General features: G+C 40.4%; 10 protein-coding genes across 15 annotated transcripts; 4 read left to right on the top strand and 6 right to left on the bottom strand.

Moving 5' to 3' along the window:
* The first annotated feature begins 43,970 nt into the window (after window positions 1-43,970).
* Window positions 43,971-114,046, top strand: nlgn2b (neuroligin 2b). Of its 2 annotated transcripts, none has more exons than XM_063485294.1 (9): window positions 43,971-44,788; window positions 69,516-70,263; window positions 80,228-80,281; window positions 86,509-86,658; window positions 102,586-102,771; window positions 105,133-105,398; window positions 106,276-106,429; window positions 106,747-107,107; window positions 109,042-114,046. In XM_063485294.1, the coding sequence occupies exons 2-9, from the start codon at window positions 69,747-69,749 to the stop codon at window positions 109,970-109,972; spliced, it is 2,619 nt and encodes an 872-aa protein (XP_063341364.1). In that variant the 5' UTR covers window positions 43,971-44,788; window positions 69,516-69,746; the 3' UTR covers window positions 109,973-114,046. The 2 variants fall into 2 exon arrangements, with proteins under 2 accessions (XP_063341364.1, XP_063341363.1); XM_063485293.1 differs by having other exon boundaries at window positions 106,741-107,107.
* A 3,955-nt stretch (window positions 114,047-118,001) lies between these two features.
* Window positions 118,002-119,448, bottom strand: LOC134637278 (endonuclease domain-containing 1 protein). The gene is made up of 2 exons (XM_063487666.1): window positions 119,124-119,448; window positions 118,002-118,902 (listed from the first exon to the last, which is right to left on the bottom strand). Exons 1-2 carry the CDS (start codon window positions 119,418-119,420, stop codon window positions 118,294-118,296), a joined length of 906 nt encoding a protein of 301 aa, XP_063343736.1. The 5' UTR covers window positions 119,421-119,448; the 3' UTR covers window positions 118,002-118,293.
* A 4,013-nt stretch (window positions 119,449-123,461) lies between these two features.
* kdm6bb (lysine (K)-specific demethylase 6B, b) lies at window positions 123,462-149,810 on the top strand. 5 transcript variants are annotated; one of them, XM_063488389.1, is made up of 22 exons: window positions 123,465-123,695; window positions 125,929-126,093; window positions 128,079-128,137; window positions 128,621-128,744; window positions 130,415-130,471; window positions 130,739-130,943; window positions 131,025-131,273; window positions 132,593-132,748; window positions 132,827-133,105; window positions 135,227-137,757; window positions 137,854-137,980; window positions 138,450-138,555; window positions 139,010-139,215; window positions 141,516-141,685; window positions 141,772-141,840; window positions 141,939-142,087; window positions 142,182-142,296; window positions 142,380-142,567; window positions 142,702-142,843; window positions 142,955-143,081; window positions 143,509-143,679; window positions 145,769-149,810. In XM_063488389.1, the coding sequence occupies exons 4-22, from the start codon at window positions 128,626-128,628 to the stop codon at window positions 145,790-145,792; spliced, it is 5,190 nt and encodes a 1,729-aa protein (XP_063344459.1). In that variant the 5' UTR covers window positions 123,465-123,695; window positions 125,929-126,093; window positions 128,079-128,137; window positions 128,621-128,625; the 3' UTR covers window positions 145,793-149,810. The 5 variants fall into 5 exon arrangements, 4 of the variants coding, with proteins under 4 accessions (XP_063344459.1, XP_063344457.1, XP_063344458.1 ...); XM_063488387.1 differs by having other exon boundaries at window positions 125,933-126,093; window positions 132,593-133,105; XM_063488388.1 differs by having other exon boundaries at window positions 132,659-133,105.
* A 2,070-nt stretch (window positions 149,811-151,880) lies between these two features.
* tmem88a (transmembrane protein 88 a) lies at window positions 151,881-155,269 on the top strand. Its single transcript, XM_063486867.1, has 3 exons — window positions 151,881-152,338; window positions 153,324-153,649; window positions 154,088-155,269. Exons 2-3 carry the CDS (start codon window positions 153,341-153,343, stop codon window positions 154,373-154,375), a joined length of 597 nt encoding a protein of 198 aa, XP_063342937.1. The 5' UTR covers window positions 151,881-152,338; window positions 153,324-153,340; the 3' UTR covers window positions 154,376-155,269.
* A 623-nt stretch (window positions 155,270-155,892) lies between these two features.
* Window positions 155,893-161,866, bottom strand: pcolcea (procollagen C-endopeptidase enhancer a). The gene is made up of 9 exons (XM_063485530.1): window positions 161,700-161,866; window positions 159,026-159,134; window positions 158,680-158,938; window positions 157,464-157,588; window positions 157,227-157,363; window positions 156,833-157,134; window positions 156,667-156,744; window positions 156,411-156,581; window positions 155,893-156,244 (listed from the first exon to the last, which is right to left on the bottom strand). Exons 1-9 carry the CDS (start codon window positions 161,786-161,788, stop codon window positions 156,114-156,116), a joined length of 1,401 nt encoding a protein of 466 aa, XP_063341600.1. The 5' UTR covers window positions 161,789-161,866; the 3' UTR covers window positions 155,893-156,113.
* A 3,855-nt stretch (window positions 161,867-165,721) lies between these two features.
* On the bottom strand, window positions 165,722-175,827 carry vamp2 (vesicle-associated membrane protein 2). The gene is made up of 5 exons (XM_063484753.1): window positions 175,491-175,827; window positions 171,674-171,779; window positions 171,223-171,381; window positions 170,725-170,776; window positions 165,722-170,562 (listed from the first exon to the last, which is right to left on the bottom strand). Coding segments are annotated over exons 1-5 (336 nt in total). The 5' UTR covers window positions 175,493-175,827; the 3' UTR covers window positions 165,722-170,545.
* Window positions 175,828-178,263: 2,436 nt separating this feature from the next.
* On the bottom strand, window positions 178,264-188,277 carry mpp1 (MAGUK p55 scaffold protein 1). The gene is made up of 12 exons (XM_063485529.1): window positions 187,926-188,277; window positions 184,800-184,928; window positions 184,629-184,707; window positions 184,371-184,456; window positions 184,179-184,247; window positions 182,784-182,980; window positions 182,025-182,128; window positions 181,862-181,942; window positions 180,903-180,983; window positions 180,601-180,803; window positions 179,091-179,165; window positions 178,264-179,009 (listed from the first exon to the last, which is right to left on the bottom strand). The coding sequence occupies exons 1-12, from the start codon at window positions 188,046-188,048 to the stop codon at window positions 178,833-178,835; spliced, it is 1,404 nt and encodes a 467-aa protein (XP_063341599.1). The 5' UTR covers window positions 188,049-188,277; the 3' UTR covers window positions 178,264-178,832.
* Window positions 188,278-192,608: 4,331 nt separating this feature from the next.
* On the top strand, window positions 192,609-198,337 carry tmlhe (trimethyllysine hydroxylase, epsilon). Its single transcript, XM_063485531.1, has 7 exons — window positions 192,609-193,103; window positions 193,221-193,397; window positions 196,755-197,034; window positions 197,155-197,274; window positions 197,363-197,599; window positions 197,709-197,847; window positions 197,993-198,337. The coding sequence occupies exons 1-7, from the start codon at window positions 192,983-192,985 to the stop codon at window positions 198,122-198,124; spliced, it is 1,206 nt and encodes a 401-aa protein (XP_063341601.1). The 5' UTR covers window positions 192,609-192,982; the 3' UTR covers window positions 198,125-198,337.
* Window positions 198,338-199,158: 821 nt separating this feature from the next.
* LOC134635347 (V-set and immunoglobulin domain-containing protein 1-like) lies at window positions 199,159-203,953 on the bottom strand. Its single transcript, XM_063484737.1, has 7 exons — window positions 203,911-203,953; window positions 203,652-203,815; window positions 202,711-202,918; window positions 199,816-199,971; window positions 199,593-199,709; window positions 199,346-199,490; window positions 199,159-199,255 (listed from the first exon to the last, which is right to left on the bottom strand). The coding sequence occupies exons 1-7, from the start codon at window positions 203,951-203,953 to the stop codon at window positions 199,159-199,161; spliced, it is 930 nt and encodes a 309-aa protein (XP_063340807.1).
* A 9,209-nt stretch (window positions 203,954-213,162) lies between these two features.
* On the bottom strand, window positions 213,163-280,034 carry gabrb4 (gamma-aminobutyric acid type A receptor subunit beta4). Its single transcript, XM_063485528.1, has 10 exons — window positions 278,924-280,034; window positions 276,805-276,899; window positions 239,052-239,119; window positions 237,020-237,240; window positions 228,917-228,999; window positions 224,931-225,068; window positions 222,674-222,826; window positions 221,341-221,597; window positions 220,525-220,614; window positions 213,163-220,219 (listed from the first exon to the last, which is right to left on the bottom strand). The coding sequence occupies exons 1-10, from the start codon at window positions 279,001-279,003 to the stop codon at window positions 219,866-219,868; spliced, it is 1,539 nt and encodes a 512-aa protein (XP_063341598.1). The 5' UTR covers window positions 279,004-280,034; the 3' UTR covers window positions 213,163-219,865.
* Window positions 280,035-281,725: the final 1,691 nt, after the last annotated feature.

Here is a 281,725-nt window from a genome sequence, read left to right as displayed (position 1 = left end):
GCGGGGAAGACGGAGGAAAATGTGGGAGAAGGACGTCTTAACAGCCACTTCACCGAGGCTACAATTTTGTTATTTCACAAAAAACATCCCCCTAAAAAAACAAACCAGAGCCCCACTGAAACAGAGACACAGTGCCAGAGTAAGAGAAAGACACCAGAGAGTGCTGGAGGTGCAGATTGTGACAGTTCTCTGTCTCCTCGAGAGGAGCAGCATCACCACGTGCTACCTTCCTGTCACATGCACCCACTCACACACACCCAACACACACACACAGAGCAAATCAGCATATTTTGTAATGGAGTCTTCCCTGCTGTATAATTGCTCGTCTCTAGTCTGTGTTTTTCTTCATCTCCCTCTTTGAAACTCACTTACATGATAGTAATCTCCATATTCTTCTTTGCTTCCTTCAGCTTTACATATACAATTGAGTGGGGGGTGGGGTGGGGGGTGTCTCTGTACCCTGAAACTGACATTTAGTGTCTGACATAGCCGACTGCTGGCTTACACTAACCCTGACAGAAACATGAGCTAGGACAGATTGAGTAAGACAGCTAGCCCTGCCAACACACACATACTCTCCTGCTCTTCCAAAGGCAGACTTTATGTTTGAGATTTTAGAAAAAGAGCAGGTCTGATTAAAGTTTTTCCTTTATTTCACTAAATGGAATGAAAACAATCCATGCATTTGACTGCATTTCTACATGAAACGTCATGAATTTGCTTGTAAAAGTAGATATATATAAATTATCTTAAAAGATTTGGGCCATAATTTGAAAAAGCCATCAATGAATCTGTAGCAAAACTGGATATAAAAACACTAGACATCTCTGGCCCAACCCCTCAGACTCAGAGCCAATAAATTAACTTATCTGATTGGCAATCAATCCAGTTTTATTTGGCATGGCACCTTTTTACAAGCCAGTCGCTGGGGAAACCAGCAGTAGAGGCGACTTCAAAATGCAAGCTCAATTCAGATCGTTTCTAGCAATGCCAAGCAAGGTCACTGTCTCTCAGGGCTTGATTGACAAGTGACAGCAGATGTTTAGTCTCAGCGACGGACGAGGGCATGCCTGGGGCAGAGGAGAGAGAACCACGCATGAGATAATGCAGTTTGTATTGATGTGAAAACAAAAAAGGATTTTTTTTTCTAATGATTCTTCCCTCCCCTCCCTTCCAACAATCCCCACCATTTCCTACAATCCCCACCCACTCCCCAGTCTTCTTACTCTGTGTTAAGAATCAATCTCCTAATGGACATTGCATTACACACATTGCCAAAGGTTGTTCTTCTTTTTGCTTTTCCCAGTCACAAGTACATGCCAAGTTACACCAAAAGAAAGCTAAGTGGGGATTCTTGGGACATTATACTGTCTCAAGGTTAAGAAATGTGTCCAATATTATAATGAAATCTCACGCTATAAACTTAGAGGACTCATTAAGACCCAGCATTTTTTAATTTCTTTGTAAGACCTACTGTATCAGCACAAAACCAAACTAAAAAAATAAACATCTCATTATGCCAGAACACTTTAATATCCTGGTTATAGTCAATTAATTACCATATCACTTTTGCCTCAAACACCTAGCTAGGTTCTTATACCCACAAATGCTCACACAGGATTGGCTGTGCAGACTCTGCCAGCCTTAGGATGTTTTATTCAGGAAGGAAAGAAACAGTAAATCTAAATGAAAGTAAGAATGATAAAAATAGCAAATGAGCTTTCTGTCAAATGTACATGTATAAATTCTCATCATCTGAATAATATACAAAAGGGGATTAAATGATGTTTTGCTAAAAACAATCCATTGCACAATCCCTGCATGCATATCAAATTACATGGAAACGGAGGGTATTAACAGCATATCCTCTTTTAAGGGGCTTTATACAGAAATGTTTTTCCAAGGATAATGATTCTCAGGTGTTGGTACATTCCATGTTACTTAACAGTCTTTTATAATCTTCCCTAGATAAGCCAGATGGATGAAAGATAGATGGAAAGGAGGGATTGTTTATCCATCTTCATCCTGAAAAGTAATTACAGTTGTGAAAAGTACGTAGCTTGGAAAGCTATTAGTTGGCTAATAAAAGTGCACCAGGTTGCAAAAAAACCCATAAGTAAGACTCTTGAAACTACCAGACTGATAGCTTGGCTGCCAGAAAAGATACATCAGAACAAGCAAAAGCCAAGAGTATAAATGGTCTGTAAATGTTGTCCAAGGAGTCATGAAGAGCCTACTCCCAGCTCCAAGGGAACAGCAGCACAAAGACAGAACCATCCATAAATGACACTAAGTAGTGATGCAAGGATATCTGGGAGAAAGAGACATTACACAATACCATTGGCTTTGGTGGATGGAGCTAAGATATACAGTAGCTACCAAGAATAAGAAGATCACAAAGGTGGTCCACTGCCTGGACCAAGTACGATCCAACTCCTTTTGGCCGAAACACCTAACAGATATCTGTGATCACCTGGCAGCACAATTGTATGAGCTACAAAGAATAGGCACACCCAGACTTGCTAACACAGAGCAGAACAATGCTGATGAGGATTCACACAAGGGTAACTTCCAGCTACTGGCCAGTAACTTGCCTTTCCGTAGGATGGAATCTCCTGTAAGTTGAGTAGGCACATAAGCTGACACATGCGTGAAGCTCAGAATGGCATTGGAAGCAACGCCAGGAGATCAAAGCACCAGCTAATAGTTGAATCAACATAATCACTGCCTTGATTGACTACAAATAACCCATCACTGATGCCCCATACATGTCATCCACCTTATTGCAGAAGTGAAGTGACCATCAGCCAGCTACATAGATGACATCAAGCCATATGGCAGGAGTCAATGAGACATTTGACACACTAATCCATCCAACATCTATATGATAGCAAAGAAAGGGCAAATGCAAAGTCTTATCAGTCATTAATTAAGCTGGCCATATAAGAGGTAATAGATTGACGTCAAGACGTGAAAACTTCTCACTGTTCCATGCGAAGAGGGTCTATGTGCAATCAAAAGAGGGAGGATGTGGATTAGAGTGTGTCACAATCACGACTGAGAACGAAACAAGAAAAATACATCAGTATGTCCCTCTGTGAAGAACTGCTATATGACTGCCTCAGGCAGCAGAAGACAGATGACCTGGAGGAGGAAGATAAAATATAATAGAAGACCCAGCCCCTCCATGAATGCATCATCTGCAGATACTGGCAGACATCAAGATATTCTTCCAGAGGATAGAAAAGGCCACCCTGAAGAATAGCACAGAGTCTCAGATCACGACAGCACAAGAACAAGTCCTAAGCACCAGATCCACAGAAGCAGGCGTCGAGCACAGCAGCCAGAACTCAATGTGGTGATCCAAATGAGATAGTCCAGCACACTGTAACAGAGTGTAAGACAAAACAAACCCTGAAAGCCTTAACCAGGTGGATGGCATAGCATATAGCCACATTTGTGTAGGCGTCCCAAAGTCCTGATGGAACACATATCTAAAAGTGGTTGAAAATAACCAACAACTTCAAATTCCAGACGGACAACCAGATGCTGGCTAACCAACCAGACACTGTGGTGGCTGACAAGGAGCAGAAGACTGTGACAGAAGTCTCCATCCCAGCTGAAAATTTTGGATTTCTTATCAGTATAGATTATAAAAGTTATTTGGAAATAAGATGTTTGTTCATTTCCTCAAACGTATGATTGCTCATCGGACACTTTGTCTTGCAAGATCTTTTTCAGACCCAAGTAAAAGCAGTGAGCTTGATAACACCAAAGCAATTATTTAATTGATGATTGGTTATTTATTAAAGAACTGCAAGAAATGTTGACGGGGATTTATATACTGATGGAAATACAGACAGCAAAGCTGCTGCAAGGTGCTCCTTGAAAACGCTGCTTCATTGAACTGTGATGGAGTATAGCTACCCTGAACTTTAGACATGCGCCCATGTTTATGTTAACACATAGATACACACAAGTGCACACACACACACACACACAGCCAGAAAGAATTAAGCACATCAAAACAATTGGCCCAGTTCTGTCTCTTTCTCCCTCCTCTCTTCATCACTCTCTCTCCTTCAATCCTCTCTCAGCTCATCATACTGTCCACAGATGACAGGAGGTATTCTTCGTTAATCCCCTTCCATTATGCGACCATGTAGAATCCGAGGCCCGCTTCTTGCATACAGAAATATTCTTTCCTGTGTCCATGACCCACGGGTGAGTTGCCCATTAGCTTTGAGCTGCATATATCATTCTCAGTTTCATTCCTTTTTTAAACAGTGTTCAGACCAGTCTGGTAATTAGCTCTTAATACTGATTATTCTGACAGATACGGAATCTCGTTTTTTATGTACGCAACACCTCCTGAGTTTCATTTGCAGACGCCTGGTTTCTGATTAAAGCTAGTCATGCTGATTTTTTTTAAATCATTCAAGTAGTTATGTTATTGATAATTTTGTGTCCAATATATTCCCAGTGTACAGAAAGTTTATTTAGGAAACAGTCGTCTGTTATCAGATAGAGTACCATCTGTATGCAGTTTCCCACAAGAACAATCATCAACACAACAATGTAAGTATGACTACCACAACTTTACTATGTTTATAATTTATAAATTATGGCTATTATGTATTTATTCAGAATTGTATTATGCTTATGGTTTGGCGATAGTGTAAGTATGTTTTATTGTGTGACTGTGTTAATGAAAATTTAATTTCTACATACATCGTGTGCTTAGATTTATCTATTGTTTTTGTAACCATGCTAATGCCATGGCTCTAGATATGTCTAGTTGGCCTGTCATTTGGCCTATCTGTCATTCAGTTGTCCTGGTCCAGACAGAAATATCTCTGTGTGGTGTTAATGGAAACATTTCATGACTTTGTGGGCAGAACAGTCTGCAACATTATTGAGTTTAATGATCCCCTTTCAGTGAGGACATGTGCAGAATACTGGAGCTACCTAGCAAAAGCTTGAGCCATAAATTATAATATCAAAAATGATAACACTCACCTACCCCGATTTCTTAATTGAGAAGATTATGTACACGGTGAAAGCAACTTTGGTGCAACTTTCTGCAAAAGCACACAAAACACAACAGAAATAGAAAAAAACACAACAGAAGAGTTTCTGGGGATACGACAATGTGCCGGACCAGCTACGAAAGCAACAGAAACCAAAACATATAAACTAGCACTGAAACAGGCTTAAAAGAAACAGAGGATTCATCAGTGCTGTAAGAAAGAAAACAATGTAATTTAATGTGTGTTTTCATCACATGTTGAAGAGGCATTTTTGCCATTAGCCATTTACTGTTAACTTGTAACTTTGCAGCTGTTCCGTCACATATTGTCTACCAAAAAACAAAACGTCAGTTTTGTTACATGATTTTTAATTTTTTATATATTTTTTTAAGTCTTGCAGCATTTTTTTCTCTTTCTGTTTTGTTTTATTCAACTGTCATCGTGTTTTGTGTGTTTTTGCAGTGTTTTTGCAGTGTTTTCCTAGTTGCTGGTTGGCAATGGGCAAAATGCTCAAAGTGTTGTGCTGGCTACATCCATGTTTCTCTATGGTGTTCACTCAATAACTGTGCCTCTTTTATTCTGCATGCTAATTCAGCATTGGCATGGGCATCAGGTAGCTAGCTAAACTGGACAGCTACTTGAAAACATATTCAGAATTTATATTGTCCATCTATAAAACTGCTAAAGTTACAAGAGCCATGCAGACAGAGAATTTTGCCATCTTTAGGCTCTATTTGAACCTGTTTGCACCCCTCATGAACACTCTCACAGCAAACTAGTGTTTCCAAGCAGACTACAAAATATTATTTGAAACACGGATCTTACTGATCTTATTACTATCGTCACTTCTTTACAGGAATTGCAAATCCTGCTTAGAATTCTTTTGAAACATTCAACTTTTCTAAAGTTTTTTGTGTCAGTAAACCACAAGAATTAACAAAAAGGAAAACACACCCATCTTCTCTACATAGTCTTTGTACTTGTACGTGATGTTTTTCTCATTGTCTTTGTCTACACTGTTGCCTGAGGTGAAGTCTTAGCAGGTAGATCTATAAGATTAAGCTTGACTTTTTCAGAGTAAGTAAAGATTTCATGATGAATATAGATTTTTGGAAAGCCTCTGTGTTTAAAGTTTGCTCTCACCCCAGCTGGTTCAGCCATCACCACACTAAAGCCCTTCCCTTTGTCCTGTGTGATCCCCTTCCGTACTGAGTCTGACAGTGCTGCAAATTTGCATTTATGTACCCACTTTTGAGGGGCTCAAGAAACTTTGGGCATATAGAAAGAGAGGCAGAAGATATAGCCCTAGAACAAAAAATGTGGCAATGTGGGAGTCTTTTGAAAGTGACAGTAGGTCCATGCAGGGGAGGGATGGCAGGTACCACTCAGTTGTCCAAGGACTTCAGACACTGGGATGGAGAACAGGGTGGGACGAGGTCAGATAGGTACTTAACAACAAGGTTATAAAGCTTTCGCAGAGGGAACATTGTGTTTGCAATATTGAGATATATAAAAAGTGTTACAGTTTTAATTCTGGATACTTTTAAAGAAAACCAAGCAAGAAGCAGATTCTCTGTGTCTGATTTTAATCCTCCATTCATCTGAATGTCAGGGCACTCAGAACAAAGTGAGATGTTGTTTAATTCCCCCAAACTAAATTTTCTGTCAGTGAGCATTAGACCTGCGAGATGAAGTCTATAAATAATCTTTTTTTTTAACCAGTTAACTGTGACACATCTCTAATGCTTTTGTTTGTTTTGTTTACAGTCAGTGTAATGTGTTGGTAGAATATGAATTTAACTGAATGCTCGCATGCAACAGCAATGTTTTAGTGTCATTAATACAAGCTGGGGATCATTATTACTTTCATTGCTCAATCTCTTTTTTCCCCGCTACCCAATATTTATCCTCCAGTTTCTATAAAACAGAAATAGACCAGATTAGGGTGACCTTTCATTTCATGGATCAGGAATGGAAATGAAACGTTTGGGTTTAAATAAAGACTCCTGATTTATGAACCAATCTTGCTACAGCCGATTCTCATCATCCCCAAAGGATTGGTTTTTTTAGTGAACACAAACGGCTCAGAAATGCAATCATGGTGTGTTTACATGTTTGTGTTGAGTGCGCACAGACCAGAGGTGATACAGCAGATATTTATTTCTTTATTTTTATTGCGTGTTCTCGCATTTATGAAGAGCGTTCACAGAGAATCAGTTCAAAGTAGGAATACAGAAATTGCAGCAAAATGAGGTCGAATAAGTGGGTTTTGAGATTGGCTGTGTGTTCAATATAAATATTGATTTTATGTTTCTGGAGATCTCTCAAGTGTCCCATCAGTCTTTTTTGGCATTTCACTACACAACACTTACTCAAATTCTGAGAATAACTCACTGTGATTGACTCACCAAAACTAGAATTACCTTATATATATGTGACGCTGGTATAGATTTACACACAGTGCCGTGTAACCAGCATTATTCATTTAGCTGTAAGAATGTGATTCAGACATCCAGTTAAGGTGGTTGAGGAGAGAAGTGGTAAGCGAAAACTGGCATGTCAGATGGGCACCTCCCATCGCAGATGTTGTAATAAATTAGGATCGTAACGTCTCTAGAAGGCTCTAAACTAACCAGGACCACCCCACCTGCTCTCAACTCAGTTTCAGTAGATTGTTCTGTTTATTATTACAAATAGTCTTCAAATGTAAAATCAGACGGCAGCACTTAAGACTCTTCTCTACTCTTTATTCTCATTAAAAAGGCATATATGTGAAAATATAATCATACTACTATTATACAAAATAGCAGTGCTGATTATCTCATGTTTTTTGTTGTTGATGTTGTTTTTTTCTAATCATATGGTATTAATAAGCAAGTCCTCAAGAGTAATAATGCCCAAACCACACTGCATCGTGAGCCATGAAGCACCAAGCAGGCAGACGTGGGGTGTATAAAAATCAGAGAGTACATATTAATTAATGTATTTATGTCTCATAGGAAGAAGCATATTTTGATCATCTTAGACATGCCATCCAATGGTTTACACTGACTTGCTATGCTCATGAAGTTGAAGCATATTTCTACCCTCCTTATCTACTTCCTTCTGTTACACTGATAACTTCAATGATTTGTGTTGGGCTCTGAAGGCTGCCAAGATGTGGGTGACCTACAACTTAATATGGTTCTTGAACATTTTGTCCAAACACACATGGAGCCAGAGCTATATCAGCTGCTTACAGACATAGTGTGAAGAGCACGAACCCCACCTCCTTAATCAACTGAAAAGACGTTTTCTTTATAACTGTATTTCTAAGAATGCAAAAAATAACAATCAGGAAATATGGCAGGAGAATGCTAAGTGCATTCTCCTATTAGTAACTCTGGGGATGGCAATATCGTTCCAGCACTTCGGTTAAGAATGAAATATCTTAAGAATTTTTTTATGGGTTGCCTTTTTTGCAATATTCAAGAACCCCACATGATGAATCTTATTAAAATTTTAAAATGAGCCGACTTGATGAAGGAGAAAGTGGTGTACTTATCAAAACCAAACAAAAGACAAGGAGCAGGAGACCAAAACTGAGTCCACAAACATACAAAAACAGTCCAAAACAAAAGATGCTGGAGTCCAGGGAAACAGCGTCCATGGAGAACAGAAGGTCGACCCGGGGGGCGACAGCACAAAAGTTCATAGTTCGGCCGTTCCGGAGGCCGGCCGCGTGGAAGACGGCGGCGGCAGCAGAACGGGTCCGGAGGCCGACCGCGTGGAAGACGGCGGCGGCAGCAGAACGGATCCGGAGGCCGACCGCGTGGAAGACGGCGGCTCTCAAGCGTCGGGCGTACTGGTCGAGGCTTGGTGGGCATAGGACCAGACGAGGTGGGACCAGACAATGGCGTAGGCGGAGCAGAAGCCGGAGCTGGACCAGGCGACGGCGTAGGCGGAGCAGAAGCCGGAGCTGGACCAGGCGTAGGCGGAGCAGAAGCCGGAGCTGGACCAGGCGTAGGCGGAGCAGAAGCCGGAGCTGGACCAGGCGTGGGTGAAGGCGACTTGGACCCTCCAGCAGAGACGAGGAGGTGCTGGCCGGGCTGACCAGAGCCGCCAGCGGAGACTACGAAGTGCTGGCCGGGCTGACCAGAGCCGCCAGCGGAGACGACGAAGTGCTGGCCGGGCAGGCCAGATGACCAGAGCCGCCAGCGGAGACGACGAAGTGCTGGCCGGGCAGGCCAGAGCCGCCAGCGGAGACGACGAAGTGCTGGCCGGGCAGGCCTGAGCCGCCAGCGGAGACGACGAAGTGCTGGCCGGGCAGGCCTGAGCCGCCAGCGGAGACGACGAAGTGCTGGCCGGGCAGGCCTGAGCCGCCAGCGGAGACGAGGAGGTGCTGGCCGGGCTGACCTGAGCCGCCAGCGGAGACGAAGAGCGGCTGGAGAGGTTCTCCTGAGCCGCCAGCGGAGACGAGGAGGTGCTGGCCGGGCTGACCTGAGCCGCCAGCGGAGACGAGGAGGTGCTGGCCGGGCTGACCTGAGCCGCCAGCGGAGACGAGGAGGTGCTGGCCGGGCTGACCTGAGCCGCCAGCGGAGACGAGGAGGTGCTGGAGAGGTTCTCCTGAACCCCCAGCGGAGACGAGGAGGTGCTGGCCGGGCTGACCTGAGCCGCCAGCGGAGACGAGGAGGTGCTGGCCGGGCTGACCTGAGCCGCCAGCGGAGACGAGGAGGTGCTGGCCGGGCTGACCTGAGCCGCCAGCGGAGACGAGGAGGTGCTGGCCGGGCTGACCTGAGCCGCCAGCGGAGACAAGGAGGTGCTGGCCGGGCTGACCTGAGCCGCCAGCGGAGACGAGGAAGTGCTGGCCAGGCTGACCTGAGCCGCCAGCGGAGACGAGGTGGTGCTGGAGGGGTCCTCCTGAACCCCCAGTGACAACAGAAGCAGAGCCAGCAGGTGCGGAGACCTCTGGCTCAGTGGACGCTAACTGTAGCTGCACAGGGCACACAGTTGGCTTGGGATGCAACGGCTGGGGCTGTGCGGGGCAAACAGTCTGTCCAAGAAGTGTCAGCACCACGCAGTCCTCAGCTGGCTGAGTGGGCTCACAAGAGCTTCTAGCAGAGGATGGCAGTAACTGAACGGGTTGCAGAGCTACTAACTGAGCTGGTGACAGAGTTAATGACAGAGCGGATAATGACTGAGCTGATAACTGACTCTTGGCTGCTCTCCTCCGGGGAACAGGAACGGGTTCTGGGCCAGGCCGAACACCAGTCATCCCCACCCGAGAAACAGAGACGGGTGCAGGGACGAGCTGGGCTCTGGCTGCCTTTACCCTGGGGGCCGGTGTAGGTGCAGGACATAGCTGGACCTCTGCTGCTCCCACCCAAGGAACTGAGACGGGTGCAGGAGTCGGCAGGGTCACAGCTGACCTCACCCGGGGAACCGGAACAGGTGCAGGCAATGGCTGGGTGTCCATCAACCCCACCCGAGGAGCAGGTACGGGTGCCGGGATGAACGGAGCCGCTGCCAGGCTGGGGACAGAAGCAGGGACCAGCTGGACCTCAGCCACCCTCACCCGAGGAACTGATACGGGTGCAAGGGAAAGCTGGGCCCACGCTGCCCTGGGTACAGGAACTGGAGGTGGAGAGCAAAACACAGGAACAGCAACTGACACTGGAGAAACCAAGTTAGTGGAGCCAAACACAGTTTCAGCAAACAGAGACCTACGGCAGGCCAATTTTAGCAACTCTGCTGTTCTTAAGCTGTCCATGTTAGTAGTAGCAGTCTTTAAAAGAGTGAGTTCAGGAACAGTCACAGGTACTGGAGAATTCACACGAGCAGAGTCTGGATAACCTGGATGTGAAATAACACTACACACAGTCGTACAAGATGTAGCCGGAGACGTGGTACACATAGAGTCCATGAAACTTGGCCGAAAAGCATGGCGCACAGAGTTAAACTGACACGACCGGGGAACAGAAAAGTTAACCTGTGCAACCAGCTCTGCAGTGCTCAAACCAAATTCTTTTGCCAGTGTATGTATAGCAGACAAAACCTTACGGCTCTTAACCTTAGCAGGCACTGAATGCACAGTTTCAAGGAGTTCACAAGGAAAAACAGAAACAGTCTCATGCTTAGCAGGCATGAGAGAAGGCGAGGTTACACAGGTAACGTCCGAGTTAGCACTTTCAAGTTGTGGCACAGAAAAAACCACAGCCTGAGAAACTGACAGAGCCACACTGGGAGTCACAGATACAAGAGCTGGTTCAAAGATTGAACTGTTCATAGCAGAGGAACGGCTAATAGTCTCTGTGTCACCTGGCCCAGGCAGAACGCTAGGAGTAGACGTTAAAGTGGCTTGCTCAGTAACACAGGCCTCATTCTCAGTAACTCTTTGAGGAGCTGAGAGAGCAGTGGCTGGTTGAGAAGTGGGCTGAGAAACATCAGAAACGTCTAACGACAAAACAGGCTGGAACATGAAACAGTCACTTGAAGGAGCATCACCTAGGGAACACTCAGTCTCGGATGGTTTGTGCTCCATAGCATGCACTGTTGCATCTAGAGCTGATGGTGGTGTTGGTGTGTGGCTGAGCTCAGACTGGGAAACCACAGAATGTACAGGCTGATTAAAACAGTTCTGCGGGACTACAACGCTGGTAGCAGTATGTAGGTGAGTCTGGTGTAGGATAACAGTCTTTAGTTCAGCTAACTCCACAGGTGAAACATTCATATTGGCTAACTCAGGGAGATCACTGCGAGCATTACAAGACTCTGAGGGCTCAAAAACACAAAGATTACTAGCGCAAGCACCTGGTGCATAATCTGACACGGAGGTGCCTCGCTGTATAGTGTCTCTAGAGTTCAAACACAAAGTGGCGGAGTTATCCGATTCAGGTAACACAATGGCGGGCAGAACAGAGTTACTCACAGTAGTGCATAAGTCGTGTAGTCCGGGATCAGAAGGCTTGGGCTGAGTGTGTGAAGCACAGTCACTCTCTCCCACGGGTGCAGCCTGCTTGGCTGTACTGGAGCGACGGCGGCGCGAACGCCGTTTTCGCCGAGAAGGGGGAGGAAACGAGCCGGGCCGCGAATCCTCCAGCGGACCGGGCTGAACATCCTCCGACTCTTCATACTGGAGAGGCAGCTCTGGGCGGATACGTACGGTGGAGACGAGGAAGTCCTGAATGAGGGGGTGTAGCGCGCCGAATAGCCATGGGAGTCCGGACACCATCCTCTGCAAACGGATGGCTACGGTCTCCCGATATTCTTCTCCTGGCAGCGCTGCCCACTCCTGACAGTGATACTCCACCGTGTAAATTAAATCCTCGCGGAGCTCAGCGGAGGGGTTGTGAGTTGCTGGGTCCATTGTCTGGTCGCGTTCTACTGTCATGGTTTCGGCTGTGTAAAGGCAGGAGAAGGACCCAAACGCAAAACTCACCGAGACGAAAGTGAACTCAAAACACTGCTTTATTGCAGGCTAGTACAAAAAATATAACAAACCTAAACTGGGACATGGATAACTGGAGACACACAGGGAAACACAGCCATGAGGGAGAACGCGACACAGAACTGAGGGAGACGCAGACATAAATACACAGAGGGTTAACGAGGGAAGTGGGAATACACGGGGAACACAGGTGACACTGATAATCATAACGAGACAGGGCAGGAGTGAACACAACGTGACGCAGGGACTGTCAAAGTAAAACAGGAAGTGCACAGAGGTTCAGACAGGCGGAGAGAGAGAGGACAGAGATAACGGGCTGGGGAAAAACATTGAATGAAACACAAGGATGGGAAACGAGGGCTCATAGATACACAGAGGGGCACACAGGGGGTAATCAAATAAGGAACATTTTGGCAGAACCTAGGAACCATGGCGTAATGAAAGAACAAAAGTACAAAAACACATGAAAACTAAGAATACTGGGCCAACGTGGCCCAGGACCATGACAGAAGGGCTGCTTCATTAGAAACAAGTTTGCTGTGTAAACCTGAAATCTGTGTACAATTGTGAACTTGTGGGATGAAAAACAGTTTTTACATCAGAGTTTGATCAGCTTGTAAGTTAATGAAGTTACTGTTGTTGTGCCACATGTGTACATGTGCAAATTTTAATTATTTTCTTTTTCTATGCCATGTGAATCTACAGATATTAATTACTGTCTAATCTAACTACCAACTAAACTACTCAACTACTTAACTACTACTTAAACTACCAACTTCTAAAAGTGAGTTTAGCCTTCCGCTCTCAGAGTGCTTCTTGTTCTGACTGACATTCAGCAGATGACGTATTTTGAGATAAAATTCAAAATAATGTGTATTTTGAAAATATTTTATGCTATAGATCTGGTAACAGAGAAATTCAAAAAACATGAAGATGATTTTTGATGTTGCAGAGCTCCGTATGTGCTTGCTGCTAAGTAAAAACACACGAAGAATTCTGTGCCCACTGCCATTTTCATTATTGACTAATCTCTTCTCACTATGAAATCAAATCAAATCACTTTTATTGTCACATCACATGCGCAGGTACACTGGTACAGTACATGTGAGTGAAATTCTTGTGTGCGAGCTTCACAAGCAACAGAGTTGTGCAAAATACAATAACGTAAAACAAGCAAAATATAAAAATGGCTAATCTAAAAAGTAATAAATATATGTACAATATGTAAAGGTATATACATTACTGAATGTGTATACTAAATATGTTTTTCTACGTGTGTGTGTTTGAGTGTGTATATAGTATGTATATACATGTTTTACAAATGAAATAAAGTAAACAATAAAATAAGATATATAAAATATACAGAGGTTGGTATGTGCAAAACAGTGGTATTTATATACAGTATGGAGTGCATAATGTTGAAGTTCCAGTAGTGAGGGTGAGGTGTCTATGACGTGTTCAGCAGTCTGATGGCCTGATGGAAAAAGCTGTCTCTCAGTCTGCTGGTACGGGACCGGATGCTGCAGAACCTCCTTCCTGATGGAAGTAGTCTGAACAGTTTATGGCTGGGGTGACTGGAGTCCTTGATGATCCTCCCCGCTTTCCTCAGTCACCGCTTCCTGTAGATGTCTTGGAGGGAGGGAAGCTCACCTCCAATTATCCGTTCAGAGCACCGCACTACTCTCTGGAGAGCTTTGCGGTTGTGAGCGGTGCTGTTGCCGTACCAGGTGGTGATGCATCCAGTGAGGATGCTCTCAATGGCACAGCGATAGAAGGTCCTGAGGATGCGGGGGCTCATGCCGAATCTTTTCAGTCTCCTGAGAAAGAAGAGGCGCTGCTGCGCCTTCTTCACTGTTTTGTTTATGTGTACTGACCACGTAAGATCCTCAGCCAGATGTACACCAAGGAAGCGGAAGCTGCTCACTCTCTCCACAGCGGCGCCGTTGATGGTGATGGGGGTGTGTACTCCTCTGCACCTCCGGAAGTCCACTATCAACTCCTTTGTCTTTGCGACGTTGAGGGTGAGATGGTTGTCTTGACACCAGTGGGTCAGGGCGCTGACCTCCTCCCTGTAGGCCGTCTCATCACCGTTGGTAATAAGACCCACCACTGTAGTGTCGTCCGCAAACTTCACAATGATGTTGGAGTTTCTAGTGGCCGTGCAGTCGTAGGTGTAGAGTGAGTACAGGAGAGGGCTCAGTACACACCCCTGTGGAGCACCAGTGTTCAGTGTGATGGGGGATGAGGTGGTGCTGCCCAGTCTGACCACTTGGCGTCTGTCAGACAGGAAGTTAAGGATCCAGCTGCAGAGGGAGCTGCTCAGTCCTAGATCCTGCAGTTTCCTGTCCAGCTTCGAGGGAATGATGGTGTTGAATGCTGAGCTGTAATCTACAAACAGCATTCTCACATACGTGTCTCTCTTCTCCAGGTGTGACAGGGCAGCATGGAGTGTCAGGGCTATGGCATCATCAGTGGACCTGTTGTGGCGGTATGCGAACTGTAGAGGGTCCAGTGAGTCGGGTAGTGCAGAGCAGATGAAGTTCCTGACCAGCTTCTCGAAGCATTTGCTCACGATGGGGGTCAGGGCTACGGGTCGCCAGTCGTTCAATGAGGAGATGGTGGAGGATTTGGGTACAGGGACGATGGTGGCCATTTTGAAGCAGGCTGGGACTACAGACAGAGAGAGGGAAAGGTTGAAGATGTGTGTAAACACTCCAGCCAGCTGAGCCGCGCATGACTTGAGGACGCGGCCGGGAATCCCGTCCGGACCAGTAGCTTTGCGCACGTTCACCCTCCTGAAGCACTTCCGCACATCCTCCTCAGACACAGTGTGCGCACTGACGTCATCCGCGGTGCGCACACTGTCCGGTCTCATGGTGTTCGCTGTGTCGAATCTAGCGTAGAATACGTTTAGATCCTCACACAGAGAGGCCGTGGTCTGCGGTGTGCTGGTTTTCCCTCTAAAGTCTGTGATCGTGTTTAGTCCCTGCCACATACTCCGAGGGTTGTCAATCTGTTGCTCCACCCTGTCCCTGTACTCACGTTTGGCTGCTTTGATCGTCTTCCGGAGTTGGTAATGTGCGTGTTTGTAGTCCGATGTGTTCACGGAGGCAAAAGCGGTGCTCCGTGCCGCCAGCGCCGTGCGAACATCTCCGTTAATCCAGGGTTTTTGATTTGGGAAGGATTTAACTGTTCTGGATGGGACGACATCTTCCACGCATTTTCTGATAAATCCGCAGACTGAGTCTGTGTACTCATCAATGTCTTTAGCAGCCACGTGAAACATTTCCCAGTCCGCGTGATCAAAACAGTCCCGCAGTGTAGACTCCGATTGGTCCGACCAATGGTGCACCGCCCTCAGGGTTGGAGCTTCCTGTTTCAGCTTCTGCCTGTAGGCGGGCAGGAGCAGGATGGAGCGGTGATCTGATTGGCCGAATGGGGCGCGGGGGAGGGCTTTGTATGCATCCCGGAAAGAGGTGTAGCAGTGGTCAAGAAGCCGGTCTCCACGAGTGTTGAAATGGATGTGTTGGTGTAGTTTTGGTGAGACTTTCTTCAGGTTACCCTTATTAAAGTCCCCGGTCGTGATAAACGCCGCCTCTGGGTGTGCGGTTTCCTCACTGCTGATCGCGCTGTACAGTTCCCTGAGTGCTCGGTCAGTGTCGTCTTGTGGGGGAATGTAAACAGCCGTAATAATCACTGCTGTGAATTCCCTCGGTAGCCAGAATGGCCGGCACTTAATCATCAGGTACTCCAGGTCCGGTGAGCAGAAGGATTTGACCGGGTGCACGTTCGCATAATCACACCAGCTGTTGTTGATCATGAAACACACACCACCGCCTCTGCTTTTCCCAGTAAGATCCTGTGACCTGTCCGCGCGGTGCACAGAGAACCCCGGTAGTTGTACTGCGGAGTCCGGTACCTTGTCCGATAGCCAGGTTTCTGTGAGGCAGATCACGCAGCAGTCCCGCATCTCTCGCTGGAATGAGATCCGTGCCCGAAACTCGCACAGCTTGTTCTCCAGAGACTGCACATTAGCCAGTAATAAACTGGGTAACGGTGGTCTGTTAGTGCGCCGTCTCAGTCGAACCAGAACGCCAGATCTTCTCCCTCTGCGTCGGCGTTTGCGGCCTCCACGGGCCCAGAACAAAGGCGTCTCAGGTGAGATGAATGGGGGGTCTGCAAACGGAGGGTCCGTGTTGCAAAACTTGAACTCCGGAAAGTGATGAGAAAGTCCATCTTTTATGTCCAGTAAGGTTTGTCGGTCGTACACAAGGAGACATGTGCTACTCGTGAAAAAATAAAGAAAAAGTAAAATTAAACACAAAAAACAGCTGTTGCTTGGGGGAGCTCGCTACGAGGCTGCCATACTCGGCGCCATCTTGCGGTTTATAAGAGACAATAGAACACTGGACTTACTGTATGCCAATGCTGAAGAGGCATACAGTTCATCACCTCTCCCTCCCCTGGGCAGATCTGATCATAACCTGGTGCACCTTGTCCCTGTGTATGAGCCCTTAGTGCGCAGGGAGCCAGCAGCCACCCGCACAGTACAGAGATGGTCGGAGGAGAGCGAGGAGGCTCTTAAGGATGGTTTTGAGTCGACTGTGTGGGAGGTGATCTGTGATGACCACGGAGAGGACATCGACAGCCTTACTACATGCATTACTGACTATATTAATTTCTGTGTGGATAACACCGTACCTACCAGGACTGTGCGGTGTTTCTCCAACAACAAACCTTGGATTACCCCAGAAATTAAAGCTGTCCTCAAGCAGAAGAGGAGGCCCTTCAAATCCAAAGACAAAGAGGAGTTGAAAAGGGTGCAGAGAGAGCTGAGGGGACTGATAAGGAATGGGAAGGACAGCTACAGGCAGAAGATGGAGAACCAGCTTCAGCAAAATAACGTTGGTGAAGTCTGGAGAGGCCTCAGAACCATCTCAGGCCACAAACATCAGAACTCTCTGCCTGGGAGGGATGTGAGGTGGGCAAATGAACTGAATCATTTCTTCAACAGATTTGATTCATCCATGAGGCAGTCTTCAACACCGGCTGCAGACTCACCCACCCCCACTGCTGCTGTTCCACCTCAGACACTTCACACCTCCTCTACTCACCCTGCTCACTCCTCCCCACCCCCAACAACAGCATCCAATACACACTCAACACAAGGCTCCAGCCTGTCTCTCTCAACCACCCAGGTTAGGAGGGAACTGAGGAGGATTAAAGCCAAGAAGGCAGCGGGTCCAGATGGCATCAGCTCAAGGGTCGTCAGGTCCTGTGCAGACCAACTGTGTGGAGTGATGGAGCACCTCTTCAACCTGAGCCTGAGGCTGGGGAGAGTCCCACAGCTCTGGAAAACCTCCTGTGTTGTACCAGTGCCAAAGACTTCACGTCCCAAGGACCTCAACAGCTACAGGCCGGTGGCTCTGACATCCCACCTGATGAAGACCCTGGAGGGGCTGGTCCTGGCTCAGCTTCGGCACCTGGTGAGCTCATCATTGGACCCACTTCAGTTTGCCTACCAGCCTGGCATTGGAGCGGATGATGCCGTCATTCACCTCCTACATCTTTCCCTCGCTCACCTGGAGACCGCTGGGAGCACAGTGAGAATCATGTTCTTTGATTTCTCCAGTGCCTTCAACACTATTCTTCCCACGGTCCTGAAGGACAAGCTGGAGAACTCAGGAGTGGACCATCACCTCACTACCTGGATTTTGGACTACCTCACCGACCGACCACAGTATGTGAGGACTCAGGGCTGTGTGTCGGACAGGGTCGTCTGCAGTACGGGGGCCCCACAGGGAACGGTTCTGGCTCCGTTCCTCTTCACCATCTACACTGCAGACTTCTCCCACAACTCCACCCAGTGCTTCCTGCAGAAGTTCTCTGATGACTCTGCAATAGTCGGCCTCATCACTGATGGGGATGACAAGGAGTACAGAGGACTGACCCAAGACTTTGTGGACTGGTGCCAGCTGAACTACCTCCAGATCAACACTAGTAAAACCAAGGAGCTGGTGGTAGACTTCCGCAGGCACAAACATCCTCCACTGCAACCACTAAACATCCAAGGTATGGACATTGAGGCTGTGGACAGCTACAGGTACCTTGGTGTTCATCTGAACAACAAACTGGACTGGACTCATAATTCAGACGCCCTCTACAGGAAAGGGCAAAGCAGGCTGTACCTGCTGCGGAGACTCAGGTCGTTTGGAGTGGAGGGCCCACTCCTGAAGACCTTCTATGACTCTGTGGTGGCCTCAGCCATCTTTTACGGTGTGGTCTGCTGGGGAGGCAGCATCTCTGCTGGGGACAGGAAGAGACTGAACAGCCTGATCAGAAGGGCCAGCTCTGTTCTAGGATGCCCTCTGGACCCAGTGGAGGTGGTGAGTGACAGGAGAATGGTGGCTAAGCTGTCATCCCTGTTGGACAACATCTCCCACCCCATGCATGAGACTGTGACAGCACTGAGCAGGCTGCGGCACCCACGGTGAGAGATTTCGCAGGTCTTTCCTCCCCACTGCTGTCAGACTGTACAACAAAGACTCCAACTGATCAAACACACACATGCACACATGTGCAATAACACTAAGTGCAATACTCTTTTCTGGCATCATTGTATTTTTACTCAGTTGTATATAGAATTTGTATTCTATTTTTATCCTATTGCATATTTTATTCTATTTTATTCTACTGTATATAGTATTTTATTTTATTCTATTCTGTACAGTTGTGTACTGTATTTATCCTTATTATATTCTAATTTTTGCTACATAACTTTTGCACTGTCCACTTCCTGCTGTGACAAAACAAATTTCCCACGTGTGGGACTAATAAAGGTTATCTTATCTTATCTTATCTTAATAAGTATGCATCTTATATTTTCCCTTTGGTACTTGTTAAGTTCTACTTTGTTACAAAAAATACCACTATTGAGGACTAAAAACACCTGATGTTTTTGTAAAACAAAGCCACAGATCAAGCCCTGTATTCAGACCTTTGAGCAGTCCGCTTGTTCCACTTAGGAGCTGCTCTGATAACGTCTTCCATTGACCTTCCACATATTTTAACACTCCCAATGGCAACGAGAACAAGTAGTTGTTCTCGTTGCCATTGGGAGTGTTGCCATTGGGAGTGTTGCAAAAGTCACACATTTTTAGGGGGTTTAATTAATAGTGAAATTTGAAGTACACAGTAAACTTAAGTAAATCAGTTTTTATGTTTCATTTAAAAACGCCCCTCCCTACATTTTGTGTATTTATTCCTACAAATACAGATGCACTGGTTTTGGGCTTAACATTAGTTCCACACATCTTAGTAAACCTGAAAGTATTAATGAAAGTATTAATGTCAGTGTGAGATTTTTTGCACTTGCGCAAATGGCCCTAAAGATGCGGTATTAATATGCTCAAACACAGTGGAAAAGATTACACATGCATTATTGCACCAGTATCACTCATTGCTGAAGTTCCGAAAACCCTGTTCTTAGCTTTTTCCGCTTTTTGATTTTTTTTCTCAGCTCCTGCTACAGAATCACAGGGAAAAATGTTTTTTGCAATGGCTCTATGAGGTTTGGGATGTCTGAATCAATTGTGACAGTAACATGATGAAATGCGATGCCATATGCAAAAGAAGGTAAGTATTTTAACTTCTGAGAAGCTAAAATAACAGAAAGGAAAAGCTTTACAAAATCCCAGACACCAACTAAGCTAGATTTTCCTTCAACAAGAGCTATTTCACTGAAGCCTATTTTAATACATTATCTTAACCATGCCACAGCCTTTTTCAGTGTAATCTTGCTCTGAGTTTCCTTTTCCAACCCTGATCTCTGTCCAAGGTGTATAGCTTTCTGTTTAGAGTCACGATACAGTTTATTTCCAGCCTCTGTGTGCCTCATCTGTCACACTTATCCGGTGGTCACAGCAGCCATCAAACAAATCCACTTAAAGCCTTCCATTCTGATGTAATTATTTCTTGTGCTACTTTTGATATTCCTTGGGTGGAGTGGAGAAAAGCGATGCAAGGTGGAGGCATATAGTAGATGTGTTATTAAGTTTTTAATCTTTTATATACCTGCATATCTCTTAGAGCAACAACGCTCACACTCATGCAGTTGCACACTTTTACACCTGGAGGCTGTCCAGCACAGCTAGACTTATCTGCTCACCAGTGAGTAACTTTATTGCAGCAGATGAGAACAGCTAAAAGCTACCTCAGCGTGGTAATGTAGGTGGGGGAGGTAAGCAGTGTTTTCTCACTTTCCCCACTTATCTGTACCCTATCTCTCAATAAGTTAGTACTTTATTTAGTTTTATCAAGCATCATCTATCTTCAAAGTTAAAGCAATTTATATTCCATATTTAGCAAACACAGTACAAAAAGTTTTTCTATATATATAGTAACAAAGCTGTAAAAAGCTTGAAATGTCAAAAACATCCATGAAACAAGCATGACCTTTACAGATGTACAGATTTGATGTACAGAACGGTTTAAGGGCATTGCAATGATAGAAAGAGATAAAACTAAGAGGAAAATGATTGTGTCTGATCTTTAAAGAGACAAGAATGATCTAAAAAATGGATAGTATGAACTGTACTAAATTAGACTGACAGCACCACATTTATAAGGTGTCAGTATAAACAGCATATTTTTTTAGGATAATGATTCGAGATAGAGATTAGATAAATGTAGAGAATAAACAAATCATTATTGAATCATGATGTTTGTTCAGTTTCGAGTTTGAGACATCAATTAATTTCTGCACAATAGCCAAATAGGCATTAAAGTAAGACAGCAACATATACTCCACATAATGTATTGTAAGATATGTAAGCTATTTAAAGTAAACACTGCAGATAGATTTCTCTTAAGGTATATGAGTATGGATCATCGGGGAGAACACTGATGTGGAAAGAGCCTGCATGACTCACAGGTGGAGAACATTTATGGCTTAAATGCACACAATTCCAGCTGTGTTGAGTCATTAGAACAAATTATAAACTGCTCTCTGTTTAAAAAAAAGCATAGCATTTTCACAGTGTCCTATCACCAAGCTTAAGCTCACACAAACACCAACAAAAGCATGATTCTCAATGTGCTGGGTGTGAGGGATGTCAGACAGACCAGCTGAAATAGTTAACGTTTTTCTTACAGAAAAGTGTCTGCAGATGGTCTTGCTATTTTATAACAATCATATTGTTAGAGATAACAGCTGTGCTTTAAATTTGATTAGTATTATCGGCCAATATTGGCTATTTGCCAATTTATCAGTGTGAGCTTTTATAATGAGAGATCAATGAAATAACAAAAGTAAAGGAAAAACACCCTTCAAACATGAATACTGACGCCGCATAGCTTGTCCACCAGAGGGCACACTGCAAGTTCACTGTTGATGACTGTTAAGTCTAATTGTTGAATGTGTCATTGTGTTTCTTAAATTTGTAAGGTCTTAGTTCAATCTATAGGATCAAGACGTTCCTTTGATCCTGACCACCTCTCCAGCCACTCTGTGCTGGGGGAGGTTTTATTGCAGATACATTCTATCTGAAAGATCTGTTTCTTGTGTTGTAAGCTTCCTGCTTTTATGACCCTTTTGGTCAGCAGGAGGTCACACAAACGCACCCCCATGACACACACACACACACACACACACACACACACATTCTCACATGCATACACACACACACACACACACACACACGTTCTTGCACATGCATACGCATGCACACACATACACACACATAGTGCCTTGTCTTAGAACCATTGGGGGGTTTTACGGAGGGAGGTGCTTGTGTTGTATTGTGTATTGTAACTGTCATGTCAATAAATAGCTGCGAGGGAAGCTGCTCTTTGAAGGATTTGGGTTTGGAGACAGGTGAGGAGCGTGAGCTCCAAGAGCTGGTTCTGACCCAAAACTTCCCTCGTTAGCGAGTGAAAAAACGGTTGAAGATGTTCTGTTATGTCTTGCGTTCTTCATGAGGAATAAGTCTCTAAACTAGCAGGGCTTGTGGAAACACACACCCAACAATGACTTTGGTACACAACCCAACAACCAGATAATCTACAGTAAGGCTACGTTCACACTGCAGGTCTTAATGCTCAGTTCCAATTTTTTGATCAAATACGATTTTTTTGTCTGGTTGTTCACACTACAAATAAAATGCGACAGCAAACGCGCTCTAGTGTGAACCGTTTGCAGCCCTCAAAGCGGCCCGCATGCGCAAAAGAAGACGTCACACACAACGCGCTCTGTTTAGACCCAGACCAAACAGTATTGTTTGACTGATGGCCCTTAATATAAAGACTTGTTTCGGACTTTACGTTTCCCAATTTTGCTTTAAGTTATGAACTTATTTTGCTATTTACATATGGCCTAATAATTATCCTTATTGCTGTTTTAGAGATGAGCGGTGCTTCAAAGGATAGTTGCAGATTTCTGTCAGAATGTGCAGATTATACAGTACAAATAAAATGTTCACGTTTCTCCAACTTTGTCTTCCCAACAGTTTCACTAACATCTACACGGGATGGCCAGGAAGCGTTCACGATGTCTTCTCGGGCGCTTCTCCGGCGCTGATAATTGCATTCTGTCTTGTGTCAGTGACATAATAGACGGATTTAACGCGACATGACCATTCAAACAGCAGTCGCTTTCTAAAACATCAGATATGTATCGGATTCAGTACCACATACGAAAGTGACCCAGATCGGATTTGAAAATATCAGATTTGTGCTGTTCAAACTGTCATACCATGATCGGCTATGGGTCGCATAGGGTCAGAAAAGTCGGATTTGATGCGCTTTCACCTGCAGTGTGAACGTAGCCTAAGTCAGTCGATAAATGACTTCACTAACAAATGTTAGGGAAAGCTGTTTATGCTACGTGTGTCTGAAAAAAAATATATCAAGTGACATCACCAAACATGAGTATTGTTTATAAAAAAAAAAACAATATTAGTGGAATTTTAATTTTGGCTAGGGATTTTAAAAAAAATCTAAAAACATATGTGTTGCACCCTCAGAGAGACATGACTCCATTCTCCTTTTTGCAACTTTATTCTCCTCAGTTCAGGTTTGGAGTTTACAGGCAGCATAGCGTATCATCAGCAAAACATTGCTCTCACGTCTCAGACACTGTTTTTTCCTTTTTTCTCTGCACTTACTGATGACATCACTCGTCTGAACTCTGACATCCTGGAGCTAGTGAACTACAAAAATTAACTAGAAATGTGTCCAAAAGTAAAACACAATTAAATAAGAATAGAATAGTCTCAGAAAATTTAAGTTTTATAACTACTTTTAGAGCGCAACATATGAAAAGTCACAAATTCTAGATCGTCTACCAAAGATCAATGTAACAGGGTCATAAATCACATCTTGTTATAATTACACAAAATGTGTTCTAAACCCCCAAACCGTTCCTTTTATACCTGACTTTTAGGACCCCCAAGCCTGTAGTTATGTTCATTACCAGTTAGAGCCCCTCCTCATTCTTTTCTTCTTCTTCTTTGGTGCAACCCTATAAATACAGTGTACCCCTTTGGCCTCTCCCCTTTTCTACAATTCCCCTGTGGGAGAGGTGGGTGTCATTTCTTTCCAACACTTTAAAACACACATATAATTCATATTTAGCCACCCTGATGTTTCTGATTGCGATTTTAGTTCAATTATTGTCATTATTAGGCCTGGTTTTTGTTAGATGTTATAAGTGTGTAGTATGTGTGTATCATAAATGTGTTTTAGGTGCCATAAATGCTAGCATGAATATATACTCCTTGCTAGCTTGGGAGTTGTGGTGGGTTGAGCTTCCCCACTGTTTGTATTTGGTCGTAGGAGCTGGAGTGGGCAAATTATTTACTTGGAGGCCTTTCTTTCTTTTACCTTTTATCGTCAGGTATGTCGGATTTTGTGTTGTTGTTGTTTTTTTAATCTTATGTCAAATATGTTACGTGTAAATTCATACTTTATGTTTAATGTAAAAAATAAATGCCACGCCCTTTTCTACAATTACCCTGTGGGAGAGGAGCTAGAGTGGGCAAGTTATTTACTTGGAGGCCTTTCTTTCTTTTACCTTTTATCGTCAGACACAACCAGAACCACACCGGTTACATCAATACGGCATGTCATACACCAGCTGAAGCTGAAGATATTAATGTTGAAAAAATAATAATTTGAATCATATAAAATTGTTTTTTTTTTTTGTTGTTTTTTTTTTTTTTTTTTTTTTTTTTTAAACCTGTCCCGTTTGGTTCTTTTGCCATCAGAATTATTGTCTAAAGGCGAAGAAAGATGCCCAACGGATTTACTTTACCAAATGGACCATCCCAGCCTTGCCGTAATGGTCCATTTGATTTACCTTTTATTGTTTATTTTATTTTATTTTATTTTTTACTTGCTAGATACGGGACAGGGGAAAAGAAAAGGGAGAAAGAAAGAGGGGGGAAAAACAAAACAAACAAAAAAAAAAACAGCGGAGAAGAGGGACGGGGATAAAGGGCAAAAAACAAAAACCAACAAAATAAGCAGACAAAAAATACATATATCGATCACCTGGATCACCTGTTGAGAAAGAAAAAAGAAAACAAGCAGAAGAAAACGAGAGTAATAGAATAAACAACATCACAATGATATATGGGAATATAACACTACATACTTAATATTAAACATTATTGTGCAGCACGTAAGATCGACAGCGCACAGTGTGCTTTGAGGTAGGAGCCAAAAAGGGTGTAGTTTGTGTGTGTGATCACCTGTGTGTACACCTGTGAGCATGAGTGCGCTTGTATTTAAAAGGTTCCTTAATGTAATGATCTGCTAGAGGGTGTGGGGGGCCACAGTCCCATCCTCCAGGGCATGAAGCAGGTATGGAGGAGATCAAAACTCCAGACATCCAGAGGCCCCCAGAACACAAGAGACCAAGGAAGACCAACAGAGGGGCAGCCGCGCCACTGTCCCAGAAAGAGCTGAGGAGAGTCCCAGATGAGGGATCACTCAGCAGCCGCGGAGCAGAAGCCAGGGGGGGTTGCAGTGACGTGCCCGTGAGCTCCGCCGGCAGCCAGCTGTGCCTGAGTGACCGATCCCCAGGCCGAGAGGCCGAGGGCACCCCACCCCCAAAGTGGCCCGAGCGAGCCCCAGGTTCCAGGCCCCGATAAGCAGCCACTAAGGAGTGAGCCAGTGTGTACCCGGACGCCCACCCCCGGACACAAAGAACCACCAACGCATCGATGTCTGAGGGCGTCTGCCACCGGCAGGGGAAGTGGTGGGGGGAGATAGGCCTCCAAACCTTGGAGGGCCTGAGATGTCCCCAGAGAGGTGGCGTCTGATACCCAACCTGACATATAGACACAGACATACAGGCACACTCAAATACAAACATCCATTCCCACCCTCATGCTCTCATAGGCAATTACTCCACACTCAACCAACGTGGAGACAGACATAAAGAGACGCTGTACACACAATCACACTCCCCAAGCGTACTCTAAGAACCGGGTCTAGGTACCCTTGCCCCTGGAGGGGGAAACTGCACCCAGACCCAGGTGGTGTTACCCTTTTCCCTGCAGTGGGGAGAAGCAGACTGCCCCGACTCCGCAGCAGCAGGGAGGCCCCACACCCCAGACCCCAGTCGGACGGCCAACTCCTCCTCCTAGCCCCCCCGCTCCAGCAGGCCGCAGAGACCGGGGGTGTGAGAAGACTCCAAACCTCCCTCTACCCGCTCATATGTAGTGTTGATGTATATGTGTTCTAAGGTGCAATTAAAACCCAGGAGGGCATGGAGCTACCTGCCAGAGAGCAGCAGGTAAGCGCATAGCCCCTCCTGATAGCCCTCAATGTCTACGTGTATTTAAAATTGAGAGGTGGGCATAAAATTGTATTTGTAACCAAAATCCGACTGTTTAGGTAGGACTATTTTTTTAATTTATATATTTTTTTCTTTATCATTAATATTAAACTATGTACAGAGTACAATGTCGATGACCTAATCACCAACCGTATGTCATATTCAATGAGAGGCAGTTGTACCATTAAATTAATGCTTAAATTACTGCTGACATCATTAGAGGGCTATGAGCAGAATGGAAGCATCTTCACCCTTTGCATGCAGAGGTCGTTTCAATCAAAACCAGCTGTAATTGCGTCTCTTGGTGGATTCCAAAGAATATTCTGCAGCTTGGTAGATAGCTGAGTTTCACATTTTACTGCTACCCTTCATAAGAGAGCTCTCTTTGATGTTGTAGAGCTCCGCTGCAAGACAGCCTTTGAACCAGTGGGAAACTGCAGTGGATTAATGGATATTGCAGTCAAGTCTCTTGCTGGGGGCTTGCTTGCGCTATTGTGAGCAGACCATGCAGATCTTTGTTATTATCAACTTAGCACAAGTCATGCCCCGCATATGCCCCAGCCAGAGGCAATGCCATGGGATCTTATATATATATATTTTTTTTTTAAAAAGGCTGATGCAGGACATGGTCATGCCAAGAGTGACCATAAATAATGAGGTGTAGATTTCTGTATTTCACTTTCTATGGGCTTTTACAACTTTTGTAAGTTAACAGCAAATTACTTATTTGATAGTAGCTGTTCTAGATAGGATCTATCCCTTCTTTACCATCATCCGTCCCCATGAATTTTGCCACTGGGCTTTGAAAAACTGAAAATCTAACATCTAACACCAAGACGTGCAAAAAGCATGACAGTTCTAATGGAAATCCTCCGCCATATGATAATTAATCACCTGCTGTGATATGAAGACAAGCACACATGCACCGTCACACACACATAGAGACCGGGGAAAAACGTTTTTTTTATTTGCTGCACCAAGCAAGCCAGTGAACAAGCACTGCCCCACCTGTGTAGCACAATTAACTAACACACAAGAGGACGCTTAAAAGTTAAAGAAAACATCTATTGTTTTTTATGGATATTTCTTTTTGAATGCCCAGTAACAAATTTGAGGAAGGGCATATATTCATTGAATATATGCCCTTCCTCAAATTTGTTACCTTATATGATGAATATAATATTCATCATATAAGGTAAGGGTTTTTTATGTGGCGCTTAATTTTGCTGGGTTTGATAAGTATTTTTGATCATACATGCCAACTTTATTTGGTTTAAAATGTACTCTCAGCAGCCTGACTTCATGTGCTCTACTCTATGTGCTGTGTTCAGAGATGGGCACTGCACAGGAGTAGTCTTGATAAGTTTAATTTAAGGGGTCAGAGCCTGCTGTTTATCTCACGTGAACCAAATTTAAATCCGGCTTTAGAAGTAGTAAGGTACATGCCAGGGCATGATTTGAACTCAGCTGTACATGTATAAATTCATAGGAGGCTTGTGCCATTTCCACTTGTGTAATTCTAGTCCTTTTTTTAAAAAAAATTGGATAAATCAGTTATAGTTCTGTGTTGTAAAATTTTGTCAATAGCCAGCCCTACCTTACCTTTACCTCACAGAGGGCAACAGCTTATCCTAGCATGCCCTGGGCTGGATGCCTGTCCATCACAAGGCTAAAACAGATTAACACCATCACAGTCACATTCTCACCTCTGAGGAAACAGCTTGCTGCGAGGCAACAGAGCAAGTCAGTGACCCACTGTTGTGTTCCAAACGGTTTCAAATGCAGACTAATTAACACCTGTGCTTTAACCTGCCGATGGAAAACGTGCTTTTGTGGCAACAACTGAATTTTCTCTCCAATCCTGTTGGATTAATCAGACATTATACATGTATTTCTGAGCTAAAATGTGAAATTTCATTGCTGAGATTGCTGCACAGTGAACCAGCATGTTGTGCCTGATGCACATGCCTTCGGTAATCAGCTCATGGATTTGCATACATGCCGCCACAGGCAAGATGCTTCTCGGCCAAAACTGAGGTTTAATCCACCAACTCTGTCCTCTCAATTCCCATGGAGGACAGCCAAAGCCTTGTTTACCCCTAACCCCTGATCTGTCACCACATTAAGCCTGTCTCTCAACAGCGCTGACACTGCCTGTGTTTAAAATATTAACATGATACCTTTCACTCACACTATTAGACACACAGCAGTATTCTCCAAACATGTTACTCTCTCACACTGGCACAAGTGGGTGATGAGTGTACTGGATATTTATGTCAGCTTATCAGATGAGACTGATGTGTGGATGTAAATCTCCTGACTGACTCTCACTGACACTTAAATCCACCATGTTTATTTGTCTCTGTGTCAACCAGCTGAGCAATGTCCACACTAAAGAAAGACTTGGCTGTATTGTACATGAACCATGGGTTTAGCGAAAAATAACTCGACAGTAACAGACTCAGCTGTACATCTGCATCTATAGGATAAAGGTCACACTTTTGAGGATGCCAATTCTTCATATTTTGGACAGAGAAGACAGATGTCTACTGTGAACAACCATCATTGAACAGAGAGGCTGGGTTACGACACCGACTGTCTTCCACCTACAATGAAGTTTTAAGATCCCTTCCCAGCCACCTCAGCCCCTACTCACATCTTGGGTCAGGTGATCTCAGTGGTTCACTTGATAGGGTGAGGCAAGGTCTCACAATGATGTCACCTGACACCTTTTTTCACACCTTGGGCACATGATCAATAGTGGGTCAATGACCCTCGTAAGGGACAACCACTAAGGATTAAATACCTCGGACTCTCCACCTTTTGGTTTTAGAAATGAAGAAGCTTATTGGATTAGAGTTGAAACATCTTCAAGAAACTTAAAGGAGTCCAGTTGCTTTCTTTCTAAGCTCCTTGGACCACCATGACCTTGACTCATGACTGACCCATGACTGAGAACCTATGAAGACAATCAAACTCCAGTATTTCCTCCAGGCGGATTGTTCAGGAAAGGATGGACAGCAGTTGAAACCAGTTGAGAGTCGCAACCTTCCAGCGTGTCCTGGGTCTACCCTGTCATGTTATCCCCATTGCATTTGCCTGAAAAGCCTGACTTAGCAAGCATCTTACTCAGATGCCCAAACAACTCGACTGACTCGTTTTAATACACAGGAGTAGCTTCTCTACTATAAGCCCCTCCCATATGACTAAGCGAGTGACCTTGGCTCTGAGAGTGAGTCCAGCACCCTCAGGAGGAAGCTGATTTCTGCTGCTTACATCTGCAAAATTCTTCTTTTCGTCACTACCCACACAAGTGTGGATGAGCCTCTCCATGATTGCCACTTTACAGTCATGGAAGGGTTTGCGTCCCCAAGTGATCACATGAGCTATGTTGTTTTGCATTTACTTTCTGGAGTCTCAGAAGAGCATGTGTTATCAGAATCAGAATCAGAAGACTTTATTTATCCCCAAGGGGCAATTAACAAACAACAGAGCAGCATAGATTTATGTCTGCCATCACCCTAGACACTGGAAGAGAAACCTTCTTACTGTTGCTTTAGGGCTAAAAACTGCTACCATGAAACTTTTTAGCCCTACAAACTCCACATGCCATCTTGCTACTTGACTGTGATTGATAATGCTAATACTGACTCTGAAAAATGGACTGACATATCTGTTCATATGATAATGAGTAATAGCTTTCATTTTCCTCGGAGATTTCTGCTCACCGATTATTATTCTAACTTGAGGTGCTGCGGCACACGAGGAGCTTGGCACAATAAGCCTTGGAAAGCCAAGACGAATATGTTAAAACGTTGTCACTTCCGTGTGCCGAACAGATGCTGTTATTTGAGGACAGCACATGTTGTAGGTCTTGCTTTAAAAATTGAGTAGTAAAAATTTACATCCTGGTAATGTGGGGGTTTAATAGGCCACTGTATCTGCCTTTAAAGCAGACAGCCTAAGCTTTTGGCAATAAGGATTTTAAACGGAGATGAATTTTAAGACACAAATTTACTGGAGAGAGGACCCATAAAATGCATCACACTGAAGACCGTACAGTGGACTGTCTTTAGGACAGACCTAAAGATAGCAAGTTCAGAGTTGGTTAAAACTAGCAGTGGATTCAAACCATAAACATACAGTGCTGTTGTTCTTATACTGGCTGAGGCAATGGCAATGCTCATTAAATTTCTGCTCCCATATGTGCCTTCAGTTACTTCTTCTGAGTATCGCTGACTAAATTCACATTTAGAAGTATGCTACTCTTACCGGATAGCGAGTGGAAAGAGGGAGAGGCCTTTTTCTCTGATTGTTTTTCGGACTGCAGCCCATCTAGTGCGTCATGGCTTAAGGCATCATTTGTCACACTCCCCTAGCAGTCTGCTTTTTTTCTTTTTCCATCTCGTCAAAGTGTTTCTTTGCGTCATCATCTGTGTGTGTGTCATTTTTCTGCGTCTGTGGGTTGTAGTAATCTTTCAGACAGCAATTCTACTAATTAGGAGCTAATGAACGTTTGAGACTCACCTCTTCGTTTATCATTGTGCCATAGCAGCTGTCACGGTGCAAACCCTTATATGAACTAAAACTGATGCAGAGCTCACCAAGTTTATCTGAATTAATCTGTTTCTGGTCGTGCACTTCAGTTCACAAAGTAATGAGAAAAAATGTTGCACCACAGACTGCTATAGTCTCCTGCTGGAGCTGAGCAAATAGTAGGACAGAGTAAAAGACATGACGCAAGCAGGGAGAAGGAGAGTGGATGTCTGAGAAGAGCAGGAGACCAGAAGTTGTTGAAGAATGAAAAACTGATTACTTATTACCCCCTTGACTCTTAATCCAGTTTACAATAGTCGACTTCACCCAGGCAGTTTTACTTCAAAGGTTTTGAGCCACGGCCAATTTTGTTGCATCCAAGTGTTCCTTTTCGAAACTGAGAAATATAATGTCAAAGGGAATACTAATTAATCAAGTAAAGTCAGTGCCAAAAAAATGTTTCAGCTAGTTACTAAATCCGAACAAGTGCTGTTCAACATAAGCCCTGGAAAGAACGGAGAGCTCCACCATATTTCCAAAATGCCCTGCAAAGAGTTACCATTTTTATCATATCATTTTTAATTTGACTGTTGCCTAATTTGCACAAATCTTGTTTATGGTTACTAACAGGTGCCATTATATTAGACTACACACATTAAATTTATTTATACAGCGCCAAATCACAACAACAGTTGCCCCGAGGCGCTTTATATTGTAAGGTAGACCCTACAATAATACAACAGAGAAAACCTCAGCAATCATATGACCTTCTGTGAGGAAGCACTTTGGCAACAGCGGGAAGGAAAAACTCAATTTTTACAGGAAGAAACCAGGAAGAAACCTCTAGCAGAGAAGCGCAGCTAGGGATGGGTACCGGTGTCTGACATAAACGGTAGTAACCAGACCGAAAAGCAGCGCACATTTCGGTGCTTTATTTCGGTGCTTTTTTTTTTCCTGAGCCAATTCTAGCCAATCATTTTACGTTTCCGAGGATAGTAGGCGGGCCCAGGTACGTACGTTCTTTTAGAGCAGAGCTACAGATTAAAAACGCCCAAGATGAAGCGGTCAAAAGTCTGGCTGTACTTCACAGCAAAATATGCAAACTCGGCTGCCTGCAACAAGTGCTTTAAGGTGATACTGTGATACTGTCAAAGGAGGTAACACCTCGAATCTGATGAAACACCTGGCGACGCATAGCGGGTTTTTTTAAAGCCGAGAAATGCACCGTATTTGATAGCTTGCTGCGAGACCTCACACCGAGCACATCTTCTTTGGGTGTGGTGCCTGTTATCGGACCTGGAGTTAGCAACATCCCCCAAAAACTCGAAGAGGAGAGTCCTGGCCCCTAGCCCTGCCAGTGTAGCAGAAATGATGACGGATGATGATGGCAGTGAGTAGCTTAATTCTCTGCGTGAGTAGCTTAATGTTGTTCGTGTGTAATTTACGTTGAGTAGGCTAACCACATTATTAAATTGATGCATGTAAGGTGAATTAGCAAACACTGTCGTAGTTACATGCGGCTGTCTTCTTGTTTGATGGCAGATACTCCCTTCACCCTGGCCAAAAAGGCTAAAATGACCAAAGAAAAAGTGGAAAACAGTTAAACATGAGAGGTTTTTGGACAAAGTTTGTGTTTTTTCCATTGTTTAAGCACTGCTTCCAGCCAAGAGTGATACCATATATGCCCTATAGCTGAAGAAAAGGCTTACATTGTTATCTTTTTACAAAAAAAAACAGCTAAACATGAGAGGTTTTTGGACCAATTTTGTGTTCTCCATTCTTTAAGCACCGGTTTGCGCACCGTTTAAGCACCAGCACCGTTTCAAAAGTACCGGTTTGGCACCGATATCGGATAAAACCTAAACGATACCCATCCCTAGGCGCAGCCATCTGCCCTGACCAGTTTTGCCACGTTGCAACTACTTAGAAAATATTTCAACACTGTATAACAATTAGTCGCCCGTCCTTTCTAGACCTTAAGTCACGATTGAAAAATAGCTTCACAATGAAAGTTGTGCTGACATAGACAACACTTGTAACCTGGATTTCTCTTGTATGTCCTTGTTGGACTCTCTACAGGGCAACCTTGTGGGTTTTCCCACCACAATGGGAGATGACTTTGATGGGCAACAAATCATTTAAAACTTTGATAGAGTTGATTATTAAAAAGACTATAACCCCGATATCTTGATTAGCTAGAGGAAAGAAGAAGAATTGTTAGATTTTATTGTGATATTCATTTTGTAGACATGTGGAGGGTGATTAAATGGCTGACTTAACATTAATCCTGCAAGCTTCCTGCTTTCCTTTGGTGGCAACACAGAAAACAGCATTAACATCGATATACCCAGCATTTCATTACATTTCATTAGATTAGCTTGCAGATACGTTGGTCTAGATTTTGTGTAGTTTGTTCTATAAGCTTTTTTGCCCCTTCTTTTCTTATATTCTCCATATTTTGGTCAATTAGAACTGCTTTAACAGAAATGTACCAATCAAACACATAAGTCACTGGTGCAAAACATTTGCATCAATACAGTATACTAATGGTAGTGGCATTAACAAATTCTAATAACAAGCATGAAGATAAGGATGGAACAGGAATGAGGACAGTCACGAATGCATACAAAGTAAGGAAGTGCTCAAACTGTAAATCAGTCATTTAATGACCAGTGTAATTTGCCCCAAAAGTCCCAATAGCTTCCCATTTTCCTTCCTCTCCCTGAAACTATTAATACTCTTACTGTGTTAATGGAGATTAATGGGTACGAGCAACAAACAGACATAGAAGAGCAAAAGAGAAAAAGCATCATGAGTGGTGGTGGAGACAGAGCAGCCCGCTGGAAGTGGGTGCGATCAAGGACAGACTGAAAGATGGATAGATTTCATTAGTCTGGGGAAAGGATACACTAAGTTCTGAGGTGAAAAACACCTTTGTACGCAAGCTGTTCCCCAGATAATTACAGTTTACTGTCCATTCTCAGTGTTGCGGAGTGATCATTGCATGGTGAAGTGTAGCACAACATACAGTACAAAGGCGGTAAAAAAAAGCTTTGTTCTGTAAAACTATAGAAAGGAACACAATTAGCCTAAGGGAAAAAACATTCCTCTGGAATTGCATTGTTCATAGTTAACGAAAGCAGGTTGTTCGGCATCTAAGACAGTGTCAAATGGCTGAGATGCTATATGAAGCTAATTGACTGCAGACAGGCTCTCCTGCAGGCTGAGCAGTGTCAGAGCAGTGGAATCAGTGTTTGAGTGATGGGATCATGTGTTCATTGGACAGCTTTGGGGACACAAGAGAGGATGGGGGCATGCTTATGTAAGCAGTGGAAGACTGGGGCATCCTTGCTTGAGTCTAGACCCCAGACCAGCGCAGAAAGATGGAGAGAGGCAGTATTTTGTGTGGGTGGGGGATGGGAGGTTGTTGTTTCGGGGGCTACAGAAGAGAACAATCCAGGAAACTCAGCGGCATAATCTCCTCAAGTGTGGCAGATTGCTTCAGTGTGTGATGTTCACATCCATGTGTGAAGATACGTCTGTGCATTAAACGTTTTGCTTCTCCTTCGTCACTGCTTCTTCTTTGTCTTTAATTTCCCTCCACTTTCCTCCATGCGTTTGAGTCTAACCTTCATTCGCTCCACCTCAGCACACACACTCACACACACTGGACCAATCCGCTCATTAGTGCCCCTTTTCCTTTGTGTCGGTTTGTGCTTTCCCCACGATCAGAAGATAAAAGTGACCCCAGAACGAAGTGAGGTTTCTCACCGAGTCTGCTGGTGTTCCTCTGCCCCTGGCCATGGTGGGGATTGTGAGAAGGGGGTGGTTGTATGGCGGAAGGGCAGAAGAGGCGGGGAGGGGGTGGGGTGCCGTGGACCAGATTCTGCTGATTGTAGGAAATTATACCCTCTAATTTCACCTGCAACTCCAAGAGACAAAGGGCCTCAGGGAGAGAATCCGATAAGGAAGTATTTCACAGAGCGATAAGAAGAAAACAGAGAACGAGAGGGAGGGATGAAAAGGGAGAGAAGGTGGACGTAGGGGGCATGGGAGAGGCTGTAACACTAGAAGAAGTGTTGGTCTGAAGCCAGTCAGGGAAGACAGAGAAAGAGGACAGGGAGAGGAGAGGCAGCCACCGAGTGGTTCTGCTAAACCAAACCGTGTCCTTAAGGATCACCCATCCAGCACTGCGCACACACTCCAAATACGCATCTGTGGATGTACTCACAACACTTTTTTCCCCCACACCACCTATACCCTCACTTTTCATCTTAACACCTTACTAAAGCACCATTTGCCTTGCCGGTCCCCGTGTATCCTCCCATCTTCCTTTTTTCGATCCCGGTTTCCCTCTCCTCCTTGATGCTCTTACTCGCAGACCGTGACTATCTCCCCCTGACAGAGCCGGTACGGGATTAGAGACCGATGAGGAAAGCCAAGCGCAGTCAGCCAGCACCTCCTGCTGTTCACAAAACGCAACTGAATCGCAGGTCTGCTGCATCCTTGAAAAACACAGCAAGGGCATGTCTTCGCTCATTCCCCTGGCTGCTTTGTTCATTCACCAACACTTTTTTTTTTTTTACAATAAGCTCAGTGCACATGTCAGCATGCCTGTGCTCATGTGCAAAAGACATTAAAAAGAGGGGTATATTTAATCAGTATAATTATGGTGATTTTATGTCAAGGTTTCCCCTGCGAATAACAAATGATGTCCCATCTGAACATCTGTGTGACTATAATCCTAGCCGTCCTGTTTAGTCTTATGAAACATCCTCATCTGACTGGTGAACACTGGAAGTGACACAAGCTGACTTATCTTTAAACAGTTAACAGATTTGATTATGTTGCAGGACCATTTTTAGTGTGAGTATGGTTACTTATGAAGAATTTAAGACCTCACAGCTGCTGACCAAAAGTGCGTAAGGAGTTGTAGAATTTTTTGTTATAAAAAGGCAAGGTTTACTTTAGCACCATGTAATGAAGGAAGGCAAAACATTTTAATCAAATGTCTCATCTACTTTGCTAAGCAGGATGTGGGATGTTGGATGACCCACATGTCCTATGTCCCATCAGTGTTGTGTTAAAACAGCCATTAACTATAACACATAGCACTTCCAGCAGCTACATATTGTAATGTGATTTCCCTATTTAATCCACTCCGAATGGGTTTCAACTCATTTAAAAGATCCTTGGCAAATTTGGATACAATGATGGGAAAACTGGGACAGGCTGTACCCTCTGTGTTTCACATTTCTGATTCCAACAGCAGCCTCAAGTCGTGCTCCTCGATACCAGACACTTTTTCACCCCTTTCCCGCCCCTTTCCAAACATTCATACTGAAACATTTTCTCACCAGTATTTAATACTCTTTTAGATCCTGCAAACGACGCTTGCACCAGAGCTCTTTTTGAAATATTGAACTTTTAATGTGGCATGCGCTGAACATAAAAGTGTGAAAAACACGGTGGCACAAATAGTCAACCACTTACTATTGCTCTCTTTTTTTTTATTGCTGCGTCCTTGCTGGCCCTCTCTCATTAGTCTGGAGTCTGTGGGAGTGAACGGTGTGAGCCAGTGCTAAGTAATTCTGAGCGGGGAGAGTGTTTGAGGGGAGACAAAATGAGGAGCTGAACGACAGAGAGTGAGCTTGGCAACGCTACAGCGTTTCACTGCAGAGGTTTTAAATCCTTTAACATGATTTTGCTCATCCTATTAAAGACATAGCTGTGGCTATGGAGACTGTAAAGTGTTACGTACAGACGGGAGGGGGACTGAGTGAGAAGGAGTGAAAAGGAAGTAAGAGGGAGAGAGATTAAATGGGTGTTAAATATAGGGAACAAATCATCATTCCAGCCCTGTCTTTATCTGCAATCCGGCTCCTAATGTTCTCAGCATCATGTCTTGTAGATTGGACTGGATGACCTTTAATTATTTGCCCTCCTCAAATATAATTTCGTTTTCTTCACATAGTGATTTAAATATAGCTTTTTCCCCTTACCGTTAGGGTTTGTCAGAATGTGGCTTTTATTTATTTATTTTTTTCTGTACTGCAAACTTTAAAGAACTATTTTAAACCCCTTTTTTAGGGGGTTACAATGACATCTATGTAGGAGCGCAAGGACAGCGTATTAATACTTGTGTTGCACAATAAAGGAAAAACATAATGACACAATTAAGCTCCTTTTTAGTGTGTTTAAACTGCTAAATGTCAGAAACTGTTATACAGAAAAACAGAAAGCCTGAGTCAATATGATATTTGTGTGATGCTGTTATGGTTTGGGGCAGTGCTGAGGTTGTTACTCAAAAATAAAGAGAGAAAAAAGTAATGTATTAATAACGACATGTTACTTTCTTCAAACTAATGCAGTAGGTTACTTAATTACACACAGGAGAAAGTAATTCATTAAACTTTACTTTCACGTTACTGCGTAAAATGACCTGAAACGCATTGTCACATAATTACCAGTTAACAATGTAAATATTAGCCTGCAGTGCCACACACCAACATAAGCCTCTCTCCCAATGAGCACAAAGAAACTTTAAAGTGATCGCCAGTGATTCTACTGTAAAAACGTATAAAGGCAGAAATGGAGGCTACAATGCTGAAAGTCTAAATGCTCATCACTGCCTTCATTACCTCTTGAAGTTCAGGTTCTGGCTACTGGGCCACTCAGCTGTTAACTCTGTTTTGTTTTTTTTTGCTAGCTTTATGTTAGCATGCTATCTGTGCAGATGTTAGCAAAGACCATTAATGCCATTGTTTCTCTCCTAGAAGTAGTTTGTACTTCATCTTTGTGCTTTTATTCTTTTATGCAGTAAAACATAAAAGTGACGTCCATATCCATGCCACTTTAATAAAAAATGTAATGTGATTGCAGTAGCATATTACACCCAACACTGGTTTGGTCTGGTTTGTGTTTTGGCCTTCTAATATTGTTTTAATATTGTGTTTATTTTTGTCATTTTTCCTTCCATGTTTCCATGCGCATGTCTGTTTTTAGTCATTTTATGTTTTGGGGTTTTTGTTTGGTCTTACTTCCTGTATTTAGCTGCGCTGCTGTCATTGGTCTCTGTAACATCTGTCTCGTTTTAGATTTAAAGTCCTCGGTTCTTAATATTGGTCATCCATCTGTCTTGTTCTTGTCCACGTGTTTCCTACACTTTGCTTCTTGCCAGTGTTCCCTGTGCAATGTCACTCTGCAGTACTGGTTTGTACGCAGTTTGTTTATTAATTCCCATCATCCAGCCTCAATCTTTGCCCTGCACTTTTGTTCTTAAGACTTTTTGTAAGCCTCAGACTGCTGCAGGGCTTGTTTTAAGGGTTTGTAGAGGTGAGGACCTAGATGCAGGAGGCAGAATATTTCAGCAAAAAGTGAGGTTTGATGGCTGGTGTGAACAAAAAAAATCCAATAATAACAAAGTCTAAAAAGTAAAGGAATAGAAACCCAAGAGAAAAAAGGGTGAGGCCTTGAAACCAGGGACTAAATCCAAGAACAGGATGGCACAAGAAGTGATACAAACAGATAGTTGTCTCATTAAACAACAGGAAAGTAATTGGTACAGGTGAAGATAGGGTAGGATGGGGTTGACGTTCTCACAGAAGGAAAAAACAACAGAAAGTAAAAATATTGAGGTACAGCAGAAAACTAACCTTCAGAGTACTAGATGTGTAAAATGCGTGGTACTGTTTGATGCGTTAAAAATCTTTTGTGGATTCACTTATTCTTAACAAAGCTGTTCACACCGTCCTCATAATTTTGCCGGATGAGTCAGAAGCGTTTATTTTTTTAAATCAACCAAGCTCGATTTTTACAAGTTTTCAGCGAATAAACAGATCTGACCAATCAGACCATTGCATTTGGCAGCAAGTGCACTCATATTCTGCAAATGCATGCTACGCGCCTTGAGGCAACTGATGTTGTGATGTGGCATTATAGAATTAAAATGGAATTGAACTGAATTTTTGCTCAAAACTTGCACTGGTACTGAATATGCAATGACATGGTAATAGTAAAATAATGCCATTTTGCCTCGGACACACAGCTAGACACTGCTCTGGGTCAGTCGGCTGTCTGAAATTACTTCTCTGCCTCCTCAGATGAGCTCAAACTGCCCCACTGACATCCTGAAATATGTACAAAAGTGGCCGTGATACAGCTTCGACTCCTGGATCAAACCATGAAATTCTCCCTGCTGCTGCCTTACTGTGAGAACTGGATGAACCCAGAATCTCTGTTTTGTTCTTTTCTTGTTCAGAAACATCAGGACCAGATCATCATCAACGCGCATTTTTTGAGGATTAATTTTTCACAAAAAGGTGATTCTTGTGGTGTGCATACACGTTACTTGAAAAGTTCAGAATTTTGTGCTGGATTTTGTTTTCACATTGCACTCAGTGTGTGATGGCCTTAAAACAGGAAATAACCAAAAGACAAAAACAGAAAGTTGAGGAGGAACAGGCCAAGACACATCAAAGGGAACTGAAATTATCATTACTAAAAATCAAGACATAAAACAGTAAAGACAAAAATAAAAAACAAAATAATATAACAAAAACATGCAATCTACTAATATAATAAAGACATCAAAGCAGATATCCCCCAAAATTCAGCAAACTCAAAGATCAAAACTTCATACACTTGAACATTAAGCAAAAACAGAATAATTTCTTTTTCTGTTCAATATTTGTTCATTGTTCCTTCCTCTTGAATTCTGAATTGGGGTCTTCTCTTTTTTATAACTATGGCATATAGACTAATATCCACCGATAAGAGTCTTAGGTTCCTGGAGGGCTATGTTCCCAATGTCTTGATTCTCCTGAATCATAGTCTTCCAGACCATGGGGATCCCAGGGTCATGGGTATAAAACTGATCAATTTAGAGTTGAAATACCTAATAATCTTCCCCTTTTATTACAACAAAGCTTCAACAAGCTTCCTGATAACATAGAAGTGCATTCAAGCACAGTTGTTAAAGTTAGCCTAAACTCAATCAGCATCAAGGACTGGAAACACTACACAGCTGGTGTGCTAAACTACTTGTTACATAAACTCTAGCTTTTTGCTGCTTAATAATTTTACACTGGATTATTACTGTCGGAAGTGAGCTGGTTAGCCAGACACGCTAATGGTCAGACTTTCTATCACTCTTATGCCTTGCTTCTTTGCTTTTCAGGATGTTATTAATTGTCTAATGTTCATGCAAAGTTTTATTCAGATTGTCCCAACCATTAAGGAGGAGATAAGGCACATACAGATCATATACATACATATGCTACGATCATCATACTAAGATTATTTTTACATTATCATTATTTTAATATTAGCCTAATTACCTTCACAGTACTATACATGATTCATGGTTACCTTTATGATATGACAGGGTCATCTGGATATTTCACACTGAATAATGGATTGGTAAAAGAGAAGACATCCATCCTGGATATTTAACACTTACTGTGTTTAGATCCTTGATGACATGCTAAATGGACATGGAAATGGTAAGAACTATAGTCACCATCCTTGAGCCTTCTCTGTCATGAGTATTTTTCACTCCCATTTATAACCTAAAGCTCCAAAGTTTCCTTCTGACTGCTCTGACTCCAACCTCAGTCGCTGATCACATGTTCCTCCCTGTTTCTTAAACAGCTAGCAGGATAAGGACCTCAGCTCCACAGCAGTGCATTTATAGCAGCAGTACAGCCGTTAACTTAATGAGAGTGGGCTCTACATTTTAACAATGCAGTTTTATGACCTCCTTCTTTTCACAGCGCATCCAGAGTTTTATAAAGCATATCTTGCTAGCCAAAGGACACGGCTTGCTTTCCTTTACTGATTACTCTCTGCAGACACTGTAAAAACTAATTGAATGGAGGGGTTTTGTAATAAGTGAATGAGATTAAGACTGTTTAACTCATTTTGAAATGTAAGTATTCACAAAATGTTTCCACTGATGATGGAGTGCTGTCCTACTACACTGGCGCTTTTCAAGTCTTTTATGAGTGTATGTACTTACTTAAGATCATTAGTAGTTTTTTTAAAGTACAAAACGGGGGTGCCGAGTTGAATTGTGTACCCTCAAAGTACTTTAAGCACTTCAAATAGACCTTTGACTGTCTAGAAATGCAATAACAGCATCTATCCAGCAGAGGGAGGTGTTCTACAACATCTGAATACAGGAAATGCGCTGTCTCCTCATAAACTGGATCCCGTGGCTTGTCTAATTCTCTTGTGTGCTTGTTTGATGCTGCTCAGTCAGTTAGCACGGGAAGCTCAGAGTCTATTTAATGAGCATGACAGCGTTTTAATACAGGATTACAGGTTATAAATGGGATTTTATCGGACTAGAGAGAACGTGTACTTTGCGACAGTCCTGACCGCTGGATACAAAGTTATCTTTTCTTGTACCTTTTTGAATCAACATCAGGGCAATTTACAAATTCTTCCAGTCATATACCACCTTTTGCAACCCATGGATGGGAGATCAGCATGCACAGCCTTGATTTACAATAGGCTTATACCCCAGCTGAATGCAATCCAAGCCAGTCGACAGTTTAATTCAGCAGTGCAGAGTTTCACTATTCTCCCTTGAAAATCTCGCTTGTGATGCAATCCAGGAAAAAAAAAACTCTCTCCCACTCACAGTTTCTGACAGCAAAGGCTCCAGCTCCCAGTCTGGTCACATACCGCTTTGTTGTTGCAGTTAATAATATTTGGTAAGCAGATGATACTCTTGCAGCTGTTGACTCCCTTTAATCTCCTCCCTGACCTATGATGAGAGGCCAGAGCCTCAGGGACCTTTGTACCTACCGTATCTCCCCTCTCGTTTTAACAAGACACCTGAGATCTGCCCTCTGCGCAAGGAATGGTGAAAAAAAAAAGATTTCCCTCTGCACCGGCCCAGAAGAAATAGTGCTTATCAGCTCCCTTTTCTAGGTTCTCTGTCCAGGTTGACAACAAGACTTTGCTAACGGTGTGTGATTACTCTTCCTTGGTGCATTCTATGTCTTTATAAGACACATTTAACATACCGAAATCTTGACCTTGGAAATCGTGCCCTTTTAATATCAGCCCCCTTTATTTCATATGACAGAATACTTCAGAACACTTCTAAGTGACAGTATTGTTTCACAGGGGTTAGAAATGGATGATTAAACACTGTACACACATTTAAGAAATGAAAGCAGAAAAAAGGGATTTTAAAAACGCAGGGTCAGTTTAAGCTAACAGTAATGAAGTCACAGTTTTGCATCCTAAATCAGGTGAAACTAGCTATCAGACCTCCTCACTTCACAATTAAACTACTCAAAGAGTCCAGTGCTCTTTATATTTCACTGCACTGAGCAGTCATCATTTTGTACATAGCAAAGAGATATTGCTAAGATCATCTAACATTTGCTTAAGTGAGTTACAGGGTCACGGTGCAGTTCCTCTGCACTAATGGCTATCATAATTGAAGGCTAATCTAGTGTGCATTTATCTATCTGTCCATCCATCTATCCATTTCCTGCCACCTATCTGCATTTAGTAAGTGGCCCAGACATACTTCCAGCCACATCTTTCTTTCCGTGAGGCATCAAGCTGCCTTCTGAAGGCAAAATGGGATACTTCATCCCTCTAGTGTGTTCTGATTGTACGTCCAGTCACCCCGAAGACCTTGCACAAGTCATCCCGGGCTCCAAACTATATCGAATGACTGAACTTCTCACCTTACTCACTGACTGTAAAGACGTATCAACCTCTGTCTGAAAGTCTAAACTCAGAACTCAGTCATCCAGCGAAAGAGGCTTGTTTGGGTAAATTACAGAACACCTTGGTTCATTTTTTCCTGTGACTAGAAAGATTCCATCATGAGGACTGTAACGTTGAACTGTGGATTCAAAGCGAGCATACTGAGTGTCATCTTCACACTCTGCTTCTTCTGACCACAGCTTGGTAACACCCAAAATTTGCTGTGCGATGATACACCTCACAGATTGTATGGGAAGACTCACTAATGAGTCATGAATCGACCAACAATCATCACTTGACTTGCTTGACCTCGTCGATTTGGCCCCCCGTCTTCATTGTTTCACTTTTAGGGCCCACTGTGTCCTTGGGCAAAATTTCAGCAAGTTTCCTCCTGTCGTCTTGGTGTCTACGTGGTTAAAGTGAGAGACAAAAATGCTGAAGCTCTTTGTAAAGAGCTAGGGTAAAGAGATGCTATATGTAAGTGCAGTCCATTTACCCTCCTCAGTGCTCCTATCGGCATCGCTTCCAGATGCAGCCGCAATTACTTTGATCAAAAACAGCTTTAAAGCCCCCTGCTTCATGCTACCTGTCGAGGACCAAATGACAAACAGAGAAAGCATCTAGCAGTTGAAGGGCCACATATTTCCCTCGAGGGTGAGCAAAGAACAAAACAGAACTTAATAGAAAGTCAGTATCGGGGCAAGATTCATCAAACAATTGGTTGCCAACACGACTGATTCAGCTCAGTTGTATTTATATGGCGCCAATTCACAGCATAGAGGCAAACCCCAACGATTTAATTTGAATACGCTATTAGGGACTCTAACTGGTCACTTTTGGCTGGCATGTTGTGCTTGTGCTGCCACCTAGTGGTCACATCAATGCAGGTAGTCTTTACTGTGTACCAGCTGAGCTCTGCATCCATGCTCATTTTCCTTAAATAATATACTCAACCAGGAAGCAGAAATTATAGGTAAGCATTTATTGTTGCTGTTATTTGTATTATCATTGCTCTATATGTAACCCGTGCATTCGTATATTACGGTGTTTCATATTTCACCCACCAAAAAAGTAACAAAAAATAAATTAAAAAAATTAAAAAGAAGAAAACAAAAATCTGACGTCAGCCTGGCACAGATTATCACCTATAAACGCTGGAAGCAAACGCGTTTTGCTTTTCCACGCGAGTATTTCAGCAGATCGAGCGCCCTTTTCCGCCGAATTATGCGTCTCGCCTCCTCGTCATGACAACTAGCAGTGAGACTGAAATATTGCGCGAGAGTCAATGAGACTGCGCTCAGAGAGAGAGCGAGAGAGGGAGATTGAAAAGCAGTGGGATCTCCTTCAGTGCGGGCTTCAAAAATAAATACCACTGCATCATCCTGATATTCACAGCCTTTCAGGTGTTGTTCCAAAAGCACCAGGGCTGATCGGAAGGTGCGGGCTCTGTTTTCTCATTCCGAGCTTGTGACTCTCCTTAGCATCAGAGACCAAGTGAAGAGAGAGAGAGGGGGAGAGAGAGAGCACCACGCAAGCGCGCAAAGAAGAGATTGGACACCTGATTTCGGTGGGGTGTCTTCGCTGGAGCGCTGTTTCGTGTTTTAAGTCAGTCAACCTGTAATCTTTTTTTTTCTTTAAAGGGGGCCGTTCGGCACAGCGGGGGCGCACACCGCGGATTATTATCAGCGCGGGCAAATGGGGGGAGAGAAAGAGGACAGATCGCTGCGTTGACTTTTGAAGCGACGCGCGAGTCCTGACGCTATAGCGTTACGCATTTATTTTCCTGTGAGTTCATTTTCCCCCCTCTCTCGTTCTCCCTCTCTCCTTCCCGTGTTTGGGTCGCACTCGCTGCTGCGTCTCCGCCTGATTAAAAAAAAAAGAAGAAGAAAAGAAAAAGTCAAATATACCGTGGAGAAGGAAACATAGCAGGGGTGTTGTCAGAGAGGGATGAGAGGAGGAGGAGGAGGAGGGGGCCAGTATGAGGTGTGCTTTTTTTGGAAAAGCCGGAGAAAGACGGACACCGAGAAGGTGTGCTGATGTGCGGAAGCCTGCGACTGCGTTGCTCTCCTGAGAAATAATTGCGAGCCGGGGAGAAATGGCCTAGTTAGGAGATCATCGACACGCCGACGGAGGATAGAAAAGAAGAATCGTGCTTAGATGGACGGGCCATCATCATCATCCTCTTCTTCATCTTAATTCCGGTGCTTGCATCGCGTCTTTTAGGTAAGCCATATGTACACCACCAGCACCCAAACGTGACTGGAGATTTGCTGTCTACCGCGGGCTTCATGTGTGCGCAATATGTTTGGTGACTTCGCACATTGCGCACGTTGCCCGTCCTGACGCACTGTCAATACTGAGGAATGAGATTCCCATGTAAAATCCTCGAGCCACTTTGTTGCTATAGCACACATTTTCTTCCTTTCAGTGGGAGCCTTCTATTGGCCTTGCCTGTTGATAAGCTGTGGCATCTTAACGCGATCGGTCCACTTTGCGTATCCAAGTGGTTTTAACCGCGCGGCTAGCGGGGAGATATCGCTGCGATTTAATTGGAGATCAGCTCATCATGCACGGGGACCGTCAATCAGACCGGCTTGCTATTCTCAGCCGGGGCTGCCGATCCCGCTCGATTGTGGAGATATTGATTATTTTCTGATGATCCCTTTTTTTTCCATTACACTTATTAATGACAGCTTAATTATGCTTCTGTGCTGCAACGTAACTCATCTCAAGCACAGTGTGTGACAGGCCTTGAACTCAGAAGACGTCTTCTCTAATCAACAAATTCACAACAGCTCTGACACACACACACGCACACGCACACACACACACACACACACACACACACACACACACACATGCAGTCAAAAAAAAAGACTGTGCCCTAGAAGATGCACATAGGATTGTGAATTAAATGCACATGCTGATGATCCAGGGATGGCTCCATTAATATTCAGCGGTGGTTGGGCAGTGCTCAGTTAATGGAAGACAACAGGACCTCTGTTCTGACAGGTCATGAGAAATGGTATATTTTCATTTTTAAAGGAGTGAATGTGTGTTGTTTTTTCCTCTCTCTCTCTCACACACACACATACACACACAGATATGGGGTCTGTAGCTACGGAGAAGTGACATTTAAAATCCATCAGAAAACCAATAAAGTGGTTTTGTAGACTTTTGAAGAATTTCGTATTACTCTTGTTGGTGTGCTGTTCAAATAGCTGTGATTGCTTTTCTTAGGCCGGCGTAACGTCAGCCTCGGCGCTGGCATTTTAGGAGGCTTACTCAAATACAGCAGAATGGAGCTGAAGACTGGGAAGCCTTGCCTGGGTTTCATCTTTTAGTGGGAATTTGTTTCACTACATATCAGACAAAATTAAAAATAAAAAAATAGCACGCTACAGTATGGCAGAATTGTAGCATGACCATTCTTCTTCATATACACCGCAGGTAATACGTGTGCTTCATCTGATTTTTTTTTTTTAATCTTCAAGAACATACAGAGATTGCCACCATTCCCAGAGCACTACGTCCAATAAACTACAGTTAAGGGCCAATAAAGTTAATACTGTGGCAAGCTCGGTGTCAGTCGGTTTCTAGAGAGAAAATGGCCTAGAAGTGAAGATAAAAGGGACGAAAAGGAAAGAACGGCTGCTTAATGGATTGAATGAGAACACAAGGTGGGGGACTTACAATCTGGAACAAAACGTGTTAAGTCTTAATGTTTAATGAAGTATGTTTGGGTGAGGAAGGTGAAGTGCTCAGAAGTGTTCACTTTAATATTCTCTCTCCTCTCGTAAAGTCAGAGCTTTCTTGCAGCAGCACAGCTGTTGGGTTGTTTGTATAGGTGTATTTGTTTGTTTGGATGATACAGCCTTGTCACATATCAGTGCTTGTTTCCATCATCATAGCCCAGAATTTTAAAGCAATATGATTTTAATTATTATTTTTCATACCTCTATTACTTTCAGGATATTGTCTTTTTTTTCCCGCTTTGATTTCATTTATTTTTGAGCTGAATTTCCTCATCAGTGCTTTCCTGTGTGACTGCTGCTAAGTGATGTCACTGCATGTCTTGAAATAACAGGTAGCATGTAGAACATGGCAGCTGGTGAACAGGCTCATGCACGTTAGCATCCCGACCTTGCAAGCTGTTCTATGGTTTATGGATTCATAACTGTAAGATTGAGGTAATAAGCGATGGTAAAATGAAGTGTCATTTGTTACTTCATGTTTGAGGTTGGCACACACACACACAAGATTGCTTTCATCTGGCTGCACAAGACCAAAAGCCAGCTGCATTTATATTTCTTTTTTTTTTTCAGTTTGAACCTACATGTTACTCCATGTGTTATTGCACTGTGAGAGACAAGGCAGGAGTTTGTGATCACTGTCATTTGATTGTCTTTGATGAAAGAGAAAACACACACAAAAAAGGAAAACTCTATCAGGGACTAAGCCTTGGATGAGACAATTTTCTTCAAATACCTTCTGGGTTTAGTTTTGTATTATTTGCTTGGAATGCTCAATGCTATAATTCTCACTTTAGAGCCACTTTAGATTATTTTTGGTGTCAAAATTGTATTTTAGATTAACAATAGAAAAAAAAAACATAAACTAGAGAACTAAAGACATTACACACTGGGGGGAAAAGCCTTAATAAGGGGATACTTTGAAATAAGATACTTTGAATTGTGCAAAAATATTATATTTCCTAATGTATTTATATGTTCTCATATAATCCTGTTCAAAGTGCTCCAAGCTGACCTTGAAGAAGAGGCGGAAGAGATTTACACTTCCAAAACAAACAGTATGTTTTCAGGTTATGGCAAAGTCAGCATCGTGTTTTAATCCAGAGAAGGTTTGATCACTAGTGTGAACGCTAGAGTTTGTTTCTGTTAGAAATACCCAACACAAAATAGCCTTCATTAGGGTAACGCACACCCAGTGCACTTAAACTGATTTTATTTGTGCAGAGTTAACATGCTCTTATTTTAATGTTCATATTTCCATGGATACTTCTTGGGTTTGACTCTCAGTCCTTTTTTTTTTTCAGTTGTGAGTGAGTTCCACAACGAGAGTCTTCAGGGTTGTGCACTTAGAGAAAGTGTTTATCAAGAGTCCAAAAATTCCACAAAAGAGCCCTCATGCCGTTTACAATTGTACTGTGTGGGACTGACCTGAGCCCTTAGAGATTTATCAAGAACATTCTTCACAAGTCTGTTATTTTTGTTGTTCTGAACTTTGGGATTAGATGTAACCCATAGTCACTGCAGCAGTACACTTAATACCACTGACTAGCTGTCCATAAAGCTGCACACAGGACATCACTTCTTACATTTGGAGTCTTTAACGCTCTAATGGTGGGGTTTTTAAAAAATTGAACAATAAAAATCAGGACAAATCAGCACTAAAACCCATCTGCAGCTCGTTTATATTTGAATTGTGGGAGCTGTTGCTATCCCCTCTTCGTATCCCGTACCTTAGCCAAGTGTCTTTAACCCTTCTTGATATAAAATATTTACTGTATGCTGGGTTTAAACCTGTAGCTGCTGTAATGGAGGCTCGGAGATTTTAATTTCTGCCCGAAGATGTCGAGTCAGAGGAAAGGGAGGTTAAAATGACCCAGCTCTCAGTCATATCACGACCACAGAGAGGAGAAGCTGTAGAATAGCTTGACCTGACCCATTATCTGTGAGCAAAGTAAAGCTGGAGAAAACGCCTGTGCAAATGCCATGGTAACCATCTTGTGCAACCTCCTTTGAAACAACATCACATAACAGTGATCCATAAGATAAGCCAGGATAAGGGCCATCCTGTCTCGCGCGCTCCGAGAAGAATATCACGGCAAAACCCATTAAAATAGTTAATGCGTCTTTTTATTAGTGACACAGGCAAAAGCCCATTAAAAAGGGACACGTGACCTTTCCTGAAACACAGAGATCCACCTGTTAAATTCATCGCACGTGATCCATTAAGCAGCTGTAATATTTGATTAATTTTATTTTATTTATTTATTGTTGCAGTGGTGTACAAACTCCAGCTGGCATTCAAATATGACATGTATTCTTAAAAAAATATTATAATAAATATTCCTTTCATGGTTATTATGGAGCTGTGGGCTGTGTTGACATGAATGAGACACATTTGACATGATACTTTTTATTAGGGCGGCAGCCCATTTTGCTGTTATTTAAATGTCAGCATCTACATTTTTAGATGGGGATTTGATATCTGCTTTATGACACTGGCGAATGCTAGTCTCATCGGCTTGTAATACAGTGAAGGACACTGACGACAAGTGTGAAATACAGCAGAACTGCAGGAACTGTAGATAACCACTTGCTTTCTGCCACTGCTGCAGGATTGAACTGTTGCTCGGTGTAAAGTACACAAGAGTGTGTGATTCATGTCAGCTGGTGCTTGGCAGTTCAATCACTGCTTTACAGGAGCCCAACAAATAAAGGTGAAATCATAATTTGGGAAGTCAGTGAAAACTGATGCAGTGATTAAGAAGTCATTGTGTGTCCACTGTCCTTTTTGTCTCTATCACCAAATCAATATTTAAAGCTAAGCACAATGTGAGAACGTGGCCAATAGAAAGATGCTAGGTAATGTAATACACTCTGATTTTAAAATACAGAACAGCAATCATCAAACTCTGACCAGCGCTGAACGGCATACCGAATACTAGTGATGTTTAAAAATGTTTTTCAAAATTCGGACAAAAGCTGCAGACGTTCTGCATTTATTGCTGAAAAATATGAACCCCTGGGTGTGGATTTGATAAAAAGAGCAAGCTTTGAAGCATCACTTTAAGTGGCGAGCTTTAATGTGAAAATTGGAACATTTTCAAATTTTGTCTTCTTTTGAATTTTGGTCTCTCACCTAAAACATGCACTGTACACAACATTTAAATAACTGAACATTAAACTTGCTGCCCTGTGTAAAAATTGTCATCCCACAAGGATGATTTGTTGTATTTTATTTATTATACATTAAGTCACTAGATGCTGTATCTTGCTCAACTTGGTGTAAAAACCCATGTTAGATGTGCAAAATACAGCCAAAATTCTATTTATGTACTCTGTTACGCTTTGAGTTACTTTGTGTGTATTTTTACTGAATATCTAGATTCAATTAGATCAGATGAAACTTTATTAATCCCTCGGGTGGGTTCCCCCCGGGAAATTCAGTAAAAGGTGTTCCCTTACCAGGAATTAAACCCGGGCCGTGGCAGTAAGAGCGCCGAATCCTAACCACTAGACCACCAGGGATCTACAGTGGCTATATATGAAATTTCAGTGTTTCCTAAATACAGTTCCTCAGCGTGTTACCTGTAGGAGAAGCTGCTCTGCTGACGTGCTACACATGCTAGGAATTCTACTGTACATAGTGATTTATGGGTAATTCAGCTTCATGTAAACACCTAAATCTGCATTATATTACACCATCCATATTTTCACCTGATCATCTGTATCTCCAGAGCATGCTACTGCTTTCTACAAGCCACCCTCTATGCCGCTTGCATTGTGACCATTGTTTTAACAGAAGAACAAAGGCTGACCTTGACGATCATTTTCAGTTGAACGGAATATTCTGCTTGCATTACTAATCTTAGGACTTCCTCAACAACTGAAAATAAATTCAGCAAAAGTACAGAATAACAAGACATGGCTCAGGACGCTTGAAATGATTGAACATCGAGGACCACTGTGGTAGCATAGGGAGTTCAGATGCACCCTTACAGTATGTCAGGTAGTTCAGTCAAACACTTACATCAAAGGATTCAGGGCAGTTTATTGGAAACAGCAGTCCACGTGAACTGTGTGAACACTGCTCTGTGTTATTCTGCTAATGATGATGAAGCCAAGTGGCATGGCGGAGTCTCTCTGGTGTGCAAACTATGAAAGGAGAGAACTGAAAAATCTCAAGAGCAGAGGTGTAAACTTCACACATAATCAAATTTAGTAAACAACAATCTTCATCCAGTTAACTACTCGTATTCTCCTCATTTTTTTTTTTTAATTTTTAAAGTCAGTACCAGCATTGAAACCCAGATTGCGCCTACCCCCATCTTTTATTCAGCTGACCTCACAGCAGTACCTTTGGAGTACAGGAAACCTCTCAACACTTTTGGGCATACAAATCATTCCAGCAGAATACATCACATACAGCAAGTCTCAGTGCTTTATGTAAGCTAACCCAGAAGATCATGACTGCAGCCATCCCATCTGTTAAGAGTACACCTTCCAGTGAACGTGACAGTCAGTGTTTAACTTTCTGTAGCTGTTTTGCGTCGTGTCACCTTAAATAGCACAGAGCATATTTACTATGAATGATGCCCCATTGTAAGACGATGAAGCAGGCCCGCTTTCCATGCTGCTGAACTCCGTGGGACCGGCTGCACGACTTATAGACGATTGTCCTGCCCATTATCACGCTCATTGATGATCAGATATAATTCACCTGCTCTCTCACGCATATATCGTGTGATGTTTTTTTGCATTTTTTCTTCTTTTTTTTTTAGTTTTCTATTGTAAATCTATTTTAAAATCTGTCACATTTCCAATATGATGCACATCTACATTACCAAATAATAGCTGCTCTTTAATGGATGAGTTTAAAATGGCTGTAGACAAGTTATTATAATATTGATGCGCTCTGGGTATCCATCGATTTATGCCAGAGTGTAATAACACTTGTTCTACAGTGTTGCATCTCAGACAGTATTACAGATTCCCCTGGCAGCAAGTTTTCATGAAATATAGATGTAAAACATATGATAATGGCTTCCTGAAGATCAAAAGAGAAGCATATTTCTTGCAGCCGTCACCGATTGGTCTTGTGCATTACTGATAATGATTCCTCAATATGTTGAAGTCCAGATTGCACAATCTGGATTTATCTTTCAGTGTCTGGTCATTGTTACGGTGCTATTTTGAGGGCAGCGAAAGATTTGCAGGCAATTTGCAAAACACAGTGTGACTTTTATTGCAGCAAAGCCACAGGAGTAATATATTTACTAATGAATTTAGCTTTGACAGCAGTCTTTCACCAAAAAGCCCTCCGCTAAACAAGATAATGGTAATTAATGGGAGATCTTTCCCTTCAGATCATTTTTAATTTTGGCTCAGAAGCATTGGCTCTATATTTAGTTGTTTGAGGAGGAGCTGCTAAGGACCGGTGTACATTTTGAACTCCTCGGCAAGGTGACCTCCTGCTGTTGTGTGAAAAAACCTACTTGTGCCATGTGCAGTATGGAAGCAGATCGTGATTGTGCCTGATCGTAAAAAGCAGATTTTTGTTTGGATCCTAACTATAACAATGTGAGTTGTTTGCTTGCTCTTTTAATGCACAACATTTTCCCTTTCAGTAACTTAAGTTACATTAAGCCTTATACAGTGAAAGCACTTGGTTAAAAGCAGAGACAGCTTTCATAGTTGTGATTGTTATTTCAGTTTTTATTTAAGTCTAAGGGTGGATAAATGAAGGTTAAAAAAGTAAAGATCTTTCGACTACGTTATGAGTGTCAATGTTGCATAGCTTGTCCACCAGAGGGCACTATGCAAATTCACTGTTCGCAACAAGTGTTTCCTACAAACACAACCAGCTGATCCGAGCAGTTGGGCAGAGCCTAGTGTAAATGAGTAATTAAATAACATGTAACAAATGTTAGATTTGTTGTGTTTATGTTTTGTGTGTCTGAAAAAGGAATTATCAGGAAATATCGGCACTGTTGTTCATCCTAAAAGTCCTATATCAGTCAAACAATCAGAATATACAAGAACCTTATTTAGCAGATACACAGTCCACCTAATATCAGTTTCCATGCCAACTCATCCAATCATATGAGTGTATTTTTAATTGCTTTGAGGCAAATGTATTTTATTGTATGTATTTTAACTTTTCAGACTTTTCTGAAGAGTATGAAAATGCTACGTATTACTGCGGGAGGTGATATTTATGGTTTTCAATGCCATTTTCCCTTTTTGGTGTAATAAAGGGTAAGAAAAAAACAACCCGAAAGACTCAATTTGTTATTCTTGGGATCCCTTGCTGATATTGCAGGGGTAACTGCATTCACACTTATAGAGCTCGCCTGGTTTAATTTTCAGAGGAAAAAGGCTGCCGCGTTGCCAAAGAGGAGAAAACGCTACGCAGGTTATCCAATCCAGCCTTGTTTTAAAAAACATTTTAATTATTCATTTGTTTGGATGTGCAGAACACAACTGGACTACAGTGCATTACCACAGCAGTTAGGGAGATGGGTTTCAGCAGCGCTGAAAGACTCCAACTAAACAAACAAGAACATGCGAACAGAATGAATGCCATGTACTTAAAAACACAAGACAGTCATTGAATTCCAAACAGAGAGACAGTAACACGCTGGTGTAATTGCATCAAATGTTTCAAAGCATCTGAGCAACTAAACAAGCACCTTTGCTGGTGTAAAGACTTATTCAGTATTGAATCAAAAGGTTTATTGATACTCATGGTTTTGGATTTGAATTGGTTACAAAATTACCGTGTATTATCCATTTCAAAATATGTTTTTGCGCCTATACACTGTAAAATCTAATTAGTTCCCAGAACTCAAAAAAATTGAGGAAACTCGTTGCCTCAAAAAAATTGAGTAAAGCTTAGCTAAAAATGACTAATTTAGGACAACTTATTTATTTTGAGTACTCTGTACAAGCTCATTTGTTCCCAGAACTCAAAAAAATTGGATCAAGTTTACGTAAGATGACCAAGTTAGGGCAACTTACTCATTTTGAGTACACTGTACAGCCTTGTTAGTTCCCAGAACTCAAAAAAATTAAGGAAACTCGTTGCCTCAAAAAAAACTAAGTAAAGCTTACTTAAGATGACTGTTAGGATAACAGTCATCATTGCAAGTCTGCAGTATTAAGAATAACTTGATATTTCTGAATGTACTAATTGTTTACCTACTGACAAACATTTCAAGTTCAACTAAATGAAAAAACAATTTGTGGTAACCTGAATATGATTAAAAATAATTAACAACACTTTTTGTAATGATGTTAAAATCAGCCCAACTTTTATTTTCAAACACAACAAAGTATAACAGCCAACATAATGGACACTGTCCTCTTGAACAACAAACAATTATATTGCCATCACTGTTATAATCTTACAATGAAACAAAGTCTCAGATGTAATTATTCTGAAAACAAGTTTAAGCCTACCACAAGTTTGTTTTGTACTTACTTATATACGGTAATCAAAATAAAATATTTATTGTTCTGTCACAAGTGCAGTCTCTGATTTAAACAACACATTTGTTTTTTATTCCAACACATGAGCTGGAATGTTGTATTATTTTAAGGATGGCTTGTTTCCAGTCCAGGCATTACTGCCTGAATGACTATCATAGATCGAGGTGATCCACACCATCTGTGACGGAGGACTCATCTCTCCTGTTGTCCTGCAAGCAAACAATCATATTTTTGGAACATGAACTTAATTGCTTTCTTAAAACATTGTATTTCTGCATTTGGTATAAAACAAACTCCAATTTAGACAATCTCAGGCTCCCTCCCCACCGGAGAGGTGACATTCAATGTCCCACTGTCAGTCTGGATAGCCGTGACCACCACTCAACATACAATAATGTCATGATAGCATCATTTTAAAAAGGGCTATGCAAACATGGGCAATAACTTTCATTCTAATGATGTGCAAAATGATTTGGGCACAAAACAAATTTTGCTGTTCGAAAACTTGCAGACTTCACTACATACAGTGTAGACCCTCTAAACTAAGTTTGGGATGCAATCTTTCAAGAAATGCAGACCAAACTGTTGTTGTTTGTTTGCTTACACAGCATGTCTTGTAGAATTAACTGGAGTCACAGCAACAGCATAGTGCAGTCATATCTCAAGTCTAATAACAGAAGACAGGAAAAGATCAGTGAAGAAACAACTTCCCCAAACCAAAGCACAAACAAAACAATAAGTAAAACAGACTGATCTAAAGTATGATTAAAGTTCAGCCTGATTAATATAAATGTTGCTAATATATTGGAAAACCAAAATACTTACTGATGTCTTTCTGTCCAACAACAGGAGTGCTGGTCCCAATCGGCCTCAAAGACAGTAAGAAGCAAGCAGAGGGAGAAAAAACAGAACATTTTTCAGAAACTGATTTGATCCTTAATGGCTGTGCAATCATTGTAACATAGAGTTTGCTTATGTTGTTAAATAAAGGCTAGATTTGACATTAATAGATGCCACAGATGTTCAAAAGCTGCCACAAAGCATGAAAAAATAATGGACGTCTCCGAAAACGTCGGAGCATTTTTGCAAATATGTGATGTCTTGATAAATCGAGCAGATATTTGAACTTTACACAGCGACATTCTCGCCTGAAAATATCTTAAAAGTTTATTTTGTGACCCAGAAAAAGTAATACGTTTTTTAGCCGCGCACAGGCCGACAAATGCGATCCTCCTTTTCCCCAGACTACCCTTTCTGGGTCACAAAATAACCTTTTAAGATATTTTCAGACGAGAATGTAGCTATGTAATGCTCAAATATCTACTTAATTTATCAAAATATCACATATTTGCAAAAGTGCTTCCACGTTTTCGGAGAGCTCTGTTATCCACCAGCGCGATAGCTGACCGGGAGGTCAAGGCTTGATAGAGTCCGGGAGCACAGCTAACTCCTGGCGTATTCTTTTCAACCCCCCTGCACTCTTTTGCTACTCAGGTTAAACATGATATATGTATATATATAGTTAGTTAGTTAAGGCTATGGATTGAAAATACCCCCCACACCCCACCCTACCCCTAACGGCTGCACCTCCCGAAGAATTTTGTCTGGGCTCTTATCTCACTTTTTTATTTCAAACAATCAACAGAAAATTTCACAGACATATTTTTATATAAGGTTTTTAAGGCTGTGGTGTTAATTTTTAAGTAACATGAGCCCAGCGGCAGCAGCAATGCTAGGCTAACACTAACTAGCTAGCAAGATTATAAACCTGGTGCTAAACTAAGAGAAGCCACAAAATCAGTTTGAATAAGAGTAAACATTTACTCACCAAGTCAGTGTATCAGGTAAAGATCCACAGCAATGACAATACTCTCTTGAGCTGACGCTTCTCCAGGTTTGCTCAACATATTCCATAACAAATGCACTGTGAACATGCGGACTGATCCGCGAGGGAGGAGCACGGTAGTCACGTGGCATTTTCAAAACACATCTTTCATCCTTCCGCCCTGAGAAGCAAAACTTCCAGCTTAGTTAGTTTTTCTAAGTTAAGACAACTCAAATAAATTGAGTTTATCAGCATTTTTGCATAAAAAGTACTGGTGACTTATTTAAATCGAGTTCTAATAACAAATTGATAAAAATTGAGTTCAGCCTATTTAATATTTTTAATTAAACACAATATTACATTTTACAGTGTAGTATTATAAATTGTGTTGTGTGTAAGTAAAATTTTGCTCATGCTGGACTCTTTACCACTACTTTATTAAGAAGTTATCCGCCCAGTTGCAATGCTGTTATCAGCTGTTAGCCCAACATACATATTACAAGTAAGCAGGCTCCCACTATTACCTATAAATAAGCCCAGACGTTATCTGCTCATCTGTTGTAATCAATAATTTATGAAAGATTATGAAGGAGACATAGTGGTTGTATGATGTCTGTGGGAATGCTATTGTAAGCTAGAGAAAAGAGCTTTTTAACCTGTACTTTACAATGTCAAAAAAATCCCTAAAGCTAAGCAAGTACTTTTGATACCTGAACCTAAACAAGCATTGTGTGGAAACCAAAGCAAATCAGGTAAAAAAAAAAAAAGAAAAAAGAAAAAAAGATTTGAAACAAAAAATAATAGATTTTGCTAAATCAAAGTTTAAATTTGACATGGTAACATTTCTTCATAAAACTATGTCTAGCTGCTGTTGCGGTCTTTTCTTTTCATTCTCACTTTAACAGGAGCCTCTGTGCACAGCGTTACATCTACTTATCACTACTTATCATTATCTTAGTATTACAGCTCAATTTTCCTGCTTTTCCAGTTGCACTTTGTGTTATGTCTTTTCAAATCTTCCAATACACCTCTGGTTCTCTCCAAATACACACTGCATTGTCAGCATATGTGATGTCTGTAGCATAGCTTTTTTTTTTTTAACTGACATGGTTTTACACAAGTAAGAACCGCACAGTCTCCTAATGCTCCTTATGTGTATTATTTCCCCTTGGGAGTGTAACTAAATTTCAAATTGTAACACCCATTAAAAATATCATTTTAAATCCATAATAAAGAAAAACCTAATCACATTTTTGTTGTAATGTTCAAAACATAAGTGGCTAGCCTTTGATTATATGATAGTAAAAAGGCAAGGCCATGCTTGTTACTGGGACAACACAGATTGCAGTAATAGTTCAATTAAGCATACACTCAGTTCACATTAAAGTGATTTAACCCAGCAGGGGTATGTTTAGTTAGACCGGGGACAGTTTACATAGACAAGGAATTACCGAGAAATGTCAGGCCATTTTCTCTGACTTCTTGTTGTTGTTTCTTTGAGCGAGGTCTCATTATTCGCAAGGTTACCTGAAAGCATTCAATCAAAAAAGACGAGGGCTTTTGGTACTACAGCTCCATTTTGTCGGCCTTGCAAACACACCATCAGGGAATTCTTGTCAAATCCTTCCTAACCCTTTTGACAAAAAGAACACGTTTAAGCAAAAACATAAATGACTAGTGTCTGGAGTGTTGGTGTTATTACCAGGTTATCCCCATATCCCGCTGTCACACATACAGTAGACCACTGTTGATGTGACATGTTTAACATCTTAATACAGGGCTGTGTTTAATTGACTGAAAACAATTATGATCTGTGAAAAATATTTTCTTTCATTCTTTTCAACATGGGCTTCACTGTAGTTTGATATTAAGTTTTTAAAATAATATTCAAAACTCATTAAAACTTTACAGACTAGTCTATCTAAGAGTCAAACAGAACTGTGGCTGCATGGTAAATTTGAATATTAACGCTTAGTCCTTACAAGCAAAATTTAAGTTTACTTGCATATTAAACTGACCAATGCTCTAAAGTAAATAAGAACATTTTTAAAATGTGCAGTAACATACTGTTCTGGTTCAGATAAGTCAAGATTGTTGGCTCCTAGAAAGAGATTTTTCTCTCTTTTCGTCTGTGGCTTATAAAATCACAGTTAACAGCCATGCTACTTCTCCTTTGACACTACTGAAATTGAATTGGTTTGAAATGAGCTGCGAGGGAAACTTTATGGCAGAATGGCCATTTGAAAATATGAACAGCACAGGCAGAAAAGTACTGACGAGTGACGTGTTATGAAGGTAGACCGCCATGTGTAAAGTGAAATGAAGCAATGACTGTGATGTAAAAGTGCTGGCCTTTGGCTTTAGGGACATTTGAGGTCCATGGTAGGTTTGTACAGCAACAGGGTTTGTATCACTGTTTTAGATGTATAAATCCTTGGCTAGATACAATAGAAGAAACCAGACCAGACGGAAACTATTCAACCTATGCTAAGAGTATAATTCTTTCACAGTTACGGTTTGACATGCTGTCTTCAAAAACTATCAGTGTGATTTGAGACCAGGAGGAAGAGCTCTAACATGACAGCCAGCAAACCACTCTACCCTTACTACCAGCACCTGCCTGTATTGTGGCCATGGCTGATTTTACCTTTCCACCATTCTCCTCACATTATTTCCCAAGCCTTCCCCTTTGTGCTAATTTTGGCTTCATATCTTGTTCTTTCCATCTTTATTCCTTGGGATATTTTTCTTGTGCTATTATTATTATTTCCCTTTCTCAGTTTTGTTGGCAGAAAAATTATCACGTCATCTGGAATCCTTTTAAGAAAGAACAGATTGTTTTTTATTATTTTATTTAAGTTGATGCTCTTAATCCAGTGAACAGTGTTTTTAAGATAAAAACAGCTAATAACTATAAGACCTTTAATATTTTAATTCAGATTAGTTTTGTAATTGATATATATATTTTTTTTCTTTTTTTAAAAACAACTGGAAAGCCTGCAAAGTTAGTATTTAGTACCACCCTTTTGGCAAGTACTACGCTTGTCAGTAGAGAGACTTTTAGTTCACCCTTTTATACCTAGTTACGCTAATATTCCCGAGACTTTGTGCATATTTCTAATCACAGTTGTCATAGGCATGGAAAACCTTCAACTTATTTGGTATTTTTTAGGTAGTCCGTTGTGGATTTTGAGTTAGGATTTTGAGTTGTTGTGTATTCAGCCTTTTGACAGACACTGAATTGCTTGGTATTTAACTGAGCCCGTGCTTCCGTCTACTAGTGAAATGTTCCTTGTTTCACTGGCTGCAACACAAGCCCAAAGCATGATCGATCCACTCCCGTGTGGAACATTTGGTGAGCTGTTGTTTTCATGAAATTTTGCACCCTTCCTTCTCCTGCAGGAATGGTTTTCTACTGATGAATGTTCCATAAAGGTCATGCTTGTGCAGGTGTTGCTGCACAGTAGAACAGTGCACCACCACTCCAGAGCCAGCTAAACCTCCCTAAAGGTCTTCTTTGAGCCAAATAGGGGTTTTGATTTGCCTTTCTAGCAATCCGATGAGCAGCCAACTCAACCTCCTATTCCAGTTAACTTCTATTTCTTAATAAATCTTCAGTGGGAAGAGCTTCCTAAAAATGCAGTGCTATTTTGTTTTCACATTCCCATCTCAAGTATGAGAGGGAACCGCTTAGAGGTGCACAGCTGCTGATTGTTGGGACAAGATTTGAGGAGTATTTCTAAAGCTTTGAAAATGGGATCATCTGGCCTTTCTTACTAATGACTAGTGATATATCATAGACTGAACAAGCTAAGTGAGGTCTTATGTTTCTCTTACTTTGCCCTCCTTTGCCTTTTTTCAAGCAGAAATTGTGTAAAATTGTACGAAACAAAAGTGTTGTTTGACGGTAGGGCTGTCCAAAAATAGACACTCAGATACTAATTGAAATAATAATTGAAACAAAAAATTTATATTTATATTGATGCCAACAACAAGACACATAGCCCCTCCCCTCACTAGCTGCCAAGTAATCGACCTTCATAACAAGAGGCCAGTAAAACTTTGATTTCAGTAACACTGAACAAGTACTAAACATTTATCATAACTGCGGAGTACACGTATGTAAGCGTTAGCTGTTTAACTGTTAGCAATTTACTCGATAGCCACATTATCCATCTATTAAGTTACCATTGAGGCAGTGGCTTTATAAAAAACAATAATATCAATGCAGGCAGCCAACGTTATCAGCCAACTGTACCCACCTGTAACCTTTTTTTGTTTTGTTTTATTGTTTGTTGCACTATCTCAGACAACTTGAAAATAGTGTTGCTATTGATGGTGTTGTTTAATCTTCTATTTCTTTTAAATCCTCTTCATTTTTGTAATTTTTTGCCTGTGCTATTGAAAACACTATGGAGGACTGAAGTGTCCTAGTTATCTGTATCGGGTTTGAAATGCTAACACCAAGTAAGGAGCAGATAGAAGAGAACCTGGAAATGTGGAGGTATGTCAGTGCATACCTCCAGACTTCCAGGTTCCCTTCATGAGAGATTGCATGTCTGTGAATGGGAGGGCGACAGGTGGAAAGGTCAAGAGTGAGATGTTACTGACATGCTATGATGCATCAGGTTGAATGCAGCTTGAGATGGTTTGGACATGTCCAGGAGGGATAATGAATATATTAGACAAAGGATGTTGAATATATGAATATAAAAGCAGATTAAACACAAAAACATAGGAACAAGCTAAGTGAGGTTCCATCTCTACTTTTAGATTTCGATTTAGAGCGTTTCTTTTTAGCAAAGCTTGTAGTTAGGGCTCAATCAGGTGACACTGAATCCTTCCTGGCTTTACATGATGCACTGAGGATTTTTCTTCACTCATCTGTTTTCTTTTCCTGTGTGTTTATGTAGAACTACTACATTTAATCATTACCAATAATTTTAAAACATTTATTTTTTATAGTTTGTCTCTTGTCCTGCCCACACTGCCTCCCCCCCAACTGGTCATGCTCAGAAGCCTGCTCCTTCCTCGGTGTGGTTCTGCTGGAGGTTTCTTCCTGTTAAAAGGGAGTTTTTCCTTTCCACTGTGACCAAGTGCTTGCTCAAAGTGGTTGTCCGATTGTTGGGTTTTTCCTCTCCAACATTGTAGGGTCTTTATCTTACAATATAAAGCACCTTAAGGTGACAGTTGTTGTGATTTGGTGCTATACAAAGGAAATTGAATTAAATTAAATCAAGTGCAATTGATACAATATGTAATATGTATTTGGATACAATACAAATACGTATTCAAAATATTAAACAGTGAGTTTGGAATATTATTCTCATGTAATGTTATTTTTATAATTGTTATATTATTAGTGATTTATATAGGCTTTGATGGCAGTTTGTTTTACCAACTTGCTACGCATTCCATCCAGACATTCAGCAAATAAAAGGAAAGGGATTTGCCTGTCAGTTGGATGTGGATGTCACAGAGGGTGATGAATTAGTCAGACGTGCACGTTGCCAGTAAAATGTTCTTAACACACCCACATCAAGAGCATGAGACAACCATTTGCAGCATTTTCATTGGGAGTCAGATACTTTGGGAAATAATAAAATGGGTTGTAGCTTGTTGGTCTACAAACTAGAGGCTGACACATTACATGAACATCCAATGATCACATTTTAATTTGGCCAAAGTAATTGCAGGCCCATTCAGAGTTTGATAAAGTTTGAGTTTCTTGTTTTGCTACTCTCAAGTTGTTTTTTTACTTTGCTTCAGTAGAATCAAGACGAAAGCTGATTGTAGATTTGTTTGGGGGGGGGGGGGGGGTAGTGTTGAACGTGCATGCCCAGAGGAATGCAGGATAGTTAATTCAATTTCATTCTGAACATCTTGTAAATTTGATCCCTCTAGACACATTTTCCTTAGCACTGTTTTCAAACTTGCGACTGTATGTTTTTTTTTTCTGAGCTTGAAAACGATCGTCTTTCTCATCTCCAGGCACCATGTGTCAGCAAGATCGGACAGTCATTTTTAACATGGTTAAGCGGCCTTCTCTATTTAACTTAGTTCGCCATTCTGTTCTTGAATGAGCTTTAAGCCTGAGGCAAAGCAGCTGTCAGACTGCTCCTTCAAACTGTGTGTATCGCCCACAGACACTTATACACATGCTAACACAGCTAGCATTTCACCTAGATCATCGCTAATTAGTGTGTCACCAGATTGTGCTCGCTACTTGGCCTCAATTTGGCACATTCTCCCCCAAACACACTTAAAAAAAGCAGATAAATAAAAAGTAACAGCCCCTAGAGGCAAAAGCGTTCTACTATAACACATTTCTAAAGTTACGCTGCCAGTTGATGTCAAGATATCATTGTCTGTTTGATTGTTTATTGTGTTGTGTTTGTAGATCTGTAAGATAAATGGATTTCCATGTGATCCACATGTGTTAAGCGGATAGAGAAACTGTTGTTACCAACAGCAACATATTGATTTTTTGGTCCAGCGGTGACAGAGGGCCTGTTGTCTACCATCTCCTATATGCTCCGACTGCCTGCTGCTTGATGATCCTCACCGCAGCTTTAATAACCCGCATCAATTCTTCATTAAGGCCCCTTTAATTGACTTCTCCTTGATCATTTGTCAACATTTTTTCATCTTAACCTGTGTTTTCCTATTATTTATCAGGATTAGTCCATGAAGAAAAATAGAGGTGTTTAATTTGTTGTGATCTGAGGGCTATATTGAGCTTGGCCTTTCTTTCCCTGTCAGGATTTATCCAGAAAGCCTTATTGCCTTTTGAAATGGATGCTTGCAGTTATATCTTGGTTTGATTACAATAAGTGTAAAGTGATATTTCCTTGAGGATATCCCTCTGATTTTTCTGGCTGCAGTGAGATGATGATGGGAGCGCAGTGGCAGATGGAGCGGCCATGGTATCTGATAGAGCTGCTGTTTGAGTCTGGAGAGCTTATGGTAAATGGAATAAATTGTAGGATGAAGTTCAAAGCCTCCATCAGCACTAACAATGCAGCAGTTCTCCGCAATTATGTGGTCGCTATAAAAATTAACACCGTGACAAGAACTTACAACCTAAAATATTTCTCTGACAGATTAACCTTTGTTTGGATCTTGCTCTCTAGACCAGATTTGTTACAGAGTGATTTAGTTTGAAATCATGGCAGACTTTCTATGAAAACATGTGCACAAAAGCTTAAGGGGAAATTCATTTACATGGCATTTATTTCCCACTTATGTGTATATGTTTCAGTCAGTGACAGTGATGCTAAGGCATTATAGCAACTGACCGTAAAAAATTTTGTGCCTGCTGTAATGAACGCAAAAACAAAGTGCTTTTTTCAGAAGTTGCTACAATGTCATTTTCTCTTAGGGTTCTGCTAGAGGAAATGCCATCTGATTATTAAAAATGAAGGCTTGATCCCCTTGGCAGCATGAGAATACTCAGGATTGGCACGGTTGCAAAGTTGTCATTTGGTGTGATCTGCTCCTTAATCATCGCCAAGTGCTTGCTCATGGGATGCCACCGTTGGGGTTTTTACCTTGCATCATTAAGAGCATTGAGATGGCTTTTTTCTGTGAACCAATGCTATATAAATAGAAGTTGTAAAATACAGCTGAATTGTCTTGGCCCAAATCTTCATATTGGCCGATAAGGCTGTAGTTCAGGTGGTAGCGCAGGTCAGCCACTAACTAGAAGGGTGGTAGTTCGATCCCAGGCTATTCCAGTCTGCATGCCAAATATCCTTACGCAAGATACTAACCCCATGTTGCTCTCCGATGCATCTATCGGAGTATGAGCGTTAGATAGAGCACTTAAGAGCTTAGAAGAAGTGATTGGGTGAATGAGTTAGTTGTATAAGGCGCTTTGAGTGCTCAGACAGAGTAGAAAAGTGCTATATAAGAACCAGTCCATTTACCACTCCATCCAGAAGAGGGACACGTGTTTGCTGAAGTTTAGAGTCAGCAAAGTAAAGCAACCTTTGTTGTTTTGTTGCTAGCAAGCTAGCTATCCACACCTGATTCAGAGCAACGGTCATCCTACAGGAAATACTTGCCAAAAGTGTTGCAACTATTGGTTGCCCAAATTCTTTTTGAAAGTGAATGCCTGTGGCTACAAGTGTCTTTTATGTGAAAATTTTCATTACTGAGATGGCATTAAATATTGAGCCTGCTAGCTACATTGAGAACTTCCTAGCTTGCAAAGCTTCTCCGAGTGAGGCTTGTTTTTCCTTTTTTTGCAGTCTTTATAATGATTTCAAGTTAGTTGTGATAGGCAGGGGTGGAAACATGATTCATCTTACAACAGCTGCTAAGACCAACTTCATAGATGGTTCTCTAGAACAAACCTGAAGAGATCTGTGGCTCATTCTTTCTTTCTGTCACTAACCGGAGTTGGAACCTAGGTTAACTGGTAAATTGAAAGTGTACCAATACTATTTTGGTATTTGGCACATCTAAAAATATTATTCTGGTTATTGTTTATTACCATTGTAAATATTAAGAAGTTTAAGAAGATTTTAGGATTAATACATTAAATTAAAGCATTTCACCACCAATTGTTTTTAAAAAAACAAAAACAGCCTAGGCATGACCCTTCTGTGTAGAGTTTGCATGTGAGTGTGTGGTTGACTGCCTCTCTGGGGTAACCCTGTGATGTAATGTCAACCTGTCCTGCTGCTCAGTTCAGCTGGGATAGACTGCGGCACCAAGAGGGCTTTAAACTGGATAAGCGGTTAAGAAAATCGATTGATAGTTGGGTCTCTAAGCAGATGAATCACACGTAATTGTAGATGACAAGAACAGCATAAAACTCACCTGTAAGGACCTTTAAAAATGGACTAACATCTTCAGTAATGGATTGTCAAATCAAATGAACCTTTCTACTGGTGGCTTTTCAAAAGCCACCATTAGAAAAGAGAGAGCTGGAACTTCCTGGAAGAGTGAGAGCTGCAACTTCCAGGAAGTTGCAACTCTTTTTTCCCCTCATAGTCTATTTACCCTGAATTACCCTGTGCACCCTGGCAGGCTGTACACAGAGGAACTGGAGTGGATTTGGGGTAGCTTCAGGACCTCATGTGAAAAGGGGATAAGGCTCTTTGGCTGAACCTACATATGCAGTCTGACAAGTCTAATCTTCTGGCCTCTCAATTCATCAACAAGACAACTTATTCTTCCCTGGTCAATTTAAGGTTAAAGAGAACATTAAATAATCTAATCATCTGGTTTTATCAGAAAAGAACAAGAAACATGGGGAGGCAGACAGCATGTATGAGTCACCTGCTTTCTTACCTTACATCATGCCAATGCATTCCCACTTAAACTCAGTTCCCAAGATATAAAGATATATCTTATATAAGAAATACTTTGTAATTACTTAAACAGTTTTGTGTATATCTTTTTCCCAGCTCGGTGAAAGTTTTCTTGGGTTACATGTGCAGGATCTCTAAGTGCACAGGCTTTAGCATTGTAGCTCGGGTTTAGTCGAGTTCTACTTCCTTTAACCCTTTAAAGCCAAGCACAGAGCCAAGTCTGCCAGAGCTTATCTTTACATTATTACATGCTGTAGTGGCATATTTGGAGCATTTCAAGTTGCTATCCATCAATACAACCATTATATCCCAAATTTTAATAATATGTATGCATTAATAACACAGCTTTGTGTAAGCTATCTAATATTGGTAGAATCAAGTAAGTAATTGAATACTACAAATGTAGATTATTCAAGCCTAGATTACCACTTAAGTTCCCAAAGCAGTTTCCCAAAATCTCTAAGAAAAAAGCTGGTATATGTAGCATGCTGCTAACTCGCAAAGATGCTGTTGAAGGGAATAAACAAAACCCTCACTTCTGCGAAAAAGGACTTCTCTTTCTCATCAAATAATGGTGCATTTAAAAAAAAAAGACAACAGATTGCTGTATCTACATATTGCTGGATGCAAGTGAAGACAACGCACAGCCACCAGAGGTTCATTTTCTCAGCACAGAGACAGTAGATAAGAGATAAGAAAGTTTAGTCAAAAACTCAGCACTCTGTTTCTGGCTTGCTAAGCTGCTTGTCATCCACAGATGTTGACTAGCAGAGCAGAGCAGCTTGACAGCTGAAGTAGTGTATGTAGTTTTAACAGTCAAAGTGGAAACAAAGCAATAAAAAATCCCAAGGCAAGCATTTTCCTCAAACACCACCATTCAGCGAAAGTTTTCACAAACCACTCGGACCATTTCGTTAAAACATACCCATAAAAGTGTCCCACTGGCAGGGAGGCATTACCTTCTCAAATAGCTTCAGCTGACAGGACTACCTATTATATAAAACAGAAGAGAAAACAGCTTACATCAGCCTGGTGATTTGTGTGTCAGTTTATCTCATTTTATGCGTGGAGATGCGCGCTCGATGCCATTCCAGCTCACGGATGGTTGACACGAACAGATGTTAGATGTTAGGGTACTACCATTTCCAAGCCACATGTGAGACATGTACTTACAGTAGTCTCTTCTTGCATGCAACATCTGATGCCTCATTGGATTTTACACATCTGTGTGCATATGTGTGCATATCATTGCTAGCACGTGCAGAGAGGCAAGATAGTATATAAAGAACAATCTGGCGGGCTGCTAACATTTGACCCACCTATGCAATCCTTCCCAGAAAGGACATACCTCTGTGTGCATTCTTGCTGGGCATACTAAGAGGTGCTCTGACCTTGGGCTTGTGCTATATGTTAAGTTACATTTACCGACAGAATGCAAACACAGATGGCTGTTCAAAAATCAAGATGTGTACACAAATATAGAAAATGTAAGCAATGAGCAGTGACAGCATCTGTTGTGTAATCAGACCCTATTTAAAGTTGCAACCTTTACAAAGGCGCTCTTTACAGTGTGCATACATATTTATTTGTGTGTGAGACAGTGTATGTGTAGTACTTCAGTTTCTGTCTGCATTTTGTTTTATTCTCTTGGTCTCACTAACTTCAAATATTACTGATCATTTGTAGTTTGAGACCAGTTGTCAGGATTTCCTTTTTGTTTCTGTGTTTTCTGAAGCTTGTTGTGGTTGTTTGAAGCCATCTTTTTGCATCTGGAAAATCCATCTCCCTGCAGTTTTAAAGCAAATTAAATGGAAAACTCGACTCGGTTTGTACATCAAAGTCTGTTTTGAGGTCTTAGTGACTAGAACTACATATGTGCAAAAAAGCTTCTAAACCATTTGTAGTTTCACAGAAGTCTGACAGCTTGCCTCAACCGAGTCACTGTTAGTTGGAAGTAAGACTACATATATTAAAATATACATTGTGGCCTTTTAGAATTAGAAAGAGGTGAACTCACTGAACCTCAGAAGGCTGTTCCTCACCCCTGCTTCAGCATTGACTTTACTACTTCACTTACTGCCAGAATTGCTCATCTAACACCTCAGCCACACTGGACTAGAGACCAGTTGGCAACCTCCTGGAAACTTCTGGTTGCTAGGGAAAAATAAATATTCCACAATCAGTTGGCGAGTAAAATAATTCACAAAAAGGGCTCTGCACCTGAGATCTCTTTGTCATTGTTCAGTCTCTGGCATATTTCTGCCTTCGCCTGTAATTTGCATGGAAATTGTTTGTAAGAACTTGCTAACTAACCACTGAGCTAGCTCCTAGCAAAATAAGAAAAGCAGTTATGACCACTGCAGTTATTAGCCAATAGTAATCTCTCCATCTAAAAGAAAGGACAGATGTTTGTGAATATTTAAAAAGTTTTTTTATCCATTATGAAGGGGGTTCAGCTAGCTTTAGAAGTGGCAGGCATGTCTCTAAGAGACAGGTAGAAGTGCGGTGTCAATCCTTATCCTCTAAATAAGAAAAAAAAAAAAGACTAAATAAAATGATACACTGTTCCTTTAAGTGTGCTTTGCTTAGTCAAAAATGCTAATACCAAAATGAGATGAGCAATTTGGGGAATGAACACGTCTCATCCATTTCTCAGAGTTATTCCACAACTTTAGTGGCTTCTCCAACCACGCAGTCTTACCCCCTCACAATGAGTCTTTCCAGCACAATTTAGAGTCATGTACTGTGTATAATTCACATTAATCTTTTTCTAAGTTGGATTTTCAGCTTGACTATGTCTGCACACCAACTTTTCTGATGAGGATTCAGGGTGTCCTTACAAATCGTACCTCCTCCATGAAATGCTGTAATAAGGCTTTAATCAAGTGGATATTTTTTCCACACAGCTTCTGCTTATTTTGTCATTATGTACATTACTAACTTTAAACATCCTATGATATTGCACCCTGTCTCCGTGCTATATTTAACTATCAATCCCTGTGCCTGGTGACTGGCAGTAGAGTGTGGATACTGTCGGGTCGTGGGCGGAGGGATGAGGTGGCGTTCAACCAACAGTTAGCACCACATAAAGCCTTTATCACACCTAAACGGCTCTGTCTCCCAAAGCCACAGTGAGATAAGCACTGCCCATTCATCTGTAATGATGTGGAAGCAAGAAGGAACTGAACTTGTGAGAAAAAGGCTAACTCTGACACATGGCTGAAAAGGGTGGAGGGCCAGTGGGGTTTGTTCATGCTTTAAAATCATGCGTGAGCCTGTGTTTACTTTTTTTTATTATTTATTACCTTATCATACAATTATTTGTTTTAGGTTTCAAAGTCCTGTGATTATTGGGAAGATGAAAACATAAAGTGCGGCAGCATTACACAATAATGATTGAAAATGTTCCCTTTGGTATGAAATTTAAATGTTTTTGAAGCCACATTGAATATTCTCAGAAATAACCCTGGCTTCACATGCTCATTATAAACTTCTGTTTTCAAAAACCCAAGGTTCGGAGTTTCATAGCATTTTAGAGTTCAAGTTTAAAATATTTCTAGTATTTCTGAAAGCATGTGAGAGCAGCAAAGGGGTGTAACTCTTGTGTAAATATCCTAAAAATGATGTTACTTTCTCAATTTGCATTTGATTCACATGTCCTGTCTAACGTATGTTAACGGTCACGTAACTTAACGGTCACCAAACGAGTCAACGAGTCACCACCAAATACAGAATGAAGAATTTGAAAAGGTGCCGCTAATTTATGTAACACAAATTCACAACGGTGAATGTCATTGCACTTTGTACTGTTAACAAAAGACTTTAGAATATGACAGACAAAAACCTTGCAGTTCCCAATGAGCAAGCACTTGGAAAAAGTGAGGAGAAAACTTCCTTTTAACATGATGAAAATCCTGAGAGAATTCTAAATACAGCCTAAATCCATTAGGGAGCCATCGCACAACATGTAGCAACTGCCAAGATAATTTTGAGACTTTTCAGAGTCTATTCAGATGACACAACATGAGGTGCACTCTACACACAGTATTCTCCAATCTTATTAGCAGAGTGGTAAAAATGCAGCCTTAAAATATAAGGAAAGGGTTTAAATAGATGTTAGCCAAATGTTTATCAAGTTTAAATAGGTGACTAACATGACAGTTTAGTTCGTTGCTTAATGATTTTCATCCTGACTAGAATTATTAAATTTTGAGCTAGCATGGCAACATTTTATAAACACTTATTCTAATACAGAACATGAATTGTATAGCCATGCTAGCTGCTAGCAGTGTGTTGAGCTAAGTCATGCTAATGTGTAGAAAATACAGTCGTTATTATAGCAAACATACTTGGTTACTGTGATACCATAGACTGGCTAAATAGCTCTGACTTAAATACAAATGACACACTGTATAATATCTGGTTTAAGTTCGGTGAGATAGTTAGCACAAGAGTGCATCCTTCTGTCCTGCTGTGTCTCTTGCAGCTTTATAAAACAGCCTGACCTGACAGAGCTTTTATTCACATGTCTTTACTCAAACCTGCAACCTGTCTGTGTCTTCCAGGTTTAATTGGTATCCCAGCTGCAGCTCTGGACCCTTCAGGAGCTCCAAAGAGGAAGACATATGAGACCACAGAGTCTACTGGAGAATGCTGTCTGGCCCTCAACCTCACCATGGCGCTCTAGGAACACCGTTAACCTGCCCCCTTCCACCAATCCTCTTTTTGCCTTTGTCATCCCCCATATCCCACTGAGTTTTTGATCCCTCTCTGCTCCCAGCTGAAGTCCCTTTGATATGAGTACAAGAGCTTTTATTTTGGACATGTTGTTTTTTCCATTCAGCACTGCCAGCCACCAGGGCTATGGCGGGAAGCATCACTATTCTACTCAGCAGGTCGCTAATCACTGTCTGGTGTGGCTCTTGGGACTAGTGCTGCACCTGACGATTTCCTCGTGTCAACGAGTTGACCTGAAACACCCCATAGTATCCACGAGTTACGGAAAGGTCCGTGGTATCAGGAAAGAGCTCAACAATGAAATCTTGGGCCCAGTGGAACAGTATTTAGGTGTGCCATATGCCACCGCACCTATTGGCGAGAGGCGCTTCCAGCCTCCTGAAGCCCCAGGTTCCTGGCAAGAGATTCGCAATGCCACTCATTTTGCGCCTGTGTGTCCTCAGAATGTGCACGGGGTGCTTCCTGAGATCATGTTACCAGTGTGGTTCACAGACAACCTGGATGCTGCAGCCACCTATGTTCAGAACCAGAGTGAGGACTGCCTTTACCTCAACATTTATGTCCCCACTGAAGATGGTGAGTCCGCAATGTGAGGCGTAGCTTGTATTACATGCAAGTGGAAATTCTTGCATTGACTGTCTCTGTCGGCGAATTCTCGTTAATAATTTGCACCGGTTTGTGTCACAACTGTATCACAGAGAAAGAACACATTGTACTTTTCTTGTCATTTTCACATTTTATACTCAGTGTAAGTACTCCATGGAATAGTGTCAGTTTGATAGATTTATCTGGATCGTATTCAGAGGAAGATAAGCCAAAAGACAATCAGGAGATCTCCAAAGAAGGTCTGTTTAAATTACTATTGATTGGGCCTAATTGTTTAGAAATGTTAATGCTGCAACAAAGTTATATGTTTTACTTTTATTGCTCATATGCAACTCATTTTAACATGGATGGATGGATATCATTAGATTTTTTAAAATGACAGCGAAAACATTTTAGCTGCTATTATGCTATTTTTAACAGCACTGAGTTATGATATCCTTTAGCTTGACTGATGCTCATTTGTTTCCAGCCATTTTCTTAACATAGGGTCACAGCTGTCATGGGGTGAGAGGAGGGTATCACCCTGGAGTGTTCACCGGTCTATCACATAGCTAACGCAAACAGACATATTCATATCTTCACCACTTAAACTAAATGCACGTGTTTGGAGTGTGGGAGGAAACCCATTATGCACAGGGAAACCATACAAACTCAACTTTCCATATAGTTTTGACAAACTTGTAAGTAGGGATGGGTTTAGGTTTTATCCGATACCGGTGCCAAACCGGTACTTTTGAAACGGTGCCGGTGCTTAAACGGTGCTCAAACCGGTGCTTAAAGAATGGAGAACACAAAATTGGTCCAAAAACCTTTCATGTTTAGCTGTTTTTTTTGTAAAAAGATAACAATGTAAGCCTTTTCTTCCGCTATAGGGCATACAGTGGGGCAAAAAAGTATTTAGTCAGCCACCGATTGTGCAAGTGCCCCCACCTAAAATGATGACAGAGGCCAGTAATTTGCACCAGAGGTACACGTCAACTGTGAGAGACAGAATGTGAAAAAAAAAATCCATGAATACAAATGGTAGGATTTGTAAAGAATTTATCCGTAAATCAGGGTGGCAAATAAGTATTTGGTCAATAACAAAAATACAACTCAATACTTTGTAACATAACCTTTGTTGGCAATAACAGAGGTCAAACGTTTACTATAGGTCTTTACCAGGTTTGCACACACAGTAGCTGGTATTTTGGCCCATTCCTCCATGCAGATCTTCTCGAGAGCAGTGATGTTTTGGGGCTGTCGCCGAGCAACACGGACTTCCAACTCCCGCCACAGATTTTCTATGGGGTTGAGGTCTGGAGACTGGCTAGGCCACTCCAGGACTTTCAAATGCTTCTTACGGAGCCACTCCTTTGTTGCCCGGGCGGTGTGTTTTGGATCATTGTCATGTTGGAAGACCCAGCCGCGTTTCATCTTCAAAGTTCTCACTGATGGAAGGAGGTTTTGGCTCAAAATCTCACGATACATGGCCCCATTCATTCTGTCCTTAACACGGATCAGTCGTCCTGTCCCCTTGGCAGAAAAACAGCCCCATAGCATGATGTTTCCACCCCCATGCTTCACAGTGGGTATGGTGTTCTTGGGATGCAACTCAGTATTCTTCGTCCTCCAAACACGACGAGTTGAGTTTATACCAAAAAGTTCTACTTTGGTTTCATCTGACCACATGACATTCTCCCAATCCTCTGCTGTATCATCCATGTGCTCTCTGGCAAACTTCAGACGGGCCTGGACATGCACTGGCTTCAGCAGCGGAACACGTCTGGCACTGCGGGATCTGATTCCCTGCCGTTTTAGTGTGTTACTGATGGTGACCTTTGTTACTTTGGTCCCAGCTCTCTGCAGGTCATTCACCAGGTCCCCCCGTGTGGTTCTGGGATCTTTGCTCACCGTTCTCATGATCATTTTGACCCCACGGGATGAGATCTTGCGTGGAGCCCCAGATCGTGGGAGATTATCAGTGGTCTTGTATGTCTTCCATTTTCTGATGATTGCTCCCACAGTTGATTTTTTCACACCAAGCTGCTTGCCTATTGTAGATTCACTCTTCCCAGCCTGGTGCAGGTCTACAATACTTTTCCTGGTGTCCTTCGAGAGCTCTTTGGTCTTGGCCATGGCGGAGTTTGGAGTCTGACTGTTTGAGGCTGTGGACAGGTGTCTTTTATACAGATGATTAGTTCGAACAGGTGCCATTCATACAGGTAACGAGTGGGGGACAGAAAAGCGTCTTACAGAAGACGTTACAGGTCTGTGAGAGCCAGAGATTTTCCATGTTTGAGGTGACCAAATACTTATTTGCCACCCTGATTTACGGATAAATTCTTTACAAATCCTACCATGTGTATTCATGGATTTTTTTTTCCACATTCTGTCTCTCACAGTTGACGTGTACCTCTGGTGCAAATTACTGGCCTCTGTCATCATTTTAGGTGGGGGCACTTGCACAATCGGTGGCTGACTAAATACTTTTTTGCCCCACTGTATATGGTATCACTCTTGGCTGGAAGCAGTGCTTAAACAATGGAAAAAACACAAACTTTGTCCAAAAACCTCTCATGTTTAACTGTTTTCCACTTTTTCTTTGGTCATTTTAGCCTTTTTGGCCAGGGTGAAGGGAGTATCTGCCATCAAACAAGAAGACAGCCGCATGTAACTACGATGATGTTTGCTAATACACCTTACATGCATCAATTTAATAATGTGGTTAGCCTACTCAACGTAAATTACACACGAACAACATTAAGCTACTCACGCAGAGAATTAAGCTACTCACTGCCATCATCATCCGTCATCATTTCTGCTACACTGGCAGGGCTAGGGGCCAGGACTCTCCTCTTCGAGTTTTTGGGGGATGTTGCTAACTCCAGGTCCGATAACAGGCACCACACCCGCAGTAGATGTGCTTGGTGTGAGGTCTCGCAGCAAGCTATCAAATACGGTGCATTTCTCGGCTTTAAAAAAAACCGCTATGTGTCGCCAGGTGTTTCATCGGATTCGAGGTGTTACCTCCTTTGACAGTATCACAGTATCACCTTAAAGCACTTGTTGCAGGCAGCCGAGTTTGCATATTTTGCTGTGAAGTACAGTCAGACTTTTGACCGCTTCGTCTTGGGCGTTTTTAATCTGTAGCTCTGCTCTAAAAGAACGTATGTACCTGGGCCCGCCTACTATCCTCTGAAACGTAAAATGATTGGCTAGAATTGGCTCAGGAAAAAAAAAAAAGCACCGAAATAAAGCACCGAAATGTGCGCTGCTTTTCGGTCTGGTTACTACCGTTTATGTCAGAACCGGTGCCATCATGGCACCGGACACCGGTACCCATCCCTACTTGTAAGTGTAGAGCAATGTTGCTAAGAGAATCAAACCAAAGAAACCCCTGTAGCCACACAACTGTCCTTCACACTATGACTTTATACCATTCAAGTGTAACTCTCTTCCTCTACCAACTCTTCACCAGCATCATCAATACTGTTAGCAGTGCTTTTTCAATAATGAATTCCTACTTAATGTCTTAAAAAAAACATTGACACTATCAAAGTCACACCCAGTGTGGTTGCAACATAACATAACGTGACATCACATCAAATCAAATGACACTGTTGCAACCATTTCCACAGTGGTTGAAACCGTGTGCAGTGAACTTGCAGTCTTGTTAGCTTTCAAATGGTTATTTCAAAGACAAGGACCAGGTCCGCCACATCTCAACCTGTGTTAAGATGGTGATAAAACATTAGTAAGACAGAGTCAGTCTGCTCTTAGTTTGTAACATGCCAGAACCTTGTGAATTTGAATTAAAAATTCAGAAATACACGAATAGTGACATAATTGCTGCAGGATAGCGATTTAACTGCAAAATGACCTTGCATTTTATAGGTTTACAACCACACAGATCAAGCTGTTGCAAAGAGACATGTCACAAATGAGTTGCGCTCATCGGCGCAGAGTAACTCAGAATGATTGCAACGTGTTCTCAACCTGTCTGTGTTTATATATTAGATAGCAGTTATTTGGAAACCTTTAACAACCTGCCTGAGAGCGACTGCAGACAGTCTGAGTCTAACCACAACTGTTTGGAAATAGTTTGCCTTCAACCAGGCAACCTGTGCAAGCCATCAAAAGTGGTCACCCAGAGGTTGAGGGTGTTTCATACTCAACATTTGGGTCACTGTGACTGTTTGGATCTTATTGCCGAATGCGAAAAAATTTAACACAATCACAGATTTTTGCTAGTTCCATATTTTTACTCTAGCATGACTGAGCTTTTAGCTCATGTCCCATTTGCTGACTGTCACTTTATAGGTTGCTCCAGTTAAGAGTTTACATATAAAGACAATATGATTGACTTATAATTGTCAAAAATATGCCTGTATAATATTGAGCTCTGAGACTGACATTCATACTGTCTCATGCAGTAATAGGAACTGTCTCCTCAAAGTTGCGCTGCCAATATGGTGATTTTTTTATTAGGTTATTACAATATATAACAAATACAATACATTGCCAAGCATAACCTTGTTTACTCCACATGGGCTACCTGGGTGTAGTTCTTGCATTAATGATCCAGCGGAGAGCGTTTGTGAAAGCAGATGGGCAGGTAAGAGAACGCAGGATCAAAGTCTGACTTCGGAGGCAAAGCATATGCTGCTGATGATAGTGAGCAAGGCTAATGATAAAATGTTAAAAAGCCTATGATTAATGGGTTCACCTGAGACTTACCTGAGAGTATTCAAGCAAAACACATGTTTATGCATTACAGCTGCTGCAAATATATGAAGTGTAGCCCGAGGATTAGTCTAGAGTGGTGTAAAACATTCTTGTTTCAACAATGAAGCTTGAATGAAAACTTATATATTGTTGACTAGTGCTCCCATGCCCCCCCCCCCCCCCCCCCCCCCCCCCCCCCCCCCAGAGAAGATGGTAATGTTAATTTCAAGTGGAAAACATGAGCGTTAGCGTAGTAGAAAGCGATGACAGAGATTATCAAGTGATTTAAATTCCTCTTAACATGACGGAAAGTGTGCATATAAGGACAGAATTAGTGGTCATAGCTGTGGAATATCTAAGCTATATACATGTATTTACAGAAAGGATTATTTAGACTTTTCTGTGTTATTCCCATGGGGAAAGGTGTGCAAATGAGTGAGACAGATTTTACATGTAGCCCTGTCTGCTTGTCAGAATCTGTCACTTATTGTCACGGGTCACCACTTACACAAGGCCAATGCCTTCCCCAAGGATATGTTTTGCCTTGTGTGTGTGAGAGAGAGAAATAGAGACGGAAGGAGTCTCTATTTCTATTTTTATTTAAGAGTGATATGCCCCAGGAATCAGATACATTTTTCACATATTACCGCTGTCACAATCTCTCAAATTGCTTACATGATGTTAAACTGGTGGTTTTATCGGATGGAGCAGATTTTTTTAAGTGTTTCACTATGACATTTAAAGTTTTATTATAATCTGAGATCAAATTTTTGGGATCACTCACTCAAAAACTTTAAAACAAAAAGATCAACCACAAACAAAGCATCCATCCTGATGTCACGAACCGTTTTCCTTTAGACATTTATAATTGGTCGACCTCGGTAAAATTAATTGTTGTCATGTTTCCAAGACAGTGCATGTCCATTTCATTAGTGATCCCATGGGACCTCCACTGGATTTACATTTATAGTTTAGAATAGGATTTCTGGAACAATAGGATTCATTGCCATTAGATTTGGATGAAGATGAACTGCACTTTAGATTTTTGTGCTATTATTTGGCCCTGATTTTTGGTTCCCGTGATAATTTGGTTTATATTGACATCAGCTGTCGTTTTTATACTACTTGTAAATACAACAGAGGGACATCGCGCTCAAAGGACCGAAAGTCTTTTCAGAAAAGACTAAAATAATTCCATTCCATTGTTTAAAAAAAGCCTAACAAGGTTATTTGTGGTCAAAATTAACAAAGAAATGTCAGAATTATCAGATGTGACTAGTGATTATATACATGCAGTATTATATCCTGGTAACCACAGAAATTAAAGTTAAATTTGATTGCGTTTTTTCCCTAAACAAATGCAAAAAATAAGAGCCCGGAGGCATTTAAAAGCTAAGTTTTAAGATTTACTGGTAGAAGCACATTGGCCTCACTGATCATCTGTTCCTGTAGACTCTTAGTGATGTTTCAGCCAGACTGAGCTTTTTATCTACAGGAGTAGGTTTGTTTTCTAAAGTGATGGTCAAGCATGTATAAAGGTTGGCTGCTGGGGCTGTATTGTGCTGTGTTTGGCAACGAGGAGTTGCATTCCCACGCACAACGGATGTAGGTGGGCCAAAATGAATTGGCAGCACAAATTCATAAAGAGCTTTTAGAGTTCAGTGTTATGTAGTATCCTGTAGTCATGCACCTTCTGACTGGGATTTTTATTTCATACCCAGAAATACTCTTTCTGACCATGTTTGTCATGTGATTGGTTGGACATGAAGAAGCTTTCTTTCTTTCTGCATCCGTTCACCCGTCCTGCTCTCTCTCCTCCCTAAAACCATCCCCTACCCCTTCTCCTCTCTGCTCTCCTCACTCCTCCATCTTTATGCAGATGGCGGTAGAAGGGGTCACTGTTCTGAATGCAAATGAGCTCAGTGCCCTTCCCCAACAGGCCACTATGTAGCCTGCTACTTCTTCAACTTTGTAGTACCATGTAAATAGCACAAATGTTTTCCCCGATTGAACAGTGAGATTTGTATTCTCACTTTATCTCTCTTTTGCTCTCTATCACCTTCTCTAGTGTTCCACCCTAACTCTTAGCATTTGGTCAGGCTGTCAGGCAAGAGCACTGTCTAATCTTATTTCCTATTTCCCCAAGACACTCCCCAGCCAAAAGCATGAGATTCTTCATTTTTATTACCGCTAGAGCAGGCATTTACCGTGCTCTTTATTAAAAACTATATTTCAGGAGGCAGGACAGCGGAGACATGAATGGAGCTGGAGGCTGGGGCCACAGTAGAAGAGATAGAGAGCAAAAGGATAGGATTGCATGTGCTAGAAGCTGCAGGAAGTGGGGGTGTTGAGCTGAAGCTGTGTCTGACACCTTGTCAAGCAGACAGGCCACCACAGACATGACATACTGCAGCTTCATCCCGATTACTGCACTGAGGAAATGGAGAGGGACGGGAGACAGCTTGCGTACTGGCCACTAGCTCACTGAACCGAACAGAAACGCTGTCGACTGAGAGATGGAGCTGCATTAGGTCAAACAGTACTGGGACAACCCAAGCTAAATGTTCCTGCATAGGCCGTAGCATTTCACTGACCAGTGGCCCATTACATCATGTGGCACTCAGCCTACCGGCAGGCTTCTCTGCTGATGGGAAGCAGATGGGATGGATGTTTTTGACCCAAAAAGCGTATGTTTTTCCCTTTGGCTAGGTCCTACTTTTTGTCTTGTGTAATCCATTGTAGTATTTCTTCAAACCCTAGTCAAGTCGGGCAAGACCTAGATACTGCCATGAGCATTTATTTTAGTGCAAATTCAGTATATTAAACACACAAGCGCAGCCACTGTAGCATTTAGCGGTGATGGAAAATAGCCACAATAAAACCACTACCAATACTAAAATGATTTATCCAGTGACTTAGATAATTTATTGATGTTTCTCATAGAGCCACTGTGGAATTTGTAGTGTATAATAAATGTCTCAACATCTCTTTGATGGATTGTTGTGAAGTTAAGTTCAGACTTGAGTCATTTTGGTGACTCGTTTTTTTATTCAAGTAATTTGGTTTATGAATAAACACCTGCAAAACCAGTGGCATTCCCATCAACATCATCTGCACTGTGCTTTGTGGTTAGGCTTGTCAGTGCTAGCATGTTGACATGTAGCTTAAACCAATTTAGCCAACTTAGGTGATTTTGGGCTGGTGCAGATGAAAGATGACCAGCACAAATGAATTGTGCTGGTCATCTTTGGATGATTTTCCGTTTTGGCTCCACAACAGTAGTCCAACATCCAGCTGTTATCCAGCTGTCCTTTGCAAGTAGCAAAGGATTCATAGATGCGCATCATACCCCGGGATTCAGGAGGTATTATCAGTCATACAGTCTCCAGGCATCAAACTTGATATCTTACACCGAACCATCACAGTGTGGCTCTCAATGAACTCTCAATGACATTTCAGACATCTCGGGATGTCTGAAATGTCAGTTTTTGGGGGCCGTTACAGAACTGCTAGCATGGCTGTATCCTTTACACTGGGCTTTGGCTAGCTGTGCTAGGCTTTTAAACTGATTATTTCATAGTGAAAATAATACTAAAGAAGAAAAGATTCTTCAGTGTTTTTTCTGTTTTTTAACACATTTACTGTGGATATCTTTGGACGATATCTGCTCCATGACAAAGTGTGGATGTGCTGCTCATCTTCACATAAAGTTTAAGTCTTATTAGGCATGAGGACTTTGAACTGAAATCCGAGTAGTCCATCCATTAAGCGGTAAGGTGTGGTTTTAGAGTGGTGATAAGTAGTGAGGAAGTGCCGACAAGACAGGGTAGTAATGTGCCCTTCTATCCATTACTGGTCTGCTTACCTGCCTGCTCTGTAGTCCAGGACCTACGACTATACCATCTCCCGCTATGGCACTAAGTGCTCTCTGGATCAGGCGCCTGATGATGGTGTTCACAGGATACAGCAAATCCATTCAGCATTGATCCTGTCCCATTTAAATGGAAGATAAACATTTTATACCAGGAAACCATATTCATACAGATAGAGATGTGAAAATGCTGCATTATAATGGTGGAGTGCTGGGTGTTTCCTTTGTCAATAGATGAGAAGTACTGTGAAAGGTATATATGCCATAACTTTACAAGAAGGTTTTCAGCAAAAGGGTAGAAACAGGCATGTCAGCAGCACAGAAGCAGAGTGATAACCCTCTTGGCAATCCAGTATAGAGCAAATTTAAAAGACTGCAACAATATTTCATTGGAAAGAGGGAAATTTGCTGCTGGGTGTGTACAAGGACGACAGCACAAGTTGATACGGAAACTGTTAACATTCCTTGCGTGGTGTGTGATTTAAATGTGTGTGGGACTGCAGGTGTTTTAGTGTATTTTGTGACTTTCTTCCAAACGGGCAGGCGGCAGCTGTAGACGACACAAAATGCAGCATTAAGTGTTTGCTGATGAAAAAGCCCCACTGACAGAAGCCAAGAAAAAAAAACAAATTAATGGGATCCTTATCAGTTAAGACTTACAGAGGTTGACACGCCAGGGCGTTGGCTGGTCACGGTGATAAATGATCGTTATTGGCTCTCCCCTATAGTGCATTTAACTGGTGTCACCATTAAAGCTTAATGCAGAGCTCCTCTTTGACCTTGATGAGGCCAAACCTGTCACAAACCCATGCAGGTGGCATAACCGTCAAAAAAAACCCAACTTCCTCTTGGCAAATTAGGTAGGCAAGACTTTTAAGTCATGTTTTAGGTTTAGGCTGGTGTTTCTAATATATATTCAGTCAGATTTATACAGGAGTGAAGGGATGCACCTTGTGTTTTAAGTCCTGAGCTAGAGCAGGACACGCAGCATCTTGGCATTCCTTTGCTTTTTCTGACCCAAAAGAGTGATGGCTTGATTCTGTTTATTGATTTTTCTTTACAAAGCAGCAGTGTGTCAAGACTGATTGGGAGAAGGGTTGAGGAGAAGTGGCCTCTGGGGTCATTTACGAGGCAGTCCGTGACTAGATCCTAAGCAGATGAAACAGATGAGTTTGGGGGTTATCTTTTTAAAGGAAACAGTGTGTAATCCTTGTACACAGCCACTGAAATGAAACCGAGAAACAGCATATTTTTCCCCTCTCTTTTAATCCTTTTCTTGATTTTTTTTCTGTTTTGTTTTTTTGTACCAGTGCAACCTTTTTGAATTTTGTCTTTTGTCTTTTTTCTAAACCTCAGGTCCGCTCACAAAAAAACACGATGAGTCTTCAATGAACAGACCCAGGGATGAAGGTATTTTAATTGCATGTTTTTTCCCCTCATGCTCTATTTTTCAAACTCCATGGGGGGTTGTGGTGTTTTCATCTGTGTTAATAACCATCTGAGCGTAATCACCCTATGTGCACATTACATTGTCCTGTGTTAACTGCCTTTATTAGCATACAAATCTGTCACTCCTTCTCACAGGCACGCATTTTGGTCGTATAAAAGCCACATACAAAGTATTTGTTTTTTATTCCGCCCTTGTCACAAATGCTGCGTTTTGCGTGCTTGCACGGGGAGCTAATTAACTTTCCTTGCTTGGTTGCTGTGTGGTTGATTAACCACACTCTGATGTTCTGGCTATCCAGCGTGACGCATCACTGAAAATCGATATTCAGTCCTTCTTCACCTGCGCTTTTATTCTTGGACTAAAGTTCTCGTGAATTGCTCGGCTAAATTATCGTCCTTCATAATGTTATTGGGCTCTACCCAATCCTTCATTTTTAAAGTGGGAAAAAGTGAAGGACTTCTGCATATTTCTGCCACTGTAGTATATTTTCAAGATCACTGCAGACAAGGGGAGATGCTCGCACTACACTTTACTGGTGCACCAAAATCTGTGCAGACAATTAGCGCGTGTGTTTCTGTACACGTGCCCAGGCTTACTGTATATTGCATAGTATTATACACACATACAGTGCTCCACATTTCCATTTGTGCATGTGTGTGTGCGTGCATGTGTGTCTACTTGAGTACAGCGCATGTGCAACTCAACACACGAGCGCGTGTGCTCCAGTTTGCACCTCAGTGTGTGTTTGTGTGTTTTGTATTTCAGACTCTGTGCTATTTCAGTGTTGAATTCTCCCTTCCTTGCATTTCTAATTGCTGTGGTTTAAAAAGAGACAGATGTAGCTAATCCAATTGTGTGGTTTCTTAACGGTGAAAACAGAAGGAAGGATCCATGCAGGATTGTAAAGGAGAGGAGCAGAATGATTGAATAGAGATGAAAGAAAAGAAAAAAGCTGAACACCGCGAGAGGACTGGCGAGGGCAACAGTGGGGGAGAGGAGGGGGGAAAAAACAGTCATAATGAAGACAAGTGCATTATGAAATGACATTTATAGAGCTTTGAAAGTGAGAGAGATGTGGAGAAGGAGAGAGTGAGAGGGTGGATGAGTAGGAGACTGGTAGAGCTTGACATTTATGCCGACACCTGATGGATCCTGACAGGATCAGGAGGGCTAGGGCATGGCTGAATTCCTCGCTTAATTGTTTAGGTATGGATTGGACACAGTTTCTTAAACATTGTTGTAAAACAGTAGTATTAGCGTTTTGTTGCTGGAAAGTTTTTTCTGTGAAAGTGTAGCGTCTTGGCTGTGGGTCCGGGTGCGAAAATTGTTCAAGTGCTGAGGCAGGCTGAAAACTTTTACACCCAAATCAATGAAGATTTCCATAAGGGAATGAATGAGAGAGGACCGGAGGAATGGAAAAGTGGAAAGTGGGCAGTATCTGTTGGAAACAGTAAGACATTAATGTGAGAATGCCTGTGCAGGACAAAGGTGGATATTGAGTAGGACAGTATCAGGTTAGGTGGAAATGAGAGAAGCGAATAATGTGCCAGTGTTATGGGGGCAGGAAGGGAAGACAGCCAGCTCCTTATTGGCTTTATAGGCTCAAATTTGGACTGAGTGGATCACCCTCCATCATCTCATCATTTTTGCATTTGTGTTGAGCTCCTTTCAATTGTTCCGACATGTCCCTCTCTTAAACACATTCAAATATTCCAGCTTTTTAAAACTGAAATATTGTTTGACAAAATCTCCAGAGAATGCATAGCTAGGCATTTGTATGCCTGTATCCCCCCCAAATTATGCAAATGCACACTTTTAATTGTGACTATGCATGCGCGTATGATCTTTTATTCAAAATTAATTATTATTTTTTCATTGTTATCTTTATTTTTTAAATATTAGCTTTATTAGGATAGTGAATATTTTCTCGCCTTTGTTGTTATTAGAAAAACAAGATAAGATCGGCAAAAATGGTTACACAGTCATGTGAAAAAGAAGGTTTTCACAGGACTGCCACCTTTGGCAGCAATAACTTGACCTAATCATTTTCTGTAAGACTTTATCAGTTTGTCACATCACTGTGGAGGAATTTGGGAGCTCCCTTCTATACATAGTTGCTTCACTTTATTGAGACCTTAAGGTTGTCACAGCATTTCAGCTGGGTTGAGGTCTTAGCCATTGATTCTTTTCTTTTTTCAGCCCTTCTTATGTAGATTTGCTGCTGTGCTTGGAATCATTGTCCTGTTGCGTGACACAATTGTGTTCAAGCTCTCAAACAGGTGGCCTCAAATTTGACTAGAATACTTTAGTATGCAGAGGAGTTCATGGTCAACTCAATGTCTGCAAGGTGCCCCAGGTCCTGAGGCTGCAGAACAAGCCCAAATCATTATCCGTCCACCACCATGCTTGACAGTTGGTATGAGCTCTTATGTGGTGCATTATTGTCAAATATCGCTACTTTGGTCTCATCTATCTAAAGGAAAGTTGTTCCAGAAGTCTTGTAGTTTGTTTAGATGCAGCTTCACAAATCTAAGCCACGCTGTCATCTTCTTTTTACAGTTCCTTTTAGAGTGGAGGTTTTCTCCTGGCAACCCAACAAGATATATTTGAGTCTATTTCTAATTATACTCTCATAAACGTTAACATTTAACATGTTAACTGGGGCCTATAGAGTCTGAGATGTAGCTCTTGTTTTTTGGGGGGGGGTTTTGTTGCTGTTTTGGGGAGTATTGCGCAGTCTGACCTTGGTGTGAATTTACTGGGATGTTTCTGCTTTTATAGAAGTCCTCACACTGTGCTCACGCAATTAATCAAGTGCATTTGATTAGCAGTACCAGCTATAGTACTTTGCCTTTTAATTCCTATGATACATACTTGCACATTAGTGTATATTGTTATGAATTTTGTAGCTCCAGTTATCATGCTAGCAATATTCATTTATTATGGTTTAACATTGCAACCTGCCCACATATATCTATTTTGTGGTTTAAATACCACTGCAGTATTTTGAATTACCAAGCCCCATAACTATCCCTAAGCCTTTTTTCTATTAAAAAAAGATGTCATATTAAAGATGTAATCTGTGACACAAGTAGAAAGAAAAGAATCTGTCCTTACCCATATGGAAAAGAAATAGAAAAAACTTATAAAAGACTTGCATAAGATGTGGCCTACTTCATATAGTGAATCATATAAGGCTTATTTGATTTACTCATGAAAGTGGCCACTTTCTCATTACTTTCATATATTGTTTTAGTAAGTATCCAAAACATACAAGTTTCATTTATATAATTTTTCAAGGGATCTTATATCTGTTTTCACTCTTGTATGCTTTTCATACAAGTTTCACACAAGACAGATACAAACTTTATAATATTTATAAATATCTTTTCCATATGGGTACACAACCCCAAAAAATGTAATTTGATGTTATCTTATCTTATCTTAGTTGATATATCTACAGAGATAGGTCAACATGCTTTATGTACAGGGAGAAAAGTAAAACTTTAATAGGGGTTAATGATAGATGTTGAATAGCAGTTTAACACACAGACACAACTTAGTGTCTGTTGAGGCTAAAAACTGCATTGTGTGTAGTAAGAACGAGCTGAGCTTACCGGACCTCTGCAATTTTCACCTCTGCTCGAGGCTACATTAGGCTACATTAGCTGGTGCCACGATTACATTGGCTGACACCACTGACTGAAGTTACCGTGTGTGCACAAGATGCACAGGCACATGTCTGCTAATCAGAATCAGCGATAATGTAAGAGGGGACCAATATCAAAGTATATTAACAAAAGATACAGTTTAGTGACTTATTGACAGAGATGAGGCTTAAGACACACAACAGTCAACTACAGGTCCCTATGTTAACACACCTGTCAATCAAAGCATCCATGGACTCTAACCTAAAGCCTTACTAGTATAACTACAGTGATTTATGAAAATGTACACCCACCTTTGAGTTATGAATTCACCTCCATTCAGGCAAAATATATTTTTTCCTACAAGGCTATAAATCTAATTCTTTTTTGCTGTTCATTTTACTGTGACAGTCTAAGGGGACTAAATCACTTTTGGAGCTCGCCTCAAGTGGCCATGTGAAAAACTGCAGTTTTTGGCATTTCTGGGTTGGTTTAATTTTTCAGAACCCGGGTGGTTGATCCCACTGTGGGTCTGAAAGTCATATATGAAAGCTGTAAAAACTTAACACTGCTAAATGGGGACTTTAAAAATGTAGATAAATCTCATTGCATGTATTCTCTGCTTGAGATACGGAGTGTGGCTGTGAGCGCTGCTCGTGACGCCGGCTGAAACGTCACTCCTTTCTACTGTCCTGGTGATGCCAAGATAATTGAACTTGTTTACGTATCTTCTGGGAAATCAGCCAAGGTTCGGAATACACCGGAGAAGAGAGGGGAAAAGGAGCAGCACATCAGAGTGTGCGACTCAAAGTTTTTTTTGTTTTTTTTTATTTAAAGCCAGCCTGCCTGTGTCGTACATGCTATCTATAAAACATGCCTGCATGTTTGAAGCCATACGTGCCGCTTTACCACATCCACTTGTCTGCATGTATGTATGTGTGTGAGTCTGCACGCACGACTGTGAGTGACGCACCCAAGTGCATGTGTAACCTGAGATTCAGGTGGTGATGCAGGCGGGTGTGCAAATACGTGAGTGGAATTTGTTACCACGGCAACAGGCATTCAGTGAGTCGGTGCGATGGAATGGCTGGTGCAGTTCTATTAGCGAGAAGCAGTTTCCATAGCGACTCAACATCGCAGCTGCCTATGCAAGAGTTTGTGTGTGTATGTGTGCTTGTGTGTGTCTGTGTGAATCCTGTGTGAATGTTCATTAACGCACCTCACTGTGTATGACTTGCTTTGTAACGTTTCATATTTTTTTTCCATCTATGCTATCAAATCTTATTTATTTATTTATTCTTCTTGGTGTGAAGCTCTCATGCATTTCTCTACCCCCGTCAGTTCTCTCATGCTGCCCTATTTTCATCTCCTTCCTCTGTCTCTTTCCTGCCCCCCCCCCCCCCCCCTCCCTCCTTTATCTCTCTTTCTCTCCTCTTATCTCCCCGTCTCCTCCATCTCTGAGTGCTGAAGCTCATCAGGGTAAACAGATGCTGTGGCTGTTATTTATGTTTCCACTTGGTCTGGCTTTCATACAAATTATCTACAGGCCCTGCACAGTGCAGACGCTCAGCCTAACTGGGCTGCGCTGGCAGCTCCCTCAGCCTCATCCACACTCAGACACTCAGGCCGTACCACAGACGAGGAAGGGGGTGGTGGCGAGGCACAGAGGCTGACAGAGTGAACCATAGCAACACACTGATGGACACAAAGACACCAATAACAGTGAGGGCATCAGAACTGCCTGCACCATTTGCTCCAAACATGGAGGGGAATAACAGTTTGGGAAGGTACCATCAGGGCTCAGGACAGGGGAAGCAAACATCACAGAATAAAACAGATGAACCCAGACACAAGTGTTTTGTGCTTTGTATTTTCACCTTCTTCTTTCATCAATCACAGGATGCCTGAGGTTAAAACAGTTTGCATGTGGATGTTTTTTTTTTTACTTAAATACCTAGTACTAGAACAACCACAATAGATAAATCCTTTGTTATCAGTGGATTTGTACTTTACTGTTACAAGGCAGAGGTAAAAGAAGTGTTCTTTGTTCACTCTGAACTAATAACAAGGACAAGGACACCTCTTCCTCCCCTTACCCCCAACCAGTCATGGCAGATGGCTGCCCCTCCCTCAGCTTGGTTCTGCTGAAGGTCTCTTCCTGTTAAAAGGGAGTTTTTCCTTCCCACTGTCACCAACTGCTTGTTAATAAGTGGTTTTATGATTGCTGCCGTTTACGCTCCATTATTGTAAGATCTTTACTTTCCAATATAAAGAGCCTTGAGGTGACTAAATTAAATAGTCATCGATAAATAAAATGTAATTGAACTTAATTATCCTTGTTACTTGTTTTTAGGTTAGATTTGTTTCTTATATATAGACAATTTGATTCTTCCGTTTAGTGACTGATTTTAGAGATGCTATTTCAGGAGAAAATTTCAAACCATAGCCAGGGATTAATGGAGCTGAATTTCAACTCTTTAACATTTGTTAGTGGATCAACTCTAAACTAACAAACACCTGCATTGATCTGTGCTATGCAGATATTCGGGATCGCCGTAAGAAGCCTGTGATGCTCTTCATCCATGGAGGCTCCTACATGGAGGGCTCAGGGAACATGTTTGATGGTAGTGTCCTTGCTGCCTATGGAAATGTCATCGTGGTCACTATGAACTATCGGCTTGGCGTGCTCGGTAAGTTTGATGCATCAGATATTTGATGTAACCGTTTATACATTTACAACCTTTGTTTTGGTCTGCCTCATTTCAGCTAGACCAGGCCTTGTGTGCCATGTTAAACTGTATTTAAAAATGACAGCATTCACATGCATGAAAAATAACATTCTGAAATTCTTCATACTTTACTGTGTAAACGTCTTGAGTTACACCCCATTTTTAAAATATTTTGCTTCCTATGAGCCAAAATTTACTGTAATCTGTGAAAGTAGTCATAACAAGTAGTTCTCCAGGCTTTCTGACAGTCTTTTCTTTGCTTTTTCACTCATTTTCAGTCCAGTTATTGTATTTGACCATTTTCAGAGGGGTTTTTTTTGTTAAGCAACTCAACACTGACCTATGAATGAAAATCAGAACTCTTTCTATTGTAGCCTTGTGTGTGCTAAAGAAGTCATTTCATTGTCTCCTTTACCTGCAGACACTTAGTTTCCATTTTTTTGTTGAAACATGTGAAAACTGCCAAAGATAACATAGTTTAACAGGCATAAAATAAGATTTTTACACCAGCAAAGTGATTCCCAAAGAGCTATTCACTGAAAATTTGGCATTTCTCAGCAATGTGTAAAGTATGTTGTTAAAAGAATTTTAAGGAAACTAGACAAGTAGAGGACCAAAGAAGTGACAGGCCTAAAAACCCATGGCAACAGGTCTTATGGAGTGATGATATGGAGTATGTTGAAAAATAAAATTGGTCATAACAAATACTGACTTTCAAGCTTGTTAGAATTGTGCAAACTCTGTTTTAGCACTATATACCATGTTTCCTTTTGTGTTTGCACATGTTTAATAAATCGCTGCACATATGTGCCATTTTCCTAGGAAAACATAATGAAATGGGGGTTGGCTCAATAGTTTTGCCCAGTACTGTAAATCACTGTTGAAAAAATCAGAACTCCTGTTACTGTACTCCTGTGTGCACTAAAGAAGTCCTTACATGGTCTGAGTTAATATCACAAGGTGTGTGAATTTCTATTAATGCCAGTAATGTCATAGACTGTAAAGATGCCATTTGAGTTTTCTTTCTTTTAGCAGTGTTGACATGCCACAGTAGAAAAGACATGTCGGGGAAAATGATGGCAGCATGTGTGAAAAAGAGGCAGGTATAAATATAAATACTATCTCAAAGGAGCTACAGTGTCCCATAAAAAGTAAAATAGCACACTTCTTCCTCTGTCTTTATATTTTATTCTGTTTTTTCCATATTTTTTTGTATTTTCTTCTAAAGACACACAAATATAAAAATTATGAAAAACATAAAAAGAGTAAAACAGACATGTGGCTAAAATCCAAACACGAGAACACATAATTATAAAAAGTATAATTAAAAGTGTAAGTATGTTTTATTCTTAATTAATTGATGAAGAAAACATCTTTTGAGCACAAATTAAAAAACAAAACAAAGCTCTTATTGTCCCTTTAACTTTTTTTTCACGCTTAATAGAAACCATTAGCGCTTATTTAAAAAGTGCAGGCAAATAAGTGCACAGGGCAAAAAACTTCAGTCATACAAGTCATGTTTGAGTAAGTTCTGCAGCTTTTAAGATTCTCTGAGCCATCTGCTCTTGTGTAGGAGGTACTCATTAATCTACGGCCATTTTTAAGAGCACCTCTTAAGATTAGGAAGGTTCATAAGATTAAAGTGATGTTTTGACTTGAATAGCAACTTCATGCTCTGTTTATGCACGACTATGCCCTCAGAACAAATTGAAACGTGTAATGAAATTTTAGACCACGGAACTAATTCATAAAACTGCAGTTTACAAATTAATACATTTATTAGTTGAATTGAGTTGTGGTGTAGTGTGGTGTAGAGGGCTTTCCCATGTTTGGGGTTGTAGAGGAAAGAGGATTCTGGAGGGTTTTTTTATCCAGAAGGAACCAGGCTCAGGAAACAATCTAATAAAGTTAAATAGCATGTCCTAACTGAGAGACGTGACTTAAGTGTTCTGCGTTACTACTTCAAATGCCAGTGTCTTTAAGGTTTAACCTGGATCATCCTGACAGGTACATGAGCAGCAGTATTTTTGTGTGTCCCCCCCTCTTGTTCCTCACTGGTACTGCTAAATCTAGGAAATTTAACCAACTCAAGCATTAAAGCCTAATTTCGTCTATTGCGGATGATAGAATTAGCAATGCAGTGCCTACACTATGGAAACTGTGTCTGAAAAAATGTCGGAGATATTTTTCGACAGATTATAGCTTAAAAGAACTCCATGCAAACATATCCACAGTTTCTGATGAAGTATCAGCTCATGTAGCAGAACAATAAGTTATCTAATCTAATCTTATAGACTATTCTAAGCAAAGTATATCACTGATCTTTCATCCCTAAACGGTCATATTGTGTTTCCACAAGTCTTGAAACATTCTGGCTAATCTTGGTATAATTTTGGCTACTGTTGCTCACATTTCACCAGCGACGCTATGTCTTCCTGCAGCAGGCACTTTGTATTAAAACACAAACAGGTGTATTTTCTGTTTTCTCACATCCTGGCTTTTCCTTTTTAGAGTAATTCATTAATTTTTGTATTAACATGGCTTTCTGTAAAGACGACAGCCAGGATCACAGTCTCTGTACTTCAAAAGACACAAACAACAACTTAGCGCCTTTGGTGTAACATTCAGCAACAGAAAACAGAACTGCGTCTGTTGCTGTCATTGTATTTTTGTATCAAGGGGTATTCTGTTTGTTCATTTTTATAGAGCTCATGAGCCAGTGAGTGTGGGCTGATTTGTGTGCATGTGTACGCCTAGCCCTTTTTGCTGCTGGATATCAGCGGAGTCAAGTATTTACATTTGGCGTCATCTTTTGGAGGTGTTTGCACACAGGCTCCCTGTGTCATTCATTGCGGCTGCCAGGTTGAGTAATCAGATCTTGTTTATTGCATCACGCCTGTTTCAACATATCAGGATAATGATAAACAGAGAAATGGGAGTAGTTTAGGATGGAGTCCAAGAGTTTCTGCAAGTATTAGCAGAGGGTAACGTGAGCCACACTGTTATTGACAATGCCAGCGGAGAGGCAGAGGGACAAGGACAAACTGAGAGTTAGCGAAATGAGGGCCCGGACCTGCTGCTTTACCCGCCTCAGTTTCACCTTTCTCTGCGTTCTTCCTCACAGCTGCCCGACAAATCACGATCATTAAAAAGCCGAGCCAAAAGACTGAGTTCACAATTTGGAACTGATATTGTTGCATAAAATTACAAGCTATTCCAAATGCTCTTCATTGGCATCCTCGTTTGCTTTCCTTACACTCACTTCGACCTTGGCTCCGGACCATAAAGGTAGTTGATTTACATTGACATTCTTGCTGTGATCAACATTAGAGATGTGTGAAGTGCACTCATGTGTTGTACAGAACCTCCACACATAATCATTAAAGTACATGCAAGATGCACATAGATAGAGGTGGAGATAGATCCTGCTGAGTGATTATGACGCAGTGTCCTCGATTCCTTTAACGTTGTTGAAAATTTTGGTATGTGGGCGAATGTGTGCTCTCTCACTCTGACTCTCAGATATGCTTTAAATGGGTTACTGTACTAAGGCGATAATCCTTGTGTGTATGTGTGTGTGTGTGTGTGTCTTTTTGCATGTTTTGTGTGGCACGAGCATGTATGCATTTTTGTCTGTGTGCACACCAAGTCCTTCTTTTGCACGTGATAGAGTGTGTGTAGGCAATTGGTTGCGTGCCATGCGTAAAATATATATATGAATAATGCACCATCCATCTGCAATTTTAATAGCACTCCTCACTGACACTGTGCATTTGAGTCACAGTGAGAAACACAGGCATTTGGTATTTTAATAGTTTTACATTCTTATCTTAAGTATTATCCCGTACTTACACTCACAGGAGCTTACACATGCCAACCTCATTTCATACAATGTCTGCGCCTTTAAAAGAGTGATAGGGAGTCAGGAATAGGGGAAGCAGAGAGTGCAGGAAACAGAGACAGATGAGCGAGGGAGAATCATGGAGAGACAGTGAGGGAAAAGGAAACAGAAGGGGGGAGATGGGAGCAGTCTAAAAATAAACCTTCAGAAATGCTTTTTTAAATCTGCAGTGATGCAAAGTATTCATTCGAACAAACCCTCCTGCATTGTGACCGCAGCAGCCTTGCACATGACTTAATGGTTTCATTATAGTACAACACGTGCATCTGTCAATTTCCAGCAAATTATATACTTTATGGATTTATAATATTAATTTATCATATGCCTCGTTGTGGTGGAATAAAATGGGTGAACCAGAAGAAAATGTCTGCAGCACACAGCCCGGTTCAGAGGTTCAGTGACAGTTGTGATTTGAGATCGCAGCTAAGCTCACCTTCTCCTACCTTCCTCCTGCTCCAGGCCCAGAGAGCGTTCTGATTTGTGTTGCATAGCCATCTGTTTAGACTAATTAACTAATTAACTAATTAATGAACTCTGGGGAAAGGCCCACCATCGTGGGCTCTGAGAGTGAGAACATTTTTCACCGCAGGAAGAGAGATGAAACGCTTCTTCTGGAAACATTTCTCTGCGCTTTCTTCCCAATTTCAGCTCTTTACTTGCAAGTAAGCAAGTAACCTATTTAGGAGCAAATTCCACCATGTTTAATAATCTTGTTCACAGCATAAAAATGTTGTATGTATATGATTTAAAGTTGCTTGAAAACATGGTAAATTTGATGTAAATTCCCTGAAAATTGTGTTTTGTGTGTGCTGCCACAAAAAAAACATTCAAGTTTTTCATATACTCATCATATATCATATACTTGTGTCAATTTGAGATAAGTTTGTCTGTCACAATAGCAGAAATGTAGGAGTCTCTAGTAGTACTTGTAGAATTACACAGATTCTGAATACGCTATTTTGATACCACAGTAAAAAAAAAATCCTATGTACTTACACACAAGCTTCTTTATAACAAAATAGTTTTAAATTCCTGACACAGTGGTGTCAGACCATTTTTTTAAAATGTTAGCAATATATTTTGTTGGCAGAAGACAGACTGAAATGTTAGAACAGGTGCTGAGTAGCTTGCTAACGTTAGTACAAGGTATACATTAGCTTAAACTACGCTAGTTTATTATAAAAGCTAGTTACATTAGTTTGTATAATGTTTGCTATTTTAAAGTTACAGTTCATTAGCTTATTGATGTTTTGTATCAGAAAAGGTTGCTTGTTAAAGATTTAATTGGTAACACATGTACAAATGGACACTGAACTGAATAATACTAATGCTCAAAGAGAGATATCTGAAACCACTTACAGTACCACAGTAGTATAGCATCAAATCAGTCATTTTACAGTTTAAGCTAGCAGTCTTTACTAATGTTTTTATCTCTTGCGTTTTTGAATTACATGTGTATTAAATACAAAAAAATATATAATTAACTCCTAAATGGTTGATTCTGTTCATCCGGACATAGCATTTTCAGTGGGAGAAACACTATGTCACCCATCCGACTGACTTCTTCGGTCTCAGCTGACTGCAGGTTTCCCCAACTTTATGAAAAGTACATTTGCACAATGACTGAAGCTAGCCCACTGAATGAATAAAATAGGTTGTGAGGTCAGTTCCTTGATCATTAATAAGCAAATTGTAATGACCATTGATCACAGTATAACTCTTTAAAATGCTCTACTAATCTTACCCAGAAATGAAAAGAATATCCTTACTTTGTATTTATAATTACAAAATGCAGAGAAACACATTCATAATGTCTTCAACTGTATTATGCTTAGTTGGGTTGTTAATTAATTAGAGACTGGTAGGTAAAAATGACGTATCCAAAAATGATGTGCTCATGTACTCTGTTTTTGACACTCCTGTAAGCATCATTTTATCTTTTATTTAATATGCTTAATTTTAAAATCTTGTGCATTGAAAACATTTTTAGTAAAAGTCAAGTCAAACAGTGTCAGTGCATCCATAAATAGTGCTTAGCTCAGTCAGCCTTCGGAATCACTTTACATTGTGTTGCCTGTTGTTCTCAAACACATCCTTTTAAATATGACATAAACAGTATTTTTAGCCAGTGCTGTCAATTAACTTCAGCATGCTGCCTTCTCACAACTCAGCTCCTCTCTAAATACAAATAAAACACACCTCCCACTCTTTGCATCTAGACAAAGTCTTCTCGCAACCCTCATTTTCTTTTTTCTTTTTGCCTGGTGATGGTGCATTCACTGTAATAACAGAATCAAAAACTAACATTATCTGTTTGTGAGTAGATTCAGCTATAAAATCCTCTATCTACACTCTACAAATTACATATTTTTTAATATTTCACATTTCGTGTTATTTTTGTTCCTTTACAGAAATTGCAACAGTGTGTTTAATGCTTTGCTTGCCATGTGGACATCATTTATAATGTGTATTATAACGTGCATGAGGCTCACATGGATCAGTAGACAGAGACAGTTTTCAGTGAACCCTAAGGACTTATAGGCATGTTGACTGAAACTGACACCAATCTGTGTCGCAGGCTGATAGCCAAATACACAGCTGCACCAATCAAATAACAGAAGGATCATTTATGCAGCTCCCCTTACTTGATGCTCTACAACCTACATGCCACACATAAGGGACCTTAAATTGTCCAGGTCTCAAGTGTACCTAAATTTCAATCGATTATGACTGATTATGATGTTTTAACCATCCAAAGTAGACTAACTATGAGCTACAACACTGTAAAACAATGGCATGTTCTCCTGTAAAAACCACAGGTCTGTATGAGATCAAGCTTGTTTTTTTTTTTTTTTTGGAACTAATCTACCCAGAATCCAGCTACATCTCTGATTGCTGCAAACATAGTGAATGTGAAACTTTAGAAGCCACAAGAGCGGTGTACCCTACACATATTACCAAATATATTCAAGCATATTATTTTACAGGACTACAATAATGAGAAACGATTGAATTCCAGAAGCTCAAATGTGGCTTTCTGCGTAATGTGGGATTTCAAAGCATCTGCAATGTATTTTGGGATGAGTATTTCTTTCACACGTATTACAATCACACAGTAATGATGTGTCTTTGCCCTTTTCTTGTTTTCCTTTTTTTTTTACATTTTATTTTACAATCAAATCAAATCTTTTTATGGTTATAATTCACTTCATAGTTGATTGGCTTGGTTCAAGACATTTATATGTGTGTTTTTTTTGGGGGTTTTTTTAAACGAGGAGTAAATTCACTTACAGAACTGGAGCGCTTAAAAAAGTGGGCAGTCACTGTTGTGCTCCGCTTTCTGGTGTATGCAGCAGAAATCTATTCCTCTGTTTGTATCCTGTAGATGTTTATGATATAACATCAGAGATATTCAAGCTGTGTCTTTGCTCACAGTTTTTCTGAATTTAAATCTGAGATTTTAAGACTGTGTGTCTCTCCTCCCTTGGAGGAATTCAACAAGTAAGAATGGAGGAACATTTTCTGGCAGTGAAAGACATTATTCACACATTTTTTTCTTTTCAGGGTGATTTACACATTTCAGATAAAACTTCGCTCCAGTGTCTATTATCAGTATTAACTCGTGATTTCAGTATAGAATTAACTGTAAAACTAACTGAGATATTTTTAATACTGGCGAAATGTAAAAAAGGTTCATTTATTTAAATAATTTAAATGCCCCTTTACATGACAGATAGATCTCGGTTGATGGCAAGATTTTTCATTCAGCTTGATGAATCTGTCCCCGTTTTGTGCCATAATTGGTGTTAGCATTCATTTGTGTCATCTACTCAGTGCTAAAGCCTTAATCTAACTGTTAACTAATAGTGGAGGCAGTGATTAAAGTGAAATATCCTCATTTAAATACCATTATGCGTAAGTAAATGTAAAATTACATAAATGTTTGCCAATCACTTGGGCACCTGAACTGCCATATTAAGAGGCTGAGTGGATACATGTAACAAGTATGATTAATGACTCCATATCATTAATTAAAATAGCTTCATGTCTGCAATATTAGCCCTGTGATTAAAATTGCGTCCCCTCTGCAGACAAGGCTCTGTTTCGAGACTCTTAATTCATTTAATTTGACTTGATTTTTTATTCAGGCAGGCTGCAGTTTTCATGAGCAATCAGGCGTTTCTGAAACAGAACTTTGAAAAGCTTTGAAAAGTCTTGGGAGTCAGCGTGATGTTTGAACCGCTGCTTTTCAAATTTGCATGGCAGCCTGGTGTTATTGCACGGCACGGTGCCATTTGAGTGGACAGTTGTGAGGAAAAATTGAACGAGATAAGTAAGGTAATAAATACAATGACATCAGAGGCCTATGGGCGGTGTACTGAAATAACATTAGTTCAGTGGAAGTGGAGCCCAATTGCGTTATAATTTCATTTCTGGGTATACTTGACATACAGAATGATGCATAATTGAAACGGACCTGCCAGCTAGTCTTCAAATCAAACCCTTGGTGCCGACAAGGAGACTTAACAGATTTGTGTAACCAAAAAAAAAGAAAAAAAAGATAATCCAGCAAGAATGTGCAAGAGGTGAACTACAATAGCATCTCTCTGAGTTAAAGAATTTTCTATTGTGATTTTCTCCTGTCATATTAATCTACTGTTACATACACACATAGCAGATAATCCCCGACTCCGGTGCACAGTATTGAGTGATCCAATCCACTCTATTCCGCTCATCTAAACAGAGTCTTCAGTGTGCAAGAGACATTCACCATCTGCTAAGCGTTTTTTTCCCCCGCTCCTTTTTTTGTATAATAATGCCTCTACCTGTGCTTGATTAATTTCGTGACTCACATATACAGAGACAAGAACACTTTGTTTCCTCTTTTCAATCACCTTTCCTGTGTGTATAAAAAAAAATCAACATCTTTCCTCTGAATGTAGACATCTCTGATCATCTCCTGTGTGATGTCACAATGAAATTATATAATTCGTCCTTCGCTATATTCCTCTCTACTGTCTGTCAGTTAACATCTGACAGTAGCTTTGGGCAATATTTGGTTTAATACCTGTTTCATGTCTTTCTTTCTTTTTTTCCCTTTTTTAATCCTTCACCCTCAACTCCATCCCCCTCCCTCTCCTATTGTTCTTTCTTCTCTGTTCACAGAAATATGTTCAGTGACCTACTACAGTTATTCCGTTCAGTCCTATAAATTACTCTGCAGATGTTCCTATCTCTGTAAAGCAATAATATGGCTGAGCGTAGTTTTAGGGCTAAAATGTGTGAATGGCTTTTACAAATATGGGTGACAACAGAGGATGTTCTGAATGGTGCAGTTCATTAAATAGAGAATTAGAGGAAAGACACAACATACCAATAACAATCTCTTTGTGTTGGTCTTTGTTTTTTTTTTGTATCTTGTCCTAAAATGAATAAAAGTCCAGCTAATGCAAATATTTCATCCTGTTGTAGACACAATATGATGTCTATTGGGAATAATAGCTTTTATAATGACCCTCCTCATTGGCATACATTAGAGAAAGAGTAGATGCATTATGGAAAGAACTTTTGGTAACAATCCCAGAGGTATTGGAAGCTCCAGTTATTATCATACAGTTTGTTTTTAAATTTCCCTCCATGGTTTCCTCACTCCTCCTCTGTTTCTCTTTCATCCATTCACTTCACTGTCTTCATTCTGTATCTTTAGAGGTTGATGACTCTCCTCACAGTTCCTTGGCTGCTACCTAAAGCAAGTGTTGAATATGCATGAGTTCAGCCTCATAAACTGCTGTTCTCAGCGCTAAAGTCAGTAGGAAACCCAACTCAGCAGATGGGAGGGGTGTGGGTGGTGGATCAGAAAGAAAACTTACTGAAAGAGAAAGAAAGGAGAGGAGGGAACTTGTTTGACTTATCTTCAATGGTGGAAGATAAACCGAATTCCCTCCCTTCATGTCGGCCTTTCAAAGAGAGCGGTACTAGAGCTAGCATGCTAGCGCATACTGTGAAGTTGCCTGCATGTGCATGCACTGACTTTGGAGTTCATGTGCATTTGCATGCTGCTGTTTGCGTACTTGAATATGGAAGTGCTTGAATGTGGGTATCCGAGTGCCTTCGTGAGTGCCTGTCCATTTCATTTTGCCTGAAGTCCTAGACAGTTGCCAGGCAACTGTGGCAGGCAGCTCAGCACTTGGCTGGGCAGGAGACACTTCCACATGCCCATGGTTTTGATAAGCGGCACAGATCAGTGGTAATATGTTACCAGGTCAGAGCCACATAAGGCTAAGAACCAGTCAATTGCTGGGATGATGCAAGGATAATACAATTACATAGTAACATGTGAACTATATCTTGATTAGTGGGGTTAATCCTTTCAAAGTAATATTTCTGCTACAGCACTGAGACATGATTTCTGTTTTTTAATAATCCATCCAACACTAAACACTGCACTATAGAGACAGGCAGCAGCTGTGGTTTCTTATAAATTTGGTAATCCAATTATCTCTAGATTACAGTTTAATCATACTTTTTTTCTTTTCAAAATCGTTATCACATTACAGCCATTTCATAACAAACATTATTGCCTGCTCAAGACGAGGTCACTCTTTGAGGTTGCATATTCTTTGCTTACTTTGCTGATTGCAGTGGCTTCTACGTGTTTTCTTTGAATGTGAAATATCCTGTCACAGCATTTGAGGATTAAATTCAAAAATAAAAATGAATGAAAAAACTTTTTAATTAATGTTCATTACAAGTCAAATGTTGACTTTAAGTTAACATAGATTTTTACTTTTTGTAAGCTATGATAAATTGACACATCAGCTGTCATCATGGCTGGAATTTGCACTTTTTGTCCAAGGCAAACAGTCATATTGAAAGAAAACCCCCAAAAGTCAGCAAAATAACTGTGCACTCTGTAATGTGAATCACAATTAAGCCGGGTTAACCCAACACGACACTCCAGGCTTCAAGTGCTTGTTGACTGTAGTGTAAGTACAGTGAAGAGTGTGGAATGAGAGTTGTGTTGTGTCACACTGACTGTAGTAGAAAGGTCAATTTGGCAGGTTATCATCACCACCGTCATCATGGCTGCTGTTACCTTCATCAGCATCGCCATCACTTTCATTAATAATCATCAACAACAAAACTTAATTTGCTATTTAACACACTTGAAAATGTGCTTTGTCTGTTCCTACCATCTGTCCCTTTGTACTGAGCTATACAGCTGTACCACTTTTTTTTTTACAAACTGCCCTTTAACTCAGTTTCTTATACGGTGTGTTTCTTTTGTCCGCATGAGAAAACATCTAGAACGGGAATTTAGTTCACTAACAATACTGCTTCAGGAGAAAGTATTATAACACAGTTTATGTAGACACACTGAGGCTGTGACCTTGTATATGGTTGCATACGCAAGGTTATGCTGTGCATTGCCCTGCGACGGTAAACATTTATTCAGCCACTATGCACGTTTAGGTGACATACTGTACAAACAATCTAGGATCCATGTGCAGCAGGGAGGTGGAAAACATGCCAATGCAATGTCATGAAACCAAAAATGGTTATTTTCAGTGTTCAGTTGCTGGAAACCAGAAAAATAATTGTTATTTTGGGTGTGACAGTCACCAGTGGCTTATCCAAAGCAATTCACGGTTTACTACACTTCACCTTTGACAGTCGTCTGTCGGTTTTTGGCAAGGTAATTTGAAACTTGATGCTGGGAGCATCGCATCACAGACCAAACAATGTTTGTCCTGGAATTAGTAATAAATCTGGAGCTCTGTCCTAAATCAGAGCAAAAGCCAAGAAGCAACAATATGTAATAACAGCTTTTTCTGCACAAGTTACGGTGTGCAGATGCCCAGATTCTGGTTACATATTTGTACCATTGTACACACATCTTTTCACAGATGTTAGTTGTTCGTAACATCTGTGAAAAGATTTTTTTCTCAAAAATAGGCCAGATAGACTGTTGTCTTCTATTAAAGATGACTGGAGTGACATTGCACATCAGACTGCTTACTGAAACACTGATCACAGAGAACGATGTTTGTACTGTTCCCCTGAAAAAAAAACCATAGCAACAAGGTTCATTGTCTTAACTTGAAAGGTGCACATATTCCTCTCATTTCAGTGCAAAGTCCAGGATTGTGGCCAGTAGTTTGCTCTGGTCACTTTGTGCAGTTTAAAACCGCTAAAAAGGGTTTTACATGTAGCCCAGAAGTTCCCAGTCATCTCGATTTGTGTCCAGCCTCCTGGTACATTTTGATGATGTTGCTCAGAAACCCATTTGAGACTTGGCTGCATTATGTAAAGTAGCATGTGATCAAAAACTAGTCATCTTTATTGAACTATATATGGACTGTCTCAGAGTGTAAAGCAAGCGCCAATCTGGAAAGCCAACCAGCGGATGGGGTTATTTAGGTCTGATGGTTGCTTTCGTATAATCCAGCAGGTGAAGTCACAAATTATTGTCGGATAGAAGCAGAGAGCTCCATTTTCCTTAAAGATTTCCTGTGGATGTGTGAATACTTGAATGCTTAAGATAGGCACATTCAATGACTAGCTGTATGTGTAAGCAAAGTCATACCATTTTAAAACGTAAATCAAAGTCATACTTTCGTTTGGATGAAGCCAAATGACCCAAAAACTCTGGGGACACGTTTTAGTTCATTTAGACTACCCTTTAGTATTATGCTAGCCTTCATTTTTCTCTCAGTCAAATTCAGGGATGACAAACTCATTTTACATTGTGGGAAACATAGAGCCCACTTTAATCTTAAGCGGGCCAGACCAGTAAAGCCGCCCTTTCTGTCAGTGGAAAGAACTTTAATCTTTAGATATCCTAATATAAGAAAAATAAGTGAATTCTTACAGTTTTTCTACAGAAATGAAGAGAAATGCTGCTCTGTTTGGTGAAAGACATCCAGTCCAGGGAGCTGGGTTGGAGTCTTTCCTGGGTGGATTTTGGCCCCTGGGCCTTATGTTTCGAACCCCTGGTCTAACTAGAACAAAGCACCCTGGGGCTTTTGAAAGCTTTTCCTTGACCTCTCCCTGACCTCTGACACTTTTGTCCCTTCCCAAGTGCTTGTGCCCCAACTGCCCTTGGCCCCATACCTTAAAGCTCTATTATTATTGTTATAGCTGTTATTATAACTATTTGAATAGTGAATCTGGAAGGGATACACTTTCGTGTAGAAAAGGCTGTGTTGAGCTGGCTATGACCTAACAGAGGTACATACATTCTTAATGACAGAGAACATCTGACATATTAGAGGGTTGCCAAATTAGAAAGATAACTCTAAAAGTCTTTTTTAAAGCCTCCTCAGTCTTCATGTTCACATTTTAAGTTGCAAGTTTTGACAATTTGAGCCTTGCAATTGGAAATCGGAAAAGCCTAGAGCCATGAGAGCTTTACTGCCTCATTCATGCTTCGAGTCCAGCAAGTCCCTCTGAGTTCTTTCCTTGACAATTGATGTTAAAGTGGTGGACACTAAAGATCCCGCCTCCAGATGATCGACCTGCTCATTTTGATTAGTTTAGCCAGGCAAGGCTTTGCTTTGATGTCTCAGGCCTGGTTTTCAAAGACTGGTGTTTTAATTCTTGAATGAACAGTCCTGGCTTGAAAATGGGTTATTATCATTCTAATATATCAAAGCCAACACATTTGCCACATTGCAAGTGTTGTAAAACTTGTTACCGGTTAAACATTACATCTTATGGGCTGGTTTTACCTCGTCTTATGTTAGAAAGGCAGCACAGGGTTCAGAACACCAAGAGATACATCTCAATGGTCCAAGGATCTCATTTAAAAAAGGTTTATGTGCTGAAATGCCAAAAATGATTTCTGCAGAAGAGGCATAGTGTATATTAAAATAAAATAACAGTATTCCCTTGATATATTTGATGTATTACAATCCACAATGCAAAGCATCTCACACATGTTTATGCATCATATTGTGATTTTGTAGTGATGGTGGCATTCTCCTGTGGTAGGACTCAGGGCATACAGTGGAACAATTATCTTATTCTTGTTTTATAGTACTGCTGTTACGTCTGCTTGGTAGGCGCTTGCCTTCAGACTGCCTTCAGAGTGAGGGGTTTTCAACCTTTGCAAACATGGTCTCGTGCAAGCCTCCAAAATCTCAACACCTCATAGATCAGCTGTACGTAGATGAGATGCTGAGTGGTTGACAAGTGGACTGGAGCAGGGAAGGGAGTTCACCAGTTATCGGACAAGCTTAAAGCAAAACATCAAAAGTTAAAAATACAGCAGAGCACAGACGATGGCTGCAGTGGACACGTTTCATTGTTTTTTAACACTCAGTTTCACTTCAGCTCTTCATATGTTATGACTTTGCTCTTCTTCTGACATGTTTGAACAGCACAAGTAAGAGTAGCCCACAGGCTGGTTTTACCACAAACTTTGGACACTGTGTCCATTTGGCAGCAGATGCTCACTGCAGGTAGACGGGCTGTCCATAGCTCCCTGCGGTCTACTAAGGCACTGCCAACAGGGAACCATGTTCAGCCCATTAAGCTGTCATTGGCTTTGTTTACAGACTCTAAGTTAACACAGTGCATATGGGCAGGTGGTGATGCTGTACCAGGCTCAGTGTGGATAGGTCAGTGTATTCACACTGAGTATATAATACAGTAGGTATCATAACAGTGCAGTCTGCATGCATCATGAAGTCTTAGCAAAGTGGCTTTTAAGTGTTATTAAAAAAGTTATAACATTGCACTAACAGGATTTTTTTAACACTAATAAGTTAGCAAGCTGGCTTCCAGACTCAGCCTGAACTGAGATCCATGTTTCAGTGATAACAGTCACTGACACAGAGTGACCAGTGGCACCAAATAACTACATTATCCTACAGGGTAATTTACTGTTTGCTAACAGTGTTGTGGAGAAAACAGTCAGAACAGAGAGCGACCACATTAGCATGACGAGATAGCTGAGCATCTTTGTTTGCCGCAGGTTACCGACTTGCACGGTCAGCCATTTTCTGTCCTTTTTTTTCCTAAGAATTCACTCCAAATTAGCCCCACTTTACATAATTGAGATCAAAACAGCCTTGTGCCTTATATGACCCTTAGATCTAAGCCATAATAAAACTCTCTCTCCATAAAGCTTGCCTCCCGGTATTAGTTATAGGCAACAATAGGAAATTGTATTTATTCACAGGAAGCGCCTGAGTAAATACTGCTAAGCAGAGCTGGCCAAATCAAAGTCGGGTGAACATGCTTGAACACGATTTTCTTTTTCAGTACATCTTCCACCTCTACAGCCACAGCTCTGAGAAGTGTGCAGTTAACTGAAATCATTTTTAGTTGTTTCACGGGTATTGAAGTCATCCAAACAGTGGAAAAATTGAAATGCTACATTTGTTACGGAGTGAAGCTGCTTGAAACACATGTAAAGTACTTTAATTCACTCTCATAAGAACAGAGCTTTGTGTGTGTGTGTGTGTGTGTGTGTGTGTGTGTGTGTGTGTGTGTGTGTGTGTGTGTGTGTGTGTGTGTGTGTGTGTGCGTGTGTGTGTGTGCGTGTGTGTGTGTGCGTGTGTGTGTGTGCGTGGGTGTGTGTGTGTGTGTGTGTGTGTGTGGCATTTTGTTCAGTTTATTTTATCTTGTTGTGGGTGTGCACCAACTGTGTAAATGTGTGTCCTGGAAGTAGGTGAAACATGCCTTCTGTTGCTCTCCTCCTCTCTGCTGACAAGTTCTCTTAACTGTGTTGTATTTTCAGCGTGGGTATTAAAAATGAGTAATTTGGCAAGCTTTCTGTGTGAAATCTCCACAGACTTGAAGTGAGTTGGAGGCTTAGAAGTTCCTGACAATGACAGGATGCCATCTTCTGTTTGTGTGGGACACGGAAAAAACATATACACATATCCCGTCTCTTTAAATCGGGCCCTGATCCTTCATTTGGGAAAATCTATGTTTTTTCATTCATTTCCTGTCTGTATTTGTTCTAATTTGCCCTGCAGGGTTTCTGTGCACCGGGGATCAGTCTGCTAAGGGGAACTATGGCTTGTTGGACCAGATCCAGGCTTTGCGTTGGCTCAATGAAAACATCGGCCACTTTGGAGGAGACCCAGAGAGAATCACAATCTTTGGCTCTGGAGCTGGTGCCGCCTGTGTGAACCTTCTCATCCTCTCCCACCACTCCGAGGGTAAGGTTCTTTCCCTGTCCTTGACCGATTAGTAGTCACATACTCCACTCAAAGGGGATTAATATTTCAGGACAGTGTGTGGGTAATGTATTTCTTTACAGAGCATGTTGGTGCTTTTCAGTGAGAAGCCTAAAGCAGATAAAAATGCACTGCAGTATTATTCCTACAAAGAAAGGGATTCAGAGATGAGTCACTTACAGTTTGGGGCATTATGGTATTATTTCAATAATAAACTCCAAAGATCAAGTAATTTGAAAGAAAACGAGGTTGTGAATCCGGACAGTTCTGGAGTTGACAGATGGTTTTAGACAGTAGGTTTTTGCTCTAAAACCATTACTCCCCTTGGGACAAAAATCCTTTAGTAATTCCAAATAACATCATTCCACATGAAACTACAGTCACTAAAAAAGCACTGAGATGAATGAGTGTGTCTTCTTATCACTTTTGTCAAATTGGGCTTTTAAATGTTACAGAGTCACATATAGTGTTGTGAATCTAAACTTTTCCTATGTGTTATAGGTGCATAAACTAGCCCAAGCATAGCCCATTGATAGGTGGTTGCTAGGAAGCATGGTCATAAGCATGGCCTAAGATGCACCTGTGTGCAAGCTTTGTGTAATAAATGTGTACTTTATTATTTAATGTGGTTTTAATGTTATATAAGGCTTAAGACATCCAACATTTTATTTTATATGTTGCTGTAATTTCTTTAAGTCATCTTCAGGAATAGTTCTCCAGGCTTCTTGAAGGACATTTAAAGCTCTTCTTTGGCTCTTGGCTGCCTTTCCCCCCCATTCTCTGTCAAGATTGTCCAACACTGCTTTAATAATGTTGAGGTCCAGGATCTGGGGAGGCCAATCCATGACTGTTCCACGTGGTGTTTTTTTATCCAGGGTTAGTTGTTTGGGATCATTTTCATATTGAAAATTAAAGCCAGTACCATGCAGTACACACTTTCTGAAGGATGGTGGATCAAAATCTGATTCTATCAGTTTTGACAGCCCCAAACCATGAAAATGATTTGAGCCTGAAACTTGAAATTTAGATTCATCATTCTGTAGGACCTGTAACCATCCACATAACAGGTTCTGGATTAGGCACTAGCATCTGCACCTCATCAGTAGAAAAGGACCGTTTAGTTCTTGAATGGCGGCTCTCTAAATTCTCGCCAGATGTTCTGTCATTAATACTCTCTATGATTTTGGTCTGTGGAGCTGAGAAGTCAAATAGCATTTCATTCCTTACCAAGAATTCAGATTATGATATTACTAAACTGTTAACCTTCACACAGAGAGACTAATCTTGGATGGATTAAACAAATAAAAATACTGCATGTACTGTAGGAAGCAGATTCTCGGTTGATGCAAGGGATTGAGTCAGGAAAAAAGTCAGGAGGTCATTTGCTAAGTTGTTAAGGTTCCTATAATACCAGCTCATATTGCATGGATACTTTGATAGTCCAGGTTTCCAGGTTGAACACTGAGGCTCACAGAGTTTATATAGTTTTGCACTGAAAACACATATATTACATCAACACTGATCACACTTTCCTTTGTGTGCTTTGTGCATTGCTGAGAATTTCTTCTGTAGAACGTGACTGTTGGTCAGTGTTATGGCAGGTTTAATAGTGGGTGCAATATCAGAAAAACACAACTGGTTGTTTTGCATAGATTAGCCCAACTCCATTTTGAAAGCAGGCTGAAGCAACGCAAAGTCAAGAAAAAGTTGGAGGCTGAACAGTTTTTAAAGGTACAGTGTGTGTGTGTCTGTATGTGTGTGTGTGTGTGTGTGTGTATGCCGAGGAGAGGAGAGATGAGGCGCTGGAGTTGCAGCTGAGAGGCTTCTTAATTGATTTCACAGGGAGAGGAGCGGGGGCGGGGCACATGCAGAATATGGGGGGGCTTAATTATTAATGACAGAATCTGCAGATAAAACAGAGGGACAGCAAGCCACTTTACATAACAGTGCAGCGGTGCAACAGTGCGAGCAGTTTTCTTTCTCTTTCTGTCCTTTTCGCTTTATCCAACAAGCCGTGCGCAGATTTTTCGCCATTTTTCTTGCTGCTGTCTCTCGTTGCATGTAAATGAAACACTTCATGTTTTTTACTCTGGTCTTCATAAAGATTTTCTCCAGCTAAGAAGAGCAGCAGGATATCTACTTCATCTTGCCCCTGTAATACTCTACAATTGCTCCTCCTCTAACATATGCATTATTTAACGTGCTCACACTGTAAGGCCTTGAAGGCACCATCAGCTGCTAGCAAAAGTGTGTCAGAGGGGGGAAAAAAACAGCTAAGCTGATGGAGAATAAGTGTTTGTATGTTTTAATACATCTGATGTATATGACTGTGTTTTTGTATAGGGCTGTTCCAGAGGGCCATTGCTCAGAGTGGCTCAGCCATCTCCAGTTGGTCTGTGAACTATCGACCGCAGATTTACACCAAGATCCTGGCCAAGAAGGTTGGCTGCACCACAGGGGACAATGCAGAGTTGGTGGACTGTCTGCGTAGGAAGAGTTTCAGGGAGCTGGTGGACCAAGACATCCAGCCTGCCCGATACCACATCGCCTTTGGTCCTGTGGTAGATGGGGACGTGGTACCTGATGACCCTGAGATCCTCATGCAGCAGGTCAGCTTTGAATTCTTCAATTACCATACACTGTGTGATACTGTGAGAGACAGAATATCAAAAAGTATTTGATCCGCTGCACCAGACAGAATTCTGGCTCCCATAGTTTGACTGTGTGCCCATGTGACACACAGATTACAGTCAATCAGTATATCAATTACAGATACTCCTAATCTTAAATCTGTATGTGTATGAAGCACATCTGTCCACAAAATCAGTTTCTTTGCTTTGGGGCTGTTTTTCTACTAAAGGTACGACACTGTGAATGGGGCTATGCAATGAAAAAAATGAAAAAAAGCCAGAATACTGAAGATGGGTCATGGGTGGGTCTTCCAGCATGACAGTGATGCAAACATACCAGCAAAGCAACAAGCCTAGCAAGTTGCCAGACTCCAGACTAAATTCGATAGAAGGTGTGTGGAGGGAGCAAAAACTTTGAGCAGCAGCCACGAAACTTACAGGATTTAGAGAGTTTCTGTAAAGAGGAGTGGGCCAAAATCCTCCCTGAGATGTGTGCAAACCTGGTGACCAACTACATGAAACGTTTCTTGTAGTTGGTTTCTCTACCAAGTAATAATTTATATTTTGCTTGGGGATCAATTATTTATTTCACACAATGACATGCAAATCAATTTATAATTTTTACATAATGTGTGTGTGTGTCTTTGTGTGTGTGGGGGGGGGGGGGATTGTATTTTTCTATTTCATTTTTCTCCATTATAATGAAAATCACATAAAATTAGAAATTCAAACCTACAAATTCAGCAGAGGATGAAATAATTATTTCCCCTATACTATATGAATACATTCCTGACAAGCATTACTGCTCCGTTCTGTTTTGTATGTCATGCTTTGTGTGTGTTTGTCGTGACACCAGGGCGAGTTCCTCAACTACGACATACTGCTGGGTGTCAACCAGGGAGAGGGCCTGAAGTTTGTGGATGACAGTGAAGGAGAAGATGGAATATCAGCTGCCTCATTTGACTATACTATCTCCAACTTTGTGGACAATCTGTATGGATACCCTGATGGTCAGATCCTATCCCTATTTTTCTAGACTATTACGATGTGTTTCTTTCTAAATGTTGTTGGCCTCAACAGCACTAAGCATTTATAAAAATGACATAGATTTGCTTGTGAATAGAGACTACAGTCCTTCGTAAGCCAGGCTGGTCAACAGTATTAACAGTAAATTATGTTTCGGAATCTTCCTGTGGCAAAAAACATGTTTTGACCAAAAAATCTAAAAGATTTCAGCCTTACATGCTTCCACATAATGTCGCAGACAAACATGGACTCTATCATGGCATAAATGCTCACATTAACTTCTGTTTTTTCCAAGGTAAAGATATCCTCAGGGAAACCATAAAGTTCATGTACACAGACTGGGCTGACAGAGACAACAGCGACATGCGCAGGAAGACCCTCCTGGCTCTGTTCACAGACCACCAGTGGGTGGCCCCAGCTGTCGCCACTGCCAAACTCCACGCTGAGTTCCAGTCACCCGTCTACTTCTATACCTTCCACCACCACTGTCAGACCGAGGCGAGGCCAGACTGGGCAGATGCTGCCCATGGAGATGAGATCCCCTATGTGTTTGGGATTCCCATGGTGGGGGCCACTGACTTGTTTCCTTGTAACTTCTCCAAGAATGACGTAATGCTCAGTGCTGTTGTGATGACATATTGGACCAACTTTGCCAAGTCAGGGTCAGTATAACACTTAATTTCAAGTGAATTATGAATTGTGTATAAAGTATTGATTATATTTGTCACATATAACACAATGACTAACTCAGTCAGACTTTTAAAAGACAAGCCCAGTGATATTTCTGGGGATTTTACAGATGAAACATTTTTGCGTGTAAAGCTTTATGAATCAGTCCTCTGTGTTGAGATTCTGAAAGACACACAGCATACAAGAGTTTCAGTAAACGCTAACATAGAACATGACATTTCTAAACCTACTGCCGTCCTGGAATTTTCACACACAGCCATCTCTAGAAACTCACAGAAATTCACCTTAAAAGAGTTTGGAGGAGAATGGTCAGGACCATTGGTGTTGTCACAAAACCTATAGTGACACAGAGGAATCCCCCACAGTGGAAGAGACTGGGTTTCCATTTCTGTGAGCCATGAACAGAAATCTAAAGCAACGGAGGGCACAAGATCATCAAAACCCGAAAATTGGAAACTGATCGTTGCTTTCTCTAAATGATAGGGTCAGAAGTTGAGGACACTTGAGGACAGCATTAATCCATAGACCCTGCCTTGTGTCAACAGTCCAGCCTGCTGGTGGTTCAGTGGTGCAGGGAATGTTTTTTGGCACACCATAAGAATTAATTATGAATTAATTATGGTTTGAATGCCACATCCTGCCTGAGTATTGTTGCAGACCATGTGAAACACTATGTCATAATCACACCCATTGGAGGGGAAAACACTTGGCCCCACATTGCGTTGCTGAGCTCTGAAATGCTGCAAATGCTCTTAATTGGTTAAAAGCATCATATTTTGCTGTATGTGGGGAGGCACTGGTTAGTACTGTTGTCACATAACAAGAAGGACAAGGAGTTACTATCACAATAAAAAATCAATAGAGAGCCCATGTAGCCACAATTTACCATCTTTTAACTGCTATTTCCAGCATTATGGTAAGACTGTTTCACACGCAAATGTTAGCTAAGGCAAATCAGACTCATTGTTATAAACATGGCAGTGAGTTCAGGGGACTTCACTGCAAGAAATTGATTATGCAGTCAGAATGTGAGCAAGGGCTAAAATCTCAAAGGAATGTTTTAAAAAATCATGGAAGTCATAATACCAGGGTTGTGAGGTGCTGAGGGTAGTTTTTGGGGTCTAGTACTACTGTTTTCGTAAAGCTGCCATTATAATCAATGCTTTGTTCACTGCTCTTGCAAACTGTGGCAGCCCAGTGGTTAGCATTGTTGGCTCACAGCAAAAAAGGTTCTAGTATGTAGTCTCTTGGTCCTGTATGTGCTACAGCTTCCTCCCACTCTCCAAAGACATGCACGATAGGTTTTGTGGTGATTCTAAACTGGCCATGAATGTGAGGTAGATAGAATGCTTGAAGTATATACAAAACAGCACCATAAAGTGCTCAGAGCGATCACTAGATCACCATATAAATGCCAGTCTGCTGCTGTTAACACAGGCACCACCCCCAAAAACATTATGCATTAATGCCCCAAAAGAATACCATCTACAATCACAACTTCACCTCTCTAAAAGGAAGATGTCAAAACAAGTTTTCTGCAGAATATCATGTTATCCAACTTTTTCTGCCTGTGTGCCTATTTTGGAATCCCTAAGCTCCTGCACTGATTCAGAGAGATGCCTGTAGAGGCCAAGTTCCTTGCTGACTTGTGCCTCCATCCCAGCTAAAATGGCAGGTTATAAACTTTAGGAGGTACATGACAACACAAAAGCACAAGGATGACAACAACAAGCATAAACCACCTGCAGTAAAGCATTTGAAGGTTTTAGAGCGCCTAGTAATTTGCTATTCTTTCCTCTTTTACCCTCAAATGTCATATCAGTTCCTTTGTTTTGGTTGACTGACTTTATCAAAGCAAAGATAAGGTTAGGTTTATGGCCTAATAATTGTGTCTTGTGTCTTACAGAGACCCTAACCTACCAGTTCCTCAGGACACCACGTTCATCCACACTAAGCCTAACCGATTTGAGGAGGTCATCTGGACCAAGTTCAGCTCCAAGGACAAGCAGTACTTGCATATTGGCCTGAAGCCCCGTGTCAGAGATAACTACCGCGCTAACAAGGTGGCTTTTTGGCTGGAGCTGGTACCGCACCTCCACAGCCTTCACGAGGAAATCATTAACTCCATCACCACCCGTCTGCCACCTGGAGGCACCAGCCGCTGGAAGGGCCCTCATCCTGGCACTCGCTCAACACGGCACCCTGTGGTCTCTACCTACCCGCCGGATCCTGACCCTGACAGTTCAGAGAGGCCCCGCTATCCTCCCTTCCCCAGCGAGACGAGGGACTACTCCACCGAGCTGAGCGTAACGGTAGCTGTCGGCGCCTCGCTTCTTTTCTTGAACGTGCTGGCCTTTGCCGCACTTTACTATAAGCGGGACAAGCGCCATGAACTCATGCAGAGACGCCACCGCCGACTCTCCCCGCAACGCGGCACGACAATGGGCATGGGTGTTGGCATGGGAGTCGTAGGGGCCCCACCGCACAACGACCTAGCGCTGAGTCAGGAGGAGGAGCTAATGTCACTGCAGATGAAACAGCAGAGGGTGGAGCTAGAGCACGGGACCCCCTTACCGTCTCGCGGTGTCCACGGCGACCTGGAACCGCTGCGGCCTCCCGTGTGCCCACCTGACTACACGCTGGCCCTGCGGCGAGCGCCCGAAGATGTGCCACTGATGACAGCTAACACCATTACCATGATCCCCAGCACCATTAGCAGCATGCAGCCCCTTCACCCCTTCAACACTTATCCCCCTGTCCCAGCCCCGTCTACTACACCCGTCCCCAGCCACAGCAACAATGCTCTGCCACACCAACACTCCACCACCCGTGTATAGGACCAGGCACAAGCTCTGCTACCCCACTCTGGGCTTACAGAGATGCACCACACAAACTGCTCCATCCAAACTCCACCTTCTCTTCTTCTTTACTCTACTTTTCTCTTTTCTCATTAAGCCCTCAACTAAAGCTGCAGTTTGTAAGATACGAAGCAGTGAAATACCTCTAAACTGTAACCGTAACTCAAGGTGGGGGGGACTTGATTAAGAAAGGTCCTTTGCCAAAACACCGTCATACTAGATGCATACCGCTTTTCCTCGTCAACGTGCTTTCAACATCTGGTGCTTTGGAGAGCCACCAAACACGCAGCTTTAAGCTTGTAGCTCTCGCAGAGGGTTCTCAGGCTCATCAACAATCAGTCAGACATGTATTGTGGTAGCTCGGTTGTTTTGCGCATGTGTTGTTGTGTCAGTGTAAAAACTATGTTTAACGCCGAATGCAAATATTCATTTTCACTCATTTAGCGAAAAAGATAAAACAGTAGCGAGCAGCTTTGTTTGAGGCAACATATGTCCCGACAAGCTGCCTGTCATGAAGCGCTGATTCCCTGAAACTTACAAATTGCAGCTTTAAAGGCCCAATCTGGAAGTGAAATTTGGCACCCTGTGTTTAGCACTCTGTCCCAACAGCTGTCCCTCCATTGTGATTTTTGGGGATTATTGTTTAGCGTGAAATGTATTTGGCGGGCCTAGAGGGAAAAGGGGTGGAATCCACTGGATAGATTCACGACTTTTTAATTTTAAAATGTGATTTTATTAATTAGACATATATTTACTGGTTTGTTTGTTTGGGTTTTTTCTTTTTTTCTTTGGTTGTGATGCTAGCTGAACATAAAGCATAAAGCATCTCATGGAGATTAAGTTGCCCACACTTAAAAAAAAAAACCCAACCAAAAACAAAAGTGCATATTCACCACTGCTGCTTTCAAAACATTTCCAGATTGAGGCCTCAACTGTGGGGCGGTACAGGAAATTACTGAATCCCACTCACTTTGTGGGATGCAACCTGGAATCCAGGCTGCCCATTAGAAGTCGCTGCATTTCAGCCACACACGCTCTAATCACATCCATTACATTATTTATCTTCATACCCACAATCTCTTTTGTCTGTGTTTCCACTTCAGCTCATTTAACCGCTTCTCTCGTTCTCGCTCTGCATCTGCCCTTGTAGCTCTTTTTATTAAAACCATCGACATAATCCATCTGCATTCCTTTCCTCTTTCTTGCAATCACTTCTAGACTCTCTTTTTCCTTTTGGAGTCTTTTATACAAAAACACAAGTGTAAATGATGTATTATTAATAAATTGTAAGGATATGAATGAAAAAAAAAAAGATATTCTGATATCTCGTTTTTACCAGCATTCTTGGTGCCAAGTACTGTGATAAAGTTCCTCTTTTACTGGCGTCCAGTGGACCGCCTGGAGAGGTCCACCCTGACTGTATCTTACAAAAGGAATTACCATAAAAAAAAGTGCCAACCCCTTCATCTTTAGTTTTGAACCACACACTTTTTTTTAACTTTTTTTTTTTAATTCCACTCAATGTTGCACTGTGGCTGGTCTCTTCTTTAAAGGGAAATCAGATTCAATATATCCTCTTTTTCTTTTCTTTTTCTTTTTTTTAAGGAGTTTTATTAACAACTTTATTGTGTGGGATATTTGTTGCATGTTTGGATTTTTTTCTGGGTTTTTTTCTAGAAGTTAGCTTGTCATTTTGATGATTTGCCATTTATTTTATTTTGAAAATCTTTTCTTTTTTCTTTTTAATATCCCGTTTCAATATCAGCTGCACTTTGTGGTACTTCAGAAAGTATTAAAGTATTAAGAGATGAATATTGTGTAAAACTATGATTATAACAAAGAGAGTAAATATTTCCTCTTTATTTTTTTCATTCCCTAACACACCGAGGCTGTGCTGCAAAAACTACAGGAAAGACTGACGAAAGCCTTTTTAACCCCCACCCCCTTTTTTTTCCTTTTTTTTTTTTTTTTTTTTTTTTTGCTGTTTCTCTTTATCTTTTGCAATGTCGAGCTTGCACAGTCACTGTCTCTCAATCAACCTGAAGATACCACTTTTTTTTAAAGTTAGGGAAAAAAGAAATGACTACTTTACACAAAGAGTCTAAATAAGGTCTTTGTCTGTGACTGGACATTAACCTCCCTCCTGCTTCAAAGTCTTTGAGGACTGCCCGACAGTTATCTTTTTTCCGTCTGCTCTTTTGTTGTCCCATGTTTCTGGCTTTTGCAAAAGGCAGGAGAAAGGATGAGATGTATTTATGGTAAAAAAAAAAAGGTGAGAGAGCCTTGTATGCGCGTTTCACATCTTTCGCACAATCCAACACGGACACGGGTCACACTCTGGACAATGAGGAGGAGGGGGAAAAAAACAAAACAAAAAAACAAAGCAAACTAAACAGAAACGGTGACATTAGGACAAACGCTGGACAAACACGGTGCCGATGACAAAAATAGCGACAGTACGATCCGTCAGTGCGCAGAGGATACATTCTGAAAACCCAGTTTAACAGACATTACTCACACAACATAAACCGTGAACGCAAGGTGAGCGGGATCCCCCGTCCTCTTCCTCTCTTGTCCCCCTCCTTCCTTGTGATGTCCCGTCTGCTTAGGATAACCGCACTCTGGAGCCAGACTGCCATCCCTCACGCTGGACTGGAGCAAGCTGCGAGGACAAAAGAACAACAACAACAACAACAACAACAAAAAAAAGAACCAAAAAAAAAAACAAAAAAAGGAAAAAAAGAACCCAACAACACATAAAAACAAACTGTACATTTTTTTAAGTGTAAGCGAACAAAACTGGAATTTGTAAATATTATGTTTGTCGTTTGGTTTGACTGACTGGCCGGATCTTTTCTTTGTGACAACAGGTGCAAGTTTACATGGTTTTCAAATATGTTCGATTCTCCTTTGTTTCCTTGAACTCAAGGTCAGGTTCCAGTAGGTTGTGTGGGCACAGCGTGGTTGAGGGCAGCATGAACATAAAAAAGGAATGTCCACGGCTCAGGTTTGCATAGATTGTGATAAAAATAGTCTTGCCTAAAATGTGACGTACAGGCCTGACACTATTCCATCAATCATGAAGGCAGCTTTTGAGTGAAATGAATCCCTTCATTGGTTTAAAAAAAAAGAAAAGAAAGAAAAGCCAAAGAACAGCTGCGGAGAACACACGAAAAAAGAGGAAATTGAGAAGATTTGTGAAATGAGGCTTGGAAAAAACAACATGTTAGTTCTTTAAATATGCTCAAAAATAGAAAAAAAAGATTATTTTTTTTATTTTTCTTTGTGATGCTGTTGAATTTACTTGTTAGTGTCTCACATTGTCTCGGGCATTGTCATACAGTATAACCTGTAATTGGGAAGTTGTGAAATCCTTTTCTTTTAGTCTAATTTCAAACTCTAGTAACCACGGTGGTTGTTTTGCTACCTTTTTGCAATCTTGTCTGCACATTGAGTTTTGGGGATTATTGATCCAGCTGTTTGTTAGTGAGGTTAAGTTAGCCACAGCATAACAAAATGTGTGTTTTTCTTTCCTTCTTTCTTTTTTCCTTCTTTTTTGGAAACAAGGGATTTGGACGAGCCAACAGATAACGGAAGCACACTCACCAAGTTTACATGTTTACACTACAGTTTTGATGTTGGCTTAAGGTAAGGGAAGAAAGTATTACACTGATCCAAATATCTTCTTCTTCTTATATAAGATGTAATGCCAGAAAGGTAAAGTGAAGGCTTGCACCTGTTTGTCTGTTTCATTTGATTCAGTAAAACCTGCTTGAGGCTCAAGAGACTGTGAGAGAGCATAATGACCAGAAGGGGTTGAAAGAATTAAAGTTAATATTTCTATTTCAAATAGAGGCTATTACACACTGTATGTTGTGTATCTGAACAGGAAAACATTAAAAGACATTCTTAAACAAATGCTGTGCCATCGCTTTTATGACATGGCTGGGTTTGTACTGCTAAAAAGGTGTTTGTGGTTTGGCCACTAGGTGGCAGAGGAATTCTGCAGCATGTGAACACAACTTGGCTTCCTAGTATTTAAGTATCACATTAGCAGGCAAATTCTAATTTACAGAAAGACAAAAGATGGCGTCATTTTAGCCTTAGTGTATAAAAGATGTTAGTTACTCTGATGTGAAGTTTCCGAAGTCCATTTTGAAGTCTGGAGAGAAGCATTTCTGCTATTGTTTCCACTGTTGTAAAAAATAATTGGATGTGGCAAGGACAGGCAGGTGTAACTGTAAATCTGCATTCTCATTGGCTTCCAGTTTATGATTTACAAATTAGTAGACCATGAGCAGTTTTGTTTGTTTGTTTGTTTTTTATTCGGTTTGACCCAAAATGAATGAATGAGCCAATAAATTTGCCAGGAAAGTGTTTATAGTAGTCAAGATAGAAAGGACCAGAAGCTTTTTTGCAACCACAGCCACCTGCTGACCTTCAGATAAAATGCGAATTTAAAGCACTTCCTCTTTGCCTTCATATTTTGAACTTCAACTTCAAAGTTTCATCCATGTTTTAGATCATCTATGGTTAGAGTGAGTAAAAATTAATTCCTGGATTTCAGATTTAGTCACTGCCAAGAACCTCTGGTCTGGTAAAAAAAAAAAAAAAAAAAGCTAGTAGTTATTTAGTAAGCTAGCTTAGTTTCATGCTAGCTAGCTCAGTTTCTAGCTTAGAGTACTTAATGTTTGCTAACAGATGCAGAACTCCTGCTGAAAGAATTTGACAATGGAAAGAATCTGACTAATGTAAAACTTCAAAAAGGGGTTAAGAAGGCAAGAAAAATAAAGAAAGAAAAAAATTACAGAGTTAGTTGCTAGTGTTTTTGAAGGCATGTATTGTCCCACTAGAACAATAAAATGGAACAGGTCAAACATGCCCTATAGAACTTCACCTGGGTCCTGCAGTCATTTGTAGGTTTTAAGAACTGCCTACAAGACCAGGGTGGATAAATATAATTTTATCTTTAATGGACTCAATCAGGAGAAAACAAATGTATGTTTGGTAAGAAAGCTACATCTAAGATGAATTTGAATGTAAGGAATGTGCTTAAAAACATTATCTTTTGCCTTCTCACTCCTTCCAGTCCAACATTTTGATTATATTCTTTAAACTTATCAAAGTGGCTATGCAAAGCATTATTTTCTGATTCTATTTGTATTATGATATATCTATATTGGACATAAATATTACCATTTGTGACCCTGTATCAGGTTTAGCGTACGGCTAGTTTTTCATCTGTAGTCACCTAGCATTTTATGTCTTCTTTTAGCTATATTTTTCAGAGTGTTTCATTGTTTCCTTTCTGTTTCTGGTACCAAGAAACTAGTTGATTTTCTTTAGGGTGTTTCAAGGTTACATAAGTATTTTATTTAAAGAGTTTGGACACAAGTCTGTTTCCCTGTCTCGTGTTTTTGTAGTTGCACGGTGGCCAGTTCTGTGGTGTAACTGTCCTCGGTGTCATTCAGCTGCCTCTCCAGTGAGTCATTTGTGACACATACTGACGACAGTCCTGTTTTCCACTGCACCTGATGATGCTGATGTCCTCTTTCTACACTGTAGTGTTAGTGATCTTGGCTAGGGGTATTGCAGGAGAGAGATGTTGCACTCATAGAATTCTGAATTGAAATCTGCAGAAGAATTGAAAAGTAGTAGCACTTTTTAGAATTTTCAGAGGGTAATGTGCTTTTTCCCATCCCTTGGGGACATAGAATGGAGTGTCTCCAACTTTATGGACTCTTTATTCGTCATATACCTTAAAACCAACCTTCAGTGTCTCCCTCCCTGCTCATTTCTCATTCCCCAACTACATCACACAGTCTCTACCTGATTTCTTCAACCCTGATTTCTGCTTTATTCAAACATAATGATGATGAGACTATCATAACCATCATATTACTTCTTAGTTGCAAAGAAGATTTTCATTATGATAGATTACAGTGTGTGGCAGCATAGTACCCGAGTCAAAAAATAAAACACAATTCTTTGACATGTTTTAGCTCTGCCACAACACTCCCGAGCCGTGCCACACATGCAACAAAATTAGAGCTCCAGTTAATTCTGTGCATTCTGGTAGATAAACCAATGCTTATCCAGCACACATGGTGTAAAAACCATTGCCTTTCGCTGGCTTGGTTTTGCAGAATGCTCATCAAGCAGAGCTATGGCTCTGTGTAATATTCGGATCCTCGTGGAAATGTCATACTGGTAGTCCGCCATTTGAAAAAAAAAAAAAAACTCTGGTTCATTTTTGCAGTAATGCTTCCAGTCTCACCACACCATCAATAGCTGATGAAACCTTCTTCTTAAAAGTATAAGGCTACTCATCATTATGTTAAATAAACAAGAATGAACACAAACTGAGCTCTGATTGTGGTTCAGTTCATTCACATCCAAATAATTCTAATTTCAAAGCCTGGCATAACTTGGCAGTGAGGGTTTCATTCTAGGAACTGTCCTCTCATCTGTTTATTCAGCTGCTAGTACACAATAAATTGTTATTACAGCAAATATACTAGACTAATGCGCTGCTTTTGTTGAATAAAGCTTGCAGAACGCTTTCCATTCATTCAGGTCCTTATGTGACAGTAAAACCTCCATTGCCAAAGGTGAATTTCTTTGGTATCAGCGGTCAGTAAATGCTTAAGAACTTGTTGCTCCTATTTTTACATCTCCCCAGTCAGATTTATACTCCAATCAACTGATCATCTGTTTTCCAATTCCACTTTTGGCACTGTAGGTGAAACACCTCGAAATCTTTACAGTGGACAAACAAAAAGGACAGATCATTGTTGCGCATAATGCTTCCTGCAGCTGTGTACAGGCTCCTGTGTTCAACAGTTTTGGATCAATATATAGGAATTCCATAATGAAAAGCCTGAGAACTCAAACTGGTGTACAACATATTTAACAGGTTTACTAAACATCATCTTCATCATTTCGTTTATCTGAAACACCACATCCTTATTTATACTTTAACAACTGCTTTGATGAATACACCCCACAAGATTTAGTATAATTCATAAATACATATCACAGCTGTTTAGATGCACGTTAATGTAATGTCAGGTCTTTTGCTCTCTGAATATACTCTCTTGGATGATGTTTTCTGAATCCTAAGTTTTTTTCTCTCTCTACACTAGATGGCAGCATTAAGCTAGAAATTATAGAGAACACATCCACAAAATTTTTTTAAAGGGCATCTTGTACGAGGATATCTTTACCAACACAAAGACAGAGCATTGCCTTGTTTTTTGAATGTTGTCAGAATGATCAAATTTAGATTGTTATAGTTCAATTACAATTTGAGAACTTTATTACAAATGTGGGTTTAAAAAAAAACATATATATATATATTCAAAAGTCTTTCATTATTTGTAGGTTAACTAACTGATTAAAGACACTAAAACCCAACAGACACCCATAAAAGTCAAATCCAGTTTTTATATCTGGACAGACAATGAAACTTGCTCCACAATATACCACAGGGAGGCTATTTCTGATCTAACAACACCCTTTCTTTGGCATTTTACAAGAATTTCAAGTAAATGACTCCAGTGGACAGCTGTTGTAGTGTAAGAGGAGCCTTTATGTCTGAAAGCACATTTCTGATTCTTTTTGCTGTCACCTTTAAAACAAGAGCAGTCTGATAATGAATGCCTCTGCAAAAGCTGAAAAATTCCCTCTACACCATGAATGAGTGCCGCAATCTACGAGGCTGTCCAGGACCAGATATTTGTGTTATATTTCTTGAGAACATCAAAATCATGTATTCCAGTTGTTTTTATTGCAGTTGGATATGACATGCAGTGTTCAGTGTTAGGATTCGGGTAAAGAATCCTTTTTGAAAAGTTCATGTATCTGCATCTGGATTAATGCCAAAGTTAATGATAGCCTTATTGAAAACTTTTTACGCAAATGTGTCCATATACTTTTGAAAGTGGGGTTCAAAGATTAGTATTTTACACAAAAGCAACACAAACTCAGTTTGGGATATTAGATTAGGACAATTTATTAAATGAGCCAATTCCCATAGCCTTCCACACAAGATTACATAACAGTATTGCAATCCTTTTCTAAATAGAGTAGTCCTCCTCTAAAGCCTGAAAACCATCACCCAGAACATTTTTATTGAATGAAGAACATTTAATTTCATTTTATTCTGATACGGACTCCTTTCCTAGATAATATCTTGCAGGACAAAATTTGAATTACCTTACTTCTGCTATCATTGTTTTTATTATTGTTAATGGCTACATAAACCCATATGCACACAGAGGATGTAGCTGAGATAGCATTCAGATGGTGTGCTGCAGATAAAGAGGAAGGGGTGAGGGAGAGACACAGTTGTCGTAGAAGATCTGAAGGTTGGTGTCGACTTCGATGTTATTTCTCAGAAACATTTCAAGCTCCAGGACTGTCATCTCGTGGATGCTGTTGCCCTCTTTGGCATTTTTGGCTAGGGCTGCATGGGACGGGAAGAGAACGCGAACGTCGTGGGGTGCGTTGCGGTCATACTCGGTGCAGCAGTAAGCAGACCACACATCTTCGGGGATGGCCACGCGGTTCTGATTGTTGCGACGGATCATGTTGCCCCTGGTGGTCACTCCGGTGACAATGTAGGCAGTGCCACGGCAGAAGTTGTTAAGGCGCACCCGGATCCGCTCCTCGTACTCTCGCCAAGGCCCGATGTTAAACTCTCGTATCTCTGGGACCACGTTGGTCAGTGTGTAAGTGGCAGCGCGGTCGTGTGGACTGGACTGATGCTGGTCCGGGTTCAGGTGACCTCTTTCATAAAGAACCACATCAGAGTAGTCATCCAGCACTGCCTGGCTGTCCTCAAACTTCATGTGCAGATAGCCAGTTGGGAAGGGCAACATGTTCCCATTGCCATCGAGCTCTGCCAGCTGGGGACATGAAATAAAACTTAAAGCAGTCTTTAAAATGCCAAGAAATAGCACAAGATACCCAATAAAAGTTCTTTATGCAAGGCCTTTGTGTCCCTTTTTCTTTCCAATTTTGGCTTCCTTGAAAGCCTCTTTTTTTAACAAGTGTGGAATATCTCATTAGGCAATGGTTAAAATTCAAGGATTAATGAATGAAAAAAAAGTCTTTTTGAAAGACTAACCTGTGGCTCGTACATCCAAGGGTAGTCCACACGTCTGTCTCCCTCAGTTTTCTTGAAGGTATAAGCCGAGTAAACTGGGATCCTCTTAGAAGGATCGTACAAGGTCACGTACCGGGGTTTGTCAGCATATCGCTGGCAGATCTTCTTCAGTTTGGTGTCGACAAAACCCCGCGGTGGAGTCCCCATATAGAGGGAGTCCTTGCATCTCTCCACATGATTAAAATCTTGAACAACTGTTGCTGATGTGAGACTACTGATTATAAGAGCACAAACTAAAGGCAGCTGCAGGATCTCCATGGTCAACGTGTCTCTTCAATGTCTCGTACCGTGCTCTCTGCAGAACTATGACAGCGTAGGGTGTACGGTTAGGATTTAAATGTCACACAGCAGATAGGCAAAGCAGGAAGTGTGTGCGCCAAAGACAGGCCTCCTAATGGACGGTGGCATTGATATGAAGGTTTGCTGCAGTATAGCTCAAACATACAGTGTTTAAAGCTTATGGACCTTTTGTGGTTAGGTTAAGTGCATCAGCTATATTGACTTTTAAGCTAACCTTCAAAACTTTTTTAATGTTCTTAATGAGGTTGTGGCTTGATTTTTGAGACAGAGGCCAATATCATACTGATGGCATAATCAAATAAATTCAAAGAGGATAGCTAGGATGTCACAATGACTTTTTTTTTTCCAAAAAATGGTATTCACTCTCGCATAAGCCCAAGGTCTGCTGAACGATAATGAAACAGAGGACACTGGAATGTATTCAGGAAGATGCTACTGGAGGAATCCTAAAATGCAAATCCATCTAATCTATGTTGGTGATGAACAAAAGGCTCACAGTCCATAAAAAGGCACTACTTATACACGTTTTGCAGTAAAGTACTACTCACCGTGAAGCATGGATAAGCCAGAGGCATGAACAGATAAAGGATGGAAATTCAGCTACATAGTGACACTTGGTAACTATGTCATTCTCATGTATAGCTGAAAACAGTAGTTAAACTAGAGCATAATGACTTGGACAGGGATAATCGAGTGTTTTTACGCTTTGGTACCAATGATGGTATTGTTTTTAATACATATAGCCAAAAATAAAAAATTCTAAATGTAAGTTTTGTGAGGACACTGGAGCAAAAGTACTTCATAGCAACTCAAGAAACTTCCCTTGCAGTACAGTGCAAGTATTTCTTAGCAAATGGCTCAGTGTTCTGCCAAAACGGCTTCGGCACTTATTTTGGCAGCTCACTGTGTACAGAGCGAGTAATCCATCTGAAGACGGCGTCCTCTTTCCAAACTTTTTTTTTCTCTTTGTCCTCTCACTTATAATAACAGCTTTTGAACCTATATTGCATATTCTTTATTTTTTACTGAATATTTCTCTTCATCCAACTCGTTGTCAGCCAGTATTTGATGACAGGCTCTCCTTCTTATCAAGCTCACTTGAGCCTGTTTTCCACCTCATAAACATATCAAGCCACCACCCACGTGTCCTGTCAGAGGTTGTTTGCTTTAATTAACCATGCTAGGATGAAGATTAACATTTGATTCAGGGTTGGAAAGTGTGTGAAAAGCTCAAAGTTATGGATGTGCAGCTGAAGCGTCTAAAAGCTTTGACATTTACTGTAAGCTGCCTTTTTTTATGACAATTTGAATCATCTCAAAATACCAGTCCAAGGAGCTAGATGGTGACGGATTCTGTTATAGCAATACAAAAGCATACAAAAAGAGTAATTCATGGAAAATGTTCATTCATATTCATATTTTAAATATAGACAAGTGTATTGAATCGTTTTTTTTTTCTCATTAAAATCAGTTCAAATGAACACACTTAGGCTTTCGGGGTATGTCCAATATGAAGTGATGGGAACCACACATGTAAATAATGTGCGATGCAAAGCAAATAAAACGAGCTACATATCAGCGGCGGGAGTTTGTGGAGCTGTCCATACTGCCCTCTGCCAAAGTCGGTGTTATGCAAATGGAAACTGTCAGATTAGCCGGAGCAACAATTCTTCACTGCCCTAATAAGTCAATTTGAGTGACTGAGTGTTGTTATTCATTGAGGGACCAGCTTGCCTCTCTGATCTAATCTTGAGTTATGACAATCATAACTTATGTAGCCGGGGCTGATCATGCAGTTATGTGAACGGACATTTTTCAGCTGTCAGCATTTTTACCAATTAAAATTATAAATCCAGACCAAGTGTGTAGTCCCGGCTCCGCTGCCCTCTGCTGCTCTTCGAGGGAAACAGAAACTCCAAAGTACCGGTCTGGTTCCCTTCATAGAAAAATGGTCAGTGTGATGAAACTGTGTGCTATCAGATTGTAAATTTTGAACAAGGCTCTAGCTCAGCAGAGAAACCCATTTAACAGAGAATCTTATCAGCCAAAAATGATACTGTTTAATAAAAGAAAAAAAAAAAAAAAAGCTTTTGAAACAGTGCTAGAACTCAGCCAGCAGGCATCCTTCCGCCTGCCTGACTGCATGTCTGTGTGTCTCTTGGGGTGGATCAAAGAGGGCAAGAGTACTTTTCATACAAAGTTCTTTACAAACATGAAGCATCACTCTGTTTCAATGATGCTCAGAATGGCAATGAACATGTGGTCAGAATACAGGAAGAATGTGCATGGCTGTTGAGCAATTTAATTACAAATGAAGTGCTTAATGATGGCTTATTATTGATGAATAAATATATAATGCAGTACATTAAAGCAATTTGATGTATGACACACTTTTAAATACATATTTATTTAACCTTTATGATACAGGTAATCCCACTGAGACTCAATGTCTCATTTACAAGAGAGACCTGTTTTAAACAAACATTAAAAAAAATACAAGAATAAAGTAGTTAAAAATATTTGCACAATCATATTAAAAACAAGAGTGATTCCATAAAACACAGACACACATCTATCTACTAGTGATAATGCATTTATAGCATCAATCTGCTCTAACGCACAGCAGTTTTGCCATTATGCAATACTACATATTAACCACATGGAGGCACTACAGACTCGTCTCTTTTTTTTCCTCATGCCCTCTCTCATGATAACTGCATGAAATCACGTTTATATATATATGGTCATATGATGACAAACTGTTTTTAATTTCCAATCTTTGCTTTTGTTTCTCCACTTTGTGCATCAGTGTATTATTGCTCCGTTATAGTCACGGTAAACTAATGCATCACAAAGTTTAAATTACATCCACATTTACACGAACTACTTTGAAGATGACAGACAAGACTGCAAAGAAGAAAAAAAGTTACAGGACTGATAATTTATGCTCCCAACCACTTGAGAACAGATTGTAGACCTTCATTGAACCACCAGGGGGCACAATTTAGCAGGTATTGCTAGCCTGTGAGACTTTCCCCGCTTCGGTTCTGCAGCAAAGACCGCTCATTGGCCCAAACACCCACATGGGGTTGAGCCCTGACCAATAGACTTTGAGCTGATCAGGGGCTGTTGCTAAGGCACTTCAGGGGAAAAAAGGAAGAAAAAAAATCTGCCAGCAGTCTGATTCCACCTTTTCACTCTTTACATTTGTTTGGCTGCTCGTCCTCTTCATCTCTGCCTCTCACTTTCACTCGCAGCTGAGAGGTCTGCCTGCTCGTTATTGGTCGCCGACGGGTGAAACGAGCGGAGAGGAGTGAGCGGTGGCTTTGCATTGTTAAAGCCACAAAGACAAGACCCTCCCTTCATGAACCAAAAGCTGTAGCTCCACCTCCCCTCAGTTATCCTGTCACTTGACATTTGAGCTCAGCCAACGCTGGCTAGCCTCTCTGTCACCATTTCACTCTGCTTCACTTTCCAGCGCACCCAGAAAGACAACACCGCGGGTATTGAGCCCTTACACGGTACACACTGAAACTGTGCTTCTGTGAGCCTTTGCGGGGTTTTTTCAGTGTTTTGTGGGAGGAAAAATGTTGTAACAAGAACACATGAAATATGTCATACTGGTGTAATATCTCTCTCTCTCTTTCTCTCTCTCTCTCCCTATATATATATATATATATATATATATATATATATATATGAAAGGGGGACATGATAAGGTAAACGAGTCGCCAGTCTATTTATGCATGAATACGCATGTATAACCAATTTCTCTGCTTCCGAAGATTATTTTACAGCTGTGGAGAGATTTAAATATCTCCTCTACTGTACTGGCTGTGTTCCAGGTTATACACACACACATACACACAGGGGAGGAGAAATAAAGAGGGGCTCTTTATTTCTCTCTCTGTCTGCCGTTCTCCCCTCCCCTCTCCTCTCGCATACCCTGCAAAGTGTGTTTGATAAGAAGCTCGCGCGCCTCATTCGCTCGCACCGCGTGATTGACAGTCGGCCGGCCCGCCCCCGTCGTTTCTGTGCACATGGATGGGTCTGCTGCGAGAGCGAGAACCAGCATCGGAGAGTGGAGTGGAAACAGGAAGAGGAGGAGAAGAGGGAAGAAAGGAGAGGATCGTGCGAGAGACGAGGTGGCCAGGAGTTGAAAGGGAGGAAAAAAGGGGAACAGAGGGGCGTGCGACGAGAGAGAACCAAAACAAAAACAACAAAAAAAAGAAGGTAAAAGAGAGGACCGCGGGCGGGTGGGCAGGAGGGAGGCGGAGGGGGGACTGGATGTGCATTTATGTCTGAGTGGAAATGTGTCGCTTTGTGTACAGCACTGTGGAAGGAGAAGTGTAACTGTTTTCTGTCCCCGTGCATTGTTGCTGTTATTTGTGTCACTATGCCTGAACGATCTGCCTTGGATGAGCATACTGCAGTGTGTGTGTGTGTGTGTGTGTGTGGTGTCTGCAGACTGCCGCACGTTCATGCATGAAGCTCCCTCTCTCTCACACACAGACACACACACACATGCATACACACACACACACACATACATGCACACATACATGCTCACGTGCAGACACACAGCATGCGCAAGAACAGAAATGTGATGGGAGGGGGAGGTTGAAGATAGGGGAACTGTTGCAGTTACACTCTTGTTATGGCTACATCGGTGCTCTCCGGCACATTTAAACTGTTGAATATCCTCTTGTGTGAGCATGGAGGGAGGGAGAGAGGCGTACAGTAGTAAGGCTCTTCAGTGCAACCAAGTGCTGTAATTATGGCTTCAGCTCAGGTCTGAACTGTGTCACTTGCTGGGCTCCTCTCAAAGTTCACTTCCCTCAACATGTTTCACACAGTGGTTCTTTGGCCGTGCGTTGACTCCATCCAAATATCTGGGTCACGTTTGACAACAGAAGCGATCCCTTTTTGTGAGTTTTGAAAGGAAAAGCAGCAGTCTGACGTTACTGTCAGTAATGTGAACCTGGTGTATGCTTTCAGCTGAAAGGATCAGCGCAAGCAACCACCTGCACGTGCATTTCTAGGTTACCATTCTCCCACAAACCCAGCTGTTTGTCACGCGCATTCATGCATGCATCCAGCGTCTTCTTCACTCCTGCTTCATAGTCTTTTGTTAAAGAGGGGGAAAAGAGCTGTACAAATAAGCTTCTTTTTTTTTTTGCATTGTTTGCAAAAGGCACCCCTCTTTCTTGTTCTTGACCTTGCCTTGGTACATTCCAGCACCCCCTCGGAGGGCTGTGCTTTATGGAGCATACACTGGGAAGAAGCTGCTGTTACAGAAAGGGAGAAGGGGGATAGAGCAAGAAGGGGTGTGTGTGTATATGCGTGTGTGTGTTGGGGGTTATTTTTAGAAATGTGATTGATATTCGCCTCATACTGTACGTTCTTTCTCTGCGATGGTGACACTATTTAAGGCTGGCGTCCGATAAAATCACGCATGTGCACAAGTGCCTGCCCGGTCTCTTGTTTCTCGTCTGTACATTGTTGCCCGTCCGCTCTCCTCCATCTGTTCGCCTCACGTCTCTGCTCTGTGTTAGCTTAGCAATAGGAGACCACCAGAGGCAGCCCATCGTTCCTTTTATGGTATAGGAGCTGTGCTACATATACACACACACGCACACACATGCACATGATGGAGCCTCGGTGGAAAAAAAGATCTGCACATCTGCAGCGGGGTCACTGCAGTCGGCGTGGTGGAAGATTTGCATGAATTTGACAGCTTGTTTCTGAAGCTCTGGAGATCTCAGGAGCTGACAGAGCTGCTGTATAAACAACACCCAAGCCTGAAGAGAGCGAACAGAGAAATGTGGCAGGATCCATTAAATCCTATAGCCCCCCCCCCCCCTTTTCCATGTCAAAATTCACACACTAATGCAAAAACTCCCCTCCTTGCTCGAGGCCTTCCTCCCAGCTCTGGACTAAATGATATCATTGGTTGCCAGGGATACAAGGACACAGCGTGCAGAGAAAAGGAAGGGTGAGGCATGGGCAGAGCCGTACAGATTGCCTGGAAGAGAAAGGGTGGGATATTGGATATCAAAAGGGAGGGAGAAGAAGAAAAAAAAAGAGCCTTGTTGAAACAAGTAAGGAAGAGAGCAAAGGCAAAAGGGCAGACCAGCAAGGAGGGGAAGGCAGGAGAAAAGAATGCCTGCCGGCTTGTCAAACCATGCTTCCTCTCCCCTCTTCCTCACAGCTCATTTAATTCTCTATCTCTTTGTCTTAGAGGGGGTCAGGTTTGCAGCGATGTAGATTTTTGCAAAAAAAAAGAACAGAAAGAAAGAGAATGGGCAGGTGTACCTAGGGGACAGATGAGATGGAAGTGCCCTTTTTCTTAAAAAACAAACAAACAAAACCTTCCTTATCTTGTACATCTGTGCACCAACTGGCGATGGTATTTCCTCAGTCCTTTTTTACTGTGTGTGTCTGCCTGTGTGTGTGTGTTTACCAGCTAGCCAAGGATGAGGATGTCTATTTAGAGGGATCCGAGACTCCGCTGGTCTGCTGTCTTTCTATTCCTGCCTGACAGCATCATCTAATTTGGACCAGAAAGTCCCCACTCCCACTCACCCCCAACTCCACCAACAACACTGTTCTCTCAACATTTATTTTGAAGGTAAGACTGGTGTAAGAGATGCACAAACATACACATGGGTTCTACGTTTGGTTTCAAATAGCCAGATGTGGGTTTACATGGCTGTCCTTCTTTGGTGGCATGGAAAGAGAAAGGAGATGGTGGATTTAAGTGAATACTAGGCGTCAACAAATGAAGGCTTTTTACCTGTCTGCGCACAAACGTTACACACTGCCAAACCAAAGAGGGGACTGTAGTGGCCCAAGGTACAGTGGTAATTGAATGCACCTGGCATTTCATACAGTCAGCTCTTACATACTACACTTTTGGAATTGTGTGTGCTTTCTTTTGGGCTATCTTGCTGTGAAGGGAGTTTAACCTGCAGCAACTTAACCCATTCTGCACATGACATCATGTGGCCTCGCAGCTACAGCCCAGATGTCTTGAATTAACTCCTGCACACATGGGTTTAATATTGGAGCCACAGAGCCGTTGTTGTGTGGAGTCAAATGCAAGCTGGTGCTGACTGACGGCTCCCCCTACAACACTGTAAGCAGGGAGGGTCTATACCAGATGGGTCTGCATACCGTTGCCCCATCACTTGGAAGCACAGCAACCGCAGCACTTTGTCCGCTGCATGCAAGTAATTGCTTGGGATCAGTCACAAACACTCAAAATACATTAACGGAACCAAGCGATATCTCAGCTAAGGAGACTTTTACTGATAAAGAGGCAGATTGGAATTGCAGACGTTTGAAACAGCAGATTTTTAGCAGGACTGGGGTGGATGTCGCCAGATGTGTTGCATCTGCTGCACAGCATAACCCAGCGATGACTGATGTCACCCAACTCTATATGTGAAAGTGAAAGCATGCAGTGTTGTTGTAATGCATGCTAGCAGTGCAACGTTGTGTGCACGCTTAAAGACCTGTTGTGTTCTCAGTGTGCTCTAAAAATACATCTAAATGCAGTTGAGTCTGAAAAGCCTAGAGCTACAGCATTAGGAACTGTCTGGCCTCAGTTGCTCTAGCAACTGGTTGGAAATGGTCCCTTGAAGAGGCTGCTTACTTCACTCATTCAGCACTCACAGAAAGGTTAATATAACACAGCTGCAACAGTCTCACCACGCACAGAACCATGAAACAAAAAACAACAAAAAAACCCTACTTATAGTAGAATTAATGCACAGTGAGGGAAGTGGTGAAACGTTGCATGCCAGTTCATCATTCATTGTGAGAAATGAAGCCAATGTCTCACCGTAACAGCAAAGCTTTCTTCAGCAAGAAAAGTGTGCCATTATTAGAGGCAGTAAGACATCTTTTCTGTCCACGCTAATGAAAGTCCTACGTGTGACTTTTCTGTTTCAAGCAATGGAAGCAATCACAAAAGTGGAAATAAGAATTGAGGCTGTAAGACACTGTAAAAGACAGATACAGTGCAGCAAGCTCCTGACTTGATATAGATTGTGGCTTAGGAGGAATATAGGGAAACGCAGAGCTCCTGGAATAGCGGCTGATAAAGCTGGCTAGAATGAACTCCTACTGTGGATGTCTGCTGCTGATTTGAGCCACATCTACCATCAGCTCTGTCAGTAAATTAGGGACTTATGGCTTGAAGGGAATGGTGATAAAATAAGTACAGCAGGCCACCATGGTTTTTTTTTTCTTTGTCTTCAAAGTGAGGTTGCCATGGTCCATGGTCTCACTGCAGTGGGCTTTTTTTTCCCCATCACTGGGTGACCACTGGCTGTGGTGGCTGTGATTAGAGAGAAGCTGAGTGCACAGTGCAGCTCTGGCTGAGTGATGGTATTACCACTGAGCAGATACAGTGCAGCAGCAGAAAATTCGGCGAGCAGAATTAAATCTACCGGGAGCACACAGAGTGACAGTGTGGCATCAGTTTAGTCACAAACCCACATGATTTAAAAAAAAAAAAAAAAAGCTTCTTATAACGCCAGAAGAAATACAAGTGTTGTGGAAAAATGCCTTGAACGGAACGTTTCACTTAACCACGTGTTTTGTCCACAGACTGCTTTTTTTGCTCTCAGGTGTGAAGTGGAGGGCCTCCAAAACACAGACCAAGACTGGTAACCACATAAATATTTTTGTCTGTCTCTGTACTCTCTGTGTGTGGGTGTGTTTGTGCGTGACTATTTAAAAGCAGACATACTTCACAATTTGGCGCTACCGTATAGAGTTTGTTATCACCCAAAGTCCTTACTGCACTACAACCCAGAGCTGCATCAACCTGAGGTATAAGTGTCATGGAACTAAAGCTCCCTGTTTTATATAAGTGGTACGAATGTAGGAATTAACTACAAATGAAAATTACTGCACAATGCATTGTAATGGACACTGAATACCGTATACAGCATGTATGCAGTATATGCATTTCATATACCTAGGATGTGCATGCTGAAATTTGTGTTAAAAGTTTAAAGGAGCATAATTTTGAAATTGCATTTCATATAGTCAGGGTATTTAAATATTTACAGGTTGATTTGTGTTTTCAGCATTTTCACAACTTACATATTAAACTCTGTGCATGTGTTTGTGTGTGTGTGTTCCAGGCTGCATGTATCACCCAGCAGAGCTCTACTCTGGCCGTAACACATGGGACTCCTACTCAGCTGGAGGACCTAACAAAGGACAATGGGCTCCTGTAAATGCTCGCCCCTGGAGCCACACACAGAGGTCAGCAGCACCGTCCCCAAACCCACACACAAACGCAACACTTGCAGGACAGTATTTCATTTAAGGGGTACACATGTGATTCACCTGCAGCAGATAACATGTGCTATGCATATGCCTCACCATACTATATTCGTTTTTTTCTATTTTCATGTCTCTGATCATATTGAAATGAAAAAGATTAACCACTAAGGCTGCATCAGTTAAGAAAGCCAATGTGACTTTAAAAAAAAGATTCTGGGTTTAAGCTCACTGCGGCCGTTGGTAGTGGAACAACTCTATGCTCGAACTTCCTCAAACAAGGGTCACTTGAGCACGTGAGACCTCAGCCTTTTGTAGTCTGGGCTGACTCAAGATAAGAGCCACTTTATGTGGCTGACTGATCAACTGAAACTCTGATGAGCATATTCATGAAAAGCTCTCACTTCATGTGCAGCTGTGGGAATAAACCCGTGTGCGGTTTCAACAGACAGGCTTGTGGTGAATGAAACTACAGCATCTTCAGCTGCAGTTGGCACAAGACTCAAGTCTAGCTATTCAGCTGCAACAGTTGAGGGTACGCGCTGATGAATGCGACTGTAGCTCATGCAGCTATGTGCAGTTGCGGCTTTTGGAGAGAAATAGATAATAAAGCTGAAAGGAAAGCGCTCGTTTTCAGCTCCATAGTTTTCGTCCTATTGCTAGGGTAAAGCTGCTACAGTAGCTTTGCATGATTCGCAGATCAAAATAATCTTCATGCATTTTATACGGAGCCTTGGTGCAGCCAAGTTCATCTAATGTCTGAAACAAGTCATTTTAGTTTTCTTTCCACTACCTTCAAGCAAACTTAGCTTCTGATTGGCTGCTTCTCATAGCAGCAGGTAGGTAGAGAGTGTGTTCTTGCAGACAAAGCGCTGTGCATGAGATGACCATATAAGGGATATCAGCTGTTATTCACATCATACAGAGCCAAGAGTTTAAAAGCATACTGCCTGGATATAGTGTTTTAGAGCAGTTTGAACTACTGATAACAGTAATCTAAATAAGTAATGTAGAAATGAACCTGATCCTCTTATTGCACTACTTATTTGATGTGTTTATTATGCGCATCCACCACTTAAAGTTTAAATAGTTTGGTTGAGTCATAGTGGTTACCGTGTGCGGTTAAACTAGTGGTTCTTAATCAGGCCCCTCTGGTGGAGCATAGAGCCACTGCAGGGCTGTAGGTAAAAACATAAAGCTAAATATAGTATTCTTTATTTAACATAAGTAAACAAAATTCTGCTAATGCTGTGGTGATAGCATTTATTTCACAGAGAAAAAAAACACCTTGAAAACATTTTCTTGTGGGGTGTGGGCCGTAAACTATTTTCATTTTCTGAAGAGAAGGCATGCCAGGAGAAATTTTAGAAGCAGTGGGATTAAATTATTCTTGCAGAGACCTTTGATGAACAAGCTGTGGAAGTTTAGCATGAGGGAAAAAACTGGATTAGAGTCGCTGTGAAGGAAAACCTCATTTCTGAGTATGTCCAAAGTTGTGAGCAACTTTGAGCAACAGTGAGCTACATTTAACATTTATTTACAGAAAACATTTGAGAAATTAGCTTTAATCTGACTTCAGGCTACGAGTAAAAGCGTCACATCTTTTGAACCAAATTAAGACAACACAATTTTTTTTTTGTCCCCCACTATAGGCTGCAAGAAGGGCGCAAACAGCCATATCATTCTCTGTCAAGTCGTATTTATAGCAGGTAAGTATTTATCATTCATACTGCACTTAAAAGGGGTTTGTGTTGACCAGCTTTCAGAGTTATGTGCTGTGATTTGTTACTGAAACTGCTTTTGTCAGTGTCATTTTCTCTAAGCTGGCTTCACTCGTATTGAGAAACCGAACAGTACAACTCTTGATGCCCTCATGGATTTGAGTATTGACCGGAAAAGTCTCTGTTGTACTGTGGTGTATTTACCATTAATGCCTGTCCACAGCGTGGTCCTGAGTTTAGTTGTTTTCATGACAGGGGTGACAGAACAATCAACCATGTCCCGGACAAAGGTATCTCAAAGGGGCATAGCCAGCTGCTGCGAATTTGGGATGGTAAAGAGGTGCAGTTTGAGGTCCAGAACTGGCATCACAACTCCATCCGTTCGTTCCACATCCGAGATGGCACCAACAATGGTTATCTGCCAGGACCAGAGGAACGCTACGCAAACTGGCAAAACAATGTCAGCAACTTTGTGGTGAGGTGTTGCCGATAAGTCATTAGTTAATGAATCTTGACTGTACTGTTTTTCTTTTCCCAATAGAACGGGGGTCCTCGCCTGCATCGCAACAACAGGGAGCTTCAGGGAACCACGCCAGAGAGATGGGCCCACTCAGACCCCCGCAGGAGTTTCCCAGACAGGATGGTGAACAACAGAACAGGACCATGGAAACGGCCAGCCCTCCACCAGCGACGGGAGCAAGCGCATCATCACAGTCCACCCCTAGAGCACCCATTAACCCCCCGGGATGAGTGTCCAGCTAAGAGGAGAAGAGACTTGGGACCCGATCAGGTAAATGTGTTTGATTTGGAAACACAACCTGTATTTCATTTTTTAAACGCAAAATGTGTAAAATGTCACTGCTAGATGTCAGGAGATTGCGGTCAGCCAAGAGAGATCAAAAGCGTTCAATGTAAGCAGTAACCCATAACTGCTATGGTCAACTTTTTTTCTACTATCTGTGTATAAAAGCATTTTTGTACACGCTTTGTTTTAACATATTTGAATAACACGGAAAGAAATCAGGAATGAAAAATGGATATTAAATATTTTCAAGTGTTTTACGTTTTTTACCCCGTAAGTCACCTCAAAACCCCTGGCCACAATTCATCTATGGTGAGTGCAATAGGTATCCACGTCTGTAAAACTGTGCAAAACGTCTGTTCAATGGCAGTTATGCTGAGATAAGTTGTTGAGGATATCCAAAGACTTTCTGTTACAATGCGCTGTTTTGGCTGCTGTTAGCGGCGGTTTTTACCGCGTTGGCTACTGTTAGCTGGCTCAAGTGAAACTTTCTTTGAAGTGGCTCAAAAACTGGAAGTAAAGTTTATGTACATCTTCGTGTGTTAGAGCCCTGACTTCGGTTCACGAGCAGAGGCTTGAGGTGAGGAAGAAGAGGATGGTATTTTATACAGATGCTGTGTTATCCCTTTCCCTTGTGTTTTAGCTTGTTGAAGGGGAAGCCTTCTCAGACCATAAAACATAGGACTTTGGCATATTACATATGTAGCTAGTCTCTAGCCACATACAGGAAACTCAATTTGCGAGATCGATGATGTCCATCTCGGACACTCAAACACTGTATGTTTAATGGATTCGTTTTAAGTTCACGTGAATGGATCAGTTTGTTGAACGACATAATTACTCACTAATCAATGTTTATTTCTGAATAAAACATTGTTTTTTTCTATTAACCTCAAAAACCAACTGACTTAAACACTACCTGTACATCATGGTGACTACAAGTCTTGTTTTTCTGGAAACACTGGAAACACTAAAGATAATGGTCTGTCTTCTCTGTCTACTTGGACGTGGGACATCAGAATAATATTTACTCTTGGTGGTTGAAGCCGATGCCTGGAAATACTTGATAATCAAATGCACTGGACTGTTGAAGGCTTTTTATTTCTAATATTTTTGCAATAAACACATTGCAGCAGTGTTCTTAAACTTAGTCAGATAATTTCATTTGACCTTACTGTGCCGATTTCAACTGCTGTCACTATGTTTACATGTACACATTTATATGCTACATGGCATTTCATTTCTGTGTAACAGCCCCACCTATTGGTGTAATGCAGTTTTAAAAGAAAGGATATTTATCTGTTTAGGCTTGTCACACTGGATCCAGGCACTTACCTTTACTTGCCCATGCCCCATCACCACCTCACCAACAGCGCTCCAACCAGGACGACTGGAAGCCTCCAAGTGACAGGGCGGGTCCATGCCACCACTCTGAACACAGGACCTCAACAAAACAACAACAGGTGAGCATGTACAATTTGTATTATTCCTCAGATTTGGCACAACCGTTGATTCCCAAATCTGGTTTTTCACTTTTGCAGGAAACCTCTAAACTGCGAGCTGGGAGACACGGCTTCAGTGACCCAGTGCCGTCCAACCAGAGCTGCGGCAGGAGGCCACCGCATTATGGAAGCAGAGGGAAGGTCGAACGGAAAATCTCATCTTCACCAGCAGACCACACCCGTGTGCCTTACAGCCACCAACACCATCACTATAACCATCAACGGCACACAGGCCAGCCTAGAGCACCTCAGCACAACGCCCCACTACACCCTCTGGAGGATAAGGAGTTTTGGAACCATTATCACAAACAAAGCACAGTAAGAGATAAACTACTATCACACTTTTATTTCAGCATGCTATTTTACACATATTAAACAGGTAGAGTGTTTTTATTGCAAAGCCATATGCTCATAAAGTGTGGGTAGATATTTAAATAGCTATTTTTGTTATTATGTTGCTCTTTATCACCTTCAGAATTAACAGGAGACAGTATGTTTTTAAAGGGGTCATGCTCTGGTGACCTTGATGTTACTTGTTGTGTAGAGAGAGAAAAAGTAACCTGGTCTTTTTCCACCCATCCTGAGGATCCTCCAGAGTGTTTGGGATCTGTATATCCTAGCTACAGTACCCTATAGTTAAATCGATTAATAATGATTCTCATCAGTGTCAGTACTGTGCTTTCTTCCACATCCCCAGTTTTATTGTGAACCTAAAGACCATTACACACCGAGTACTTTGCGTAAAAGTGACACATTCCACATTTTTTCAGATGCAAACTTGTCGACCGCTTGTTGAAGCGCTGAATTTTAGCAGAAAATTAATTCTCAAAAAACGCACTGTGAAAAAAGTTGACATGAAGTGATGATGAGCTGATCCTGATGTTTCTAAACAAGAAAAGGAAGAAAAGGAGATTCTGAGTTCATCCAATTCTCACGTAAAGGCAGCAGCAGGGAGAATTTCTTGGTTTGGTCCAGGAGTTCAAGCTGTATCACGAACACTTTCGTACATATTTCAGGATGTCAGTGGGGTAGTTGGAATTCTTGTTGACAGAGTTTGGACCACATCTGAGGAGGCAGAGAAGTAATTTCCGAGAGCAGATTGAGCAGTGTTTAGCTGTGTGTAAACAGGTAAAACAGTATCATTTTACTATTTACATATCATTGCATATTCAGTACTAGGGCTGCACGATTAATCGTTAGAAAATCGCGATCTCGATTCATACTTATGTGCGATCTCATTTCCAAATGACAACGATTTAAAAAAAAAAAAAAAAAAAAAAAAAGACGACGACGATTGTACCGCATTTTGATCCGGGACGTAATCTGCATGAAAACAAGCGCTCACTCTTCCTGCTCAACAAATGACAAGGGCGGAGCCTTATACCACGTGATACAGAAGCTGTGCCGTGATGCTCAAATTGGCAGGGAAAAACAACGGAGAACACGTCAGGGATGACGAGAAAGTGATAGGAGAAAATCCGTCCCGGTCAACCACCCAAACATCAATAACGGGAACCTTATACAGCGCTTCCCTATACACGTCGAACTCCCGCAGGCACAAAGAAATTACGGAGGCTATTACTTATCACCTGACCAAAGATATATCAACACTGTGCAAAACGAGGGATTTAGGAAAATGATCAACACCCTAGACAAACGCTACACAGTGCCGTCCCGCAACTATTTTTCTATTGTTGCACTACCTGCTCTATACACGCAGCAACGGTGGAGACGGAATTTCAAGCAGTACAACATTTTGCGGCAACCACAAAATGTGAGGCATTTATTGTTTTTATGTTTATTTATTGTTTTTATGTTCAGTTTCAACTGTTACGAAGTTGATGTGCAGTTAATAAGTGCAATAAATGTCTGTGAAGGTTCTCAGTCATCCAGGTCATCGTAGTCAAAGGAGTTAGCAAAGAAAAGCGTCTGGACTTCTTAAAGTTGCTTGAAGACGTTTCACCTCTCATCCGAGAAGCTTCTTCAGTTCTAAGGTCAAATGGCCGAGAGTCCCAGATTTAAACCCAATAAATATTTATATTGGAAAAGAAAATCGTGAGAGAATCGTGATCTCAATTCTAAGCAAAAAAATCGTGATTCTCATTTTATGCAAAATCGTGCAGCCCTATTCAGTACCGTTGCGGGCTTTGAGCTACAAGCATGCTTTTTGCCAAATTCAGTGATCTGATTGGTCAGAATGTTTATTTGCATCTGAAAACTTAGAAAAATTGAGCTTGGTCCCAAAAAATACCTGACAAATTTGTCCAGTAAAATTACACGGTCACTTGCACAGACACGTGCACCAAGAATAAGTGAGTCTGAAAGATATTTTTAACACTTAACCAGTTTTACATGTCTGGTGTGTAAAGGCCTTAAATGTACACAAGCAGTGTAAGTACAATACAGCTTAAAGTTACTGATGTAAAATGAATTCTGCAGGAGAATCAGCGCATTCATCAACGGACAAATTCAAGGGACCCCTCCCTCTCGAAATCTGGTGTAAACTCTCCTCAGTACTCATCTGTACTCTGTGGTCCGAACAATGGAGGTTCTACTTCCAGCAGTACAGGTGCTCCTTCCAGTCCTTCTTCAGACAAAATGCTCAATGGCAGAAAAGATTCACCAGTCATTCAGCCGCGTTGTCCCAGCCTCAGTGGGCAGCTAAAGCTCCAAGAAAGTCCCAGTGTCATCCCGAGACCCAGTCGGGCATCAAGTACATCTCCGACACCCCATGCTGGTTCAAAATCTAGGCTTTCAGACCTCAAGTACAGGAAGACCTCACAGCTCCTCTGCTCACTGCAGTCTCCCCACGATAGATCAAGAGTGGACAAGCCTGAGAGGGAGTTAGAAGATAAAAAGTCTGAATCCAAACAAAAGTATAAGCTGCTGAAAAAGGAGAAGAAGGGTGACGTTCCGAAGATGGGCAGAAAGGGTGAGGACAGAAAAAGGCGGAAGAAAAAAGAGGAGAAAAGGTTGGCCGAGAAGAAAAAGAAACGCGACAAAGCATCTAAGAAGGAACGAAAATTAGCCCTCAAAATGAAAGTTACAGAACAGGAAATGTTTTCTTCCGTCTCTGTTTCCACCTGTCTAAGTGAGGCCAAAATAAGTAAAATGGAGACTTTGAACGGAGAGAATCAGGCCCAGTCACCACCCAAACACAAGCACAGGGACAGGAGTGAAAAAGGAGAAAAGACTACGCATAGGTCATCCACAAACACCCTTCATCCCAGGTCCACTTCACAGCAGCCATCCTCAAAGTCTGAAAATCACAAAATGCTCAAAAAGAGCAGCAGTGCCCCAGAAACCCCTCTTCCTAAGAAAACCAGCCACCACCAGGCCAGCAAGCGTTCCACCATCGTCTCAACCCAACTGGAAGGTGAGCCAAAAGCAAAGCCAGATGACACACTCCCTTCCCTCTTATTTAAAGCCTTAGCGCCTCTCAGCACAGTGTGCTTAGAGCAGCAAGGTGGGCAGGGAGGAGCTCTCAATGCTCCAGACCTTCAGCCTGTGGCTGTGATGGGAAATTTAAGGGAAACAGGAGACAACCTTGCCAACACACCTCCTGTGCTTAGCTGGCAGGGATCTCCAGTATCAGATCTTGGAGATGATGAGGAGGAGCTAGAGAAAGGTGTACTAAGCAGACCTGTCCTCCAGCTCAGCCCCACTCAATGTCTTTCACCCCCTCCTGTAGAGAGTGAAAGCACTGATCATTTGAGTGCAGAAGATTATTCCCACAGCAGCATGTCTGAATTCTCCGATCTACCTTGTACAATTGAACAAGTTTTGGAGGAAGAAAAGGAAGCGATGATGGACAGCAGCGGGAATCTGTCTGGCTCTCCCCTTCATGAGTTTCACAATGATGACGCAGGTCTTGATGATGTCTTTGAGAGCCTGGCCACCTTACTTGCCAGCCAGAGGGTCGCGTGCCGAGGTGGTCCATTTGGCGGTCCTCCTGCTAGTGATGCCAATGGAGTGAAGTACTCTTCCTCTCTTGAACTGGGCCCAGAGAATCAGGACTTCTTCCCTACATCAAATCCCACAGAATCCTCCGAACCCAGTAATCAATCACCAGTTCACATTACCTCAGACACACTTGAAGAATTCCACAGTCGGACAGATGTGAGTAAGCCAGCCACCAGCTCAATGGTGCAGGAAAAAGAGGAGGAAAATGAGAGTTATGTACAAGATGTGATGAAACAAGACGACAGGGATGCAGCAATCCCGGTGGAGAGGACGGAGACTCTTTTGGATGGGGCACTGAGTGCGGAGCTGACTCTGACCACAACACATACAGTAATGAAGATGGTAAAGAAAGCTCCCTCTACCAAGGAAGAAAGTGGAAACGGCACAAAGACAGAACGTGCAGGCAAAGAGAAAAAGAGAAAACAAAAGGTAAAGGATGGCAAAGGAGAGGGAGCGATCAAGATTAAGATAAAGAGAGAAGAAAATAAGGTCATCAGCTGTAAAATTAAAACAAGTAGAGTACCCGATGTAAAAGACAGCGACGCTTTATCTTCAGTGCCAGTTATTTCATACTCAGCCAGACCGGTCAAAGACAGCATGAAGGGCCAGACTCCTCAGGAAAATCAAACCCCAAATGGCAAAGATATCGAAAGACAAAAAATGGACACTGGGAATTCAAATGCAACAACAGATGAGAAGAAAGGGTTCGATAATGAGACTGCCTGTGTAGTCGGAAATACAGACATTACCACCTCAAATTCAACATCAGCTGTATCAACAAGTCCAACCAAATTAGATCGTCCTGCACCAGCAAGTAAAGTGGACCCACTGAAACTGAAAGCGCTGTCCATGGGCTTGTCTAAGGAGCTGAAGATCCTCTTGGTTAAAGTGGAGAGCGGCGGAAGGCAGACATTCAACATATCAGAGGTGCAGGAGCACCAAATCCCAATCCCACTTTCCAAGATCAGCATCACAAACACAGCCGCTGATGTCATCAGAGCATGCAGGTGAGTATAAAGCTGACAAATGTGCTACCAGCTCACTGAGTGTTATTCACTTCTCTTAATGAGTGTTAATGCTCTGGTATCATTTTTTTTCCCTAGGGGGGCAAGTGTGAAAGGGAAATTCAAGGAGTCGTACTTGCCTCCCGCATTCTCGGTTAAACCCAACATTGCAGCCGAGACCCCCATTCCTCGTGATAAGCTGAATCCTCCTACACCAAGCATCTATGTGAGTATGTGCTAATTAATGGAGCTCAAGTAACCAGACTTCAAAAGTAATCTTGTTTTTAGCCACGCTAACAGGCTGGTTCTACGGATCATGCTCTCAGTTGGCTGACCAGCTTAGCCTAAACTCAAAAACCTGCTAACCTTTCTAGCTTAGCTTAGCCATTCTCAACTTTTGAAAGGTTAAGAATGAAATCTCTTGGAAATTTTAAAAAACTGGATGGATTGCAGTTAAATTAGTTTTTATGGATATACAACAAATCCCCATGTTAACATTTAGCTCAGTTCTATTTCTTGGCCCGTTTATTGGTTAGCAAGCGAGAGCTATCCTAACACACCTTTTTTGAGAAATCTGTAAATTTCAAACCTACGGTGAGGACTTTTCCCCTGGTTTCCAGAGAAATGTTCTCCAACACTGCATTCAGATCTCATCATAGTTTACCCTGTGCTGTTTTCACATTACCACCTCAAAGTTGGAGAGCAAGAGGGATGCCTTTTCTCCGGTTCTGCTTCAGTTCTGCACTGATCCCAAAAACGCTGTTACGGTCATCAGAGGCCTCGCTGGCTCACTCCGCCTTAGTAAGTTTAAAGTTCCATTACTGTTAAAAAAGGATTTTACTTTATTGTTTTGTTCAAATCATCACACAAGAAGCAGGAAAGGTAAAATTAGGCACAGATTGTTCAGATAAAAATGCAACATGCTATGAAACTGGTTTGTCATAGAAGTAGGGGATATTTTAATAGTGCTGTATCTTGCTGTATAACCCATTTTAATTTTGACAGCCACATAACACTTCCTGCTTCATCTTTCACATTTGAATGCAAAACATGTATTCTCAACTGCGATGTGATGGCCTGGCAACCACTCTTCTATGATTGCTGCTTTGAATTCATTTGCATATTTCAGCGTACATTTTACAATCAGCTAAGTAGATACAGCTACACCGGTCTCAGCAATTGAACAGGAAAAAAAAAAGTTTTGTTTTTGTAATTATCTGGTAATTATCTTTCTTTGTTTCTTTCTCCATCGCAGATCTTGGTCTGTTCTCAACCAAATCTCTGGTGGAGGCCAATTCGGACCATGCAGTGGAAGTGAGGACTCAGGTTCAGCAGCCTGCTGATGAGAACTGGGATGCAAGTGGTGCGAGTCAGACATGGCCCTGCGAGAGCAGCCGCTCACACACCACCATTGCCAAATACGCCCAGTACCAGGCCTCCACCTTTCAGGAGAGCCTGCAGGTAGGCATCCTCTCATGTTACTTGTATGCCAATTAATGTTGGGTAATTAAATAACTGACCGAATAATTGAGTTGCACCAGCTTTTATTTCAGCTCATGGCTAAATAGATTTTAAAGAAAAAGCAGAAATGCTCACTTTACAGACACTGAGGCTCATGCAAAAGCCCATACAAGCAGATTTGCTTGGAAATAATAGAAATGACAGATTGAGGTTTTATAGCCGCACTTGTTCTATTTGCTTAAGTATGAAAACACAGGCATGTACGTTAATTTATCATGTTATTCTTTTTATGTTCATTATATCACTGTTTATAGGGAGATGGGAAAAATGACTGTTCATAAACACACAACATAAACAAAATTTCAACAATGTACACGTACACATAACACACACGTAATGCAACCACATACACGTACGTACATGTAAAAATGACAATGTAGATGTAACGTAACATACATGGAATGGTACCAACATAGACCTAACAGCATCAGTGTCCATGTAACGTAAACGTACTTTCTTGCTTTAAAAGCTGCTTTTGTAGCTACAGGAATTGTATGCAAATTTGAACAGCATAGAAGAAGCAGCTTTTGGATAGTTTAATAGTGTACTGTTATCACTGTCCTTAGCAAAAACACTTACAGCACCTAGCTACATGCCACTTTTTATGTCTTAGATGACATATTGTTGGCAGATATAGACATTTACTAGTAATCTTTAAAAATCGTATCACATGTTCTAATGTGATTGCTGACATTGCTAAATTTGTTGTTTGCCTGCTGGTGTCTTTTCACCCCAGAATATCATTTTTTAAAGGACACTTCAGGTCGGAAGTTCAGCAACATTTGCTAGACCAGGGTATTATAATAAAGCAAACAAAAAAAGTTCAAAATAGGGTGTATGGCCAGGTGGCTTCGGGTCATTTATTCTGTCTGTTAAAGAGGAAAGGGGATTGACCAGTAGAGAACATGGGCAACAGTATGTGACCCAGTTCCAAAAAGCTCCTATATCATTACAGTCTGTCTGCACATTTGCACAGTCCGCTGCATTAAGCTCCATTTTAAACCAACTGGCTTTTAGTCAGAGTGCATTATAAATCCCTCCCAACAAGAAGTGTGCATCAATGCAGGCTTTCTAACCACACCTGTTTTGTGACCGATATGGAGGAAGCTACACATGCAAAACAAATAAGCACTATCTTTGGTGTTTAAAAAAAACAGATTACAGCTGTGATTTGAATATGAAGGCAGTGTTTTGGATCCTCTTGCATTCATTACCAGGGACAGAAATCTGAGCCGTCCTTTTCCTACTGCTGTGCTACTTGAAGAATAAAGGCTGCAAGCTCTTTCATGTATCCAGCACAGAAAAAAACCAAACAAACAAAAAAGAGGTATGAATGAATGTAATCATAGGTCTGAATATAACCTTAAAAAAGGATAAGTGGTAACATTTTGGAAATGTTGTTTTTAAACGTCTGAATGAAACGGAAGGTTGTTGGGTGCAGTTATAGGCACGTTATTAATGTGTTCATCTGATAACAGTATAAAACAAAGCATCCAAGGATTGCAGAGTTCATGTTTCTGTCTGAGAAAGGCAAAGCTATCTCAAAGCTAAAAGTCCTGTCCCGTAGTTAAGAGAACCTTATTTATCATGAAACAATATGGTGATCTTTTGTGTGTTAGACAAATGTGTTAACCGCTATGCTATAGACTGGAATTAGGTTGAAGTGTGGTCCATGAACTAGAACTTAAATGTTGGTTTACTTGAATAAACAACAGTGATTTGCAGTGTGTTAAAAACATTTTTAAAGTTGTATGGAAACTAGTGTTTTGTAAATTGGAGATTAGCTTTTTTTTGTCATCTCAGATGTGTGAGATGTATATTTTTCAAGTTGGCTTTCATTCTGCTAGAAGAAAGAATCCATGCTTCTGTAAATAAGTATACATGTGTGCTGTGTGCCACTGTGAATGATAATTCAGAATTGTTTTATATTCTTAGACTTGTATTTACTTTTGATGCAGGTCTGTCCATCGTTTAAAACATTAGGGGGAAACTAACAGTATTTTAAGGTATTTTGTTCAAAGGTTATTTGAATAAAATACATTAAATGAAGGTTGTAGGTTAGTAAGCAGATGTGTAGTAGTTTGTGTTTAACAATTTAAGTGTCTGAAGTGAGGAAATCAACACATGCAGGCAAAGACGTGATTGACTTCACAGATGTTTCTGTCCAAAACTTACCTTGAATTTATGTAATCATGCATTTGTTATCAGTTATAAGCTAAGCTCATGCAGATGTGTTATAGGAGGAGAAGGAGAGTGAGAATGAGGAAGACGAGGAACAGACTCCAAACCAATCGGCAGCCACAAAAGCCGCTCTGACATTATCCAACAGTAAAGGCAATCATACCTCTAAAGCCAGTTCTGCGTCCATCTTGAGCAAAGCTCAGCCTCCTCATGCCAACAGCTCTCTGAGGTTAGTGAAAAACTGTGATCTGTTTGTGTAAAAGGTCACCGTATTACAGCGAAGCATATTCATGTTAGGCTTGTGTCTCTTCCCAGCTCAGAGCAAAAACCTGTTGGAAAGATCATTAAATTCGGGACCAACATAGATCTGTCTGATCCTAAAAGGTAAGATCATGTTAAACTTACCTAATCAAGGATCCACAATGTCTCACATTACCTTCTTTTTTTAAATTTTTTTTATTTGACTTTTTATTTTTTTCAAGGTGGAAGCCCCAGCTGCAGGAGCTGCTGAAGCTGCCAGCTTTCATGCGAGTGGAATCCAGCAACAACATGCTGAGTCACGTCGGTCACACCATCCTGGGCATGAACACTGTCCAGCTTTACATGAAGGTGCCGGGCAGCCGTACACCAGGTAAGTGTGTGTCTTGAATCAGGAGGGGTTTTTTTTAATGTTTCAAATGAGGGAAGCTTTTCAAATTAAAAGGACTGCTTGTGTTTCTCATCAGGTCATCAAGAGAACAACAACTTCTGCTCAGTTAACATCAACATCGGGCCCGGTGACTGCGAGTGGTTCGCAGTCCATGAGCACTACTGGGAACCTATTAATAATTTATGTGAAAAGTGAGTTAAGAACTTATTCAGTTGAAATAAAAATGATACAAAAGATGTTACTGTAGCCTGAATTGCTTTGGTCTTTCCTTCAGGCATGGAGTAGACTACCTTACAGGGTCCTGGTGGCCAGTTCTAGAGGATCTCTACAGTTCCAACATCCCTGTGTACCGCTTCATCCAGAGGCCAGGCGACCTGGTGTGGATTAATGCAGGGACTGTGCACTGGGTCCAAGCTGTCGGCTGGTGCAACAACATTGCTTGGAATGTGGGACCGCTCAACTGTGAGTTACAAGGACAAAAATAAAATAAGCCAAAATCAGCAGCTTCAAACCTCTTTGTCGAAAGTTACTACTTAAATATGCTGTTGCCTTTTTTCAGCCACTGTTTTGTGTTTGTTTTTTTTTCACTCCTCCAGCATACCAATATCAACTCGCCCTGGAGCGCTTTGAGTGGAACGAGGTGAAGAAGGTTAAGTCTATCGTTCCCATGATCCACGTTTCCTGGAATGTGGCTCGCACCATTAAAATCACAGATCAGGATACCTTCAAGATGATTAAGTAAGATGTGTGTTCACATCTACAGAATACATGTGTGTATGTGAGGGGGCGTTAGTTTAAATCTTTCACTGCCTTCCCCTCCCTCTATGTCTCTCTCTCTCAAACACTCAGACACTGCCTGTTGCAGTCCATCAAGCACATCCAGATTCTGAGAGACCAGCTGGTGGCTGCAGGGAAGAAAATCTGTTACCAGAGCCGCGTGAAAGACGAGCCAGCCTACTACTGCAACGAGTGTGATGTGAGTGACTCTACTGTTGTGTGAAAGAAGTGAAAGCATGATACGAGTCCCACTTTCAAAAGTCGAGCGCGGCGTTAGTTTATTCAGGCTATGAGGTCGCTCAGCTGACACCCTTTTACACACCCAATTGGCAAATCCATCCTAGAAGATGCTGTTTGTGCTGCTTTAGCTTTCCCTCAGTGCTGCATACCTGCAAGCTGCTTTGCAACCCTCCTCTGCTGTAGCTGCTCCTTTTCATGCTGTTTCTGGCATAAGCAATGTTATATCTGCAGTCGCTGATACCTGCTTTGTCCTGTGTTGGGGCTTTGCTTTGGCTCTCCCTATGTCTGTATATAGAAGGGTCTGGAAGATTCCCCAACAGAGTCATACCACTAAATATGAACTAATGCTTGACTAAAGTGGTGCTGACTACACTGTGTTTGTGCAGGTGGAGGTGTTTAACTTGCTGTTTGTGACCAGTGAGAACAGTAGTAAGACGACCTACGTGGTGCACTGTGAGGACTGTGCCAGAGCTAAGAGCCCGTCGCTGACAGGAGTAGTGGTACTGGAACAGTATCGGATAGAGGAGCTGATGAAAATCTATGACGGTTTTGTGCTGGTTAGTATGATTTTATAATCTCTAATTGTCACTTTTTAATCTGGCATCTGGAATGAATTAAATTTCTCTATTCAGGCTGTTTTTTGTTTTTCATGGCATCTCTATCATGCATTTGGAGCTACGGTGCTGTGAACAAGTATTTCCCCCATTCTTGATTTTTTTTTTTCACATATTTGTCATAATTACATGTTTCAGATCATAAAAATATGTATTTGACAAAAATAACCCAAGTAAATACAAACTTTAGTTTTTAAATGAGTTCAATTTCATGGACTGTGTGCAGGCCTGCAAGACATGTCTAATCAAGAAACCACTTTAAAAATGCTGTCTGACAAAGTGGAGTAGGCTAAAAGATCTGAAAAAGCAACACATCATTATCATGAAACAACTGAGAAACAAAGTCGCTGAAATCTGTAAGTATAGAAAGCGTTATAAAGCCATTTCTAAGGCGTTGGGACTCCAGCAAACCACAGTGAAAGCTATTATCCACAAATGGAGAAAACTTTAATGGCCGGCCTACCAAAATTACTCCATAAAGCTTTTAACAAGTCATCCAGTAGGTTATAAAAGAACCCAGAACAACATCTAAGGAACTGCAGGCCTCACGTCCCCCATTCATGATTCAACAGTAAGAAAGAGACGAAGGCTCATCTCACGTTTGCCAAAAAACATCTTGATGATCCTCAAGAAAATATTCTGTGGACTAACTGGACAAAAGTTGATTTATAATTATTTATTTATTTTTTTTGCATCATGTAACGGTAACAGAGCATGTCATAAAAAGAACATCACACCAGCAGTCAAACATGGTGGTGGATCTGTGATCGTCTGGGGCTGCTTTGCTGCTTCAGGGTCTGAGCGACTTGTCATAATTGGTACAACCATCAGTTCTGTTCTCTACCAGAAAATCCTGAATGAGGATGTCCTGCCGTTAGTTCGTGCCCTGAAATTTAAGCACACTTTGCTTTTGCAGCAGGTCAGTGATTCAAAACACATCAGCAAGTCCTCTGAATGGTTCAAAAAAACAGAATTAAGGTTTTTGGAGTGCCCAAAGTCCAGATTTAAATCCCCCAAAACCCTCCAATGTGGCTCACTTAAAACAAATTCTCTAAAGAAGAGTGAGCCACAATTCCTCCACAGCGATGTGAAAGACTCACTTCCAGTTATCACAAATCCTTAATTGCAGTTCTTGCTGCCAAGGGTGACACAACAAGTTACCAGGTTTACTTTTTCACATTTTCGCTTGGTAGGTCTAGATAAAATTTTGTATTTACTCAGATTATCTTTGTCTAGTATTACAATTTGTTTGATGATCAGAATTATGTAAGTGTGACAAATATGCAAAAAGCTAAGAAATCAGGAAGGGGTCAAATACTTTTTCATGGTATTGTTTTAGCAAAATTACCTTTCTACGTTTTCTTTTTAACAGGCTCAATGAGCTAGCAAATTTGTGAAGTTCACAACCAAAAAAGAAAATCAGAATTTCCCTGTAACTTTTATTTTTTTCCAAACAGCTACATTGCTTCACTTTACCAGGTGATATCATCTTGCTTCCAAATCATGTATTTGTCATTTAAACTGAGAATAGTCATCATTCTCAAAAAGCACACTGGGTTGGATGAAGTGCTGTTTACTGGTGGCTGATGTGGCGCTATTATGTTAATCCAGCCTTTAGAGTTTCTCCCTTTAGAAATGTGTGAATGTAGTCATAGAGAGAGTTTATTTCTCTCAATTTCTCTTTTTTTTTTGTTTTTTATTGGGTTTGGTTAACCTTCCCTAGAACTGCTCTCATCTACCTTTATACATATCAAATAAGTCATGTGTTATTTGGCTAAAATTGATATTACTTTTGGCCATTTTGTAAAATCGGGGTTCACATTATGATTTCTTGCTGCAGTAAGGGAGTCTACTAGGTTCCCTGTCCTGGTGCCTTTAAATAAACAACATCCTTATTGGCGCATACTTGCAGATACTACTTGTCTGCTTTGAAAAATGGTCCGCAGTAATGTAATGAGTATTTAATAACAGCTCTTTCCAAACCCCCAGCTGAACTGTCTCTCTTCCTTTTTTTTCTCCCCTCCTCCTTCAGACTCCAACTCCAATCTCAAAGTGAGGACTCCTCCACAGTGTCTTTCAGCCATAACCAAAACTCTAATGGCAGCACAAATGTTGCCTTCAAGGCAATCTGTTCCTGCAAACACTGTCTCAATCAGCCAATCACGTTTACTCAGTATTGTTTACATCACACAGTAAGGTATGGATACTCAGCCAGTCCAACTATATAGCTCACCGTCTTCCCCATACCAGCTGCTGATTGGACATGTGTTTTGAAATAGAATGACTAGACTGGTACTTTTCACGAGAAGCATTTTAGATAAGGACAGGAGAAAAAAAACACAATGTGAGCACTGCTAGCACTGAAAATCAGGTGATATATTTTCAACGGACACTGCTGTGATTCAAAAGCGTCAAGTAGCCAGTTCTGTGTATTGATTCAGGTACTTTTATGCAAATTCAGTAGAACTTTTTTACACCAATCTAGTTATTCTATGTGTCCATGAATTTGCTGTGATTCTAATGTACCAGCAGGGGAAACGCTTCATAAGAGAAGTAGCTGATTGTCACATTTGGCATCGTACTGGTTTCTGTTTCTGTTTATTTGTTGTTGGGTTTTTTGGGGTTTTTTTCGTATTCAGGTAAAAGCTCTGACATTTGTAACTCCTGTCTGTAAACTCTCTGAGGTGCTATTCCAATCTTATTTATGCTCGTTAGATGCTTAAAAAAAGTTTTACCAGCCTAGAAGTACACCACATTGGCCTTGTGAACTTTAGAGGAGAGATAATTAGAAGATTAAACACACACAAAGGTTTTATGTAAGCATTAAAAAGACAAAAACACAAATTTTTATCAGTGTCTCTAAAATACGGGTTTAGCAGAGGACTAAAACGATGTTGTTCTTATTTGAAAATTAAGTGTGCAGAAAGAAAAACAAACTTTTTTTATTTGTTTTTGGCTTCTTCACAGGTCTAAATGGTGTTAGGTGTGGGTCTATGACACATGGAGGAAAAAAGGCATTGTGATGTCTTTTTCTTTTCTCTTTTTTTTTTAAATTATTGGAATGGGCAAACAGTTCCAGTTTTATACCTCTTTTGTTTCAATTTTCTTGTTTCTAGATGACAGAGAAGATAAATAATTGTAAATTGTGAATAAATTTATGGGATGAGCAGTGGTGTGCATAGATGGGGTGCGAGAGAGCAGGGGTCGCCGTTCGGGTTTATGTCAGTGAAGTGCTCGTGAAGTGAAACGTCCGGAGGGACACACAATCATGTTATAATGCAAAAACCAGTGAGGTCAGACTGCAGGCCACGTCAGTATCGTCGGTCCTGAAGGGTCCAGCTCGGTGCGCTGCTGCTCAGAAGTTTGGGTTGGTTTCGGAACATTTTTTGTTTCTGAAATAAAAGCATATTTGGTTTTTATCTAATGCGGCATAATGCTGAACAGACATGTCACATGCTACAAAACAATTTCTGATTAATGGACAAAGTCGCCATTGCTTCTAAGAGAACCATCACTCCTGTGTTCTGTGGTGTTTCCTGTTACAGCTTTATCGTGCTAAAAGGCTATGTGATCGTCAGAAGAGTGTTTTTGTAAATTAAATGAGTACATGTGAAAATGTTTTTTGAAATAACGGAAGCAGTAAATTTGGCTAGTTCAGTTGTAGCCAAAAAGAAATTGACAAACTAGTCCTAATCAGAATGGAAAGAGATTTTGGAGAGGCTGGTGCACAGCTGAGGAAGAGGAAAAGTCCATCACTGACTAAAAACTGGTTTGAGAAACAGGTACCTCACAGGTCCTCACCTGGCATCTTCAGTGAACAGCAGCTACATAACGTCCGTCTCAGTGTCTGCAGTGAAGAGGTGACTCCAGGATTCTGGCCTTCAAGCAAAGTTGTGAGGAAAAAGCCATATTTTGCTGTTCGGTGGCTAGTCTTCTGCCCGTCTTGTGGCTTTTTTGTGGCACTGCTTAGACGCCTCTTCACTGCAGATGTTCAGACAGGCATTTTATGGGCACTGTTGAAGCTGCCAGAGAAGACGCCATGTGGCATCTATTTTTCAAACCGGAGACTCAGATGTACTTGGATACTTTATTGGCTGCACACAAGGACCTCCGACTTCTCTTGGTTATAAGCAGATTGTGCTGGTTCAGAGAAAGCTATCATATACACTGTTTTATTAAATATTTTTGAATAGCTTCATTATTTAGAACATAAACCTTCTGATGAAGCAGCTGCAATCAGTCAAACAAAGGCCAATGCTCCAGCTTCCGAGCATGATCACTTAGCCTTTTAACTTAATAAACTTGTATTAGGTAGCACAGTGTACCGCTGGAACACACGATGCTTCCTGAAAACAGCCCTCCATTAAAATAGTCACTAATGATGTATAGTTAACGATTGCAGTGGTCACTGATCATCATTTACAATGTGTCTAATTTAAACTAATAATTATTAAGTAATTTCAATTTTTTTCCAAAAACAAATTACTTTTTTATTCTAAAAAAAAAAGTGCACCAAAACTTTTGAACAGTATTGCATGTTCAAGAGCGGCTGAATGTAAATATGACAGGAAAGACCCAGATTTCTTTGTTTAACAGAACATCAAATGATTTTCATTGTCATTAATTCATTTTACTGCTTATATTAGTAATGGCACATTTATTGTTCATATAACCTTCTTTAATTTTGGGTTCACTTTTACTTGGCTACAAAATGTGCCAAAATTTATGTAGCTTCACATGTTGAGATTTTAAGTCAGATATTAATGCAATCTATAATGATGTTGTTTTTTGTTTATAAACACAACTAATTTTGTCACAGACACTTTTTATTAATTCTAAGCTACAAGCTAAAAATCTCACGCGTGCTCTGTAATGTAGTGTGACGCTGGAAGGCTGGTTACCATGCTGTATGGGCCTAGCGCTGCTTCAAAGTACATTCAGCAGCTTTTCTTCCTGCCGTTGTCTTTAGTGCTCACTCCAGAGGCTCGAGTCTGTTTTTGAATTTGGATGGCGGTTCAACCTCACTGTCATATAACCATTATAATAGAATGCCCACGAATGACATCTTCCACATCATACCTCTGCCCCTCATTAGTCTGTGCACACCATTCACTGTACATAATGTATCTGTTTTCAGGTTTGCTAGAAGACTGTAGATTTGTTCTCAATCAGAAATTTTAACTCGTCTTTGGTCGGACTTGTCCACCTTAGTCATTTGTTTCTGTTGTTGCTATATTAAAATACACCCTAAAAATATCTTGTTTCACTGTAGTTTAAATAACTGCAATGGGAAATCGTTCCCGCTTTTATACCTCTTTTTTTTGTTGTCAGTTTCAGTTTTTTGGATCACAGAGAAAATGGAAAATTGTAAATTGTGACATTATTTATACTGTACATTGTCGTTTTCTTATATATTTATTGCATATCAAAGGATACGTCACTTGACAAGGGGCTACAAGGTATTTTAAAAATGTAGTATGGTCATAATGTGTTGATAGGGGAAGTGCAATCAGGGGGGTGGTTTAATTTTCATGGTGCTAGACCCCTCCTTGCCTCAGTGCCCCCTCATTAAACAGCATATAATGATATATGAACATAAGTCAGTGATACAACTCAAACCAACCATTTGGTGCTCAGAACCATTTCAACACAGTTTACTGGTAACAGAAATGGAATGATGTCTTTGTACTGTATCTAACAGATAAATACGAGATCTTTTTTAACATTTTTTTTTTCCATTGTATGAAATTCATAATCTTGTAAGGCATTAGTGATTTTATGATGAGCATTAGCAGTAGTTGTAACTCTTGACACTTTTGCAGAGACTTTTAGGGATGTGACTTTTAATGGCGTCGAGGTTTTTCGTGTCTTGTCTTCATTATTAGGATTATTTGGAGGGTGTAATAATGCTTTTTTTCCCCCTCTTGACTTGTTTGATTTATGCTGCACTTACTGTTTGAAAAAGAACTCACATAGAAGAAAAAACCTGAGCCAGACCTGTCTTAAATCCCTCTGTGATTTTTCTGTGACATATTGTATGGTTGTTCAAGAAAATAAAATGTTTTGATAAATTATCCCACAATGATTTTTTTCGACGTTTCATTTCTTTTTTGGAGTCCCACCGAGTACCTTCTTCAGTCTTAACTGGCTAACCCTCTCTGCTGTCTTTGAGATTAGCTCAATATGAGCGGATGTCTTTTACCTGATGGGTAAGCTACGGCCTCTATTTGCATTCTATGAGAAAATCTTAAAAAGAGCTTTGCCCGCCCACAGTTGTAGATGGCTCGGCAAGCTGCTTTGCAACCCAACTCCATTCCAGTGTGGAGGTGCAGAAGTTTATAAGCATTTAAAAACACAACTTATTTTATATGGTATCATTTTCTAAGAAAGTGAGACTGAACTGCATGCAACTTGCTTCTGTCTGAATCTTATATTAATTAGAATAAAAATTAGTTTTACAGGAGAATAAAACCTCATGTTATTGGTGATGCAATTCCCCCTTTTTTTCTAGAACCAGTACATCAAAATTTTCTAAAAATTCAAATAATCTCACTATGCACCATCCATTATCCATTAATTACTAAATTCCTCTATCATTCCTGTCAAACTCAGTATTAATTAAAAAGTGTTAGCCATCAAGCCAAACTAACAAATACTGAAACGAAGGATAATATTTTTATTTTCATTTTAGTTTCCCAAATTCACAAAATTGTTTCACTTTTGAAGGCATATCTGTGCAACAATGAGGTCTTGTGATCCTGAAGGATCTGATCCAGCGTTTAAATGTGCCAGCTGCACTTCTGTCAGTCTGCTTATGGCCACTGAGTGGCTCCACTGGACACTGTGCTTCCTTCAGAGTTGATGCTGAGGGAGGCGAGCACGCAGCTCGTTTATTTTTCCCTCCAACACTTTCCTGATAGCACCTTGTCAAAGCTACAAGCTGCAGCTGCTCTCGAGTTCAGCAGGAAATTAATTCAAATATAGCAATAAGTCATTTGACTCATACAGTAAAACAATGAAGTCACTGCATAAAGTGACCAAAAGAAGTAACGCTACATATTACTTATACAACGATAATGAACCAAAATAATATAACAGATGTAGACTTACATGAAACTGTTTGAAAACAGGCGCCACATGCAATGAGAGTGTCATTCTTTCTGTCTCACGGGTATGAGATTGCCAGACCTGTGCACATCACAGTGTCGAGTGTGGACACAGCAGCGGATATCCCGGATCCAAGGACAGGAAGACCGGTCTTCCTCTACCAGCCCTCTCATACACTCACATGCACATGCAAACAACACACACTGTGGCACTGCTAATGGCAAAAACACTGGTTGACCCCGTCACCTTCTCTGTTCCCCATCCCCTCTTTCTTTTTTTAAACCCACAGATTAAACGCCAAGAGTTCTTTGATCAGTCCTCTTTGTACCAGCCATTAAAATACTCTCATTCTCTTTGGGGACTTTATAGATCTACCCCTTGTTAAAAAATAAATAAACAAAGATGTCTACAGTGCGCTTTAAAAAAAAAAAAATTAGACTTCATATCAAAGTACTAATTTCACCCTTTGATCTGAGCCCCTCTGGCTTTTTATCAGTCCCATGATAGCCTCTTTCCCCACCTCTAAATTAGCAAGTGTTCCCCCGCTTCCTGATTTCCTTATTTTTTCTGAAAGAGCAGATCTGTTTTTCATCACAGGGTCAAGGGCCAAAAACCTGTCACTCCCACACTGGGAAGAAACCTTATGTAAGTCTGTCTGTGCCTTTAACATCTTACTTCAGGCTATATTGCCAAGTGGTTGAATTGAGCTCTCAGTGAAAATGTAAATATAGCAAGTCTGCATCTTCTGTCAGACTCTCAGTTTGACTTCTCCCAGAATGGGTTCAAATTTATTTATTTTTTCTCTTTTGGCATGAAAAGCAATATAAAATGAGCTGTTTTGGGTTTTGAACAGGACCTTATCGGGACTTGACAGTGAAGAAAAAGCTCAGCGAAGGTGTAAAGTCTTGCAGACTGGGCTGCATATAACTCCTCTAATCCATCCAAATAAACACTCTTCCTCCCTCCCCCTTCCTCTCAGGAGTTATCATATATATACCCCTCCACTGCACCTCTGCCCAACAAACCTAACATCAGCCTTTAACACAACCCAGCCTTCTTTCTGTGCATTCGAGGCAACACGGGATACAGGCTCACTGGCTCGGATCTCAAAACTCGAGTCAGAGTGAAAATCTTAAAAAGGGAAGGAAAAACATGTCAGGGAAGGAAGCGCTGAAGCCAGTAGGAAAGCACAATTTGCCTCCAGCCTAGAGCTTTTTTCTGCCTGCCTCTGTGACATTTCTAAAGTCCAAACTGCTGACAGATTCCTGATTCTTCTTCTTCTTCTTGTTATTATTATTAGTTTGTATAATTAGCCCTGAGCACAGAAGAAGACTTAGCCGGGGGGTAGAAACTCCACCTCTACTTGGATATACGTTCGAAATCTGGATTTTTAGTCGGAGAAGACGCACATCAGGAGGAAATTCTTGAAATTCTCTTCATCTGCTGCTGCCACTACTGAGCTGCACCGGGGAAGGTCATCAGGTTTATAACGCAAGTAAGTATGACAGGATCCATCCTTTGTTTTTCCTTTCCTTTCTTTTTTTTAAAAAAAAAATTAAAACATTCTGGAACAAAACAGCTCATGAATGTGTACACACTAAATCAGTGCCATTCAGTAGGGTTCATTTTGATCTGGAAGCAAACAGCCTATTTTCTCCAATGTCTCCAAAAGGCCATCCCAGATCGAAGGAAAGATTTACCTGTTAAAATGTTGTGTAAGCCTTTGATAAGTTTTTTTTAATACTCAAAAAGCCATTTTTCAATGACTTTAACCCATGTGATAGTTGTTACTCAAGTACTATTTGACTTCAATATAATGCACAATAATCTAGTTTTAGAAGAGATTTTTTTTAATGATCTTAACACCTAACTGGACAGTTGATTGGAGGGTGAGGTTGAAATGCCAAAGTGAAAGATTTCACACTGGTGAATACCAGCTGCTGTCAGTGCAGCACAGATCAGAGGGAAGTAGTGTTAGTGCTCCTCTTTATCGCGTGGAAACACTTGAATGAATTGAAATGTAGGAATTAAAAGCTCACACCCAGCATTTCATGAATAAAATTGTGACATTGTCCTGACACTTCGGTGAGTAGTGGAATTTTTTCAAACTTTTCCAGATGCTCCTGGCTCATTGTTTTGGGAGGGGGTCGGAGGTGGAGTCAGGGAAGTTAATTTCCTTAAACTTAGAGCTGTGCGGTTATCTCGTGTTGACTTTCCATACCTTTTGCCACAATATTTCAGGGACCTATTGCATAATATGGTTTAACATTCTGTAACTTTCCATCTTTGTAGCGGTCAGACTGAATCAGAATCAGAGCATCCAGGGAGAGGGAAGGTTTTTAACAGACAATCAAAGACAAGTAGAGACCCAAGATGAGATCGATAACGCCGGGATTAAAACAAAGTCATGCTGATCCAGGTTGTTTTGTGGATTGCCTAGCTGCATGAATGACTCGTGTGTGTGTTTTTTTTTTATGCAGAACAGACCACAAAGAAGATGAGCCTCTCACGGAACGGGACGCTGGAGAAGACGATGTCTGAGCAAGCCCGCTCCGAAGCACGGTTCTCCTCCGGATCGGGGTCAGGGGTCGTGGTACCACCTCCTTACTCTCACAGAGGGAGCGAAGCCGCTGACCCCCCGGTGGAGTTGAGGGGCTCTCTGGACTGCTGGGCGTGCTCCGTGCTGGTCACTGCACAGAATATGATCATTGCTCTGATCAATTTCAGTCTGGCCAGCATCTTGTTCGGCATCATCCTCACCCCTGCGCTGACGATGATCGTATTCGGCTTTCTCTGCCACTCCACAGTAAATATAAATATATGTTTATATAATTATCTTTGATTTAGTGAAAGAAAATGCTGTTTTAAAAGATCGAAAGAAAGGGGTGAAAAACTAGATTCTGCTGGTAATCACAGTTTAACGAACCAACCACTGGAGTTGCACCTCTTGATGTCGATTTTTAATCAAACTCTTATGTTGGAATGCCAAAGAAAAGAAAGGAATTCCTTTATTTCCGGAGATTTGACGCTGTTTTCTCAGCTGTTTCTGGAGCCTCCCAGAGCTCATTTACTAAGCTGCTCTAGGTCGCTGTGAGATTTAAGCCCTCACAAACAGCACACTGCATGCTGACCGTGTTGTACATCACTAGTGTGAGCACCTTAAATACACAAACACTTCTTAGAGTTAGTGCTGATGATGGTTGGTGTGAATGGCCTCTGTGACCCTTCATCCCTTCTCCTTCAGGTGCAGCCCCATGGAACATCACTGTACTGTTCAGACCTGCTGGACGACACAGCCTGCATAGCCCTGCTGGTGGTGGGCTTTCTGCTGCTCACGCCTCTGCTGGTCTTGGCGCTGGCGGCCTACTGCCGTCTGGCCCGACACCTCCAGCTGGGCCTGTGCTTCATCCCCTACAGCCGGGCTGTGTACAAGAACCTGCCCACCCAACGCAATCAGAAGCAAGGTCCGGGGAGCTGCTTTAGTCAACAGGATGCAATGGAGAGACAGGGGAAGGGTAGCATCTGGGTGTAGATGAGAGGAGTGGAGAGGAGGATTGTATATGGTTATATTATCAAGTTGCCTGCTTTATAACGAAATCTACTTTTATATGTCCTTTTTCTGTAGCCATTGTAAAAATCCATCACATTTAATCATTCATATTCATTGTTTAAGAGTCACAATTGCTTTTTAAAGACAGTTTCAATGTATTTAATTTTTATTCTTTTCTTTTCTTTTATACAGTAAAGTTTTCTTTTTACAATAAAGTGTCCCTCAGCTTTTTTTCTTTTTTTTTTACACAGAAAAATACCTGCCCCTGATAGCTCAGTTAACTCAGTGACATATACTTTTGGCCAGAGGCAGGAAAAGTTCATGACATGAGCTACATAAAATATAGTACGGGCCAGTTGTGGCTCAAAGGGTATGACCTGAGACTGACTTAGGATACGACAAGTGTCTGGGGTCATAAGGTAGACCTGTGGCTTAGTTGAGGCAGCTAGACTGCAACTCAGCAGTCAAAGCCAAAGGTAGCCCAAAGAAAATTACAAATGTGGGTCAAATGCTGAATATGGTGAAGGAGGACATGCAGGGTGTTGGTGTGGCAGAAGAGGATGCTAGGGATGAAATTGAAGATAGAATTGAAGAATGAGGAGAAGACTGGGTAGTAGATGTAATGGACAAACTGCCACCGACAACCCACATAACAAGCTGCTGGAAAGCAAAGAGGGTATATGGGGATGTCAGCTTTTTCACAGGTGATTGTCTGTTACACTGGACTTCTCACTTGGACATAAAAAGCCACATCCCTGCTGTGTGACTGATGGTTGGAGTACTCTGTTATTTTTCTTTCTGTTATTTCTACAACTTGTGATGCTCTGGTATAGCCGTGTGAAACACATTTATACTAATAAACTTCAGTAATAATTAAAAAAAGCAAGGTTTCGAATTATAATTGAATGTATGAGTATGAATGTATGAATATATGAGGTCAGAACAGGAATTTGTAGAAACCTTTTTGAAAAACTTGACATCTTGATTTAGACTTTTTGACCAAAGACTTTAGACTTTATCGCCTCTTGAGATTTTTAATAGGAACCACGAGTCTCAAATATAAGGTCAGTCTGCCAGACCCTGGCCCTCAAAGTATTCAGTGGTTGAAATGGTTTTGCAAGCTACAAAAACGGCAGAGAAAAAATGAGCAATTCCATTTCCTTTGTTAATAAAACTGAGGAATTTCTTGATATATCTTTTGAAAATTGACTTTGTCATTCCTGACTCCAGAATCTTCCAATAAAAAAAATAAAAAGTTTCTTCCCTGTAAAACATTGTTTTTATGCAGAGAGATCCAGAGAGGTCTGGATCTCCTGAGGGTAAACTGGTCTCTATGTTTATGAATGACAATACATTTTCTTCGTCTAGAGCCATCATTATCTGATTCATAATCTTAGCAGGTTGCTCTTACTCTTTAAATCCACAAGGTGGAGTTAGAGACATCATTCTAATATTAAGTGTCACAGTTGATATACACACACACAAAGTAGCCAGTCAGATAAAATGAAAGAGATATAAAACCTTTATTCAGTTATAAATTACAAACATAAGGTTTGGCAGAGTTTTGAATAAGACATTACAATTGCCTTCCTTTTAATTATTTTGCGGTACAACACTGAAGTTATGTATTCCTGTAATATAGTGCTTTGAAAGAGCTGCATTTCACATTAAAATGTCTGGATTTGTGTTTCCATTTTCTGGTATGGACGGGTATTTGAGGTTAACAGGGTTGTTGGCTGATATTCATTAACAATTTGTGGTGTGGGGCTTTGTAGAGAGCTGTGAATGCACCAGGTTCCAGGATACCTTGTCCCTGTTCATTCACCTGACCCATGATGATGTAGTTGATACCTGTGAGAATGAAAAAAAAAAACCCAAAAAACCCACAAACATTAAGATTAAATGAGGTTATGTTTGTTGAGTTAAAGACAATACTACGGTGGCCCTGAAGTGCAAATCACACCAACAAATCTCCAGCACCTGGATAATACAAATTAAAAAATAAGCAACAACCTACCTTTGCGGAACAGCGGGCACTTCTTGCACTGTGACATCAGCTTAACTGACATGGTCTCTCCAACTTGTGTTATGGTTAGTCGGCCTGCTTTGTAGGCCTTGATGAGGGACACAGTAATCTGAATAGCACCTCGGGGCCTCGGGGCCACAGAGGTCACCTTCCCGGTTAATACTGGAAAAAAGGTGGGGTCAGTCAGAACGCAACATCTGATTGATAATGCATGTGTGTGTATATATGTCAACAGCAGGAAACTTACCAAATTCACTGGCACAGAAACTAGTCTTGATTGTTCCATTTCTTTTACAGGCTTTGGCACAGAGTGGATTTTGAGGCACTAATAAGAAAATAGTGAAAAAGAAATAATATATTTTTAGTGACACCAGTTGTTAACTTTTTTATTTTTATTTTGTACATTTACCTACCAGGCCTCTTTCCATTTGGCTTTGCATTACGGTCTCTAGTGGGCTTGACTGGTTTGGGGCTCGGAGTGGACCTAGGGACAGGAGCTGGCACATATTTGGTGGTTGCTTCTATGGGGGTAGAAGGATGTGCAGGTTTGACAGAAGGTACTGGGGGACTGTATCTTGTAGTCTGTCCTGAGTTGACTGTTGGTATCTGAGAACCACGTGGGATGCTGGTAAAGCGGGCGAGGAACCCATCAGACGTCACGCTGAGGTCTGACACAAACTGGACCAGTAGCACATTTCCGCTGGTAACAATAGGTCTAGGAACGAGACAGGAAAAAGGATGAGGTGTAAAATTAGAAATGGCTATTTTAAAACGACTTTAAAGGCTTCCGAAATTTCTATCACTCACTCTGGGACCTGATCGCCACAGTATTTTCCAATCAGGCGTGAGTCATCCCTCTCTCCACCATTAAAGAAAGCCACATAGTCAAAGCGACAATAAGCGTCATCCTCCACGGCAAACTTATCAAAATTCACGTGGATCACCTGGTATCCAAAGAGACACAAGTGTAAAGATTCAATTAATAAAAGTAGGGAACTTTGGCCTATACAGTGTCTGCACACTGCGAGTCAGCTTGCCACCGACCATATTGGGCTCCACAGTGATCAACCAGGAGCAGCTGGTTCCTGGTTCGTATTTTTTGTCAGGCCAGTTGGGTGTCTTGATCTCTCCCTGGGCTTTTGTTATCCTCCCCCCACAGAACTGTTGGTCTGAAACAAGCCGTAAACACTCCATTAGGATGCTAAATGAAGAGACTTGTAAATTATTCTTGAAGCTGTCTGCACCATTAATATCAAATAAGACATTTCACATTTATAACAAAGATATAAATTTCAACATTTTGAGCTGATATTCCTAATCTAGCCTGTTGGCTGGAACACTTTTTAAAATACATTGTGCAAGCTCAGGGGTGTAGCATCATACTTTGACCTCTATGCTGGCCCCCCTTCTACTATTATTACACAATATCTGATGAGCCCCCAGGGTACTGCTGGAGGTTGCTGGAGCAGCATGACTCAGGGTCACATTTGAAGCATATTATTGAAGCTTAATTATAAGCTCTTCCAAACGAAAAAGAAAAGTCTGAAGACTAATCTTAGTCTTGATACTCAACATCTATCTGCTGAATCCAGAATGTTGATGGTTCTGCCTCCTGTTACTTTTAATGATATGTTTCAGATCATTTGCCAGAGGTTACTTTAATTACCAGTAATAATTTGCTAATGAAGGTTTTAATACAAAGAAATTCACTACTTAATATTCTGCTCCCTTACAACAGTACTGTGAAAGCTGAGTGAGGTGGGAGACTTCCTGTTTTCTTTAACACTGTAAACACTTCATTCCTAAACTATGAAAGCTGCACTTGCCAATAGTTTCAAAGAATATAGTCATTTCTAATAGTTTAAATCCAAAACAGACTTAAACTGGGATTTATAAAAAAAAAATGATAGGAGTTATAAATGTTGTTAAACTAATGTGTATTGAGAACCTCTGCAGTGCTTTTAAATGTTTTATTATTATTGTTATTATTATTACTGTGGTTTTAAGTGGTTTGCCACCACTTAAAGCTGAGGAGGCAAGAGGCCAAGAAGAAGAGGAGATTAACTATTTAATTAAGCTTAACTTTGATTTAAGGAAAAATTACCTCATTAGAAATTGTGGTCATGGATACGAAGACCAAAAATATATGCTACATTCAGGCACTGGTTTATAATGAATGGTTGGGATTATTTGGGAATGCATACATGGCATTATAATGAAAAACAAAAAAACAAAACAGCTTCATCATGTGACCACATACCAGATACGTAGGGTTTGACTGCACTGAAATAGGCCAGAAATCCTCGACTCTGCGTCTCGTCATCAGTCACCATCTCCAGCATCATCATGTTTGTGGTTGAAATGAGAGCTCCGGGTCGGAAAGTTCCACAGAAGCGACCCAGTTTTTGCACCAAGTTGGAATGTCCATTGTAAACATCCAGATAGTCGTAGCGGCATTGTGAGTCAGCCTCGAGGTCAAAAATGCGAAAGGAGAGCGTTATCACGTTTCCCTCTGGGACCTGGAAAGCATCGAGATCACATGAGTCAGACACAGAAAGCTTGGAAAAACTGGAGAACTCAGGCTTGGGGAAGGAAGAGTGACTCACGGTGATGCGCCAGGCACATTTGCTGTTTGGTTTGTAGAAGCTTGGGAACCCTTCACTTCCGACAAAGCCTGATTCAGCAACCATGTCTCCTCCGCAGTAGAACACAGGCCTGTGGTAAAGGAGACAGTGAGAAATGGGAATCTCAAGCAGAGTCCTAAAGAGACTAACATCCTGTAGTTGGCTGTCTAAATGAACTCTTGGCTGTTGTGGTTGTTGTTGTGGGAATTTACTGGAAGAAATTAGTGTAAGAATTTTCATTATATGATGATTTAATCACAGGGTGCAGATGTTGCTACATGTATTCTTGCAATGTTTTTTCTTAATTAAAGTCTGCTGCTTAATTGACACTAAAACAGGGAAAGAATGAAAAAAACAACAATAATCACACTTCAATCAAGTTGGAGTCAGCACTTGAGCTCTGTAACAGGATCATAATTAAATTAAGATGACTTCTTTTGACAGACCCTTGTTTACTCTATATCAGTCATTTATAAAGCCTATAAATCGATTTATAGTCTTAGCTTGGCTGTACCTCAGGAAATAGAGCCAGAGACTGTATATAAAAGATGACTGTGGCTTTCTGCTCTAAAGACAGAAGCCAGCGCAGAAGTACTTTGCATTCTTTTTAAAGTCCAGCAAGAGGAAAATCTTGTGATTGCAAAAAGACTTCTGATTAAATGGTTATACGTGTGGGTTTACATAGCGATTTTCTTTTGTCAATTATCGTCCCCATAGGAATCTGAACTTTTGATTGATTGAAGTCATTAGCCTTTTGCTAATGTTGAAGCTTCACAGCTGGACTTCCATTACCAATAGGAGACGCCAAGGCCCACTAATCTAAAGGTTGGTGGTTTCATTCGCAGATCTTATAGTCACATGTTGAATAGCATTTTGGTAAGATAAATTGCTCCCAAATTATCTGTCATTATTTGTGTGTTTTAAATAGACTTGTACCTATAGTCTGCTTTTCTATTCAATTTGAGCGCTCAAAGGGCTTTCTTATACAAGCCTCATCCAGCCAGTCACACAACTGCCTTTTTCTTAGTCCATTTATACAGTAAAAGATTTTCAAACTTAACAGAGTTTGAACTAACCAGCCATGGTTTGAGTTTGGGCTAGCATAACTAATGTAAACTGGTTATCATGTTTGTGTCTTTTGATCCCCAATGTGTTCCTTGGACAAAACAACACTTTACATGAACAAGAAAGAGGTGGGTGTTTCCTTCTTCTTGCTAGTTAACATTATCTGTTATCCTTGGTGTTGGAAACTATCTAAGTTGTTGTAACTAGTTTACCCATGAGGTAAGATTGTAATGCTTGTTAAATAGAGATGTTCTTTCATTTGTGCAATGTGCGTATTTACATCAAATAACTGTTTGACTCAGACTGACTTTGATATTGTGTGCAGCTAACAGAGGCTAACTAGCTAAATTTAAGATAGAAAGTGTACTTTATTGATCCCCGTGGGGAAATTCCTCTCTGCATTTAACCCATTCACTCAGTGAAGCAGTGGGCAGCCATTGGGCGCCCGGGGAGCAGTGTGTAGGGACTGTACCTTGCTCAGGGGTACCTCAGGGTAGCTGTTCAGGGGAATCGAACCCCCGACCTTCCAATCATGGGGCCACCACTCTACCTACTGAGCTATCCCTGCCCCTAAAACATGTGGAACAAGGTGGGATTGAACCCACGACCTTTGAGCTGCAGACCCGTGTCATTACTGATTGCGCCACTTCCACTTTAATAGGGGTTAGAGACAATACCATCACAGTGGTTGCACATATTAATTTTTAATTTGTATTTTTTTAAACTTGAGTGCTTTGGTAGTCCATAACTATTTAGTGACTAGTCAGTAGCTTGAAGTAAAGAGTTGAATAATTGTAGGCCAGGGAAAAGTACTGGGGATTTTACAGCTGACACTCAGGTTTTGGACACTTTGCTGGAATGCTGAATGTCAAAATGTACTTTCCAGGAAGAAAAATGTCCTATTTTGGCAAGGATACATTTGTAAAACTAGGAGCCACTGAGAAAATGTCAGTTATTATGAAGTCATTTCTGTTAAGGGATATTTTACAGTTAGTGGTGTAGAGAGTTTTGGAGAGTTCAAGTTTTTAAGAAATATAAAACATCTTTCAATCATGCCTCATTTTAGAGGAAGTAAACAAATTGTAAGGAGGCAAAAACAGCAACGTGGACAACCAAAATTAGAAAACTAAAATTAGATTGAAACATAACGTTGTTGTTTTCCCAGACTAGAACTCAGACAGCAGAACCCCAGCAAAGTCAGACAGCTGCTGATTACAGCCTAAATGCACAGAATCAGAGCCAAGTTTCTCTGATTCAACCCCACAGGCAGAGCTGAAAGCATTAACATCTGTGGCACCTCAGCCTTTGCAGACTCAGTGCGCCACACATCATGAGCCCAAAACCAACAGGACAGCTCTGTGCCCAATTAAACAGTCAGCTGGAAAGAATGTACAGAAGCAGGACTGAATTAAAATGTCATAGTTAAAGATCATTTCAAAGCGGCGGAGCCTTTTTATCCCGGTGGATATTTGTTAAAACAAACAAAAGCATCTTCACCTCACATATCTGCATATGAGGATCAGAGTGAATTTCAAGAAGAACCTTTCTTCTGCAGGTTCTCGATCACAAATGGTTTAAAATGCAACCTCACCTGGTGAAATTTGTCTGTTGGGCCTTTGTCCATCCCAAACTCAGAGACAAGACCAAGGAGAGACCCCAGATATGGCTCATTGGCTTCATGATGCTGCGTACAAAAAGCAAACCAGACTATTTGCAGAAAAGGAAGATGGTAACAGGAGGCAAGAGGTGAAAGACAGAGGAGGAGGAAGTGGAGGAGAAGGAGGAGGAGGCTCGGAATGGGCGGAGAGAATGAATGAGTAGGGGGGCAAGAATGGACGAAGAGATGGACAATAAGGATGAAAGGGCTAAAGTTGCAAAAAATAACCATGAGGGGGGGATGACGTGAGTGGGGAGGGACGGAGGAGAAGGCTTTAATTTGAGCCAGATGTTTCTTCCAGAGTAAGTCTGGTCTCAGTCTCAGTGAGCATCTAGGAAGGAGGAGCAAAGGGCTCCAGTATCAGAAGTCTGGAAAGTTTTGTTTCTGGATGTTTCTGGACCTTTAAATGCTTAAAAGTTCAGGAAAAATGAACTCCAGCTTGTGTCTGACTCCTGATTACAGAGGGGGCACAGGTAGAGGCAAAGCCTAAGGCTGTATGGGCTGTACATGCACAGGAAGGCCCGTAAATCTTTACATTCCACAGCATGATGTGAGACCTTTAATTTGCAAAACAAAATGTTTTTCTTAAAAAAAAAATAGCCTTAGTTGAATCAAAAATACATGTGGGAGTCAAAATAAGCTCTAATAGGAATGATAATAAACCTGATGCTCTTATTTCCCCAAGCCCCAGGAGCTCCTTTGGCTCCATTGACTCAAGGACTGTTTATTTGCCACCAAGGCAAGAATAACACTTGAGAGAAGGGAGTATCCTTTCTCTGTTGAGATTCAGTAATGAGCCAACTCTTTCGCCTGCATTATTGAGGCCTGTGGAGGGTACGCTGATGTAAAATTATAAATTTTTATGGACTACAAAGGTGGACATCTTGATCAAACTGTGAGGGAAAAGGTCCAGACAGTCTGTAAAATCACAAAGATGTTTCCACAAAGAAGTTTTTTTTTTCTTTTCTTTTCTTTCTTTTTTTTTATGTTCAGTAAGATTTTATAGTTCAGATCTCATTGTGGCGTTCCAGATTGCTTGAAAGAGGTTTTGTGCCACATGCTTTCCAAACTTTTGACAGATTCGGTGCTTGTCTGTTTTGCAGTTAGAGAAATGAGCATTCCCCAGTCGTGCTGTGTTGTGTTTAACCCCAAAGACTTTGATAAGAGTCAGTGGGGGAAGGAATGCAAAGGCGCACAGGAGTCTGCTGGTGGTGGTGGTGGGGGGGGGAGTGTACGGCGTCTGCACAACCATGCAGCCGCTGCCAATATGTGTGGGAGTAACAGTGACCTTTAAGCCGTAATCCGAGGCAAGAGTGTAGGTTTCTGCTGTAACTCCTGAAAGAGTCCTCCAAGCTGGCCCCACATTCCTGCTGGGGAGTCAAGAGGGAACAGCAGCGGGGGAGGAGATGACTTGTAGTGAACGGACGGCTGAGGCAAAAGAGGAGGGGTGCGCTGACTGAGAAAAATGGAAAACAAACTTAAAACAGTTTGACAGCGAGACAGTCCCAGAAAAGTGAAAAGTTGTTTTTGGTACGCACCCTGGAGTTAGGTCACGTCCATGCCTCCCTGAGCCAGCACATTACTGTTATTACATCCACACATTTCCTTTTGCAAGCTGTTAATCTCTCTCCCTCTCTTTTTAAACTCTGAAACACAATTTAACGTGACACTGTGCTTCAGAGGTGAGGAAAAAAAACAAAACCAGAATGCGTGCAGTTGTGTGAATCCATCTGTAAAGGTGATGGATCCAAACTGATGATTTTAAAGCAACTGTAGAGCCATCTGTTCTGTTTAAATATGGTTCCTCACAAATTCACTCCGCACATTTTTTTTTTTTTAAAGAAGAAAAAAAAACGTTCCTCAAATTATGTGGTGCGTTGCAGTAAGGACCAACTCTCATAGGATCTCAGTGATAACTAGATGGAAGCACATGCAGAGGTGACTTGGAATGACTGTGTCCTGCTTTGTCTGAGTTTGTCACTTTTCAGGAGGGAAGTCGTTGAGGCATAATAGCCTTTTTCCTGGATGCACTTCATTGTGCGTTTTATGGGGAAAATAGGATATTCCAGTGAATGAGCCAAAAAGCTCACAGCAATAACAGGATGTCTCACTGAAGTCAGATCTAACGGCAGCTCAAATGAAGCAAACCCTGTCACACCTAATACTTGACTTCCCTCACATTTTATGGTAGCTGCTCAGGAGACATCATTATTTGCCAGTAAGTCCGAGTCATGGTAATGACAGTATTCAGCTAGAAAAAGTTAATTCCTTTCACATGCATGCTTTTTCCCTCATGCTGCAGTGGCAGACATGTGGTTTTCAGAAATAAAAAGCACAAGTTAGATATAGCCAACTATATCCATCTGTAGAAATGAGTTCAAATAATAAACACCATCAAAACAAAAACAAGACGCTTGCATGAGGAAACATCTGAAAAGAAAACTCTAAGTGTGCAAATAGAGCAGTGGTTACCCTCACAGATTTCGATGTAGCTGGTTGCATGCAGAGGTGATATAAACGAAGTGTTGCAAGCCAGCATCTATGCTTTTGCATGCTGGCAAGTAGTTTAGTGTGAGTAATTTCAGTCTGTACTGTACGTGAAGTAATGTTGTAGAGGACAGGGCGACACCCAGCGGTGAAAACGTGAAGCTACATCTTGGGCGCAGTGTTATTTCTTATCGCCGCCCTCACAAATAGATGGTGAAGTGGTGTAACAACGATGGTCTACCCCCCTCTTTCTCTTTCATCATCTTCGGAGTGATAGCAGCTCATTTTCTGTTTCTTCGTCCAAGTTGTTCCATTTGAAGCGTGTGCAGTCGTTCATTAAGCCACTCTGTCAGAAAGCCTGTTTTGCGCTGACGAAGCAATTGGAAAGAGTCAGCTCGAGAGCGCCATGATATTAATGTGCAAAATGAAGCTTTGCTTTTATGTGCTTAATTTAGAGAGGGAGAGCTTTTTTCTTCTTCTTTTATTACATATGTGGGCTAGGAAATTCATATTTAGTGAACCGATAGCAAGAAATATGACCGTTTTAGCTACTCTTCAAAATAAAAGCCACCGGAAACGACGATGATAACGTTTTGTTTTTTTGATTGAGCATTTATTAGAATTAAGTAGAACATTCGAGAATAAAGGTAAAATACTGCTTGATCTTGGAATAAAATTGTCGACAATAAGATAAAATTGTTAATTTTCGATACTTACTTGGTTAACAGATGCTAAAAGAGAAATTATCTATCTGTTACCTGAAAAAAGAAAGTAGTACATTCTCACAAATTGTGGCTTTACTCTTAAAATTTCTATTTATGTTCTCAAAATTTCAACTTTAATTATTGTATTTTTAAAAATATGATCCTAATACTCCTTCATAGGTTTCCCTGGTTCTAAAACCCTAATTAGATATTGGAAGGTTGTTAGAAATTTTTAGAGAGCAACCTCCCCCCCAATATCCCATTCTGTGATGTACATGAGTGTCTCAGCCACACCTGACAGTTTGTATTTTTGCCCTCTGGTTTCAAGAGACTTACTTTTCTGATACAGAATTTAGTGTGCGTAATTACTATGGAGGCGTAAGTTTTGTGCCTACTTTATTAGTCTAACTACAGTGAATGAGCTACATTATAGTTTAGCTCATTTATATGCTCTTGCAACTGGTTGTGCATGCTGTTTAGTCTTCAGTGATGCGAGGGTCTTAATGTGAGTTTAAGGAGTTAAAAAGAGACTATAAACAAGACTGAATGGATGCAGAGATGCACATTTTTCTGACTTCAGGTCTCAACATAGTCTTTTTTGGCACTCTTGCATATAATAAGGATCAATTAAGGATATCATTTGCATTGGTAGTAACTGTATGCTTATTCACACAGGTCCCAGATTTGCAGTCACATTTGCATTTCCCCATTGTTGCACACGGACAAAGCGCAGGAAGCACAAATGAAAGCACAAGCTGTCATAGACACAGTTTTTCCAATATACATATATTTCATGATGTTCATCAATATAATAAGACATTGATAGATTTACACTACAATTATTTTATGTACTTTAGTTTCTCATTCAGTCTCCTCTCCTTTGCGTTGAGTCAACCTTGTTAAGTTTCTAATCCCATACCAAATGACAGCACAATAAATCTATCAATAAATAAAAGCAAACAGGAAAAGAAACATACAGCCCAGCACATTGCCCATGATCGTCCAGTCCTGTCCCTCCTGTAAGGCCAGATGACCAGGGGCAATATGGACCATCATCTCAGAAAGCCCACTCCCAAAAAGACAAAAAAAAAAGAAAAGAAAAGAAAAGTCTTTCCTCAAAAATAAACTGATTTAAACAAAAAATATATCTCGTAGATACAAACGGCAATCTGATGTAAACTGTAGAGTCATTCTAAGCACTCTGGACTATTGGAAGGTAAAAATACTTCCCCCACCCTTCTAACTTCCCATTTTCTTTACCTTTACCCATCAGTGCTGACACACAAACAACTCAGTGACATCTGGAGTTATTACTAAACTGATGCAAAATAAAAACACAATATTTGGTTTCAAAAAAAGAACAAAAGAAACATGTTAACATATGTTAAGTAGAATATTGTGAATTGATAGCCATCCAAAGAACATTCAGAGCCTCAAAAGGTTCCCTCCTATTGCTGCGTTCATCCCCTTTAGGGCTTAATGGCGAACATTTCAATAAGGTTAAGGATTTTGCGTTGGCCTCCTTCTTTCTTGCTCGTTTGCTTTCAAAATTTGAATTACAAATTCAAGAGCCCTGTAAAAAAAAGGGCTCCAAACACTTATTCCCCCTAAATGACCTGAACGCAGCGCTGAGATCACTGAACGGTTCTTGAGGCTGACGTAAGACAATATTCACCAGTGAATCATATTCCCATCCCGCTTGAAAATGAATGAATCACAACATTTAAAAAAAAAGAAGAAGAAGAAGAAGAAGAAAGTGCCACGGTGTTCAAATTTATGCACACTTCTTTTCATACAGACAGTAAAGCAACAGAAAAAGAGAGCAATCACTTCGTTTTCACTATTGTGACCAATAGGGTTGAGCTCTCACGGGACAACAGCTGGATTTATGGAGAACACACAAATCCTACCCCAATCAGTAGTGTTATACCACTTCAGTCCACTGTATGGTTAACTCCTGTAAGATGGCTAAAAGGACCATATCTGTAACCCAATGATGATTTGATATTGCCAAAAAAATCCAATTTTACTTTTTCTCATGCAGTTTTTGTCCTTGTACATATTATGGTAAATTTACTAGCGGCTTAAACCTGAGGATATGGACCCCTTATCCCCAAAACACCCCCATATTACAACACCAAACAGATGCAGATTTCACTGTTTTTCTCGGGTTTGTCTAATAGCTGTAGTTTGTATCTTGGTTTTTTTGTCCTCTGAAAAATTGGCAGCACTGTGGAGACACACAAAAAAGAAGACTTGTGCTATAATTAGTTATAGGATCATGTGTCTACAAACTAGTTACAGATTAAAGAAGCTCCTCAAACCTGGATACACATAATTAGGGGAAGGCTAATGTAGTTTTGAGATTTGAAGCATGCGATCCTCAAGTTTTGGTTTAACTTGCATACGTTTAGTAGGATGGCACACTCACAAGCCGTAACTGACACACCACATAAACAGTGTGTACGAGTTCAAAGTTCCTATAGGTAGAGTAAGGGTGTAAGCTATCTGAAACAGACTGGGATAGCTTGGGTAACATCTTCCTATCCGCTTGTTTTTGATGGCAATTGGCAGCATAAGCATGGAATTCTGGTCTTTGGTAATCTTCTGTGGTTTGCTTTTGCTTTGTTTGGGGATAAATATATGTGTATGTGGGGGGTGTGTTAAGGTTGGAACGGGCCAGCAGTTCTGGTAACCTCTCTGTTCGTCGTACTTCAGTGATCAAGGAAACAACGTGTCTTCACTCTGAGAGTTAAGCGGCCTAATCTGTCAGGATAAACTGGGGATATTCCCAAGACTGAGCTATTCTAACACTCACACACACACACACACACATACACATTAAAGCACCTGTGCACACATACACTCACACGCGCAGACAAGGAATTTCAAAAAGTGAGTTGAGCAAAGAGGGGCAGGTTGGTTTACTCAGGTGGTGGGGAAGATAAAAAGACACAAGGCTGCTAAGGCTTTATACACATTTGCTCTGAAATGCTGTATTTCCTTCAAAACTAAATTTCAGGACTGTGGCATCAGTGGCAGTAAAGCATAAACTGAGCAGTTTCCTGTTGAGCATTTATCAATGCTAGGCTGGTACATCATTTCTCTAAACACGATATAAACTTTAATTCACCACAACCACAAGGGAAAATTCTAAATCACCCCGCAGCTGAGAGCGAAACCTTTTCGGCGGTTTTGAGAAATGAAATGTGTAAAAGGCCTTAGTGTCCCACAGCATCTGAAAATAAAAAAAAAGAAATCAAGTGCATCTATATTGCCCTGCTCTCCTGCTCCTAGAGTAGCCGAAATGGTCGCACGCTCAGGAGTTAGATGCCGAAATCAAGTTACGTAAGAGTTCAAGACCAAACCAGTGAGGGCACCAATGAAAGAAAGAACTGCGATAACAACAGAAGCCTCTCCCTTTGATGCTTGGCAGTGTGTAACGCACAGAGCTGAATTACAAAAAACACAGCAGACAGAGGTAAAGAGGAGCTCGCTGCCGGTTAGCAGCAAATGGTACTGATTGCACACTTCCTCTTTACCTGTCTGTTTCACACAAAAATATACTATAATTAAAAAATAGAATCTATATATTTAAAAAAGAAAAAGGCCTTGACTATAGGGAGACACACCGAGACAAACCACTGCTCTAGCAAAATGCTCGTCTTAGGAATGCTACTTTTTGTTGTTTGTTTTTTTTAAATTGTGACTTACTTGTCTTGTCGCTAGCTAACCTTTGAAGGTTAGCAAACTGCTCAAGTAAATCTAAAACTGTGAATTTGACTAATTAGCCCCTGTCCCTGTTGCTAAATCTACGAGGCTGAATTGTCTTGTTTTATAATGTGCTCTTCATGTGGAGAGGTTTTTTTTTTTGTTTGTTTGATTTTTACTGCACCAGGACCTGCTTTGGCCAGGCTATGGAAGAGCCAGACAGCGCCATCAAAAACAAGGTAGCTTGTGCATTTGAAGCAGACTCCTCTTCTGCAGTCCCTCCACACCTACTAAAAGTGTGAGGGGGATGGGGGGAGATTGTGTGACTGGAAATAATTGACACTTACTGAAAAAAGTGACTGAAGACTAAGACTAAGGCCTTTTAGTGTCCACACTGGGGAAACGTTGCTGTGTGCGAATTCAACAATTTATACAACGGTACCCTCACAGAATACATCTCCAGAATATAAGTGTGAGTGTGTAAGTGTAATGTTAAGATAATACCTCTAAAAAAATAATCTGGACAGTTTCAAAGTCTAATCCTGCCTATTGAAAATGTACCCTTACAGCTATTTAACTTTTTTCTCCGGTGGTTTGCACGACTGACGTTTTCGACAATAGGTTCATTGCATTTTTTGTTACTTTTTTTTTTCAAGATACTTACACTTACATGTGCTACAGTAAGAGCATTTGCACTAGACTGCAATGAAGGAATGTTTTCGAAATAAGACACTACGTAATATTTAAATAAAAAAAGAAACATCTACAGACATTGGTCCAAATGTACTATGGCAGTTTTGAAATTATCAGAAGAAATTGAGGTGTCCAAGCATGCCGAGAGACAGAAGGCGGGGTGGGGTGGGGGGCATAAAAGACGCAACAGATGAAAGTTATTCAAGAGGGAAATTTCAAAAGAGAAATGGAGGTTGATGGGAGGATTACATGGAAAGGGGTCCGGAGTGGTGATGATTACTAGAGCAGTTTCACAATTCATGCATTATTTGTACGCTTGATCGATTATCAGTCAGCGTTAAATCGCTCAAAAAGCCCTAAAAGAAGCTAAGACTTGATTTTTGTTTTTCACGGCATCAAGTTATCGAAATCCTGAGCCGAACAAGGAGAAACCTGGAGATTTTCTAAGGGCAGTTCTTTCTGCGGATTAGCTCCAATTTCTGTAACTTGATGTCACTTTTTTTTTAAAAAAAAATGCAAGTTTTAGTTCTCTGGCTTGTTTTGCTGGATGCGAGTAACCCAGACAAGATGAAAATTTGTATCCCAGTTGAATGGAGGCGAACTCCACTGTGCAAAAATACACCAAAAAGAGAGAAGAAGCAAGGGGACGGAAAGATGATGAAAAACATGCAAAAAGTACACACTTCGATTAATAGGCAGTAGTTACCGCTGAAGCATACGTAAAATTAATACAAAAAATAAAAAGTACAAAATGCACACGCACCGCACGCACACACACACACCTACAAAACGGTATATATCAGAATAAAACTCTACAAAGAACTATATATATATCAGTTATGTAACAATTATCGCCAATCGTTGTTTCCTTTTCTGTTGATGCATCGTCACAAGTGTTTGGTTCTCAGTATGGCAGGTTAGAAAAGCCAAGAGTACCCAGAAAGGAGACAGGGCCACACACTCACAGGACAAATATTGACAGGGGTCCAGAGGCGAGGTGGTGGAAGTGGGGGAGCCGTGGGGGCCCTGACGGGTTTAGGGGTGTTATATCAAGGCTAATTGGGGAGATGTAATTATATATAGAGAGAGTAAATTAATCATCTGCGGTTAATTTTGTCATCAATTCGAGGGTTTTTTTTCTGTAGCAAGGAAGATAGGATCAGACTGGGGTAGGAGCAATTCTTCTTAGGTGCTGAAGTACACTGTAGAGACAAAGAAGAGAGGAGAGGTGAAGGAAGGTAAATTGCTGCACGGGTTAGGAGATTAAAAAGGCAATTACAAAGAAATGTATGTGTATTACAAATGAATAACACCATTGAAATAACTGTTATATCTGTTATAGAAAATATCAGTGTGGTTCTTACCAATAATGACGATGAGGACAATCACACATATCACGCCCAGGATAATCATCATCTGTAATCAGCAGATTTCCAGAAAAAACCCCAGAGATTTTTAATAAAAAACTCTTTAAAGCACTAAAAATATCAAACAAAGGCAATCTTCAACTATCATCAAAATTTCACGTGCCACTGATTGAATTATTATCTTTTCTGTTTCTGCTTTTTTTTTTGTTTTGTCATCATAGCTGCACTGCACACAGCCCTAAGGCCACGTGCCACTGCCACTGTAATGTCATGATGTAGATACATACAGCACACGTATAATTTCTACCAGTGACACACAAAATTAGGCTCAAGAGCAAAGTCTATAGCAGAAACTGATGGTTGTAGTTGGCTCCATGTTTGCAGAGGCTTTCTGTTTCACTTTGATTTTTATTCTTTTTTTTTTTTTTTTTTTTCATTTTGTCTGTAAACAGACAGACATTTGCTATTCAAGTAAGGATGTCTGCATGACCTCACCTTGGCATTCTTCCACCAGTATTTATTCTTCAGTTTTGCAGCACTGGTCTCAAACTGAGAGGCTCCAGCCTGCAGGGCATCGGCCCTGTCGTCCAGTTCTGACAGCTTCTGATCACGCTCCAGAACCTTGTCCACATTTACACGCATGATATCCACCACCTGGGGGGAAAACACACAGAGCAGTGTGGTGTAATCGGCCATCAAGACAACATGACTACATGTAAAGGTTACTAGATATAGGATATTGTTTATATATTTTTATAGCAAAAACTGTTTGAAGACTTGGAGAAATGATAGAGGAGTCAAACCCACTACTTATTATTAAATGTTCATTTTTTTCTGTTCTTTTTTTAGTATGTGAGGAAAGCAGAAAGGATTGAGTCACAATTAGCTGATGAATGAAGGAGGCTCAAAGCATGAATGCCTGGCTGTGTGTTTGCACTGTACTCACCTCATCCACCTGTGCCTGTGTCTGCTGCAGACGGCGGTTGCTGGTGAGGTTGGGAGGCTGCTGATTCCCTCCCTCTGGTGCAGGGGCTCCGGCGGCTGGGGCAGACCTGATAATAAACAAATGCAAATATTCAATAGTATGTAAACCATGTTCATCATGTTAAATTCCCACATTACTCTACAACAGATGGAAAAAAAGCCACAAGTGTTTTTTGTGATGCGGTGAAAATTAGTCTACAAAAGAATGAGTCATGCTCCCCAAAATCTTCACAAAAACCTAAAGAGGCCATCAAGTCTGATGTAACAGATGTGGAGGTTTCACAATGTCTCAGTTCTATATGCTAATATATATGAATCTACTGAACTTGTCCTCTTGGGCTAGATGAACCTGTTCCTTGACATTATGTACAAACGGTGACCACAGTGAGAGAGTGTCATTTCACAGAGTGGCAGTGTCATTTACCACTAAAAAGTCAACATGTACTGGAGCCCTGTGCTTTTTGAATCAAGGGAGGCATATATGTATATATATATATAGAGAGAGTTATAGTTATGATCCACAACATTAAGTCAAAAGGACCCAAATAGTGAAACAGCTTGGGTAAAATGACCCTACATCCCAACCCAGGTGTCTCTTCATCATTGCCATTTCTAAACCTCCTGTGCAGAGTTCCACCACATGGCAGTTTCAGAATTGTTTCTCTGCTTCTTTTTGTCTTGGTGAAAAATACTTAAATTTGTCACCGCTGATGCAAATGTCATTTATATCTATTTGAAACTTTAGCCTTTTCTGTGCTGCTACACTACTTGTGATTGAGGTATATCCATAGTTTTTGTAGTATATCAATAGAAAAAAAAAAATCCACTTTGACAAGCATCTCATCACTGAGATGGAGAATGAATGGGTGTCAGGCACAAATTACAACCACAAATATACTTTTTAATATTTTTTTCAGGAATAGTTTGTGGCTATTTTAAACATAACCTTTAAACATTATACAGCTTGATGTATAATGTATAACGCGGTCGCTACAACTCCTGAAATGCAAGTGAGAAAGTGTTAAAAATACTTAGATGGAGTGTGATCTAACGCTTCCCGTTTGCTTCTATAAATCCAAACTAAATCAATAACCACAAAGTAAGATCATGAACAAGCACTCTATGATAAAGCTAAGCTTGTAGCATCTTACGAGAAATATACCTTAGCTGTAACTGAGCTACTTCACTAGTGCAAGGGAAAACTCTGTATAAAGGTCACCTCTGCACACTCACAAATGACTAATCCTTTAACAACAACAAATCCTTTCAAATAGTTTACGTGGTGCTGCTGGTGGTCCCTATGAGCCGCCAAGGAAAAATTATAACAGCTAAATGTCATATTAATAATATTATTTGCCTTAAAATACAAACACGTGCAAAATACTGATATTATTTTATTTTATCAGACTAGTATGACTACTGTTCTATAACTGTATATTTACAGGCATGAATGTACAATAAAGTTGCACAGATATTTGCATGTATATAATTACTATGAACTCCCCCCCAACTTTCCAATGAGTCCCACCACAAAGGTGTAATGTGTACAGAGGTTCACGCTGTCATCACCTCTAAACTAGCACCAGGAAGAGCTGCTAGTGCTGTGACGAGGTTTCTCACCAGCTTTCACATCCTGCGAAAACTGCGTGCAGCTGATTTGATCGAGCCAGGTGGATCAACCTTTTCTCATCTGCGTGCCACTTCAGAACATAATCTAAAACCTTTAAAGCTTTAAAGTTAAGAAAACAAACTGAAAATAAACTAAATAAAGTGTTTTCATGCTCTCCGTATTTTAAATAAAGGATATATTGTTTTCATTTTAAATACATTAAAAAAGGAGAAGGTTATTTTATAAATGACCATATCAGCAATCTGTGTGCCAGTATTCCAGTTCAATCGCACTTTTAGATAATCAGTGAAAACAACAAAAACAAAAAAACAAAATGCAAACGCAACTCTTATTTAATAAAAACCCCTAACATAAGATGCAGTTTGGTCTACAGTCTACTGCTAATGTCAGTTTTCCTATGGAAGCTAAATATATGCAACCTTCTTTCAAGATAGTGGTTTTAAAAATAGTCTTGCCCTGTGGAGAGCTGCTGCAACGCTGATGGGACTTATTAAGGTTTTCAGGGGGGCCCTGATGAAATGAGGAAGCATTTCAACATTTATGCTTGGTTTCCTTAAGCCAGAGTAAGGTTGGCAGATAGACAGACATTTAACTCTACAACTGATTTCTGTTTGTCGCTGTCTTGGAAAAGCATGCCGCCTGATTTTCAGCACTGGAGAGCGACATTTCAGCACTGGACAGCGCCACAGCAGTCCACACGAAACTGTCTGATCCCAGCATGTCTGTCCCATTCTGTTTGATGCTGGGCACTGGATCCTAACCCACACGACGTTCATGTGTGACCGTGTACCCACACAGACCAGGAAACATGAAACATCCCTGTCCACCGCGAGCAGGACGGGCCTGTAAAAACACCTACAGCCTGCCAACGTCGAGGGCGGGGAGGTTCCTTATTAGGGAGGGTGTATTTTAAGCTCTTAAATGCACAATAACAACCAAATATGGCGACAAATGTAACTCAAAGCCCAAAGAGAAAAAGCTAACAGGCACGACGACACTGGTAAATGACAGGTCGTGTGTCGGAACCAGGCTGCTTCACCCTTAAAACTGCCTGCTATGCGAATGCTGACAGAAAAGGCTGTGGCGGCTACTTTTCCTCAGCCCACCCTTTTTCACCGTGCGGTCAAAAACAACAAAAAATGGACAATAAAGGTGCGCGAAGAAAGACATTTACATGCTTCATTTACCCACGAAGACCCAACAACAATGAAATGTGGTGAGATATACAGCTGTCCGCCCTCGCACTACAATCGACGACATACAGTAGGAGGCTAGGCTATCCCCACCCCCCGCTGTAGGTTGCAAATATCACGTAAACTAGGCCTAAGCCTAATTCAGAGCTAATAATAACAGTCTTTGACAAGTTTTATGGTGTATTCGTTGAAAATCGTCTAGGGTGTGTTCAACAGGCTATCCAAATAGTCTGGCGCTGGTCAAACAGCTAGTATGGCTCGTTCAGCGTTATGTCCTTGCTGTTTCTAGAATCAGCCAAATCGTCACCTGTGACTGGGCAAGGGAAGAATAATGCACTGGAAATGTTGAACAAGGGGACACAGCTTTAGAGAACACGACGTTTTTTCCCTTCTTAATATTATTATTAATACTAAGAAATAAATAAATGTATTTTAATTAGCCCGTGGGTATAATCACACAGACGGTGTCCTTTTCAAATCAAACCAGTCCAAACTGGAAAAAAATGCGTACGTGCTGGCTCAAGTCACATCTAGCTCACGGCAAAAAAACCAAAAAACCAAAAACCAACTAATAATTACAACAAGGAAAAAGACAGTCGACAAAAACGTTCACTGTACACACACTGAAAATAAGGCTAATAACGCGTTTAATAACAGTTAAACCCGACCCCACCGTCTGCTCTAAGGTTAGGCCGACGCGTTAGCCTCTTCACTTTTGGGTCATATTATCAGAAGGAGACAGCTGTGAAATGAGATCAAACTGCGATATTTCTCCATGATCAACACAACAGCAGAGATTAATAACCATCTCAGTTTATGACGGCTGAGGAACACTGTTCACACACCACAAATCCCCACAAAGCCTCCCAAACACCAGTCGTGAGGACCAAATCGCAATTAAATACATTCGGATTTGACAAAAAATAAATTAAAAAAAATCAGCGAGCTGTACTTACATTTTCCTGGTAGCAGGGAGACAGCTGTGCTCTAATCCGGACTGGAAATGTTAGCGCGTGCTAAGTGGCTGGCAGATGGATGTGGATGTGCCTTCTGCGCTCCTCTCTACCCTCTGGCAGCCTTTGGTTGGTTATTGTGGCGTTTGCCTGCCTATATATCCTAGGAGGAGCACTGAGTTTGAATCTGCCACTGAGAGGTGTCTCCTCGCTATATATTTCTTCCTCTTTTTTTTCTTTTTTTAAAAATTATCCCTATGTCTACAGATTTGCGGCACCTGACAGGCTATTTACTAGAGCCCGGTGCTGTCGGAGACCGTGCTGTAATGAAGGTGTAATAACCCTCCGCCTGGATTAGGTGGACAAAGATGGCTCGGTGACGTCAATCGCGGAGAGTTTCATGTTGAAATGGGTGGCCGGAGACTTCAAACACGCCATTTTAGCGCCCACAAAGCATCGTTTTCAACCGTGGGGGCTATTATTGGGGATCTGCTCGTGTTTCATTTAAATACATTGCATGTTGCGGTCACACTTGGGGTTCTAGCTCCTCAGAAAGGAGCTTTTTCTCATGGCGAGTCTGTCTGTCAACAAAATGGCGTTCCTCGAAAGGGGGTGTGGCGAGATAAGCAGTAGCCTAGGTTATCATTTATAGTAAATATGAATGTGGCTGTTAAAAAAAAAACTACACAAGGCTAAACCAATATTTCAAACTGGCATAAATCTGCATTGTAATAGCTTTGATATTGTAACTTGTATGTGTACAGTTCATGTGTGACAGGCTGGTACAAGCTTGACCTTTGTGGACAGTTCCTACATCCCAAGGATGATTATAACAAGTTAAGTAAAACGAAAGGTCAAGCAACAAAAAATGGATTTGAAACATTATTTTTCTGCAGCCTTTCTTTTTATTTTATCATGTTTTGTAATGACTTCATAATGATGTTGTTTCTGATCATGGTGATGGTTGGTCCACTTAGATCTTGATGACTTAGAATTACACCTTGAGGAAGTTTAAAGGTCAGCTTTTAAAAATAGTTATTGTTTGTAGGTCTTGAGAGCTCTTGACAGCTGCCCCAAATGCATTACCTTCAAAGATGTTCCAAGCTGAAGATGATAACGAGGCAGAGTTCAATTAATGTACCATAAACCCTAAGAGACTGGAAACTGCTCCCGCTGCTGCAGGATCAACACAGTGTATGGAAATCAATCTGCCTTAATGATGTTTTATCTTTGGCTAAAAAAATATATCTATAGTGTTTTCATTACAATCTGTGTAATGAACATCTGTGTTGCTGCGCAAGTTATTAAGACCGGGGTAATCCTTGGTAAAATAAATAACACAAAGCACAGTTAAATTTAATATGATCCTATGTGACACACCAGTGGGCTTGTTCTGCTGCATTAATAAACCACACAAACTGAAATACCTTGCAAGACTAAACAAATGTAAGGTTGAAATGGTGAAAAACAGCCCCTGTTTCCTTTAATTCTCTGCGTTTGCGTCCGTTGATAAGGTTCAATCATGGTAAAAATGTCACGCTAGAAGAAAATTTAACAAGACCATGTAAATGTGCACTAGATTGCTGGTCTACAATTTGGCAAATACAACTTATTATGGTGTTTGGGGTTATTGTTACAGAGCTGAAGAATCCTCTTGTTAGCCTGCAGCATATTCTCAGAGGAGCTGTAGCTGCTCACACTCAACCACTTGGTGGCATCAAAAGACAGCGTTACTTCACTGCCCACCCCCTCACAGGCTAACGATGCACTGGTAACTATCCCCTTCACAATGATGACCTCAGTCATGATGTGGAAGATGTTGTACAGCTGGCACTCAATAAAAATTTGAGAAAACCCAGCTTGTTATTATGATGTTTTTCTTTTTTCATTTCATATGTATAGAAAGCATCGAGACCTGAACACAGCTAATCAGCTGATGACGAAATAACACCTTTTTTTTTTTTTTTTTAAACTGTGCAGCTTAAGTTGTATTTGTAGACTTAAAAATATGTTTGTTCCTTTTGTTAATTCTTGAAAAGACACAATTTAAATCGGCATGGATTTTCTACGTTTGCTTCCAGTACGCCATACACCAGATTTCACTGTCAAGCCTTACCTTTAGACTTAATTTTGATATCTTTCAAATGCACATCGGCTTTAATGACTTAAGAACTAAACTGTGTCATTTATTTGCACACTCATAAACATATCCATCCATGGAGTGACATGTTTTAATTTCAGTCTGTACGCATTTGCTGCCAGGAACTCTGTGCAAAACTGAATTGGAATGAAATTCATTGTCATGTACAGCCTGTAAGTGTTTATCCCACAGTGTGGATGAGGGAAGAATTGCAATGTGGTTGATACAGGTGCACTGCTTGTATCCTACCATTCAGACATGCACGCCTTGATCTATTATTGATGGCAGCCTTGAGCTATGATGCGCTCTGAAATATTCAGGCAGACATGAACCTTTTGCACCCCCACCCCATCACCCCTGCACTACATCTAAGACCAAAATGTTAAGAGAGATTTGAAGTATGTGTTACGTCTGCCCCATTATGATGAACCACTTTAGGCAGAAAAAGTCTAGATGACAGCGAAACAATAAAGACTAAACCTCGACTTTTATACTTCGCTTCAAAGACACCCTTTCATGTTTGTGATCCAATGAAAGGAGATGACCTAACGACAAGCAAACTGTCAAAATAATTCCATGAAAGGTCTGAGAAACAGCTTTTAACGTAAAACACATTCAAAGACTCAAGTGCAACAGAGATGGGAGATTTATTTTTTTGTTTCAAAGTGCCTTTTCTAGTAACATATGAGGTATACATTTTTGTGAGGCTCTAATGATTCAGTGAAGGGTTTTCTGTGACAAACAATGATATATGGCACTACACTCACAGCATGAACAATTTCAGGATGACGCAGTCTAACGAGAACAGAAACAAAACAGATGACGAACAGTGAATCCTGATTGTGCCTGTTAAAACTCAGTTACATCAGAGTGAGGATTTCATTCACAGTTATCGCCCCGTTTTGCTTTTTTTTACTTTCCAAATAATCCCAAAGATGTGCGGCACCAAAACTTCACCAGTTAGCCCCTGAAGCACAAAGTGTCTAAACAGCCAAATAAACCATCCCTGGTGAGGCTCTCGACTCTCTGAGATAACCCTGTCTACATATTGCTTCTTTTTAAAAACGCAATAGTGCAAAAAAATCTCTGTGACAATTAACATTTACCTAAAAGTAAGCCCACAGACACGTGGGGCATTGCGTAAAGGAGTGATATTGCACTGCTATTCGACAAAAAGAAGGTATCATAGTGGTGCCAAACATCTTTCAGTACACCCATGACACAGGCACCCACTGAGGGGTGGACGTGGCCCGCTCCATGGCCTCCTCCACACCCTTAACACTTTCATCCACGTCGTTGTTGATGAGAACCACATCAAAGAAGTGTCCATATGTGCTCAGGATGGCGTCTGACTCTTTCTGGATCATCTGCAGATTTTCCGTCTAGGAGAGGAGATGTAGATGATTAGCAGTTTGTGGTTGGGAAATTTGGGGATTTTAAAACACTTAGATAAGATGTAGTACCTGGGGAGCGGTGTTGGTCGGTGCAATGAAAACTACCAGAGGTGCAAAATCAGCTGTCCGCAAGAGTTTCAAGGTCTGTAAGAAGGATTTAGTGGTAGTTTAGAAGCACGTACATCAGTGGGACAGCTTACGTTGAGCAGTTTGAAGAAGAATTTGGAGAGGCAAGGCGGAGATGGTTTAGACATGTGCAGATGAGGGAATATGGATATTCTGTACAAAAAATGTTGAATATGGAGCGGTGTATCTACTATCTATGTGTTGGTGTTGTTCCTGTATCATCACAACAACGTTAGTTTTGAATCAGCGTCGCAACTGAGCAGTTACGTTGTTGTGATGTCATTACACTGCAAGGTGGACTTTCGAGTTTGGTTTGCTGTTAGACAAATTTAGGTTACTCATGTTGCTTCACCAGTGATAGTTTTTAAAAGCATAAGCTAGCTTCTTGTCTAATGCTAACTGAATGCTCAGACAACGTCATTTGTCAGTTGCGATGTTGATCCTGAACTAATGTTTTGATGATGTAGGAACAATGACAGCTTCGTCCAAGATGGGATATCAGATCATGTAATATGAAGCTGCCAGGCAGAAGGAAAAGAGGAAAACTACAGAGGAGATTCATGGATGCATTGCAGGAGGACATGCAGAGGGTTGGTGTGACAATAGAGGATGCTAGGGATGGGGTGAAATGGATTCAGATGATCTGATGATCGGCTGACCGCTAAAGGGAGCAGCCGGAAGAAGAAGAAGAACTGATGAAGTACAGCGCATTTCACACATTTGATACTTTAAACATCCTCTAAACAAGACAAGTTAAAGGCAAATATGAATTGTTTTTGCAGTGCAAGAGACTGACTCAAAGCACAGAAGGAGCAGCTTTTCCTTCACTTGTTAGCCCAGTTTTATCTGAAAAATAATTTGAAAAATGAAATCATTATAAAAATCATACGTTTACCTGTAAGGAGTGTGCATTTCATTCAAAAAGATGCCTTTTGAGTCATTATTTAACAAAAGGGGATTTTAGGGGATTTTTAATAACTACTTCAGTCTAGACTATCCTAAAATATACCACATTATCACTTCTATGCACACTGTGCTGCATGAATATGAGTACAAAAGCAACTCACTGCAGGAGAATATAAAATTATCATCTTTGGTTTGTCAAAGGTGGATAGTAGGTATAGCAAACACAGCTATAGCTACTGAAACAATAGCTAATAATATGACTGCTGAATCTGCACCATATTACTTTAACAATGTGGTTAGGGTAAAGGGCAAAAAGTTAGATTGGATATCCATTTTCTTTCCCTTTGAGTGAAGCTAATTCATGTAGGTGAATATTTCAATTCTAAAGAATTTTAAGAAAACAAAAAAGCTCTCAAATTAAGCATAAAAACATTTAGTGAGTTTATGCAACTCTGAGAAATGGTAAAATAGCACTCCAGGGCAGACACAGTATTCTTTATTTAGATCAACTGCTTTGATGCTACATGACAAGAAGTTTGGCGCTAACCTGTGGTTCTATATCCAGCAGAGCGATTTTGCCCTGCGTGTGGATCTTCTGGATGGTCTCAATTTTGGTGCCAAACATGAAACCCTGGAAGCTGCCATACTCCAGCAGCTCATTTCCAGAGATGCTCTTGGTCATGGCTTCATGGGAGATGAAGTAATATTCCTTTCCATTCTCTTCATCCTTACGTTGGGGTCTGGTGGTGTCTGTGCAAGAATAAGAGTTAAGAATTAGTGAGAATTAGTCCACGGATGGTAACAACCTGCGCCACGTTAGAGGAATAAAAAGGTCATCAGTCTACTTACGTGGTGAAGGGTATGAAAACTTCTCGGGGTATCGTGTCAACAGTGCATTCTTAATATGACTCCTTCCAACACCAGGTGCCCCTGAGAAAAAAAGGCAGAATAAACAAAACAGTGCTAAATTTTTAAGGAAATTTTAATCAGACCCAAACTGTGCTAACTATGCTTTCATTACTGTTGATTAAAGATATACTTATATGCAGTTTCAATGAAGACACAATCTATGTTATTTTAACTGCTTGCTAAAGCATATTAAAGTTACTGTTACTTAGCAAATGTGGGCTAAAAGTGTAGGCTCTCAGCTATTGTAGTCCACTATTTTACAGGGAATCAGAGCTAAATGGACTCAAGTGACTCAAAACGGTTTGATAGACACATCTGAGCTATTCCTGTGTTATATCTCATTAATTTAAGCAGGCAAATAGTCTACAGACGATTCCAAGTATGGCATCTGTTTTTGGAATTTACTGTTGTGAATCCACAGCATATACTCAAAAGGGATCTCGATGCAAGTAAAGCAAGACATCCTTACACAACAAAAAACAAAAACAAAAACAAAAAAACCAGACCACACTGGCAAAATGCATCATTAACAGACCTGGCAACCCATTAAAGAAAACAGTGGTGGATAATCACAGGATTCTTTTGATGCTAAAGACAAAAAAGCTGCACAGCTGCACACAGCTGCAGTAAAAGCCTGACAAAGAATCGCAAACAAAGAAAATTTATTCTTTAGTTATGATCATGGGTTCCAGACTTCAGGCCTTCATAGCCCACAGAGGATTCTGGACAATGTTTTAACAATGAACATCTTATTATTTCTGAAACCCAGGAAAAAAGTGACTGATCTGAGGATTGTGCACATTTTCTGCATCTTGCTTGTTTTATTTCCTATTGCGGTGATGTGGAAAGCAAAAGGCAAAGGTTACAAACTTATAATATAACTGAGCTAGGAAGCTTACCAATAAGGACCAGTGTTTTCCTTTGAAAAGCTGGGAGCCGAACAACCTCCTCATAAGAAATCACATCCAGCTGGTCAAAAACTGCAGAAGAAGATTATTTTAGATCGCACTAGAGAAGAAATGAATGAAACTGTGGGACTGAGAGTTGCAGTGTTCTACTTACTAGAGCTGTGTTTAGCTAGGTACTTGTCCTTGCACTTCTTTTTCTTTCCAAATGGGCTGCAGGACTGAGTGCCCTCTTTGGCCTTGCTTTTACTGGCCACCCTCCTGCAGGGAAAACAGGTATTTAGGTTAGCCTGAGAATATCTGGTACAGTTCACTCTGTATTATAAATCAGCCACGACAGTAAACCAGCAAACCTAGATCGTGTACATCCCTAACATGATGTCAAAAGAGCTCTGACCACGTGGGGCATGGGCACTACCATTCTTAAGAGCATCTTGTGGTTTTCTATCAATAGATCCTTTGGGTCCAATGAGTTGAGGGTTTGGGTTTTGATGGATTGAACTTAGCCTGGCAGAACCCGTGAATAATTGTTTTGGTTGAGCTTTGGGCAGTTTGAAACCCAGTCAATCTGGACCAGTTTTATCCTGGTGGTGGGGTGCACTGTACTGCTTGGAGAATGGGGATGCCAGGCAGGACACTTTCCAAACAGAACATTGCAGTAATGGCAGGTATGCCCCTCCCTGAGGCTGGAGGTTTCTTCCTGTTAAAAGGGAGTTTTCCCTTCCCACTGTTGCCAAGTGCTTGCCCATAGGATGTCATCTAATTGTTGGCGATTTCTCTCTATTATTGTACATTACCTTACAGTTACGTTAAAATATAAAGTTCTTTAAAGCAACTATTGTTGTGATTTTGGCGCTATATAAATAAAATAAAATTGGATTGATTTGTGATGTGATTGGTATATTAAAGAGTTTACCATTCTTGGAGCTCTGGAGAAGGTATGAGTCCAGCAAAGTCAGTAGCACTGCTCTCCACTCTGCCCTGCCACCAGTTTGGATCCTGCTTGTTGATGATCTGAATGATGTCCCCAGTCTGAAACTTCAGACCTGCCTCTTTGCATGGGATGAGGTCATCTGTGGCAGGGTCATAATTGAACTGAGCCCTCATGTACATCTGGAGATTGTGAAGAAATCTTATTAGTTCCCCTGGCAGTAAAAGAACTAAACATTTACAGTGGGTATTATGTAAGGTACTACTGTTAACCTGCTGACCTTACCAGAGTGTTCAGTTATCACCCAACACTTATTTAAGGTCAGCCGGGAGTAAAGTTTCTAATATCGACATACTAATCTGTAGAACTTATAGTTTATCTGAAGTCTACGATTCTATGATTCTACTGATAACTGTGAATTCACCCTGAAGTAGAATACTAGTAAACAATTTCATGACATGATCTTGGACAGCTCCTTTCAAACTGTGGACATGGCTACATTTCTAACCAAGGGACAAGGTCTACTTGTGCGAATAAATAACTGTTGACCTACTAGTATGAAGGATTTGTTACTTTTTATATCTCAGGTTAAAATCCAAAGGGTGCAAACATTGAGGAAACTGTCAAAGATCATAGCAGGAACACATGTAGGTTCCCCTCAGCGTAAATGATTACTAATGTTAGCAGAGTCCATGAACACGTATTTGTGGTTTCCCCAAGAGACTCCAGTGGAAGTTTACACAAGCTTACACCCCAAAATGTGCACAAACATTGATGCACTGGAGTGATCTGGGTCACCAAAAATGCTGTTCTTTGTATGGAAAGCATATTAACAATGCCTACATATTAATGCAGTACAATCTTTAAAGTAAACTGCCATCACTGACCACAACAGGGACAAACTTTTATGCTGAAAAAGAAATATATGTCAATTCTTTTAAAGCTATTTTAAGTTGATGTCGTATGTTACAGGGCAGCCATTTTTATGCCACAAGAAAGATGTAAATGGAGAGAAATGCTGTGGTCACTAGATGGCAGAATGAAACACACTACCAATGTGTTTCATGTCAAACTAGCAACAATGAGTGATGCTCTTAACATTAAAGCTAGGTTTATAGTCACCTTGTTTGTTCACTGACTAACAGCAGATTCACCTAAACAAAATCATTGTAAGCGAGTAAGATGCAGAAGAAAAAGACTGCGAGAGAAGTGACCAAACTAATACTTGACTGTGCTCTAATATGACCAGAAAAGCTTGCTTTCCTGGATTCACTCATGCAAATTTCGAAAGTATCTTGGAGAGAATAAATATGAATCACATTATTCAATATAAGCATCACAACACTAAAGCTGTGCATAGTCTGTCGGTCGTATCGTTACCTCGCAGATTCGGGATCGACTCTTCATGTTGGGTATGATTTTCATCGTGACGACTCCATTGGTTTCTCTCTGTATGTAAAATAGAAACGGATTTATGTTTTTATAGCAATGCCGAGTTAAAATGAAGTGCAATACCTGTGATTCAGTATAGCTCCAAACATAAATGGAAGAACTTAAGAGCTGGTGGCTTACCAGGATCTTTTGTAGCTGATCTACAGTTTGGTTTGTCACAGTTTTTCCATTGATTTCTGCTATTTCATCTCCCTCGTGTATAGACCCTGGAAAGACAAAGAATGCAAACTAGATGTCTTACTGATCCTCCAGTACTATAACAACTAATCAGGACATCAGATAAAACTACCTCGTGGCACACTATACTAATATCTTTTCTTGCACAATTCCTGCAAACTGTAAAAAAAAACCCCAAAAAACCAAAATGTGCTGAATCACCTTGTCTGTGAATCATCCCTCCATGCAATATCCTGGCCACCGTGCATCGCTGTTTCTCGTTCAGTTTCAGAGTGACCCCCTACAGACACAGACCACAGTCAATGAGGAGGAATCATTTCTTCAAAATTTAAAGCACGAGCACTGAGTGAACAGTCGAGGCTGATTACATACCATTGGCTCTGAAGGACTCTTTTCAAACGCCACTTCTTTCATCCTGGGAACCTCTGTGCAATTTCTGTGTCCAGCACTGCCGTTGGTGTAAAAGTCAGCCCCCTGATTCTCATAGTTTTGCATAGCTGCCTGTTAAAATGACGAAAGAAAACAAATGAATCACATGACATCACAGGAAATGAAATTAACTAAAAAACAAGAAGCCTCCCATTATACAGGGAACCGAATTCACTATTCTGTCAGATCAGATCATTAGCTTACTGCTCTTTCTAATAACGGCGGTGGACACTTTCTGCTCTCGTGAGCACAACAGCTACGTTTCCTTTGCACTTTCAACATATGTTCAAAGTTGAAAATTAACCAGACATTAAAACACACTTCATTAACCACGTCCACTCATCTGGTCCACCAGGTTCGTGTGGTCATGGATACCAACAGTGTGATGAACGAAGCACTGATGTAGCAAAACGAATACACTACGAAGCATGCTGCTTGAATGTTTGCTACAGAAATCAAATGTGTAGATTTGTGCTATTCTTTTACACCAAAAGCATAGCAGGACAACCTCGTCCGAGTTATTTCCAGAGTGTAAGCATCGCCGTAAGAGAAGAAATCCACGTAGCTCCCCTGACAAATCAAGACACTACGGAATTACATTAAATCTACTGAGTACAAGATAAGATACCACGTAATGACTCCGTGAGAGTAAAGTGCCCTCCAGGATCGGGCAATGAGTGCACCATATCAAAGCTTTTATAATTTGTTCACTTAACTGACATCAGAGAGATGATTGCCTGCATCAGCAAACTTTCTTGCGTGAATATGACACATCAGCACTGCTTCAGCAAAAAAAAAAAAAAATTATCTACCTTCCAGCATCAGCATTACAATAATCCAATCGTTATCACTGTCCACCTCACCAATAACTTTAGCTGCTCTAAAGCCACCTCTGGGTTTAGAAACTACTCCTGCACTGATGAGCCTCATGGCCAGATGCAGGAACCATGACAGCCAGTCAGGTCACTTCTCTGTGAGGTGTGATAGTAATTCATCAGCAGTGTGTGCTGTTAGCCATCAGGAGTGTTGAGCACCAGGAAAGAGTGAAAAGCTGTATAAAAAATAAATAAAAATCTCGATATTCCGATACACGATATGTATCTTCCTTCTCATTTCTTTTCACATTACTGCAATAATGTCTGGAGTAATCCGCTTACTCACAAATCAGCTGAACGTGTCTAAAGAAAGTAGCAGAAATGTCTCTGATCTCTTGAGGAATTAGACTTAGACTAGCACTAAAGGGTCCTTTTAATAAAATCCACCTCATCAAGATGTTGACAGTGAGCTCTGTCAGCTCCACCACTTGGAGTGTAACAAGATCAAGATTTAATTAAAGGTTTGAGCAATGCTTCAGTAACTGGTAACAAGCTATCCTTCAACAAGTATGGTCAGGTCGTGGCCACAGTTTTAATGCTGGTTTCAAGTTTGGATGAGCATCAGGGTAAAGAAAGAGCGTTCAAATCAGCGGCTTGTCTCTTCAGGGTGAAAAACAGAAGGTGACAGGCGTGTAGAGGAAGACCATCCGTGCCAAGATAAATTAATTCACCATAAAAATCTATAGCAGTAGTTCCATTTGCTTTTCTGCACACAGTTGGGTTACTGGTCTAATATAACACAGAATAGTTGATTATACTTTATCTTTCTTACATGATCTGCTGTTTTTAACTAAAGGAATATAAATCATCAGCCCTCCCCAATGTAGGGTTTACAGGTTTTTGTTTTCCTTCTATTGATCTCTTGGAGAAACACAGTAGGAGATTAATAGTTGACATTTGAACACTGTGTGGTTAATGAGCTTTCCACAAAAAAGGAGAAAAAAAAGGAGGAAAGAACTGCCAAAAGTTCTGCGTGTCCCGCTTATCAACTTGCCTCAACTTGTCTTAAGACCTTAAATGCCTTATTGTCTATCTAAGTAGGGCAGTACACAGTTATTAAGCATGAGGTATTAGAAGCATAACTCAGTGCAAAGGAGCAAAAAAAAAAAAGTAAGAAAGAAAGAAAGACACAAAATATGATTAATCAGCCTTAAACACACCATTTAAGATAATGCCCATGTGACCTCAGTTAGAGACATGCTGATTAACACAGAGCAGAAAGATATGTAGGCAAGATTGCAACTGAAGGCTATTGAATTGCAAACTGCTGATGTCAGGAATAAAGTTTCCTCTCTTTCACATTTCCCTCAGTGGCTCAGTGCTGACTTTTCAAATTCTGAGAAGGCACCGGTCTCCTGCTGGAAATCAAATCCAGGTCTAAAGTGTGCCAGAGATTTAACTCTGGCTTTCTCCCTTCCGACATATTCTACATGTTTTCTGGGACATCTTTTCAGTCATACTTGTTAGCTTAGTCTTTGTTAGCGACAAAGACAGTATTTTCATGACATACTCCAGGATCTTTAAGGGGAGGAAAATGCAAACAAGTTTAACAGTGTGCTTGGCAGTGTGGTGTAAACAACTTTTACTTGACTGATTCCTGAGCAGAGGCTCATTGTAAGCTGTAAGCAAACTTACACAATATGTTTCAAAACTGTACGAAGGCACAGTCCCAGAAAAGACTTCACAGCTGACATGTTACTTCTTTATGATCTTATTGCCGCTCTTAAATGCGTTCATGTCACTATAGCCCAGCTGGTTAATGAGACAGTTCATACTACTCTGTGAAATACAGGAACATAGTCTTATGATGGCTAAAAAAAAAAAACCCAACAAAAAAACCCTTCCCTAATGTTTTCCCCAAGTTGTCAAAATACTTGCGTGAATTTGTGAGAAATGGAGAACTGAAACTGCCACAGCAATGTCTGCTGATTTCAAGCTGAGGCTGACCGATAGTGCTGAGCAATGCAGAAGCTGCTAACACAGTAAAGATCTAAATGTTCTTTGTTTAAGAGATCAACACATTCAACTGCTGCAGTATGAAAACATAAACGGGTCTATTCTTAGAGCTCTTGTTCGGAAATAAACAACGATCACATGTCCCCGTATCTGCTTCCCGGAAGCAAATAAGAACAGCGAAATCAGAGGGGTCTAAATAAATTAATAAGGTATATATATACAAAAAAGATCATCTTACCTTGTCAGACTTTGGTTTGTTTTGAAGGAGCTGCTCCAGGTAGAGATCGGAAAGGGTTGTCCGGACGCTGTTCACGGACTCCAGTGTGACAGTGGGATCGTTTTTATTGGATTTTAACGTCATCTTTCCCGTTAGATAAAAAAAAAAACACACAGTGAACCCGATTTGCCCCCTCGATCAAAGTCCTCAAGACACTGGCCACAAACTGCTGATAAGGAGTGACTATGAGATAAGTCACTGTCGGAGATAAAAGTCCAAAGATCTGATCAGCAGTAGGTGAGGTTCATGCGATAACTACTGCAGGGACACCGCTGACAAAGCAAGTAAACATGCATCTGACTGCCGCTGTGCTCTGAGGGGTTGGCTGCTGATGCGTTCACGTTCCCCGTGCGAGCTCAGGAATCTCATTATTGAAGTTATTATCACAAAATGAGCGGAAATCAGAGAATTACAAACGATAATGTAGCGCTTCTTATTGTTATTTTCTTTGAATATTTCTACGTTGGCATCGTATATCCCTATTGATCTATAGGCTTTCTCTAAACTGCGATGTTTATTCAAACATCATCTACCTATGTGTCATAAAAACCTTTTTAAAGATTCTTTGTTTATTTTTCGTTTATACAGTTTTATTTTTTTTTTATAAAAGAGTACAAAAATAATTTAAAACCGGTGCTAAATAAGCCTTTGGAATCTGATGGGCCAACACGGAAATCAATTTCCATTTTGAGCCCCACAAAATGCTAAATGTCCCACAGGCAGAGAATGCAACATTACCGCAGCATTTTCAGCAGGGCTACCCTCTCAAGCTACAGGGAAGCAAAAAATAACGTAGTCCCGGTGATTCCAGCTGCTAGCTTGCAGGAACTTCAGTTTGGAACATAGTGTACCCAGCTGCAGTGTGATAGTCTCTCTGTGCTAATTTAACAAACAAACAAACATTAAAAAAAATAATCAGTGGGAAAGTCGAGTGATCATATTACTGATACATTACTGAGTGATTACAGATGACATCAGTGTTGCAACATGGACACTGCATGTGATTAGGTTTAATAAAGTGCAGCTGTGGGAGACTGTGAGCAGGAAGCCCCGTCCTTAAAGTGGCCTGTCTGTTTCCACTGTGTACTCATACAACATATACAAGCATGTATGCAGTCTTTTTTTGACAGGTGAACTGAGGGCTGGTTCACAAAAACACATGGATTTCATCTCCTTTACTGTTTTAATGAACTTTAAATAGATTTATATTACACCGCTTTCAATTCAATTCAGTTTCATTTATATAGAAACCAAATCACTATATCTCAAGGAGCTTTATATTGCAAGTAGACTACAATAATAAATAGAAAACTCGAATAATCAGAAAACCCCCTAGCAGCAAGTACTGGGTGACAGTGGGAAGGAAAAACTCCCTTGCAAAAAGAAACCTCCAGCAAAAGCAGGGAGGGGTAGCCATCTGCTGTGAAGAGAGCAGAGAGAGGATAGGACAAAAGACACCATGGGAGACAGCCAGAGTTTAAAATTAACAATGAAATACAGCATGGAGAGTGAAACAGAAGTGAGTGAAGAAGAAACAATCAGCGGATCATGAGAAGCCCCCAGCAGTCCGGAGCTATTGCAGATTAACTAAGAGAGGGTTCAGGGTCACCCAAACCAGCCCCAATTTGTTGAAATAGGAACATTTTAAGCCTAATCTCAGAAGAAGAGAATGTGTCTGTCTCCCAAATGCAAACTGGGAACTGGTTCCACAGAAGAGGAGCCTGAAAGTTGGCTGAATCTTCTTCCCCTTACCGCCAACCAGTCATGGCAGATGGCTGTCCATCTCTGAGCCCAGTTCTACTCCCTGTTTAAAGGGAGTTTTTCCTTCCCACTATCACCAAGTGTTTGCTCACAGGGGGTCATCTAATTGTTGGGGTTTTCTCTCTATTATATAGGGTCTTACCTTACAATATTGGTACATAATGGTGCTATATCAGTAAAGCAGAATTGAATTGAATTGAACAGAGAGAATAGCCCTGTACACTCAGAATTCATCCTACTGCTTCTATCAGCCGTCACATCATCAATTCCATACCCATGATACCCAGCTTTATTCATTCGTGAAGCCAGAAGATACAAATCAACTAGCTAAACTATAGACATCTCTTAAAGATATAAAGGTCTGGATGACATCTACGTTATTTCTTCATACTTTTCTCTTCTGATCATTCTGATACAAATTAATCCTGGTTTTATCCATAATTTTTTTTAATTCATTTATTTTTCAAAAATATATATTTCAGATGTTTCCTGGCAAAGAAGATGAGAAATTGTCTTTAAAAGGTATGTACTTCTCCACAATGGAAATCTCACAAACTGGAAATCCATCCATCCATTTTCTTCCGCTTATCCGGGGCCAGGTCGCGGGGGCAGCAGCCCAAGCAGAGAAGCCCAGACCTCCCTCTCCCCAGCCACCTCCTCCAGCTTGTCCGGGGGAACACCAAGGCGTTCCCAGGCCAGCCGAGAGATATAATATCTCCAGCGTGTCCTGGGTCTGCCCCAGGGCCTCCTCCTGGGACCAGACAAAGAGTGATTCAGAGGACCCCTATGAAAAGATCATCGAGGGAACAGTTCACCCTGCCCGGGATAGGGTTAGCGGGGCCCCACCCTGGAGCCACGCCCGGGGAGGGTGCCCGAGGGCGAGCGTCTGGTGGCCGGGCACAGCCCGAAAAAGGGACATGGGCCCATCTTCCTGCAGGCCCACCACCCGCAGGAGGCACGTAGGGGTCGGGTGCAACGGCGGCCAGGAGCAGAGGTCCTGGCGGACCGATCCCCGGCTACCAAGACTGGAAATTAAAAGACTAAATTAAACCATATTAGACTTTCCAATCATTTGAACCATATAGAAGTTACCAGGCTATTTCATAATGTGGAATATCACGATAATAATTTCATGTTATTTAAAAGTTTAGATGGATAGTGAAGGCTGATGGGTTTGCAGTGTTGTGGTGGATGGATTGTGGTAAGTTAGGTCGTGGGTAACTACAGAGATATTATAAAATAGAGAGCCGTGAAAGAACTGTGAATTGTATTGGAGAATTTTGTGACAGCAAAGATGGTGGTAAAAGTTTTAAAAGTTTATTTGAGGACAACATCAGAAAACTTTTTAGCATTTAATTTGATCAAATTTGACTTGACATTGTATGCATGCAGTTTTTATTTCATTAAAATAAAAGTTAAATGAAAGTGCCCAGATGTTTCGGCATGGCTGCTGACTAATGGGACTTGCTTCTAGAAGGAGTCATCAATCCGAATATAAGAATTCCAAGTTTGACCTTTATACCAGCTGTTTAGAGTCGTGTCCCATCTGGTGTTTCTGTGTTGGGCTAAATAGTCATTTCTGGTGTTTCTGTGTGGTTTTTATGTGTGACATCTTTGCTTATATTATTAAATAAACTGCAATCAACAGGATTTATGAAGAGTTATTATATTTTAAAAAAGGACCTGTTTTTAAGGGTTTTTTTTATGTCTCTGCAGTGTTGTACCCCTTTATAATAAACCCAGACCTTTTTGACCACCCAAAATATCTTTATAAAACTAATCCTTTTTTTTTTTTTACATTTATTTTTTTTATTTGTTTTGCAATTCCTGCCCTCTTGGGCTGATCTCTCTTAAAAAGCCATTTTTAATGTCAGTGATTTTTACTGGAATAAATAAAAGATATATAAAAGTATCTTTAACAAAAAAAAACCCCCAAAACAACAACAACAAAACAGATTGCGGCTTCTACATTGTGGCAGGGATATTGTTTCTGGCTCAAAGTGACTTGATATCATTCATGAAAGATATATTTGACATATGTTTCACAGATTATAGACCAACAAGTTATTTACAACAGTTTAAATACGGACAAAAATTATTTGGCAAATAACGGAAATCACTTTTTGGAACTTAAAGTTCCCCACCTGCCAAAACCCTCTTGTATATGCAAAGTATAAACAAACCACGAGCTGCCAACTCTTCTCTGCGTGTCACAAAAAAACCGCGTGGTAAACAGGAGGCAAGAAAATAGGTATTAAGCCAGCTAATGAGTTTAAGCTCCCCGATGGAGTGCCAGTTTCAACTCCAGAGGGAGCCAGCTAGCAGGTTTCTATCAGCTGTCCACTCACTAACATGACCCGGACTCTTACTGTCTTATAAAGGGTCAGCAAGCTACATTTGGGCTTCATTTCTGTTTCTCCTGCAGATATCCATCAGGTTCATAAAAAGGCTTCCTATCGCCGAACTTACTGGAAAATAATCTTTAAACGGCGCATTTACTGAAGGTGGTGAAGTCCACACACAAATCTTTTTTACGCACACACAAATTCTTTTTACACATACAAATTTGTTTTACACACACACAAATTCTTTTTACACATACAAATCCTGATTTACAAGTACAAAACTGATTTACAAGTACAAAATATTTATGACCACAATTTGAGCCCATAAAATTGTGCCATCAAAAGCTCTGCCATTTAACATAGATGCCCATCCATCCATTCTTTTCCGCTTATTCGGTTCAGGGCCACCGGGGTCCTGAAGCCTATCCCAGCCGCCACAGGACTGTGGGATGTGTGTTTGATTCAAATTAAAGTGTGTAAAGACGGCGGTGTCGTACCGCTCTATTCCCGTCTCTGAGCAGAGAGGGAAGCAGATTCGGGTTCTCTGATGTGGTTGAAATCCAGAAGATGGCAGTAATGCAACTTCACTGATGGCTGCTGCCCCAAGCGAAACAAAAGAGAAAAGCTCAAAGAAGAAGAACAGCCAACTGATGGAAGGGTGCAGCAACTCTGCAAGAGGAGTCGCTTAATAATTAATTTGGACTTTTACGTCATGTCAAGAAATTTTTACAAGTTTTAAGACTTTCTTGTGTGCAAGTGAAGGGCTGAAGGGAGAAACACACACGCACAAAGCACGCCGCTGTGGCTTTAGTTGGTCGGATTACTGCTGGGAGGCTTAACGGAAAACCATTTTAAATTTTGGATTTCAGTTAATTCAGTTTTTTAGTGCATCTCTGTGTGTTTGCACCTGAAATGTTCTGCAGGTTGCACAGGAGTGTGCTGAGACAGGCTCAGCTTCTGCGTGGTGTCAGCAGGAGCACGGCTTTGCCACGGAGGGCTTGTGCTACTTTCCGCACACACGAGGAGTGTCTTGGTGGGTTTAGCTGTAACCTTTTAACCCGGTTTGCGCATGCCTGGTTTTGTTTGTTTGTTTTTATGTTATCACAAATTTCGCTGTTAACCCCTGAGCACATATTTCTGAAATCACCAGAACTGCACTATGGAGGGACGCAGATGCATTTTAACTTTGTGTGGCTGCGAGATCACTGCCTCTCTGCTGCTTCGTACAACTCCAAAACTAACCAGAGGAACCTGGACACTGGGAGCATAGATCTGACTATACGTCCCGAAAGCACACGAGTGGAAGAAGACCACCTTGTTATCACCTGTAAGTGGGGAACTATAAGTGCAACAGTGGGTTGCACAGGTGGGTGGGAGAGAACGTGATGAAAATTGACTTTAAATTGTGTGAAGACCTAACTGCAAAAGTTGCCAGAGTCATAAAGAAGTAAAACTCCCTTGTGTCTGCTTCCGAAACACTCATGTGCTTATGTAATGACAAGGCAAATGAATGAGGAAAATCTAAGACACATTGTTGAAGTGCAACTTAGTATTATTATTATTTTTAAGGATGGCCATCATCTGTTTTCTAAATGGAGTCTTCATTCAATGTGGCCATTTCTGTAAAACAAAATAGTTTGGAAATAACACATTTTCTTTAGTTAAATTGCATTAAAATGGCACATTCTAAATGCAGGAGCAAGGTTATTGAAACTCAACTAGAAACTAAAGCTAAACGTGTAAAAACATTTTAGTTAACTTAAACATAAAAAATATTGAAAAATCAAAAATTAAATGAAACAATTTAGTAAACTTGAAAAAAAAACTAAACTACAATAAAAATATAGAAGAATTGTGCTTCGTTTTAGTGTTAGTTTGGTAAAAATTGTATTACAGCTTGTCTGATGGGAGAGCTGATAGACATGTTTATTGAGACTTTAGATGTCTACGAGGCTGTGAGTCATCTGTTTTCAAAAAGTTCTGGGGTTTTTTTTTGTTTGTTTTTTTTTACCTGTATTGATTTTCCTAAAAAACAAGCAAACAAAAAAAAACTTTTCATGCAATAAACACTAAACTAAAACAAGAGAATCCATCTCTGGAAACTTATTGAAACTAAACTGAATTTAAAACAAAAATTCAAAATGAAATTAAAAAAAAAAAAAAAATCAAATTAGAAAAAGCAAAGCTATAATAACTCTGCCCAGGACCGACTCGTCTGAAGTTCTCTGCACAGCCAAATATACTGTAGTGGTCTTTGCCCCCTGGCACAATGTATTTGTGTAAAGATTTACTTCATGTGCAGGTACAGTAAGGCTTAGGGTGTAGTTATCCAAAGGAGAAAAACATAGACAGTTTCAGTTATATACCATAAAATCGATTTACACGTACAGGGAATGTTGCCTAAGCTGGCTTTAGATAGCAGCCTTTATCAGCAGTCACTGTCAAATAAAAAGATGAGACCGAGACATATCTGTGCTCCTCCTTTAGTGTTTTCTACTGACCCCTAAAAGCTAGTTGAAGTTTGACACAAGGAAAAAAACCCTAAATTATGTAATTTGTGCCTGCATTCCAGTCTGCTCTGGAACACAACTGAGAAAAAGTGCAGGTTTATATTTTTCTGTGATCTGCTGCCCAGAACTCAGGGGGAGGATCGTGGGTTTCTCTTCCTGCCCACCACTGAAGAAACCCTTTCCATGCTCTCTAACACCTCATCTTCCACATAATCGCCCAGCTGCTGTAGACACAAGCCATTGCTCAGCTCACAGTGCTGTTCCCCAGAGAGAGCCCCAGCAGGGGGAGGCGAGCTAGCTTAACTAGCACAAAGCACTGGCTAGCTGGAGTCATTACTTATTCTGTCTGCTAAGTGGAAAAAGTCAGGTGGGATTTAGTTGCCCTTGCTTTGTGAAATCTGAAGATTAAATGGTCCTGCAGATGCCAGGTGTGGACCAGTGGAAACTATTCACTCCCTCTGCTCTAGTTTGAAAAAATGTTAATCTCTGACCCATGGGACTAAGACACAAGCTGGAATTATTCACTCTTTAGTACAGGAGTCAGTGTACAGACCGGGAAACTCCATCTTCCTTTAAGCTTTTAAGAACATAGCAGTGCCGTCAGAGTGTTGTAGATCCGAGATCCCTTTTCTCTGTGGGAATCTCTCTGGATTATACTCTACCATTCTTTAAAAAAAAAAAAACAGACTGTGCAGCTGCTGAAAAGTACTCTCACTATGGTTTTATGCAGGCACAAGAGTGACACGGTGTCTTACATACAGTGACATATGTGGATGTGGCAACCCCATGACAGCTGCTGATGTAGGCGTTCTGGCATGCATGCCTCTCCCTGTTAGTGGAACATAGTCAAGGTCAGCTCAGTTTCTGAGCGTGTATTCTGTTTGTGAACAGGGGGGGCTTTCAGAGTTAGGTTAGCAAATGCTAAATCACAGCAGCACGTGGACCGCCTGCTATAAATTTTGCATTCAGATCCGAGTCAGGTAATCTTGAGAACGCCTCTGCTATTGTGCGCTTGCTTGCACTCTGGTGGCAACAGTCAATATTTCGAGGCTTCCAGCAGTTACTCGCCTAGACTTCCTGTTTGTTGTTATTGTTCACAGTACAGCTAGAATACAGATCCATTTAAGATAAAATGAAAAAGAGAAAATACAAAGCGAAATCATGGACGGACAATAGAAATTGGTGCTTAAATTGGCTCAATGGCTTCCTGTTTTGCTCCATACATGGGCTGTTTTCCTGTATTCTGCCAAAGCCCACACAAGCTTAATTAGCCTAGCGAGCAAGGACTACAGACAGAATCCAGAAAACTTCTTCTATGACTACACACATTCTCATGTAGAGTCTTAATAGAGAAAATTGTATATAATAAGAGTCCCTGCAACTCATTTGCTGCATATGTACGTACAGATGGAGGATTTTACAGGCCTGTTAATGTCCTGCAATCCTGTATGTATACTGCCTAGCTGTCACAGGGCACAAGAGGCAGGGTACACCTTGGATACAGTCATGGAGACAGACAACCATTCACTCAAACTGTTTTAAAAATTTCTCATTCAGCCAATAATTTATTTAATAATGCCTTCTATCTAACACTTATACTCTGATGAATGCATTGGGAGCAACTCAGGATTCACTATCTTGGCTAGCAGCATTTGACTGGAGGAGCCAAGGATTGAACCACCAATATTCCAACTGGTAGATATTCTCCATAAATAGATGGACTCTACTAGAGTAGCTTTGCATTAGTAGAAGTTGAAAATAAGCCCGAGTCATCTTCTAGCTTCTTTCATCACTTCATCATCTGGCTGAAACAAGCAATTGTAGCTCCTTTCCTTTAAAGGCCACTTTCTTATAATTAACTGCGCTCATTGAAAGAAGGTTGAAAGAGCAGGTGGGTGGGGCTTTTGTGTTCACAGCCAGAGCTGTGGGCCTGAGATGACCATATTAGGAATATTTCCTGGAAGATTGACATCACACAGAACCCAGAGAACAAAAAAACAAAAAGAGAAACAGTTTGAAACTGCACACTTGACTCATAGGGAATACTGTACTTGCACATAGGATTACATCATTATCTGAAATGTTTATTACAGGAAGTAGAATCATCCAATATAACCTCAAAGTAGAAATCTGTCAAAGTCAGCTTAACCATATTTTGCATGTCAATGTTCCAGGGCCTGGTGGTCACATGTCCAAGTACAGTCTCAGTTGGCTTGCTGAGAACAGCTTTGAGAGAAAGTACCAGAAAACAGAACAACCGCGCATCCTCTGGAATTCAGACATCTATAGAAATGCAAACATAACCTCATCCAAATGGGACACGTTCATGAGCTGTGATGACGAGAAAAAGAAATTTCTTCAAAATTATCTTCTGTACGGGATCGCGTTTGTAGACGATGTCCCAGCCACAGTAGAAGCCACAGAGGCAGTAACCCAGAGGGTCAGTCTAATCAGGTATGCTTCCTGTTGGCCTACAGATCACATTCTCATCTTTACGTTAACGCTTCATATCCAGTGGCGTCATTCAACCAGCTGTCTGTTGATTCTCCTCAATTTCATCTGTTTCTCACAAAGGGAGACTACCTATGGCAGAATGTGGTGCTTCACTTCAGATTATTCCAGGGGAGATACTGCCTACAGCCAGCTGGCCCTGGACCGTCACACTGACACCTCCTACTTTCAGGAACCGTGTGGGTAGGTGCAGCAGAGATGGGCTTGTTGGTGTAATGTTGACTTCTCATGATTATGTTTGGATATTTGATGCTTCTGATCGTTACGGCAGAATCCAGGTTTTCCACTGTCTAAAGCATGAGGGAACCGGGGGAAGGACGCTACTTGTTGATGGGTTCTACGCTGCAGAAAAATTACGTCAGAGGTCACCTGAAAGCTTTGAGCTGCTCGCTCAGGTGCCCATCAAGCACGAGTACATCGAAAATACCGACAGGCACCAAAACCACATCACAGGCATCGGCCCCGTGCTCAACGTGTATCCTTGGAACAATGAAATGTATCTTATACGGTATGTTGATGCTGAAATTTAGTGTTGTTTTTATTTTTCTGATATTGTGTTCACTTGTTTAGTGGTTGTCCATTTAATTAGCGCGACTGATGTATTTACGTATTGACAGATACAACAACTACGATCGATCTGTACTAAACACAATCCCCCATGACGTGGTTCAGCGCTGGTATGCAGCGCATCGAGAGCTGACCACAGAGCTGAGGAGGCCAGAGAACGAACTATGGGTGAAGCTGACTCCGGGAAAAGTAAGATATGTGCAGGCCACAATATCAAAACATAAATGCTTCTCTGAGTTCCAACTAAAATGAATTCGTAGTCAAGTCACAGGACAACTTAAATGTCAGTGTTGCCTTGTAATCTGAGTGTTTTGCCCTGTCTTTTCCCCGTAAGGTTGTTTTCATAGACAACTGGCGAGTCTTACACGGGAGGGAGTCTTTCACTGGCTCGAGGCAACTCTGTGGATGCTATCTGACCAGAGATGACGTCCTCAGTGCTGCCCGCTGCTTCGGGCTCCAGGCCTGAACGTGAAGTTTCCTTCACTTGACTGCCTTATCACTCTGCCCACAATACAGGTTTAATTAACACTGCGCCGATACTGCTGGAGCATGTTTTATTTTGCTCTTCTGTATTTTTTAATTAACATTTGATTTTTTTTAAACAGTTTATGTGAAGTTAGAGTATGAATGTGTCCTGAATTTTACTTGAAACAATGAAATGTCTAAATCCTCAAATGGCTTCCAGTTATTAAACTGTGTTGTGATGTGTTGTGCGTTCAGTGTTACTTCTACTTCCATGTGCTCATCCTGTTTTTATCACACAGCATATCCTCGACACTCTCACAATACTCAGTAAACACAGCCTCTGACACTCATGTGACAAATCTTGAGGCACTCTGGTGATTCAGAAATGTTTTATTTAATCATGATCTGTAAAGTTTTCATGTGATACAAAACAAATTAATGGTGTAACTTTTTTACATTTATTACTTCTGTTACTACTGAAAAAAGTTATTTAAAAAAAAGTTTAAAACACAGGTTATGATAAAAATCAGAAAAAAAGACAAAACAAAATCACAGACTGAGCTGGTTGTGCACATTAAAGTAGTGCAACCTCAGTGTTAGGAACTTAGCATACTGATCATTCATAGGATTCACGAGTGCAATCAAACAATATTGAATTATTCACAAAGCCTATGGAATACAGTACATTCAAAACTGGGCTCTGATTTAATGTCCCTTGGTATAGGCATGACATCATCAATGTGATTTATTTGATTTTCTTTTATGTAAAAAAAAATCTAGAATCATGTTCATACAGTTTATTTTTTTCACACAATGTAAGAAAAAAGAAGATTGAAATTTAAAACATGAATTAATTAACTGAAATTGGAAAAGAAAAGCTGTAAAACTGACAGAATTTGAGTAAGCACAGAAAATGCAAATTCAAACATGAAGATTAGCTCCATTGTTGTCATTACATCTGCATTTTCTCCATATCAAAGACTGGTATACATAATAGTGATGCTAATGCATTGCTGTAGCTGTTTAAAGTGGCATTTAGGCTTGAGGGCCTTCTTCCTCATCCTGAAGGTTGTCAGCCGTGTTTGCATTGGGAATGCTCTCATAGGCCTCCTGGGCTGGAGGAGCGCTCCCCCTAGTGGACAAACAAACAGTAGCCGTTACGCCCTTAAACTCTAAATGACCAAATCAATGGAATAAGTGTATCAAAAATCAGTAATCTCACTTCATCTCGTTGGCCTCTGCCATTTTAACAGCGTTGTATTTGTGTTTCTTGACTGTGTGAGCAATGAACCACGCAACCAGGCCGATCAGCACGCACCCGAGCAGCGCTCCGATAACCGCGCCTGCGATAACCCCATCTGCCACTTCTATACAAACACAAACATTTTATACCTGTGAGGGGGGGATTATTACACACACACACAAACACACATATTAAAACTCCCCAAAAAATAAATGTGAGGACAAACCAGGACTCAGCTCAATAGTGCATGTTGCAAAGCCCACAACATTTGTAGCATTGCACTGGTACTCCCCAAACTCAAACTGGGAGATGTTTTTGATTTCCAGTATTCCAGTTGTGGTTGCTGAGAAAAAACAAAGTTCACTCAGATTCATGAGATGGTAAATGTGCTAATGCATATATATATCTATATATATATATGGGTGTGTGTGTATAGATGCTGGACTCACTTCTTCCCAGCACAGGCCTCCTTGTCTTGGTCTGATCCAGTTTGGCCCAGTTGTAGGTCGGTGTTGGGTTTCCCTGCTCACTGTGGCAGGTCAGAGTGACCAGGTGACCCGATTCAACATTGCCATGGACGGCGCAGTAAGGAGCAGATGGTTTCTCTGGAGGACCACAGGGAAGATAAGGCTTTATTATTATAGTGTGTGAATGTGTGTGTGAATGGGTGGATGACTGAACGTGTAAAGCGCTTTGGGGTCCTTAGGGACTAGAAAAAGCGCTATACAAATACAGGCCATTTACCATTTACCATTTTATTGGCTACTTGACATTATTACAAAGCACACATTCAGCCTGGAGAAAACACTGACATTTTTCAAGCCATTTAAACAGCAGCTCCCGAATAAAGAGATCAGCTTCTCTTTGAGACTTGGCAAGGAAATCCAGTCATCATCATAGCTTTGAAACCTTCCTTTTTGATAAAGCTTATAGTTAGGTTTTGATCAAGTGACCCCAAACCTTCCCTTAGTTGCAACACTGCTAGGCTGCTGGGGGCTTCCCATGATGCTTCTTTACTCCTCGTTTTCCCTCTCTATGTGTTTATAGACCACTCTGCATTTAATAATTAGTTCATATTAATCTCTGACTCTCTTCCACAGCTTGGCTTTTGTCCTGTCTCCTTCCCCTCACCCCCACCCACAAACTGGTCAAAACAGATGGCTGCCCCTCCGTGAGCCTGGTTCTGCTGGAGGTTCCTTCCTATTAAACTGCAGTTTTTCCTTCCTGCTTTTGCCAAGTGTTTGCTTATAGGGGTCATCTGATTGTTGAGGTTTTTTCTGTATTACTGTAGGATTTTACCTTATAATATATGACACCTTGAGGCGACTGTTGTTATTATTTGGTGAAATATGAATAATTTACTAATTTTTTCTTTTTCTTTCTCTCTTCTTTTTATTACTTTTGTATATTTTTACCACCGCAAGCTTTGATGTTATTTCAGCGAAACCACAGGGTAACTTTAGAGGGGAAATCACACTTTAGTGACAGCTTATGAGCATCTGATGGGACTGCAAGCAAAACACTTTGAAAGTGCCGATTTTATTCTTTAACACCACGTTGTTTTATAATCCTCTTAGACTGAGTTAGATACTGAGGACAGGAAACAACTAGTAGATATGTCAGATAAAAGCAGTGGAATTAAAAAAATGTACTTTCTTTTCTGAAATTTGTTGCAGTATGAAGTGGGATAAAGCAGCAACGGTCAAGTGCCTCTAGATGCTCTTTCAGTCGCTGCTTTAGAGCAGATGGTCTACACCGTATTGATTACCGCTATATTCCAGTCCGCAGCTCTGTGTGTGTTTATCAGTGTGTATTTTCTTCTTTCCTGTTTATGCTGGTTTCTCCCTGTAGGTGCCATCAATTATTGGCTTCCACTGCTGAGTGTCTCTCCAACACCTGATTGGTAGATTTTAATCTTGAGAGAATAAATCACCAGCCAGAGCAGATCTCAAGCATGAGGGTCCTCTCTGCCCTATCTGTGTGAGCTGTTGACACTGCACTGGCAATTTGGATGCATTTTGTAGACCATAGGAAGTAGATAATGGAAAATGAAGGGATAAAGGCAAATTCTGGTGCCCTTTTTATTTTCATTCATGCACCAGGGTGTTTTTTAGTCTTTCCTTGGGGTTTTCAGGTGAAACAAGTCATTGTGTATTGTAGATTGTTTATCAAAGATGGTTAACAGATTTGTTTGTTAAAATAGCAAATCCTTTTAATCAAACAAAATGTCACGTGGCTAGTCATTAGTCATCGTGATTCAGGATACGTTAGGAGTGGCCTCATCGTGAGCTGAGCAGCGACTGAAGATGCAATCTGTGTTTCATTGCGCCTGCCCGCTGATAATTAGATCATTCAGTAAGACAGTTGGAAGCAAACTGTACGCCAAAATCATGTTTGATACCATATGCGTTTTAACTTTCACAAAAAAGACATCAGGAAAACAAATAAAGTTTCTATACATATGTATTTGTAATTTATGGCAAAGCTGTCCTGTGTCAGTCGTTCTATGTGAAAATAAGTGATGCAAATCAGCCTTGAGCCCATGTAAATCAGCATGAGTGTGTTCATACATAATCATATTGTGCCTCACAGTCAGTATAAAGAAAGTGCCCCACTCCCCAGTAATTTTTTCCATAAAGACTGTACAGTATTTAGGTAGCACATGCATGCAGCAGACACTCATATATATTCTGTATGCAGTACGAGGATGCAGTCACAGTCCTTTTTCTAATTTCCAACACTGACAATGAGGAGACTGCTGAAGTAACCATGGAAACTACTGAGGCCTGCAAGGTTGTCCTGGTAACTCGGTGAATGAGTTGATTTAAGATGAATGTAATTCCCCATTTACACTGTTCAGGGCCACTACTTTAATAGGTTTGTTAATGTTACAACATTGATAATTGATACAGAAATCTCCGGTGAGGAAAGATAGCTGAAACATTTTTACTGAAATCACAGTTTCGATAAAAACACTGGCACTCCCTTTTCAGGGAGTCACACACGCTTACTTAGAGGAGGAGAATAATGGCTGAAGCAGCAGCATTCTAATGGGTGTAATCAGGTAGCATGAAATCTCCTACACACCCACTGTTTACCCTCGCAACCTTTCTGATTCCTGGACTGTGAGAATGTGTGTAGGTTCCTTTTTCTGACTCAGTCCTTTTGTTCACTTCTACCCGTGCTTTTGGGTGACCAAAGTGTGTTAGAGTTCATGTTTTGTCTTTAAAAAATGATCTGTACTGCCTTCAATAGGATCAAACAGGGTTTGAAAATGTAATAACATAAAAACATAATAATATACCGAACACCAAAAATCTATTTCAAAAGTGGGCCAAACTCACCAAGGACATTCACGATGATATTTGCCTGAGACTGTCCATCAACGTCGGGCAAATTGTGAACTTCACACGTGTAGAGCCCAGAGTCCGATGGTTGCATGTTTCTTATAGTTATGGAGGCATTCTGGGTGGCCCCTGGAGCAGCTGGAGTTTGAATCCTTCCTTCGTAAGACTTGGGAGTAACAACCTGTCCTGATTGATAGTAAAAGATCTGAAAGCAAATGGCAAGAAGTCAGATCAGATCATCTGTTGGCTATCACTGCACAAACTCTCTGTCCTCGAGCTAGTTAGCATAAGTGATCCAAATAATTGGAGAGATGAAACCTTTAGGTTTCCAGTTAATATGATATTTAGAGGACCAATGTTTTTTTTGTTTTTTGTTTTTTTTTCATATCAGCATGTAGTAGATGTCTTTAAAAGCACTTTTTTGACATTGCATGAAGCAGCACATTTGTGAGTCTGTGGCTGTAGGTTAAATGAGCACTGCCTGAAAGATATTTGTCGATCTCAGTCACAGGCTTTGCGATCCAAACTGGGTGTGTCTGCTAGCTGGTAAGAAAACGTGGCACAGCAGGAAAAGGCGCAAACCTATAGCTGTGCGTAGACATATGTTTTTAAAATATTTAAAATACAGGAAAAAACTAAATGTTTGCTGCTCTGATGAGAATCAATTCCTTTGAAGCATTTTGAAGCATTTCGAAGATGATGCTATGTTCTGAGAAAGTGATTCTTATCTGCTCTGGAAAACTTGGAAGAAAAAAGAAAAATTACTCATATCTTTCAGAAGTGATCACCATGTGTAGTCACATGAGTTTATTGGCCTGAACTTCAACTTGCACACCCTCTTTTTAGCTACTAAATTGAAAGAGATTTCATGATCCTGGTCCATAAAACTACAAATTAGTTGGCACATGGCTGTAATCCGAACAATAGACTGCATCTACCTGCTGTGCAGTCATGGCGGATTTTGAGAGAAACTCCCACTGGATTGTTAGGCCGGTAGTTGTTGTAGCTGTAGTGACAAACGTACAGTCGAGCAGGACACTTCCACCAATTGTCACATTGACGTATTTCTGCGTGGTCGTCACTGTGATGAGTTCGACACATCCTGTAAAACAATATCAGAGCTCAAGTAGGTTCCCAATAAAATGTAAACTTGGTGCAAAAAAAACAAATGATAATGTAAGACAGAAATGTGCTTACCTGTAATGCTTAAAAGCACCAACAAGAGCTGCACAGAGCACATCTTTACAAAAGCTGTGGGGATTCTCACAGAACGTCCTAAGAACTGAACTTTATACTCGCCGTGCAAGCAGGTCTAGAAGAGGAAGGGGTAAATGCATTACAGTATCACAGGCAAGGTCGGGGAATTCATGGTAACAGAACTGCTGATAATGCTCATGTTTGCATTTCCGTGTTTGCCAGACAAGGCGTGTACACTGGGTGTGTAGAGAACTGTTTTTTAGAAATTATAGATTTGGGCATTCGGGCTCAAAAAGTTTAAACCAGGGTGGATGAAAATGATACATGATGGCAAAGAAAACCCCTAATCTGGTCATGCTTTGGGCAGATACAATGTGGACCTTAAAGGAAACAAATGGACTGAGTGCAGTCTGCTCTGTGTGTGTGTGTGTTTTGAAATGTTGACTGTACATGGCAGGTTAGGACCACGCAGTGTTGTGACAATGATGGTTAATTCATTTTTCAGTACTTTGGCAGTAGTTTCACCACAGCTCATCCTCCTTGTCTTGTAAGTCATTCTGGGTCAGGACTTCTGGCAAAGGAATTAATGTAATTTAATCTCCACCTGGCCTTTATCGCTCGCCTCGAGGAAGTGTAAGCCAAAGCGCTGCAACATGCCGCTTATCACTGGGGAGTCCACTCCCTGGTGCTGCTGCCTACTTAATAAAGGCAGTTTCACCTTTGTCGTTTTCGCTCACACAGCGTGCAGCACAATGCTGACAGGGAGAGACAGTGAATCATACATGATTAATTGTCTATAATTACCAGAAGCTGACATAAGTGATTAACAATGTGAAAAATGTTGATTAGGGGTGACTGGAGGGGTGAGGGAGGGAGGCAGCGGCATGATGTGGGAAGCGGAGGAAGGCGTGTAGTGCTCATTATCCAGAAGACGCTTATGTGATAGGCTGGCAAATGACACAATATCACTGTCTGTAGACTTTGTCTGAAAATTTGAAAAAAGAAAAAGAAAAAGAAAGTGTTGGCAGCTGTGTGTTTGGGCAGAACTGCAGAGTGAAACAACAAGGGGCCAGTCTTTAAATAAATGCATCAGCATGACTCACGACCAGCTAATCAGAGTCTGAGAGCGTTCTGATTCCATGACAAGTCAAGTGGGAAAACCACTAATGAATGAGTAGAACCATTAATAATGTATTCAGTTAGTTACATTTGGGAAATGCTTATTCCCACATAAGTTGAGATCAGGATTATAGAAACACAATAAGCAGATCCCTTGTTATTTGAGGGCAGATTTTAGATCACATTTCTGGCACATTTCGGTCCTTCTTCAGCTCTCCACGCAGACTCTTTGACCTCCGTGCAACCAAAGCCCGCTCAGGCTTGATTTGCTAATAGCACTTGAATTAGAGATGTAAATGAGAACACTTTGTGCACTAGAAAATCCACAGGTGTTACATATTCATGCGCAGAGATCTGTTTTTAGAGATTAGAGTGACAGAAGGTGACATTGTAATAGGACATCTGGCAGAACGTGATAAAACATTCAAATTTGTGCTTCCTGTTTTAGCTAAATTTTATCGAAGGTGACAGATCGTCCACGTTCAGCAAAACAATGGCCTGTTTCATTTATGGCTGGCCATGTTTATTTTGATTCAAAGAAGTCATTTTTTTACACTATTACTGCAAAAAAGGTATACAGTTTTACAGGGGAAAATAATATATTAAAATAAAATTTTAAAAAATAATACTACATTCACATGCACAGTCATGAGGGGCCAGTTACAGCCTCTTTGTTAGAGTAGGTCTAAGAGTTTACCCCATGATGCTATAAATGATCACGCTGCTGCTTTCAACTGAATGCTTAACGCTAATATTTTAGCATAAAGATTTGATTCATCACCTGATTCATCCACTTGACACTTGAATATTTGTACTAAAAACAAAAAAACAAAAATTACCCATTCGCTATTGAAGCACTTCAGAAGAAATCCAAAATACTATTAATCCAAAATACTACTGTTAAAATATGTTGGGAACCTGTTAAAGAATGCTTCACAAAATCCTGACCACTTGTTTTAGTGGTAGCCTTAGAGGAGAAAGGGATCATCAGAGTCATTGTCATAAATGCTCTGGGGACCATAAATGCTTGCACCTGTACCGAGCAAGCAAGGCCGCAACTTAGCCATCATGGATAATAAAATGGGAAGATTAGATAGTTGCCATTTTCTGACTGTTTCACCCTTCAGCCACACTATACTGACTCTTCTTTCTATTCCAGTCACATTAATGGCTCTGCAGTTAGTTTGAATCCGAGGGGAGAGCTGATGATGCATGCACCCTGTAGCATCCACCAAGCCGCGAGCGTCATCTCACAGAGGCTGCTTGGACCTGTAGCTGTGTCCTCCTCAAACCTCCGGCAGGTTTCTGTGTAATACCTCCACACAGACTTACTCATCCACCCACTGCAAACAGTGGTTCCCTGTCGGCAGACTGCGAGGGGGCGTAAAACTCAGAGCTCAGAAAGAGTGAGTACACATTGAATGGTATTTTCTTCTGCTTTTTTTTGATGGACCTGTCTGAACAATCCGACTGGTTGTTGTAGTAATGCACAGTGCTGGGGGAAGTATTTGAATCCCTCATGGTGGAAAAGTACCACAGCACTTTCAAACCATTGTAGTAAGTTATGACAAGTGCTGCTTAGAACACAAATCAATTAAAAGTATACGAGTGTAATTGGAAAGATGCACTTCTGAAAATAAAAGTGTACCAAGTGCAGAAGAAGACATCTGTGAATGTTCTGCACTTAAATGTCTCTCAATCTTTCATGAAGATTTACAACCTTTCCCCCACAGTGTTTCATTCTGCACCAAAGTAATGGATAAACAATTAGATGAAAGTTCCTGTTTTTTCACTATCAACATTTTTTGTGAGTTAACAAAAAACCTTCTGCTTAATAATTACAGGACAACCTGGGCAATGAGCTACCAGAACTTTTTCTGTCATTTAACACATTTATTTCCTATCCTTAAAGCCCAGTGAGTCATGCTGACAGGTTTCTTTCATTAAATAAAGCAGCATTTCTTTATCATGTAAATCTGAGACGTGCTGTTGAAACTGCACTTCTTTTTCTTATTTTGAGATATTTCAGTGATTAAATGTGCAGCTAAACTAATTTACACTGACAGAAATGTTTATTGGTATGGCCCACTTAAGGTCAAAATGCACTGTATGCCCCCAAGTCCCCCAATCTAAAGAGCTCAAAGCCATTTGTAAACAAATATCATCTATTCTTTAATGTGTTTTCCTCCTGCGCTCTTGCTTTGTCTTGCAGATGAAGCGGTCAGATAAATGATGTCATGTAAAAGGTACTCGCATTAACACTGCTGCTATTGAGGAGGACAGGGGTGCAATTCAGTCATTGGACAATAGATGGCAGGCCAGCCTGTTAGATGTGTTGTGATGAGCATTTCTCTAAGTATGTGCATGTGGATGTACATGTGCATGTTGGGTGGGGGGAGCTTGATGCAACGGAGCCAAGAATGCCACACTCCTCAACCTCAGCAGGCCTGGCTCTTCTTCACCCTCCTCTCCCACTTGGATAACAAAAATATATAGGCCAGGCATTTAGCGTGGCTTCGCTTAATGTCCCCACAGCTACCAAGCAACCTTACCACTTCCAAAAACAGTGATGGTACAAAACCAAATCATATGCGAGAGTAAGAACTTTAAAAAAAAAAAAAAAACAGTGTAGTGTGAAACATCATCTGACTAACACAGATGAAAAAGTCTCCTTTGCATTGCTTTTTTATTTTCCCCTTGCCTCTAAAAACCACACGCAGTGACACTGAACTATCATCTCACATTGCCATCAAATGCTAGCATGAGACGCCGCTTTCACAAAGATTGACACAATTGTGCAAACAAACCTAAAAGAAGTGGGATACAGTCAGTCAGACGCAACATCTCCTGATACTTTTGTCATCTCTGAAATTCAGAGTCTGTCACTGAAGAGGGCGACCTGTGACGAATTGTCTCAGGAAGAGAAACAAGGGGCGCAGAAGGGGAGTACATTTACATCAGCAAACAGTCTAATCGACAAGCTGTCAGTGCTGCATTTGGGCTATAACTTTTGTAAAATGCCAGCAGTAAAAAAAGAAAAAGAAAAGGAGCAATCGCACAGATGACCCTTTCTGGCACAGAGAAACGTTACGCTTTCAGAAGATGCATAACGTCCCCACATCCATTTTGTCTAATGATATTTTTGATCGTCTAAAATCTGTCCTTTAGCAACAAGGGAAATGCCAAAATAAATTGAGAGGCAAGCTGTTAGATTTGCCAGCAAAAGTATAATTTTATGCGTTCGAGTCGTGATCTTCTCAACACTTAACTGAAAGATGGTTCTTGCCAAGTGGAAATGTGTGTTTTCCACAAAGTACACTAATGTTTTGAAAAGATTTTCACACAGTTTTTTATGTCCAGCTTAGAACACTGAGACCTTGGAGTGGTCGTTACTGAGGGGATGAAGCAAATTTTAGAGATAAAAATCAGCTGTTGTTAACCACACTTTATAGGTTAGTTTTTAAAAATGACTTTGGCATATTCTTCCTTGGGCATATTAAACACAAAAATATGCAGTGCTAGGATATGTAGTCTTGACCTAACCCTTTTGTGTGTTTTCCTAGACATAGGGTTTTCTACATAGTGGTCTTAGTAGTTCAGTCATGGTCACAGTAATATTAATATTAATATTTTAATATTACACGCATTGTGTTTCCAGTCCTTCTCAGCTCCTCACTCTCTTTTCACGTCACAAACAAAAACTCCATGGTAACACCGATGAACATACTGTAAAAGGAAAACAACTGTGCACTGAGTATTATAGCAGCGATCATGTCAGACTAGATGCTTAAAGAATGAACATGATGCTTAAAGTAACAGATGCAAGTGTTTATTAGCTGAATAGTTTATCATTATCCATTCAACCAATCCAAGCTGATGCACGGTCACATGACCTTTTCTTGGAATAGTGGACTGATCTGTTGAGGCTGACGCTAGGTCAAGCATAAATGCAATAATTACAACTAGTAAAGATGATTTATTAAAAACATATGAAACAAAGTTGGTGGTTTGAACCACAAACCAAAGAATCCAGTGCTTTTTTAACTGCTGTTTTTTCCCCTCTGAGAGAAACAGCCATCAATTTCTGATCCATGTTAATGCACCCTTTCAATATTTTATGTTTTTATATGGAGAGCTGACAATAGAACACGGAAATGGAAGGCACATTTCGCTGAGCTACTTCACCAGCCCAGTATCCATCTCCTCAGAAAAGCTGTGCACTTCAATGCAGACAGAGCCCGTGCACTGAAAGTAAGATGAAAATATAGGATGCAAAAATGACAGATCAAATGACAGATGACATGATTTTTTTTTCTCCAGCATATTTATTCAGCTGTAACAGGCCATGGGTTAATCATGAGTTAACTGCGTGTTAGACATATTATTTATACTGTATGTGAACCTTAGCTCTTCTCAAGGTGAACTCACTTGGCAGCGTAATCAGCCGTTGAAGTGTCTGGGGGAGTCTAGCAAGAGTAAATTAAAAGAAATCAATTAGGAAGAGACAAACCTGTGCATTAAATCTCCATCGTATCTGAAGGAGGACGCGTCAGCAGTGCATCATTACACAGGCCAGAGCGACCAGAGAAGGCTAAGCAACAACGACGAAAACACACCAAGTCTGTCACGGCTACATATCAAATCAGCCTGAAAGGATGAAGGTCAGTATCACTTGAAGTAAACAATAAGTAGATTTACCCAAATCTCACATTATAATCAGAAATGAAGAAACTAACGTAAAAGAAATGAAACAGACAAAAGAAACCATTTTAAATACATCCTGCATGATGTTAGGTGATTTGGAATAAGAGTATCTTTGTTTAATCTAACCACACTTGCTTCAGTATTGCCCATAAATACGTTTTACATTGCTAAATGTGCTCTTCTTTCATTTGCAACTCAATATTGTAGTATCGTGTTTCAAACCATCCAGTTATTTTCTTTTTATTTAACCCTTTCCAACAAGAAACAATATTGTAACAAGTAAATCCTAGCTAAATGGTACATTAGCCTTAATGGTATTTAAAAAAACCTAAAAAAAACTAAAATCTCAGGCTACATTTTCTTACTTACTATATCATTTATATACATGTGTGTAATATTTACAGTATACGCTGGAAATTTTGAGACCGATTCTCTTCCATTTTAACCGTGTTACTGCATGCCTTTTCTTGGTCCTGTGAATTATTCATAGTAAAAAAAGCTAAGCCTCAAAAAAGAACTGATATGGAGCAGAAAAATAGGGAACATGGGAAAAAGAAGAAAGAGGTGGGCTGTTGATACTATTTTAATGGCTAGTAGAAGCCTGCTTTGCATGTCCGAGGCTTACAACTGCTATCCAAACTGCTACAGCGTAAGTAAAGCATTTCTTTTCTTTTGCTTTTGTTAAAAATAAGTGGATCACTGTGCATCAGTGGCTTATTAAAAATGCTTTTTGAACACTATGAATAATCTCAAATATATACATTGGCATATATTAAACAATAAAGTCTTAAATATAAAGACTTAAAGGCATGTTATACTTTTCCGCATCAGCGAGTATGCTAGTGTCTGCTTGGGTAAGTTTCATCATCGGATGGTGAGCCTGAGGCTCCATGCAGAGGTCTGCGTGCCTCCCAATTTTTAAATTACATTACATTGAAAAAAATAAGTATGCAAACAAATGAAGAAACCGAGAAACAAATATTGTCAATATACATTTCACTATTTCAGTTTCAGGTTACTGGTATTTACTCTAGCATGGCCTGCTGGTACACTTGCCAAGGCTGGAGTTATTAGTTACGTTTGCGCTTTATTCTAGTACAAAAGGTCAAAATGTCTTCAGGCCTACTGGTGAGCACAGTCATGTCTGTTAGAAAAAGAAGTAGCAGAGGAAGAACAAAAAACTTGCTAGCTGTTAAAAATAAATTGAAAGAACGTTTCATTGAAAACATGGTAGCTATCTAGATTAACACAGGCAGTGAAGCCTCCATTGCACTAACATAAGTTCTGTTAACTCTACTGATTAGTTAGTTAGAGAAACAGCTTTTGATATATTACTAATGTTAGATAAAACCTTGTTTGCCAGTCACACCAAACTGGCTGCTGTTAATTAAGCTGAATGTCTAAAATGTCAAAATCATATTTTTTCTTCTTTTTCTTCATGATGTTCCAAGGCAATGAGGCTAACATGGTAAAAATGGCTTAAAAGTGTCATATTCATTAGAGGGGGTCTTTCAACTTGCGGCTATTCTTTGGATGGTTCAGAACTTAGTTAGTCCCAATATTTATGTTTCCAGTCTAATTTCTACCTTTTGTTTAATCCTAATTAGCTGGTTACAGAAACTGTAAAAAAAAAAATGTTGATGTTAGCTTTTAGTCCAAGCGTTGCTATTTATAAATCTAGCCACATGACACTGCAGTTAGCATGGGTATAGAGTCTTACTGTGGTTCCAAATAGGATGTGTCAACGGCAACCACCGCTGTGTGCGGAGCAGCACCACGCATTGTGATTGAAGTTCATCTTATTTGAAATTCGATAAATCCCCAGTAGCATGCAAGTGCTTAGCGGGCACCAGGCATGTAAGGCAAAATAGATTCATGTTAATAGTGTGTATCTGAATTCCTTGAATTGGATGACCTAAGTTTGCATTTGTATTTAGGCCTTGGGAGAAAAACCTTTTCTCAGAAACATGATTCAATCCAAGTAGACATGTTAGCTTAAGCAGCTAGGTTATTGTAGGCAGGCAATATATCTAAACAGGTAAAAGATCAACAACTCTATTAAGCTTCTTAACTGAGGTAATAAGATATAGAAGTTTTTGCTTGAATATTTTATTGACCGGTGATGCAACCCATCTGGAAATTATGAAAAATCCATCTATTATGTCGTGTCCCCAGCCAAAGCCACCAGTGAGGATAGTAAATGCAGCATCGATGTTTCTGTTATGAACTTGACTAATGAGCTGAACTTTGAAGCTAATAAGCACTTAAAACTTTACCTAGTCTAGTTTGTAATGGTGCACAACACTGAAATGTTAGTATCTCAGGATATCTGTGTTTAAAAATCATTAAGAGGCATGGAACTGATGACTCTTTAAATCTACTGATACACAAATAACAGCACATTCTGGTATGTGCTGATTTGGTTACTTATTTTAAAGACATATTTTTTCCATTATGTAATTGCAACTACACAGATAGCTACATGTATTTAAAGACATATAAAGTGCAAGTATCCGTCCGCTTCTTAAATCTTATGTTCTCCACGGTCACAGGAGTGGGCTGGAATCCATTTCAGCAAGCACTAGGGATCTGACAAGGGCTCACCTTGACATGTTTCCAGTCTATCACATAGCTAACATGGATGTAGACAAACACATTCACACCTACAAGGCTATTTAAAGCCTCTGGTGGACCTGAACTGAATGTCTTTGCACTTTGGGAGGAACATGGCTTTCACACAGTGGAAAATATTGTGCTTTCTGAGTATGACTGCACAGCTGATGAACAGACCTTAAACAGCATCGAAACGAGTTAATACATTTTGTCTATGCATGAAAAGCCTTGTTGGATCATTCGGAGGTCACAGAATGTTGGTAGTGTGGTAAAAGTACATGCTTTACATTTAAAACACTGATGTGCTTTTATTCAGGTTGTTACTTCAAATGAGACTGACGACTGGGACACAGGTTGCATCCCAAAGCCCCTCCAAACCCACCACGCTACTTGATCTGCATAATCAATAAGCGGATTTGGACAGTAATGAATGTTTGTTAAAGTTTAGATGCCTTTGTGCAACATATTTTAAATCTCTCTCTCTGGATCATTACTGCTGTCTTTGCTCAAGGTGCAATTACATTTAGAGCCCATTCTATTCACTTTCACCATCTAAAAGTTCAAGCCCAGACTGCATCCAGGAAAAAAACAACCCTAATGTGCAACCATATATAGCACCATGCCCTCAGCCAGAGGACAAAGAGTCTTAGCAAAGAGCAAATTAATCATCATGTGTTTTGTAGAATGCAAACTGCCCCACAAAGGCATTCCTGCTCTACGATTTATTATCATACATCTGTAAAGAATGTAAAGAAAAATGAATCTTAATAGTTCCTGAATTGAAAAAGGGGCAAATATTACACTTGTCAGCAGGAGTCACTTTGCGTCTTTATTCAGGAAATAGGGTATGAAAGGAGGTATATTCTCATAAACGCGCAATGTTTTGTAATCAAATTAAAAGAAGACACTCTTGATTTTTCTTAATTTTTTGTTTTCAGACTGTCTTCATATCCAGCAGTCCTTATCAAAAGCAAGACACCAGCTAAGCGGTGAGAGCTCTGACAACAACCTGGAGTAGCAATGGCAAATACCTGATTTTGTCCTCTTGTTTTGCAACATTGTATTTATGCTATTTACCTTTTGGGGACTAATATCTGAAAAAGAAATTAATCAAAAGTCAAACGAAACGGTGTCATATATTAGTCCACAAAGGGCAAATGAAAAGACATTAGCTTTCTTTACTGTATAAGCCTTTATTTGTAAAAAGTCGGTTGTTTGAATGATAACCCTTTTTATACCACATACTTGAACACCTTGTATTTGTAAAAAACACATTTTGTTCAAACACCTAAAAAAGCTGATCGACACTATAACATTAATTTTGCACTGACAAAAAAAATACAACTTCATACTACACAAATGTTGATTTCATGAGTACTGGTACTCCAAATGAAATCAAACACCTTATTAAACAACTGAATCAAATAAGCGCCCAATGTGAACAAAACAATTACAGTACAAAAAAACAAATGCATTTTTCTTCCAGTGCCAGTATATCAGATGAATTACATTTCCTTCTTATGATAAAACAACAACAACAGTAAGAATAACAATCCATAACAAATGTAACGAATACAATAAATTCGAAATGAACACAGAAATGAAGAAAAATCATTTACTAATTTATACTGAAACAAAAGGAAAAAGCAAAATAATGGGCTGTTTATCTTGTGGGGTTCTTTTTTTGTTTTCTTCCATTGCCAAAATTTAAAAAGTGTTGGATAATTTTCTTACCTACTGGTTAAACATGATCTAGTCTTCCTCCTTTAAAGAAGGAGGTACAGTAAACTGATGCGTAAGTGGGAATTAGCACAGCTTCTTTGCGGGAAACCTCGTACAGTAGCCGACAACAAACCTTAACCAGAGGCAACTTTTTAGAGAGGAAAATACAGGGAACACCAACTCACTGTGCAATCACATGGCTTACGTTCAGATGCTAATAGCAAGCATCCTTTACATCCTTTGTAGCTGAAGGGTGTTTGATGTTAATGCTTATGCTGAACCTGATAAAACTACAGCATCCGCTTGGTGCATCTGTTCCAAATTGTGTGATTTACAGTTACTTTTGCAGAGGTACATATTCGCGTTTTGCCACAATCGCGCGATATGTCCTCCAGTTTTATGAACAGTTTGTTTCACAAGATTTGCAGAACTGGCTGTAAAACAAGTGCAATTTTGAGCATGTAAACACTGGATCTTTCTCTTCCTGGCTGTGGAGATGAATCAGATGGTGCGGAGTAAAAATGTAGGAAAATTAACCTTTTAAAACTCAGGTCATGCAAAACAAAACCAGTTACAAGGTACATACAAAATAATGAATGCACCAACAAAAGTTCTTCCAACAGTGAGGAGCCAGTCAGCCTTGTTCTGGTGTTTTGGTTGGTTCAACATGCTCGCATGGTTGTGGTTCACTCTTTCAGTGCCACATGAAAGCGAGCTAATGTGAAGACTGGAGATGAAACTTTGGTAAGATGTGTAATGGCATTTAACGTGGCACTTTATAGAACATCGAAAAGAGCACAAGCCCACATTAACTAATCAAAACTGTTTAATAATACTATGAGATTCGTGGATCTTTACATGCACCCAGGGAACAATTTTGTATTAATACCCTCACCCCCGCTAAAAAATACTTCACTGCCATCCTACACAGATTTGTGCAACTGAGCAGTTGCATTTAGGCAACTGGCTGAGTGCCTTGCTCAAGGGCACATGCGACTGTCTTGTTGAGGAACAGGTAAGAACATCCCACTCGCCTTCTTAAGGCAAACCTGCTCCTCTAGCCTCTACGAGCCAGCAAGCCGATCATGCCCTTAATTTTCTGAGAGGATTCGCGGATGACTGAGTGGTTTATCCATGGCTGAGGTAAATGCAGCAGGTGTCCTGTACTGAAATCTTCTGCAAATCCTAAAGTTAATGGGAAATTCCCATTCGCTGAGAGTGCACCAAGGCCGCATACTGTAATTTCCAGGCATCTTCAACAGCATTAGCATTAGCCTTGTTCTGGAGGGAATGGGTGAACCGATACAAACTCGGGACCACCAGAAACTCCTTCACTGTCAGAGGACTTTGCATTGATTTCTCCATTATTTTGTGCACACCGTGTATTTCTTCTGTTTCATTTTTTAGGTTTCGTTTGCAGAAGTATGCCAATGCTAGAGAAGCTGTCCATGCCATTAGCAGTGAGGCTAGCTGGTATTACGAACTGCCATGTTTTTGTTCATGCATTAAGAACTATTAAGTGAAAGATATCATATTTACAGTACAATTCACATGTAATTACACATATACACTAGAGGCAAGAAAATTCACATTGAAATCAGTTCAACACATTTTTTCTCCTCCTCCTCCTGCTCCACTCCATGAACATGTGTCAAAAGAAATTTATTTTCTCTCTCATATAAGCAAAAAATTTAAAGTGAAAGCATAGAACAGAAGATCCTCACAGCTTTTTGGGGAACAATGTGCTGATTTCGTGTTCAGAAAGCAGGTAATACATGTTCTCCCTGAAATGAGTGGTGGAATTTTGTTGTTGTTGTATTTTTTCTTCTTCTTCTGCGAGCATGCAAGGGCCGCTAATGTTTTCCCTCCGTATTTGCTTGGTGTTTATTAAAGATATGCATTTACTATTGACAAAAAATATCTATATCTATATATATATATATATATATATATATATACATATATATATATATATATATACATAGATAGATATATGAAAATGGATGCTTGAATTGATTTCTGGCAATAAACCAACCTGAACAAGAATGTGATACTTGTGTCAGTTTACATCACAAAATGTAGTGTAAGTGCAAATCATTGAACCCTAGTCAAACGCGTTCCACCAATTTACTTAAAAACACTTGTGGTTGTGATACTTTAACAAACAAAAAGTGCTTGTTTATACTAGAACAAACGGTATAATCTGGCCTCATAGTTTGACCAAATTCTTAGTGAAGATCCACCAAATTCCATTCAAACAGTTTGACAAGCTGTTAGTGTGCAGCGCAGAATGAAATGACAAAAATTCATTAAAATTGAAAAAAAAGAAAAGAAGTAAATTGTGTGTTACTGGTATGAACTTCCATTTATCATTACCCTTGTTTTATTGTAACCTGCAACATAAATTGGAATATGTATATCTCTCTCCCTAACTCAGAGAACTCTGTGTATCACTTACCAATTAGGGCTGTCACGATAAAAAAAAATAAAATAAATCAACAACATTATCAAAATTTTAAAAAAAGGCACTAATGCTGTTGGTCAAATTCTAATATAACGTTGTTTATTTTGGGTTCTTTTTTTGGCAAATTAATGAAACTCATAATACAACTGCATGGAAGTTATGAGGGACTGTGACTGTAACTCTGCAAAGGCATACAAAAAAACAAAAGCAAAACATTTATTACATGTGCATAATTAGCACAAGATCCATATTTCATTCCTAAATATCACAGTTAATGCTTATAAACGGTTATCGTGACACCCCTAATGTCGACTGTCCATACTGTGGGAGTGCAATCAAAATCTGACTGCAAAAAAACGACTGGAAAACTGAGGACTGTGTACAGTAATGATGTCAATTGAATGTCTTACATCAGAACATCCTCATATGTTAAAATTGCAGCATATGTGTAACAGGGATGCGTATAATTATGTCAAAGGGGCACTCCACTTTAGCATTAGTTGGGCGGGTGTTTGGCGGTACTACTGCATATGTGAACGAAGCTGCATAAAGCTTTTGTGCTCCAAGTGATGCCATTTTGGTGGAGTTTCTTCCGTAGATGCAAGACTCTAACATGAAAAGATTTATGAGAATAATAATTTTCTTTAAAAAAAGACATTTCTCCTTCTTTTTGCTCTAAACTGTCCATCCAGAGTCTGACAGTCTGATAGGAGTGTGATGCTAAATCAGTGAAATGCTATTTTAAAACTGGTACTGGGCTTTTTTAGACGTGTCGTAACCACTGCCTGTGTTTTTTGTTGACAGCCTTAACTCACTTTCATTTGGCAACTTTAAAAGACCCCACCCCCTTTCTATGCTTTACCCTTGCTACAGTACGCCACTGAATATGTAATCTTCACTTAACAAGAGAACCTGCTCCCGGGCTTGGTCAAATTTTCTCATAAATAACTATTTCCTTTTCTTCAGTAATCGCTGTGTTCTGGCCACATGATTAGACTTTAGGATCACCGAGACAGCAGACTACTTGGCTGCTGGAACAAAGACAAGATATCCGATATAAACGCACTACACTATGTATTTGTGTTACTCTTGTTGTCTTTCTGTATGATTTCATGGGTTGCTTTATATTCAACAGTGATTGTTCTTCTTTTTTTGCTTCTAGAGAATAAGACAACAATGCATAAAATGTACACAATAAGGAATACTAAACTCAGCTCAAGGCTTGGGCCACATCACAATACAAACTTCACTAAGACGTAAGGAGACAAATTGGTTTCTGATTAGCACTCCTTTTATTTTAACACACCTTAGACACCTTCACTTCATTAATATGTTGCCCTTCCATGCCAGTCTTATCCCAGATGTTTGTGTGTAGGTCACATTTGCTCTCTTTGTAACTTTTATATGTTTCTCCGGGGCCATTGCCCCTACAAGGTTTGGTTGTGTATGTTGCTGCTTTTTGCTCTCTTTTCTGTCTTTCAAAACTTTTATAGAGTGTCAGCTGTCCATCTGCTTTAATATCATAAACGCTTTTTAGTGGCTACAATTTTTCAACCTATATACACTATTAACCAGGCCTATTAAAAAAACTAAAAATACAATGATGAAATACAAAATCTTAGAGGTTTTTTTTTCTTTGCAAATGAACCTGAGCACTGAAAATGCAATGTGTGTGTGTCTGCATGTGTGTGTGTAGGTGTGTGTGTTTGTGTTTGAGCAAAACAGCAATAATCCATATGGATTGTAGGCCTTTTGGTTGTTACATCATTCAATTTATGGCTATTTCTGGGACACTTTCCCCCCCAAGAATCCTTCCTGCCTATAGGCTGTCGTTTCTGATCCTCGGGGTTTGGCGTACGTGTGGGATGGCACTGACTGAGTTTAAGATTGAAACGTTGAATACTTTTTTCCCCACCACCTTCTGAACGTGCTGCCCGATACTATCCCGATCAAATAATCTCGACCTCAGAGCCTCCGACACTGAGAAAAATGCTCAACGAACAAAACAAAATAAAAAAAGAATACTATATACTCAATGACAACTGGTCAAACTGTAGGCGGATATGTTGACTCTTTTGAATATACATGTTCGTACATCTTCACTGCAGAATAATTTCAAACGAATCACAAAAGCAATCCTCCATTTCCTCTTAGCAAACACAAAGCAGGATATGACGTCAATGAACGCTGCATCTAAAGAGCGTCGTTAGGAGGAAAGAAACAGCACAAATATACTTTCATGAGAATACTGAATGATAAAATGTACAGAATATGCTTTTTTTATCTCCAAACAATCAAAATGAGTAATGCATACCTTTGACTCTTTTATCTTGTAATGCCCTAGCTCTAGAACATGTTCTGACACTCTCTGAAATCACAGTATTTTTCAAGTCAAAACCATATCTACAATAATCAGTATTTTGTTTTTAACCGTAATGAAAAAAAGGAGCCCTCTCCCTCAACCTCCAACCCTCCACCCCCACCCAATCCTCAACGAGGACGCGTTTCTAAAAACAGCATGAGAAGAGAAAGGAATACAAGGGTTGTGTTGACTCTCGTCGAGAATGCGGCGGTCGTCCCCCATCCGAGCAGCCCTCTAATGGAGACCATTAGGCCAGAGCTGATGTCTGATAAAGAGAACGATATCACTTCAAAAAACCCAAGGAACAACACATAATCCAAACAAGGTTGCTGTACATAGTAGAACCGGAGATTTCCGTGCATGTTATCCATGGGTGATGGCGGGGGTGGGGGAGGTGGGGGATTCGGCTGTAGGGGTGCGTGTGGGGAGCGGGCGCGGGGGGGGTGCCAAGGATCTCACTCAGCTGATGCCTGAACAGACAAGCCACCACTGATTTCATGAGCTGCAGAAGAGGATTTTTGATTACAGTAAGTATCAATAAAAAGTCAATGGGACTCTGAGACATCGTTTCTCTCTCGAGAGCTTTCGCTTTCTCTTTTTTTCTTCTCTTTTTTCCCCCTTTTCTTTTTTTTCTTTTTTTTTTTTTTTAGCAAAAATATCATGCAGTCTTTAGTTCCAAAAACCCCCTGGTGGGATCTCGTGTTTGTTTTGTTCGTTTCAGCAGGAAAAAGAAACTCAAAGCCTCCAAATTCTTCTTTCACAATTATTCTTAAACATTCAAGTCATCCTATTAATACTTTGTACAGCAGAAAGGTCTTTCGGATTTCACATGTGTATATATAAATATAATATATAGAAATATGCATATACATATGTTCAACTCGTATATGTGTATACATATTTTGGAACTGTATCAAAGCCAATTTAATGTGCTCTCAAAATATGGCCCATGATTCCTTGTGGGATGCACATCATTTCACATAGTACAACCAGTAGATAAGGTTGAAAAATCCAAAGGTGATAGGGAAAATGACCCGGGACCACTTGTCAATGGTGCTAACATCTGACAGGTTGGGGATTTTCAACTTGAGCTTGGAGGAGCGTCGTCTTAGCCGACAGTTGGCCCGGCTCCGCATGGCGCTCCGATCCAGCGAGTGGTGGCTGAAGCCATCTCGGGGGGCCATGGGCTTCCTGAATTGGACCCCGGAGCTGTCAAAGGACATGACCGAATTCCGAGAGTCACTGACGCTGCTCCCCACGTCAGAAGGCATCACTTCGTTATTCATCTCCAGTGTGGTGAGGAGGATGTTTCCATAAGCATCCACCTGTGCAAAGCGGCGAAAGACACAAAGATTCAGCGAGGGCTGAAATGCCAAGGAGCAGCCCCATTAATCCCATTAAAACTGATACTTATGTTAAACCCCCCCTCCCATCCCACAAGCTGTCAAGCTTAAGCAAAATGCAGGGATGATATGGAATGTCATTTCTCGCATGCAACAGAAATAGTTAACAAGACTTTCTTTATATATTACTGCTATTATTATTTTCTTTTTTCTTTTTCTGTTTTTAACAAAAGTTACTTTATCTTGAGGTCTGGCCTACAGCTGATATGATTGCTAAATAAATGTACCCCAACTTTTCTTTGTTCCTCGAGATACAGATTTCTTCGCTGTGTAAATGACCTGAAGGTGTTGGTTTGAAACGGCACGGAAATGGAGTCCTTGCAATGTGAAAGAAAAATGAAGAGAACATTAAACGGCTATAAAAATACTGGCAAATAAGCACATTTTCTCAGAAATTACACAAGGCATAAGACATAGAGTTAACAGGAACAACTTTTGAATAAGCATAGCATTTTTAGTACCTCACACACAGGAAAACAGGAAAGGGGGGGGGGGCTTTTTTCACTCCATTTTAGCATCTGTCATTGGCAAATTGCATAAGTGCTGATGCTCCCTTATCTTGCGTTTTGATGTTTATCCAATTTTTCTTTTTTTTCATTTTGCAGGAAAACAGGCGCTGAAATATAAGGCCGGCCGAGTGAGAGTGAATAAAGCCTACAGCATAAACATAGACAACAACCTAAATAAGAAATGGGAATGTTTACACCACTGTTGAGTTAGATGAATAGGTATCTCAATGAAAAAGGCTATGTTCGATAAAAAGCAGTCAGTGCTTGAGGGAGAAGCAATGGATGATGGTCGGTGAATGCATATTAGGCTGTGGTGGCATCAGTATGCTTGTGGAAGATTACTTCAGGGACTAGTGTATGCATATGTGTCTTTGGATAAGATGGCTGTGGCTCGAAATCTTATGTGCAGAACATTGTTGTTTTGTACTTGAACTCTGACTGACACCTCTCTGACTGACACAGAGAGGTGGAGTACAAAAAAAGGGGGGGGAAAAGAGAGAGAGAGAGAGAGAGGCGGCAGATGAAGATGCAAACCTGTTCCCTCAGGCGCTTCTCTTCGTATCTTGTGCGCTCATTGTTGGCTTTGTTCAGCCTCTCGCTGAGTTTCTTCTGTTGCGCGGGGCCCCGACCAAAGAACACGTAATTTACAAAGGCATATTCAAGCAGGGCCAGGAACACAAACACAAAACAGCCCATGAGGTAGACGTCGATGGCTTTCACATATGGAATCTTTGGGAGAGTCTCCCTAAGGTGGGTGTTAATAGTGGTCATGGTAAGCACCGTTGTCACACCTGAGTACAGCAGCACACACACACACACACACACACACACACACACACACACAGAAAAGAAACGCAGAGGCCGTCAGATACTGCACATGTACACGCTTTTACTCCAAACTGTACTTGTGTATCGTTACTTACTGCGTGGTGATAGAAGTGGTGAAAGGAGTGCACAGTTTACTTTTATTTAGACAAAAATCTCATTCCAGTGTTCTTTTCTCCCTTTAAATCTTGCATTGCTTTGCTAATATAGCGGTACCTAAGTAATATTTGCCTTTAACGCGTGTTAGAGGAGATAAGGAGAAAAGTGGGATTGCTAAGTAAATGTAATTGGATACATATTTTTACTAGAGTTCATTGATTGGCTCCAAAGTAGGAGTTACAGTTCGCCGCTTTCACAGGGCCTCTGTCACTAACACAGAGAGACAGCCAACCATTCACATCTACCTCCAATTTACAATCACCAGTGAACCTAACATAAGCCTGTCTTTGGACTGCCAGAGAAAGACCATGAAAACATCCAAACGCAGAAGGGCCCAGCCGGGGGGTGGATTTGAACAGAGGACGCTGCACCATCACCATGCCACCGTGCCACCCTGATCACATCTTAGTCTAACTATCATAGCGTTAGTCACTTTGATGCGGTTTATTCAATTATCATGGCAGACAATGCTCTGAGAATACTTGAGAAATTGGATAAGTGTCATGAAAGTTACCAATTTTGGTAGTGTAGCTAGGCCTCGTGTTGCTACTAATTATTTGCAATAAAAATAATATATTTAAAATAAAGATTTTTTTAATACTGTCTCACTGAAATAGTTGTGTTATTCTGTTTTTGGACTAATTTCTGGGAACAAAAGAAATTCCACATGACCGCAATGTCCTATTGAAAATAGCTGACACTATGACCTTTAGGTGTGCGTTTGTTGTAATTATCTATCAGTCATTTGCCTGTATATGCTTCAGAGTTACACAGGAACAAGTAACACTGCACGACAGCCACATGTTGTTCGTTCCTGAGATAATAAATATATTCTAGCAGGGATAGTTATGAGTTTAATAATGCAGCAGTGGCTGCGGCTTACCCAGGGCCACCCGAGCTGCAGAGGCATCGTAATTGATCCAGAAGGAGACCCAGGAGAGGATGGTGATCAAGATGGAGGGCATATATGTCTGCAAGATGAAATATCCAATGTTCCTCTTAATCCTAAAACTCAGTGAAAGCCTTGGATATGCACCTGTAAGGAGAGAGGATGGAGGATGGGTGATTTTGGAAAAGAGCAGGAGAAGAGTGAAAACACATTAGTAAAAAAAAAAAAAAAGAAAGAAAGGAAAAAAGAAGGGAGAAACGTTGGCACAATTTAAGTGTTCCAAACTCTGCACTTTGACAACACGCAGGGTAGTCATTTCTCCATTTGTTCAGATGGAGCACTTAATTTCCCCAAAGCGATGGATTCCTTTCCAGGGACAAGTTCGATTCCAATTAAACATGGCAGAAAGTCGCAAACGAGGCAGATTTTTCTGCAACCCCCTATCTCAGCAGGCAGCTCCAGCATCCCTCTGAGAATTGTCACAGTGAGCTGCTCTGCTTTTCTTTTGCACTTTCTCTGTCCTCTAAACATTAACAAACGGCCATTTTTAAAGGTGGATAATTGCAGTGCATGCCTATACGCTGAGAGGAAGAAAAATGTGTGCAGTAAGTCATTTATTGCAGAATCTTACCAGAAAATGTTTTCTAGGAAAACTATCAGCTAATGTAAACACTGATGGATGGTTTCTCTGCTGTCTAGACAAGATATTTAAAAAAAAATGTAAATAAAACTAGAATACAATGATGTACAAAACATTTTGAGCACAATATTTAATTGGAAATCGTGCAAGGGCATGTTTATGTCTAAAAGAATTTCATTTTGAGTGTGAAACTGTCAGCAAAAGTTGCGACAGGGGCACTGTGTTACATCTCGTCATTTTTTTACACAAAAAGATGAGCATTTGGGAACTGAGCAGATAATTTCACAGGTTTGAAAGGTGAATGTGTTATCCAGTGTCGGTTTTTACTTTTTTACTCTGGATGCTATAACTCCAAGAGGATTTGGTTGGACATTATGTTGCTGAAAGAACTTTCGGCAAAAAGTGCTGCTCTAAAATCTTCATGAATTTTATTGAGTATTAATGGGAGCTTCACTGATGTAAAGGTTACCCGTGCCATTGCACTAATGCACCACCACACAATAGAAACTGTAGTTGTTGGCTTTGGACCAATGTGTTACCTGACTTACCACCTTTAAGTCACTGATCTGTAATCTTGTCATCGGGAAGAATAATGCATCTGTAGTGCGTCTCACCAAAGGACAATTTTCCACTTTTTTTTTCTTTGCATGATTTTCACTTGTATTGTATTGTAGATGTAGCAACCTCAAATTACCTGTAAATCTTTTAATGGACTGGTACATTCGCATAAATGCTTTATCAAATGTGATAAATACATGCCAGATAAAGAGCAGCAACAAATATTATTGGAAGTTGTCAAACTCAATGAATTATTAATCATACATTCGACTTTTTCCTCTGTTTACCCTTGTCTGGTTGCTTAAGGGAAGTTGGAATCAGTTGAAACACAACTAAAAGGACATTCATGTTACATGTCTAAGGTCGCTTCTACAGCTTTACTTGTTGAAAGTCCGATGAGAAGATTAATAATCCGTACGCTGAATACGAAGCACAGAGAGGGTGAAGTGTTAGCTTAACATAAATACTGCAAATAAGGATAATGAGCTAGCATGCCTGTATTCAGAGGGGAAAAAGCTCACCTACTAATAAAGCTATTTATCTCTCTCAAGCGCTCTAATTAACACATCTCATCCCCGGAGTCACTGACGTTTGCCGAGCAAACTGACAAGATTGCAAGGAGGCACTGCCACAGGCCAAGAAGTATACAGTATAAGGCAATATAAAAGCTGCTGCTTTTGCACTTTTTGTTTAAAGTAAACAAGATATGTTTTGTTAATTGGTAGTTTAATTCCTGGAAAAAACAGCCTCCCTCTCATCATTGCTCTCCATCTTCATAGCTCACTGTGCACAGCAGTAGTTTTCTTGTAGTTATGATTCTTTTAATAGCAATAATGATAAATAAAAGCTAAATCAAGAGTTTTAGAAGTGTTGCATGAGTAATCCTGATGAGACAGTTCTCTATAATCTCTAATTTGTGAGAAAAAAAAGATGTTTGCTGGACCATTTCAGGCTTCCATAACCAGCAGCTCAGTTTCTAAATTTCTGCATTTATATTGTGATTTATTGTGCTTGTATGCAGGCTCTGTCTAAATAGATGTGAAGCATTCTTACCTGTAGTAAAGATGACCTCCTTGGACACCAATTGGGTGGCCACGATGGAGAACTGAGGTAACTCTAACTTGTCAACGCCTGTAACAGCATTGTCTCCTCCTTCCCAGAAGAATACAATGTCATCTGTGGTATATCCATCTGTGCCAAGGTCAGGGAAAATGAGAAGTCAGGGGAGGGAGGTGTAAATGTGATAAAGAAATCCTCGTTAAAGTCAACCACATTTCTGTATGAAGTCTGATACATGAGTATGGATAATAAGTCAGGGCCTGCACTGCTTTCAAGTCACTGAGAGTTCAGGAACATGGTGTCTTTATATGTCTGTTGACTGTCTTCCTAAAATATCTATCTATCTATCTATCTATCTATCTATGTCAGTAAGGGTCAGAGTTCATGATTCAACAATAAGAGAGAGACTGGGAAAAATGGTGTCCATGGAGTAGTTCCAATGTTGACCACTTGACAGGCATAACTCCCCCCCCCCCCCCCCCCCCCCCCAAAAAAAAAAAAAAGTTTTTCTTTAAAAAAAGAAAGAACATCATATCAACAGAAAAGCATGGTAGTGGTAGTGTGATGGTCTGGGGTTGCTTTGCTACTTCAGGAGCATGAACCAGGATTTCTGCTCGTTACCAGAATGTCCTGAAGTAGAATTCCCTGCCATCAGTTTGTATCCTGAAGCTCATGCATACTGGGGTTATGTAGCAGTCAAAGTCCAGACTTAAATCTAATTGAGATGCTTTGGCAAGACCTTAAAAGGGCCAGACCGTTCCTGCTAAAAAACAAAACAAAAAAAAACTCCATAGTGATTCGAAAGACTCATTGCCAGTATTTGCAAATGCTTGATTGCAGTTCTTGCTGCCAAGGGTGGCTCAAAAAAGTGCATGTGGCATTTGTTTTTCACATAGGGACGGGTAGATTCAGATAGCTTTTTCTCCTTAATAAAAGCTATCATCATTAAAAACTGTATTTTGGGTTATGTTTGTCTAATATCAAATTTGTGTCACAATCTGGAACTTTTACGTGTAACAAACTTTCATGTTTTTGTTGTAGTTTTTCATTTGGTGTATTTGTTAAGTAAAAGATCAAGTGTAGTCAAGCAGTGGGAGCAGGAAGAACACATTTTTGCTTAAGACTTAAATCTACCAATCCATAATCACATGCTTCACTATCCCATCTCCTGTGAAGATACAGCCCCGTATGCATTAATAGCTACATAAATTAACATATACTGTATCATAGGTATGACGCTCCCACATATTCTCAACTGGCAGCGCAATTGAAAGTGACCACAGTTAGATTTATGTCAGTAGGCCAGCATGCATTCACTGCAGAGCCGTTTCTCAGTCTGAGAAGTATTACTCCATTTCACATTCTACTACTCTGTGCTCAGACCTGGACTGCATTCAGTAAGGGACCAGGATTCATTACTATTAAATCTCTCTTTTAGGTTATAGGAAATGGGACATTGTCCATGAAATTGAAACAAGTGGCTGACTTATAAATCAAACTGATGTTTAATGTGCACCATTGACTAGTGCATAGCTTCCATGACTGTAAATAGCAGAAATTCATGCAAGTCTTTAATTCACAGCCTGTCCATATTTGATTGCTTATTGAAATCCCCGAGGGTAAATGCTAGGCAGTTTTATCTTGAACAACATGAACCACAAAATATCTGGTGTATTGAGCAAGTGGATTTGATTGATGGAACTGTCAATGAAAATGATCAAGCAAATACAATTTTTAATTACACCACAAGCATATTTTTCTCTCGGATAATGATTTATTGAAATTAAAGCATTTGGGGGAAAATAATATGTGAAACAGCTGCCAGCTAATGTTAGGAGTTGTATTTTATAAGAAAGTTTAAAGTGAAGTGCAGACTTTTAGTTTTTATTTCAAGGGCTTTTTTTTCAATAACTATTTGGGAATTACAGACACTTTTAAACACAGCCCACTCGTTTTCAGAGGATCAAAATTAATAATTAACACAATTTTAAATATAAGGATTGCCTTCAGGTTTGTACTTAGTAACTGAAAAGCATGCACTGTTGGGTTGAGACCAGGAAATTGATAAATATCCCAAACCCTTCCTGGTCTTTTTTGATACTTTGTTGATGTTTGTAGTTTTGCATTGTGCATCTTTTGGCAAATTATGGGTAGAGCATACGCTACTTTGAGTTTATGACTGTTTTTTACTTTGTTTTCTTGGTTAACACAAGTATTGTTTGATGGCTTTGTGTTGTGGTAGTGGTAAGACTGTTTATTAATCCTTCGGTGAGCATGGCTAACTTATTAGTCTTTCCCAAAATGTCAAACTGCCCCTTTAGGACATACTGAAAAAGTTCCGACTTTTTGAAAGAAACACACTACCTTATTCAAAGTATCTGGGTCCAGACTACCTTCTACATGAATCATTGCTGATAAGCCCTGAATCTGGTGCTAAATGGAACCTAACCAATAACTAATTACTGCCTTCTTGCTACCGATATATTGGTTACATGTCTTATGTACAAATTATTCATTGAAATGTATGATGTGGATGTGATGGGTAGAGTTAGTATATTATTTATTAATGTGGACACTATGTTACACATTAAAAGTTCACTACGGTTTGCAGTATTAATTACTGGCCTTTGCCACTGAATAATCCACGGCTGGCTTGGTCCATCTGTCACACTGATGGCGGACTGTGACTATTAAAACTGAGACTTCAGCTCAGCCAAAACTTAGCCGCAACATTAAAAAGGCAGCAACAGGGAAAAAGATTTTGCCAGTAATAGGGACTATATCTCAACCTCACTTCCTATTTCATCAACTTAAGTGATGTCGTCATCCAAATAGATTCAATTTTCCTCCCTTTTCCTGTAAAGAACGCAGACAGTTCGAGTGTATCGGTGTTTTCCCAGACTAATGAAAGGAACCAAAGAAGTTATCTAATTTTTGTGCGTGTATTTTATTTCAGCTCAGTTTTGCAGTCATTTACGGTCATATTAGTTTCTCTCCTCTGCGTTCTTTGCTGATCTATGCACCCTAAAAACCCTTTTGGATTGATTACTGTCTCTTTTGGAGATGAGTAATCAATGCACATCATCAAGCACTGCAACTTTTTCTTTTTCTGAAGGCAGTCATGAAGTCATATACACCGAGGGTTAAACATCAGACAATTGCCATACATGTGCAAAGATGACAAATATCTTTCTAATTCCTCATGCTACAAAATAAACCAAAATAAAACTTTCTGTATTTGCATCTAATTCAATATAGATTACCTGTATTGTAGTGATTAGCTAGCAAAAAGCCATGGTTGAACATTAGGGTGGAGCATACTGGGGGCCGTCTGCATTATGCGAAACTCTTGAACCTTTTATGCATCAGTTTATGAAGGAAAATTATTATCAGGCCTGGGGAGTAAAAATATGACAAAAATTCTGATATAAAATAGAGTTAAGCTCCCAGACTAACCATACTGCTTTTAAATAATTATTCTCAACTTTTCTTCCTCCTCACAGTTTGGGCTACTCTCCTTAAAAGTTGCTTTAGTTAATTGAGGCTGCAACATTGATTCTTTTTCATCCATCCTGCTTGAGATCATTGTCCTGCTACATGGTCCAGTTTCGGACAAGGTTTAGCTGTTAGACAGAGGGCCTCACATTTGATTGTACAATCATTTGATATACAGAAGAGGTCCTGGTCATGTCTCCAAAACAAGCCCAAATCATCACCCTTCCACCACCGTGCCTACATGTTTGTGCTGATATGGTTTTTTGGATTTTTTCAAATGCAGTGCATTCTTGCATACTTTTTCTAATTGTAGTGTCATGAATTTTAACATTTAACATGCTAACTAAGGCCTGTAGGGTCTGAGAAGTAGCTCTTGGGTTTTTTGCTATTTCTCTGAGCATTGCACAGTTTGACTGAGAACAAAAATTTATACTTATGGCTGTAGGTATGTTATTTTCTTTTGAAGGGTCTTTTGCATTACTCACAGCTTTCAATTTCCAGGGTGCAGTTCTGTTCATCAAGAGGGTACCTCCTTAAGTCCATCATGCAAGCAGCAGTAGTGGTTATCCTGTGAGACAAAGACAGAATAGAGACATGAAGACCTGGTACAGATGAGACCAGATGAGGGGAGTAGTAAAAAGTCCAACAACAAGGAAGACATAGTGCAGTGGGGTAAGGAGTGGTCCTTTACCTGGAAGTTTCAAGTTCTAATCCTGCATGAATCCAAAACCTGCATTAACCTTTTTACGGCACATGTGAAGCTCATGGTCAGGAGATCTGCAGGAAGTAGATTTTCTTTTTTCAAATTCTTCCTTTTCTTGACATTTTTATATTTCTCCTTTAATATAGAGGTCATCATTTGTCGTGTTGTACATAATAATGAACCATTAGTATGACGATTCCATAATCAAAATTCCCTTTAAGAGTAATTATTCTGCAGGTCATTGATTTGATGACAGTTTGTCAATACTCTACCTGTCCCTATGGGTCTGAACATACATAGCTTTGTAGGTTCTTTTCTATAAAGGGGAAAATGTGAGACTTCAGTGTGATTTATACATTTGTGATTTTTGAGGTCTGGTGATGTTATTTCGTTTTATGTGGATCACTAACTGCTCAGCGCCTGCGTAGGATTTTGTCGATTTATGTTATTTATTGCTTGCTCTGAGATATGCATTTCTGCCAGGTAGCTTTAGAAAAATGTATGCATAGTAGCTTAATGCCAATAAATCAAGGCGCACGGGAAAGCAGCTTTGGCTACAAATTACACATGTGGGGGTCTTTGAGATATTCACCGGTGCAGCAGATTTCAGTTATTACATTTCTGCTGTTTATACCAGCTGGTATGTGTTCATCACACCAGTTCTCATTTGCTTACTGTTGCCCTGTGCAAGTAAAATATATTTACAGTAAATTAACTTTCAGGTCATCGCCTTGTGACAGAAGCAAGCAGCACATTCATGTGAGAGCATGATAGCATCTCACAAAGTTTCAGCTTTTAGAGGATACAATACTTTTGGGACACACTGAATCATATAAGCCACAGATGCTGCCAGAGTCCATGGTTTTATACTAATATAACAAGCAAATATACACAACCATCTACCATAACTAGAATTAGAAATACATTAGATAATAAGCTCTTTGTGCTGGAAATATATTGCTTGAACACAGAGTCTGTAAATTGGTCATGGTGGCGTGAACACAGTTCTGCTGGCAGGTAATTGGAAAACAAAATATGTTCTGCTGAAGCTGATTTGGCTATATTTACACCCCAGCATGTGTGGCTACTAGAGCCATGATGGCAAAAGGCACCATGAAGGGTAAAGAAAATTATACATATACATAAACAAAGTGTGCGACACGTATGTGTTTATTATTCACAATGACACTGTGCTGCATTCTGCTGCACAAGCAGTAAGCTGTTCAATCTGCATGCTGTTCTGCTCTACTGTACCGCACCTCCCTGTTGTCTCACAGCGATCTTCTGCTGAGAGGGTATAGCAGGGCCACTATTGTTACACACTGTGACAAGATAACATCATGCCTAATTACATTAACAGAAAAGGTCCCTTGGCAATCATGATTTGAGACCAAAAGTTGAAAAAAGTCAAAGTTAACAATAATTACAGTTTAGAATTGCTATATGAGTCCATTTAGTCGGTTTCTCCCTGCACTTGTAATATGAGCACCATGAACACCATGTTAGAGAAAGACCAGGGTTTGGAGTAAGCTAGATTTATGCAAACATACAATTGGGATTGAAGTTCATAGATAAAATAAACAGCTGAAAGGGGATAGTGCAGCAGTCCTTTGATATCATGATTACAATAATAAAGACAAGGAAAAAGTAGAACATTCACAGTTAAAAGAAACATTGGCTACCAGTTGGAAACAAACAGAGGTCTCCTGGGTTACATTTGAATGTTTCCTCTTGTGTTTAGCAAACCTGTCCATCCACCCAGACCACCTCCCTACATACCTTTACCTGTGATCACTACAGTCTACTACTACTACTACTTGCCTATGAGATTGTTTTTTATGGCATCATCATATTAAAAGTTGAGTCCTTTGCAGTTCAGATGACAGAAAGAACACAAAGACAAAAAAAGAAAGATAAATTATCAGAGCTCATTTCAAATCATTTGGGGCTTCTGTTATAGATAGTCTACATAATAGCCAGGTTTGGTCTTGGTGCTGAAATTGCACTGAAAACTCAAGGAGTCAACAGAATTTGAGCTAATAGCCTCGTACAAACAGAAAGCAGCCAGTTTCCATTATCAGTAATCTTGTCTCTTGCCTATAGATTATTCGTCATGAAGTGCAGATATCTGCAGTTTTATGCAATCCCATCAAACACTGTGTTGTGTTTTTTACATTGACTAAATGATCAATTTAACATTTTCCTTTACTGCAGTTAAAATTATTAATTAAAATAAATAAGGGTAAAATCATAACTCTCTTTTTTTAAATGATTGCACAGCAAACATCAACAAAACATCCAAAAAAGAGTGCCAAAAAAAAAAAACCCCCAGAGAAAACTAATACAATGGGTCGTTTTTGATCATAAACAGGAAGACAAATCCTGTCAAGACACTGTTACTATTCTTAAAAGACAATACCCCTGATACAGCAGCACAGTGGAGCAGTGAAATCCAGGCAGCTGCAGAAACAGCAGCTCAGAGTAATGGACAGAAATGAATTCTTTACCCCTCTGCAAAAAAAAGAAGAGAAGCCCACAAGAAATGAAATTGACTTTATATGTGACAGTTAACAAGTCAGGAGAGAATCATCACTGAGTAGGCACGAGCTTGGATGGCTCACAGCGAGGGGCTGGGATTTGGAAATGTCAGCAGATGTAGGTCAGCAACTTCCAGTCCCACAAGAGATGGTCAGCAGCCTCAGACCTGTGCATGCACTGCAGTCTGACACTCAGCACTCTCTACGCTCTGGATTTTAAGTTTGTATGCAGTTGTCTTTGGCGGTAAAAGACGAAAGTGAGGTATGGGGAAGGGAGCCATCTCAGTGGGACGGCCATTGGAATTGGCATCTCACACCTAAAGAAACCTTTGTGGTCAAAATTCTGTTTTGATGGAACTTTGTAGCTTCTTTTAATTCACTGCATTGCAAAAATGATTCATGAACAAAAGGGCTGACTAGTATGCAGCCAGTAATATAAAAAATAAATAAATAAAAGGTTCATTCCACTCATTTCAAAGAATTATGCCAACATAACACCACTACTAAAAGCAATCTGGAGGTGGATCCCAGAGGCTCAGCACTACAGACTGGTAGGCTTTCAGATATCTGAGCAAAAGTTGTGACGCCTACGCAGTCTACTCCTGTATCCATCTCTGTGTGGTAGTTTGCTTACCAAAGAAGATCACTGTAGTATCACAATGCTTGGCTTAATAAACAGAGCAACATGAGAGAGCAGATTTACAGAAACGGGAAGAGAGAGAACACAATCTGGCGAGAGCTTAGCTCAACAAAGCCCTCAATGCTCATATTGGCTCGTCGGTTTGCTGGTGATGATTCAGCCTCTGAACCCATTGGCAAGTTAGAAAAACCTGCTCAACAGTTTTTTACTGAATACATCTTCTTTTAGTGATGTTGGAAGTGACTTTGTGTGCAACACCCTGATGTTCCCATGCATCTTTTGCGGTTTTTCAGAATCAGACCCACCTCTTATGTTATACGTAATAAAGCACAAGGTTCAAATCTATCTGTGGAATTACCTGTTACAACCGAAAACAAAGAGCTTAAAGAACCAAAATGTTGTAATGATGGAATTTCATTGTTTGCTTTTTTTCTTTGTATTTGCATTCATACAATTCCTTCATCTCTGGATTCTTGTGGGCAAGCACAGTACTAATAATTCATTTAGGCAAAGATGCCAGTGTCACAAGCATTTTAAGTAAGTGTTGAACCCAAAATATTAAGTTCAAAACTTTTCTGTGTGCGTGTATAGGTACCTAACTTGATCCTCAAGCAATAGCTGAAATTAAAAAAATATATACTAGAAACAGTTTTAACACTAGAAGTGTTAAAACTGCTTTAAAGGGTTCAAAGCTAAACTGTATGGACTATTACCTGAACAGTGCATAATCCTGTTAAAGTATTACCCTACAAAAATGTTAATTAAATCTATGAATAAAAGTAACGTGGCAAAAAGTGCCTTTTATCCCACTGAAATTTATTGCTGTTTTTAAAGTACGAGAAAAAAGAGACACAAGTACTTTGAAATTATGCACAAGCCTAGTTAGACTGTCACATCAGAAGAACTGGTTTGTGATCCGAACCATTCTTGGAGCGTTGATCATTACTGCATTTTCAACTCTCCATTGCAATCTGTGTATTACAATATGGAAAATTTAGAACTAAGGATAATTATTACCGTTTACTTTATTAAAGTAAATTAAGTTGTAGTGCAGAACAGAGCAGTCTTTGAGTTATAGGTCTGAATATAGCATCTTTTAAAATATCTTTTTTTCGTGTGTGTTTGATCATGAGAAAAATAGATTTTAAAAAAAAAGTTGGTGCAATCTGACTGGTAATCTGGCAGAACAAAGGCTGCTGGTACAAAGAATCATTCACCATTCAACACTCAACGCCACATCAGTGGGTAAAAAATGACGGTGCCATTGTGAAGCAGAAAGACTTTTAAGCTTTTACCCAAAATGAATATAAAAATAGAAGTAGTCGAAGAACGCAAGTTAGATTAGAATCACAGTAAGTTGTACGAAACAAAGCACATTTTTAAAAAAACAAACACAAAAAAACACCAGTGCTTGCACATTTCACAGTGAGTGGGTAGAGCACAGCACAAGGTGCAGTAGCGTGTGTAATGTAATTGTCCACAGTTTGTGTCTATCCCCCACGTCCTGCTCAGTAGCAGGACGTGGGGGATAGACTCAAACAGGGAGGGGTTGCAATAAAATCCATTTAAAGACACCGAAAACCTCAAGCACTCTGATTTGAGAGTCGCAACAATCAATTGGCTTGAACTCAGACTACAAACATTTATTGTGCATTGTCTGTTCTGGTTGTCCTCACAACCTCTGGGCAAAAGACGAACAAATCAAGAAAGCAATTTCATTACACGCTCATGGGAAGCTTATAAAGGCCCCTGGAATCACCACTGCATGTACGATTATGCACTTTTTTCTAATTACACACTGCTGCCAAAAATCAAATCTGAGACCATCTACTATACAGCTTACAGCAGACAACACCAAACTGTAGTACATCTAAGGATGAGCTGTTGAAGAATTAGCTGACATTAAAATCCCCTGGAACGGACTTAGCTTTCCATTTCGTGCATGCGGGAAAAAAAGCCAGCCGAGGTGCAAATGCAGGTGTAATGCAATTTTCTTCTGGCTCTGGTCCATTTTGCTACCCTTGTGCCTCTTTCTGCGGGCGCAGAGGAACCTGCATGTGTTGAGCTGCGCTGAGTGGAGCAGCTGGGAATGTTTATTCAGATCAGGTGGCGCAGTGTAATTTGGTACCATTTTGGCACAAGTCTCCACCTGCTTAAATTGGCAGCCGCACAAAGTTGTTATTTTTTTTCCACACACATTCAAAAACTAACAAAGCTAAATATTTAATGGGGTAAAGTCAGAGATTTCACTTGGTATATGCTATTTTGTCAGTGCTATTTTTCTATTTGCTTAATTAGTACCTGCATGAAACAATTTTAAATACTTTTTTTCAAGTTCCCTTCCTTAAAATACCAAAATAGTGTACTAGCCTTCATAAAGGATGTACTCTCCAAGTCCCCCTCTAGTCGTTCCCAATGTGATCATCAGCTGGATGTATGTAAACAATGTTGGATATATAACGTTCCCCATCAAACAGCAACTCTTTTTTTTTTGTTTTGTTAAAATAATATATTCATCCTATTCCAGACTTGGAGAACAGAAACACAAGTACAGATTGTACTTGTCTGGTCAGAAGCTAAAATTAGCTTGGCATGCCTGTGTGGAATTGTCACAGTAGATCCAGATGAAACCGTCTCACAGATATTTGTTTGCCACCTCTGCATCAGTGAGGATGCATTTCTGTTGAAGTGATAATAGTCCTGTGACGAGTCATAAGAAGAAAAAGAAATACTTTTGCAGTCACATCTCCTTTTGTGTCAGCACCAATTTGGTAATTTGGCATTTCTGAATGCTGATTATTGCATTAATAATTCATTACTTCATATGATGTAAACCCTGTCGCTGACATTTTCCTTTATTCGGCGAACAAAACGCCTTCCCAACTTCTTTGGCTCTGTCACGCTACTTTATTTTAATAACTTGTGTTAAGAAAAGCAGCAATCCATTGTGAGTTCCATAAACCTTACTTTAAGCAGTGCCCAGGGGATTTTTAGATGGGTCCCTCTGTGCACATTTGCTGTTGACTGAATTGTCTGGTTCGTCACAGTGATCTGGGACATTGAGGTGGTGAGCATTTTAAACCTTTTTTTTTAGCCTTTCTGGGTCAATGAACCTTTGCTTTAATGTATTCGTCACTGCTTCCAAAACATTGTGATTGTTTCAGGTCAAGCTTATAACTTTGCAGACCATTAACTTTAAAAATAAAACTTGAAAGTCTTTTTGTTGTTACCAAAAATAAATCTGTCATATTTCATCCTGCCAAAGGACCAGATGATATGGGCTAGCAGAGGTGATCTTGTTTTTCCAGCTTAAATGTGGTTTAAGGTTAGTAAAATATACCACTTGATGAAGGAAATGACCGGCAGCACAGCAACAGTTGTTCAGGTTATCGTAAGAGCTGTATGTATGGATGTTCAGCAGTTTGCAAAAGGTTTAGCAATATCGAAATACTTATGATTCTGCTGTGCTATTTATTTTATGGCTAATGCTGTTTATGGTCACAGTGAGACGGGTCCTTTCCTGGCACACGTGGAATGTTTTTCTGTACTCACATTATATTTTCTGGGGCTTAGACTTCTTCTAGTATAAAAGTAAAATGTAAAAGGCAACAAGAACTCTGTCCAGTTTCTTTCCAGGCTGTGGGCAGAGAAACATCCTGGAAAGATTTCTAATCAGTTGCTGAGGAAAATGGAGCTGCACATAGCCACACTCACACTGGGACATTTCATAGTGTCCAGTTCCTTCTCACTTGACCTGTTGAGACTGCAAGAGCCAAACTGCCTCTAAGTTCAGCTGTGTAACAAACTTTGGTAATGATAAAAATGATAAATAATAATTACGCAGTCTCATCTGTATTAACATTAAATACAGAGATAGGATAGCAACCTCTTTGCAAAAGATTGGTGGTTGCACGTTGATTGGATTGATTTTTATTTTCTGATTTGGTGCCCAACTGTGAATAGCTGTGGCGACAGCAAGGTGACTGCACAGGTTACCTGGTGGGAGGCAAGCAATTCTGACTTAAACTGTCAATCTCAAGACCGTTAAAATAACTAACTTACAAACGCATTGCTATCTATTTGAGTCAGTATTGACTGATAAGGGCACGCCTGTGACAGGCCACTTTCCAACAGGGGGATCAACTCAACTGGTTGTAGTTTGGTTATATTGCTGTACAAAAGCAAGGCTGGTGAGTACCTGTGACATTTTGTAGTTCAGTTGAAGTCCTGGAACACCTATGTCACTGTTTTTGGAGGAATTGGTTTGGGCTGGATTACTTTATTAACTGGATATTATCACAAACAGATTACATGTAATTGCCATCTTGACTCCATTCAATAGCACATGATAGCAAACTGATAGTACACTGACTCTGTCCTATTGCCATGTTTTCCCAGCTTGACATACCAAAGTTGCTCTGCAGACAGAGACTGTTTGCTGGTTGTTGTAGACCTGGTCTACTTAAAAGTTCATTTCACACGGTCGTAGCAACCAGTAGTCATCAACCCAAAAATTAACTGCACTCTTAGTGTCACAGCATTGCTATTATAATGTGAAGGCAAATAAAACAACAGTTGGACGGTAAACAGAGAAAAAGAAAGACAGAAGAGTTGGCACAATGTATCCACAGCACCGATGCTTGCCTGATAAGCCACATTAAAATTAACCAACAACCCACGTAGTGCGTAGTGTTTTTACTGTTCTTACCTTAATCCATATAAGACAGTGCCATCAGGGTGCAGTCGGATCATACGGTTTTTTACTGTCACACCATGAAGAAAGGACTTCTTGTCATTAAGGAAGTAGGTGTCAGGGAGCCACAGCTGGTCTGCTACACGGTTGTCCAGAGTTAGGTTTAGGTTCAGCTCACCATAGGCCAACCGTTTATCTCGCCAGCTCTGCTGGAAATACATTGTGATGGTATAGTCCTGGGAAGAAGTAAAGGAAAAACCAACATAAACCACAGGCAAAAAACAAACAAAGAAACAAAAAAGTACTCAACTGTACTCAAGGGGTAAAGTAGACAGTTGTTTTAGATTAACTGCTGCTCAAAAGTTAAGTGCAGAAGAAACTAGAAGATGCTTAAGTGAATCTCAGATCAGGAAAAAACATCTAATGTTTCTGATTGTGTTAAGGAAAAGCGTGAGAGAGAAGGATTAGGAGGAGAAATGCACTGAAGTGGAGAAATATCGTCTTGCAGCTAATGTATCCCCTGTAGCCAAAGGGCTGTGCTGTTAATAGTGCTGAGAAAAACACGAGTACAGGCGCTTAATGTAAAACCTACAAAGTGCAAAAAAAAAAAAAAAAAAAACGGCTTTCGATGCATCTCAGATTATTAGAGTTAAATAACAAGTTTACCCACACTCTGCATTTGAGCATGATGCCTATTAAGAGATCTGGTATCCTTCCTTTCTGATTTATTATTAATGTCATAATATTTTTTCAGAAAACGCCTCACCCGTGTACAAATGAATGGCCACGGGGCTCGTAATGAGAACTAAACCATACTACTGATAAACAACTCAATCACCCCTTTCAGTGACATTTCTCATTAATAATCAGCAATTTCAGATGCAAATTCGAGGAAAGGCACTCTAACGTCATTTTAAAAAACACAACCCAATGAAATTTTCTGCTACTTGAAAACCTGCAAATGCATCGACTGGCTGAAAACACTGACATTTTATGTTTTTGTTTCATTAAGACCATGAATTTTTAATAATCAGTCTGAGTGACTGATTGTTAGATGTATGTCAAATCACAAATAAACTTTGAAGTTTTGTAAAATTATTCCATAACTCCAGAAGCAAAAAAAAGCCATACACCAGAAAATAATAACAATAATCATAATTTTTAAAAAGCTGCCACACTACGTGGCATGCTGAGTGAAAGAAAAAGAACGCTAAGAGACAGGATGACGTCATTTCTCAGACATCAGCCATATTGCCTTATCCAGTACTCCAGCCTGCCTCTCTGACAGTCTTTGTCAGAGCAAACGAACACATTGTATATTACCTGCAAACTAGTGTGAGGAGTAATGATGAAAAAAAGGAAACAAAAAAGAACCTGCAGTCAAATCTCAGTGTCTCATTCAGTAACAAGCAGAAGCGTTTGTCCACCATCACACGTATCCACAGTCTGTGTGGCTTTCAGTCCAACCGAACTGTACAAAACACAGTTAGTAGTGTTTGTAGCTGGAAAGCCTTTGAGCAATCCTGCCTTTGCTCATTCTGTAAGCAAGTATTTGCCTTGGTATTTGCAAGTGCTGTGTGATAGTTATTTACTTGGTACTGATCCCATGCAAAGTAAATGCAGGGATAATATTGCCAATACTGATTAGAATGATCATTAATTTGCAATTTGACCACTAAATCACTGTGATCGGATACCACAGTAATTAGTGAACACACCAAAACACACCTTTAAACTTTTCATGTATTTTCAAGTCTTCAAAAAAACTAATTTTGAAGACCTGGAATTTAAATGTGCTTGTCTCTAAAGCACTTTGGATCAACTTTTATTATTTAAATGTGCTGCAGGCTATAAATAAAAATAGATGTGACAGTCAACACAGAAATATTCAGATATTTTTCATAGCGAGTGTTTGAGATATATTTTTGGGGAAATTTGGTATCTGATATTTAATATTTGCATGGTTTAGCATGAATCTAGTCTCTGCTTGCAAGGTTGAGAGTTCCTAGTGTGAAGCCCTCCTTAAAACAATGATATCTGAACTTACCATGTTTACTTCTGAGATGGAGTCTATACTCGCTATGTTGATGCTCATTCCTACGACGACTGGAGGACCTGAGGAGAAAGGAAAACTTGGCGTCACCAAAGCACTTTTATTTTTTCTTTTCTTCTTAAACACACATATTTTGAAGCGAAGTTCTAACATTAAACTGCTTGATAAATTCAGCAGCATGCACCCAGCCACATCAGATTTTGTGTACTGACTGATGCAAAAATCGACACTGTGTTATGTTTTTGCATATGAAAACAGCCATTTTTTACCGAAAATGCACTGTACCCTTCTTCAACAGTTCAAATACCCCCACCCCCAAAAAGACAAAAAAAAAATCACACTGAGCACAAATATAAAGGTTAGTGCTTAATATCTGCAGTTGCCAGTGGGTGGATGCAAAGCCCAGCGTAAAGATGAGCCCCTTTCAGAGGCCTCTGAAACCACATGGAGAAAATGCTCTCGTACATACATGTTTCTATACTAGCAGTTTATGTAAAAGAACGAAAAGAGTGAAGCACGCCTCATTTACATGATTATAGTGCATGTGACAGATATGCATGCTGACTCCCTTACAAATGCAATAACCACATACCCATTTCAGTGGTCACACAACTTTAGGTTTACGAGGTGTATGCATTCACAGTGCACATAAAACCACAGTCGCTGCAACCAACAGCCAGTGACACCATGTGACTGTGCTGTATACAGTCATGAATACGCATGAGACATTGCCTCAAATACAGGAAGGCACACTGTAACACTAAAAAATGTAGATACATAACTGCAATAAGTGCTTGTTTGTTCTTTTCTTAATGCCTTGCATTGGCTTTAACCGGGGGAACAGATCTGTTACCATTAGTTCTCAGTGTTTTATTGGTGCAAAATACAGCCTTCCCATTCCCTGTTCTTCAAACTAAGTCACCTTTATTTTGGTTGATGGAGCCACAAAATATAATTTGCTGACACGGAAAACAGAAACAGCAATAGCAGATCAGCGATTGGTTCATGTGGCAAAGCTGAATCAGGGAATTCAGATGATGTGCCACAGTTTTATAGTGGAAGTGGCATTTGCATAGGAATCATAACTACGAGAAGAAAAAAAGCAACTCTGCTGCAGTGTGTACAATCTAATATATCATCATACATACCCGAAAGACATCAGACTTATAGCTTTTTACTAAAATGAATCAATGTGATAGCTACGTTATTAGTGCACTGCTGCTGTGTGAACTGCATATGATATACTACTGTATATCATATGCATGGATATACTGCATCTACAGTATATCATTTTTCAGGGACTGGTGGCACACATTAATTAGAAAATAGAAAGGAATAAAGACGACATGATAACTTTTTTTTATCATAAGCAATGACTGGTTTGTTATGCTGATTGTTTCTTCGAATTTTCTCTTTTTTAAATAAAAGTTTACTAGGTCATCATTTCCTGCACAGTTTTAACTGCACAGTGAGATTCCTCAGCATTAGCTGCTGGTAATAGGTACTGAAGGTGAAAAAAAATATTTTTGGAGTTTAATTGGAACAGAAGCATCAAAAGCACCACCAATAATTACTTTTTTGTAATAACACAATATAATTAACACATTTTATGAATATATATATTGTTATAGCCTATTGTGACTCACAGAGTGACATACAGCTGATGGTTATACTGCACAAGTTCACATAGACAGATTTTAGTCTCTTTGCCCAAAACAGATCTAAGACTTCACCTCTGGATCCTCTAAAAATATAACACTCTGAAATAAAAAAAAAATTAAAAAAATATATATTAATAAGAAAAAAAAAAGTTGACAGCTGCTTTAGATGACGAGAGCTGTGGTGATGTTAAAGGTTGGAAACTTGCACAGTTCAGAGGCCATAAGGATTTTAAGTGTATAAAAATCACTAACATAACCCAGATCTGCCCAAATAATCTCACCATACAGAGTCTAGATGCATAAAGAGTCCATATGACTATGCTTCTGATTATGGCTAAAAATAGAGTTCAATCTAGCCTGTCAGTCTGCTCTCAATAACTATAGTGTGTGTTTCTGTGATACAAACATCGACCCATAAACTTTATGTCTTGCCTCAGTGGCTTAGAGCATGGAACAAACTGTGCAGTCTAATTCATGACCAACTCTGACCAACATAATCACGTATGACTAGGAACATTTTTTTTCATCAGAAAGGTGAATGAAATAAGCATTTCTGCTAGAATTAACTTTGATGACTAATCGACTTATTTAAACTGTTTGTGTTGACAAACTTCACCAATTATACTAAATAGCACTTCATTTGGCACTGACAGATTGTCTGTGTTTCTCTTTTCATACTGGTGCAACATCCACTTCCTTTATTAAATATTTAATTGTGTACAGCATTAGAACATTTAATTGTCCTCCAGCACTCTGGAACAACTTTAAAAAAAATACAACAGGGTCCGAGCTCTCCAAGCAATTCAGAACAGAGTGCTCACTGACGTGACCAGGAAGCCAAGATGGTTGTTGAATGTGGCTAAAACAAATGGTTTAACAAGTGATAGTTTGCATGCTTGGGAAAGTTCAGACAGCCTCTTGCAGGGCACTCTGCAAGGAACTGACCCAGCTCGAAATGTTGAGTCTTTGTCTACATCAAGATCATACCCAATAAATCATTTTGCACCTCATTCCTCCATAACGACACTTATGTTACACATTTCACTGCATCATTCTGCTTAAACTATCATCTGCAACCTATAGGTGTAACTGTACTGACACACATGTATGGGTAAAACATTGTTAAATTTAGATAGATAGATAGATAGATATAATTTTTTATTTCGAACATGCAAATATAATTGAAATAACAACAGAAAAAAAAACAAACAAAAAAAAACAAAACAAAAAAAAACAAAACTTAAAAATCATCAAGTTTTCATGTATATATCTTTGTCTACAGAATGCGTGTGCTCGAAAAGGAGTAGGATGAAGTTTACACTTTTCTTGTTCCTACCCCCTTATTTCAAATTTCATTGCTTACAAATCCATATCCAGGATTCAACATTATTTGATCATATATGGTTAACTATGTACAAGTCTAACACATTGAACATACACAAACAAAAACCATTTTCAGCACGTAAACCAGAACAACAACAAACTACATTTTTACATAAACTAATCACCCTGTCTATAACACCCGCTTAATCTCTGAGTTTATTTTATATCTATGTGACAAACACCTTAATGAACACTTAAGGTTGGGTTACTCAGGCCTTGATCTATAAAAAAAAAAAGAAAAGAAATGAGGACACAATGAGACAACTCAGTCACTGAGAGGAAGATTTCCTATATTCATGCAATTTATTATTTTTGAACAGTCGTGTGAATTTTTGTATTGATGTACTTGTCTTGATTTCATCTGTACAGGTGTTCCACACACTAACTCCTCTGACTGTAATGCTCTGATATTTTACATTTGTCCTTACTACTGGCTTGCTGAACATAAGGATTCCTCTCAGGTCATGAGTATTTGGTCTTATGTGGAACAAGTTCTGAATGTTGTGGGGCAAAGATTTATTTGCTGCTTTGTACATTGTTTGCGCAGTTCTGAGGTCAACCAAATCTTTAAATTTGAGAATATTTAATTTGATAAAAAGTGGATTTGATGGTTCTCTTGAAGTAGCTTTATTTATTATCCTTATTGCTCTTTTTTGCAGAATGTATATTGGATAAGTGTGTGTCTTATACGTGTTTCCCCACACTTCCACACAGTATGTCATGTACGGCAGTATAATAGAACAATAGAGAGTATATAATGATGTTTGATTTATGAGATCCTTAACCTTATAGAGAATTGCCAGAGACTTCGATATTTTGCCTTTGATATGAGTAATGTGGGGAATCCAGGATAGTTTGTGATGTATTATCACACCAAGGAATTTTATTTCAGATACTCTGTCTAATTCAGTGTTATTTATTGTCAGTTTACGGTTAGTAGAATATGTGCGATTCCCAAATATTATGAATTTTGTTTTTCTCAGGTTCAATGTTAATTTATTATGGTCAAACCAGGTCTTCAGATTATTTAATTCATTTTCTAGCTCATTCAGAAGTTGTTCCAAGTTACTTCCACAGCACAGTAAGTTTGTATCATCCGCAAATAATATTATTTTCAAAGACTTTGAAATAGCACATATCTCATTAATATACAATATGAAAAGCAGCGGCCCCAAAACTGATCCTTGGGGAACCCCACACACAACAGGTTTCAGTTCTGACTTCATGTCATTTATTTGGGTAAATTGTTTACGGTTTTTAAGGTAACTGTTAACCCATGATAATGCCACCCCTCTGACCCCATATGTACATAGTTTGTTAAGTAACAGGCTGTGATCAACTGTATCGAATGCTTTCTTTAAATCTAAAAAAACTCCGACAGCATATTTTTTGTTTTCAATAGCAGTTGTTACTGTATCTATAAACTCCATTAAGGCATGCGTTGTGGTCCTTTTTGGTCTAAATCCATACTGCTGTTCATATAGTACATTGTTTTTTATGATAAAGTCATATAATCTATTGTAAAATATTTTTTCCAGTATCTTAGAGAACTGCGGTAGTAGAGAGATGGGCCGATAGTTTGTGAGAAGATGTTTATCTCCAGCTTTATATATTGGAACTACCTTTGCAATTTTCATCTTATCAGGAAATAAACCATTTTGTAATGACAGATTACAAATGTAGGTAAATGGTTTCACAATACATCCAAAAATATCTTTAATTAAGTCCATATCAATGCCATCACAGTCAGTTGATTTCTTGGAGTTAAAGGATGTAACTACATCCATAATTTCCTCTTCATCTACTCCCCTCATAAACATTGAGTTTGCTACATTAAAAGTTTTAGTTTTAGGAGGGTGCCCAGTTTTTACAATTTCTTTAGCCAAGCCAGGACCAACATCAAGAAAAAAGTCATTAAAACCATTTGCAATTTGTTTTATGTCACTAGTTGTTGTATTTTGTATTTGAAAGTTATTTGGATATTCCAGTCCTTTAGTTCCTTTATTTACAATATTATTTAGCACTGTCCACATGTTTTTCATATTTTTTTTATTTTCATCTAAAAGTTTACTGTAGTAATTTCTTTTACTGCTTCTCATGATCCCTGTCAATTTATTCTTATACCTCTTATAAGTTTGTTCAGCTTCTATTGTTCTTTTCTTTAAAAATGTCTTGTACAACAGATTCTTTTTCTTGCATGCGTTCAGTATCCCCTTTGTTAGCCATGGTTTTTTTCCTGAGTTTTCAGTTTTCTTTGTTTTATTCACCAGGGGACAGTGTTTATTGTAAAGAGTTAATATTATTGATAAGAAGTTTTCATATGCCACGTCAACGTCTTGAACATAGATGTTACTCCAGTCTTGGTTGTTGAGCTCTTTCTTAAGGCGGCAAATTGCTTCTTGTGTTTTATGTCTAATTAATTTCTTATTAGGTTCACATCTGTCAATCCTGGCGTAGCTCTGTACTGTTGCAAAAACTGGTAGATGGTCACTTAAGTCATTTATTATTAATCCACTTTCAATATTCCTGTCAACAACATTAGTGAAAATATTATCGATAAGTGTAGCACTATGTGAGGTTATTCTTGTTGGACGGCAGATTAAGGGATAAAGACTAATGCTGTACATTGTATGGATGAAATCAGTGATGGCACTGTTCACAGTTGGATTCAACAAATCTATATTGAAATCACCACATATAAATGTCATTTTCTTGTTGTTAATGGGATTGTACATCTTCAACATTTCCTCTGTGAACATTTTTATACATGATCCAGGGGTCCTGTAGATACAGCTGATTTGCAGATTCTTTGACTTTTCAGCTTCTATTTCGATAGTTATGCACTCCATTATGTTATCCAGTGCTAGTGACAGTTCACTGATGATTCTACATTTGTAATTTTTATCAGTATAAAAGGCAACACCCCCTCCCCTTTTTTTATTTCTATTGATGTAATACATGTCATAGCCATCAATCTTCACTAAGTTTTGATCCCCATCTAACCAAGTCTCTGAAACTGCGATGACAGTGAATTTCTTAGAAAACCGTGCCAGACAGTCCAGAATTTTTGAATGATTTGAATTGAGGCTTCTACTATTAAAATGTATGATTGATATTACATTATCCATTTTTATATTTTGATTGAATTGCTCATTTGTATAATACTCACATTTTTGATCATACTTATGGGTATAGAAATTGTTTTCAGGGTCTATATCATTTTCCAAGTCCCATGGTCTGTGATCAGTATACTCAAAGGGTTTTAGTCCCAAATCCTTATATACAATGTTCATATATGGGTAAGGTTCATTTTCACCTTACTAAGAAAAGTGATTATTTGTCACAGTTTTGTCATGTTATATGATTTATTTCTATAGTTGGCGTCTCGAGTTTTTTTTTTTTTTTAGCATTTCTAGTATTTATCCAGTTCTGAAAGTTCTTTAATGACCACAACTTTTTGTTCTTCTGGTGTTCCTTTGAGTTTGATGTAGACCTTGCAGTTTGCAGTCCATGTTGATTGAATCTTGTTTTGTCTTCTTAGTATTCGTGCTTGTCGTGCTATGTCAGCATTTTTCTTTGTCAGATGCTCGTTTATGTAGACATTGGTTCCTCTCAGCTTCTTAGCTTGTCTTAGTAGCTCCTTTTTTGATTTTCTGTTCACAAAACGAATTATTATAGATGGTTTTCCACTATTATTTTTTCGAGGCAGAGGATGGCAAGCTTCAATATCTTTACTATTAATGGTAATTCCCTTGCCACTAAAGAAATTGAGAATTTGTTGCTCCAAAGAGTCGATGTCAGCTTCAGTGGGCTCCCTGCCTTCCTCTGCCACTACAGCTCTGGCATACGTTCTGTGTTTGGTCTCCAATCCACTTACTATTAAGTCATTCATACGGGTGTACTGCTCTAGATCTGCCACTCGGGACTCAAGTAGGGCTATTTTTTTGTCCTTTTCTTCATTTAGTTTTTGCAGTTCTTTAATCTGTCCCATCATATCCAAAAGCAATTTCTGTTGTTTGGAGATAGTAGAAAGCTCTCCTGACATGTAATTTAGAGATTTCTTAATCTCCTCCATCTCGTCATCGGAGACTGTGCCTTTCTTTGGTGGCATTTTGTAGGCGGCTCAAATAAGATGCAAACACACCTGTTTAGTTGTTGATGCCTGATGGTGGATCCTGGGCCTGGTGCCTGGTGGTGGATCCTGGGCCTAGAGGCTGCTGGGGGATCCTGGGCCTGGTGGCTGATGGTGGCTCCTGGGGCCTGGTAGCTGTTTGAGGCTCCTGGGCCTGGTGGCTGATGGTGGATCCTGGGCCTGGTAGCTGTTTGAGGCTCCTGGGCCTGGTGGCTAATGGCGGATCCTGGGCCTGGTGGCTGATGGTGGATCCTGGGCCTGGTGGTGGATCCTGGGCCTAGAGGCTGCTGGGGGATCCTGGGCCTGGTGGCTGATGGTGGCTCCTGGGGCCTGGTAGCTGTTTGAGGCTCCTGGGCCTGGTAGCTGTTTGAGGCTCCTGGGCCTGGTGGCTGATGGCGGATCCTGGGCCTGGTGGCTGATGGTGGATCCTGGGCCTGGTAGCTGTTTGAGGCTCCTGGGCCTGGTAGCTGATCCTATTGCTTTGCTATGCTGAGCAAACCTGGGTGCAGCTGGAGAAGCTTCAGTTTAAGTGAAAAATTTAAAAACAAAACCTGTGGCAGCTTTGTCATGTATGAAATATTAGCACATATGTTAAGTGGTCACAATAGTTGGATTGGCAAATTAGTTAATGGGATTAGAACTGTGTTACCATTTGCGTACTACACATCAGGCATAACATTATGACCACCTGCCTCATATTGTGTTGGTCTCCCTTTTGCTGCTAAAACAGCCCTGACCCATGGACCCCTGTACTGGACCCCTGTAGGTGTAAAGTAGTTTCTGATACCAAGATGTTAGCAACAGACCCTTCAAGTCCTGTAAGTTGAGAGGTGGAGCCTTTGGACTTGTTTGTGCAACACATCCTAAAGATACTCAATTGGATTGAGATCTGGGGAATTTGGAGGCGAAGTCAACACCTTAGACTCCTTGTTTTGCTTCTCAAACCATTCCTGAACCCTTTTGGCTTCGTGGCAGTGCGCATTATCCTGCTGACAGTTGCCATGGCCATCAGGGAGTACCATTTCCATCAAAGGGTGCACATGGTCTGCGGCAATGCTTAGGTAGGTGGCACGTGTCCACATAGATGGCAGGACACCAAGGTTTCCCAGGAGAGCATTATAACTTTTAATAGATACTGACCACTACAGACCAGAAACATCCCACAAGAGTTGCAGTTTTGGAGAGGCTCTGACCCAGTCGCGTACCTATCAAAACCTTACTCTAGCCCATTTTTCCTGTTTCTAACACATGAACTTTGAGGACAAAATGTTCACTTGCTCCCTAATATATCCCACCCACTAATAGGTGTCACGATGAAGAGATAATCAGTGTTATTCACTTCACCTGTCAGTGCTCATAATGTTATGCCTGATCGGTGCAATCTTGAGGGTCATGAAATAACCCCCGAAGCCTCACTGCAACAATCTATGGCTTTAGAGAATTAAAAGGCATATCAGATGTCTGCTGTAAAACACAACAGAATCAGACGATCAAAAAACAGCAACAATACAAACATTCTATGATATTCTATGATAAAATGTGATAACATGAATGAATCTGCTACTATTCTGGGGATCTGACTGAAAGACCCGCACACGTTCTCTCCTATACTCTGCAAATTCTTCTTCTTTGACTCGTCCCACTACTCTAAATACCCTAAAGCTCTGTCATCTTCCCTGACCCATCTTTTCCTTAAAAAAATGAATGATGGAAGGGGGTATAGGGCCATTTTCCATCACACTTTGTGAAAGCAACCGGCAACTGTTTTCCCCAGAGATGCCAAAGTACATTCGTTCGCTAGATGAAAACAGAAAGCACCAAATCTCACCTCTCTCTCTCTCCCACCCTCCCTGTCTGTCTCCCTCTGCATATGTTGACCCTGCTTTAGAGGAGCAGAGTCACTCACTTCACCACCACAGCTTTCTTGAAATAAAACTGTTGCCTGCACTTGCACTTCACAAGTTGGAACGAAAACAAACACCATTAGACGTTGATTTTCATAAAAAAACAAAACAAAAAAAAAACAACCCCAACAGTAGCCACCACATACTTTCTTGCTCTCCACTGCAAATGTTTCCAACCATCTCTTAGTCTGTCTTTTTAATAATTTATCAAAGGTTGGAATCTGTGAAAAAGAAGGGTGCGAATAAGAGGAAGAGATCATAATGTCCCAAGGCAAGCCATATTGTGTGCGAACAATTAGCGAACTAGCGTGTAACAGTAAGTTTTTCAAGAAGCCTCTGAATGTGTCAGCCTGCTCTGGCTCGCTGACGGGTTGCTGGCCAGCATCGCAGTAGGAACAGCTTGTAGCATATGTCTGATGATGGTCTGGGCATAGATGTGGTGCATTAAAATGGAACAGAGGCAAAAACAATATGAGTTGATCTTTAGTCGCCTACTGGTTTCTCCTCATGTGGTTCCTTGTGAAACTGGGCACAGGGACATCACTCAGGGAACAGAACAGATTTACTGAAATTTTACTAAATTAAAGTCACCCTGTGGGGTTTTTGATGTCCACTCGCATGGCAGTGTAATGACCACATGCTCTAACAGCATGAATATTTTCCTGTGCATGTGTGCTACATGGGTCGACTGTAAAGAAGGCGAGCAGTTGTTGGTGGTAAAGAATCAATTAATCACATTAATCATTTTAAATGTAAGTGTTTATCAGTAACAGGTGGAGGTAGCAGTACTCAGTCTAGTAAATATGTTTAAATATACTTCTTCTTTTGGGTTCTCTGTAGCAGGGCATCATGATTATAAACATAATACTATGTTTTTCTTATTTTATTTGCTCTTCATTTGATTTGGGTGAATTTGTATGCTAACATCACAACGCAATTTAGTGTGTTTTTTAGGTGGACATTAAGATGTAATGTATGATATTTCCCCAAGCTTTCACAGTATCAGCAGAGGTGACTAGACTCAAGTCTTCATAATGCCCATAGCATGTAAATAAAAGATGGCAACTGCCTCTGGGCCTGAAAAGTGAATCTGATACAAATGTGCTTTAAACCTACATTTTTTCTAGCGGCCAGCAGGGGGCAGTCTATGAGAAAGAATCCTAATTCCACCTTCATGTGTGACCCCCAGGAAACCTGAAGGATTTCTAATCTCGTTTGCTAGTTTTAAGTAGAGATGGCACGATACCACTTTTTTATGTCCGATACCGATACCGATATCATAAATTTGGATATCTGCCGATACCGATATTAATCCGATATAGTGTGTTTTTTAATCAATAAAACTGTTTTTTTTTTAATATCTTGCTGCATTTTGTATAAGTTCATACTCAAGTTTAAATAAACAACAACACTAAAGCTATTCTGTTATACCTGTATGTAAAAAATACACTGCACCCAAAATATTTCATAGTTCAGCAATACTGATCAATCTAATAAACTTAAACCTACTCCATCCTTCCTATTCTGGTATTTTAAAGAGTACTTAGCAGAAATATTAAGCAACCTAACTAATAGGGTTGCCAACTCCCAGCAAAAAAAAAAAAGGGAACCACCCCCACCCTCCACCTCATGATGCTTAATCGACGTAATCAACTTTAATTTGATGCAGTGTGAAAAAAATGCACAGAAATAAATTATTTTTCAAGAATAATTAAATAGATTCAACATCTTTCTTCTACAGAATTGCAGACTGCACAGATGGTACTTTCCCAAAGGAAAAAGTAGTATAGCTTACTAGGGTATATTAGACTTAACAGTTACTATATACAGTAATGGACTTCTATACATTTTACATCAGATTAAAACTTTGGGTGTAAGATTCAGATAATTATTTATTAAAAGCTAGACATTTTAAATGAGAATAAGAAAGATAAGTATGTCTTTGTGCCCCCTTTTCCCTGTTAATGCCCTATCGGCCCCCCTGGCTAAACTTTGCTAGATCCGCCCCTGCACAGTTACCAGCTGTCAGCTACGTAGAAAAGGATCCTGGTCTAGAAAGTAATATTAAATAAATTCTAACAACAGCTTATCAAGGTTAAACGTGCTGCTGTTGTTCAGCCGCTGGTTTCCTCTTTCTGGTGCAAAGTGGGCCAAAAACAAAGAAGAGAGACGGACTCACGACAGAAAAGCCGATCAGCTGATCATTAATCAGTTTCATGATTGAAGTAGCAGCAGGAGAGGGAGAGAGAAGAGGCTCCATATATCGGTTGTGTAATATTTAAAGAAATTAGGTCACTGCTGAACTGTATCTAACCATCATCCTTAACATTACATTAATTATCATTTCATCAAAGTGTTTATTGAAGCTGCTGGCATTATGTTATAAGTTATATTATAGGGGTTATCATAATCAAATATTAACATGTTTATTACAGGTGCAGTTATAACTACTTTAAAATGATTGAGTTAATATATATATATCATAACTCAGACCCTGAGTATATGGTTACAGTAAAATAGTAGCTGAGCAAAGGCCTGAATGTATTCAGCTTCTTGTGGTATTTGAGTTTGCTTAGTTACAGGTGACGAAAGGATGTCCAGTCCATGGGGACCTCAAAGGCCTGAGATCCTCACCATATTTGGATGGATGGGGAACTTCTGTGTCTGCAGTTATCTCTTAAAATACATGAATGTTCTGTACATGCAAATTATGTGACTGTAAACGCAAGAGGGGGCGTTACAATACCCTGATGGGATAAAAGCAATCTAGAGTGTATTTTGGGCAGAGATGTACAACTGATGTTTTGCAGTTTGCACCTCTCCACGCTGCGTGCATTCATTAAAATCAATTGTTTGACCGACCTCTTCTGGACCATCATTGTTTTACTCTCGTCCTCAATTTCGAACCCGTAACATTTGGTGCATTGGCCGAGGGTTGAGAGAGGGAGAAAGTTGGAGATTGAGACTGAGAGGGTCCAAGGTGCTCAAACAGGCAGACGCGAGTCAGTGGTCGAAGTGAGTTGACATAAGCCGGCTTATCTAAAGGTAAGGCACTACCTGTTGAATTATTTCCAAACTGTGCCAGATTGACGATTACAAAATTGAAAGTCTACTCACTGAAAATTACTGGTAAAGGTCTGTTTTGATTTTGGTGAAAATCTCATGAGAATTGAAGTTGAACTAATGATAATGTAAGGTTAAGTGACAGTACTGATTAAAGGAAAAGCAGTTGGACTGCTACAAGGATTTAAGTAGTTGGACTACTAAATAGGAATAGGTAAAAGTAACGGAAATAGGTAAAGGACAAGTTAAAGTAGTTGGACTACTGAATATGAATAAGTAAAAAGTAACGGAAACAGGAAAAGTTACAGTAGTTGGACTACTGAATTTAGGATATAGGTAATTTGAAAACTGTGTATGGTAATACAGTCAGGATTGAATATACAGCTGGGCTGGGACATGAAGAAAGTCGGTTGAGGTGGTTTAATAAGATGTCTTTAAAAATATAAGTAAATTTCTGTAGAACGGAACATTGGGAATGTTCTAAGAAGTGCATTTGTCGGAAGGTGACGCTTCCAACTTGTCGGGGACGCTCGGCATTTTCCTCTGGGAGGGATAGTTCACTTGGCAAGTGTGGAGAACAACGACGCTCCTAAATAGCCAGTGGTTGGACCACTTTACCGTCCGGGACGGTATTTTGCACTTTTTTGGTCGATAGAAACCGGGTTTCGGGCGTGTAACGTACAATTATAACTTCAGGGAAGTATAGTTGGTTGCCGCTTTTAAATTGTCTTAGATTACTAGTTATCTGACCACGGCCCGGGGCCGAGACTGGTTATAATTGATTACAAAAAACTCAGGGAGTTTATCGGTTGGACCGTTAAGGTTAAATTTTTCTAAATTCGGTAGGTTGTTAGCTTTAAGGCCTTGTACATATTTGTATATTTTATAAGACGTCTCTGTGTTATAATTTGTTGTTATACTTTGTATTTTTGTATATATGGTGTGTCTGCCACGGGCGCTGCAGCAGGCTGGTTATTTTGAGAGTGTGTCTGTGAAAATGCAAATAAGGAAGCTGAGAGGTGCATAGAGGATGAGGAAGTTTATAGAGACTGCTAGACATTGCTGATGGCTGTTTTTAAGACGCTGGTTTTGTTTATGACAATATTGTAAGTAAAGTTTTATTTCTTGCCATGACTGTATGACTTTTGCGGGGTTTTGAGATAGGATACATAAACTGTTGATACTTAGGACCGTTATTTGGGTTCTGAGAACTGAAATTGAATTTGAGATAATTTAATCAAACTAAGATGTTTTAGGATTTTTAGATGGGTTTTGTTTCAGTTTGAGATAATATTTACAGTTACATTTGGTGTTTATCAGGTACTGTGGTTGACTTTGAGTGATACATATAGGTGTAAGTCGTTTGATGTTTGTTGGGTTAAGGAGGACTTTAGAAGATTGTAAGTGGTTTTTCGGTTAGTCAGATAATATATAAATAGTTAGATTTGACAGACTTGTTTACAGTTTGGCTTTATGTTAATATAGGTTGCAGCGGGCACAGAGGAAACACAGCACAACATCTTAAGGGTTTAAAATAATAATAAATAAATGAATGAAGTTTTTTAAGGGTTCTTGTGTGTGTTTTTAGGGATAGTTTTTTGTGGGTTTTTAGGGGGAGTGTGTGGTTGTGTGTGTCAAACGGGAGGTCTGAATACAGCTAGTGAGCTGGTGACAGACGCTGTAACATGAAAACAGAGGAATTAGAGACTAGAATGTCCTAGAAAGCAATAAAATGCAAATTAAGAAGCTGTGAACTGCTTAAACCACAGTTGGTTTCACAAGCACTGCTGCAAACATTGTTGAATGCGTGTGTTTAAGACGCCATTTATGTTTATTAGAGGGTTATAAATAAAGTTTTGAGTGCTGTAGTGGATGTATAGTAATTGACTGAGTTTTGAGTTATATATATATATATATATGGAGTGCATTGTATATACTTAAGACTAACATATTACTTTCAGTAGTAACCTCTCTTCAGAAAGAAAGGCTGTTTGTTTTTTATCCCTTACAGGAGAAGATTTCCACTAGAGAGGGACCCAGAAAAGGAGCAGAGACCACTTAAGCATCAAGTGTTTTCAAGTGGGAGCTGGTGTTTTATTACTGGACCACCTAGAGGACATGAGGTGGTTGTCTGATTTGCTGAGTCAGAGGACGGCTAGAGAGGGTCAGAGTGGGTCGAGGAGTGACACAAGGAAATGGTGTGGTGATGTCTCTGGAGAGACATCAAGAGAGGGAATTGTAATATTTAAAGAAATTAGGTCACTGCTGAACTGTATCTAACCATCATCCTTAACATTACATTAATTATCATTTCATCAAAGTGTTTATTGAAGCTGCTGGCATTATGTTATAAGTTATATTATAGGGGTTATCATAATCAAATATTAACATGTTTATTACAGGTGCAGTTATAACTACTTTAAAATGATTGAGTTAATATATATATATCATAACTCAGACCCTGAGTATATGGTTACAGTAAAATAGTAGCTGAGCAAAGGCCTGAATGTATTCAGCTTCTTGTGGTATTTGAGTTTGCTTAGTTACAGGTGACGAAAGGATGTCCAGTCCATGGGGACCTCAAAGGCCTGAGATCCTCACCATATTTGGATGGATGGGGAACTTCTGTGTCTGCAGTTATCTCTTAAAATACATGAATGTTCTGTACATGCAAATTATGTGACTGTAAACGCAAGAGGGGGCGTTACAATACCCTGATGGGATAAAAGCAATCTAGAGTGTATTTTGGGCAGAGATGTACAACTGATGTTTTGCAGTTTGCACCTCTCCACGCTGCGTGCATTCATTAAAATCAATTGTTTGACCGACCTCTTCTGGACCATCATTGTTTTACTCTCGTCCTCAATTTCGAACCCGTAACAGTTGTTAAGCTTAACGTAGGTACGCTTTACAAACATTCAGAGATGAACTTACACACTTGCTTTACTTCTCTCTGGGATAACTTCCTCGGAGATGAAATGCTGGATTGCTAGCGAGGCTAGCACAGCCGCTAAACACAGCCGCTCTATCACGTGAGCACACTGCTCCGACGTGCTACGGTTACAAGCCAAGTTACGTCGTGTCGCAAGTTTTGTGAGGTGCTTTTTTTGATATTTAATGGATCGGATTACATTTTTTAATTTCTCGCCGATATCCGATCCAGTAATTTAGGTCAGTATCGGACCGATACCGATACGTAATATCGGATCGGTCCATCTCTAGTTTTAAGTTGTAGTTAATGTACTCGAATGGTAATTTTGTAAATGATGCTGCCTTTTAGATTGAAACAGACCATAAATATACTATAGATTGTGGCAATGATGACAAATCATTATTGTTTGGTCAAGTAGCGTCCTGTCCTGAAATTCAGTCAGACTCCTCAGTCATGACATCGGGTTTGAAAGGAACTCTCAAACTACAGGCTGACCTCCGTATGTTGTTGTCTTTTTTTTTCCCAGAAGGACGCTGACTATTTAGTTAAAATAATGGATGAAAAGACCAGTTGTGCTGTCTTAAATGATGGAGAAGCTTATGCTGGTCACATTTACTGAAAGGCACCAAAGAGAAACTTGCACAATTTTCATCAGGTTGAATTTTATTAAAATAAAGGTCAATAAAAGGCAAAGGATCAGTAAACTCATCTTTGTTTTTTAAAATACAAATCAGTCAGTGATCTCATTCACTCCATATTTTCCCCCCTGGTCCTGCAGTGACTGTGATGGGACCCCAACAGTGGGTCCCATCCCACATTTTGAGAACTACTGCTTTAAACGAATAAGATATAAATGTATTTCTTTTCTTGCTAGTAGCTGAAGTCATTATTGTCATGGCTCATTAGCATGGAGTGGTGTCCGGTAGATTTCCTAAATGGTTCAAAACAGAAAATAAGCCAATCTGATTTCATTCCTTGATGACAATTGTTTTTCTTTTTGAGCCCTTGCGTCCCCTCCTTTGCTTTTCATCTATTATGTATGCTGTCCTCTGAAGTCCAACAATGTGTTGCCACATTTAGCTTGCAGTCTAACAGCCTTATTTTGCCTCAGGGCAACCGATGCAGGGGGCAGTGAAGCTGCCCCACTTAATGTTTTCCATGGTAATGGCAGTTCAAATCAAAATATAGTACGTTCACTGCTGGGGAGTGGCATATCCTGATTTCAACTGAGGGCAGGGCACACATGTCTTTGTAACTAATCTTTTGACTGCTAATCATGGTTTTTTCTAATCTGAGCTGATAATCCTAACCTGACTAATATCTGAAAAGTCATTATTTATTATAAAGAAAATAAAGCAGGTTTAAAAAGTGCCTTTGTTTGTTTGTTTGTTTTTTATGGACGCTCTAGACTATATATGGTCCCTCAAATTTTATTAGGCTGGCTATTTGATGACTAGCAAAAATCACGAACTGCCTCCATTATGAAGTGTTAATAACATCCAAAGCTCCCCTTGTATGCTATGCTTCAAACATAGAATTACTACTTTTATTATCTGTTTAACACATATATGTGCAATATGTGCATTTTCTTTAATGTGTTAGCATAATGTAGATAATCAGCCACAAAGTACAGTTGCAGTTGCTATTACAGATGTTTATCATAATCAGAAGTCAAAATAGTGCTACTTTGATTCATGTCAGTTTCTATGCATAGTACATGTAAGAGCGTGACAGGTCAGGCAGGAAAGAAAAAGAGAGTCAGGCTTCCCTAAATTGGCTCTTCATTACCATTGTATTTTCTTATATATTAAAAACATGTCTAATAATGTAAACCTTAATCAGTCTGATGTCTGGGTGCAGCCATAAGAGGGCATCATGATAATATTCCCTCCATATTTGTGCTTATAATTTGGATGTTTTCATAAATTAAGCCAGATAAATTACAAAGAAAGAAAGAAAGTGACAATCAATAGCACACTCAACACAGGACCAGCATAAGGTGAACTCTATATAGAATCCTCCTTAAGAAAGCTAACCGCTAAATATGTGGTTTAATCTCCAAAAGTTGATTCTGTTCATCTGGACGTAGCGTTTTGTGGGAGAAACGTTTCGTCACTCATCCAAGTGACTTCTTCAGTCTCAGCTGACTGCAGGTTTCCCCAATCTTATAAACAGTACATTTGCATAATGACTGAAACCAGCCCACTGAAGGAACAATGGGCTGGGAGGTCAGTTCCTTAATCTTAATTATGCAAATTCTCGTGACCATTGATCAACAACCGCTGACCAAAACCCACTGATCAAAGACCACTGATCAATGGCCATGAGTACCATTCACAGAGAGTTGGGGAATGGCTGCAATCACAGCATTGTAAGATGGTGAAAGATGTACCGTTAGGCCCCCTCCTCGATTCAGAGATGGTCTTTCACTTTTCACGTAAATGGCCTCCTTGACTCCGCGCTCAAACCAGCGTTCCTCCCTGTCCAAGATGTGTACATCCTCATCATTGAAAGAGTGTCCACTGGTCTGTAGGTGTAAATAGACTGCAGAGTCCTGGCCTGACGAGGTGGCTCTTCTGTGTTGTTCCATCCGCTTCGCCAGAGGTTGTTTGGTTTCCCTGATGTATAAATCCTGGCAATCCTCCTGGCACTTAACAGCGTACACTATGTTACTCTGTTTGTGTCGGGGGACCCGGACTCTGTTTGTGTCGGGGGACCCGGACACAAACAGAGTAACTGTTTTTGTGGGGACACAAACGCCATCTTACAATGCTGTGATTGCAGCCATTCCCCAACTCTCTGTGAATGGTACTCATGGCCATTGATCAGTGGTCTTTGATCAGTGGGTTTTGGTCAGTGGTTGTTGATCAATGGTCATGAGAATTTGCATAATTAAGATTAAGGAACTGCCCTCCCAGCCCATTGTTCCTTCAGTGGGCTGGTTTCAGTCATTATGCAAATGTACTGTTTATAAGATTGGGGAAAACTGCAGTCAGCTGAGACTGAAGAAATCACTTGGATGAGTGGCGAAACGTTTCTCCCACAAAACGCTACGTCCAGATGAACAGAATCAACTTTTGGAGATTTACTTTCCTGGATGATTGAGAATGCATCAAGATATGTGGTTTAATATTGCATAAATGTTTGACATTCTCTTGCAGCAATGGTTTCTGATGAAATACTTCATAATTTATATTGTGTTTGGACATTTGCATTTGATCATCTACACAGAAAATAAATAAAACAGAATAACTTGGATCTTAATTAAAGAAAGCATTATTCCTCATAACCTGTCAGTCGAAAAAAGCCTTCTGAAAACAAATTTGCGAGATGCCAAAGAAAACACCGCCTCTTATATAAAAAAAAACTCTGATAATAAACCCATTGCCTAGCAACAGAGGGTTCCATAGCAACTGTGCAGCATTTTCCCTTCAGTGTTGCAAGAGAAGCATGATGATTTATCCAGCTGAATCTGTATTTGCTTTTGTTTTTTCATTTGTTTTTTTCTCTTTATGTTTTGGTTTTATTCAATGGAAACCTTTTTTCAAGACAACACAACAATGTGCCCTACAAAATGCTCTCACTACAGCGGCCTCAGTTAGCTGCTTCATGATAGAGATCAACCGAAAACAACAGCGGAAAGTGCAATAAATAATAGAAACGCTACCTTTGCTCAAGAAGCCAGAGGGTGTCTCTGATATACATCAGCAGAAGATTACAAAACAACATGACATCTTAAAATCCAATATTTCAGCAGCCTAATTATACAGCAGGTCTATTCCGCTAGTGCACCGGCTTTCATGTTACATTCATCCCGAACACTGAGGAAGGAACAACGTGTCTTTTTTTTATTATAATGTAAGACCCTTATGAACTCCAAATGAACACATCATATACATTAGATTTACTGTAATTTTGTGGCTGCTAAAAGTAGGATCAGCTTGGAAAGAAACAAATGCATCAGATCAAGTAATCATCACGAGCACATGTGAACAATATACGGCTAAAACTGAAACGAGGCGGTGATGTTTGCTTTAGGAAACGCATGCATTGAGAGGGAGGCAGTTCTGTACTTTCACGTTTTCCCGCATGTATCAATGTCTTTATGAATGAAGTTATTTAGGTCACCACAGGGAGCTACTGTAGCTGCTGACTGAATGTATTCACCCTAAACCCTCAAGACCTTAAATATCCTCACAAAGCTATATAAGTGAAGAAGTCATCTTTTGACATTTTTAGATACACGTCTAAAAAGAAAAAAAAACATGATAAACTGCAGTTTCAGTCGTAACGTGTGCAGCCAGTTTAGGTCTGTGCAGAACGCTAGGTTTTTATTACTTTCAATTATTATTATTTTATTACCATTTCCACACCCCATTTCTTGAGCTAATTAATATTCTTCTGTTTTCTACAAGCTTCAGGGTAGCAAAGACCCGGAGTCTGCACCCCAGCATGCAGTGGGCAGGACACAAGTCTCTTGCAGGGCTAACACACATAGACGGATGAACACAGTCACACATACGGACAATTTAGAGTTTCCAGTTGCTGTGCATATATCAGGACTGTGGAAGGAAACTGGATCACTCTTTCAGAACCCAGCGCAGCTTAATGTTTTCCCTGAGGTCTCATCGATAGGGTCAAATATGTCAAGTACTGAGCATTTAATCAGGTTATTTTCCATATCTATTTTTAATTTTTAGAATTTCAAAATAAGTGAAATTAATGTAATGTCAAGTTTGTTTAATATTTGCGTCCTGTGCGTATCCCATGATTGCAACCCGTTCTTCTGTCCCGTCTTAATCATTCATTCTTCACACTTGTTTGTAACATTTAGTTCTCATTAAAACACAGACAAAATAAGTTATTTGATACCAATTCTGCATTCTGCACTGTCCAAGGAAAGCAACCAAGTGCAAAACTGCAAGCGCCGCCACAACCAAAGAACCCTGAGTACGCGGTGATAGCCAGTAAATAAGGCAAAATCATTAAACCAAAGGGGCCTGAAAAAGGACAGAAGAGTAGACAAAAGAAAATGATGAGGTGAAACAGGAGAGCAGAGGCAGTACATCACAGGAAGTCAGAGAGACAGAGGATAAGTAAAGGTGGCCTCATCTTATCGTCCTATCCTGTCACAAACCTCAGGTCTGATATATGAAACCTACTTAGATACTGCACTAAAAAGCTGGAAACAGAAGACGCTTCCTACTTACGAAACACTGCACATATTACAAATGAAATTTCCAACTCCTACATTATAATCCCACAAGGAACATTATTAAAGTAGTCTGAGGGGATGAAGAGTGAATTGAAAGGTTTGACTTCTTTTTTTTAGAAGCAAGTGCAGTTGTTGAGAGACACTAAAATAGCAGACTGATAGAAAACAGTTAATCACAAGGGTAACTCAATCAACGAAATGCTTAGTTTAAACAGATTTAACCTACAGTGTATCTACTGAACACAGCCAAATGAAAATAAAGCGTATTTATTCGAGATGAAATTTCAAATATCTCAAAATAACGCTTTGTGCTCTCCAAAGATGAACAGAGCTGGTTCTGAGATCGTTGTACGCACAGAAAAATGGTAAGTCACCAATCTGTTTTGAAGAAATTTAAAAAAGGAACGACTTGCAGACTGTGGAAGGTTTGTTTTCTGTGATACAAAGGAAATATGCCAATGTATGGGTACTTGAGGACAAAGTGTGTCCATTGCAGGATTTTCCCCTGAAGCTGTTAGCAAACTATTGGCTAAAAAAGGGTATAATTCATTCAACAGTTCTCTGTGGTCCAGCTTATTATTTATTTACTCGTAGGCCTAATTTATTCAGTTGCACATTGACAGTTTTAATCAATGCCATTATTTTCATGTTCCCTTCTGATCGTGAACTGAACATTTTGAAAAATTGGCTTAAGTAAAGTCATAAGATATGTGTGCTGCTCAATACAGGATGTTTTCTTTACAAAAGGGCATCTGTTTTTGTCTCTTTTAAATGATGCCATGATATCCAATGGCATCAGCATCATCGCGCACGCATTGGTAAGTCCCGCTTTAAATATCTGTGTAATTACATTAACCTGTGGTAATTATGTGTAGATCCTCCTCACCAGTCAAGACTAATATGTCTCAAGAGAGTACGATACATGAATTAGTTCTTTATTAGTAAAGAAACTCTTAGTGTTCCTCATATTCTTTCTGCTGTTCTGTCCAAGCCATTAAATTACAATGTACCAAAAAAACAAACAAGAAAAACCCATCAGGAGTGAAGACAACCAAGGTCATCAAAAGGTGAACAGTACAAGACATTAGCGAGATGTGTGTGAGGCATGTGTGCAGGAATCTCACTACTTAGGACTCTTCACTTTAGCTGAATTGCCATCTAGAGTTTAGAGTTCATTTATTTGCACATGAAATACAGCTAGACCAAAGGAACAGAGAAAGTCACATTGCACAGGTGAGATAAAAAAAGAAACTTAGAAAAACATCTCACCTCAAACAAAAGTGAGGAATAAAAAAAAAAGACCCCGCAACACGACAAACAAAAGTCAACAGAGCTGGATAACAGACTCTAAATGACAAACCCAAAAACAAGGAGGAGAAAAATAGTATATGAAAAACAAAAACAAGCTGCATAAATGTAAAGAAGGAAAACAAACTAAAGTCGTGTTAGATCAGATGAAAAAAGTGGAATCAAAAGGAAGAGTGACAGCGAGTGCTGCTGTGTGTTCAAAGACTCCGAGGAAGAAAGAAGGGCAGGAAGAGAAATAGAGAAGTGTTGTGCCACTAGAGGAAAACTTCAGTAAGTTTAACTCATCAGCCAGTTGACACATACATCTACTGTAAATTTGAACTGCAGAGACATGTGACCGTGCAGGAGGATGGATACATCTGTCCAAATGTGTTCCATTTATTTGTGATCACACAGAAAATCAAAAACTAAAAACACAACTACAGTTCAGATCTTTCAGTTTATACATGCATATCTTTTGACATACCTATAGCTTCACAAAACAGGAGAATGGAGTTTGACATAAAAAAAACCCTGTTCAACTTATTTCTAAATTGTAGACTTAACAAGACCTGGTAAAGTATACCTACAGTGTCAGTTCCTGTTTCTATTTACAATTAACAAGAGAGCCCTGAATTGTAATAATATTAAATGTTGAAAATGAAAGCATGACCACTGACACCACCATTATGCATACAGATGTCAGAACAGTTCATACAAAACAGCATTAAGGTAATTATCTGTATTGGACACCCTGAGAACGTATTATCACGATCAGTGTTGCAAAGTAACACGTTACTGTAATGACATCATATTTTTCAGGAACGCAGTAATATAATAAATTCAGTGATTACATTACAGCTACAATTATGTCATCACTTGCATTACTTCTTCAGTTATCTTAATGCTGGGTGGATAGAAAGAAAAAAAACATCCAACAAAACTTTTCTTATTCCTGCTCACTTGTGCTGCAGTCAGCTGATTTCAGGTCATGTGCCGGAGGAGGAAAATGGTGGAGCGGTATGGACATTACTTTTATATTTATTGCACAAAAGGACAGAAGTGAGATAGTCCGCTGAACTACAAATTGCATCCAGTATATAAACAGCTGCATCGTGCTGCCAACACTACTTTGGGTCTGTATTTGGAAGCATCTGCACATATAGCATGCTAATGCAATGCTAGCAAAGAACACAGACTGATCTTCAGCGGGTAACAAGGGCAATGACGTGCAGTCAGGCTTGCAGCAGTGTGGCAAACAGTTTGAGGTCTCTTTGGGCTTATTTTCAACCTTCCTTTGTGTCCATACCTAAATACTAAAAGAAAGATTGTATGTGTGTGCATGTCCTCATTAGAATAGGGATTTGTGTTGGTGCATGGAACTAGAGCCTAAGGTTTATATTGTCAACTAGTAATAATGTTTCAGTGCGTCTCATTTTACAGAGTAATAAGAAAGTAATGTAATGAGTAGTATGACAAATTAAGTATCATAATGCAATACTTTTAAGAAACTAAAGTAACGATCCCAACACTGATCACAATTATGGTGTATGCAACATGAAACAAAATTAGAGAATCATCTTTTTCTGTTATCGCTGTCAATCTCTAACATATTTACAGTGAAAATGCTAGGTGTGCCTCCATGTTGGGTACTCTGACTAAATAAAAAGTAAAATATTTCTAGAAGCCACATTTATCAGGCTAACAGTGAAATTCTCTGTCTAGGTTGTTATTAGCACACGGTCAAAAGCCAGCATCTGTAATGGCATGATGTTCATTACTGTGCATGGCATGTGTAACGTGCATATCTGTGAAGGTCTCATAAATGCTGAAGTAGATTTCCTTCAAGGAAGACTTTGCTTGTTTCAGGGAGACAATGCCGAGCTATGTTCTTCACCTGTTATAACAGCAGTAAAAAACTCCAGGTACTGAATTGCGACGCTTCAGTGCAGAACTGATAATAATTATAACACGAAAAATTTCCCTTTCAGAGCTACAACACTGGTCTACTCTCAAATGGTCACTGAATTCAATATAAATAATTTGCATTTTATTGCATTGTTGTTATTGATGCTTTAAGAGGTGTATATGCTGTTTCACAAAGGTTGCACCACGCTTCCATCTTGCGTTTTCCTCCAGCCCTACACTATGCACAAAATATTTTTATGTGGAAACCTTTTTTTTTGTGGCCAGCTGTTTGAGTTCAGTAATGAGATGGGCTTTTAAGCATGTTTCCTAGTAGTAAGGGTGAAAGCATCTCTCTTCAGATGCTGTAAATGGCTTTTTTTAATCCTTGTTTATGTATGTGAAACAATTTGACAGCTGTATCTTGCCCTTGGCCACCCTATCATGGCCTTGTCAAGGACACACCTCCCATCAATCACTGCAGGTTCAAGAAGTGAGTCACTGGGGACCTTAAGAGGAATTAAAAGAGGAAAAATGCCCTGCATGCAGGATGCCTCACCAACGCCTGACCTAGGGTTTTTGTACTTTGCAGTCCACTGCGATACATTCTGGTGCAATTCTATCAGCATTTTTCTCCTTCATTTCAAAGTTGCTGAAAACAACACTTTGAATGGGAAGATGAAGTATGTCCTTTCTCCTGCATGCTATCTCTCACCACCCCTGCCCCCCCCCCCCCCCCCCCCCCCCCCCCCCCCGCCTGCCTACATACACACCTCATTTAATTCAAATAGAAAATCTAAGCGAAGGGAAAAGGAAAAAGTGCCCAGCTTGAGCATTTTTTCCTGCGTTCCCTCTGTAATAAATCACTGGGCATTCTCTCTTCATCAGGATAGATTTCACTTGCACATGCCCCAACATCCATCCTGGGATTCTGACAACACACTTATGTTTTGCGCTGAATAGGCATTACTTTGAGACTGAATTACAATGGCCTCTGCCATCAGCCCATATGCAAAACACCCCAACATTTGACATGTCGCAGCACACAGACTAAGAGATTGTCCCGAGTGTTGCACAGTCGCCTGCTAACCTTGATAGATCTACCTGCTACCACATATCATTTAATATCTGCGTCTGCCAAACTGCAGGTTGCATCCGACGTCCTGCGGGCATCAATCAGTGGTCGTGTTCTCAGAAGGTAAAGTAATAGTGTTGGGAGTGCTCTCTGTAAAGAGCCGCACACGTATGTGAGCAGCATTTAGTCTATCATCTCAAAGGACACACGGGATAGCCTCATATCAATTACACTTACATTACGCTACAGCATCTTACAAGCTGAATATAAAGCGCTGCAGCTGCTGCTCTTACTTACATGTCCCGCCTTTTATATGCAGTCAATTAGGTGTCCATTCTACTCACCACTCTCGCTGTAACCGATGTGCTGTTTCATGGCTACATTTACCGCTTATCCATTACAAACAAGATCAAGCTGCAACTGGGACTCATTTGAGGTCAATGGGAAATGAGATCAGCAAAACCCGAGCTGCATATGGCAGAGATATGGCAGGTGATCGTTCTTTGATGACATGTCCACAGACTGGACCGCCTATAGCTCAGGATCCGGCAATTACAGTTGCTGTCACAAGCTGCCGCACAGGTAGAGAGTCTGATTCGCTCTGACAAGTGGTCCTGAAAGCCATTGATGTTTTTTAATGGTTGAGATCATTTAACTGCAAAATTCTACCGTGATCCTCTTTTATTTGAAACCATTAAAGTCTTGTGTCAAAATGACTTTATGGTAGGATGCAAGAAAAAATACATGTTGTGGAGAAAACAAGAACGCAGCATTGTTATCGACTGTGGAAGCAATATGACTTCCTGCAGTCTGAAGTCTCCAATAAATATAGAAAGTTTTATACTCTTACAGGGTTTTGGTACATGTACAATGTCTATGGAACACCGTTGACACTTTAAATACGAAATAGAATTGATTTAGGGTTTTCTTTTCATTCACAGAAGCAACACTTGTTGCAAATTTGAACACTCAAAAAAATTAGCCTTTATTTCTTATATTTTTAGCTGTTTAAACTTCAGACAAATTCTGGTAACTTAATAACAAAACGACAAAGAAACACTGTATCATGTAATCTGTAAAGAATCGTGAGAAATTAGGTTAAGAATATGATGCATTTCATGTCTTAGTCAAATTGCGGATCCTTTTTGTTGTTGTTAAAAATATGTCTTCATGTCGTTTCATGTGTAGTGATAAATAATACGTACCACCTCAGAACTGTTAATGGTAGCATCAAGCAGCAGCAGCTCTATAGCTGACTGATGTTCTTGCTCCAAGACAACTCCAATGTACAGTAGGAGCACAAGAAAAATATTTAAATTATTATTATTATCCAACTAGCACATTCTGTTCTGCATATAATTATAGTATAAATGTGAGAAATGCTGTTCTATTAACAGACTGAAACAATTTTCCCTTTATTGTGACACAGTAAATAATCGAACGCACAGCAGTGTTAGACTATTTTTTTCACTGTCAGGGGCCCGCCTTTGACACACCTTTAAAACAGGTGTTTCACAGATGGTGCATTCTGACACTGTCATAGGGAACAAGGTTAAAAGCCTTAAACTAATAATATCGATTAAATGTGTTAAATAAAAAATTGCATTGATGGCATCTGATGTTTGTGTCTGTAACACAATACTGTACTTTAAACCAAAAATCACATATTGGTTTTTAACACCAAATTCTTTTTGTGCTACTTTTATTTTGTTTGTTTTTTTACTTATTTTTTGTTTTTTTAATGCTCATAACCACCATAAAAAATAAAATGCCCCACGACCGCAGAGAATTCCCCAGAGATTCAGTCACCTCTGTAATGGTTTCAGATTTATTCCCAGTGGAGCTATACGCTACTGTGACATTCCAGTACCCGGACAGGGTGTCCTTTATTGTCCTTTCTCCCTAAAAGGTACACGGTTGAACTTTAATTAATCCATCTGTTACAGAAAAATTCTCCATCTTCCCGTGAACCGTGTGAACCTTTAAAGTCGTGGAGAGGAAAAAAAATAACAGAAGAGATCACCACTTGCAATTTCCACTAGTCACATGTATTTCTAAAATCTGCAGGGCTGTCTACACTGAGACAACACTTCATAAATTACCCCTGCACAGCACCTTCTGTTAGACATTTACAGGCTCTCTTTGCAAGCTCATTTCTTTGTCATCCTGCTTATGCACATCTACAGTATGCTCACTGAAATTCATTTTCTCCCTGCTGCACTACAGACAAAATACCATTTAAGACACACTAAGCCACTATCACTGTTTATTACACCAGACAAGGACAAAGTAAGGTAGGAGAGTAGCTTAGTAAAGCATCACTGAACTGTTTTTGTGCTGATAATCTAAATTATTTCCCATGTTCAGTATAGGAACGACAGAAAGACAATGTAAACGCTGACCTAATCAAGATCCACTGAAAAAAGCTGAATATTGTGAAACAGCCTCATAAACTATAGTATATGCAAAATACCACTTCAAGAGTATATAAAATATGCTTAAGAGTATATATATATATATATATATATATATATATATATATATATATATATATATATATATATACATATATATATATATATATATATATATATATATATATATATATTTAGCCTTCTTCATGTTAAACTGAACACTCTACATTTCTAAGAACAATGACTGGCTTTGAATCACATGACCATGTGCCTAGCCTACCTCAATTTTATATTTATATAGCGCCAAATCACAACAACACTTCCCATATGGAAAAGATATATATAAATCTTATAAAGTTTGTATCTGTCTTGTGTGAAACTTGTATGAAAAGCATACAAGAGTGAAAACAGATATAAGATCCCTTGTAAAATTATATAAATGAAACTTGTATGTTTTGGATACTTACTAAAACAATATATGAAAGTAATGAGAAAGTGGCCACTTTCACGAGTAAATCATATAAGCCTTATATGATTCACTATATGAAGTAGACCACATCTTATGCAAGTCTTTTATAAGTTTTTTCTATTTCTTTTCCATATGGGTTGCTTCAAGGCACTTAATTGTCTATTTTGCTTTTGTTTTTTGCTACTCTATACCAGTGCTGTGCTAAAATCATCCTGCCAAAACAATCTGGTCAAATAATAATGATTGCTAATACTACTACTACTACTAATAATAATAATACAAATAACGAATTATTGACTGAAATATTTTTGAAAACTGGGTCCAGTGTGGAATTGGCACATCTTCCCTGTGTACATGTAGGCTCTCTCCCGGTACTCTGTTGCTGTCTTCCCACTGTCCAAATACATTAGGTTAATTGGTTAAACTTGCCATAGTTTGCCATTCTTTGCCATTCTTGCACTTGCCATTAAATGTCAGTGCAAGAATAGTAGCCTGTCTCTGCACTAGCCTTGGACTGGTGACCAGTTCAGAGTGCACCTCACTTCTTAGCCTGTGACTACTGCAACAGGCTTCAGTGTCTCCCAACAACCCTAATGGGTAGATGGACAGATACACCTGTTTTGTTTTGTTTTTTCAAACCTATCTAACTATTCAAATGCTCCTTATTTCTGTGTTTGTTGCATGATGAAGGCAGGAAGATGAAATGTGCATTTTAATCAAATAAAGACCTTCAAAGTCTTTGCTGAGTGGTTTCCCATTAAATTCCCATGTAGCGTAACTTACAGTTTTATGCAACCACATTAAACACTGTGGAAAGCACTTTCGCTGATAGCTTCCCCCATTTAATGATGTTTATAAAGATTTCTATTTGTAACCATTTGAACCTCTTAATTAAAAGAACGTTTAGGTAGGTGGAGGATTGGTTCTTTGTTTCTTTAGTCTACTCTGATATGATGAAGTATTGTCTACATTGGTTGGTCATCTAAAAATACATTCGCTCCATGATTACAGGCTCATCTCAAAGTCACTATTTGAAAAATGCTTGCCTCAGAACACCCCCTGGACATCTGCTGACTATATTTAGTGGCTGGGCTTTCAACTTCACTCAGTGCTCTTCGTGATCAACACTTGAACTTGAACACCCTTTTTGCCGACCCTTAAAAAAACATTTGACCACCAGACCATATTTAACCATGTATATCCATAAAATCTGAAGTGCTGGATTGAGTAAGTGCACTTTTTTTGTCATCTAGAGATGTCCCACACTTGGTCACGGCTCTGCGGGAAGGATGACATCTTTACAGCATTTGTGATATGTCACCTGTCATGGTGTGTTAATGGTGGAAGCTGAGATCATAAAACCCATTCCTGTGATGATGACAGCTTGATTTGAAATGTGTCCTCCAGAAGGACGAATGTGTGAATGAGCTGAGCTTGGCCCTCTTATCGTCTCCAACTGACTGGACGTTTGTTTGTTTTTCCATTTGTTAGCTTGTTCACACTGATAGCAGGACAGGGAATTGTTTTCGCCAGAATGAAACTGTCAGATCACCATGCCCTTTTTCCTGACTGAAAGTACAAACCATCCTTAGCACAGTGCATGACCTCTGCTAGGTCTCTTACTGGAACATATGGTGATCTGTCGAGTATTATTGATAAGTATTCTTTTCACAAAAGGTTAATGAACAAAGAGACAAAATGGCTGTGTAAGTAGGAGGGGGATAAATGAAGGATCCGTCTGCAGAAACAACAACTTTGTTACAACTGTAAAAATGCCGTAACACCTATAGGTGGCGGTATCATTACCAAAATGTATCTCTCTATGTTTTTTCCATTGTTTGAATTCTGATTAAATGAGGAGGATAAGCTTCTCCTGAGAGCTGGAATACAGTATTTGAGTCACAGTGGTCAAAATTGTAAATTTCATGGTTTTTTTAGAATCACACTGTGGTTGCATACTGCAATGAAAAAACAAAAGTGCAAATTTCAAACTAATGTGGCCCAAAATGCATCCATCCATCAAAGATTGTTGCTATTTTAAGTGTTCTAGTTTGTTTTTACATTTTTTGCTTATAAGACTTATAAAAAAAAGGGTAAAGCTTCTGTGCAGGGGAAGTACCAAAACCAATGCTCACTACAATACTCTGAAAATGTACATGTTTTTCAGTACTGTAGGCAATCCAGACATGTAAGAAAAAGAATGCACATGAGCAAAAACACTATGCACTGCACAGCACATATTACACATGGAAAATAGCGACTAGCGTACTTCGATCTAGACTTGTCCATTTTTTAAAAAAAGGCCAAAAAGGGGTTATAACTGATTTGCAAAAGGCTATATGCAAATGATGCCATCATGTTTTTCACATCTTTGAATTTAGAAAAACATCTAAGAGATGAAATCCAGATCTGTTAAAGTAATTCAAAATAAATGAATTTCAATTCAGCCACATCATCCAAAGTACTAAATATCCTTATGTTATTCTGAAATACACACTTTTCTACTGGTATTGGTACTGACTACTAAGTTTCTGGTACAGCTACATCCCCATACCATGGGACAAAAAATCAACATTGCAGTACATTGTCTTGTGATACAATAATTAATACCCAGGAACCAAATATCAGGACAGACTCCCCCAAGTTAGCCTAACCAGAGTCTCTATTCATGACTATTGTAGAGCCTTCAGTATTATTGTGGGGTTGTACAATATAAAGCACGTTGAGGCGACTGTTGTTGTGACTTGGCCACTATATACACTGAATAAAACTGAATTGAAATGGACTCCTTGTTGAGTCCTTTGTTTTGTTTTTATTTTTTAGATAAATCAGAGCAAAGTAAATGATGTTAAATAACTTGCAATAAAGAAAGAAAAAAATCACAGTATATAAAATGGTGGCAGGAACATCAGGCAGGTAATAATACTGTCACATTTTTAAACTGCATGATATTGATATACACAGACAGACACACTTTCCTTGTATCACAATATTGTCACCAACATGATAGTACGGTATCATGACTTGCTTAAAAAATGTTTTCTTGCTGTTGCTAGAAAATACAGTCACTACAAGGTAACACCAAACAGTTTCATAAACTTATTATGTGACTGATTTTAAGGTCTATTAAGAAATGGTTTGGGTAATTCATATACTACTTTTTTATTTTAGGGACTATCACTTTTATGAAAACCTACATAATAAATGATGAAGTCATCGTGTAACACGTTAAAGCCATGTGTCAGAGAAGCCGTGATTCAAAGTGTGGCCTGTGGTGCATGACTACCAAGGTTGGCTGTGTTATCCAAGATAAGCAGCATTTGTAGTCAAGGTTTTATTGAAGTGTCGGACAACTTGACAGAGAAAAAAATAATTTAATGCGGAGACATGCAAATTCTCGAGCACACTTGAGTGTTTTTGTGTGCATGCATGCAAGGCTACGTAAAAGAGAAAAGGGTGAGATAAAAGGGTGAGACGGAAGAAGAAAGGCAGAAGAGATGAACTAACAATGGTTTTCAAACTGCAGATAAACTGAATTTCTGTAACTTCTTTGATTTATCACCTGTTTATCGGCATACATTGTTGCAACATACAGCAACATAAAGGTGGAGTGGGTACGCTATCTGGAACACTTTTTAAATCTGGCTTCTTGAATATCTCCTCATGGTGTCCTATCCGTTCTGTGAGGCATTGGTATCTTTTTTTAAAAAGCAATCATTCGACTGGCTAAAATTGTGTATGCGTAAATGCAGGAATGCGCATTCATTTCGTCAGTTTTATAAAGCCATGCATACACATGTCCCTCTTTTATAAATCTCAGCCGTTGAGTAATTGTACACACATGCAGAAGCCTGATTGATTTAGCCATAAGGGGATGCAGACACTCCCTTAATTAATCATTTACATATAAAATCAACAAGGAAGATGTGCAATTTTGCAGAATTTGTAACAGCGACAAATTAGACAAAGAAATGAAATCACAAACAGGAAAAAGGTGTATATACCCACTGGATCTTTAATGAAAGTAATATGCCAGACTGATCTATATAGCGCCTGCCTGTCAGCAACAGGGGGCGATCTAGCTCATGCACTGAATAGCGGAAAGGCGTTGTGGGGGCAAGGGATCATTGCGAGTGCGAGGGGCAAAAAACTGGAATATATTAACATGCTGAGCATCGCAATGAAATCACAGAAGGAAAGATAATGAAAATCAGACAGAACACATGTTTGTGAGAATAAAATTTCTACAAGATGAGCTAAAATCAGGCAGTAATGAAGAGCCGCATTCATTTTGCTGTAGAGAAACCTCAGAGAGTTCAAAGCCCTGAAGATGGATGCAGAAGTTTCTCAGTTTCGGCTTGACAGAAAGCTTTACAGCCCCTGCACTAGCTGTTTGCTAATTCACTACCTAGCTAAAGTTAGTTACATTACTTGGCATTCATTTGCTTTGGTCAAACTTGTCTTTTAAAATTAGAGTCTTAGCTTACAAAGAAAGCTGTTGAGTTGTTTTCTAAAAAGAAATCTTAAATGCAGAGAAAAAATTAGGGCTTCAGTCACATGGGCCTAAAGACCAGTCAGTGATCATCTGGCAGATTGGAGGATTCAATGGTCTTCTGCTTGACAGGTAGCTCTGCTCGCTAACTCGCTACCTAGTTTGCTAATTCAGTCAACTGGGTGATATATTCAATACATTCAAAATGGTAACCAGCACAGGTCTCAGTATAGATGATGATAACAAAAATTAATCTTCATCACTGTGACCTTTTAAGTCTAATGTCTGACAACAGTCATGGTACCAGATACATTGTTGTCGGACTGGTACTGCCACCGCTGGCAAAATGTGAGAGATGTCGAGCAGAGAGTGCAGATAGAGTCTGGCACCTCCCGGGCTCTTTCAGATAGAAATCTGACACTTGTCATTAGATGCAAGAGAGGTGTAACCATTCTGGACCATATTTGCATCCATATTGCACCCACAAGATTTTTGCATAGTACATTATGCACAGTATACATTGAATGTTCTCATACTCAGATATTTTACACACCATAGCATGAATGTCTGTTCTTAGATATGCTGACCTTTGTTTTTAAAATGATGTCTACAGCTTATGATAATAATCTAGCAGTTATACTGAATGTAAAGCCAGTTCTGTAAGTGCTCTGGGCCCTACTTATACCTTATTTCTTTGTGAACCTGGTAGTATTGTGGGGTCAACTGTAGGAAAAAAAAATCTCAAAACTCGCCAGAGTGCTTTACCATGTGCAAAAATACCTTGCGCTCAAAAAGTATCTTGAGACCAGTGGTCTCCTTGATAGCTGCAATTTTCTACAATGAACCTTTACCAGTTACAAGTTCACTGTGATTATTTACTAGGTACCTGATCTATTGCCTTTTTTCAGGCATGACACAGACTCTTTGGCTCTTCAGCACCTGCCCTAGGTTTCCAAGGGGCTTTGCCATTGTAACCTATATAATCAAAATGCTGTCAAGGTGCAGAGGCGCATGAGGAATACCTTGCAGCAGAGCTTCCCGTGTTCACTGAAAAATGGGGCTTACTGTCTAAAACACTTGGTCAAGAGCAGCCAACCATGTTCCATGGAGAGTCAACTGTCTGTTTTCCCCAGCAGGTGATCTTACTGATGAGTTACTTCACTCCACTGGCTCAAAGTTCCAGTCTGCGAGATTACTCTTTGATTCGCTTGATAACATGCGGCCAGTTTCAAGAGTGTTGGCATTCTGTAGCATACGATTGGCATGTGTTGAATGGTTGCACCCGAACAAAACCTGCAATGATAAAATATTGCTAGCTTAAGGAAGCATATCTGTCTACAGAATGCTTTGCCAGTGAGGCTGCTTTGGAGCCATTTTGGTTCTCCTTCTTGTGTAGATTTTGACGTTACAAGCTACTCTGAAAGAGTGAAAACATAGACGCTAGATGCACTGTTACCTGAGAAAGACTTAAGACTCTCAAAGATCAACTGATCACTCATAATAACATGTACTAGACAAAGAAATTACTATCTGTATATTTAGATGAAGTCTGGCACTGCAGTTAAAAAAAATGCAAATCATTTTAGGTAATTGTAACAATTGCAAGTCTTCAACAAGCTTAACCGGCTTACGGATTTGAAAAATAAATGCATGTGCATCCACAGCCCCTGCTCCTCCTCTCGACAGAGTACTAAATCATTTATCAGATTTGTCAAATGGGATGGTTGTGGAACAGTAGACGAATGTAAATGTTACATGTTCTGGATCTGATTCTTGTACCTGTGGTTAAATATGAAAGTCGAAAAAATATTCAAATTCCAATATTTCTTTATTTCATTATGAATAGAAGAAAACATTTCTTTTAAACCCCCTCATTCTTATGATAACATACATCTCTTTCAAATGTAATAACCCAAAACATATATAGTCAACCAAAGCCCTCCATGACTATTTCTAGTATTGCAGTTACCTTGAATTTCCCAACAAATATTAGCACTTTCTATGAAATCAAAGACAGGGACTACCCCAACAGAAGGCGCATCATCATCACTGAATCATGATAAAGACCAACCAGTTTTAGAAAATATCATTAAACACATGACCAGCACCACTGTGCTCCAATAACTAATAAAGCTTTACTGCTGCAGTGGTTGCTCTTACTCCCTACAATACTGTGAACTTTAAAAATCTATAGTCTCATTAGTGTGTCCTATTTTCCATTTAGTATGTGTTCAAGCTTTGATTCTCTTTGCAGATTTACTAGTACTCCCAAATTGGGCATATTCCCAAAATCCACTATTTTCCCATTAATTGTAAGACACTGTCATACATCACTGTGAGTCATCTGCCTTACATGAACAACACACCTATGAGCCCGACTAAGCAAGTCCACACAACACTTTTCATTATGCTGGAAAGTTCTCGTGGAATGAGCACATTTTAAGAAAAGCATTTGAATGCACCATTTGCTGCTTAGTTCAAGCTAGTTAGAATCATTTAATGTCATTAAAACTGTGTTTCATCCTTATTTCTTTATAATTCAACATTAAGTGGGAAAAGATAGACCTCATCAGCATCAATGCAGCAAATAAGCAAGTACTGGTGGCAGACGCTGTGAAATGCAGCTGAGCAGCGACATGATCAACCAACCATCCATTTTTTGGTAACTTGTGAGTGTTTTGTTTTTTTAATCCAAGACACAGATTTCCGTACAATCAGGTCCTGGATTGAGTAGTAGCAATCGCATTGGTATGAAAGCACAACTGATTCAAAAAGAGCAAATGTGTTTAAAAAAATATTGCTGTACTTAAAAAATGATTTTTTCTTTACCAGGTCTGCAATGCGCTGGCTGAATTTAAATCAATGTAATGCATCATTCAGAATTGCGATCGAAAAATCAGCACTGTTACCATGGGCGGTTTGTTAGGTGGTTACAACCAAGGACTACAATCCAAGGAGAAGACACGCACACCCTTTTTGCAAGAGATCACTAATCAAACTGTTTTTTCTGCAAAATTGAAAAACAGTAATAGTAATTCAACCAATATCATGATGGTATAGAAGTAATTTGGGACTGTTGAGCTATTATCTTGAATTCCAGTCGGTTCACAGATCAATGGGAAGAGGAGAGCACTGTTCAAATGGAATGACTGCAGAGTGGACTTTCCATTTAAATAAACGATCTGAATAATATCACGCATCATCGTCCTGTTTCTGACCACTCAGCGCACAAGCTTTTCCACCAACATACACCTCTGGGCTGATCTTTACTTCTAATATGGGTGTTGGCCAGGCCGATAGCAATCACACTCACTGTCCTGCATTGTGCCAAATTAAAATCCTCTTTCTTGAATCTCCAGTGCTGAAGGTCATCAGCAGCTGTAGCACAGCAGAAGCAGCTGAGTGATGTTGGAAATATCAAGACATGATGGACTACAGCTCTCTGGCCCGAGGGTAAAGCACAGCTACTCCCTGCCTGGGATACTCACTCCTTAAAACTTGCTCTACTTACTCCAACACATTCGCAGCTTGCTACAGAATAGCAGCCTGTGACTAACAAATCTTTAGGCAATCAATATCAATATAGATATTTAATATCATTCAATGTCGAACCAGAAATCAAGGCATTTACTTGAATTGATGGTAATATAGAGATAAAAGAGGATGCTGCAGTGTTAATCCATTTGTTTATTAATATAAAACATTGCTGATTTCTCAGCTGCACAGAAATGAAATCATTCACATAACACAAAACGCTGCCTATATTTTCTTAACATTGAACATTTCGGAACAGAAACCTTTATTTTTATTCAAAATCTATGCACAAAATTCCTGATTATATTCTGATATTTAATACATACTTTGGTAATTCACCCACAAGAGATATGCGATGGGAATTATGGCATTGTGTTTTTATATATTATGTAAGTCATTATGGCGAAGTAAAGTGATTGTTGCTTGCTTGCCAATTCAACATGCCGAATCCAGCTTTTTTTGTATTTTCTGACCTTTAACAACAGCAAAAACGCTACACAGATTCAACAGTTCTTGGTCACATTTAATTCTTTTGTCTGCTTTGAATGGTGGAACTGGTGAGCTACAAAACTGTTGCTGGTGAGCGGGACAATAAGGATGAGTTCAGACCCGAAACACTCTTCAAATTGCTGCCAACTGTCATGAAAGCACAAATTAAAACGCCAGAGAGAAAACACAATGGACTTGGCATTTGCAAGCACCAGCTACACAGCTATGGCGCTACATAAATGGGGCCGAGGAATGTGTGAATCTGTTGCAGAAACATTGACTTTGAAACATTTGTTTGTATTTGAGTGATATTTAATATCGTCAAACGGGACTGGGTCTTGCTGGGTGATAATATCCCAACTGAAATTGGCTGCAAAACTAAAATGAAATGTGCAATGTCCAAAACTACTGCTAGGCATAACGAGGTTGTTTCAACAGTCGGAAGCAAAGTGAAAATGGCATTTCGTTGCTGCTTTGTCTTATTTCCTTTCACTGAGTCTGTGAAACAACTCTGGAATGGCAGCACTCCAAAACACAGAACAAAGACCTAACCTCAACTATAACATATATATATATATATATATATATATATATATACATATATATATATACATGTTTTTTTTTTACAATAGCTAACATCAGCCTAACACATCTTGGCACATAAGCCTTCATCAGAGCATCTGCTTTTGGCAGAGCAGCCAACCAGACGAAGGTTATATGAGGAGGCACACCTGCTATATGTTTTTCACTGCTTGCTCTCATTCTCATCAAGTGTAGTGTAGTCACAGGACTGACAAGCTGCAGCCTGCAGCATATTTAAAAAAAGGTACTGGTGAACAGTGTGCATCTATTTAATAAGCGTAATTTAGATCATATGTGTTAAAGAAAACCACTATCAGCCAAATAAGCCTCCTAAATGTATGTAAATGTATGTCTGTTTACATTTGAAATGAAATTCAATCAAATCTACAACCCTGAACATTTTTTACAGCAAAACAAAAGCAACGCTGCCACAGCTGGAAATGTTAACTTTATGTTATCTCAGTAACTTAAATGTCAAAAGGAAACCAACCACTGGCTTTTCATCCTGTACATTGTAAGTACACATGATCTACTTAATTTGCAAAAGAAAAGCTTTAATTCTTATTGAATTTTTTCCCCAAACCTTCATTTTACACAAAAGAGACCCAACGAATTACCTATTAAATTACCAACAAATTAATATAGATTGTTCAGCTATTTTCATACTGCTTTACTTCTGCTTTAGTTAAATAGCTTCAGTAAAACAATCACTCTACGTAGCAAACAAGAACGAGTTGTCCTCCATGTTGTATACTTTAAAGAATCATAAAAGCAAACATTATTGTAATGAGCAAATGCACAATTTCCAGTAAAAGTTAATGGGCCAAATGTATGGCGTAATGTGCAACGCAGAGGCCATAAAACATCTCTAATCAGAAGTGCATTCAGAAAAGTATTGAAAATCGGCACATTCAGTCTGGCAGATTTTAAAAGACATAGCGTTTGACAGCTCGTCTCCATGTATGCCCTACTTCTAGAGGAGCAGCCATCTTCGATTATGTGGATAGATGCATAGTAATGACATGGTAGCAGTCACTTCAAAGCTCATCCCCATCTTTTTTTTTTTCTTTTTTTTTTGCCACAGGCCAACTCTTTGGCAGCTCTCGGCTTAGGGATGACTCGTAGATATCATCATGACCAAACCTTGAATTGTTAAGACCCTCGACAGCAGAGCCCGAGCCCCATAAACAGATGTAATCATGACACGTACCTCCAAAATCAGGCCTTAAACGGATGTCATATCCCTTCAGCAACTTGTCCACGGTGGTCTTGGCCACAGACATGCCCGCGCTTCCAATGGAGGAGCTGGAGGGGAGGTGAAAATCCAAGAGCCATTTTTAAGCAGCAAAAGCACAAGTGTCCAATACTTTTATCACAAACATTATGCATCTCTACAGCACACCTACTGGGTGATAGTAGCCTGAAAACTGTGCTGCACATACTCTATATTCCTTTTCAAATGTGACATTTGAAAAGGAAGCCCTGATGAGGTGTTAGCAAAAGGGCAGAAGGGGACTTTGGATGTTAAACAACACCTCGCATACAAATAATCCCATCCACGCGTGCATCCCACGTCCTTCAAAGTAAACATTATTTCACTACCAGACTCCAGATTTAATCAAAACGCAAAGAAAATAGCACTGCAAAGAATTAAATCCATGCAGATGCTTTTTTTTCTGTGTTACTCTGAGGTGCACCTGATCAAATGTTAAAACAATCCCATGTTTGTATCATAACTGGAAATGCTTGAAAAACTTGCTTTGCATTGTGAATTATCCCCCGCTGCCCCACCTACAGCATATTGATCAAATCGGTTGAGGGGGTGCAATGATGGTGCACCTGTCAAACGTTTTATATTGATGCCAGTCCTTCAGAAACAATGGTGTTAAGTGTAACAACGTCACAGTTTCTTTGGCTCGCCATCAGCTAAAAGCCCAGCGTGATTCAGTGGCGTGTGTTTTAATAAGCACGAGGTTATAGCAAAAAGCCTCCCATCGTGCCGTCAGAAGCACGGGCCTCATCAGTCTGAGACTGGAGACAGACCACCTCTCCCAGGAGGAACTGCATAGTCCACTCTAGTCTGAGTGGCATCTATAACATTGGTGCCATGACCTGCATCACCTAGCAGAGAGCAGCTCTCCAGCTGAGGTTCCCTATTACAAGGAGGGTGCTGAATGAGTGTAGAGGGAGGGTGTGCATGCGTGCATGTGTGTGTGTGAGTGAATGTGTGTGTGTGTGGGGGGGGGGGGGGGGGGGGGGGGTAAATTGCTCCCTTGGTATGGCAGGAGCACTACTGCCCACGGCTTAGTCAGGGAATCACTGTTCAATTAGCTCATAGGCAGTGCAGCTGTTCATCAAGCTGGGCAGTTGCAGGGCCGGAGGGTTTGACACCTGACAGCATCATGAGGGAATCTGCAAAAATCAAACCCTTTCATTTGCTTGGGCCATACTATTGTAATGGAATCAGATGTCAAAAGGTGCAGCCCAGTGTTCTCAGTGAGCATTTCACTCTCATAAGGGAAGCTGTAGGTTGCTGCAGACCATGGAAAAGGAGTAGGCCACAAGGGATGAAAGCTACATCAGTTCCTCTAAGATCAAAACAACTACGGAACTGATCAGGAGACTGACACTGAGACGTTATCCATGAAGTCTTGTGCAGTAATTTGGCAATGGTGTAAACATTTAAAAGCCATGACACATGAATAAAAAAAAAAATACGTTGCAACGTTAAAGGGCTACCCTGTCATCTATGTGGAGAGCAGCAGAGGATGACAACCCGCCAGGATTCCTTCTCAAAATCAGATTGAAACACGTATATAAATATACAAAAAGGAGCAAGTGGGCGACAGCAGTATGAATACGAACATTAGTTGGCGTTGAAAATTAAAAGGGTTTTGCTTGCTGGATACAGTGCTGTAGTTCACAGCTGCGGACAGCTGCTTAGAACAGCGTAATCAATCGATGATCGGCTGATTGATTGTATCGCTTAATCATCACTCAAGCCTACAGTGCCTACTCAGGGCTGTCATTTTACACAGTCTCCCCAGACAACACACACACACACATGTATATCCCCATTTTGATATCGGGAGTAGGTTACGTTTCACAATGGGCTTCTGGTTGTGCACGCGCATGTTTTTACGCTCGCGCGCGCCAAAGCCCCGTCTAATAGGGCATATATCGGCAGCAATGCCCCTAATAAGTAGGCCTGGGTACCCCGTTAATGCGATTTGCTACATCTGAGCCTTTTATTGACCGGTAATCACGTCTACGGGTGTGACAGTTCGTAATTTCTTTTCTTCTTTTTCTTCCAAGCGGCATTTTCTTACCTTTGAACAAAGCATACGAAGGACAAAGCCGCCAGAGCAGAGAAAAATCCACATAATTTATCTTCTTGACGACCCAACATCTCCACAAATCCTTCTATATAGTTCCTATAATCCAACCGGTCCAGTGGTCCTCCCGAAAATGCACAAAGTAAAAATCGGCAATCAAAAAATAATTGCCTTTTAAAAATGCCGAATAAACTAGCCTACATCTATGCATGCGATGTCTTCATGAAAATATGCTTTAGGGATGGGGGTATAAAAAAAAAAGAAAAGAAAGAAAAAATCTGGTAATTGGCCCCCGCTGCTTCTTCCCCGGCTATGGAAATCCGTGCAGGTCACAGAGCCCCTCGACCAACACCAGAAGATCAGACATCTTGCTCAAAAAACGGCATACCTAATACTTTTAAAAAGTGATGACAAGTGTTCTTCCCCCTTAAAAAAACACAAACCAAACAAACACGGGCATGAGTGACTGAGCAGCAGCCTCTTGACGATCAAATTGGTGGATGAAATTTCCCAGTCCAAATCTGCAGATGAGGCATGGTTCCAGCGATGCTCTGGCGCCAGACTATTCCACAACGTGATGTTGTTAAAAGATATTTGTTTGAGCTTGGAAACGCTCGTCGTCTAGAGGGGAGCGGTGGGTTTGTATTACAAAAAGAAGAAAGAAAAGAAAAGAAAAAAATTAAATCTTCATTCCCCCGCTTCTTTTCTTTTTTTTTTGTCTTCCCCCCTCTGTTGTTGTTGCCGCTGCTGATGATGATGTAGATCAGCGCAAAGTCACTGAGGGGAAAATGCACATTGAAAAAGCACTGGGTAATATCTGATGCAGACGTCAGAGCAGGCTATATCACTCCTCTGGTGGAGAAAAAAAATTAGATGCTGGGAAATATGGATGCCCCCCCCCGATACGCCAAATGCAATGTGTCACAACGTCGGATTAGCCTACATGTTAAAGACGCAAACCTATTCGAAAAGTCCACTTGCCTCCGCTGCCCGGCGTTAAATGGCGTTTGAATACGTTATTAGGGTCCGGTGGTCTTCTCCTGGAAACACCGAACCAATGACAAAGAGATATGATGAGGGAATCTCGTCTCCTGTGTTTTCTTTCTGTTTTTTTTTTCTTTTCTTTTTGGATCTCTGTTTTTAAAATAAAATAAAATATCCTACTAAGGGGTGAGGAGGGAGGGGGACACCTAAGGTGAATTCCTTAGCGACAGGCTGTTCATGCGCTGAATTGTCTCTCTGAAGCCCATTAGGATGCTGGGAGTGTGTGCCGGTGCGTTTCTGTGCGTTTCTTCCACTTTGCCACATTTCTGAAACACGCGCACTTACGCACGAAGGCGCTCACCCACACACAAGTCATGCATGCGGGCACACTCGCGCGCGCACCCACGGCATGGAAACACGCACGTCGAATTTATTTATTTATTTCATCCCTCTTCAACATCTTTTTTTTTCCGTATTAGTAACATAAACACTGGGAAATTGGCAACACGCGCACACCACAATCGGAGAATCACACGAGCTTGTGTTTTATACAGAGGAAGAGGTTTTCTTCAGGGATCTCTGTGCTGTCCAGTTGCTAAGCAACCCAGCCAGCACTGATGCAGTTGTGGTGATTCGAAGGCTATGCGCAAAGGCTCGTTTAAAGGAGCAGACCCGGCTCTGTCGCCGTTGTGGTGTCAGTGGGACAAAAGCAAACAGCGACTGATGAAGCTGACCACCGAGGCATTTGTGTTACATTAAATGCATGCAAGAACGAAATGTGGTGTGACTCGGGGTTTCGCACTGTACTTTAACCGCCTCATCATCGTCATTGTCATGGCCACAAGCACTGTCACGAATAACCAGGCAACCAATCTCTAGCTTCTTCCTTTCTTGCTTTTTTCTCCTTTTAATGTCTTTTTCAGCACACTCAAAGCATTTGTTGCTGCTTCTGCCTCAACTCTGCTGTCCTCCATTCTAAGGAAATTTCACTTTGTCCCTCCCCCACAGGTGATGTCACAGCACTGAGCCAAAAGAGTGAGGAAGTGGCAGAGAAGGAAAATAGTTATCCCGTTTAACTTCCCATTTTAACCGATGCTTAAATGTACACAATAAAGCAGATTCATGCCACTGCTGTATTTTGGCTTTAGCTTCGGAAGAGACCATTGAGCGGCCTGTCTCTGACCATCATAACCGTCATCGCTATTGCATCGCTATTTATATACTGAGTAACACCAGATACATTCAATTATATAATAAATATTCTAAAAAAGACTTTGGTAAGATCATGACTGACTGTGACCTGAAACCCAAGGGCTTGGCAATTACGACTGGCTCTCACACACACTCATACTTGTTGCATCACAGGAGCTGATAGTCAGACAAGCTTGAAAGTGTGATGGCTCAAAATCTGGTGTAAAGCATCTGATTCAGCAAACTGAGTGTTAGTTTGTTCATGATGTTGGAAACACTTGGCAGCTGAACACTAGTTTTGTTTTGTTTTTCTGCAGAATATTTCTCCTATCATAAACCTCACTGCTCTTCAGCTGGGGATTTCTCCGAAGAGAGGCTTTAAAAGTAATATCCCTGGATACTTGAGAAGTGATTTTGAATGGCCCTAAAAACTCATATTAACAATCACTGGACATTGTTTCTCAGGATCATTTAATGATCACGCCTGTTATGTTTTTCTTTATCAAGAAAAATGAAAGCGTAACGGTGATACAATTACAGTCACTAGTTTCCTCATTATTAGTTTACGAGTACAAGATTACTGTAGATGTTCTAATTAATGATTAATGTCTAGCTATAGCT

Source organism: Pelmatolapia mariae, linkage group LG10_11 (genome assembly GCF_036321145.2).
Source record: "Pelmatolapia mariae isolate MD_Pm_ZW linkage group LG10_11, Pm_UMD_F_2, whole genome shotgun sequence".
NCBI lineage: Eukaryota > Metazoa > Chordata > Actinopteri > Cichliformes > Cichlidae > Pelmatolapia > Pelmatolapia mariae.
The sequence above is the reverse complement of the archived record's forward strand: the minus strand, read 5'-3'. Positions and strand labels throughout refer to the sequence as shown.

Coding starts and splice junctions, on each gene's coding strand:
- mpp1 (XM_063485529.1), bottom strand. CDS start 188,048: ATGACGTTAAAATCCAATAAAAACGATCCCACTGTCACACTGGAGTCC. Junction 184,708..184,799: donor AGAGTCCTTCAGAGCCAATG/GTATGTAATCAG, acceptor CTGTGTCTGTAG/GGGGTCACTCTGAAACTGAA. Junction 181,943..182,024: donor CCTAGCTAAACACAGCTCTA/GTAAGTAGAACA, acceptor CTTCTTCTGCAG/TTTTTGACCAGCTGGATGTG.
- pcolcea (XM_063485530.1), bottom strand. CDS start 161,788: ATGAAGCCAATGAGCCATATCTGGGGTCTCTCCTTGGTCTTGTCTCTG. Junction 159,135..161,699: donor CAACAGACAAATTTCACCAG/GTGAGGTTGCAT, acceptor CCTTTACCACAG/GCCTGTGTTCTACTGCGGAG. Junction 156,582..156,666: donor TTTCTGTGCCAGTGAATTTG/GTAAGTTTCCTG, acceptor CCTTTTTTCCAG/TATTAACCGGGAAGGTGACC.
- LOC134635347 (XM_063484737.1), bottom strand. CDS start 203,953: ATGTGCTCTGTGCAGCTCTTGTTGGTGCTTTTAAGCATTACAG. Junction 202,919..203,651: donor CCGCCATGACTGCACAGCAG/GTAGATGCAGTC, acceptor ATTTGCTTTCAG/ATCTTTTACTATCAATCAGG. Junction 199,256..199,345: donor GCAGAGGCCAACGAGATGAA/GTGAGATTACTG, acceptor TTTGTCCACTAG/GGGGAGCGCTCCTCCAGCCC.
- tmem88a (XM_063486867.1), top strand. CDS start 153,341: ATGAGCCTCTCACGGAACGGGACGCTGGAGAAGACGATGTCTGAGCAA. Junction 153,650..154,087: donor GCTTTCTCTGCCACTCCACA/GTAAATATAAAT, acceptor CTTCTCCTTCAG/GTGCAGCCCCATGGAACATC.
- vamp2 (XM_063484753.1), bottom strand. Junction 171,382..171,673: donor CACAGGCACAGGTGGATGAG/GTGAGTACAGTG, acceptor TTTTCCCCCCAG/GTGGTGGATATCATGCGTGT. Junction 170,777..171,222: donor ACTGGTGGAAGAATGCCAAG/GTGAGGTCATGC, acceptor TGCTGATTACAG/ATGATGATTATCCTGGGCGT.
- LOC134637278 (XM_063487666.1), bottom strand. CDS start 119,420: ATGGAGATCCTGCAGCTGCCTTTAGTTTGTGCTCTTATAATCAGTAGT. Junction 118,903..119,123: donor CTTGGATGTACGAGCCACAG/GTTAGTCTTTCA, acceptor TCATGTCCCCAG/CTGGCAGAGCTCGATGGCAA.
- tmlhe (XM_063485531.1), top strand. CDS start 192,983: ATGTTCTGCAGGTTGCACAGGAGTGTGCTGAGACAGGCTCAGCTTCTG. Junction 197,035..197,154: donor CAGAGGGTCAGTCTAATCAG/GTATGCTTCCTG, acceptor TTTCTCACAAAG/GGAGACTACCTATGGCAGAA. Junction 197,275..197,362: donor TACTTTCAGGAACCGTGTGG/GTAGGTGCAGCA, acceptor TCGTTACGGCAG/AATCCAGGTTTTCCACTGTC.
- kdm6bb (XM_063488387.1), top strand. CDS start 128,626: ATGTATCACCCAGCAGAGCTCTACTCTGGCCGTAACACATGGGACTCC. Junction 131,274..132,592: donor GAGACTTGGGACCCGATCAG/GTAAATGTGTTT, acceptor TTATCTGTTTAG/GCTTGTCACACTGGATCCAG. Junction 142,297..142,379: donor ATTAATAATTTATGTGAAAA/GTGAGTTAAGAA, acceptor TCTTTCCTTCAG/GCATGGAGTAGACTACCTTA.
- nlgn2b (XM_063485293.1), top strand. CDS start 69,747: ATGAGTACAAGAGCTTTTATTTTGGACATGTTGTTTTTTCCATTCAGC. Junction 102,772..105,132: donor CCTCTCCCACCACTCCGAGG/GTAAGGTTCTTT, acceptor GTTTTTGTATAG/GGCTGTTCCAGAGGGCCATT. Junction 105,399..106,275: donor CTGAGATCCTCATGCAGCAG/GTCAGCTTTGAA, acceptor TCGTGACACCAG/GGCGAGTTCCTCAACTACGA.
- gabrb4 (XM_063485528.1), bottom strand. CDS start 279,003: ATGTTGGGTCGTCAAGAAGATAAATTATGTGGATTTTTCTCTGCTCTG. Junction 225,069..228,916: donor CACCCTGGAAATTGAAAGCT/GTGAGTAATGCA, acceptor ACCTTGGCACAG/ATGGATATACCACAGATGAC. Junction 220,615..221,340: donor AGAAGCGCCTGAGGGAACAG/GTTTGCATCTTC, acceptor TCACATTGCAAG/GACTCCATTTCCGTGCCGTT.